The sequence below is a fragment of the Camelus dromedarius genome, chromosome 4, assembly GCF_036321535.1.
Source record: "Camelus dromedarius isolate mCamDro1 chromosome 4, mCamDro1.pat, whole genome shotgun sequence".
Taxonomy (NCBI): domain Eukaryota; kingdom Metazoa; phylum Chordata; class Mammalia; order Artiodactyla; family Camelidae; genus Camelus; species Camelus dromedarius.
Genome location: NC_087439.1, coordinates 69,709,871 through 69,950,988, shown reverse-complemented (window position 1 = coordinate 69,950,988; position 241,118 = coordinate 69,709,871). Strand labels below are relative to the sequence as shown.

Here is a 241,118-nt window from a genome sequence, read left to right as displayed (position 1 = left end):
TACTGGGCTTTCCCGTTGAATTTTTCTCGTAGCCTTCTGAAGATATGTGCTTAAGTCCATGCTGCTATTATATTTGTAGGATTTTATTAAGCTTTCAAGGAGGTGCAGATTCAGAAGGAATTGGAATTTTTTTAAAAAATATTCTTGATACAGAGCCTTAGAAGGAGATGCAAATATGTTTTGAATGTTAAATTTACTTAGATTTAAAAATACGTATCTTCAAGCCAAGTTGCCATGACAACATTTCTTAATGTGTGTATAAAATTTATGTCTGTCTCTTTGAGGTTTTCATCTTTCCCAATACAGGGTTTAATCACAAGAATTGGGCACTGTGGTATATTCCAATCTAGATGGTGCTCTATGGGAATTACATAATTTTGGAAAATGCAAATCAAGCATTAGAGCAATTCTGTAGCAGGGTGATCCTATCAAGGTTAGTGTCATCTTGTTTTCTCCAGTCTCCGGAGAGTGATATGGTTTCAAACCCAAGATGATATTCTAGATTAAAGTAGAACCATGAGTCTGTACTGAGTATCTGTATTTTCATATTTAAAGGATTTGTAGGAGGGCCCTAGTTAAATTGGGGAAATTTTGGCCTAAATCTCTTGGTTAGCTTCCAGACCAATCCAGCTTCCTTGGGATCATCTAAATCTTTTTTTTTTTTCTTTTTTTTTTTTTTTTTCAATGGAGGCACTAGGGATTGAACCCAGGACCTAAACTAAGCATGCACTCTACCACTGAGGTATTCCCACACTTCCAGATCATCTAAATCTAATCCATAGTTGCTATCATAGATTGAACCACAAGAGACTTCTCTACAATGGCCAGGCATGTGCACAGAGACACCGGAGAGGCTCCTTCTGGCCTGAACTCCAATTCAGCAATACTAGAGAGATACCGTCATCAGATTTCTTCACTTCCTTTTACCTCACTTCAGATACCTTTGTCTGTGAAGCTCTGTTTTGCATGTCAGGAGCCAGGAAGAGTACTAGGATTTTGGAGACCCAAAGTTTAGGAGGAAGAAATTCTCTTCAATTCTAGAAATATGAATTTATTTAGCAGTGGAATAAGGGGGTAGTCACTGGTACTGTTTAGTAATATTAACTATGACTTTAACTTAAGAAGTCTTAACATGGCTGCCTGAAATTTTGAGATGCTTGCTAAAGAGCAATGTTTCTTTGTATTTTATATTTTAATTTCTCTGTGGTACAGTTTTTTTTAAATTAATGTTTTGTAGTAATTTAAGAGCCCTTGAAGACAATTAACTAAGTTGAGGTTAGAAGTATGATGAGTTAATTTGCTAGTTTTGATTTACTTTAGTCTTAATAGACTTTGTAAAACTATGTTACATTTAAGAGAATCCATGGATATTTTAAAATCTAATTCCCTTCTAAAAGGGGGAAATTAAAGCTGAGAGAGGTAATTTTATATGGGAATTTGCCCAGGCTTGTACAGTTTTTTTTTTTTAACTTGTTCAGAATGTGATTTCCTTTTGGTTTCATCTTATTCTTTAAAGGGTGAATTTAAAACCAAAGAGAGGCCCCCTAAGCAAAAAGAACTGCCTAAATTAGTATATGGTGCTCTTGGTAACTGAGAGAAATGGGATGATAGTCTCAACAACAAACACACAGTTGAAAAGAGATGTCCCACTATGGTGTTTATAAAGGTTTTGGGGTTTATTTTTTTGTAAGAGGCACAGTCAGGGCCAACTACATAATTTGTGGGGCCCAGTGCAAAATGAAAATGTGAGGCCTTGCTGGGGAAGGGGTCGATCTCCCCACCCATGGGTCTGCTCTTTTAATCCATAGTTGATGAGAGTCCCCCAGGGGATTGATATCTCCATGCTGGGTCAGTGTTGCCTACCTGGATCAGTGGTAGGTGAGAGAGCCCCACTCAGTCACTTGGAAAACATGCTGTGGTATGGCCAGCCCAAGGCAGAGATGACTGCTTCCTTGCCCTGCCTCAAGATGTTGCAGAGCAGACTTCTTGTGGGACCCCAGCCCTCCCCACATCTATACCTAGGGCCTCACTGGAGGGTGATCATGGCAAAGTGGGCCTACCTCACCAACTCTCCTGCTAATGCAATCTTAGTGCTGCTCTGGGCAGAAGGCAGCAAGAGTAATGGGCAGGGATGGGGTGAGGGAGGCTGGGCAGTGTCTAGGGCACCAGGGAGCAGGAGGTCACTGAGAACATGTCTGGGGAGGTAAGGAAGTAAGCTCTAAGCCCCTGGTGCACGCTCCAGGGTCCCACTGGATTTCACTTACGAAACATAAATTCAAAAAAAATTTTGAGAATTTCACTGTGGTGCCCTTAAAATGTTAAACCCCAGCATAGGATCCTTCTGAGCAGTGGGCTTCCGTGGGACTGCGCTGGTTGCAGCCCATGGAGCTAGCCCTGGACAATCTGACCTTATAGTGCTGTGACTTAGTGATTTTTGAGGGCTGCACTTCCTGGTTTTGTGCTAGTTGTCCCTGCAAATACCCATAAACGTCTTATTTATGATTTATCATCAAGTGATTTAAACCTCTCTGGGATATCTTAAAATTATTTACAAAATAGGCAATAAGTAGATGCCAAACTTAAAAGCAATTTTGTAACACATTTTTATTAAAGTTGCAAAAGTAATCTAGTACACATCTTTCTCTCAAACCCCATTTCACTGATGGAACTGTTACTTTCCTGTATTTTAATCATAATCGCCAAAAATTTTCCTGCTGGAAGGTAAAATGGGATTTTTGCCTGAAATATCATCATAAAACCCTATGAAATATTTCAGTGATATGAGTCATTCACTTATTCATATGGTTGGACATTTAGGTAATAGAAATCTGTGAGAAATATATTGTTAATTCCTGTGGAGGAGGAAGAAATTTTAAGTGTAGTTAAATTCAGTGTTCCTTGTCATTTTAAAATATCAAAATTATTCTGTTCTGCTCCTTTCTTTCCAAGAGGCTACATAAAATTACTTTGACAAAATCATGATTCACTTTTTTTGCTGTTAACTTCTTCTACATTCCCTTTTGTGAACACAGCAATCAGCAGTCAGCAGGATCATTATTCTTTATCAACCTTGTGCTACACAAATGAGGCTTCTTACCATGTACCATGGTGTTTAGTTAGCAATTTTGTCAAAGTATAACCTCTTTGTTTGCAACGTTACTGAAACTGACAAGAAATAGATTATTAGAAAGAAGCAGTTCTACAAATTGTACATGCTGTAGGTCAGTAAATATTCAGCATACAGGTTTCAATGGTATTATACATAATCAGAAAAACTGGTACATATTAAGTTAGCAATTCATGTTATTAATTGAAGGTCAGTATAGTTTTCAGTAATAAAAATCTTGTTAATACATTTTGAGGCTTGAAGCTCTATAAAATCTTTAACATAATTTAAGACAAAATATGAACAATTTTAGAAATCCAGTTTTTGTGAACTGATTGGTGATGTGTCTGCTGTGAGAAGTAATCTGTTTTGTGCTTTAGCTCTGAAATTCACTTTTTGCAGGGTAGTGGGGATGGTTATGTAAAGCCAATTTTAGTAGAAACTAAAGAACTGAGGAATTTTTTATTCTCCAAAAAAATGCCTTTCAAGATAAATTATCTATCCCATTGGTTACATCTATACACAGAGATACATTATCATGAAGAATTTCATGTTTATGTTGTCCATTCTCATGGTTTAATGGAAAAAATTCTCTTTTTATTTTTCACAAGAAAGGGAGCTATTTTGTTGTCTCTCACAGGAAACTACTGTAGATTCTAAATATTTAAATACAGTTCTTCCAGGTTGTATCTTGGGTATATGTTATTTCCTCTCTTTATAAGAGTAATTTCTTCTTGAAAAATGTTTTATTGGGTATTGGGTAGTATGGTTTTGTTAGATGTGCTAACAATATTATGGTTATGTGGCAAAATATCCTTATTTTTTAGAAATATATACTCAAATATTTAGGGGTTAAATGTCATGATTATTGTAATTTTCTTTAAAATTCTTTAGCATAAGAATAATATGAGATGATAAGGTAAAACAGAACCTTTTGTTACATCTAATCAGTGGGTATTTGTGTATTCATTACACTCATATTTCTAATTTCCATAATAAAGACAAAAATATGACTTTCAATAAAAATGAAAAAAAACATGTTTGAGACTTATGGGCTATATCGCTACTGACTTTCTGAAATTGGGAGGGGATTTCGGGGTTTTTTTTACAAACTAATTTTGGATGTGTATTCTTTCCAATCATTTTAAACTTACTTCTTAAAATGTATATTCATGCAGTTATAAAGTATGGAATGCTCGATTGCACAGTAAGGCTCCTTTTTTTAATAGTTTGGTACATTTTTAACCATTAAATAAATATCCTTAAAATTGAGACCAAGGTTTATATCACTAAAACTGAAACCAAAGTTTTGGATGATAAAGCATGACTAAAAATGTAAAGCTTAGTTTCCAGTCATTTATCTTTTAATCACATACACAAAATTTGTTTCAAAGATTTAATATGTTCAAATTATATGAACTTGATATTAAAATTTCCTGATAGTCTTAAAAATCCAAAAATGTGTATAAACAATGTGAAACTATTAATCACTGATAATTATTTTTCTTGTTGGGGTAAGAATGGGAACTAAGTTAACCATGTAATTGTTAGAGTAAAAAACTCTGCATTTCTCCTAATTACTACTGTGTAATATCTCTAATTGGGAACTTAATTGCTTAAAAAAGAATTCACTTAAATTTCATTGAAATATATATATTCATTCGTTGAAATGTATTTATACCTATATATCCAACTTGATGTTGCCTCATAAAATCATGTAGAAGCCAGAAAACTCATTTTGAGATTCTTAAGGTAAAGAAGAAAAACAGTCCAAAGTATCTTCATGAAGAAGGAAGATATTCTTATTTAATAGTTTTCCAAGCATTTTAATGTTAAACCAGGAAAAAGGATAAATATTATAGGAAGTGTCATTGTGTGGAAAGGAACAGCTAGTATTATTCTTTAGGTGCCATAGATATTACTTGTTCTCTAATAAATTTAAAAAATATGTAAGAAAATACAGTAATATTAAATACTAGTTGACACTGAGTGTTAAGGATTTTAAAAGTGATAGGCTGATGTCATTTAAAAGAGAGACCGAAAATTTGGGGGTTAAGAGTTGATGAAAACAATGTTTATGATTAATTATCATGTAGGTCGTGTGCAGGAAGAATGCAGGGGAAGTCTGGAGTGAATGTGTCTTCTAGTTGTAAGACAAGCAGTGTAAACAATTCACTTAAGTAACATTTATTTCTTTACAGCCCATACAATCTTGTAATGTATGTACTTTACCATAAATTCCTCAATTAAGGGTAGTCACTATGATGATAGGCATCAAGGGAATTCCACAGTATCTTTATTTCAGCAGAAGAATGACACTTTCTGCCCAGTCATGTGACTCTGATGATGAAATGCTGGATAAACATGAATCCTTTAAGGGACACTCACAACTGGCCACGTTTAAGTTATATTGATTGTGGCTCTGACCAACTCAGTAAGGCTTATAGGGCCAAGCCATTAGGCTGTCTCCTTGGCCTTGTTTTGTTCAACATTCTTATTAAAGGCATGAACCCAAAAGTCTTGCTTGTCAAATCTGAGATGATGTGGAACAAGACTATTTATTTCAAGAGATGGTAATGAGGGTTTAAATCTGGGACAAAGCCAATGTATAATTAATTGCAAACAAATACAAGGACGTGCAATTAGATTAAAATTAAGTGCACTCCGCATGACTGGGTTAATATGTTAAAAATATCTACCAGGTTTTAATGCTTACTTTGAATCAAGCTGATGATAAAATTGCTTAAAAATGTCATCTTGGGCTGCATTAATAAAACTATTCTCCTTAATTTTGGGAAACAATAGCCTCACTGGACTCTTAGATTATAGATTCTGTAGTTGTCTTCTTTTTTGCTGAAATTTTCTTGGTAGCAGCATAAGTATGTATCTATGTCCTTTGATATTAGATTCTGCTGAATATTAAAAGCTCTTTTCTTGGGAGAGATTCCCAATTAGACCTTCAGAGCCAAAAGGGCAGTTTCATTGGCATCACCTGGAAACTTGTTAGACCTATTAATTGGGCTGGACCAACTGAATCAGAAATGCTGGGGGTGAGGCCTAGCAAGTCCCATGTTTTGACAAGCCCTCCCTGTCAATTCCAATCCAGGCTGAAGTTTGAGAACTGACCTGAATTTAACCCTTTCATTTTTCAGATAAGGACACTAAGATTCAAAGAACTTGTCACAAATTAATTTGAGAAAGTGCGTAACTAGAATATATTCACACAGTGATTCCTAGGGCAATAAATCATCTCTCTGAGGAGAGTTGTTTATTGGGCTAATTGCTAAGCAGTATTTGAAAGAATGCTACATGGGAACAAGTGTAATGGGGGAAGAGTCTGTTCAGCATTTAACTTACCTCGTGGACTTCTTACAGTTAGTTCAACAGGCTTTGGCTTATTGAAATTTAGTCTGAAAGAAAAGTCATCTAATATGTTTTATTCACTTGAATATTCATGTATGTCTTGATCCTTGAAGCAAGTTTAGTGCCATTTAGTGACAGCTCCGTTCCATCACTACCACTCTCTAACTTATGACTCTCTAGAGTGTGACCCTGAAGCCTTCCTTTTGAACAAGCTCTTCACACTTAAATTTGAGAACCACTAATACAGAAGATGTTTAAAGTGGTTAAGTGGGCTGGACCAACATTTTCAATATCCTTTGAGTTCCACAGAGAAAACTCAAAACAATTTGCTAATGTGTATATCATAAAGCCAAAATAACAACAACAAAAAAGCAATCAGAGGTTGCTCCAGAAGTTTGTAATAGTAAGGTATTAAGGTTTTTTTTTTTTGTTTGTTTGTTTGTTTTTTTTTAGAAAGTATATAGTTAAGGTTCCTCATCATCCGGGAAGAAGAAAAGTGGGAGAAGAATCACTGTAGGAGGTCCAAGAGATCACAAATGCAAGACCAAGAGTTGTAATAATTGGTCTTGCTCTAAACTGCAGATTTAGTCAATCTTGACTTTCCACAGTACAAATAAAAGTCACGGACTTTATAGTATCTAAGCAGTTGTCAGGAACTTTAGTTTTTTAAGATAACATTGCGTGGAGTAGTCAGATTTAGGAGAAAAGGATACAGTATGAAAAGAGTAAGGAGACAATAACTGCATGATTACCTTTAATTTTTGCGGCATTTAACGTTTTCCAAGGTGCTTTCACATAAACTTATTTTAATCATGTAACAGCCCTGTGAGGAAGGAAAGTACCACCAAAACCGTTTTAGAAACTTTAAATACTGAATGCACGAAGAAAAAAGTGAAGTTGACAGAACCAGAGAAACGGCAAAAAAGTCTGGCAGTGAGGAAGCAAAGCACAGAGGGCAAGCACAGAAAGCTAAGTCCAGGGGATGGGCAAACAACAGAACAGAGGCTAACGTGACAGGGGAAAACAGTGTCGATGCGCAAATACGTACAAAACAGCCGGAGTGCAGGAAATTTGGGATTAGGAAACTGAAATTTACCTATCTGTACCAAAAAAGGATGAATGAGGTCAAAGATGAAGAGAAAATGGTAAGTGAGGCGGCTTTTAAAGCCGCATGGACGTTTAGCAGGCTGGTAACATCCTTCAGGTCCATGACCATGGGGTTGGGCGTCAGGTTGAGGATAACGCCGAGGGGAGTCGCGGGAAGAGCGGGCGGGCAGACTGCGGACCAGGGTAGGCGTTAACGCCGGACTAACAAAGGCCGTTGGGAACACTTCTCGAGCCTACGGAACTTGCGGGGGCCGAAGGGTTAACCGCGCGCCCGACTCCAGAACGCATCCCGGCCCCCACTCCCGCGGTCGCTAGGAGACGCCGGAAGTGGGGGAGGGGCGGGCGGCGCGACCCAGGGTGGGAATCTTTTTCGGGCTCTGGGGGCGGAGGGAGGGGAGCGCGCGTGCGCGCGCCGGGCCGGCCGTCGCCGCGGTGACCGTCCTCCGAGTCCGTCGGCTCGCGCCCCGCCTCCGTTCCTGCTGCCCCCTCCCCTGTCGCGCGCGGGGGGTGTTTCTCGCTCCTCCGGAGTTGCCGCCGCCGCCGTCGCCGCGGCTCCTCCTCTCCCAGTCTTGGGTTTCCCTGGCGCTGCCGCCGCCGCTGCCTCTGCGGTCTGTATGAGGAGGAGAAGGATGTGAAGATGGCGGAGCTGCAGATGCTGCTGGAGGAGGAAATCCCTGGGGGCCGCCGGGCCCTTTTCGACAGTTACACGAATCTGGAACGGGTGGCCGATTACTGCGAGAACAACTACATCCAGGTGCGACCATCTCGCGGCCTGGGCGCGTCGGGCCTCTGGTGGTGAGCGGCTCGTGGGGGACCCCGGGCCCGGGGGCCGCGCTCCTGGGGGCGTAGGGTGCCGAGGCCGCGGCAGGGACATGGTCGAGCTGAGCACCCATGAGGAGCAGGGTGGGAGCTGGGGCAGGGGAACGAGTGAGAATTCCCCAGTTGGAGAAAATTGTAGCTTTAAAACATTTTAAAACCATGAATCAGCCCTCGCTGCGCTGTGTGTGTGTGTGTGTGGGGGGGTATCTCCGCCTCCCCGCTTCTCCTTCTCTTGACCGCCCCCGCACTCGGTGCCCGTCGATTTTCGGGATGGCGGAGGAGGCAGAGAGCGGCATTTTCTATTTGACAGATTCCTGCTCCCCCATTTGGCAAGAGTGTGGGGGATTGATGGGTCACCCTTCCCCCAAGCTCTGGAGGATTTTTAAGGGGTTATATTGCTGCAAAGTAAAGTGCCTCAGTTTTCTGTTCGTGTGAATGCCTCAAAAGACCGGTTTTTTGGTTTGTTTGTTTGTAGATTCTGGCCAAGGATACAGCATAAGAGTAGTTGTCTCTTGTTGGAAGTTATTGCCATTTTTCTGCCTATGGAGAATAAGAAGCTGCATGATAATGAACTGCCCCCCCACGCCCCCGCCAGTTCCGTTAGAATAGGTAATTTGCCCACGGGAAAAAAATCTGTGACTGTTTTTCAGAGAGAATTAGGATATGATCCTTATGGTTTAATTTTTCCCGTGATGGTTCATTTGGCACACGGACTGAGTGGTAGTGCTGTGTGTGTGTATTTGTGTGTATGAGGCGGGGGATATTGGGTGAGATGAAATCCAGCTGCTCCGGGAACAAGCAAAAGATTCTGGTGAATTAAAAATAAATCCTCTTTAAAATTTTTTGAAAGGTTAGTTTAAAATGCACAGTTTGCGAATTCAGCATCTTTTGTTTTCTTTATGGCTTACTCTGAATCACAGGTTCTACATTTTTTCCCTTCGTATTTAAATTCTCTTGTGATAAAGGTGGAAATGGAAGAAGTATGTTAAATTATTTCTTCACCATGGCTTTTTTTTCCTGCTCCGATCTCTCCAGGCATCCTTAACATCAGCTGTATTGGGAAGCATTTTCAAGTCTTAGTGTAAAACAAACAAACAAAAATAGGTGTTAAAATTTTTAGGTCCATAAATTTTGTGAGGACCGCATGGTTAATCAGGGATGGTACTGTGGGATTTTACTTGACGAGACATACGCTGAACTCTGTTATTTCTTACAGGGAATATTTGTTTTGGAGAATGAACCAGACAATCCAAGTCTTTTCCCTCCAAAGAGGCAGTTGGAAGTATGGCTAGTAGGAAAAGAATGTGTTTTCAGTCAAAGATTGATATAAAAAATACAACTGTCCGTATTTGTAGGATGCTTTGCTGATACTGAGTGTGCTGGGAGAGATTCAAAGGTTCAGTTGCTCAGTTTTTCACTAAATATATTTGAAAGTCTTCTATAGCCTGGCACTAGGACATGGGTTGATGATGCACACCCAGCGTCTACAGAATTTCTTACTGTAATTAGTAGGAGAGGCTGATTTGTGAGCAGCTGAATACCATATTGTGTGTCAGTTTAAACTCTAATGGGCTGCAGGTGGGAAGAAGGACCAGCGGAAGCTATGCTATTTTCAGGGAATTCACAATCTCTGGAAGAGGCAAATCAAAAGGATTGAAGTAGTAGTTCCATTGTCTTGTGCAACAATTTATGGGAAAGAGTTACAGGTCAGAAGAGAAATTGCGAGTGAAAAAGTGATTGAGTTGCGGTTATTACCAATATGTTTAAAAAAACAGATTTGTCTGTCTTTGGAAAATAATTTTTATTGTAATTTAATGGCATCATTCCTCTTAGATTACAGTTGTTATATAAAAGTGCTTGAGTTAATAAAGCTGAGAGATTAAAGGGATAAGCAGTTGTCAGGTTTTTATATATTTCATACATTTTTTCAGTTCAAAAAAGAAGAATGTTACTGCCATCATCTTGCCTTAATAATGGGACTCAGAATTTAATGTGGTGGTATGTTAAAATTCAAAGTATAAATACTGATTAATAGAAATGGATTTGGATTTTAAAAATCTTATTTCTTCAAATTAGTATCTAAAATTTTACCTCTTAGATTATCATCTGTTTTAGGATCCAGTGGGAATATAATAATTTTCTCCCTAGATGACAACTCTTAACATGATTTGTTTGTACTAAAGTTGATAAATAGAACATGGTGATAGTGGATTTGTGCTGACTTAGCTGCACATTTGGCTGGCTTTCCTTGTGACCAATGATCTGACAAGCAGGGGTTTTGATACTGCCTGTGACCCATCAGTAGATGAAAGTTAATTGGTGGCATCAGTGATCACATGGTCAATTTAGCCTTATTGAAGCATCATGTCTTAACCACTGGGTCAGGTTAACTTACTCATTTAATTTTGTGGAAATACAGTTTTTGCCTGTAGAGCAGAAGAAGACAAATCTGTTGATCGTATATAACAAATGTATGTAAGGTTCCTTGTTCAGTATTATTAAATAGCTGGTTTTATGCATGGGAATATAAAAAAATTAAATAAGAATATTCTAAGTGTGAATTTTAAGTGTGAAAACTGAGGAGAGGAAGGAAAATGATTGTGCTGTCCTGAAAACAGTCATACTCTGTTTAAATTGTTCCTATTGTATAAAAATCTACTTCTGAAATATCTGTTGGCATCAGGACTGATCAGATTTTGCCTGTGTTAACACACACAAAACTTAACAGAGCAGGATTGTAAGTAGTAATTTTCCAGGTTACTAATGCAGTTAACATTAGAAATTTTAAAAATCATCTTCAGTAAAAATTTAGATTATTTTATTTCAACCTCTATTAAAAGTGATAGTCAAAACTTTTTCTACAATGTGATAAAAAGTTATAACTACAATTTGCTGTTTCCCTGATTGGTTTTATTTCTTGCCTGTAGAAAGGAACTTAGTAATTGTTAAGGACTTTTTGGAGATACATGTAAAACCTGTTTTTTTCCCCTTCATTTATTAATATAAACGTTGATGCCAAATCTAGAAAGTGTACAGAATTTTTAAAACATGTTTTGATTAATTTGGAATCTACATATTTACTAATGAAGAATTTAATAATAAAGTGGGTTGCTTTAATGTTTTGGTAGGTGAAATAAGATTATCAATTACTTTCTTAAAGTAAATCTGAAAAATCAACTTATTAATACTTTCCTTTTGTTAGATAAAAAGAGATCACTATGCTGTGTACCAGAAACTAACACAATATTGTAAATCAGCTGAACTTTAACTAAAAAAGAAGTTATTACTTTTTGTGAATGTTAGTTCACATAGATACAGAATAAGATCTCATTTGTCCATGGTTTGGATTACAAACAAAATAATCCAATAACATGGCTTTGCTCAGAAGAAGAGAAATTAAGAATTTACCTAAATGTTTTATGTGAAATATTTCTTTTTTGAATAATAGAGATGTCATTAGTAGTTTTCCTTTTTTCTCTTTATCAACAAAGATACTCTTAGAATTCATGAAAAATTGCAGGAAAGGGGATATTAGAATCATGGCTTGTAACTAATCAATTTCATAAAAAAGTAGTTACTAAAATATAAATATTTAACATTTTTATAAAAACCGTTAGAATACGTGCTCTTTGTTGAAAAACTATTAGAAAATATAAATAGATATTAAGAATTTGCCCAATCATTTTGAATATATATTTGGTATTTATACTTTGAAGTTTTTTAATAGGCGCAACTAAATGTCAAGTATTTTTAGAAAATGGGTTCATGTTCTATATTACTTTTATATGTTGCTTTAAAAAGAAACTTTTAATGGTGCTAGTCTTTGTTTTTTATGGATGGTCATAGATAATACAGAAGGGAGGTTTGTATTTATGTGTTTGACTTCTGTTTGTTCTCACAGAGACAGGAATCTTAGTACTTAGAATGAAGAAGCAGAAAGAGGAGGTCATTTAAAACTAGAAATTTGAGGACTAATGTTTGCATCCTTCCCTGTGACTTGGGTTTTTTACCTCCACAGAGAGGAGTGAACTATGTAGGTAAACATCAGGCTGAATTAGGGAGATTGAATTTCCCTAGATTGAGGTGATTTAACCCATCAGAATTTGACCAAGATTTATCCTCAAAAAAACCCCCCCAAAAACCAAAAAAAAAAAACTAGTCCCATCAGAGATGTTTGGTGATTGGATTTTCATTGATAAACCAGTCATTATGAATATCTTTGACAAGACTGCAAACACAGGCTAAGTTATATTCTAAGTCCTTTACTCTTTTTTAAATGAAACATTTTTAAAATTTTAAATAAAAATTTAATTGTTAAATTAAAAAAAAAATAATTTTGTTGTCTGTGCACTTAATACCTCTTCTTCTCCAAAGCACTTAATTAGTCTCATAATTCCCTTTATTGATCCAAGGACTCCCAACTGCACTTATTTTGTCCTACCTTGAAGGGATTCCTAGTGCGAAATTGCTTTTTACCCAGACAATTAATAAACTCTCCTTTCACTTTGTCAACTTACCTTGGTACAATTAATACATAAATGTGTGATAGATTTACTTTGTTCAGGGTCTTCTTTCCTCTCCCAGAGAATTGTTTATAACAAAGTGAGTTTACTTGTGTGTAAGATAGTAGAGATATTTTTAAGCATGAGATCTTTGGGTATTACTTTGTCCTTTTAAAATGCAAGAAATTTTAATAGTATTCAGTGGCTGTGTGTATAAATATGATCTTTTGGTGGATAAACATATACCTTGAAAATTATAGATTATTTGTAGACTTGATAGTTTATGGTTGAATTTTTATGGAGCTTGTTAATAGATGGGCTTCATGAAGTAGCATGTGGTACAACACCTACTTTGAATCTTTTATTTACTTGGTGTTCCTTCTCCGGATATAAAGCTTCTGGAGGATAGATTTATAACTTGAAGTTTTGTTTTTTTTTTCCCAATATCCTTGCATTAGCCATAGGGTGTGGTACATATAGTAGACACTGACACTAATTAAAAGTCACTGATTGTCAGAAATACGTACTTGAATATACTAGAGATTGCACTGAATTATTTTATAGACTGAATGTGATTAACTCAATTTGTCTTGCAAATTTTTCCTATTAGAAATTGTAAGCAACATTTATATTCTCTTAGCATTACTCTGCAGCCTTTGCCTTGTGGGAAACAGAGTTTTACTTTTTATTTCTTCTTATACAAGTAATATATACTTCGATGTAGAAGTTTTGGACCTCAAAATAGCTTTACCTTGAATCATTTACAACACGAATTTTTTTTTTCATTTTACTTTCAAAGGTAGGTTTATTGAAGTATAATACATATATAATACAGTTCACATTTTTAAGGTATAAATTTTAAGGTATAAATTTTGACAAATTCATACACCTTTATACTTATATAAAACAATTTGTATTATACTATGCAAATTATAATACCACCACAATGTAAAATTTTCTAGTCTTAGCCAGTGATGAATATAGTATAAACATTTGCAGGTAGGTATTGATGGGACATAGGTCTTTTTCTCACTTGGATAAATCTAAGGAATTGGCTCCATCATGGCACTCTGATGATACTGCATGTATCCATGTAGGCTACGTAGGGAAAGCTTGGATTGCAGGTGATCTGAGTCTTGGTAGAACACCTTGTGATCTTCTTGGAATATGAGATTATGGAAGCCTTGTAAGGAGCCCATAACATCCCTTTTGGCTCTCATTTATCTTCAAAGGAGGCTGTCATGATACAGTTTCTCATCACCTCCTGGTTCTGATGAGATGAGGTTTTCTTTGAGGTTTCTTTTAGGGCACAGCTGCAGGCTATAAAACCAGCTGTAGCATGGCATTGACTCCTCAGAAAGAGTGTTATATCATCCATATTCCAATTATATGGCCCCTTTTGTTTTGGGGTTGCTCTGCACAAGGGCCTCAGCTTTTGCTACTATTCCTTTCAATCTATATAAATACGGACTTTCTGAATCTGACAAGGGCTTGTTAGGACTTGAACATAGTTGTCAGGTCTTGCCTTCTTTTTGCCTGGACAGTAATTATTTAACAGTGGGATTCCTGGGTTATATGGTGACTGGATGTTTAACTTTATAGAAATTGCTGAACTTCTTTTCCAAAATGATGGTACCATATTACATCCCCACCAGCAAAGTTCCAGTAGCTCTCATCTTTGTCAGCCCTTGGTTTTGTCAGATTGTTAGCTTTTAGCTATTCTGATAGATGTTAGTAATATTGCCTTGGTTTTGTGTTGCATTTTCCTGATAAGTAATGTTGCTAAGCATTTTTTCATGTGATTGTTTATCATCTGTATATCTCTTTTGGTGAAGTGTGTGTCCAGATCTTTTGTCCATTTTTTAAACTTTTTTTTTTTAAACTCTTTTGTAATTGTTGACTTTGGTGATTTCCTTACATATTCTGAATACAAATACTTTTTAGAAATGTATTTTGCAAATATTTTCTCCCGTTATGTGTCTTGTCTTTTCATTTGAATAGTGTCTTTCATGGAGCAGAAGTTAATAAATTTTGATGGAATCCAGTATATCAGTTTTTTCTTTTTTGGTTAATGCTTTTGGTCGTGTAGCTAAGAAACCTTTGCCTAACCTACAGTCAAAAATATTTTCTCCTATTTTTTTTTCCTCTGGATACTTCATAATTTTAGGTTTTACAGTTAAGTCAGTGATCCATTTATAATTAATTTTTCTACTGGGTATGAGGTATGTCAAGGGTTTTTGTTTGTTTTGCAAATGGCTATCTAATTGTTCAGGAACCACTCGTGGAAAAGATTCCTTTCTCCATTGAATTCCCTTGGCATCTTGTGAAAATCAGTTGACCATATGTGTTTGGTTCTGTTTTGGACTCCACTTTGATCCTTTGATCTGTGCATGTATATTCTTTCCATTTCACCCTGTAGCTTTATAGTAAGTCTTGAAATCAAGTGGTATGAATCTGTACTTTGTTCTTTATCAGTTTTGTTTTGGCTATTGTAAGTCCTTTGCTTTTTTCAGTATATGTTTTAGAATCAGCTTGTTAATTTCTGTAGACTTGACGGGATTTTGAACGGAATTGCATTGAATCTGTAGATGTTTTGCAGCAAATTGACACTTTGATAATACTAAGTCTTCTAATCTGTGGACTTGGTATTTCTCTCTATTTAGGTTTCCTTTGATTTCTCTTCTCATTTTAATCATTAGAATACAAATTTTGAACATGTTTTGTTACATTTGACCCTAATTATTAAATGATTTTGTGCTGTAATAAATAGAACTATTTTTAAAATTTCTGTTTCCAATTGTTCATTACTAGTATATAGAAGTAGGATTGACTGTTGTATATTGATCTTTTATTCAGTGACCTTGCTAAATTTACATATTAAACATAGCAGCTTTTTTTTTTTTTTGAAGATTCTTGGGGATTTTTTTTAATGTAGACATTAAATCAGTAAATACAGTAAATAAAGATCAGTCAATAAAGATAGTTTTATTTTTTCCTTTTTAACCTTTTTTCCATTTATTTCCCTTTCTTGCCTTATGGCACTGGCTAGAACCTCTAATATAATGTTGAATACGAGTGACGAGAACCTGTATCCTTTATTTGTTCACAGTGTTTCAGGGAAAAGTCAGTCTTTCACCTTTATTAGTGGAAGGTTTTTGTGGATGCTCTTTATCAACTGAGAGAAGTTCTCTCTTATTCTTAGTTTGCTCAGAATATTTTTTAAACCATGAATAGATGTTACATTTTGTCATTTTTTTTTCCTGTATCTTTTGAGGTGTTCATTTTATTTTTGGTCTTGATAAGGTGAATGACATTGTTTGACTGCAAGATGGATTTTTTAAAAATTTGTGATTATAAGCAGTTTGATCAGTGAAGTAGTGTGCATTCTGAGTTATAGGACTTTTTTTTTTTTTTTACAAGAAATAGACTTTTAATAATGTCTAGAAATTTGTTACAATAAGCAAGCTTGGTCAAACAGGTATATATTGTATATTGGCTGCTCTTTATGCTCTCCGCTATATGCTATATTTGTGTATGCAGAAGGATTGCTTGTAAAGGCTTAGAGCATTATTATTTACAAAACAAATTTCTTTTCATATTGAGATCATTAAAATGGTTATAAAAAACTGAAAATATGTGTATTATGTTAATTATTGTAATTATATTTAATATAATTTTAATTTTAGTGGCCATGTGACTGAGAGGTTAACCTCTCAGTTTTCTTAATCTCTGAGGTGGTACAGTTATAGCAGCTATTTCATAGGGTACACAGATGAAATGAGTTAAGACAGATAAAACAATACATGTCTAATCAAATCTAAGACTTTTTTTATTGAAATATAGTTGATATACAATATTACATAAGTTACAGGTGTACAATATAGTGATTCACAATTTTTAAAGGTTTAAGACTATCAATTTTTAAGATGCACCATTTTATGTGTCACTTAGTGAACATTGAAACACTTAAAATACTTTCACTTAACTGACACAGTCCATTTCAATTTCAGTAACATTAAAATATGAGAAAAAGTTCATACTACAATCAGTAAAACATGGTGTGTAAGTGTTTGCTGTTACTACAGTCACTGTTAATATATATTGAAGACTTACATGTTTTATTTTTGTCATGTTTTTACATTGCTCTTTTGGGGCATGTCTTTAACTAGTTACTTTTTTTATTTTAAAAGATTTTGATAGGACAAGATTTGACTGCATTTGAGGTTCCAAGATGCTTGTGTCTGTGGTGTTAGACTTACATACTAATTTCACTTATCCTATTGAACTACAACTTTATTATGATTGAATTTTTCTAGTTAAGCAGGATTTCACAGCTTTCACAACTAAAGTTCATTATGTAAAGTTGTAATTCACAGACACACAGATAGTTGTATTTTAATTTTCTAGAAATAGTGACATATTACTTATGGATGTCCTGGGTTAAAGGACTTTGTTCCAAAACTTAATTGCTTTAGACTGATACTTCTTAATTTTTTCTTAACTCACGGCCTCTTTTGATAAATATGAAAATCAGCTTACCCATTTGTGAATTTATGGTTATATCCATTTTATGGTTATATGTTGACTTAGAGCATAACCATTATAACTTTCAGCATTTCCAGCAGTTTGCCAAGATGGAGGGATTTACATGGGAAAGGCCTCCTAGAGTAAATATCTATCAGGGTGACAAATTCTGCAGAGTTCAGAGGTTCAGCAATAAGTCTTCAGATCCTATGTGACCAAATATTACCATTTAGTTTATGACTACTGTTCCCATTTTGGACTATATATATGAGGAAATTTATTTTAAATGCTAAGATGTTGATTTCCGGTCCAGATGGCAGAGTAGTAGGACCAAGAGCTCTCCTTTCCTTGTGATTACACCAAAGCCACAACTGACTGCTAAACAACCATGGGGAAAAAAAGACTGGAACCTAGCAAAAAAGATTTTCAACTTGAAACATAAAGAAGGAACAACAGCAGGATGGTAGGAGGGGTGTGCTCATGATATTATCGGGCCCCATACCCCTCAGGTGGGTGACCCACAAGCCGAAGAATACTTAAGTCACAGAGGAATGAGAGTTCTGAGCTCCACATCATGCTCCATAGCCTCGAGTTCTGGCATTGGGAGGAGGAGGAGACCCCAGGACATTGGGTTTTGAAAGCCATTGGGGTTTAACTCCAGGAACCCCATGGGACTGAGGGAAACAGAGACTGCATTCTTTTGGGAAGTGTGCACAGAATCTTGCGTTTACCAGGTTAGAGGGAAGAGGCAGTGATTTCATAGGATCCTGGGCCACACCCACTCGGTGGTTTTGGAGGATCTCCTGGGGAGGTAGGGGATGGCTGTGGGTCATCCAGGGAATATAAAAGCTGGTGGTGAAGATTCTGGGAGTGTTCATCTACATGAGCTTTCCTGGAGACTGACATACTGATTGGATCATTAGCACCATGACCTAGCCCTACCCAACAGCCTGTAGGCTTAAGGGCTAGGAAGCCTCAGGCCAGACAACATACTGGGTGGTAACACAGCCCCACCCACCAGCAGACTTCCTGAGCCACAAACCACCTCTAGACATAGCCCTAGATATGGCCTACCCACCAGAGGTCCAGGACCAAGCTTCACCCAGCAGTGGGCAGCACCAACTCCTGCTGCCAGGAAACCTGCATAAGGCTCTAGTCCATCCTCATCCACTGGGGTCCAGATTCCAGAAATAAGAAAACAACAATCCTGAAGCTTGTAGAAAGAATCCACAAACACAGACCAGACTGTACGCCGGGACTGACTGGACCCTGGCCCTTGGGTGACAAGAGAGAAGTGTACTGCTTGGATGTATAGGACATCTCCCACAGAGGGCCACTTTTCCACAGTAGAGAAATGTAACTAACCTAGCTAAAAATACAAATAGAAAGACAGATAATATGAGGTGGCAGAGGAACATCTTCCTGGCCAAGGCACAAGATAAAATTCCTGAAGAGGAAATAAGTGATGAGGAGATAGGCAATTTATCCGAGAAAGAGTTTAAAGTAATGATGGCGAAGATGTTCAGAGAACTCAAGAGGAGTATAGATGCATGGAGCGAAGTTTTTAGCAAAGAGTTGGAAAATATAAATACCCAGAGTTAAAGAATAAAATTACTGAAATGAATAACACACTAGAAGGAACCAAGAATAGACTAAATGAGGCAGAAGAAGAGAGCAGTGAGCTAGAAGACAGATTAGTGGGAATCACTACTGCAGAACAGAAAAAAAAAATGAAAAGAAATGAGGATAATTTAAGAGAACTCTGGGACAACATGAAATGCACTAATATTCTCATTATAAGGGTCCCAGAAAGAGAAAAGAGAGAACGGACCTGTGAAATGTTTTGAAGAGGTAATCACTGGAATCTTCCCCAACTTGGGAAAGGAAACAGTCACCCAAGTGTAGGAAATGCAAAGAGTTCCACAGAGGAACACACCAAGGCACATAGTGATCAAATTAAGAAAAATTAAGGATAAGGAGAAAAATATTAAAATCAGCAAGAGAAGAGCAACCAGTAGCATATAAGGGAACTCCCATAAGGTTATCAGCTGATTTTTCAGCAGAAACTGCAGGCCAGAAGGGAGTGGCACAATGTATTTAAAAAGATGAAAGAAAAACCTCACAACCAAGAATACTCTCTGTTCAGATTTGATGGAGAAATCAAAAGCTTCACACATAAACAAAAGCTAAAAGAATTCAGCACCACCAAACCAGCTTTACAACAAATATTAAAAGAACTTCTCTAGTCATCAGATCACAAGGAAAGAGAACAAAAAGAAGAAAGAAAGAAAAAAAGACCTACAGAAGATTGCTTTGGCAATTAGGAGTCTTTTATGGTTCCATATACATTTTAGAATTGTTTGTTCTAGTTCTGTGAAAAATGTTGTATTTTGACAGGGGTTGCATTGGATTTGTGGATTACTTTGGGCAGTATGACCATTTTGATAATGTTGATTCTTCTAATTCGGAGTACAAGATACCTTTCCATTTCTTTGTATCATCTTCAATTTCCTTCATTAGCGTTTTACATTTTCAGAGTTTAGGTAACCTCCTAGCTTAAGTTCATTTCTAGATATTTTGTTGTTTTTGATGCAATAGAAGTATTTATGACAGTTACAAAATTCTGGTTTTTGAAGTGCAAAAAAAAAAAAAAGTAAATGAAGGGCTACAAATGGCAAAATATCCTTCTTTTTTATGGGTGATTGTATTCCACTGTGCTACATCTTCTTTGGCTATCTATTGATGTGCATTTGGGATGCTTCCATGTCTTGGCAATTTTAAATTGTGCTGCTTTAATAGCAGCGTGTATGTATCTTTTTGAATTAATGTTTTTGTTTTTCTCAGGTGTATGCCCAGGAGTGGAATTGCTGAGCCATATGGTGGTTCCGTTTTGGGGTTTTTTGAGAAACCTCCATATTGTTTTTCATAGTGGCTACACCAATTTACATTCCCACCGATAGTGTACTGGGGCTTCCCTTTTCTCCACATTCATGCCAACATTTGTTACTGGTGTTTTTTTTGACGATGGCCTTTCTGACAGGTGTGAGATGGTGTCTCATTGTGATTTTGATTTGTATTTCCCTGATATTAGTGATGTTGAGCAGCTTTTCATGTTCCTGTTGGCCATCTGCATTTCCTCATTTGGAAGAATGTCTGTTCAGTTCTTCTGCCCATATTTTAAATGGGTTGTTTGTTTGTTTGCTTTTTTTTTTTTTCCCAGGATGGGCAATAGCTCTTTGTTTTTTGTTTTTTTTTTAAGATTTTTTATTGATTTATAATCATTTTACAATGTTGTGTCAAATTCCAGTGTTCAGCACAATTTTTCAGTCATTCATGGACATATACACACTCATTGTCACATTTTTTTCTCTGTGAGTTATCATAACATTTTGTGTATATTTCCCTGTGCTATTCAGTGTAATCTATTCTACAATTTTGAAATCCCAGTCTATCCCTTCCCACCCTCCACCCCCCTGGTAACCACAAGTCTGTATTCTCTGTGAGTCTATTTCTGTCCTGTATTTACGCTTTGTTTTTGTTTGTTTGTTTGTTTTTGTTTTTGTTTTTTAGATTCCACATATGAGCGATCTCATATGGTATTTTTCTTTCTCCTTCTGGCTTACTTCACTTAGAATGACATTTTCCAGGAGCATCCATGTTGCTGCAAATGGCATTATGTTGTCGGTTTTTATGGCTGAGTAGTATTCCATTGTATAAATATACCACATCTTCTTTATCCAGTCACCTGTTGATGGACATTTAGGCTGTTTCCATGTTTTGGCTATTGTAAATAGTGCTGCTATGAACATTGGGGTGCAGGTGTCATCCTGAAGTAGATTTCCTTCTGGATACAAGCCCAGGAGTGGGATTCCTGGGTCATATGGTAAGTCTATTCCTAGTCTTTTGAGGAATCTCCACACTGTTTTCCATAGTGGCTGCACCAAACTGCATTCCCACCAGCAGTGTAGGAGGGTTCCCCTTTCTCCACAGCCTCTCCAGCATTTGTCATTTGTGGATTTTTGAATGACGACCATTCTGACTGGTGTGAGGTGATACCTCATTGTAGTTTTGATTTGCATTTCTCTGATAATTAGTGATATTGAGCATTTTTTCATGTGCTTTTTGATCATTTGTATGTCTTCCTTGGCGAATTGCTTGTTTAGGTCTTTTGCCCATTTTTGGATTGGGTTGTTTATTTTTTTCTTATTGAGTCGTATGAGCTGCTTATATATTCTGGAGATCAAGCCTTTGTCGGTTTCACTTGCAAAAATTTTCTCCCATTCCATAGGTTTTCTTCTTGTTTTACTTCTGGTTTCCTTTGTTGTGCAGAAGCTTGTAAGTTTCATTAGGTCCCATTTGTTTATTCTTGCTTTTATTTCTTCTAGGAGAAAATTTTTTAAATGTATGTCAGATAATGTTTTGCCTATGTTTTCCTCTAGGAGGTTTATTGTATCTTGTCTTATGTTTAAGTCTTTAATCCATTTTGAGTTGATTTTTGTATATGGTGTAAGGGAGTGTTCTAGCTTCATTGTTTTACATGCTGCTGTCCAGTTTTCCCAACACCATTTGCTGAAGAGACTGTCTTTATTCCATTGTATATTCTTGCCTCCTTTGTTGAAGATGAGTTGACCAAAAGTTTGTGGGTTCATTTCTGGGCTCTCTATTCTGTTCCATTGGTCTATATGTCTGTTTTGGTACCAATACCATGCTGTCTTGATGACTGTAGCTCTATAGTATTGTCTGAAGTCTGGGAGAGTTATTCCTCCAGCCTCTTTCTTTCTCTTCAGTAATGCTTTGGCAATTCTAGGTCTTTGATGGTTCCATATGAATTTTATTATGATTTTTTCTAGTTCTGTGAAATATGTCCTGGGTAATTGGATAGGGATTGCATTAAATCTGTAGATTGCCTTGGGCAGTGTGACCATTTTAACAATATTGATTCTTCCAATCCAAGAGCATGGAATATCTTTCCATTTTTTAAAGTCTTCTTTAATTTCCTTTATCAATGGTTTATAGTTCTCTGTATAATTCTTTCACCTCCTTGGTTAGATTTATTCCCAGATATTTTATTACTTTGGGTGCTATTTTAAAGGGGATTGTTTCTTTACTTTCTTCTTCTGTTGATTTATCGTTAGTGTAAAGAAATGCAACTGATTTTTGAACGTTAATTTTGTAACCTGCTACCTTGCTGAATTCTTCAATCAGCTCTAGTAGCTTTTGTGTGGACCTTTTAGGGTTTTCTATATATAGTAACATGTCATCAGCATATAATGACACTTTTACGTCTTCTTTTCCAATTTGGGTCCCTTTTATTTCTTTCTCTTGCCTGACTGCTGTGGCTAGGACTTCCAGGACTATGTTGAATAGGAGTGGTGATAGTGGGCATCCTTGTCTTGTCCCAGATTTTAGTGGGAAGCTTTTGAGTTTTTCACCGTTGAGTACTATGCTGGCTGTAGGTTTGTCATATATAGCTTTTATTATGTTGAGATATGTACCCTCTATACCCACTTTGGCGAGAGTTTTTATCATAAATGGGTGTTGAATTTTATCAAATGCTTTTTCTGCATCGATTGAGATGATCATGTGGTTTTTGTCCTTTTCTCTTGTTGATGTGATGTATTACATTGATTGATTTGCGTATGTTGAACCAGCCTTGTGTCCCTGGGATGAACCCCACTTGGTCATGATGTATAATCTTTTTTATGTGTTGTTGGATTCTATTTGCTAAAATTTTGGTAAGGATTTTGGCATCTATGTTCATCAGTGATATTGGCCTATAATTCTCTTTTTTTGTAGTGTCTTTGCCTGGTTTTGGTATCAGGGTGATGGTGGCTTCATAGAATGAGTTTGGGAGTATTCCCTCCTTTTCAATCGTCTGGAAGAGTTTGAGAAGGACTGGTATGAGTTCTTCTTTGTATGTTTGGTAGAATTCCCCAGTGAAGCCGTCTGGTCCTGGACTTTTATTTGTAGGGAGGTTTTTAATTGCTATTTCTATTTCCTTTCTAGTGATCGGATTGTTCAAGTGTTCAGATTCTTCTTGATTCAGTTTTGGTGGACAGTATGTTTCCAGAAACTTGTCCACCTCCTCTTGGTTATCCAGTTTGGTTCCATATAGTTTTTCATAATATTCTCATATGATATTCTGTATTTCTATTTTGTTTGTTGTAATTTCTCCATTTTCCTTTCTTATTTTGCTAATTTGTGCTCTCTCTTTTTTCTTCTTTGTGAGTTTGGCCAGAGGTTTGTCGATTTTATTTACTTTTTCAAAAAACCAGCTTTTGGTTTGGTTGATTTTTTCTATGGTCTTGTTAATCTCTATTGTATTTAATTCCTCTCTGATCTTTATTATTTCCTTCCTTCTGCTGCTTTTTGGGGCTTTTTGTTCTTCTTTTTCTAATTCATTCAGGTGGTGGGTTAAATTGTTTCTTTGAGATTGTTCTTCTTTTTTGAGGAAGGCCTGTATCGCTATAAACTTCCCTCTTAGCACTGCCTTTGCTGTGTCCCATAGGTTTTGAGTGGTTGTGCTTTCATTATCATTTGTCTCAAGGTATTTTTTAATTTCAGCTTTGATTTCCTCATTGATCCATTGTTTTTTCAGTAACATTGTTTAATCTCCATGCTTTCCTTTTTTTCTCCTTTGTTTCTCTGTTGTTGATTTCCAGTTTCATGGCATTGTGGTCAGTAAAGATGCTTGAGATAATTTCTATCTTCTTAAAATTATTGAGGTTTCTTTTGTGCCCAAGTACATGATCGATCCTGGAAAATGTTCCATGTGCACTTGAAAAGAATGTATATCCTATTTTTGGGGGGTGTAATGTTCTGAAAATATCCACCAAATCTAGTTTTTCTATTGTAGTATTTAATTTCTCTGTTGCCTTGTTTATTTTCTGTCTGGAAGATCTGTCTAGTGATGTTAATGCAGTGTTAAAATCTCCAACTATGATAGTATTCCCATCAGTATCCCCCTTTATCTCTGTTAGTAATTGTTGTATGTACTTAGGTGCTCCTATATTGGGTGCATATATATTAACGAGTGTAATATCCTCATCTTGTATCACTCCTTTAATCATTATAAAATGTCCTTCTTTATCTTTATGGCCTTTGTTTTAAAGTCTATTTTGTCTGAAATCAGTACTGCAACACCTGCTTTTTTGGCTTTTCCATTTGCATGGAATATCCTTTTCCATCCTTTCACTCTCAATCTGTATGTGTCCTTCTCCCTAAAGTGGGTCTCTTGTATGCAGCATATTGAAGGTTCTTGCTTTATTATCCAGTCTGCCACTCAGTGTCTTTTGACTGGAGCATTTAGTCCATTAACATTTACAGTAATTAATGATAGATGTGTGTTTATTGCCATTTTGAACTTATCTTTGCAGTTGACTTGGTATATCCTCTTTGTTCCTTTCTTCTTCCTTTTGTGGTTTGGTAATTTTCCTTTGTATTATCATGGATTTTATTTAATTTTTGTGACTCCTTTGTAAATTTTTGGCTTGTGGTTACCTTTTTTTGTAAATCTGTTAACCCATTACTATAACTGTTTTTATTAAACTGATAGTAACATGATCTCAAACCCATCCTACTGTTAAAAAAATTTAAAAAAGAAAGAAAAAAATACTCTATATTTCCCTGCCTCCCTCTCCCACTCTCAGTGATTTGTATGTCTTCTTTTATAATTTCATGTTTACTTTATTTGTAATTCATGAGTTATCACCTTTCCAGTTGTGTGTTTCTCATTTCTGTAGCATCCTGCTGCTTTTCTATTTAGAATAGCCCTTTCAATATTTCTTTTAGCATGGGTTTAGTGTTGCTAAACTCCTGCAGCTTTTTTTTGTCTGTGAAACTCTATTTCTCCTTCTATCCTCAAGGATAGCCTTGCTGGATAAAGGATCCTAGGCTGCATCTTTTTTTTCATTCAGGGCTTTGAATATATCTTGCCACTCCCTTCTGGCCTGTAGTGTTTGTGTGGAGAAATCAGCTGAGAGCCTTATGGGGGTTCCCTGTTTGTTTGCTTTTTAATTGAAGTACAGTTGATTTAAAGTGTTGGGGGAAAACAAAGGGGGAAAAATTTGGGAAAATTATCCTCCCCCTGTGATGAAGGGGCTAGATGGGCAGGATGGGGTTGAGGGGAATCTTTAGTTTCCACACTCACAGGGGAAAGAAGGGCAAAACCAGCATCCCCCAACCCCCACCTCAACAATCACATGATGCTAAAGGAGTGGGAGTGATTCAGCTGACTGCCCACCCCAAATCTTCTCAAGGGCTGGCTGCCTTTGGACACTCTTCTGTGGGTGCTCACACCTCAGTTCTACATTTATTTTGAGTTATTCTGGGAAGGACATGGTCTAGGAGTGGGGCTAGTATGATGAACCATCTAGGATATTTGGGCAGTATGAACTCAGGACAAAAGAGAAAAATAACAACACTTGAGCCTGAAAAAAATTAAAAAATAAATGCTAAGATGTTTGTTTAACTTGACACAGTACCTTTTGCCTATACAACCTTATTGTCCTACTGGTGTTACTTTCAAATTTGGTAGGAGATTTTGTTATAATACAAAAATTCTGATAATACATATAGTTCTTACTTTCTAAATATTCACACTGTTGTACCTGCATTAATTTTCTATTGCTGCTATAACAAATTACCACAAATTTAGTGGCCTAAAACAATGTGAACTTACTATTTTATAGTTCTGGAGGTCAGGAGTCTAAAATAGGCCACAGAACTGTTCTTTCTGGAAGCTCTAGGGGGCAATCAGTTTCCTTCCCTTCTTCAGCTTCTAGAGGCTGCCCACATTCCTTAGCCCATGACCCTCTTTAGTTTCCAGGCCAGCAATGGCATCACTCAGACCTTTGCTTCTGTTTTCACACCTCTTCCTGTCCCTCTTCTTCCATCATCACATGCCTTTCTCTCTCTCTCTCTCTGCTTCTGTTGTCTCATTGCCTACTCTGACTCTCTACCTTCCCCCTGTAAAGACCTCATGATTACATTGGGTCCACTCATATAACCTTCCCATCTCAGGGTCTTAACTTTACATCTGCAAAGTCCCTTTTGTCATGGGTTCCAGGAATTAGGATGTGGTCATCCTTGAGAGGGCCTACCATGGAATCTGAACATAGCTTCTTAGCTTCTTTTATAGTCCTTCCTTTATCAGTAGATGACAACTCTGACCTCCTTGATACTTAAGGCAAATACCTTGCTTGGTACTATTTTTGATTCTTCTCTTTTGCATTGGCTAACAACTAGGTCTGTCTTCACATTTCTAGATCTAACTACTACTCACCACCTCTTCTGCACCTAACCTGGTTCAAGTCACCTTCATCCCTCACTTAGATTATATCTAGCCTTTCAGCTAGTCTTAGAACAGCAGCCAGAGCGATCTTTTAAAAGTCTAAATCAGATCATGTTACTATTCTGATCACAACACTCAGGGACTTCACATCTCACTTGGTGTAAGAACCAGAGTCCTTAAAATTGCATACAAGTCACAAATGATCGAGCTTCTGATCTTGAATCATCTCCTGGTATACTTCTCCCCTTCCCTTGCTCACTCTACTCCAGCCACTTTGGCCTCCTTTTCTTGAATATGCCAGGCATACTTCTGACTCGGGATCTTTTTAGTTTGCATTTACTGTGACTGGATCTTTTTTTTATTTAACAGAGACTTAGCCTTAGTCTCTCTCTGTATGTATGTTCAATTCAAGTACAGTTGATTCACGAAACTGTGTTAAAGGTTTACAGCAAAGTGATTGAGTTTTACATATATGTGTATCTATATTTAGATAATTTTTCATTATAGGTTAATGTGAGATATAGACTCTAGTTCCCTGTGCCATACAGTAAACCCTTGTTGCTTGTCTGTATTATGTATAGTAGTTTGTATCTGTTAATCTGTAAGATTATAACATACTCCTACTCTTTGTTCACACTCCTCTTTGCTTGTACTTTTCTTTCCATGCTTTGTTTTTCTTCATATTACTTAGCATTTAACATAGAGTATTTATCTATTTGCTTATCTCCCTCTTCTGGCATGTGATTGCTGTGTAGGCAGGGAGTTTTGTCTCCTTTTCATTGCAAGTATCTGGAACAGTGCCTGGGACAAAACAGGCATTAAATAAGTATTTGTTAAATGAATATATTAGGTCTTTCTAGTAAGCAGGAGAAAATACCTGTTTGAGAGCAGTGCAATATATTACTTTTCCGAAGTTAAAGAGGTACATTTATGTACAGGTAAATGAAGTTGGTGTTTCATTTGCCCAGCATATTTATGCAGATATGACCAACAGAATTGACAATACTGTTTCACACATGGCTGGTGCTTTAGAGTTAATTCAGTTGAGTTACTTTCACTTAATGCAGGACTTATTCTGTAGTGGACACTTACCGAATGTCTGAGCTGATCTACAACTTCTTGGGAAGTGAGCAACAGAAGTATTCCTATTTTTAAAAATTAGGTAATTGGAACTTAGCTCTGACTTTGCTGAACTAAACTTTTGCAAAGAGAGAAACTGTATTCACTTTTTTGTCCATGTCCCCTGTGCTTTGTTGAGTGAAATGATTGAACTTATGACTCATACCATTTAACATTTTTATTATACTTTTTTTTCTTGTTCATTCAAAAAATATTTATTGAGCATCTGCCCATGCTGGGAAATCAGTGGTAGGTAAGTCATGGAGCTGACAGTCTAGTTCTGTTACCATTTTAATTCCAATGAAGAGCCTCTGTTGTAAATTCTGAATTAGTGGGATTTGAACTAAACATTACATGGGCCTACTTTTCTTTTGTTGTTCGTGCTGACCATTGTTTGGCTTTATCCGCTTATCTATTGAAAACTTTGAATAGAGACAAGGAAAGGCATTGTGAGGAACTTCCAGAATCTACAAAACAAGACTGAATAGCGGAGCCAATAAGGGATGTCAACTTTTTCCCATATGTAGTACCACAAGTTTTCTGCCAGGAGATACTGGTTGAATAATGATTCCTTTTTTTTTCCCTTAAAATCTCTTATTCTAAATGTAGGAGAGCAGGGCAACCTCACAAAAAGAATTTAAATCACTTAGTTTAATACATAGAAGAATAAATTTACATTTATTGATAGTAAGTTTATATTGTTTCCAGGTTTTTATCATCCATACATCTGTTTATAATGTATTAATATGTATAATTAATATGTGTAAGTAAAAAATATATAAATGTTTAACCATTTCTTACTGAAGTACAGTTAATTTACAACGTTGTGTTAGTTTCAGGTATACAGCAAAGTGATTCACTTATACATTTATATGTATATGTATTCTTTTTCATATTCTTTTCCATTGTAGGTTATTACAAGGTATTGAATATAGTTTTCTATGCTATACAGTAGGTCCTTATTGTTTATCTGCTTATATATAGTGTATAGATATGTTATCCTCCCCCTGCCACTTTCCCTTTTGGTAACCGTAAGTTTGTTTTCTGTATGAGTCTGTTTCTGTTTTGTGAATAAGTTCGTTTGTATCATTTTTCTAGATTCCACATATAAATGATATATTTGTCTTTCTCTGTCTAACTTACTTCACTTAATATCATAATCTGTAGGTCCATCCATAGTGCTGCAAATGGTGTTATTTCATCCTCTTTTATGGCTGAGTAATTTTCCACTGTATCTGTGTATATACCACATCTTCTTTATCCATTCATCTATTAGTGAACATTTAGGTTGCTTCCATGTCTTGGCTATTGTAAATAATGCTGCTTTGAACATTGGGGTGCATGTATCTTGTCAAGTTAGAGTTTCCTATAGATACATGCCCAGGAATGGGATCTCTGGATCACATGGAAACTCCTTTTAGTTTTTTAAGGAACCTCCATACTGTTCTCCATAGTGGCTGCACCAATTTATATTCCCACCAACAGTGTAGGAGGGTTCATTTTTCTCCACACCATCTTTAGTATTTATTATTTGTAGACTTTTTTTTTTGGTGGGGGGAGGTAATTAGGTTTATTTATTTATTTATTGGAGGAAGTACTGGGGTTGAACCCGGGACCTCATGCATGCTAAGCATGCGCTCTACCGCTTGAGCTATACTCGCCCCCCTGTAGACTTTTTAATGATGGCCATTCTGACTGGTGTGAGGTGATACCTCACTGTAGTTTTGATTGCATTTCTCTGATAATTAGTGATGTTGAGCATCTTTTCATGTGCCTGTTGGCCATCTGTATGTCTTTGGAGAAATGTCTATTTAGGTTTTCTGCTCATTTTTGGATTGGGTTCTCTGTGGTTTTGATATTAAGCTGTATGAGCTGTTTGTATATTTTGGAAATTAATTCCTTGTCTGTTGCATTGTTTGCAAATATTTTCTCCCATTCTGTAGGTTATTTCATTTTGTTGATGGTTTCCTTTGCTGTGCAAAAGCTCTTAAGTTTAATTAGGTCCACTTGTTTGTTTTTGCTTTTATTTCCATTACTCTAGGAGACAGATCTAAAGCAATACTGCTTTGATTTATGTCAGAGAGTGTTCTGCCTATGTTTTGCTCTAAGAGTTTTATAGTATATGGTCTTACATTTAGTTTTTTAATCCATTTTGAGTTTATTTTTGTATATGGTGTTAGAGAATGTTGTAATTTTATTCTTTTACATGTAGCTGTCCAGTTTTCCCAGCACTACTTATTGAAGAGACTCTCTTCTCCATTGTATGTTCTTGCCTCCTTTGTTGTAGATAGATTGGCCATAAGTACATGAGTTTATTTCCACATTTTCTGTCTTGTTCCATTGATTTATGTGTCTGTTTTTGTTCCAGTACCATGATGTTTTCATTACTGTAGCTTTGTAGTAAAGTCTGAAATTAGAGAGGCTGATTCCTCCAGCTCTGTTCTTCTTTCTCAAGATTGTTTTGGTTACTTGGGGTCTTTAGTGTTTCCATACAAATTTAACAATTTTTTGTTTTAGTTGTGTGAAAAATACCATTGGTAATTTGATAGGGATTGCATTGAATCTGTAGATTGCCTTGGGTAGTATGGTCATTTTAACAATATTGATTCTTCAGGTCCAAGAACATGGTATATATGTCTCCAATTTCTTTCATTAGCATCTTAATATTTTTTGGAGTACAGGTCTTTTGCCTCCTTAGGTAGGTTTATTCCTAGGTATTTTACTCTTTTTAATATGATGGTAAATGGGATTGTTCCTTAATTTCTTGTAGCAAAAGCAGTTCTAAGAGGGATATTTGTAGCGATACAAGTTTACCTCAGGAAATAAGAAAAATTTCAAACAGCTTAACTTTCCACCAAAAGCAACTAGAGAAGGAAGAACAAAGAAAACCCAAAGTTAGTAGAAGAAAAGAAATCATAAAAATCAGAGAAGTTAATGAAATAGAGACTAAAAAAAAGTAGAAAAGATTAATGAAACTAAAAGTTGGTTCTTTGAACAATAAACAAAGTTGATAAACCTTTAGCCAGACTCATCAGCAATAAAGAGAGAGGGCCAAAATCAATAAAATCAGAAATGAAAAAGGGTAAGTTACAACTGACAGTACAGAAATACAAAGGATCGTAAGAGACTACTATGAGGAACTGTAAGCTAATAAAATGGACAACCTAGAAGAAATGGACAATTTCTAGAAAGGTAAAGTTTCTCAAGACTGAACCAGGAAGAAATAAAAAATATGAACAGACCAACGACCAGTATTGAAATTGAACTGATAATTTAAAAGCTCCCAATAAACAAAAAAGCCCATGACCAAATGGCTTCACAGGTGAATTCTACCAAACATTTAGAGAAGAGTTAACATCTATCCTTCTGAAACTATTCCAAAAAATTGCAGAGGAAGAAACACTTCTGAACTCATTGTACGAGGCCACCATCACCCTAATACCCAAACCAAAGACAGAACAAAGAAAACTACAGAAAATTCCTTTCTGAGTTCCTGTCTCCCTCCTTGTGTTCATGGGAGTCAGAGTAGATTCTGCAGGAGGGCCCCCACCTCCTTGTACCCCCTTTCCCCAGCTTGCTTTTGTGTTACAGTCTTTCAGTAAAAACCTGTTTGGTCAAAAAAAAAAAAATCACTGATCAGTACAGATGCAAAAATCCTCAACCACATACCAGCAAACTGACTCCAACAATACATTAAAAGGATCATCATATGCCATGATCAAGTGGGATTTATCCCAGGGATACAAGGATTTTTCAGTATTCTGAAGTCAATCAGTGTGATACATACACCACATTAACAAATTGAAGAATAAAAACTGTATGATCATCTCAAAAGATGCAGAAAAAGCTTTTGATATAATTCAACATCCATTTATGATAAAAACTCTTCAGAAAGTGGGCATAGAGGAACTATACCTCAACATAATAAAGGCCAATATATGACAAACCCACAGGTGACATATTCATTGTTACAAAGCTGAAAGCTTTCCCTCCAAAATGAAAAACAAGACAAGGATACTCACTCTCACCACTTTTATTCAACACAGTTTTGGAAGTCTTAGCCACAACAATCAGAGAAGAAAAATAAATAAAAGGAATCCGTATAGGAAGGGAAGACAAAAAGCTGTTCACTGTTTCCAGATGACTTGATACATAGAAGATCTGTTTTATTTTTTGATACATAGAAAATCTTAACGATGCTACCAGAAAACTATTAGAGCTCATCAGTGAATTTAGTAAAGTTGCTGAATACAAAATTAATATACAGAAATCTGTGGCATTTGTATATACTAACAGTGAAATATCAGAAGGAGAAATTAAGGATACTTGTAATACAAATTTAATGTCAGCAGTTTTGTTTGTGGTGTAAACGTGTTAGATACATGTACATCTAAAGCTTACTCCTCTAATGTTTGCTGTTATTTGGTAAACACTCAGAAGCCTTGTATAAATTTCTCAGACTGAATATGGACTGGTTTATTCTCCCAGCTTAATTGAGATATAATTGACACGTAACATTGTAACTTTGAGGTATACAATGTGATGATTTGATACACGTATATAGTGACTGATTATTATAATAGGAGTAGTAAACATTTCTGTCTCACACAGTTACCTTCTTTTTTGTGTGGTGAAAATATTTAAGATCTAGTCTCTTTTTAAAATAATTTTTCTAATTGAAATACACTCTGTTACAATGTGTCAATTTCCGATGTACAGCACAGTGTCACAGCCATGCATATGCATACATATACTTGTTTTCATTTTTTAATTAAAGGTTAATTCAAGATATTGAACATAGTTCCCTGTGCTACAAAGAAGAAACTTAAAAAAAAACTTTTTTTTATATAATGGCTGACATTAAGGTCTATTCTCTTAACATTCAAGTGTGTAATACATTATTTTAACTATAGTCACCGTGCTGTACGTTAGATCCTCAGAACTTATTTATCTTACAGTTGGAAGTTTGTATTTTGATGACTGTCTCCTCCAGTCCCCACCCCTGGCCCCAGTACCCACCATTCTCTGTTTCTACCAGTTTGGCTTTTTTAGATTACACATATAAGTGAGATCATACAGTATTTGTCTTTGTCTGACATATTTCATGTAATATAATACCCTCCAGATCCATCCATGTAGTTCCAAATGGCTGGATTTCCTTCTTTCTCGTGGCTGATTAATACTACATCTTCTTTATTCTTTGATAGATAGATACTTAGGTTGTTTACATATCTTGACTATTGTAAATAATGGTGTGATGAATATGGGAGTGCAGATATCTCTGTGAGATAGTGATTTTATTCCCTTTGGATATATATCCAGAAGTGGAATTGCTGAATTATATGGTAGTTCTATTTTTAATTTTTTGAGGAAACTATCCTATTTTCCATAGTGGCTGTATCAGCTTACATTCCCTCCAATAGTGCACACACATATTTTCCTTTTTCTCCACATCCTCACCAACACTAGTTATCTCTTGTCTTTTTGATGATAACCATTCTCTGAGGAGTGAGATCTTATTTTGGTCTTGATTTGTGTTTCCCTTATGATTAGTGATGTTGAGCACCTTTTCCTGTACCTGTTTGCCTTTTGTTTGTCTTCTTAGGAAAAATGTTTATTCAGTTCCTCTGCTTGTTTTTTAAGTTCAGTTATTTGATTTTTTACTCTTGAGTTGTATGACTTCCTTATCTTCCTTATATTTTGAATATTAATGCTGTATTAGATACATGATTTGCAGGTATTTTCTCCCATTGCATAGGCTGTTGTCTTTTCACTTTGTTGATGGTTTCTTTTGTTGTGTAGAAGTTTTTTATTTTGATGTATTTTCACTTGTTTGTTTTTGCTTTTGTAACTTGTACTTTTGATTTCATAATCAAAACGTAGTTGCTAAGACCAATGTCAAGGAAATCTTTCCCTTGCATTTTCTTCTAAGAGTTCTTTTTACAGGGCTTCAGGTCTTATGTTTAAGTCTTTAATTCATTTTGAGTAAATTTTGGAGAGTGGTGCAAGTTAGGGGTCCAGTTTTATTATTTTACATGTGATTATGCATTTTTCCCAGCACCATTTATTGAAGAGACTATCCTTTCCCTATTGAATATTCTTGTCTCCTTAGTCAAATACAAGTTTACTGGTTATGTGAGGTTTTATTTCTGGGCTCTAATTTATGTTCCATTGGTATGTCTATTTTTATGCCAGTATCATACTGTTTTGATTACTCTAGCATTGTAATAAGTGTGAAATCAGGAAGTGTGATGCCTTTAGCTTTGTTCTTCTTTCTCAGGATTGCTTTGGCTATTTGGGGCCTTTTGTCATTTCCTATTAATTTTAGAATTTTGTAAAAAAATTCTGTCAAAAAATGTGGCAGTGTCTCTTGTAACTGAATCCTTACTGATACACCCTGGTCTGTAAGAGGAATATTTAACATAGTACTCACCATTTAATTGAGTTGTGCCTTTTACTTTTTACTTGCCCCGTAAATGTTTTAATACTTGATCTTTTACTGTTAAGACATTTGTTAGTTGTTTGGGGGTATACATCATGTATTTAAATTTGTGCTTGTTCTACTGCTTATTGAAACTCTAGTATCTCTTTTGCCTTTGAATTAGAGTGTTGTATCACTTGATTTCTTTCCATCTATCAGGATGAGATGGAGGAAGACAGCTGAAAGACCTTTGATGTCTTAGCCTGTTGGGACCTCTGCCTGGAATTTTTATGTTTATGATCATCTGTGCTTTAACATTTTTCCTCATTATACTTTTTTGGTAGATGGAAAAATGTAAATATGAAAAGGGAAATCAATCTATAAATAATTGTTCCAGCATTTGTAATTGTAGTTACAAATTACTTCAGATTGTGGAGAAAATACATAGTGGCCTTATGTTTTTAATTTCAGAGGTTAATATTTTGTTTTTCGTTAATCCAGGTATAAATAAAGCCAAGTAAGGCTTTAGAGGTGTTTCTAATTTACTAGGGTTTGAAGTGTCAAGTGTTACTGTTGATTTATACTTTTCCATGTGTTTCTTACATTCATGATAAAGCTTTGTGCTTAAGCTTTGTTTAGAAAGAATATGACCTAACAGTGTAAAGTTAGCATATCACAATTACCTGTAAAGACCGTCTTGAATATTGTTCATAGACAGGGAACTTAATCTTTAGTGATAATTGAAAAAAAAAAAAAAACCCACTGTGCCAGTGATTGCTTTTAGGTGGTAAAAGTATATTCTGAGCCATGGAATCTGGTATGCAGCAAAAGCAGGCCTAAGAGGGAAGTTCATGGTGATACAGGCCTTCCTAAGAAAACAAAAACAATCTCAAATAAACAACCTAACCTACTATCTAAAACAATTAGAAAAAGAGGAATAAAGCCTAGAATCATCAGAAGGATAGAAATAATAAACATCTGGGAGGAAATAAATAAAATAGAGATGAAAGACATAGAGAAAATCAATCAAACCAAGAGCTGTGTTTTTTTAAAGACTAAATTAAATTGACAAACCTCTGGCCCCGCTCACCAAGTAGAAACGAGAGAGGACACAAATAAACAAAATAAGAAATGAAAATGGGGAAATTACAGCCAGAAAACACCACAGAAATACAAAAAAACCATAAGAGAATACTATGAACCACTATATAGCAACAGATTGGACAACCTAGATGAAATGTACAAGTTTTTAGAAAAATACAGTCCACCAAAATTGAATCAAGATGAAATAGATAATTTGAACAGACTAATGACTAGAATTGAAATAGGATCAACAGTAAAAAAAAACTTTCCTGCAAACAGAAGTCCAGGATCAGATGGCTTCATTGGAGAATTCTACCAAACATACAAAGAAGAACTTATATGATGCTTTTAGAAGACTGAAGAGGAGGGAACACTCCTAAACGCATTCTATGAAGCCACCATCACCCTGATACCAAAACCAGACAAAGACACTACCAAAAAAATTACAGGCCAATATGGTTGATGAACACAGATTCAAAAATTCTCAACAAAATATTAGCAAAGAGAATCCGATAACACATAGGAAAGATTGTACACCATAATCAAGTTGAATTCACCCCAGGGACACAAGGATGGTTCAGCATGTGGAAATCAATCAGTGTGATACACTTCATCAACAAAAGAAAGGACAAAAATCACATGATCATCTCAATAGATGCAGAAAAAGCATTTGATAAAATTCAGCACCCATTTATGATAAAAAAATGCTTACTGAAGTGCATATAGAGGGAACATAATCTCAACATAATAAAAGCTTCTTATGACAAACCCACAACCAACATAATATTCAATGGTGAAAAGTTGAAAGCATTTCTGCTAAAATCTGGAACAAGACAAGGATGGCCACTCTCACCACTTCTATTCAACATAGTATTGGAAGTTCTAGGCATAGCAGTCAGACAAGAAAAAGAAGTAAAAGGGATCCAAATTGGAAAAGACATAAAATTGTCACTATATAGGGATGACATGATACTATATGTAGAAAACCCTAAAGGCTCCATACAAAAACTAGTGGAGGTGATAAAAGAATTCAGCAGGGTAGCAGGTTACAAGATTAACATGCAGCAATCAGTTTCACTTCTTTACACTAACAATGAAATATTGGAAAAGGAAAGTAAAGAAACAATCCCTTTTAAAATCATATCCAAAAAAAAAAAAATAGTTAGGAATAAACCTGACCAAGGAGGTGAAAGACTTACACGTGGAGAACTACAAAACATTGACTTAGGAAATTAAAGCTGAGTTAAAGAAATGGAAAGATATCCCCTGCTCTTGGATTGGAAGAATTAATAGTGTTAAAATGGCCATACTCCCCAAAGCAATCTACAGATTTAATGTGCTCCCTATCAAATTACCCAGGACATTTTTCACAGAACTAGAACAAATAATCCTAAAATTCATACGGAATCACAAAAGACCCAGAGTTGCCAAAGCAATACTGAAGAAAGAGAATGAAGCTGCAAGAATAACCCAGACTTCAGACAATACTACAGAGCTACAGTAATCAAAACAGTGTGGAGCTGGCACAAAAACAGACATAATGGCTCAATGGAACAGAATAGACAGCCCAGAAATAAACCCAGACACTTAGTCAATTAATCTTCAACAAAGGAGGCAAGAATATACAATGGAGAAAAGAATCTCTTTAGCAAGTACTGTTGGGAAAGCTGGACAGCTGCATGTAAATCAATGAAGTTAGAAGACTTCCTTACACCATACACAAAAGTAAAGTGGCTTAAAGACTTAAACATAAGACAAGACACTATAAACCTCCCAGAAGAAAACGTAGGCAAAACATTCTCTGACATAAATCTTAGCAATGTTCTCATAGGGCAGTCTACCCAGCAATAGAAATAAAAGCAAAAAATAAACAAATGGGACCTAATTAAACTTAAAAGCTTTTGCACAACAAAGGAAACTATGAACAAAGCAAAAAGACAACACACAGAATGAGAGAAAATATTTGCAAATGATGCGACTAACAAGGGCTTAATTTCTGGACTATATAAACAGCTCATACAACTTAATAATAGAAAAACAAACAACTCAATAAAAAAATGAACAGAAGACCTAAACAATGAAGACATAGAAATGGCTAATAAGCACATGAAAAATTACTCAATATCGCTGGTTATCAGAGAAATCCAAATCAAAACTGCAATGAAGAATCACCTCACACAGTCAGAATGTCCATCTCATTGAAAAGCCTACAAAAGATAAATGCTGGAGAGGGTGGGATAAAAGGGAACCCTCCGACACTGTCGGTGGGAATGTAGTTTGGTGCAGCCATTAATGGAAAACAGTATGGAGATTCCTTAAAAAATGTATAATTGACTTACCATATGATCCAGCAATCCTACTTCTGGGCATTTATCTAGAGGGAACTCTAATTTGAAAAGATACCTGCACCCCAATGTTCATAGCAGCACTAGGTATACAGTAGCCAAGACATGAAAGCAGCCTAAATGTCCATCAACAGATGACTGGATAAAGACACTGTGGTATAGTTACACAGTGGAATACTACTCAGCTATAAAAAAGAATAAAATAGTACTATTTGCAGCAACATGGGTGGACCTGGAGATTGTCATAGCAAGTGAAGTAAGCCAGATAGAGAAAAATACCATATATCACTCATATGTGGAATCTAAAAAAAGGACATAAATGAACTTACAAAACAGAAACAGACTTACAGTCACAGAAGTATGGTTACCAGGGAGGAAAGGGGGTGGGAAGGGATAAATTGGGAGTTCAAGACTTGCAGATACTAACTACTATATATAAAATAGGTAAACAACGAAGTCCTACTGTATAACACAGGGAACTGTATTCAATGTCTTACAGTAACCTATAGTAAAAATATGAAAAGGAATATATGTATATGCATGACTGTAATATGCTATACACCAGAAATTGACACAACATTGGAAACTGACTATACTTCAATAAAAATGTATACTCTAATGAAAAATTAACAATATAATTTTTATAAGTTTTTTCATAGGATGGCATTGCTTTTGATAATTTTGCTTATAACTTTATATTGAGTTTTCCAAATAAGACTTCAGAATAATAAGTTCTTTCCCAACCACTAAGAAATTAGTGTTACATACATGCACAAACTGGAGAAGTCTGCCAAGTGCTATCTTGGTATTTGGCATCCTTTTTAGGTTTGTGCTAACAAAAAATACTTTGTTGTATCTTCGAGAAAAATATTTCTGCTTAGGGAAATAAGGGGCTGGTAAGCATGTCTGTCACCAGTGTGTATGATACCTTGTTGCGAGCGAAATAAACACATCAATTCTGAGAAAGAGAGAAATTGAGAAGTGGTAATCTGCTGTATTTCAGGTTTATCCATTACTGGAGTTCTGTAATCATAAATACAGCACAGTTTTCCCTTCAATAATTCTTACAGTCTTTGACTCTTCAGTCTCCTTTTTATTGTCTTTGGTTAAGTTAAATCCCCTCCCCACTCCCAACTTTTAGCTTCAGGGGATGTAAACTTGTGCTCTTTTTTCTTCTCCCATTTTTCTATTACCTTTTTCAGTGAATATTTTCCCTTTCAGGGAGGTGAAATTAACCTGTGAAATGGGAAAGATGAACTGATTTACTCTAGGGGGAGGAGGGATAAAATAGTAAACCTCTGGCAGGAAAGAAGGCATGTAATGTGAAATGTCATTCCTTCACAATTTCATCTACTCTTGCTGTATTAGCTTTTAAAGTTAACTCGATAGATCTTGTACTTAGAGCCCTTGGTTTTGCTACTCTACTTCATATGCTATAGTGGAGTTTTAAATATCCAATCCAGTTTTTTAATTTACTAAACTTGAATTTCTTATATAGTTTTCCTTTGTTTAGGCAGTATCTATTTTTCTAGTATTAAATGGGGTTTTGCTACGTAAATCATAGTTCAGCTACAGTGATTGCCTCAAGCTGTGCATCAGGTACTTTTATTGTTGTTTGTAGGCACTGCTTGTCCATCAGAGAGTAATGAGTCAAGATGTAGAAGGCAAAAAAGTTATAGGTTTGGTTTGTGGCCAAAGAATAGATATTAGTTGAGTGGAAAACTTTTTTTTTTTTAATTCAAATACTTTGAGATCTGAATTTCAGTTCTGTAGTTCTACATCTAGTAATTCATTTTGTTTTTTTTGTTCTTTTGCTTTTTTCATCTGCATGTGGGAATGATGATATCCTGAGTCCTGTTTATTCAAGTTTGGTTCATAAAAAAAAGATGTACTCGTTTTCAACTAATACGTCTTCTTTTGTGTGCAGTTCTGGTGGTGTAGAGAATTAAAAAGAAATCAATAAGTTGTGATTACTGTTCTCAAGATGCTTCTAATCTTATAATTGCAGAGTGGAAATAGGATCAATGCAGAAATAACCGTAACATGTCCTATGTGGCATGGTAAAATTACCTCCCAAGGAAAAAGTGCACTGGGAAGTGGGAACTACCTTCTGATAATTCAATTTGACAGACATTTATTGACCTCCATCTTGTGCCAACCTTTCTGGTCAGCTGAGAGAACACACATAAATAAGACAGTAATCCCCTGTTTTAGAGAGCCAGGAATAGAAATTATGTGAGGAATGAGACAATACTTTGGAAATACTTCAGGTTTATTCTGAGCAAACTTTGTATTATATAACACCTATTATGACTCTTAGGTTTCAAACTGGGAAATTTGTAGTTGCTGGTTTAGTTATTGTATCTTGGTAATGAGTTTAATGAGTTTTTGGTCTGGCAGTTTGTCTAAAGCCTGACAGTTAATTCAGAAGAAATCACGCGAATTTGATTTTGTAATGTTTTCAGAGTTCTACAGCTTAGATGCGTCATAAGATATATAGAATTTGACCAGTAACCTAGTGGTCATATGTTGACATGAAAAAATTGATTTGAACAAGAAAAGGGTTAGCAACTGAATATTAAGTAAAAATAAATGTAAAAGTTCATTCATTCTTGTGAGTAGCAGTCTCCACTTTAAAAAATGAAAAGTTCTTTAAAACTCAGTCATTATTTTAACTGATATGAAGCACACAGGAGGTAACTAGTTTAAGAAGTAATGGTAGAAAACATGCATAGTTTATATACAAGACTTTTATACGATGAAGTGACTATGGAAGATTTTTTTTCCACATGCTTAATTTTAATTGTAAGTTATGTGTTGACAGAATAATTAAAAGTTGTATGTTAGTTGATTTAAGAGACAAAATTTAATCATGATGAAACTTTAAATTACCAGAAACTTCTCAATTTTTTTTCTTTCATTCAACAATAATTTAATATCATCCCATGAGGGTGAAGGAAGGAATTTCTTTTAGTTTTAATTAAAAAGATTAAAACTACAGGACTATTTTTTTTCTGAATTGTTTGGAAATAGGTTGCTGACCTGATATGCCATCACTCCTAAACACTTTCATGTGTATTTCCTACAAACAAGACCATTTTCCTATTTAATCAGAAAACAACCATTAAAATCAGGAAATGCTATTGATATACTTTCACTATTGAACCCTCAGATCCCCATTCAGGTTTTACCAACTCTTCTAAGATGATCTTTATAAAAAAAGAATCCAGTTCAGAAATAATGTTGTGTTTACTTTTCGCAACTTTTAATTTCATTCAGTCTGAAACAGTTCCTTGTTTCCTTATCTTTCTTTGGTTTTCATGACCAAACACTTTTGAGGATTATAGGCAGTTATTTTTTCCTGTGGTGTCCTTTCAGTTACTAGATTGTAGTTTCCTCATGACTAGATTCAAGCCATATATTTTTGGTAGGAATGTCACAGAAATGATGCCATGTTATCTTTTTTGCTTCCTACCAAGTTGATCTTGATTTCAGTTTGTCCTGTCACTGATGATACTCATTTTGATCACTTGATTACCAGTGTGTCTGACAGGTTTCTCCACTGGTGAAGTTTATCTTTGGGATATTTTTTTTTGTAAATACTAAGTACCTTGTGGGAAGATACTTTGATGCTATGCATATATTTTATTCTTCATTAAACTTTCAGCCCATTTTGTTCAGTGGGTTATAATCAATTTTTATCATTACTTATTTTGATGCCTAAATTGTCTTAGATATGACCCTTTTATGTTGTCTTTTATTTGGGATAAAAACATCTTTCTTTGGTATCATCTCTTTTGTTCTTCAGTGTTTCAAATAGAGATACAAAATCTTTGCTAAAAGTATTTCTTATTTCAGAGATCTGTGAATTCCTTTAATTGGTCTAATGGCAACCAATAGCCTTACTGCAACAGATGCTTAGCTATAAAAATGAGTTTTCATAGTTATTGGAATTTTGAATACACTTAAAGTTCTTATAACTGGAGAATGTCTCCAGTCAAGCCATAGTAATTTGGTGTGTCAGGGTTCCCCACGACCATCCCAGAGGTTTGACATTTTGCTGGAAGGAGTCACAGAACTCAGATATGCTGTTATATTTACAATTATGATTTATTACAACAGAAGTATACAGAGTAATACTAGCAAAGGAAAAAGGTGCATAAAATGGATGGAGTCTACAAGAAATCAGGTGCAAATGTCTAATTTTCCTCTCCCCAGTGGAACTGTGACAGTGCATATTATAGCTCTTCTGGCAATACTGTGTGACAACATATATGAAGTATTACCAACTAGGGAAGCTTACCAAAGTCTGGGTGCATGCAGTTTTGATTGGAGCTCAGTCATACAGGTATGGAGTGCACTTGTGACTGACCTTAGTTCTAGGCCTCACACTGAGAGATCAAACTGGTACATCACATCCTAGGGCTCCTGGTGAACAAAATAGGTGTTTATCATAAATCACATTGTCAGCATAACTATCTGATGTCTTTCTAGGCCCCAGGTGTATAAAAGATACTCTTCAGGCAAGGTATTCCAAAGACTTCTATTTTTTTCTCCCATGGTTTGACCAAGGGCCAGTCCTTTCTTTGGAATGTGCAGATTTTGAACACCCCAAGCCTGCTACACAGTTGTCACTTCCAATAAAAATGAAATGTGTGTTTAAGGAAGGAAAAAAAAAACTCTCTACTGAATTTTTTTGCAGTACTAATGCACCTCACAGAGAAGTGACTTGTTTTAGACACTTGAGATGCCAAAATGGACTATAATTTAGGGAAAATTTCAGAATCAGTGCAATAAAATAGGAGGAGACTCTTTCTAGGACAAACACTGTTCCAGCCACGTTGATATCCTGAGTAGAAGAGATCAGTAGTTAACATCAGTGTCACAGAGATTATGTCCATATAATATTTGTATGTACTTAGACTTTAGTCAAGTATATATAGTTGTATTCCATAATATGGATTACTTCTTGATCTTTTTTGAATATTGTATTGACATATTGGCTTGTACCTTTATAACTTTAGGACTAGAATTTTAAGAACCTAGAGAAACATATCAATATTTATAAAGGGGTAATTGATTTTTCTTATAAATTACTAATTTAACATTATGCCAAAGCAAATTAAATAAAAATCAAAAAATGGAGCAAAAAAGTTTCTAAGAATCATACAGCTTTGAAATTGTATACTCTTAATGCATTAAATAAGTAGAATTGTTATACTCATTACTGGATCCATTATACTCCTATAGTCCATTATTTCCCAAACCAGCATTGTATAATATGTAAAATATATTTGTGTTATAAAGTGGATACTGCATAATGTGCCCCTTTTTGAACCTACAAAACACCAATGTCATTTTAAAAGTTCTGGGAAGCCTTGCAGTAAAGAAACCTATTTAACTTACCTATGTGTAATATTTCTCAAAACATACTGGCCCTCAGAACTGCTTTTTGATGCCCAATAGCTAAGTACCACAGCATAGTCTGGGAAATGCTGTTGTAGTTCATTTTCTTCTTAAAAATCTAGAAGCTTATGCACAAAGCGATTAAACATTGTTCTGAAGTCATGTATCCCTGGGTCACAGCTTTTGGACTTTCATCTGTATTTATATTCAAAAGTTGTAAGCAATTACAGTTCAAATGTTTAGCACTTTTTTGCTGCTCTTGAATTTGGCTACTTCTCCTCCCTTCTCAGCCCCTACTTCCCAGTTGGCTTAAAGCAAAAGTCTATTCTTGCTCATAAAAGGCTGCTTTGAATTTAGGCACCCTCTATGGCTGTGCTGTCCAGTAGTGTAGCCACTGGCCAGTTATGGCCATTTAAATTTTTTGAATTGAGATGTATTTCATATACCATAAAATCCACCCATTTAAAGTGTACAGTTTGCTGGGTTTTTAGTGTATTTACAAGATTGTGCAACCATCACCACCGTCTGATTCCAAAACATATTCATCACTCTGAAAAGAAGCCTGTACTCTTTTATCAGTCACTTCCCCGTCTCCCTCTACCTCTGTCTCCTGGCAACATTAATCTTTTATGTCTCCATGGATTTGCCTATTCTGGACATTTCATGTATATGGAATTGGACAGTATGTGACTTTTTGTGTTTATGTTTTTAATGTAATGTTTTCAAGATTTATTTTATTGTAATATGTCAGTACATCATTTCATCTTTTTTCAAAATAGTTTTAATAGAGATAACTTGCATATCATTCAGTTACCCACTTAAAGTGTACAACTCAGAGGTTTTTAGTATCTTCACATATATATACAACCATAAGTACAATTAATTTTTAGAACATTTTCATTACCTTAAAAAGAAACCCTGTATGCTTTAGCTATCATCTCTTATCCTCCCAGTTACCTAGATCTAGGCAACTACCAATATACTTTTTGGGTTTTTTTGGCCTGTTCTGGACATTTTGTGGAAATGGAGTCATATACTATGCGACTGTTTGTATCTAGATTTTTTTCACTTAGCATGTTTTTAAGATTCATCCATGTTGCATTACGTATCAGTGCTTCATTCCTTTTTATGGCTGAATGGATATATGTTTTATTTGTCCATTCATCATTTGATGGACTTTTGAGTTGTTTCCACATTTTGACTATTATGAATAATGCTGCCAGAACATGTATAACATATAACATTATAAACATGTATGTATAACTTTTTTGACGAGCATATATTTTTTATTTATTTTGGGTATATGCCTGAGAATGGAATTACTTGGTCATAGGGTAACTGTATTTAACCATTTGTGAAACTGCCAGACTGTTGTTCAGGCTGGCTATACCATTATATATTCCCACTAGCATTATTCAAGAGTTCTAGTTTCTCTAGATTTCTCAACCAATACTTGTTATTGACCACCTTTTTGATTACAGCCATCTTAGTGGGTGTGAAGTGGTCTTTCTGTAGTTCTGATATACATGTTCCTAACAACAAATTATACTGAGCACCTTATCATGTGTTTATTGACCATTTGTGTATCTTCTTTGGAGAAATACCTATTCATATCCTTTGCACATTTAAAAATTGTATTGTTTATCTTTTTTACATTCTTTTTTATTGAAGTCTAGTCAGGTTCCAATGTGTCAATTTCTGGTGTACAGCATAATATTTCAGTTGTACGTGTACATTAATATTTCAGTTGTACATGTACATACATACATTCATATTCATGTTCATTTTCAATATAGGTTACTACAAGATATTGAATATAGTTCTCTGTGTTATACATTATAAACTTTTTAAACTATTTTATACATAGTAGTTCATATCTGTAAATTTTGAACTCCTAATTATCCCTTCCCACCCTCTTTCCTCAAGTAACCATAAGTTTGTTCTCTATGTCTGTGAGTCTGTTTCTATTTTGTAAATGAGTTCATTTGTATCTTTTTTTAGATTCAACATATGAGTGATTTATGATATTTTTCTTTCTGTTCTGGTTTAGTTCATTAAGAATGATGATCTCCAGATCCATCCATGTTGCTGCAAATAGCATTATTTTATTTTTTATGACTGAGTAGTATTCAATTGTATACATAAATATCATAAATCTTACCTGGTTATCTGTTGATGGACATTTAGGTTTTTTCCATGTCTTGTCTATTGTAAATAATAATGCTGTGAACATTGGGATGCATGTATTTTTTTGAATTAGAGTTCCCTCTGGATATATGCCCAGGAGTGGGATTGCTGGATCATCTGGTAAGTCAATTTTCTATTTTTTAAAGAATCTTCATATTGTTTTCCATAATGGCTACACCAAACTACATTCCCATCAACAGTGTAGGAGGGTTCCCTTTTCTCCACACCCTCTCCAGCATTTATCTTTTGTAGACTTTTCAGTGAGATGGCCATTCTGACTGGTGTGAGGTGTGATACTTCATTGTAGTTTTGATTTGCATTCCTCTAGCAATTAGCGATGTTGAGCATCTTTTCATGTGTCTGTTGGCCATCTGGATGTCTTCTTTGGAGAGATGTCTGTTTAGGTCTTCTGCCCATTTTTTGATTGGGTTGCTTTATTTTTATTTTATTTTTTTTTATTAAGCTGTATGAGTTGTTTATATATTCCAGAAATTAAGCCCTTGTCAGTTGCATCATTTGCAAATATTTTCTCCCATTCTGTAGGTTGTCCTTTAGTTTTGTTGATGGCATCCTTAGCTGTACAAAAGCTTTTAAGTTTATTTAGGTCTCATTTGTTTATTTTTGCTTTTGTTTCCATTACTCTAGGAGCTGATTCAGAAAATATATTGCTTTGATTTATGTCAGAGAGTGTTCTGCTGATGTTTTCTTTTAGGAGTTTTATAGTATGTGGTCTTAATCCATTAGTTTTTTAATCCATTTTCAGTTTATTTTTGTATATGGTATTGTAGAATATTCTAGTTTCATTCTTTTACAGGTAGTTTCTCCAGTACCACTTATTGAAGAGACTGTCTTTTCTCCTTTGTGTATTCTTACTTCCTTTGTCATAGATTAATTGACCATAAGTGTATGGGTTTATTTCTGGATTTTCTATCCTGTTCCATTGATCTGTGTGTCTGTTTTTGTGTCAGTACTGTACTGTTTTGATTACTGTGGCTTTGTAGTATAGTCTGAAGTCAGGGAACATAATTCCTTCAACTTTGTTCTTCTTTCTCAAGATTGTTTTGCATGTTCGGGGTCTTTTGTGTTTCCATACAAATTTTAACCGTTTTTTTTTTTTTTTTCCCAGTTCTGTAAAAAAATGTCATTGGTAATTTGATAGGAATTGCTTTGAATCTGTGTATTGCCTTGGGTAGTATGGCCATTTTAACAATATTGATTCTTCCAATCTAAGAACGTGGTGTATCTTTCCCATCTGTTTGTGTCATCTTCAATTTCTTTCATCAGCGTCTTAGAGTTTTCAGAGTACAGATCCTTTGCCTCCTTAGGTAGGTTTATTCCTAGGTATTTTATTCTTTTTGATGTGATGGTAAATGGGATTGTTTCTTTAATTTCTTTTTCTGCTATTTCGTTGTTAGTGTATAGAAATGCACATGATTTTTCTTTATATTAATTTTGTATCTTGAAGCTTTACCACATTCATTGATGAGCCCTAGTAGTTTTCTGGTAGTCTCATTAGGGTTTTCTATGTATAGTATCATGTCGTCTGCAAACAGTGACAGTTTTACTTCTTTTCCAATTTGGATTCCTTTTATTTATTTTTCTTCTCTGATTGCTATGACTAGGACTTCCAAAACTATGGTGAATAAAAGTGGCAAGAGTGGGCGTCCTTGTCTTGTTAGAGTAAATGCTTTAAGCTTTTTGCCATTAAGTATGATATTAGCTGTGGGTATGGCATATATATGGCCTTTATTACGTTAAGGTATGTTCCCTCTATCCCCACTTTCTGGAGAATTTTTTTCATAAATGGATGTTGAATTTTATCAGAAGCTTTTTCTGCATCTACTGAGATGACCATATGGTTTTTATTCTTCAGTATGTTAGTTAATGTGGTGTATCACATTAATTGATTTGTGGATATTGTAAAATCCTTGATCGTTTCCCACTTGATCATGGTATATGATCATTTTAATGCATTGTTGGAGTTGACTTTCTAATATTTTCTTGAAGACTTTTGCATCTATATTCATAAGTGATATTGACCTGTAATTTTCTTTTTTTGTGCTGTCTTTGTCTAGTTTTGGTATCAGAGTGATGGTGACCCCATAGAATGAGTTCCGAAATGTTTCTTTGTCTACAGTTGTTTGAATAGTTTCAGAAGGATAGGTGTTAACTCTTCTCTAAATGTTTGGTTGAATTTGCCTGTGAAGCCATCTGGTCCTGGACTTTTGTTTGTTGGGAGTTTTTTAATTACTGATTCGATTTCAGTACTAGTACTTGATCTATTCATGTTTTCTGTCTATTTCTAGGTCAGTCTGGGCAAATTGTACCTTTCTAAGAAATTGTCCATTTCTTCTAGGTTGTCCTTTTTGTTGGCGTATAGTTGCTCATAGTAGCCTGTTATGATCCCTTGTATTTCAGTAGTGTTGTTTGTAACTTCTCCTTTTTCATTTTTGATTTTATTAATTTGGGCTCTCTCCCTTTTTTTCTTTTCTTTCCCCCCCCCCCAAACATTTTCTCTTTTTTTCTTGATAAATCTGACTAAAGGTTTTTCAATTTTGTTTATCTTTTCAAAGAACTGGCTTTTAGTTTCATTGATCTTTTCTATTGATTTTTAGTTTCTATTTCATTTATTTCTCCTCTAATCTTTATGATTTCTTTCCTTCTACTAACTTTGGGTTTTGTTTGTTCTTCTTCTCTAGTTGCTTTAGGTGTAAGTTTAGGTTGTTTAGTTGAGATTTTTTTGTTTCCTGAGGTAAGCTTGTATTGCTATAAATTTCTCTCTTAGAACTGCTTTTGCTGTGTCCCAGAGGTTTTGGTTTCATGTTTTCATTTTTATTTGTCTCAAAAGTAAAATTTGATTTCCTCTTTGATTTCTTCAATGATCTCTTGGTTATTTAATAGCATATTGTTTAGCTTCCACATGATTTTTGGTTTTTCCAGTTTTTTTTCTTGTAGTTGATTTCTAATCTCATAGTATTGTGGTCAGAAAAGATGCTTGATATGATTTCAGTTTTCTTAAATTTACTGAGGCTTGCCTTGTGGGCTAGCGTGTGGTTGATTCTGGAGAATGTTCCATGTACACTTGAGAAGAATACGTATTTTGCTGCTTTCAGATGTTCTGTATGTATCAGTTAAGTCCATCTGGTCTAGTGCATATTTCCTTATTGATTATGTGTCTGGATGATTTGTCCATTGATGTAAGTGAGGTGTTAAGTTCCCCCAGTATATTGTGTTATTGTCAATTTTTCCTTTTATGTTTGTTAACAGTTGCCTTATATATTGAGGTGCTCCTATGTTGGCTGCATATATATATATTTACAGTTGTCATATCTTCTTAGATTAATCCCTTGAGCTTTATGTAGTGTCCTTTGTCTCTTATAACAGTCTTTATTTCAAAATCTATTTTGTCTGATATAAATATTGCTACCCCAGCTTTCTTTTGGTTTCCATTTGCATGGAATAGGCAATCTACCCAAGAAAGAGTCTGCTGATGAGTGGAGCTGTGTTACCACCTAGTATGTTATTTGGCCTGAGGCTTCCCAGCCGTTAAGCCTGCAAAGTGTTGAGTGGAGGTGGGTCTTGGCACTAATGACCCAGGTATGATGTCAGCCTCCAGGAAAGCTCATGTAGATGAACACTCCCCAAACGTTCACCACCAGCTTTTATGTCCCAGGTCAACCACAGCAGTCCCCCATCTCCCCAGGAGACCTTTCAAAACCAGCAGGCAGGTCTGTCCCAGGTTCCTGTGAAATCACTGCCTCTGTTCTTGGTCCTGGAGCATGTGAGTTTCTGTGTGCTCTTTCCAAGAGAGTAAAGTCTCTGTTTCTCCCAGTCCTTTGGAGTTCCTGCAGTTAAGCCCCTCTGGCCTTTAAAACCAGCTGTTCTGGGGTCTCTTCCCAGTGATGGAACCCTGGCTGGGGAACCTGACGTGGTGTCCAGAACTCTTACTCTTGTAGGGGAGGGCCTCTGCAATTTAATTATTCTCCAGTTTGGGGTCCTCCACTCAGGGGTCATGGGTCCCAGTTATATCACGAGCACACCCTTCCTCTGGTTAGGTTCCCTCTTTATGTTTCCAGTTGAAGAAGATCTTTTTTGCTAGGCTTCAGTCTCTTTTTTTGCTAGTTTTCTGGCAGTTCGTTGTATTTTTGTTGTAATTGTGAGAGGAGCAAGCTCATGGTCCTACTACTCCACCATCTTGACTGAAAATTTACTTCTCATTTTTTAATTGCAAGAATTCTTCATATATTTTTGATATGAGTACCTTATCAGATGCATCATTTGCAAATACATTCACCCTCCATCCACAGATTCTGTATCTGTAGATTCAACCAATTGCAGATCAATTTGATTGAACCTGGGGATACAGAATTCAAGGATGCAGAACCCACTGATATGGAGGACTGACTGTATTATGCCATTTTATATAAGGGACCTGAGCATCAAGTGGTTTTGATATATGCAGGGAGTTGTGGAACTAGTCCCTTCCTCATACTGAGGGATGACTGTATTGTCTTGCATCTGTGAGTTTTCTTTTCTTGGTAGTATCCTTTGATGTACAAGATTTTAATTTTAATGAAGTCCAACATACCTAGTTTTTCTTTTTTGTGTGTACTTTAGGTGTTATACCTCAGAAAGTATTGCCTAATCGAGGTTCACAAATATTTACTCGTATATTTCCCCCTAGGAGTTATAGTTTTAACTTTTACATTTAGATCTTTGATCTATTTTGAGATAATTTTTGATATGTTATGAGGTAGGGGTCCCTATTTATTCCTTGCATGTGGATATTTATTTGTCTCAGAATTGTTTCTTGAGATGATTTTTCTTTCCCCATTGAATTGCCTCTACACTTTTCTTAAAAATTAATTGCATGTAAATGTGTTGTTTTATGTCTTGGACTTTCAGTTCTAATCCATTGATTCATGTCTGTCCATATACCACTCACACAGAGTCTTGATTATTGTACTTTTGTAGTTTTGAAATTGTGACATATGTCCTTCAGTTTTGTTCTTTTTTAAGATTATTTCAGCTACTCTGCATCCCATAAATTTCCATATGAATTTTTGGATCCCTTGTTAGTTTCTGCCAAAAAGACTGCTCAGATTGTGATTGTTATTGTGTTGAATCTATAGATAAACTTGGGGAGTCATCTTATTTGAGGAGCCATCTTAATTATATTAAGTCTTCTGATCAGTGAACATGGGATGGCTATCTACTTAATTAATTCTTCTTTATTTTAATAATGTTTTGTAGTTTTCAGTGTCTAAGTCTTACCTTTCTGTTTTTAAAATGATAGTTCTAAGTATTTGTTTGTTTATGATCCTATTGTAAATGGAGTTGATTTCTTAATTTCATTTTTGGATTATTTATTGCTGTTGTATAGAAGTTCAGTTGATTTTGCATATCAATCTTATATGTTACTGAAATTTAAATTAATTGAAATTCAATTTAAAAGTCAGTTTTACATTTCCACTATGTACCTTTCAGGTGCTCCGTAGCCACATGTGCCTAGTGATTGCAATGTTGAACTGAAACAGATTTGATTATTTCCAACATTTCAGTTCCGTTCAGTGTCCAGTCCTCTCCTAAAAGCCCTAGACTATGCCCTTTCCCTTTGATTTCCCTCTGTCTAGAGGCACTAAGAAGTCTATATGTTTTTTTTTCTAATGTTTTTCTTCATATGTCCATGTTCATATTGCTATTTTTAAAGTTTTAAGTAATTCTACTATGAGGAATGGTGACTTTGCTTTCTTATATTTCTTCCCATCTTTTCTTTCTTTTTTTTTTTTTAATTAAAGTATAGTCAGTTACAATGTGTCAGCATATGCTGGTGTACAGCATAATGTTTCAGTCATACATGGACATGCATATATTAGTTTTCATATTCTTACTCATTATAGGTTACTGTGAGATATTGAATATAGTTCCCTGTGCTATATAGAAGTAATTTTTAAATCTATTTTATGTATAGTGGTTAATATTTGCAAATCTTAAATTCCCAGTTCTTCCCATCTTTTTCATACATTTAGTAATTTTAGATTTATTCAGTGTCCATTATGTTTGTGTAAATATTCACAGCTGAATCATACAGTGGACTGTGATTTTATTTCCTTCCCTAAGCAAATTTTTTGTTTTCCTTGGGGATAATAGTTACCTCATTTACTGGCTGGTTTAGTTGCTTAAGTATCTATCTCTAATTCATCTCTAAACTCTCTCCTGGGTATATAAATCTTACCTCAACATACTGAAATATATCAGTGCTCTATCAGTTGTCAAGAACTGTAAATGGTCTAAAATATAATCCTGTCTGGGATCTAACGGGTTAGCCAGCCGCAGGTTTATGGTTGCTGTGCAGAAGACATGAGACTCCTGGGTCAGAGATGTAGGAGTTTATTACTCACAGCAATAGCATTAGCCAGAGTATCAGCATTTTCTTTCACTGCACTTGTTCCCCAAAACCCTATTCTTAGTGTGATATGAGGAAAGCAAGGTGATACCTGCACATGCAGTGAATTGCATTATTGGGAGGAACCTTGGATTTACGGAACCTGAATCTTTTATATGTCAGTAAACATCCCTGCCCTTTGCTCCAGAGGGAGCCTTTTCTTTATCTTCTAAGACTGTTTTCTGTACAAACATACTTGAAAAGATAGTTGAAGAAAGGCAATCAGTGCTTAGTGCTTCTGCTCATGTAATGTACAGAATGCAAAAGACCTATGGAGAATTGTCTCCCAGTATGAGTTTCGTTTCTCCTCTCAGGAGGCATATTTCTTGGAGCCCTTTGCCATTCTTCTCCAATGTGGATTGTATGAATTATCAAACACAGCTGTCACGTTAGGAATTTCCTTTGCCATCCATCTTTGATTTTCCTTTGCCTCTGATGTAGATTCTATTTTCTGGATTCCATGCTTCCTACTTCTTGTCTTTCTGTTTTGAGGATGTACATCCTCCAGTGTTTCCTGAGAAAGAATTCATGGAAAGTTGAGAAAAAAAAACATTGATACCTTGTGTGCTGAAAATCTTAACTTTCACTAGGTTGGTAGCTTGACTAAGTATAGAATTAAAGGTTGGAAATAATTTTCCCTCAGATTGTGAAGGCGTTCTGTTTTCTTCATTTTCTATTAGCTTTTGGTGTTGCTTTTGAGAAGCCAAGTGCCATTTTGCTTACTAATTTTTTTTTGTATGTATTTTTTTCTCTCCCTGCCTGTCTGGAAGCTTGTAGAATCATATATTCCTAATGATGATGTTCTTTGCTGTGTCTTTTTTCATTAACTGTACTAAGCATTTGATGAGTACATTTAGTGGAGTCTTACATTCTTTAACTCTGGAAAATTATATGATGTTTCTGCTTTGTTTTCTCTTTTTGTGTTATTAGTCAGATTTAGACCTCTTGAATTGAGTTCCTAAATTTTTTTTTTCCTTTTTGTGGTTCTGTTTTCTGTTAAAATGTCTCTATTCTTTTCCTCTGTGGCAGCACCAATTTACATTCCCAGTGCACAAAGGTCTCCTTTTCTCCACATTCTCACCAACATTTGTTAATTGTAGTCTTTTTGATGATAGCCGTTCTGACAGATGTGGGGTGATATCTTATTGTGGTTTTGGTTTGCATTTCTGTGATGATTAGCGATGTTACGCATCTTTTCGTGTGCCTATTGGCTATGTGTATGTCTTCTTTGGAAAGATTTCACTGCTGTTAAAAGTAACACTTTGAAGTGTTTTAGAATTTGTTGGCTTCAAGTGACAAAAAGCCAATTTGAAAAAACCTTTTTCTTTTTTTTTCAACTTTTCCTTTACTCATTTGCCTTTTTATCTTCTAATTCTCAAGCTGATAGATGAATTTTCACTGAGTACATCTCACTTGACTTCCTGTGAGTGACATCTTAATTTTATAGGCATCTTCATATTTTGGGTCTTTTAAAGCTCTGTCCACTGAAAAATTTCGCCCATAGTTTCTCTCTTTTGTAGAATCTACAAAGGTCCCAAATTCATACTTTGCTTGATATGAAAGAATTAAAAATTTTCACCTGCATAGTTAGAACAATATACAGCTTATATTCTCAATATAGAATATATGGTATATTTATATTTATATACTGGCACTGTACTATATAGTACATGTACTGGTGCATATAAAGTTAGGTATTCAGAAATTGAAGCAATTTTATGGCATTGGTAAATTTTCTGTACAGTTGCTTTATCTCATGTTAGGATTTTAAGAAAACTTTTTAAGTGATTTAACAATGATTTGTTTGCCATGGAAGATTATGAATGACAATGATTCTGATTTATAGGAGGATAAAAATGATTTGAGAGTCTGGAAGAGGGAAATGGAATATGATGAGAGGAAACCGATTTATTGGTTTAGGTTAAGAGAGATGAGGAGCCGTAAATGTAAGGTGAGAAGAACACCGTAGGTGATGGAGGACAGAAATGGTCAGCACAGGGAGGTATGAACAGGCCAAAGGAGCCATTCAGCAGGAGGGGCGAGGAATGCTAGGAATGATCTAACCAGGAAAAGGACTAGAAAGGACCCAAATCAGGGTAACTGCTTTCAAGTATGAGCTATACTTTATTATTCATGAAAAATACATTTCTTAGGAGATGTGTGACTCAGCATGAGCACCATCTCTAAAGGTGTACCTGGTGGCTGCCAGTCAGCTGGGCTCCCTAAAGCATAGTGTCTTGAAGGGAGGTCAGAACTTGTTCTATGGCCACTGCAGCAACACTTGCTAAATAACACTTTCCAACCTTTTAGAAAAGTTCCGGAGGAGGCTCTTATCAGCTTGACTTGAATCAGTGTTCTTCTCTAAATCAGTCAGCGTCCAAAGGATTGGTGTACTTTCGGTAAGCTTGGGATCTTGTGTCCATACCTATGGCACAGGTAAGGTGGAGGGAGGATGCAAGTCTGCTGACAGAAACTGAATTCCCCACACGAATGCCGAGTTCTGTTACCAGAAGAACAGTAATGGATACTGAATGAGAAAGAGATAATATTCTCTATAATTCTGCTTTGCTGCTAGGATTTTTTTTTTTTCCCTGCCAGGAGATAGAATAGAATATGACAGAGCTGAAATACAAAGGAAAGCAGAATGAAAACCCTAAAGCAAACAGAAAGGTAGAGCCTATTGTGTTGCATGACAGTAAAAACGGACAAGTAATGAGCCTACTTTCAGTGAGGCAGTCTTTTATTACTGCTTTAAAAAATGACCGCTGCATGCACATACAGGAATTTAAAAGAGCCATTAACATAGACATTCCTTATCCCTTCACCTTGATTGAACTGTGTCCTCGGTTGTAGCAGCATCATTTATTAAGCGAGGGAGTATCTTTTTACAAAACTATGTCTGTGCTAAATTAGTAAGTATAGAAATTTTGAGTGATTCTACTGTGTTACTGAGGAGGCCACTGAAGAATTATTACTTCCTCTGTGGTCCTTCATGAATCCTTAGGAGATGTAGCTAAAAATAATGTTGGTCAGAGGAAATGTTTCTAATGGGTTCTGCTTTTGTCAGATCAATTTGGAAAGAAAAGAGCTCTGCAGTTCATCATCATGATAATATGTTTCTAGTTTATTTGTATGCTGGACACTGAATGACACAATTCCTGTGGTCTTGATTGTGGTGACAGTATCCCAGCTATTCCAGTTCCATAATTGTGGCAAAGACTAACTTTTGTACTAAAAGATATATGTGAAGATACAGATAATGTGGCATCCAGAATGTGATACTGTTGTTCTTGTTTTCATGTAAGCATGAAAGATGATTATTGAAAAGTATTCTTAATTAAAAGAGGAAAATATAACAGAAAATGGAAAAGTATAAAGAATAAAATTAAAATTTATCTGTAGTCTCATTACTTATAAAACTAGGAATATTTATTTCCTTCTAATAATGACTAATATATAATACATAATTATATATTTTCTTCTAATATTTATTAATAAGTAACACATAATTTTATATACATACGTGTACTGTAACATTACATACATACATTTTACACAGTTCAGATACAGTGAAACCTCACTAATAGTGACATAAAGTTTAAACATTAAAAGTTTAAAAAGTTTAAAATTACATGAAGTTTAAAAATATTTCATACGATTCAAGGCCATGTTGCAACTACCTGGAGATAGTTGCTTTATAATCAAAGTCATGTTGTGATGGGTGTGTTATTTTGGGTTTTACTTTATTTTAAATAGTTTTCCATTCTTTACATTATAAAGATTGTTCATAAGCAGTTTTTAATGCTAAATATTTTACGATATAGCTATGCCAGATTTATTTAACTCTTACTTTGTTGTTGGACATTTATATGATTTCTAATTATTTGTGTAACAGGATATTAAATGAGACTTGTTCTGTTGTCTTGGAGTTACAGTTGAGGCTCCAAACATGAGGACAGTATTTAACAATTACCTCCATATTTTAATAAAGGGTGTTAGGTTTCTCATATAGGACCTGCCAGAAGAGGAGACTGCTGTTTATCTTCTTATTTCGTGTATATCCATGAATATACACTTATATGGATATATATCCATCATTTACATATGTATGTAAATGAATGAAAATTTCTTACAAAAGCATCATAGAAGTACTGTGCTTCTCCTTTATCTCCACATAAATCAGGAGAGGCTTATGATAATCAGTCATAGAAATGGGATTGTCTGCTAAAAAGAAGGACTGAGAGTTCATCCTTTGTTTTGCTGATCTGTAGAAATGCTAGAGCTGTGCACAGGAAGAGAGATCTGGGTGGGTCCTGGCTCCAGTATGATGTGGGTGTGAAGTTTGTTGCCTGACTAAAAGTCTGAAGGTTGAATTCCACTCAAGTGGAGCAAAGAGAGGAGGCTGTAGTGGGGGACCTAGTATTTCTAGAGTTTGGAGGGGCAAAAATACCTGCCCCCTCCGTGGTCTAGATAAGTAGAGCAGAAGGTAGCTGGTCTTACAAGAATCTTGCCCAAGAAAACTGCCTGCTTTGGAGAGGCGTTCCTATCATAAAGAGGCTGCGTGGTTTGTGCCTTCTAAGGTAAGATGATAGTCTGGAGTGTTCATGGGAGAATGCATCACCCACGTTAAGGAGGTCTCTGTGGAACCCATAAAGTGCTTCACAAGAAAGAGGGTCAAAACTGGCTGTTAGCAAAGAACACTGACGCCAGATTGGTATGCAGTAATCATGCAAGACCTTGCACTTTCCCTCTCATCGCTCTTGTTTTCCTCTGCCATGCTCTTCAGATCCTGGACGAATGAACTAGAAGCAACATAGTGAAGTGGAGAGGAAGAGTGGAAAAGCAAGGAAGAAGAGTAATGAAAGAACACACCTTGCTCTCCATTTCTGGTGTGTGGAATTTTCAGTTTAGGCTAGAGCTGGGGAATTTGAGGAAAATTGAAATTCTGATACAGGCTGAATTGAACTTTCTAGTATTTGAAAATGAAACTATTTTAATACTTGGGTTATTAGGAAAGCTACAAAGTCTGCTGGTGATACAGTCCAGAAGAGGGAAAGGAGACCGACCCAACATAGCATGGGTTGGAGGAAAGATTCAGTTAATTTACAGTCACACCTGTGAAGTTCATAGCCTGCTGTTACAGAAGTAAGTGGGCAGAGAACATCTGTGAACAAAAGTTTTTGTCTGCATTTCTCTTTAATTCTTTATCATAGTTTCCCAGAAGTGGGTCAGAGACTATGAACATTTTAAAGACATTTGGGTACATGTTGCTGGGTTGCTTTCCAGAAAGACTGTACCTCAGATACATGGTAACCAGTTGTGGGTGGTTATCTGTCTGTCTTTACCGTCACCAATCTTGATCAATATGTTAAAAAATCTTGGCTAATTTAACCTGCAAAAATTTATATTTTAAAATTTACTTTGCTTCAGTAATTGCTATACTAATAACAGTGAGCATGTATCAAGTTTTTGGTGGTGGTTAAGTGTTTATGTGTTTTACCTTACTTAATTTTAACAGTCTTTTGAGTTAAATACAAATCTCATCTCCATCTTAGAGATAAGAAAACAGACTTCTCAAACGTTAACATACGTATGAATCACCTAGGAATCTTGTTAAAATGCAGATTTTAAATTAGTAATTCCAGGATTGGGCCCAGGGTTCTGCATTTCATGAAAGGAGTTTCCAGATAGTACTGATGTTAGTCAATAGACTATACTTTGAGAGACAAATGATTAGAAAGGTTTAAAACCTTCCTTGCTCATGGTGACACAGCTAGTAAGTGGCAAAGCCCATATATGACTGATTCCAGGCTTTAGGAATGAAACTATGTTTTGCTAGTTTGGCTAAATGATTTTTTCTTACTTATTACTTACTTTAATTTTCTTCCATGAATTTCTTTGTTCCACCTTCGTGTTTTTATTTAAAACGTATTCTTTAAAACACACACAGATTTATATGTCTTTAACTCTATTGATTGTTGGTTTTTTATTTTAGACCAGTTTTAGTTTTACAGAAAAATGAAAGTACAGACTTCACATATACCCCTAAACCCCTCCTCCCAAGTTGCCACTTTTATTAACATCTTGCACGAGTGTGGTACCTTATTACAACTTATGAACCAACGTTGGTAATTATTAACTAAAGTCTGCAGTTTACATTAGGGTTTACTCTGGATGTTGCACATTCGTGGGTTTCAACAAGTGCATAGTGACATATATGTACCGTTAACGGTATTACTCGGAATAGTTTCACTGCCCTGAAAATCTCCTGGGCTCCACCTATTTATCCCTCTTTCCCTTCCCTCAAACTCCTAACAGCCACTGATCTTTTTCCTGTCTCCATAATTTTGCCTTTTCCAGAAAGTCATGTAGTTGGAATCATATAGTTTGTAGCCTTTTCTGATTGGCTTCTTTCACTTAGCAATATGCATTTATGGTTCCTCTATATCTTTTTAATGGCTTAATAGCTCATTTCCTTTTATTGCTGAATAATATTCCTTTGTATAATATACCACGATTTGTTTATCCATTCACCCGTTGAAGGACATTTTGTTGCTTCCAACAAATGGTCAAACTTCCATGTTTTAAAAAAGATTTTTAGAATCTTTTTCATGCCTCTGTGCCCTTTTTTCAGGCTGTTTGCTCTCACTCTTGTTTGGCAGGACTGACTCCATTCAGTGAGACTTCATTTGGATGGACAACTAAGATAGTGTTCCTTCTTGGATGCCATTCATATCCCTGACCATTCTGCATTGACATTTTCTGTTTATATGCCTTTCTCTCTATTGGACTGAAAGCTTCTTCTTGAGTGCAGAGAACGTTTCATTTTCATATTCTAGTACATAGCACAATGACTGTCATGTAATATACATTCAGTTAGTAAAGGTTTATTGAAATGAAATGATTAAATTAATCATGGCAGGTCTAAAAGAGATTGTTTAATACTTGAGATAACTGATTGAATGAGAACTAAGTACCTGTGCTTTCCTAATGTAATAGTTTATACCCAGAGCAAAAATAATTACACATTTTCCAGGTAGTGTAGTACCTGGACTAGACTGAGTGAGGAATTTACTGCTGGAGAAGAGAAAGAGACAGTAGATCACAAGGGTGTGATCTGTAGAGAATTCTCTCCTGCATATCCACATTCATCCTCCCTAAATACTATTATATTCTTCCTGCCTTTTCCCTATTATATATACAGTTATATCTCTACCAAATGTATGGTCTTATTTAGTAGAAGTGAAAAGGAAAAATAAGTAATGGTAGTAACTTAGTGGTAGTAGTACTACAGTCTTGAGCTGCTCCAGAGGGTGAAAGGTTCTTATTCTTTGTATTTCTCAGTGTGAATCCTAGAACATCAAATTGAAAAACAAATTTAAATTTTCTTATCAGGGGTACACAGTAAGGTATGACTGTGTACTATAGCTTCTGGAGATCAGAGAACTATTCCTTATATCACTTCTTCCTCCCCATTCCTCCGCCTACTGGGTGATAGAAGTAACTTTGATTCTCTGGAAACTTTTTGTGGATACACGCAACAGATAATATGTATCTCCTGTGTGTAATGTGATGTGAAGATATGTAAGGCATAATACTCAACCTCAGTGTCTCACCACTAGGGGGCGTGTGAGTTTGGGTCCATGAAACATACATACTATATAGTATGTGCTGTAAATCTGATAGCAAAATGCTGTGGAAATTTTCAGTAAGAAATGATTATCACTATCAGAGATGATTTCTTTGACAAAGGGATGGGTTATTGGTGAAGTTAATGGGTTACAGGTGAAGAAAATAGGCAGTGGCACAAAGGTAAAAAACCAAGGTCTGTTTTGAGAGCCTGAGTCTGATTAAACTATAAATTTCAAGTAAAGTGGAATGTTAACATTTTGTGGTTTATTTTTTCTGACTTTTTTCTTGTACTTACATTTATACTCAGGCACCTACAGAATTGGGGTGATTGTGTTAAGATGCTTTGTAACAGCTCTTTTTCTTTTTTTTTTTTAACATTTTTTATTCATTTATAATCATTTTACAATTTTTTGTAGCTAGCTCTTTTTCAATTAGTTATTTTGTAGATATTTTTCCATATCAGTAATACATAGCAACACTATTTTTGTTATTGCATAAATTAATGTACGAATGTATTTAATGCCTCATGGTTTTTTTTTCTTTTTTACTGTTAACTGTGTCAGTGAACATCCTTGTTTTTATTTTTTTCTTATTTGATTGTTTTTCTAAGGTAAATTTAGAGTTGTAAATGTAGTGGAACTTACATTAAAACAAAATATTGAAGTCTTTTGAATGGGATTTTTTTCTTTAGGATGAACTATGGCCTGATAAAGCCAGAGAATATTGTAAAGTGTCAGACTCAGGTGTATCAGAATATTGTTGATCAAATGCTGAAGTAGTTCTAAAATTGCTGTATTGAAGGATTTTAGGGATAGCTGCCATACATTTGAAAATGTGTTTTTCAACACTCCAAGTGGCAGAGGATCTGACAGAGAAGATGATAAAGATAGCTTCTCTCCCAAAGATGCCCTTTCATAATAGGCTGGGGATAAAATTAATGACTAAGAAAATATTACTTAGATTTATGTGTAAGTTCTGATTTCAGTATTACAATCTCATAACTTAGAACTTGGAAGCCAACAGAGAATATGCTTTTCACAAATTAAAAAAAATTACATGTGTGGTTATTTATACAGAGAGGTTGTTTATATATAGGGTATTTATCATATGATAAAAATTACTCATATCCTCCTTGTAGACCTGTTTTGGTTATTAGTTTTAAGTAGTAATGATGTAGAAAGTTCCTGACATTTTTACTTGAAGATTTTTACACATTTACTTAATGCTTGTCATGAAATGCTTTAGCTGATTAAAAAGATGTATACAAATATAATCTATGGGAATTACTTTTATTTTTCTGAATCAGCTATATATAGTTGTTAATTCAACTTTTTTTCTTCTTGGTTAAAAATCTGTCAAGGCATTTGACATCATTAACTCTGTTTTCAACCTGCCGTTTTCTTCATACTGCCCATCTCGTTATCCTTCTTTCACTATAGTTTATTTTTGGTCACCTTTTAAAATTTACTTTAGTAATTTATCTGAATCTTATAATAGATCCCTGGGAGTAGGTACAACGTTTTAAGTTCTTCAGCTCTGAGCAGTGTCTTGTGCATATGTAACTTCTCATATGTTACAGTGAATAACAACTCAACATATTTTTTTTTTTGTAAACATGGCCACACAGTTCTTTCATTGTAACATTCATCTTCAGAATTTCCTTCTGTCATTTTCATTTTATAGAGTATATGGTGACCAGATTTTTGTTTCTTCTGTTAATGAAAATAATTGGCAACCTATCTTATGAATTTTGTTCAAGAATGAGTATCATAAATCTGTGAATTATTTCTGATTTATTGAATGAAGTCTTAATGCTGTGGGACCAAGATCAAAAATATATTTGTCTCTCGTTCTACCTGTTTTCTGGGGCTGTTGTCTTAATGTTTGCAGGACTGTATTTGGATAAAAACTGTCACATTTAGGTATAAACTGTCATAGTAACTCTTAGACTTGAGTAGTGGACAGAACTCTTTTAAATAGAAAGAAAAAATCTTACTACCTGTGTTGACTTAATTTATTTTTTTAATGTTATTTAATGTTCAAACATAAAATTAGATATAAATCACATTTGATAAAAGCTCATATAATATCTATAAATTTGAAATAAATTTATAAATACAACAAAATTACTAAATTAACAAAAATTTAAGTGAGAAACAGTAATGTCATCAATAATACTTGTCAAAACTCAGTTGCCTTTGAAATTTGAATATGGGTGTTCAATTTCTGGATTCTTTTGAGGAGTATACTTGTGGACCTGTACTGTGAGGGTTCCTTGGGATGACTCAGGTCTCCCTCTTTTAAGCTATTTAAGCAATTGCAAACCCTTTTTAAAAACTTGGAATACTACTCGGCCATAAAAAAGAATAAAATAATGCCATTTGCAGCAATATGGATGGACCTGGAGATTGTCATGCTAAGTGAAGTAAGTCAGAAAGAGAAAGAAAAATACCATATGATATCGCTTATACATGGAATCTAAAAAAAAAAAAAAGACACAAACGAGCTTATCTACAAGACATAACTCACAGACGTAGAGAACAAACTTATGATTACCAGGGGATAAAGGGAGTGGGAAGGGATGAATTGGGAATTCAAAATTTCCACCTCTTGGAGCGTAATGGAAATGTTAGCTGTCTTGATTGTGGTGGTGGTTTCATTGGTGTATACCTCTATCAAAATTCATCAAACTGTACATCTGAAATACGTGTAGTTTACTGTACAGGAATCATACCATAATAAAGCTGTTAAAAGAAAAAAAAAACCCAAAACTTTAGTTTGTTTATACAGTACAATGTAATGTATATTTGGTCATCATTTGGTGTAAATACATTATGTATATATTAAGTTTGTCTCTTTTATCGCATTAACTTGTCCTACAATTAAAGTAGCATAACTTGGGCCTAACATGGTTGATCCCCAGAGCATAGCTGAATTCACTTTGTTAGTTATTTGGTAATTTCAGAGGATCCATATTATATAATGTTACTATTGTTAATTTTTAAACCGTGGATAAAGAATATTGCCTGCCATTCTAGTAAACAACAAATGTTGCCACTGCCAAGCCATCGGCTACTGCAGCCACTCCATGACCAGTGAACCCTGAGGGGAATTCAGGATGGAGAAAAACAGGATACTGGCCCTAGATATTTAAGATGCATATCAAAGGAATAATTTCAGTGATCCCAGACTTTTCTATCTTCCTATACATAGAAAAGTACTAAAATCAGTAACTTGAGATGTCGGTTTTTTGTGATTAGCAGTAATCTTTCGATGTTCAACTGCATGTGTGCGTGTGTGTGTATCTTAATTTTTATCAAAAACTCCTATATATCCTGCTTCCTCTCTTACCTCTTTGAATAATTCTCAGAGCTGAGAGGCTGTCTTCAGTAAGGTCCTTGAATTAAACATAAACTCTCAGCTTTTTGTTGTGCTTTTTTTTTTGGTCAGTTGACACAATTTTGTAAGTAGATTACTGTAGAAATTAAAAACATACAAAAATAAATTATGAAAGAGAAGTTCTGGTTCCTGGAGAATAACATGAACTTCTGTTTGGGAACCAGTGATCTAGCATTACTCATAGTTATTCTTAAATAGATGCCATCTGATATATTAAAAATCCTAAAATCCATGACTCTTACTTGAATAATCTGTTTAGGCTATTCTAGTGTGAAAAATTTTGACAAACGTAAGCTAGAATAGAATTGAGATTTTGTTACTTTAGAGTATCTATGTTAAATTCTTTTAACTTTCCATTTATGGTATAATTTATAAGCATAATTCTAATTTTATATAAATATATAATTTTAATGGTAGTATAATTTTAAAGTTTTTAATAAATTAAGAAATTTATTAAATCTAAGGACAAGAAAGATTTATTTGAATTTAAAGCTATAGACCAAATTTTTAAATAGACATCTATCTGGAAAGAAACTCATGGAAGAAATCATCCAGAATTCAGAGCAAAGGCAAGAGAAGAAAATGTAATATAAACATTCAGAGACATAAAAGATTGATTCAGGAAATTAAATTTCTAAGAGAAATCCCAGAGTCAGAGAACAGAGGAGAGGAAATAAGTTTTGTAATTTTCTGAAGGAAATTTTCCTGAGCTGGAGAAAGACATTAGTTTTTTTAATTGAAAGATAACATAGAATATCAAACTGAAATGCAAGAAAAATACCCATATTGTACATAGACTATTGAAGTCTTTAAATACTGGTAATAAAAAGAGGTTACAGAAAGAATCTACAGACTAGGGAAAAAATGAAGGAGGCAATATGGAAAGGAATAAGAATCTGATATGCATCAAAATTTTTTTCAGAAGTAATGGGTGCTAGAACTAGTGATGCAATTTTCAATGCCTTTGAAGTTCTGAGAGAAAAATGTTGAACGTAGAATTCTATGCAGTTAAATTATCGATCACATTTAAAGACAAAATAATGACATGTAGACACATAAAGCCTGAGGAAATGCTCCTCTCTCCTCTCTATAAAAGATTCCTTGAGGATGTGCAAAACCAAAAAGTGACCCATCAAAGAGGAAGATATGAGAGTCAAGGCCGCACTACTTTAACAGAGAAATAATTATGAAAATAATTCTTAGAATGATTACTGTGCAGCAGGCCTGGGAAGCAGTCACTCAAAATTAGAACAGGAAGCCAGAGTTTTAGACAGGATGTCTTCAAGAAGAAAGCAAGTTTACTGTAATAGCAGCTTCAAGAAGCTGGGTATGCTTGGTGGTCATTGGAAACACATTACTGTCCTGAGAAGAAAGAAAGAAAGAAAGAAAGAAAGAAAGAAAGAAAGAAAGAAAGAAAGAAAGAAAGAAAGAAAGAAAGAAAGAAAGAAAGAAAGAAAGAAAGAAAGAAAGAAAGAAAGAAAGAAGGAAGGAAGGAAGGAAGGAAGGAAGGAAGGAAGGAAGGAAAGGAAGGAAGGAAGGAAGGAAGGAAGGAAGGAAGGAAGGAAGGAAGACAATTTTGAGCAAATAATGGAATGCAATAAAAGATAATTTGTTTGAATTTAATGTTCAAGATAGGTTCACCTAAAAGCCTAGATTTTGTGTCATAGGATTACATTTTCTTCTCCAGGTTTCAGTCATACTGTGTATTTCCGTAGTCATTCAGATTTGCATGATCCTGTTATCAGTTGTTTTGGGGTTTTCAGCCTTTAAAATAATTTCATTGATATAGTACAGAACATTTAGTTATGGAGACAGAGAAATATGTATTTTGCCAAGTTTGATGTTTTTAGAGTATTGGTGCAGCTGACAAATTCGGAGGTAGCAGAGGTGGGACAAAGAGAGAAGTATAGGAAACTTCATCTTCTAATCTTTTATCTAACATTTCTTGAAGAAGTTAAGTGGGTTTCAGTATATTACATAAAGATAAAAAGATCTCCAAACATATGAAAATATAACTAGCAAATACCAATAGACATAGAGGAGAGAGGGAGGCAGGGGTTATCTTGGGTGAGCTAATAAATTAATGGCAGTATAACTTTTAACCTCTTTTGTTTGTATCAACAGTTGTAAATTTTAGGTTCACAAGAAAGGAAGGTACAGAGATTACAACATCCTCCCACTAAAGTGATACATTTGTTATAATTCATGAACCTACATTGACACATCGTTATCACCCAAAGTCCATAGTTTAGGTTCACTCTTGGTGTTGTATATTCTGTATATAATGACATAATCCAACATTGTGGTATCATCATACAGAGGATTTCACTGCCCTAAAGTCAGCTGTGCACTACCATTTCATTTTCCCCTCTGCCAATTCTGGAACCGCTGATCTTTTAACTGTCTTCATAGTCTTGCCTTTTCAAGGATGTCACGTAATTGAAACCATACACTATGTAGCCTTTTTAGATTGGTCATTTAGTAATTTTCATTTAAGCTTCCTCTGTGTCTTTTCATGGCTTGATAACTCATTTCTATTTAGTGCTAAATAGTATTCCATTGTTTGATACAACCACAGTTTATTTATCCATTCACCTACTGAAGGGATATCATGGTTGCTTTTAAGTTTTTGGCTATTATGAATAAAGCTATTATAAACATTTGTGTATAGGTTTTTGTGTGGACAAAGGTTTCCAGCTCCTTTGGATAAATACCAAGGAGTGTAAGTGCTGGATCAAATAAATGTTAAAAGAGTATGCTTAGTTTGGTAGGAAGCAGCTAAACTGTCTTCTAAAGTGGCTGTACCATTTTGCATTCCCACTAGCAATGAATGAGAATTCCTGTTGTTCCACATCCTCTCCAGCATTTGGTGGTGTCAGTGCTCTGGATTGTGAGGACTGCGATCCATTTTGAATTAATTTTTGTGAAGAGCATAAAGTCTGTTTCTAGATCCACTTTTTGTGTATGGATGTCCAGTTGTTCAGCACTATTTATTAGAAAGACTGTCTTTGCTCCATTATATAACCTTTGTTTCTTTGTCAAAGGTCAGTTGACTATATTTGTATGGGTCTGCTTCTGGGCTTTCTGTTCTGTTCCATTGATCTTTTTGTTTATTCTTTCACCAGTACCACATTGTCTTGAATGCTGTGGTTTTATAGTGAATCTTGAAGTCAAGTAGTGTTAATCTCCCAACTTTGTTGTTGTCCTTCAACATTGTGTTGGCTATTTTGGGTCTTTTGCCTCTCCTTGTAAATTTTAGAATCAGCTTCTTGGTATCCACAAAATAATTTCCTGGAATTTGTTTGGGAATCATTGAATCTATATTTTAAGTTAAGAATAACTGACATCTTGACAGTATTGCAGCTTCCTATCCACGGACATGGACTGTCTCTTCATTTATTTATTACTTTGATTTCATTCATCAGAGTTTTGTGGTTTTCCTCATATAGATCTTATACACATTCTGTTAGATTTATACCTAAGTGTTTCATTTTGGGGGGTTCTAATGTAAATGATACTGTGACTTTTTTTTTTTTGAAGTACCATCAGTTACAGTGTGTCAATTTCTGGTGTACAGCACAGGGTCCCAGTCATGCATATACATACATATATTTGTTTTCATATTTTTTTCATTAAAGGTTATCACAAAATATTGAACATAGTTCCTTTTGCTATACAGCAGAAACATTTTTTAAAATCTATTTTATTATAGTGACTAACATTTATAAATCTGAAACTGGTAATGTCCAATTTCACTTGCTCATTGCTGGTGTGTAGGAAAACAACTGACTTTTCTGTATTAATCTTGTGTCCTACACTGTTGCTATAATCTTGTGTTAGCTCCAGGAGTTTTTCGGTCAGTTCTTTTGGATATTCTGTGATCTTAACATCTGTGAACCTTCCCTTGTCCTCTCCTCTTAGGGATCAAAGAAGAGCTTTTTTCTTTTTCTTTTTTTTTTTTAAACACATTAAAAACCATTCCATTTTATTAAGTAAAATATATCAAGTTCATATACTATTATACACTTCAAAATCCTCCATTTGTTCCCTTGTCAAACTACAGAGTATAGACAATCAAGAAGCATTATTGTTCTTCCAATATAATGGTCTGAGAGTTGTGCTTTTTATGATTTTCAAGGCTGAGGCTTGTTATTTAGTAAATGTGGATATATTATAAATTTATGCCTGTTCAGAGAAGAGTTAGCTATACATTTCTCTGATACACGTGAATTCTTTATTTCAACCACATCAACTAATATTCATGACTTCTAACTATTGCTGTTATGAAAATACATCAGGATTTTAATGGACTGCCAGGTTTTTTTCCCTTAAAGAGCAATCGGTATAATATTTTTTAAATAAAATTCATAATGTTCCTCTTTCTTATTTTAATGCAAAAGAATAATGCCCTGAACACCTACTTCATGGTAACTTACATAAATGTTATCAGTCAACCACAAACAGCACCTCCATTTAGATTTTCTTCATGACTTTTACATTACAGTGTCCTTAATCTTCCATGGAAAAGTAGATACAAAAGTAGATAGGCCTCTCGTATCTTTGATGCAACAACAATCAGCCACATGATTTTACATATACACTAGGACTAAAGGCATAGGCATGAAGTGATTTGAGAGTTGAATTATATTAATAATAATTTTTTTTGAAATATCTCAAATACTGTTTATATAAAAAGGATGCATTGAAAATAATTCTGTCTATTCAGATATCCATCCCTCTCCTTGATCCTTTGAAGCATACTGACAAATAAGTTTTTAAGTTTTGGATTAGTCTCTATAATAAATACTCTGATTTAGAGTAATATGTGACAAGTGTTATTGACTTACTGTTTTCTACTGTAAATTTGAGAGGAGTTGATTTTTTTTAAAGTCTGTTCAGTTTTTTACTTGTTTAAATGGAGTGGTGACTTCCAAGGTCCTCATGTGCACAACCATGATCTGGATGTCTATATGGTGATTTTTAAGAGTATTTATCTTCAACCAAATTTGGTTTCAACTCTTGCTAATTTAAGTGTTGATAAGACTGAGATTACTAAAGATTAGAATGGAAAAGGAATGAAAAGCTAATACAGTGATTCTTAACTCTTTTCAAGTTAAAGCAGTATTGATTATTTTAACTGCTTCTGGAAAAGAATTTTGCTCAACCTGGAAAAACTTACATCTAGGATTGTTGATTCTGAGTCCTGTACTGTGTGGGAGAGGGGAGAGTGGGACATAGTGGACTTTGAACGATAATGACTACTCAAAGAGATAATGACAGTTGTTAGATATAATGATTTATAGTTTTAGAAAGTGATTTTACATTCATTATCTTATTTGATGTTCACAGTTACTTAGAATGGTTGATACAGAGGTTTATCTCCTCTGCTTCGTAGATATGGAATGAGGAACTGTGACTCTTGTTTAAGTTGACACGTTGTAGTAGTAGAGCTGACTGTTAAGGTAAAAGGTTTCTGTGTACTTTCTACTGAACCAGAGTCTTTCTGTAGAACTAGGGCAGGAAAATGGTGTTCAGCAGTTAGCAGCATAGAATATGTACTTTGCTTTGTTTTGTGACCTTGGAAATAATCAGTTAACCACTTTTTACTGTGTAGTCACTGTTTTTTTATGTGGGGTTTATGATACGTGGCAATGTATGTCCCATAGGGTTATAACAATTAAGGTGCTTGGGAGGAAAGAGTCCTTTTGTTATTTTTAATCTTAATTTATCATTATTTGTCATGATTATTACCATTTTATTTAATTTATCATTTATATTTATCATTATTATCATCTTGATATTACTGCTTTAATCAGACATTATTTTATAGCTACATTTCACATGTTTGAGTGGAAGGAAAGGAGGACTCAAGAAAGTGGAAAAAAGTACTCGAGGACTCAAGAAAGTGGAAAAAAGTACTAGAGAAATAGATTCAAATTCAGTGCTACCTTTCCAATCAGTAAATGACCTTGAGAAGCTATATACTTGCTGCCATTGCTCAAAATAGCTATTGGATCTCATTTTTTAAGCAATGGCTTCAGGATTTTATTTGCCTATGTACAAAGAAGTATCTGTTCAATGTGAAAATATTAGTGAACACAAAGTCAGTAATTTAGTTGTTGGGTTGATAAGAATACTGATAATTAGTTTTCAGAACATTTTAAACTAGTGTGTGTAGGTTCAGCAACATAGTGGTTTTAATGAGTATTTTTGAAGATTAGATGGATAGAATGGATTATCTTTGAAGTAATGATTCTTTGTTTTCTTTCCTAGTCAGCAGATAAACAGCGAGCCCTGGAAGAAACCAAAGCCTATACTACCCAGTCCTTAGCAAGTGTTGCCTATCTGATAAATACCTTGGCCAACAATGTCCTGCAGATGCTGGATATCCAGGCATCCCAACTGCGAAGGATGGAGTCTTCAATCAATCATATTTCACAAGTGAGACTACACTATTTCCCTATTTTGCCTATGAGAAACACATAATAAACGCAGACAGTCTGTAATGCTGGCTGCCTCTATTATGTGAGTTAACTCAAATGTAGGATTTGGAAAATAGAAACTCGTTATTAGGTTGTGTTTTGATTTTTTTCTTCTAAGTGATTATCTTCTCTGTGATTTTGATAGAGAAGTAAACTTTAATGGTTTCATTAAAACTCAATTGTCAAGTTAAGATAGTCAGCTCTAAGGAGAAAATTCGTCTGATTTCTTTCAACTTTTACCAAATGTTAACAGTTCTGTATCTTTTAAAAAGTATAAATGTGACAGCTTGATGACTTATTTAAATGTTATTTTCTGTTACCTCAGTAATGTGAAAGATTAACCTAAGTGACCTTATAAGGTTGTCTTTGTATACAACTTAAAAAAATTAATGTTATACTTTTTCCATTATAAACATCATGGTCATAAATATATACAAAAAGAGGAAAAAAGAGAAAAACAAACCCTTTCCCCACTACTCAAATTTTTCCTGTTAGTTTTGGTGTATTTCCTTCTAATACTTCTTTCTTGTAAATAATTAAAAAAATTTAGCTGGGATTATATTATATATAGAATGTTGAGTTCTGTTCTTTTAACTTACTATTAAAACAGACATCTTCCCATGATGTTATAAGCCCTTCATAAATATTTTCAGTGGCTGAATAATGTTGCATGTATATGTCATAGTTTTCATAACCATTCCTATATTTGGGGGCCATTTAAAATGTTACAGCAGTGAAAAAACAATTTATAATTGCAAAATACATTTTTTAAAACATTAAAAGGTTTTGATCTACCTGCTTCTCTTTGATGAGAACTTTGGAGCTTTTCTATTTTAGCTCTCTTGTCATTTGAGTAACTTGGTGGTATTCAAAACTTTTTAGAACTAAATGATTAGAACCGTTCTGGAATAAAAAGAGTTTTAAAATGTGCATGTTATATTTTTTCAAGTATCTGTGAAAATTTGGGACTCTTCTGAAATTGACTAACCCATTAATTTTCAAAGTCTGAAGTTTAACCTATATAATTAAATAAAATATAGTTCACATAATTGGATCAGATATACAAGGTCTACCCCTTTTTATTTGTTATTTGAAAATTCATCAGACCATTCAGAGGGACTTCTTGAAATCTTAAATCTGAATTTCACACTATAAGGGTTTCTTCACACCCCATATAAAATTCTGTAGACATCATACAATTTATTGCTTGTTGGAGTGCTGTGTCTTAAACTAAAAAAAAACCAAACAAAAAAAAACAAAATAAAAACAAAGAGTATTGGTGAGTTTAAATGAGTGAGATGTAAATTTTTATTCTGAAAGGACTTCCTAGAGGAAGTAATCGGTGGCATTTTAAATGATGAAATAGATGAACTTGGTTTTCTTTAGAAGGGATGTTGACAAATTGCTACTGTGATACAGGATTTTGAGGTTTATACTTGAGAGTCTTAAAATTACTGCATATTTGAAGTCTTGGCAAAGAACCCAAAAAATAAATTAAGAAGAAAAGTACAAATGCAGAAGAGAAATTAATTTATTAGAGTTCCTAAAAAGGACGGACAACTTTTTATTAGTTAGTAAGAGAAAGTAGGAGAGATTGTGTGGGTGGATGATGATGATAAGCAAATGCCAGTGAAAAATAATCATCTGTATTCTGATTAGAATTCTGGAGTTCTTTGGTAGAAAAGGGTAGCAACCTTAAGGAGGAATGTAATTAAGTTTACTCAAAGTTGTAAGTATATGTGTTCAGTTAATGAGACCATTTTCTTTTTGAGTATTACATAAATTTATGTTTAATTAATATGGCCTAATTAATACTAACTTTTAACACTATTCTAATGGAATAAATAAAAAATGGGAGAGATGAGTGGATAAAGATTGGTAGGTCAGAAATAATAGGGGACTGAGTCAGAGCTGTCAGGAATATGTTGAACCTTCTTCATTTGAAGCTGAGTGTCTAGAGGGCAGTACTTGGAAAGGCAAGTGATCTGTACCTCTACAACAGCTGTTAAGTTTGTACAAAAATATATTCTAGTATGTTGCATGAGGAGCTGAGTAGAAGAAATGGGCTGATGGAGGCTATTTCTAAGAAATAAGTAAATTTTTAAACAGTTTACATATTTTTTAGCATTTGCCTTAAGGATTGAATTTTTTTTCAGTTATGTTTAATGTAGAGGTAGAGTCCTTTGCTTTAAAAGTCAATCTGATTCTCTAATGAAATATTCTATGGAATAAGAGAAAATGTTTTCTATTTATAAAGCAAATACTAAATATTCTAAAACAAGTATCGGCAAACTTTTTTGTAAAGGGCTAGTCAGTAACTTTAGGCTTTATGGGCCACATGTGGTTTCAGTCTCGTATTGTTCTTTGTGCTGGATGTTTTTAAATAGCAGTTTAAAATTGTGAAAAGCAGTCTTAACTTGTGTGCCACATAAAAAGCAGGCTGTGGGCCAGTTTTGGCATGTAGGCTGTAGTTTTTAAGCTCTTGCTCTAAAATACTGGTTTTCAAACGTTTGGTAAAAATTTTGTTATTATTATGCTTTGTTAAAAACATTATTTTTTAGAGGGTGTCAGAAGGTTCTTAAGATATCTTAAGACCAGTTTTTGTTTTTGTTTTTTTCAATTTGGGCAAAAAACACTAGGTTGGCAGAATTTGGGGAAGAGATGGGATTGAAGAAGCAGAGAAATGAAGGGGAGGTTCAGTCAGGTCAAAGATGAGATCACATATATATTGGAATGGTAGGTGTCAAGATTTGTCAAGGATTGTCTGGTAGAGTGATTCAGGACCAGTCGATACTAGATACCTGAGGTATTCGTTTTCTTTCCTCATCAGTATCTGTTTCCTGTCTCCTAAGGTAAGAACCTTATCACTTTTCAGCCTCCTAGTGCTCTAGCTCTTATCTCCATTTTAGTGGAGAGGATTGGGAGGGGGAGGAGACCGGATCTAGATTTTACTCTGGCTCTTCTGCTGACATGTGTGATGTTTGACTTATTTGAACTTCAGTTTTCTCACCTGTAAAATAAGACTGGTGAGGTGATTTATGAGCTGTCTTCCATTTTGAATTCTTAATTCTCTCAATTGTAAGATTCTCACAAATGAACTTGATTTGTTTTTGCTTTTTTTCTTCTTTCTATTCTGCCGGCTTTGCTATTTACTTCAGTCTGCACCCCACTGATCTCAGCCCTCTATCATTCTGATATAACTGAACTACTTCCAAATTACTTTCATTTTGAATCTGAGGATGGGAATTCCATTGACTCTACCAACTATGTATCAGGAAGAAATAGTTCAATAAAACAAAGTAATAACCCATTCTTTCAATGTCAGATGCTTTTGAAAAACAAGATAGAGTTGATTATTAATATTTAGTATTAGACACTTTTTTGTGTGTGCTAAAGAGACAGTATAGTGTTAAGTGGTGTACTGATTTACATCACACTCACCATATCCATAAAGCAGTATTAGGATAGGTTCTTGATGTGGATAAGCTTAACTACATTAAGGATGTTAAATTTTAAAGAAATTCTACTTCTAGCTTTATTGCTGTTATCCTATCAATTCTTTGAAAGCATATTTTAAGAACCTAAGTGAAAATTTTAATTTTGAAGCTGAGAATGGAGTTAAATTAACGTTAAATATTTTTCAAGAGTAGGTAGTTGTCAGAGCAAACATTTAATTTTATTGGATACTTGTATAAGCAGCACACAGCTACTTTTAAGTCACCATGGCATTATGTGTAAGGCTGAATGCTGTTTACTATGTCCATGGCTTTGTGTTCATTTCTGTTAAGTTAAAAAAAAAAAAAGGTTTGTAGAACATTTTTCAAAGTAAAATCCTTAGGAATTTGTAGACTAAAATTCTTCTCTGAACTACTAAAAACAATCAATACTGTCTGTGTTCAGTTCATCATGGCTTAGAAGAAGATCAAGAGAGGTCAAAAAGCAACATAAAGAACTTAAAAATTAGTGTTTCTCCCACTCACCCAAGAGCTGACTAGAACTTACTGGGCTGGGTGTTGTAGTCAGCAGGTAGCAAGTAAAGGAGATAGAAAGGCATACTTGTAAAGTAATATAGGAATGGAAGTAATTCTTCTTAAGGGTTATCTGCAGAAAGGCAGTGGAAGTTCTAAACCCTGAGAAGCTCACCATACAGGGTAATTTTTTGTTTAAAAACTTTATATTCAAAGACTTGTTTAAAAATTCTCAACTTTAAATTAAGGAAATCCCACTAATGGTTATCAGTATGTAAATATGCATAGAAAGTAGGATTTATGCAGTTCCTAATTAATTACACATACATGGTTAATACCATTTTACAAAAAATGATAACTGAAAATTACCCATTCAGTTTGTTAATAACTAATTTGTTTTATGAAAGGTGGATAGTTTAAAGCATATTTGTAATTTAAATAATTAAATGCTTATTTGAAACCTTAAACATGTCTCCATTTTTTATTAGTAAGTTAAAAACACCCAACTTAGTTGAGTTAATCCATTGTAACTGTTTGATTGCAGATGTTTTCCCACGTTGATGGGCAGCTAACTGAGGTAGTGATATCCCGCACAGTGTACTCTCATTTATCTGTGGTAATGGGAAACAACAGTGCATGGATAATCCTAAAACAAAATACTTTGTACAGAACCTTCCTGTCATCTGCTGTGGCCTGAGCATGTGCTTGGGTCCATGATGGAGGTGTGGGAGTGGGGCTCAGGCTTGCAAAGGAGCTAGAAGTCAAGGTGATGAGGTGTCCTAGAGGAGCCTGGGTTTGGCGCTATGTGGCTGAAGTGTCATGGGGGGAGCCTGCAGCATGTGAGAGCAGCTTGGCAATAGCTGTGAGAAGGATGGAGAAACAAATTAATAAGGAACTGTGGGAGAATAGATGTTGAAGTCCTGCACAGTTGCAGCAATATTACTTGGTATGTTTTTTGGTTAACAGGTAGCAGACAATAACAGTATTAATAGCAGTGTACTTGCATTAGTTTTGGTCTTTGCCAGCTAAAAGCATTTTTCACTTGCCACAGGTGAGTGCTGTTACTGAGGCCTCTTCTAAATAAGAGTAAGTTTATTGTCATGTAACTAGTAACCTTAGAAATCCAGGATAAATTTGAAATACTTTTACTGTTAAAATTCAAACTAAAAATCAGTGTTGAACTTGTACTTCCAAAATTTAACTTAATAGATCTTAGCATTGTAATGGTGAAGAATGTTGTGAAGGCAAAGGCAATGGTGATTACTGAAAACTATGTGTTTGATTTAGGAAAAACATTGAAGTCATATTTTAAAATGTTATAGGAGCTTTATAAAAGTTCTTTTAAAACTGACCATTGGCTCTGAGTTGATGAGCGTCGAAGCCAGATGTTAGGTATATGGAGGGCATTCATTGTATTGCTCTCGTCAAAATTGAATATGATTGTACTTTCCACAAGAGAAATCTTTGAAAAATTTGAAGTAGGTGATTTCTGAAAACTTCAGAATCTTCTGGACTAGACTTTCTCCTCCTTATTTATGGAATAGATTTATTGTTCTCCATTGTTACTCAGACTTCCAGTAAAATCATAGCTATTTTCTGAAGGTATATTTGATTCTGTCCATAGGAACTCCTACAGTTCAACCCACTGTGGAATTAGGATGACAAGAATACAAATTATACCCTTTGATTTTCTTAGCCATATATTACTTTTATTATAGATAATTTTAAAGAAATTAATGACTCCAAATATCTATACTTAGGCAGTCGCTAGAGGCATTAATCTTGAGTCAACTCTTCTAAAAGTTTGAAAACAATTGATATTTAAGAGTGAATAATGTAACGGACAAATTGATAAGTCCTTCTTCTGTAGTATTGGTACTCAATTGGGAGTTTTACCCCCAAGGGGACAGTTGGCAATGTCAGACATTTTTGGTTGTTGCAACCTTGAGGTAGGAAGTACTACAGGTGTCCACTTGGATGCTTCTCTACACCCTGCAGTGCTCAGGACAGCCCCCCTCAACAAAGAATTATTGGCCCAAAATGTTAGTAGTGTTGCTGTTGAGAAACTTGCTCTAGTTTTTCTAAGATGTAGGCATTGTTTTAGAGTAGATGACTAGAAGCGTATCGCCAAACTACTTTGTCTTTCTGTAGGCGTACGTTGTTAAATATGCCTTCAGTTTAAATGAGAATTAATATGAGAAGCAACAAAGAACATTTTTCTCATAATTCCTTCAGCCATTTCCTTTAAGAGTTTAGTGTTGGGAAAATTGTCACTTTCCTAATGGAGGAGTATATATTTCCTTCTAACTCGTTATTTCTACTTTGCCTTCTCTGGGAAGCTAAGAGCTCAATTTCATGTGTATAGCAACTGTCCCTTATTTAGGCTTATTTATGAAAGTTCTGTGATTGTTTCTTTTGCTATATTGGTCTTCCTTTTATCGTACTGTAATAGCTTATACGGGTTTGGGCTGTGTTTATGTGTACATAAAGAGTGTATGTAAGTAATTTGTAAGTGCCTCCTGTCCCATGGTACCATCAAATTGTTTTAATGCTTTTTTTAAAAAGTCTCAGTTTTTTTCAAACAATTAAAAATGTGCTTTTTATAAAATATAACTATTTTGATGCAAATAATAAGTGGAAATTTGCCCACCTCCCTTTTTCATTCTCCAGAGATTTATTAATATTTCTAGCAGGAAAATTTGAAATCAAAGTTTCCTAGTTTGTCTTAAACTTAGAATTCTATTATGGTTGATTAGATTTACATTTTTAAAAAACTAAAAAATTTTTTTGTTTTTATTTTTTATTGAAATACGGTCCATGTGAAGGTTTACATTTTTATGTTTTCATTTCTGAATAAAATGATTATATTTCTAAAAACTAAGTAGAATGAAAACAGTTTAGAGGATCCTTGAAAGAGGATTACAGTCTCTAATAAATTTTCTTTTTTATTGATATGACAAAGATCTATTATATTAAAAAATGTCATATTTTGGGGTTTCTTGTTATTTTGAAGCATACTGGATTAAGTATGAAATCTTCATAGCTCTTGTATTTAACAATTCAGAATGACTCATTAAAAATTGTTCAAAAATAAAATGTAATTACTTTCCATTTCTCTAAAGGTAAAAATAACTGATTTCCAACATTATCACTTAATATGCAGACTTCTTTTTTCTGTTATAGCTCCTGCAAGCAGTCAAAAAGGAAAGTAACTTTGTAATTTCCCTAATATGCATAGAAAAGTTCAAAGCCTATTTTTGTCTTAAAAAGAAGTACTTAAAATGCTAAGGTCACTAACTTGGCCAGTATTCAATTTGATTCTTCATTTAGATATTTATTACTTAGGAACTTATAGATTCTGTTGCATTTAAAATCTCGAAACAGGAGGCTACAAATTTTGTTTCAAGTTTCCTTCATACTTTAGTTTAGAAGGATAAACTTTTAGCCTTCAGATTTCTTAAAGTGGTATTTAATAATATCATGATACTTACCTTTTATTTCCATTTCTGTGTTACTACTGGTTATTCTTTTGGAAAGGAGAGACTGAAGTTGGTTTGGGGAGGAATTAGCAAAAGTGTTTTATTAATTGCTGCTTGAGCCAGGAATGGTGGTTGGGAGATGTGAACAATTTTAGTGAAGTATTTTTTAGACTTTTAAAACTACACTTTAAATTAAAATAACATTTTCTATAACATTTTATATTGCATCCAGTTAAAATTTAATGCAGGTATTTGTATACATAACAAATATTCAAGAAAAATGCCTTGCTATGTGTGTGTTATCTGATACTTCTGTTCTATTTCATTTAAAATAATTGCTGCTCACATCTCACTAAGTTGCAACCTCTAGTTGGAAAAATGCTTTTTCAGTATATTAATTACCTGTGTTTGTGGAGAAATCACCCCCTATTAGCAAATAGAAGACTGAATAAAAACACGTTGTTATTATGTACTAAATTATATCCTATTTTAAGCATTTAATAAATAATGAATATTTTACAGGCATTGTGTCATGATAAAATATAAGCAGCTTTGCCTAAGTAAACTTAAGTTTCCCTGTTAAAAAAAAAAAGACTTTTATTTTTAACATTGTATTTATATTTTAGGCCTCTTCCCTTTTTTAATAAAAAGATGTTTAAATATTAATAGAAATTATACTAATAGGTTATTTTTAGATGTAACCAGATTAATCACTGGGGCCTTCTTAATCAGGCTAAATCTTAATGGAGGGGGAAAAATTAGCATGCTTTAACCCAGAGGTTGGCAAACTTTTTTGTAAAGAGCCAGCTAATAAATATTTTATGCTTTGCAGGCCATGGAGTCTGTTACAGTGGGTCATCTCTGCCATTGTGTTGCGAAAATATGTGAATGATTAGAATGACTGTATTCCAATAACTCTTATGGAAACTGAAATTCATATTCCATATAATTTTCTCATGTCCATATCTTATGTTCCTTTTGACTTTTTCAGCCATTAAAAAATGTAAACACCACTTTAAGCTTTGGGGCTGTAAAAAACAGGTAGTGGGCCAGATTTGGTGAGCTAGCCCTTGCTTTAGCCTAAAAATGGAGAAAGTCAGTATTGGTCCCAAAAGGAAAAATTAGCAACTGTGGTTAAGAATATGAGTAATGATGTTAAACCTGAGTATTTAAATTTATACTTTTCTGGATGTTAGAGCTATACATTTTTGTGTTGTGTTTGTATTATATTTTGTAGACTGTTGATATTCATAAAGAGAAAGTTGCAAGAAGAGAAATTGGTATTTTGACTACCAATAAAAACACTTCAAGGACACATAAGATTATTGCTCCTGCCAACCTTGAACGACCAGTTCGTTATATTAGAAAACCTATTGACTATACAATTCTAGATGATATTGGCCATGGAGTAAAGGTAAGTATAATTGTTGTTAAGCTTTTAAAAATAATAGCCCATAATGGAATTAACTCTTGAGAAAATTAAGCATTTATCTTTTCTTTCCTAGAGGACCAAGTCTTGGCCCAGCGGTAGTTATGAAGATTTCTTAACCACTAAATAAGTTATCCTTCTTGCTTCTTCTTAGTGTTGTGTTCTCAAGTTTTAAACAGTCATCTTTGAATGAACTGCATTTGCTTAATCAGTTATGAAAATACCTCATATAGAGCTGGTAAATAAATGTGGCATAATCTTTCTAATCTTTTGATGATTTAATATGGCTAATAAAAATTTTAAGTATGTTATTAAAGGACTTACTTTATCTCAAAAATTTGTCAGCAAACTTGGCATTAGTTTTCAAAAAGAACATGTGTAAACAAACATGTACTTGCAATTTTTCTAAAACAATTTTATCTCAGTATTTTGGGTGAGAATAGTATAGATAAAACTAGTAGTGAATTAGTAGTAATTAGCTTTTGAGTATATAGCCATTATATACTTTGGCTGTTTTTTAAAATGTATTTGAATGCCTGTTATATATATATATATATGTAAAGTATATTTATATATATATATATATAAAGTACCATAATTACAACCAAGGAGTATATAAATTTCATTTAAATTGGTATTTATACTTAAGAAATTATTCAGAGCTTCAGCTAAGTATTAAGTTATTTAAAGTTTGCATCTCATCAGTGATTTGAAAGACAATGACTTTTCAAATGTGATGCTGAATAAGTATATATATGCCTATAAGTGAAACTCTACGGTTCATGCTGTAGCTTTATGTCTAATAGAAGCAAATTTAATTTTAAAAATATACCCCACAGAAGTATGTCTAGAAATCAGTTAAATCTAAATTTAATGTAGATCTAGGTAAAAGAAAATGTATGGTGTAAATATTTAAAATTTTTTTTCTCAATTTTGATACAAGCACTATTTGAAATTTGATATTTAATTTTATACTGGACACCTAATGCATTTAGACTACTGTACTAATTAGAGCATGTTAAAATAGGTTGTGTAATTGGATGGATAATTAATAACAAATTTATTCTAACTTGGGAAAATCTTTTTAGATTTATTCAAGGCTAATAACTGTTAATAGAAGATTTTAGGATTCTGCCAGAATCTAATGACAAAAAGGCACTTAGAATATAAAACATCATATTTGTACTTGCCCATTTATATAATAAAACGGTGATCCCCCATTCTTATTTAATCCTCAAGTAAATGTTCTTTAGGGACTTTGTAGTCCCTTTCGTTGTTTGGACTTTTAGTTTTTAGGGGTCACTAATTTGAAGAACTCTTTAATAAAGTTAAGTTTTTGAATAGAAGTATCTTATATAATTTCATCAAAAAAACTCCTATTCATGACACATTCTGCTTTAACCACTCTTTCTATGATCTACTGAAACATTATTTTTTAATGCTGGATGCTTAACTTGTTTTTTGTTTTTTTTCCTTTCTCTTCACATCCTGAAGTTCCAACTAACCTTTCAATGCTTTTCTCCCTTACCTCTTTTATTTGCTCCATTTATGCATTAAGTGGTTGCTTAGATTTAAGGTAAGAGATTCCAGGGCTGGATTTCCATTCTTTGTTCTTATGTAGAATATTACATATGGGGAGTGAAGAGATATTTGGCACTTGGCCTTTTAAAACCAACAAATTCCCCTTTTTATATTTTATTTTATTTTTATCATGCAACTTTGTATGTCATCATGTTCCATGAGGGCAGATATTTTTGTCAGTTTTGTTTACTGCCCTATCCTGTGTGTCATGACAGTGCCTGACACACATTAGGCACTGAGTAAATATTGGTTGAATGAATGGGTCATTTTGTAATGTTAATACATTTTGTGAAACTGAAATGTGAATTACCCTATCATAAAATGTCATGAAATAAAATTAACTGGATTTTTGTTAAGTGTAGAAATTTCATTACGGATTGGAGGGCTGCTAATGTGCTTCATTTAACCCTCCCCCTGTGTAATAGCCTTTTTATTCTATAAATGGTGTGCTTTATTATACACCTCGTGGCCACTATGTCATTATCTCTTGACTCTTGATAAGTGTAGAGAGATTGAAAATTGGAAAATATTCAGTGTTACGGTTTTTTTTTAAGTTGCAGTATCATGTCTATTGTAAAAAAATAAAATTAGTCTTTTTATTCAAATTGCTATCTAAATGATATATTTCATTATAAACTCAGTTTAAGAGTTTTCAATTTGAGTATTAATTATATGTAAAACATCAAAAGCTCATGATAGTGTTTAACAAAATACAAGTTAAGAATTAGAGATAATATCTCCTTTTGTTATTTGAGTAACATTTTAATATTTTGAAGGATGAATGGGAAAAGACATTCAAGTATTTTCAAGAAGTCTGTCAGATAGAAAGGAGGTTGCATTGGTGGTTCAGTGGTAGAATTCTCGCCTCACTGTCAGGTAGAATGGTACTAAAACTGTCAGCAAACTGAGCCTGCATTTCCTTTTTGTTCATTTTTTCCTAGCTGAACTCTAATTCCTTTTCTAATATATATTCTTACTGTGCACTCTGTTGTTTGCCATGTCTTCAGTGTAGAAAGTGATAGCAAGAAGACATGGCTCGGATCCGAATCATTAACTAGCTGCTAACCCCAGCCAACAGGTCATGGTAGAGAGATGTGAGCAGAAGAGCCCAGGCAAACGTGCTTGATGTGTTACAGGGGTGTTGGCTCCAGGCCAGTCTGGGTGAGTGCAGCGTGTGGAGTTGGGAGGAGGCCCCTTCTGTGTAAAGTCGGTAGATTTAGACCAAAAGCAGTCTTTGCGGCTCCCTTGGCTCTTTTCCTGTAAAGTCTGTATTCAAATTTTGGCTACTGATGTGTCAGCCTCCAAAGTGATAGACGTACATGGAAACATTAACTGAAGGAAAAACACAGAAATTTGGATTAATTATTTTCCCTTAAAGTTTAGACCAGCTTGCCTAAGCTACTATCCCCTGCTCATTTCTCCAAACCATACTGTGATTCTTTCTTTACCTTCCTGGGTTCAGGATCTGTTCCAGGCGAGGGATAGGCCAGAGTGAGTGGGAAGTTAGAGGTTCCTAGAAAGAAGGGTCTAACAAGGAAACACTGCACTTGAATAAGATTCCTCAACATCTTTGATCTTTGCACCAGAAAGCTCCATTCCTAGGTGCTATGGCACTATGTAGTTGTTTCTGCTACATTGGGATGGGGTTGACAGAGTGAGAAGCGTACCCTGAGTTCATATAAGAAGCTAGAATGTGCCAATCTTCTGTTTTTCCTTTCTTCCTTTTCTTCTTTGTATGTCTGTCTTCTCTCTAAACTTGTGACACATAGTTAATAATTTTGGTTGAACCAAAACAGTGCAGAGTGAAAAAAATATTCAGAATATAGCAAATCATTACTCTTCTTATGCTGGTGAAAAAAATTAGTGATTTTAGAAGGGTGATTGATGGAATAATTGAATATTTTAAGGTAAAATGGAATTAAAGAAAAAAATGTTTAAGTTGGAAGGGACTACAAATAATAAACTAGCTCAGTGGTTTCCAGCTGAGATTTTTTTGGAGACTAGTGGATTATATAAGGTGCTCTAAAGGTCTCCTTATATTTTTCACCTCAGCGGTTCATGAACTTTGTTCCCATTCCTGTCAGACTTTTGAAGCCTTTTAGACAGATTCTAAACAAATACATACTTCGGGACCAGACACATGGAATTTGACTCAGAAGAGACCACCATACTTAAAACTTGAATTTTTAACCTTTTATACAGCATGCGCTGGTTGTGTTTAATTGTTCTTTTCATCTGAAATTTGGATTAATTGTTTTTTCTTCAGTCAACTGGGGAGAAATTGTAGAGTTTAATTCGTAAGACCTTTGAAAACAATGTGATGTTTTTATAACAAAGGGCATAAAAAGCCAGTGGATAGAATACTATATTAGAAGTATTTTAATATGTACCTAAGGCCATATAAAAGTGGGATGTGTCTCAAACTGGGGTACCCTTCCCCACTCTTTATAATTAACAAAGTTTTAAGACCTTGTTACTGATGTATTTGAAAGAGACTTTTCTGTTGAAAGTGGTAAGGTTGTTACTAATGAAGCTAAGCTTAAGTACTTTTTGAATAATTACATTAATCAAAAATAAAGATTTCTGATCTGTTAGTGTAGTGTTTATTTCAGTTGAACATTGTGCAAGCAGATTCTAAATAATTAATGATGAAGAATTAGGGGTGTATTGTACAATTAACACATTAAGAATGTAACACTTTTGAAAATTTTGCTTGGGATTTTGATCTTTAACTCTGTATTAAAAAGGGGGGGGCTAACTTTTTCACTCGCGTGTGATCTTTAACAAGTATGTGTCATTCCCTACAGAAGGATGATAAATTGCCCTTCACATTTCCAGCTTTCAGGTACAGCTGAGGTTTCACTCTTAAGCATTTATTTGACATAACACTTGAAAGAAAAAATCCATAATTACAGCGACCTTTGGGAGACTCCTGTTTGCGTTGTTAGTTCCAGTCTTGAGCCACCAATTATTTCTTGGCAAAAGCTAGTCAGAAACTATTTTCAAAATCAAGCAGAAGTTTGTCCATCTTTTATTCCTCTTTTCTTCTTTATCTGTTCTTCCCCCATGCCTCCTAATCTCTTATTCCCTTATCGCTATATTGGATTTTTTTTAGGACTCTTGGTGCCTTAGGCTTTTTGTCTTTCTAACTCTTATTAAAAGTCTCTTGAATTTATACATGAATTCCTGATTTCAACTTTGGTTTCCTGCAGAGGATCTCCTGGTCCTTTTCCTGTTAGCCCTAAGAATTGACGTAGGAGTATATATCCTCTGAGGGGAGGGATAGGGATCTCTAGGAAGCCAGAGTATTATGCACTGGATGGGACTAATGGGGAATGATTCTTGACGTTGAATGAAAGCCTGGACGTGCTTAACTACAGCTTCTGCCCATCCTTACTATGCTGCATCCAGACACAACCTATACATACTGTTCCTCTTCTGTTAGGACATTTAAATCTTGCTCTTTTTAAAACTTAACACTCCAGCTCATGCATTTTTTACTATGAAACCTTCTGTAGCTATTTTTTTCTCACACTGATATTTCCTTTTTGGGGGTTTCTATATAGTTTGTAGACATTCCTTTTTGTTTTAAATATATGAGTCTTAGTTATTCTAGTATATTGTAAGTTCCTTAAAAGTAGAGAAATTATTTTAGAGACTTGTGTCGTCTTATTTTTCATGTTCTTTAGTGCCAGTAGTCTGGTGTTAGGTGTTTTAAATAAGAGATATACCATGAGTATCATTTTACAATGTGTCTGCCACTGTTACATTGTAGCAGGTCATCTGTCAGTGGGAGATTTCTTCGTAGCAGAAGTGATGTGCTCTATGAGATACCTGGTCGGCCAGCTTTATAAGAAATACCGAAGTTCACAGGGAACTGGAAAGCACTGAGATTTGTAATGAACATTCTGTGTGATGTACATGATACTGTATATCAAGGTTCAAGCAGTTATTGCACGTACCAAAAAGAGATAGAGCAGGAAAGGTAGGAGCACTTTAGAAACAATGTTAAGGTAAAATAATTGGCCTTATTGGTTGGTGCTAGTTACAGAGAGCTACAAAGCTTGGGAGAGCAGGCCGCTTTGGTCATAAAGGAGCTGCTCTTACCTTCAGTATTGTCTGCATTTCTTAGTCTGCAGACCAGTGGGAAAGTGAGCTGTGGTTATGCATTAACCTTCGTCACCTAAATGAATATTTCTTCTGCTTTGAGGATTCCTTTCTGGTAGGGAAAAAGAAAAGGGACCTTTCCTGCTGTTCATCCGTGTGCCTAAAAACCTGCTTCACTTAGCTCCCAGAGGTGACTTTCCTCTCTATGGAATCAAAAATACCACATTAATTGAATTACTGTTGGAGTCAGTCACCAAAGTTTTCATTCCAGTTCACAAATAAAACTTTGAAAAGTATAATGAGCTCTTCCATTCACGATTCAGGACCATTAACTGCATACCGGTAGTCAATAATAGTTTTGTCTACATTTGCTTGTTTTTTAAATGTTCATGTGGATTTGCTGTTACGCAGTGGGTGCAGTGTTGCTTTGTTTTCTTTGTCCTGAGTTTATGGTGTGTGTTCTCTCTCTCTCTCTCCCTCTCTCTCTCTCCCTCTCTCTCTCTCTCTCTCTCTCTCTCTCTCTCTCTCTCTTTCTCTTTCACCACAGGCACAATTTAGTCCTATGTTTTGCTGCTTCTTAGGAGGTGTTGTGTCCCCCTGCAACTTCCCTCAAGGTAGTTTTTGGAACCATGGTGGCTATCCAGTGAATAATTTTTTACCAAATTATTTTAGATTTGAAATACAGTTTCTTAGCTTTAATTATAATACAGATCTTATCTATGATAAATTAAGTTCTGTTTGGCAGTTATTCCTGTTCTCTTCCCTTTTCCTCAAATTTGATGGCAGTATTTATATTCTGCCTGGCATATTCATTGCTTCACTTAGCACAGAAGCATTTTTCACAGGGAGAGCTACCTTGAAGAAACATTGAAAACTGTTTTAGCTTGATATACAGGTAGTACAGTTTCAGTGAAGTATGCAGTTACAGACTAGTTGGCCATTCCACAGCAGCTGTTTGGTTACTTAGGTGAATTAAGTTACTCAAGCAAACCCCATTAACCGAAAAAAAAAAAAAAAAGCACCACACAATCATTTGATTCTGTAAGTCATAAAATGTGTCAGATTTTATGCATAGAAATGATTTTAACTTAGATTATTTATTTTATATTATTTGGGGGTAGATTAAAAGACTTACAGAGGAGATACTGCAATTTAAACAAAATACCTTACATACCAAAAGCTTAAACAAATCAAAGTTGGAAAGCTATTTTCAAGTATTTTAGCTGTTCCATGTATAGAATAAAATTCTCTTTTACTCCTTTTCTATCCCTGCTCCTTTTTCCTTCCTGTTTCTAGCAAATTGGTGTAGTTCAGTGTTTGGCTCACCTACTTCTCCTTCATCACTTAAAGTACCTTTGGATTTTATGTTGTTTAAGGTTGAGCTTAAAGGACTTTGGTTACTACTTTAAAAAATCTTCTGTTATCATACATTAAGATTTACAGTTTTTAAAAGCTATTAGTTATTTTGTCATATTACTCCTAAAATTTTCCCCAAATATGGGTTAACTTTTTAAAAACCTCTTCTGGCATTTTCATTTTAAGATACAATTAGTGTACCCTCTGTTTATTAATGAGGGGGAGAGCAAGGTTAAGTTAATCTTTATTCTTCCTTGATAACTAGTTTCTTTTATATTTATTGTTTAAAAGCAATAACAAAAGGATTACAGATAAATGCTTAACTTTACAAATATTGACATTTCAAAGGTATCATTTGTCATTAAAGATTGTTTTAACATCACACACAACTTTTTCACTGGGCTATTCATTTGAAGAGTTTGTTTCTTGATATGTTATTTCTTGCCTATTCAGATAACAAGTAGTGTTTTAGGATTTTTAAATACTCCATTTAAGCCAGAGTTAATTTTGACAGTCTCAGTACTCTGCACGTAATTATGATTTGTTTTCTTAAAATTTATATTTTAAAATTTTGATCATATGTATTCTGATTTCAGAAGTTTCATTTTATAAGTATGATTTGAATATTCTGGACATATTCTTATTAGAAAAGTTAAGCTCTTTTTTTGAAGTGTTTGACAATCCAGAATATTAAGGGCTTAAAATAGGGTTAGGTATGAGCCTATATGATGAACATTATTAACTTCAACCCATTGGTAATCTCAGACAACTTGAGATTGCATTTAAACTATATTTGTGAATAACTTCTCTTAATCTTCAAGCTATCCAGATTTCTAGGGCTTTCTATGTAAGTGCTGACATACTCTTTTGGTGGCATCCATTGTTTCCAGATCACCCAACTTTCCCACACTTGCATTTTCAATTTGGGATAGAATAGTGAGGAATCATGTCCTAGCTCTGACTTAGGACTGTTACATCTTTATCTTCATTTGGGGCCTGAATGGGTCTTTTCACACTGCAACTATTTGGACATTGCCAGTGGCCACTGTGCTGCTCACAGTTGAATGGGATATCTCAGCCCTGCCTTTCTGGCTCAGATGTTTAGGAACATGCCTTAACTTCTGGCAGTTTTCAGGTAGGTAATTCCTTCATAAGAGAACATTAAAGAAATCTGAATTGTAAGGCTGATCCACAATTTTAAAAAATGAAAATTTTCTCTGTATATGATTTAACTTTATTTTATATTCTCTACTTAAAATGGATCAAAACTATAGTTGCATACTTTATTTGAGAAACATGTATTTGATTTTTTTATGATATACTTAATATCTAAAAAACAAGGAATTGCTTAAAGGCATTATTGTTTCTGATTGAGTTACTCTTTATTAAAACTAAAGTTTCTGTAGTTAACCTATTTCATTTCAGTTGAATGTAGTACGAAATAGTCTAACCAGTGATCTGTTGGTGTGATGGCCTAATGGCAAATAAGTCTTTGCATACAAGTTTTTAATCATTTGAAAACCTCACGTTAGGAAGAGTCCTTTGAGTACAACTGTAGAATAATAGTAGAATAGAAATTGCATATGAAATGCATGGCCTCTAATTTTTTTTCCTACTTAAACCTTCCCCTCCTTTGTTAAATAGCATAATGTTATTTCCCGAAAGTGCCACTTTATTTCACTGCATACGAGTTAAATTGAGTTTTCCTCAAAATTTTTTTAGGTGAGTACCCAGAATATGAAGATGGGTGGGCTACCGCGTACAACACCTCCAACTCAGAAACCCCCCAGTCCCCCCATGTCAGGGAAAGGGACGCTTGGGTGAGTATGTAACTAAGTAATAATTGAAAACCATTTCATGTAGTGTTGTGTGAAAACTAAACACTACATATGTTTAAACTATTTTTAAATACTTGAAAAGAGAACATTTTCTTCCTTGGATTATCTTTTTTTGTGTGTGTAACTTTCCCTTTTTCTGGGAAACATCTTTACACTTTATTTTTAATTTTTCACATCTATTTCTTTATTTATTTATTTCCCTCCTGCTACTGTTTAAGAAAAAATTTTTTAATGAAGTAAAAGTTGATTTATAATTTTGTGTTAGTTTCAGGTGTACAGCAAAGTGATTCAGTTGTATATATTTATACATATGTATATTTTTCAGATTCTCTTCCATTATAAGTTATTATAAGATATTGAATGTCTTATACAGTATGTGCTATATAGTAGGTCCTTGTTGTTTATCTATTTTATATATAGTAGTATGTATCTGTTAATCCCAAATTCCTAATTTATCCCTCCCAACTCCCTTTTCCTTTGGTAACAGATTGTTTTCTATGTCTGTGAGTCAATTTCTGGTTTGTAAGTAAGATCATGTGTATCTTTTTTTTTTAGAGTCCACATATGTGTTATCATATGATATTTATCTTTCTCTGTTGGACTTCACTTAATGTGATAATCTCTGGGTCCATCCATGTTGCTGCAAATGGCATTATTTCATTCTTTTTTATGACTGAGTAATATTCCATTGTATGTATATACTACATCTTCTTTATCCATTCATCTGTCGGTGGACATTTAGGTTACTTCCATGTCTTGGCTATTGTAAATAGTGCTACTATGAACATTAGAGTCATGTATCTTTTTGAATTAGAATTTCCTCTGGATATATGCCCAGGACTGGGATTGTTGGATCATATGGTTATTATGTTTTTAGTTTTTTAAGGAACCTCCATATTGTCCTCCATAGTGGCTGCACCAGTTTACATTCCACCAATAGTGTAGGAGGGCTTGCTTTTATCCACACCCTCTCCAGCATTTATTATTTGTAGACTTTTAAATGATGGCCATTCTGACCAATGTGAGATGATACCTCACTGTGGTTTTGATTTACATTTCTCTGATAGTTAGCAATGCTGAGCATCCCTTCATGTGCCTACTGGCCATCTGTATGTCTTCTCTGGAGAAATGTCTATTAAGGTCTTCTGCCCATTTTTTAATTGGGTTGTTTGTGATTTTGATTTTAAATTGTATGAACTGTTTGTGTATTTTGGGAATTAAGCTCTTGTTGGTTGCATCATTTGCAAATATTTTCTCCCATTCTGTAGGTTGTCTTTTTGTCTTGTTTATAGTTTCCATTCCTTTGCTTTACACTTTAAAAAGATTTTGCTTAGAAATCATTTTTCTATTTTTAAATTTGAGGTAAAATTCTAGCCCAAGTTCGTAATTTATTATAAATTGCACTCTAATTCCTGTTTTCAGAAAGTTCTTAGCCTTTTGTGTTATAGTCGATTTTTCTTATTCAGACTAGTCCCCTGAAGAAAACACAATGTCGATGACAAAATTCTGTTTATCTTGTGTTTTTATGAGAATATTGCACTTTCATTTGGTCTGTAGACTTGGGCTCTGGATGTGACTTTGGCAGAAATGGTCGATTAATGGAAAAGCTTAACTTTTTTCTTTCATAACATCACAGTATAAAAACTTGGTTTATCATGATCAAGATTTGTGATCAGGTGGGCATAATGTGGCTAAAATCGTGGTCCAGCTCTGCTCCCGCTCTGTGGTCTTGCAGTCAGCCTCTTAGCAATTCAGTTTTTTCATCTGTAAAAGGGGGTAATATTTGTCCTCTGTCAACTTTTCAGAGTCACTGTACTATGAATTGGATTTTTAAAAAATGTGTAAGACAAAGACAAATGCTTTGACTATCATTGGCTTTGCAATATATGCTTAAAAGTTTTTAATTGGCAATCTTGTTTTTTGGCCCCCTCACCAAAAAACACCAAAAAACCCCAAACAGAAAAACAACCTGATCAAGCAAAGGAAGATAATGTTGAAAGAGGAATTATAGTTAGGACAGTAGGAATCAAAAGAATAAAAATGAATTCCAGCCAGGAATTGGGATGGTTTTATTTGGGGTGGACAAAGAAAGTCTACTTAGAGAGGAAAGAATCTAGTAGATTAAATAAGATTTACACTTCAGAATAGGAGGTAGATGACGTGGTAGAATATAATTGTGCAGGGTTAAGAGTAGAGGACCAAGTCAAGAAGAAGTATTTGTTTTATTTTCCTGTGGAATGTCTACATTTTTGTCACATACAATATCTACTGGATTTGTTAGGTTCTGAATCAAGATTATTAGCAAGATAACCCACTCTAGTCTCTAGTAAAATAAAATTTTCTGTTGCTCTCAAATTTTGAAGATTTACTCATGTACTAGTATTTGTTTTTGTTGTGTATTAGCAAGGACTCTGCAGGATCCTTGGAGACCAGCGAGGCTGAGCACCGCCACACAGTTTATGGTCACAGCCTGGCTTTTTCAGTCTTTGCCTAACCACCATGTTTTGTTTTCTGCCCTTAGTTTTTTACCTTGTTTTTATCATTGCCTTCATGGTATAGCTCTCAATCAGCAAAGGATTTTTTTTCTTGGTTGAAATAGAACATTTTTATTGTCTGGGAAAAACTGTCTGGAAGTCAGATGTTTGGAAATTAATCAGTTTCTCATTTTATTGTGTTTTATGTATACTTGATAATTTCAGAGATACCTGAACTTCTTTTTAGCATTTTAAATCCAAGGTCCTAACATTCCTTTTTCCTTCTTTAACCCAATACCTCATCTCATGCCCTTTACTTATTTTTTAATAATGTGTGTATTTGTTTATGCAAGAAGGTAGTAGAGTTGACAGCTCATGATTTCATCCCAAATCAATGAGCCAAAACTTGGGTGGCCCAGGAGAACAGTATTTAAAAGAACCTTGGGAGCTTTTTGGGTAGTGAATTATTGAGAAATACATAAGTCAAATGAGTAACATCTTTTTAGGAAAAGAAAGCTCTTTAATTTTCACATCTTGAGATCCAGTTTTTATTTTTTTAAAGACCAGGATCTCATCTACAGGGTTATCAGTTTCATGCCAGTTGAGTATTTATCATTGTCATAAAGAAATTGAAAGTTAAAGATGAGAACTAACTTAATTATCACTAATGTTCCAGTGTGCATCTTAGTTCTTATCATATTTCCTTTCTTGCTTTTCTCATTCTCTTCTCTTAAAAAAATTTTTGCAAAAAAGAGGGAAGTATGTTAATGAAATACAGTCTGTTTTGTACTTTATAACTCAGAGTAAATAAAGTAGAAAGATATAGGTGGTCTCTTTTTTTCTTCTCTCCCTTTTAAGTGTTGAACTCTGAGGAGGGTAAGAGGTAAGAGCAATCAAGGTGAAAGCTGAAGGAGGATGTGAAGTGAGAATGGAAGGAGATGAGATTAAATTTTGTATTTCTGTGTGTGGATATAGTTTTTTTTCTATGTATTTCCTATATAGAAAGGGAAATGAATTGTTATGGTTGTTATTGATCATCAGTGTGGGGGCTGTGGAGCCAAATTCTAGATTTATTTACTGCCCCCCGCCTTTTTTTCTTTTTTTGGTTAGGGAGAGAGGGGTGAGGAAGATAATTAGTGCATTCATGCAGTGCAGTTGGGAGACTTTGACATGGTACTAAAATAATTTGAACTCATCTAACAGAGTCTGGGAAACACTGGCTTACCCACTAGGAGAATCTTCATGCTCTCAGAATAAGTGAACAAAATTACATTATCACAGGAAAATGAGGTTGGAGACTTAAAAAATAATAGTATGCATCAAAACCCTAATGGTGGAGAAGTGATACTTAGGGGAGGATTGAAATTGGTAACTGGGTTTTATTAAAACACACATTACTATCTCTGAGTACAGATTGTATTTCACTACTGGCAACTCTGAATTTATTGTGCCGAAACTTGCTAATCACACAATACATACGCTCTTCTTTTTGTAGGCGGCACTCCCCCTATCGCACACTGGAGCCAGTGCGTCCTCCAGTGGTACCAAATGATTACGTACCTAGCCCAACCCGTAATATGGCTCCCTCGCAGCAGAGCCCTGTGAGGACAGCTTCTGTGAATCAAAGAAATCGAACTTACAGGTATTTTCTCTACCTCAGCGCAAAATGTGATGGTCCTAGGACCATAATTTGTTCAGATAACTTAAGTTAAGTCGCTCTCATTTTCCAAGCACTAAGTTCTTTTCCTCACTCTCCTCCCCCAAATCTCATCTGATTCCATCTCTCTTTCCTCATGTTCTGGCACAACTCTGAGCAGTTAGGAAGCTAAAAAAGAACAGACATCTCAAAGTGCAAACTTCTCTATAAGATTAATAGTTACAATTGACTTGAAAAAAAATTATGGACCAGATATGGGAAATTTGAAGTTGTTTTTTGGTGGAACTTTACAGATGAAAAACTACACACAATAATGGGGTAGTATATCATGATATCATTACAAATAAAGTTAATCAAATAATCTGTTTAGGAAAACTTTTTATTGTAAAAGTTTACTCAGACAGCCATTAAACTGGAATAAATGAAAGTGATACTGTTTTTATGTGTTGAGTCCCATCATTTATCAGTTACAGAGACTTTTTTCCTTTTTAATTTCTTGCTAAATACATGCTTATTAAAAGGTGATCAAAACAAGTTTCTTGAACTCAACTTTTCCCCGTACTTTATTAAGAAATTCATATTTGAAGTGGAGGGTTTTGAATTATCTTTTTGTAGCTGTATTCATTTCAGACAGTTTGGAAAGTGCTGGTGATGTCTTTCTAGATCCTTATGTTTTGGGGGCTCTCATTTCTGCAGCAGTAGCGGGAGTAGTGGAGGAAGCCACCCCAGCAGCCGGAGCAGCAGCCGGGAGAACAGCGGAAGCGGGAGTGTGGGAGTTCCCATCGCTGTTCCTACGCCCTCTCCTCCCAGTGTCTTTCCAGGTAAAACATGAATTATGCTTCATCTTCATCTGTCCTATCTGAATTTGAATTCAATTTCTGACTCAATTACATACAGTAAGATTATTTTCATAATCCGGAATTTTCTCCTTTAGGACTCCGTAAATGTTGAGAAATCTTTATGCATTTGTTATTTTTAACCAAGCAATTTGTAAGTTTATGTTTATATACTTCTCTGTTGCTTGGTTTATGTCTTTGGTGCTGTGGTTTAATTGGTGCTTTGAGGTTTCAGGTACCACCTTGGAATGAGTTATATATTTAATTACAGCTGGTGTTATGACAGTACACGCCTCTGGACACAGTGGGGACTCAGTGTGAAAATCTTATTGGTAACAGAGAATTGGATAGATATAATTTTGACAGTTAAAATTAGTGGACTCTTGAAACTTAGTAGTCTCTTAAATGTTACCCTCTTTGCTCTGAAACAGAAACATGTACTTGTTTAATGTGAGGACACACAAGGTTAAAATTTAGTATTAAAAACATGACACAAAAGATACAAGGATGGAATATTACATATGTAATTTACTTATACTAACAGATAATACCTTTTAAAAAATCATGAAAAAGAGATTTGTATTTTTCTAAATTCTTTATATGATAAGTTATGTATGTCTGGAATATATGCTTATGTTCTGATTTGTATAATTCAAAACAGAATACTGCTATTTTCTAGTGTGTTAAGTTTCAGTTTATATACTATTTATAGAATGCTATGTTAAAAATAACAGTATGAAGGGAGCACTTTTCTTCCAGAGTTTTGGCTTCAGATAAAAAGGAATGTTTTAATGAAATCTGTACATTACCCTTAGCGTCTTGAATTATTTGCTGCAAACCTAATAATCCTTTAACATAAGCTTCTTCTTTTTTTTTTTTTTTAACACTCTCTTCTATTTATTCTTTGGTTGTTGATAAGCACTGAGTATCTACCATTAAGTTCTCTAATGCCTTTTCTAATCCTGCCTACTGGAACTGCCTCATTAATGCTGCCTCTTACTCCTCTTTCCCCTCAGCCCCTGCTGGCTCTGCTGGTACTCCTCCCCTTCCTGCTACTTCTGCATCTGCCCCTGCCCCCCTTGTTCCTGCTACTGTCCCTTCCTCCACTGCCCCAGACGCTGCCGCTGGGGGTGCCCAGACCCTGGCTGATGGCTTCACTTCTCCAACTCCCCCTGTTGTTTCCTCCACTCCCCCTGCAGGTGAGTATGGGCCTATTCCTTGGCAGGCAGATCCAGTCGTCTGGCTTTTCTCTCACCTGGAACTCTGGCTTTACGATTTGTTCCGTTTGTAGTTTGTATAACACAGAAATTTGAAGAATAATGTACTAACTAGAAAATGGCATGTGACCAAAGAGTAGAATTTCCTGAGGCAATCATGGTACAGTTGCTGATTATTCTAATAGGGTAACACAGATAAACATTTTTTAATTGCTTGAGTTTTATTTACTAGAACTAGTTGTAGGCCCAGAAAAGACAAATCACTCCCACGTAGAGCCAGCATTTTAGTAATTAAAATGTGCTGGTTCCTAGTCTGCAGTGAATAAACATTTGTTATATGAGTAAATAATTATAGTTCTTTTTTTTTAACAGAAAGTAAGTTAAATGCTGTATTAACAGTTTATATCAATAAATCTCTTTTATGTAGTGTCTTTGAATCACAAAGTACTTTTCTTTTTATTAATTTATAATTTATATACAGGAAAATTCACCCTTTCCAGTGTGAATTTCTGCAAGTTTTGACGAATGTATACAGTGATATAACCACAACTATGCTCAAGGTGTAGAACAAACAGTCCTGTCATCCTCAGATTTCCTCCATGCCCCCTTTGTAGTCAGTCTCCTTCTATTTCACTCTTAGCTCCTGGCAACTTCTTGATCTGGTTTGTTGTTTGTGGTTTGTTTGTTTTGTTTTGGTCTCTAAAGTTTTGCCGTTGTAAGAATATCGTAAATGGAAGCATATATAATGTAGCCTTTTGGGTTTGGCTTTTTGGCCCAGTGCATTTGAGATTTATCCATTGTTGCATGTTTCATTATTTTGTTCTCTTTTATTACTGAGTGGTGTTCTGTTGAATGTATTTACCTCAGGTTCTTTATCCCTTTCCCAACTGAGAGACATTTGGATTATTTCCATCTTTGAGTGATTATGACTTAAACAGCCAAGTACTTTCACATGCAGACTTCTGTGTGAGCGTAGGCTTTCATTTCATTTGGGTAGATACCTGGGGAGTAGGATTGCTGGGGTTGTGTAAGTGAATGCTTAACTTTATAAGAAATTGCCAAATTGTTTTCCAAAGTGGTTGTACAAATTTTGCACACCCACCAAGCAGTATGTGAGACTTCCAGTTGCTCTGCATACTTGTTAGCATGTGGTATTGTCATCACATATAATTTTTAAATTTAGCCATTCTAATAGGTGTATAATAGTTTCTCCTGTGATTTTGATTGACGTTTCCCCAATGAATAATTATGTAGTACATCTTTTCATGTGCTTATTTGCCATCTGTTTATCTTTGGTGAAATGTCTGTTCAAATGTTTTTGCTTCCCCCCACATACCTTTTTAATAGGGTTGTTCTTTTATATTCTGTGTACAAGCCTTTTATTAATTATGTGATTTGCAAGTATCTTCTTCCATTTTGTGACTTATCTCTTCATTCTCTTAATATCTTCTAAAGAACAGAAGTTTTTCATTTCAATTAAATCTTGTTCATTGCTTTTTTTTTCTTTTATGATCGTGCTTTTGGTGTCATATTTACAAATTTACACAAGGTCAAAAATACTTGTCCTGTTTTCTTCTAGAAGTTTCTAAAGTTTTTATAGTAATGATAATTTACAACTTGTATGATAGTTACAATAGTATGATAGTTATGAGAATTAAACTATAGTTTTGTTTCTCAACTCAAAGCAAAATAAATGCCCCCTAATGGTGTGAATAGAGTATTATGTAATGTCTTTGGATGGCTGAGGGCTTATAACATGGGAGATTTTAGACTGACTCTAACTATATAAAATTCATAATACTCTTAATTATCAGAGTTTTAAACTTGGTGGTTCTAGGCTTGTATTAGTGTGTTACAGATTAATTCCTAAAATGCCAATAATGTGGTATCTGGTGATTCAAATGACAAAATATATCTTTTAAATAATAGTTTATTAGTTTATATGCTTTTTACATTTTTATCATGGTTACATAGACTTGACAGTGGATTATGTTTAAGCTTGACTAAAGATTTTTATACAACAGAATGGAGTTTTAGGTTTTGATACTGTCAAATGTATGAAGATTAAATCCTATAGCAGCTCTTGAGTGCTTTTGTAACATTCTTTATGTGAGTATCCATGTGAATCCAAGTTTGATACATTTAAGGAGTTCGTGAAAGATCGATTTTAATCATGTAAAATTTCACAGTCGTGGAAAAGTTGAGGAATTGTCAAGTGCTTTTCTTTTCTGCCTCTTCCTCTCCCTTCTTCCCTTGTCCTTTCTCCTTTCCTCTCCCCTCTTCCCTTTTTCTTCTCACCGGTCTCTTTCCTCCCCCTCTTCTCTCCTTCACTCTTCTCCCTCCTCCCCTCCCCTCTTCCCCCTTTTGCTTGCCTGCTGTCTCATGGGTGCTCTAGTACTTGGTCTGTAACAGACAGACGGACAGACCAATAATTTGAAGTAGGAGTGGAGTGAAGATAAAATTTAGGAACTGGATTGTATTAGGCAATTGAATGAATTGGGAAAAGGGTGTCTTCAGTTGGCATTCTCTATTGAAGTATGTTCAGAGAGTAAGATATTATGAAATTGCTGATACATATGTACAGGTTCAGGATGATACTAAAAATGAGATATATTTTGATCTACTTCTATCAGCTTTTTTTCATAATTGTAAATTTCTTAAACTCTAATTTTAGGACAAAATAGTCTAGCTTTAGAGGAAGATATTTTTGATTAAACAAAGATGTGTTTGATTTGGAGTTATGTCACTGGACCTTTTGCTGAAATATTGTATGATTTCCTTTAACCAAATTGCTTTGCTGCCTTAAATTTACCACTATTATTATTATTGTTATTATTTTGGCATAAGACTGTCAAAGATTTTTTCTTCTGCTTTACCCTTATCTTGTTGAGTTTAGTTTTCAGTGTTTAATGGCTAATGTTTTAGGGGAGGAAGTGAGCCATAAATTTCAATTGTGATTATTTTTGAAACCCTGTCAAATTACCAATTGAATAAGTTCATAATATTAATTAATAATCTATTTAGATACAGCTTTTCCAAACCTAATCATAATTTTATTTATCTACTTTTCTGCTTTTGCACTTTGATATAATGTCAACTGAGCAATGTCACTTTGTATTAATACTTGTCAGATGGCAATTAAATTAGCTCAACATTGTTATTTTTAATAGTCTTATTAAGATTCAGGAATTGTACCTAAAGTATTTCCTTGTCTGAGATAATTTTCTTTTAATGACAAGTTTGTGTTTTGTCTCTTTTCCAGGTCATCCTGTCCAGTTCTACAGCATGAATAGACCTGCCACTCGCCACACCCCCCCAACAATAGGGGGCTCCTTGCCCTACAGACGCCCTCCTTCCATAGCTTCACAAACAAGCCTTCAGAGTCAGATGAATGGAGGACCTTTTTATAGCCAGAACCCAGGTTAGATTTTCTTTTGCAATCTATGGAATATATCTACTTAAAAATATTCAATTACAAAGAAAAATACCTTTAATTGCAAATGACTAGTTCATGGTAGGTGGTTAGTACCATTTGAATGAGTGGAAGAATGAACAGAAGATTGCTAACACTTTATCTTCTGGTTCTTTTTGAAAAAAAAATCAACACATGGTTTCTGTATAAATGGTAGAACTTAATTTTTCTGAAAAGAATCTTTTTGAATGTGCTAGTGATTATTTGGTTTTTTAAAAAAATAATATTGTGATGAACAGTATTATCTTCTTTTTTAATCAGATATCCTTGCTCTGTGAGTCGCAAATAATGAAAATTGACTGCACATGAACAGAGTTTATAAGTGGCAAAGGAAAAGGGAGATGACATTTTTGAAGTGGTTTTGTGTTAGGCAGTTACACTGTCTCTTTCAATTCTTCTGCCAAACCTATGACGAGAAAACTGGGACTTGGACAGATTGACCCAGATGTCACAGTTATCTTTCAGCAGCATCATGCATACAGAAAAGCTAATCTGGCATATATTTGATACTAAACATAATCATTTGTTTTGCTTCTTCCCCAGAGAGGGTAAGAGCAAATATTATACTCTGTGACTGCTGTGGGCGTGGTGTGTCAACTTACTGTGTTTTCCTGGATTTTTGCCGAGAGCCAGCAAGTCCGTGTATGCTCACCTCTAATATAAGGGGACGGCCCGTTCCGTCCTGGATAAGCCCTGAACTGCATGGAGCTGAAATCTGTCTACTGGCTCTTCTACTTTTTGGTGAAACCTTGTTACATCTTTTGAAGTCTTGCAGAAGAAATTTGTTCCTCCTCTCACATAAACGGAGTTTAAAGAATGCTTTTGTATTTTTTTTTAATCTCATTTGTTTCTTATTATCACGTGATTATTTTCATCTGTATTTTACAGGTGAGGAAACAGGCTGAGGTGATAGTCAAGTTAGGATTTGAACTTAGGTCATCTGGCTCTAAGTTCCATGTTATTTCTTTTGTACTATCCTGCCTACTTCAGATGTAAAAAATCTTTCTCTCACCCTCCCTAGGGTAGGAGAGGTGGGGTGGAGGATGCCCATGTTGTAACGTAAAGTGCAGAAGAACCTGAGACCTTGTCAGTTTTTCATCTGTTACGTCCTGGGAATAGTGCTCAGTAACTGCTGAATGTGGAATGAATCCCTTGTTCTTTTACTCAGATGCCTTCACTGTTTCGGGTCCTTCGTGTAAATTAAATGCCATATTTATAGTCTAGCCAGTGTATACTGTAGTGTGCTTACCGTCTGCCTTAGCTGAAATATACTTCTTTCACTGCTGTCTTTCATCACAGTGATTTGGGGTGTGCCATTCTTTTAAAATCATTTTGAGCTTCATTTTGACAAATATACATGTCTTCTTGTACATTCTACTTTTGAATCAGGTGTTCCAAACCCCTATTTGTACAGGTGCTATTACCTAAATGTGTAATTCATTTTTAAATTTTAATTTGTTAGATATAGCCTGTTTTGTAGTTCTGCTGAAGATAAGCTCTCCCCTGACCCTCTTGGAAATCTATAAATAGCTGTTGCTTATGGTCCTTATGCCCTTCCTCATCCTTGCATAGAGTTTTGAAAGAATGGTGTCCAACATGGACTGATTACATAGTGGAGCTGAAATGATGCTTCATTGTTACAGCTTGGGACCAAGTGCACATTATATTCAGAAAGTATATACAAAGATATTTCATGCTGTGTGTGTACATGTACATAACAAAATATTGGTCTTATGAGAACCCTGTTGGTGGAATTTATCTGAAGGCTGTTTAAGCACATGTATTTTAAATGCATATTTTAATACTTTGTAAATCTGATTTTAACATACTTGAAAGTATATGTTAAAGTAGAAGAACAGTCTACTCTTTGGAATGATTTTAATGAAAGTGTTTTCCACAGTTATGGGAGGTATAAAATGAGTTGAGATTTTTGAGCCATCAGCATAATGTGTGAGGCAATTTAGTTTGTTTTTATGTACTTCTGTTGATTAAGTTCTGCCGTTTTTCTCCAAGATTTGGTAACTGATTAAAGAGAGTGACTACAACTTTGTTAGCTTAATAATCAGAGTGCTTTTTCTAAACTAAAAATTTTTTTTAACAAATTATGTTCTTTGAAAAGATCTGTTTTATAAACCAGTATTTTAAGGCTATGATGCACCTTCATTTTATTTGCTTTAGATTATTATGTAACTCTCTTGTATTAGTCCCACTGGTCTTAAAATGGTTCTCGTTTTTTCATATTTAAAATGAGAAAATTTGTTGTGCTTTCTCAAGTTGCTAATTCCCTGATTTAATACAAAATGATCCCAGATGTGTGTTTTATTTGCATATTTTTTACCATTGGAGGCTCAACATGGATTTGTGCTTTTGAAGAAGTGAGCTAGCAGGCTGGGATCCATGTGAATGTAAATTCAGCACAGTTTTCTGTGAGATCTAAGTCTAGCAGCACTGTTAGTATGTGGGGTCTGAGTTTGAAATGGCGTTGTTAACATAGGAGTTAAAATAGGGAACACCTGGTGTCTGGTGCCAAGCCCTAGGGATACAATAATTATTTCTAATGAGATTATTTCAGAAACACATTAATGAAGGATCACTTTGATCAGGACATAAATGAATCCCCTCTTCACATTAACTTCATTATTGTGTAGTGTGAACATAATGTTACTGAATCTAAGTTGGGAGACCTTGGTGATTATAGGGAAAGTTTCTGTCATGTGAGGAATTATCATAGCTAAATGGGATGGAAACAGGTTGAGTTACTTTCTGCTCTTGCCTGTTTTCTACACCAGTATTCTGATGAGATATATAGGACTGGAACTGAGTATTGCAGACAGTTCTTCACGTCAAAATCCTGTTTAAATTCTCCTAAAATAGTTCATATTTAATTCAGCTCTAAGGATGATAAATCTAGTCTAAAGTAGAATCTTCTAGTTCACAGGAGTTCTGATGAAACCTTGCTGACCAGAAAGAAAATTCTGTGATAAGTAAATCAGTTTGGACCATCAAGTTAAAAGTTTGCCCTGGGCAAAAGATGTAGAATTTGAGGCAGCCTTTGTAAACCCCATTTGGAACTGAATTTTTGAACATGCCTTGAAATGGCTTTGAGAATAATCTAGCTTGTTTTGTTATAAAGTAATTCTGTTTAAGGAAGATTCAGGATTGGTTTTTACCTGCGCTGCTCTTGGTGAACCTCTTAAAACCACTGTGGTTTCAGATTTTCACTTTCAAAACTAGAAAAGAAATAAAATGTGTATATTCATTTAAAAAGTAATAAACTCTACCTACAAAAAGACTTTTAAGTTAAGGATCTAATCATTTCTGTTTTAGCTGAGTACTAGGAGGTCTTTTTTTTCAATTTGGATTGAAAACAATGACTGAAGTGGGAAATTTCCTTTATTTCTATTACAGATGAGGTTGGGATGGGTGCTAACAGAAGAGGAACATTTCATCTTACTAAGATATGAACATACATCTCATCTCCACTTTTCTAAGTGCTTTTGCTGTCTGCTGCTATTTCTCAGTTTTACCTGCTTTGTCTCTGCTGCTTTCTCTGTTCATCGTGTCTTCCTCTTAACCCAAGTTTGGAAACACAGGGTATTGTGAACATATCAGCAGTTGTTCCAGGCCTCTGAGAGTGTGGGAGACAGACATACAGTTTTAGGGTTTACTACCGAGAAGTATGACTTTACAGAAAAACCTAACCAAAAGGTATCGTTGAAAGGAAGGTACCAATTTCTAGGGTTCTATGACTCTGTCCCTTAAATTTTAGACATTCTTCAGGATTATCTGTTGACCTCTTTCTTGTCTGTATATTGTGTGTGTATGTTCTTCCTGCACTTACCCATGGCACCACTATTATCTCATTATCTCTGCTGATCACTACTAACTCTCTACTTGATTTTTCTCACAGATTCAACCCAAGCTTTCTAGCTGCCTCCCACATTTATGCTTGAGTCGCTTTTATGCATCTCATGTATCATGTCATCATCTCTCCCTGACCCTCCCACTCACCAACCCATTTCATTCCCCGTACTACCTACCAAAGTTAACGCGGTTAATGGCACCGCTACCTTCATAGTTAGGAAGGACAGAAATCTAAGAATATCTTCAGCTGTTTTCTCCCTCATATGTTAGCTAAATCCTTAGTTACAAATACTCTTTTTCCTACACTGTTACTAAGTTCTCTCCTTTCCTTTTTGTTTCTACTGCTTTCATTTTTGTGTGCCAGACCCTGGGTTACGCTTTCTGCATATGTTAAAAAAAATATTTTCAGTCTCCCTGTAAAGTAGGTTGTATAATCTCTTTCATATCACTTTTATGGATTAGGCTCAAAAAAAGTTAAATAACTTGCTGTTCCAATGGCAAGGAAATGGTGAATCTGGTATTTGATGCTAGATGGCTTTAAAGTCCAAGCTGTTTCCACTGAGCACTCTTTCACTTAACATATAAGCTCCTTCCCTATTTCATATCCACCCACTCACCTTTCCAGGTTTTGTACTTTCTCTCGGGGGCATTTTATGCCAGCCGTATGGAAATATTTCTGGTCCTGTGAACTGTTACACGCTGTTATACTTTGCCTCTCACTTGGTTCTCAACTTGTCTTTCTCAACCCTTGTCTGCTTGTTGACCTCCTTTTCTTCAGGTACCTCATAGAGGTCATTTCTATGTAGCCCCCACTCCAATCCTAACCTAAACCCCTCTCCCCCATCACCATGACACCATACCATCACCCCTGCCCTTCTACCACCACCTGCAGTGAATTGCTACAAATATTCTTGGGTTAAGGTTGTTATTTTGTTTTCTGTTTCAACTAGAATGTGATCTCGAGGCATCTTTGTAGTTTTATTAGTCTTAGCTGTGATTTGAAACTAATAGAGGTGTTCTCTCTCTACGTACCATACTGTGTACCGTATACCCATTCTAAAGGAAACACTGTAGCGTTAATCTTGGGAAGTTGTTTGGCATGTACCTGGCTTATTTGTGTATTTACATACATAAACATTTGTTGAAGGCTCACTAGTGCTAGGTGTTTGAGATAGATGGAAAGACACTTTTGGGGGAGAGGAGGATGATTTGAATGAGGCCAGCATTTTTCTGTAGGGTGAGGGAGAAAATGTACCTGGCATTGGTGGTATGAATTAGGATTGTGAAAAACTGTAAAGACACAGGCCTGACTCTTAGGATTGTTTTGATATTGGTTCCCTAGCAGAGAGCTTGCCACTTAATAGGAAGTCAGTAAATATTTGTTCAATTAATGACTGAAGAACCAATTAATTTTGCTCATTTAATGAAGTGATGAAAAGTGTAAAATTAGAATGTTGGCATGTTATGGTTTTTTTTCCCTTGTATTGGTGGACATTTAAACTTGTAACCTTCAAGGTAAAATTCAGAAAACCAAATTATTCATGGTAATCTGAAGTTATTCTTTCTTTGAGAAGACATGTTATTGATATAAAAAGATCAATTTGCCATTATATATTAGAATAGATTTGTATATAATGAATGCTTTCTGTTGTAATTTGTTTGAACTTCCTTGAAACTCCCCTAATACTTTGTTTTGTGTGTTAATGAGTTACCCCTCAAAAGATGATCCTTAAATAGCTTGTAAAATGTTTATGCATAGTGGTTTCCCTCCTTATATGTTTGTTTTATTGTGTTATCCTTTCCTTTAATGTAACTCGCCCTTACCCCTTATCCTCCACAACTTTTTTGTTTTTGCAGTATCTCTTGCTCCTCCTCCTCCCTCCATCCTACAGGTAACTCCTCAGTTACCTTTAATGGGATTTGTGGCCAGAGTCCAAGAAAATAGTAAGTTTATGTCTTCTTTACACTGTAGTTCAGATTATAGGCATAAAATGTCATTTATGTATGATTGGCTGAATAGTCATTCATTCACTGATACTTCAGACATTTGAATATTATGAACAGGTGGCTACATGAGCAGCTAGTATGGGTGATAAAATAATTAAGATGGAGTTTTGTGCTTTCAAACAACTTAAAATCCGATAGTGAAGATAAGACAAATGAGTATCAAAATAAGGCACCAGTGAAAAGAAAGGGCACGTTTAGTTGAGGAGATGCTCTTTAATCACCAGATAGCCCATCTTTCTCTCTGGATTGCTCAGACAATTAGTAGTCTGTCACTGGAGTTTTAGGGTTTTATGGCTGTCCTGGGAATCTTCTTTTAGTCCTGATTTGAGGTATAAAAATGGCCATGCCATGGTACGTCCTCTGGGACAAATTGCCAGTCTGTCTCCCGGGAGGCCTTGTAGATTGGCAGTGTATTTACATTGGCCTGCGGTCTGGTGTTGAGCTATGCAGGAGCAGATGACCAATTTTATTGACACACTGAGTTTTTCCCTAGGGAAGCACTAAGAAAGCTCAAAAGACTAATGTCTACAAAGCAGGAGGCCTGTATCAGTATTTAGTGAGGAATTACTGTTACAGAGACCAGTGAACATACCGTATGATAGATGAATTCTTTTCTTGTGAGCAGTCTACACAGCAGCCCTGGCACAGTCATGAGGTTGCATGACGGCTGTCAAATCTGAACGAGGGGAGTTAATGTTAATGAAAAATTTAAATGTCATCAGGCTGAAGTAGCCCAATGCATGCATCTCATAACAGGGACGGCCTCACCAAGGGGACAGAAATATTTGCACTCTGTTGTTAGGACTCCTGCCTCTTTGGAAATGGGCATCGCCAATACTAGAATGTAAGCTCTGTGAGAGCAGGGGGTTTTGCTTGTTTTGTTCACTGGCTGTTTCCCCAGCACTTAGAAAAGCATCTGACACACAGCAGACACTTTTAGTCCTTCCTTTTTGTGTTTCCATAGCTGACTGAAATGTCCCATTTTTATCAACACATTTCTTTCTTGTGTTGTAACTGGTTATAACCCAGTCTTACTGGCCTGAGGGCTCAGTGTCTCCTTCAGGTGCCTTTGCATCTCTATTTGCTAATTTCTGAAAATAGTCTATTTTGCTTCTGTTTATTGAAAGGTACCGCATGAGCACCTTCAGTATTTGCCACAGTGTGATTACCTTTTAGGGTGATCTTTTCTCATTTCTTTCCACGATCATATACATTTTCTCACCTACAAAATGTATAAAAATAAGAAACTTCGCACATCAGGTGAGCTGTGGCTGACTTTACAGACATAGCAGGACTTAAACATTCAAATGAATGTGGTCTTTTTCAAAACATTCACCTTAGAAAGATATATACCTATGTTTTGCAATTAGCTTTATAACTTTCAAGTACATTATTTTGAAGTTACTCTGTGTAGCAGATATTTACTCTGTTAAGTTTGATGTTTGGAAGAGTCTGGAATTATCTGGAACCAGTTACACTGGGCTAAGCAGTGCAGCTCTGATCCTGTTATCCTTCTGAACCCTCCTCGGCTCTCCACTGCTCTTCGGGAAGAGTTCAGACTGTCGCAAGGCCCTTCCTGCTTGGTACTCTTCAGCTTCCTCATGCCTCTTCCTCCTGAACTTCGGTCAGCTCTTTGAAGGGTCCCTGCTTTCTTACCTTTGTATTTGTTATTTTTCTTTACACCTGACATGAAATATCTACACCCACTCTATTCTGCTTCCCTGACCATTAACTCTTGCTCATCCTTCAAGTTCCAGGAATCTTTTCCTGACCCTCAGGAGATTTGGTCTACTGCTGTGATTCCCATGATGACTTAAAGCACTTACTGCACTTAATTATAAATGAAAGTCTGGTTCTCTGTGTCTCCATGATTTTTGCTCACTGCTCTGTCTCAGTGCTGAGCATAGTAACTAGCCATTAGTAGGCTTTCAGGTGATGTTTGTTGAATGAATGATGAAACATGACTTTAAAGTTATTGAATTGATCTCATCCCATAATAGTGTAGCTTTTAACATAACAGACACTGGAGTTCAGATTCCTGCTCTCCCACTTACTGTAGGACTACTTAATCTTGGAAAGCCAGTTCCCACATCCATAAAATGAGGATTAAAAACACCACCTTCCAAGGTAAAGATTAAATGAAATAATGTGTTGTAAAGTGCTAGCCACGTAATTGGAACGTATTAAGTAAAAAATAGTAGCTTACATTAGTCTTACTAAACTGCCTCTGAGGCAGTTACAAGAAAAGGTGAAAAAGAGCAATGGCAGCATCTTTGAGTAATTTTGTAGTGTAATTTCTCAAGGTGACTGTTTTGAAAGACAGAGTTCTTTTGGATCTCTGTTTTTATGCAGTTGTTTAAAGTTAATCTCCTTACCTTATAAATGCAAATAGGATATATTATTGATTCTTACCCCAACCGTATGTAATTTGTCATAAAGTATATGCAAAAATCACATATCTGTATTTTTTCTTTATTAAAAAGCCTATTAGGGTAAAAGAATTATTTTTAGTAAATAAAATTTTGAGGTTCAGAAAATAGACAAGTTGTAAGTACAGAGTGGCACGGCAGATGGGAGGAACACCAGACCAGCACAGAGTATGATGTTGATATGGCTGATCTTCACCAGGCATCAGCAGTCTTCTAAAATCCATTTGATTCAATCAGTAGGCTTAGATTTAAAAAAAGGGAAATAAACAGCACTGCTCAGAGAACTTCATGGAAACAGCACTGATACCCCATAAATAAGCATTAATGCTGTTTATTAAAATTGGGCAGCTGATAAATGCAGCTTTATTCGGTTTGCTTTGTTGAGCTGTGCTCAAATAGGTACTACTAAGCATTTTGAAAGCTTGGAGTTTCCTGAGTTTTTGAGATGATCTTTTAGACATTGCTGCACTCTGATCTCTGAACTGTGGAAGCAGATTTCTATAAGGAGACAGTTTAAATATTTTAAATTAGCCTGAGGAAATTCTGGGTCAAAAGTTAGTCTGAATGACTTGAAATTCTGTATATGTAAAAATGAAACAGACACAAATATCTTGATGAGTTACCCAGAGTTGTTTGTGATTTCCACCCCACTAATTTGGTAAAAAGTATTTTTAAAAAATTCATTGAGAGGAACATAGCAGATTATTAAAATTTGACTATTCATGGAACTCATTCTAACTTGCTATAAATTAAATTTTGTTATAAATGTCCAAATTATTAACATTTCTAATAACCCCTCCTCCTCGGATATAATGTGAAGCCAAACTGTACTGTATTAGTCTCTTTCTTTGAAAAAGCGTTTTGTATCAGTATAGCAGGGTCCAGAGGCTCAGTTAATAATAATCATTTTGGCTAAACTTTATTCAGCATCCATTGGCACTGGACCAAGCTTGGAGATTCAGAACAGTATAGTTGGTGGGCAGATTTCTCTTGCTCACTCAATTTTTGAAAGATTATTATTTTCAAGTCTAGGTTTATATTCTACGAACATAGATACTTGGATAGGAGATGCAGAACTTTGCATAATGTATAGTTTTGTTATCAGCTTGATACATTCTTAGTTTCAGATGCACCACCTCCACCACCACCTGTGGAAGAACCAGTCTTTGATGAATCCCCACCACCACCGCCTCCCCCAGAAGATTATGAAGAGGAGGAAGCAGCCGTGGTTGAGTATAGTGATCCTTATGCTGAAGAGGACCCACCGTGGGCTCCAAGGTCTTACTTGGAAAAGGGTAGGTTTCAGAGGGAGACCTGGGAGATGGGAGGCACCTCTCTGTTGACGTGACACTTGCTGGTACTGAAGAGAATCTTACTTATTTTTTACTGATTCAGTAAAGTTTTGCCCATATAACCTGTACATTTTTTATTAATTTCGTTTACAATGTTCGTGATTTTGAAAGTCACACTAGTAAAATTCTGTGACTGTGATTTTTATTCATTATTTATTGTTCCTATTTGAACATGCTTTTTTATGAATGGTTTCTGTAGGAAAAATTTTAAAAAGATAGGGTTTTCCTGGAATGACTCAGGAAGAGGAGGATTTTTCCAAATTATGTTATTCCTGTTCCCATGCTTTAAGGCATTCTTTTGTGGCATCTTATATCAGATATTTCCATTTAAGTATCTCCATATGAAACTTTCTTCCAAAGAATAATGGTCTCTCAGGTTTTTTTTTTTACAAAGTAGTTATTTGGCATTTCTTTTGGTGAAAGTTTCTTTGAATATATTAGCTACCCTGATATGGCACTTTGGGGACACAGGCTTCCAAGTGTCATGAAGACTAGTCAGCTCAGAAAAAATGTGTGTTGTCTTGAAGGACGTTTTCTGTTGAGGAAGTTAAAGCTACAAACTCACTGGGTTTCAAAACTGACTGCACGTTAGAATCACCTGGAGAGCTTACATTAACAAATAGTGCCTTCCACTTCTGGCTAAGCTTAAGCAACAGTAATCAGATTCACCCTCCCTCCTAAAACAGTTAGGAATGAACCAGAAAAAAATATAAAAAAAATAATGGTTTTCAGACATTGGATAACAGGCATTGGTGGACTGTGACCCCAGAAAGAAGGAACTCAAACAAGGTGAGCCTTTAATTGTCCTTGCTTGCTACCTAGAGGCAGTTTCCAGGCCACGGAGCAAGGAGGTAGAACCCAAATAAGCCTGGAGGTCTCACTAAGTAGAGAAGATACAGACCAGAGTTTTGGGAGGCCATGGAGAATAGGTAACTACACGAAGACACAGAACAGAGTTCAGGCTGTCTGTGGGAGGGTCCCCTTGAATCTTTGACAGAGTAATGATCTGTACATGTATGCGAAGAAACTACCTGAGTTTGGAAAAAGAACCAGAAAAGAGTAAGCAGAAGAATTCTTAGAAATAACAGGCCTGGGAATAGTTCATGTTCCCCAACCAGCGACAGCAGAAAGACCTTGTAATATACAAGGCATTGGGAAGAGGCCTCAAGAGTGTGTTCCCTCAGTTGTAGGGCCAAATTAGCTCTAGACCAAAGGTTGCCCTAACAAACGCTTAAATGCAAGCTTTGAAAGCATCCAACTGATTTTAAGTAACTTAACGTTGCTCCAGAATAAAACCTAGCACTGTTCAAAGAAGTCAACAAAATCCAGTGCACTAAAAAGTAAGATTCATAGTGACCAGCATCCAGTCAGAAATTACAAGGCATGTAAAAAGGTAGGAAAATATAACCTGTAACTAAAAGAAAAGCCAGTCAGGAGGAACAAACCCAGAAGTGACCAGGATGGTGGAATTACCAGAGAAGGGTATAGCTATTAAAAAGGCCACGTATGTTGGAGAAGGTAAAGGAAAACAAGAACATGAGAGGTAAGTAGAATATATTTTTTAAAAAGGAGAAAGAGAAACTTACATAGAATTTCTGGAAATGAAAGATACAGTATCTTAAGTGACACTCAGAAGTAAAGATCGGCAGCCTTGACAGTACAACATTAGAAACTGTCCAAAACGAGGCACAGAGAAAAAAACCTGTGACAAAAAACAGCAACAGATATGTGGGACAATATTAAATAATCTTTATTCACAGAAGGTATTGTCTTATATGTAAAAGGTCCTAAGGAGTCTACAAAAAAGCTGGTAGAATGAAAAAGTGAACTTAGCAAGGTGGTAGGCTACAAAGTTGATGTGCAAAGTTAAATGCATTTTTATATACTAGCATCAAACAATGGAGGTTGAAATTTACAAAATAATCTTCTGTAATAACATCAAAAATATGAGGTACTTAGGGATGAATTTAGTAAAATATGTGCAAGACCTATATGATGAAAACTATAAAACATTAAAGAGAAATTAATAAAGGCCTTAAACAAATTGAAATAAATAAATATTATGTTCTTTGATCATTATTGTTAAGAGATTTATTTTCCCCAAATTGATCTCCGTTGAAGGCAATCTCAGAAAAAATTCCAGCAGTCATTCCCACAGAAATTGACAAGAGGATTCTAAAAGTCATATGGAAATGCAAAAGACCTAGTGTAGTCAAAACAATTTTGAAAAAGGAGACTAATGTTGGAGGATTTAAACTACCTGATTTCACAGTTCTAGTGTAAAGTTCCAGTAATCAGGGCAGTGCGGTAAAACTATGGAAATATAAGCCAGTGGAATATAGAGTCCAGAAAATGATCCACACATACTGTTTGACAAAAGTGCCAAGGTAATTCAATGGGGGAAAGATGGTATTTTCAACAGATAGCGCTCTAACAACTGGACATCCATATGCAAAACACGAACTTCCACCCTTACCTCACCATTCACAAAAATTGACTCGAAATGTATTTTAGACCTGAATGTAAAACTAATATAGAAAATCTGTGTTTCGGGGTTAGGAAAAAATTTTTACAGAGTGCATATTAAAACACGTGAAGTTTAAAATAAAAAATTGATAAATTGAATTTCATTAAATTAAACTTTTCTTCTTTAACAACAGTGTTAAGAAAATGACAAGGCAAGCCATGTAGCTTGGGAAGAATATTTGCAAAATATCCCAGGAGACAAACAATTTGTAGAAAAACAGTTTGAATATATGTCATCAAAAAAGATACATGAATTGCAAATAATTACATGAAAAGATGCTCAACATTATTAGTCATTAGGAAAATGCAAGTTTCCATGTTCAAGTTACCATGAACCAAACTAAATATCACTAACACCCTCTGGAATGGCTACAGTTAAAAACACTGACAATACCAAGTGTTGGAGAAAGTGGTGAAACAGGAGCTGGTCCAGGGTGCACTGCTGGTTGCAGCATGTTCCAGCCACTTTGGAGAACAGTTGGCAGTTTCTTATGAAGTTAGACATATACCTACCAGCTGATCTGGCAGTCCACTGCTATGCATTTACTTAAGAGGAATGAAGGTGTATGTTCACAAAAAGACTTGAATGTTCATGGCTGCTTTATTCATAATAGCCAAAACTAGAAACAACCCACATGTCTCAACTGGTGAATGGATACGCTAATTGTAGGCTATCTATCCATTCAGTGGAATACTGTTCAGCAATGAAAAGGAATAAACTACTGGTGTAAGCAGTAGTACGGAGGGATTTCCAACATTATGCTAATGAAGGAATCCAGACACAAAAGACTCATACTTTATGATTCCATCTAAATGAACTGCAGACGATGAGTGGTTTTGGGGGACGAATACTGGCAGGTGAGAGAATTTACATAGGGCCATAGGGGACTTTGAGGTGATAGGCATTGTTCTATATAATGATTGTGGTGGTAGTTAATTTGGCCTGTATACAGGTGCATGCATTTGTCAAAACTCACTGAATTCTACACTTGTGATTGTGTTTTGTGTCTAAATTACACCTTAATAAAGCTCTTTTTAAGGTGAAAAAAAAAAGAGCCCAGGGTACTACACTAGGGTGTGGCCTTGGACATTGACGTGTTTTACAAACTCCTTAGCTGATTTTAACACTGTCCTGGGCATAATGATGACAGTTTTCAGGGGCTGAAAAAACCAGCTCAGTGATTCCTTAAGCAACAAGCACAATAAAAAGATTCATTTGCATGTTAAAAATCTACCCTTCAGTGAACATGTTGTAAAAATCTGGAAAGATTTGTAAGAGAGTTTGTTTTCGGTCCAAGTAATTCTTTAAAATTTAAAAGCAAAGTGCCTCAATTATTTCCTAAGATAGTTTCAAAGTTTGATTTATCTCTGTTAAGTTCAAATCTTTCAAAACCTGAAAATCACATAAGCTCCTCCTTAATCTTCTGGCAAAACAAAAATAGCCAGCTGTGTTCAGCTTATGATTGCTTTTTGTTTGAATGTGCATAAATGTGAAGGCTCTTGCCTAATGTCTTATTTTGTTATCTTAGACTTAGGACGTGGTTCTCAACCATGCTTACATATTAGGGTCACCTAGGGAGTATCTGATATGTCTGCACTTCCAGACCTCTTAAATCAGAATCTGTGTACATGGGACCCAGGCATCAGAATTCTTTAAAGTTTCTCAGATAATTCCAAGGCTGAAAACCACCAGATAGGTTTATCTTAACCCTTGATTACTGCCCATACTAGTCAAGTGGAGATAATCTGTATGTGTAAATATTTTGATTTAACTTGGGTAGAGAACAGATATTTTCATTTATTTATTATGTGCCTGGCATAATAGAAGACTTACTACGTATGTAAGGCAGTTAGTCTTCCCATTTTGCAAAGAAGGAAGTTGACGTTCAAAATAATTTATGTTACAGAATATAACAGAAGATGTTTGTGTTACAGGAAGGACAGTGTATCACAATGGTTATTAATGATAAGAAAAGAGGCTAACATTTATATAGACTGTCTGCCATATACAGGGGTCTGGGCTGTGTATTTGTGTTGTGTTATTTAATGTAACAGTACTTTGAGGTGCTAGCACTATTACAATTCCCATTATACAGTTGAGTGAAAAGCAGCTCAGGAAAGTTAAGTATGTTCTGTAAACTAGTAATTGGTAGAGCTGAGATTTGAACTAGATGCCATAACTCCCGAGCCCACATTATTAACATTGTCCTAAGCTTGAGCCCTGGCCAACCTGGGACTGAGTCTTGGCTCTGTTGTTTACTAGCGTTAAGTGATCTGGCAAGCACTGACTTATTTGTCAGTGCCCATTTTATATCCCTTCCTTCTATCAAACATTCTGTTCTTGTGTTCTTCAGCTCAGTGTCATAACTTCTTGGTAGAAGTATAAACAATGTGTGGTAATTTATCAGATAGCATTTCTGTCCTCACAAGACTGACAGCCCCTTGTCCTACTCATCATTTTGCCTCTAAAAGTCAGAATGGATGCTCCATTAATGACTGTCAAAAAATGAATAGTGCCATTCACTATGGGCACTATCTGGGGAGTCCAGAAGGCTGCTTGGAGGACATGGCATATATGATGTGCCTTGAATGAGTATGAATTTCTCAAGGCAGAGAAGAGAGCTGGGAAGAGCCACCCAGGCAGAGGGGATCCTGAATGAAAGGGCATGGTGAGTGGTGTCGGGTGCAGGGGGGTGTGGGGGTTGTAGGCAGGGGTGGGTGAGCTAGGAGAGCAGGAAGGGAAGGACTTTGTAAGTGATGATGGGGGGTCTTGAATACTAGGCTGAGGTGTTTGGAATGTTTTTCTTTTTTAAAAATGGTGGTAGAGGGAAATTGTAGATTTTGGGCAGGTTAATGATAAGTTCCCACATACTTACGTCTTAATTTTGTTAAGATACTGGATAATAGTGTAGAATGCTTTAGAACGAAAGAAAAATAGGAGTTGGAAAGAGCAGGTTGGATGTTTTTCTAAGAAAGAGATGAGGGCCTCAACTGAGGCAGTGGTGCTGAAAACCTTGTTCACATAAATAAGTAGATGGCAAATGGAAGTATTGTTCATGCAGCACTGTCACTCAGTTCTTTTAACTCTTTCAGAGTTATTTGCCAAAAATCATATAATGCTCTTTCTTTAAAAATCATGTTTTATATGATGTGTTATCTGAAAACCCCATTAAAGTCTACTTTAACTGTTGTTAAAAGTAAAAAAATGGGAGCCACCTAACCTGCAGAATGGTTGGGTTAGTCAGTGGAGTGATTCTCTTTCTTAATACCACACCAGTTTTGAATTGTCCCCTTGGCACCCAAGGTGTTTTGTGCTTAACAAAAATACAGTGGCGTACTATCCTTAAGTAGGTGAAGGATAAACAGGAAATGAGAACTTTTATGACTGACGCATGACTCACGGTATCACAAGCAGGTCAGATTTAGAAAGCAGTCTTTATACAAGTTGAGGATCTAGAAAGAAACTCTGTAAAAATCATGTCATTCATACTGCTTAGAAAATCTTAAGGTAAGCCAGTAAAATGTGTATTCCAGTTTAAAGACTGCTACATTGATTAGGGCAGTGACTGTGGTGATGGGGAAAAGTGTTTGGATTTGAGAGATTTAGAAGGTAGAACTAACAGGACTTGAGAATATTTTCCTGTAAATTACTTTTCAGTGGATTTGCATTTCTGTAAGCATCAAGAATGTTATCAGTTCAAAAGAGCTAAAAAATACTAGATTGACTGGAAATACTCTACATATCTTGTATTCTCTTACGTTTATAGTTAAGTTTTTATGTCAGTTATATTTGTTTAAGTGTTTGGTTATATTTTGAGAAATACACTAAATTCTTCCTACGTCTCTGAAGTATTTTCTGGCATCCTAGATCACTAGAATGGCAAGTATTCAGAGTTTAAGAAAGCCATTGAATTTTTATTAAAGCAGACCAGAAACACAAAGTAACTGGGGCAAGTTGCATTATATCAAAAGTCCCTGTTTTGGTTTCTGTTTCTTATTTATTTTATGTGAAGATGAAGGTATAATCAATTCTGAGCAGTGTAATAAAGGTACAGAGAATCTTTTTATAAAAAAGATAAATCTTCAAGTGGATTTGAGCAAGTTAAAGGGTATCGCAATTTAACCAAACTGTTGAGGAAGGTGCAGTAACTTAGGAACCAGAGATTGTCCCAGAAATCATTGAAAGGCCCCAGTTACCAAGTTATTTAAGTAATGAAAATCATAGGAGCGCTTACAGGTATCTCAGTTTTCTTACCACTTTTAGTCTGTTATTGTGGATTTGTTAAATTGGGGCATCATGCAGGATGTGTTTTGAAAGACCATCATTCACACATGTAACCTGTGGGAGTTGAGCCACTATTTTTAGTGAATAGGCACTGGCCACTGGTTCTAGAAGGTGTGAGAAAGGAGATGTAATTCTGCTATTCTCTTAGTCTATCTCATTTTCTCACTGGCCTCTCCTAGTGTATCTCACTGCATTAGTATAATTCTCATGTTTAAAGATACGTGTTTTTGCACAATATGGTGCTTTACCACAAGCTCAACTGAAGAACTAGCCATCTTTCCCTATTCTGGAATTGTGTGTATCTCTTCGTTGAGACTGTTGAAGGGTAAGTTGAACTAAATATGATTTTTCGTCATTTATACAGTTTTGAACCTAACTCCCTAAGGTGGGACTCCATCATAGAGGACTGGGTATTAGAAACAAAAACTAGTTTTTGGTCTGTGTTTAGAAAATCACTATGTTTGAAGTGCTGTGGAAGTTAGGAAAAGAGGGCTATTCATTTATTTGGTTCTGCCTTTCTAGGAAGGTTATTCTTCTTTTTCATATCCTTTTTTTCCCCCCTCTAGTTGTGGCAATTTATGATTATACAAAAGACAAGGAAGATGAGCTGTCCTTTCAGGAAGGAGCCATTATTTATGTCATCAAGAAGAATGACGACGGTTGGTATGAGGGAGTTATGAATGGAGTGACCGGGCTCTTTCCTGGCAATTACGTGGAGTCTATCATGCATTATTCTGAATAAAGCTCAGCAGGGCCGTGTGTCCCTCACAGGAATAGCCAGGTCTTCCCAATATCAAAAGGCCCTGGGGATTCCTCTCCAGTGAAATGAATGAAGGATACAAAGGACAAAACCTACTTTTTTTTTTTTTTTTTTGGTTTATCCCTCAGTATTAAATAAGCTAGCTGAGTTTGAACAAATGGATCTTTCTGCCATCACTTTACTATGCCTGAGCTGTTTGGATTGAAATAAAGTGACCGTTTCTGACTATATCAGAGGTATAACAGCATAACTATGTAAAATAAATCAGGTTAAGACTGATTTCAGGAAAAAAAAATCTGGGATTTTTCTCAGGAATACTGTACACTCTTGGGATTTCTCCTCCTGCAGAGTCTGTGGCATTGGCTGTTCTTCAGCGTCCGTGCGCAAGGTTAGCCTCGTGGCCTAGTGTGTACCCCAGCCCCACACTTTCTCCCACTTGTCTGAGGAGGAGGGAACCAGTATTTAAATACCATACATAAGCATTTTTATAGTTGTTTCAGACGGCTTATTTCCTCTTCAACACTGTAAACCCTGTATTCTCTTGCACTCGAGTGCACCAGGTGAGTTAATGCTGAGTTGACTTGCGTCCCTTCATGTTTCTCAGTCTGTAGATTGAGGAGGATGAGATGAGTCTCCAGACATTCTGAGGCTGGGTAACGCCTGCCGGTTTGATTCTGATGTGCTGCTGCTGCATGAGACTGCACTGCCACCCTTGGCCGGTGTCGCCACGTGCGTGGCATGGCTTCACGGGCTGCGGCGGCTGTGTGAAGGCATACATGCAGCTGCCTGGGGTCTGAGGAGGCGGAGCTGCAGCAGCGCTCTGCTCGGGCGTCCTGAACACTTGCCTTAGGTGCTCTTTTGAGGAGGAGGATTTTAGAGGTCAGACCAACTATTTCTTTACTTCTTTCTCTATTTAGAAAAACATTCTTTTTGGGGAAAATAGCTATTTTCAAATCTCTTGAGTCACTGGGAATAAAAGGCTTGCTACTGTGCTCTCTGAATGTTATTAATGGCAAATACCAGCCACTGCCGAGTTGTTTACTCACAACTTAGAAGATAAATACTCCTCTGATTTTGTATGATTGGCCTTTTAAGTAGATGCTCTTGGTAAAAATTTGAACCTTATTTCTGACTAAGTATAGTGGGATAAGAGGCATAATGCCAAATACTTATCCAAGTTTGTTTTTTTTTCCCCATCTGCACAATTATAGCTTCAAATCCAGTGGAGTTTGGAAGGCAGATGGTTTTAGTCATCTCTTCTGTAATCAGTATAAGAGATACTGAAAAAAGTCCAGGAGGCCTTGCTGCTCAGCAGGTGAATACTGTGACGAGCCAGCTCACAGGCCAGAGCCGCCATGGGTTCTTCCCAGTCCCAGTGACATGGCCAGGAGATGACACCTTTGCCAGGTGACTTCCCAGTGGGCGAAAGCTGAGAAGCAGTAGCTGCACGTACCTCAGACATGGGCCTGGCCCAGGACAGGTGGTGCAGATGGAGGAAACGAACAGGTGTAGTAGGTGTGAGGGAGTTCCCATGACGTAGGCAGACGTTAGTATTTCACTTGGGAGTCTGTGATCCCAGCACACCATTTAACTGAGACTCAAGATATAGCGTTTCCTTATCAAGACTTTTAAAGTTGCAGGTTTCCCCCCTCACCTCCCCCCACACACTGCAAGTTAGCTAGTTTGCTTTAGATTTCTCCAACACTTTGAATTTAGTTCTCATTATCTTGCCTCCAGGACACATGGCACTTCACACTTTGTTAGATTATCTTGACACTCTGTTCCCTGTCTTCCTTCAAAGTAATGGTCCTGAGTGTCCTCTGAGCCTTCAGCTTCATTATGGACCCAACCAAGACCACACATGGAGAGGGTAAACTCTTCTTAGTGTTGGGGTAGAACTAGGAAAACTGTTTTGAAACTAGATGTTCAAAGTTATTTAAATAGCTTTTGGCTGAGAAAGCTTAGTTGCTTACTAAGGTAGAGGGTATTTTGAAATCCAACAAATAGTTCCCACAGCTCACACCGACAGAAGCCCAGAAGACAACTGTGCAAAAAGATTTGGTGGTCAGCTTGCCTGTTGGACCCTTGCTGGACTGGGGAGCAGAGAAGACATTAGTGAAGTCCTTCCTACCGAAGACCTGCAGCGGGGGCATCCATAGGTCAGCTGATTCTTCCTACATGTTTTAATACTAACGTGTGTGATTTGCTTTAAAAGCAACAACCTGTTGGATTTTCTGCATATTTAAAATTTTTGTACAGTTTTGAATTCTGTATATTGTTTTGGAAGGATGCTATGTAATGATGGGCCAGGCCTAAAGTCATTGGAGACTTTTAATGTATGTAATATTTCATAGATTGCATGCTATTAATAGTCTGTGAGGGTAATATTTGCTTTATCGTAAGTTTCCCCCATTTATCTTTTTATAAACTATAAGATGGTTGGTAGTAGGAGTTCTAAATGAATGCAGAAATCTTACATCCTATGTAATTTTGTGGCAAAGATGATCTGGGTCTAAATCTGCTGACCAGAAAGCAACCACTTTACCAGGATAGAGGGAATCTAGTGGGAGAGATTTTTTCCCCTCTCCTGGAGTGTTTCCTTTTTGACTTGTTCCTTTATTTTTTTAAAGGAAAAGGGGAGTAGACTCAACCCTTAAGTCACCCCATTCCCCTCTGCCCCCTTTAAGTATTACTATTTGAAAGGCCATAGAGCGGTGGATGAAAATACAACTTCTTGTAGTTGACCTTTTGGCCAAGGCAATAACTTAAAAACCAAAAGTGTCCATGTGTCAAAATCTAGACTTGAGAGATTCAGCCTGTGTTTGGAATACATGTGAATCTTTTAAGATGTCTTGTTCAGTATTTGCCATCATTTGGCTACTTTGTCTTCTTCAGAGGCACCTGCTAGTTGTACCTTAGGGTTGGCAATGGCCCCACTCCTTTTGCTGTGTTCCTAAAAGTCACTGGGTGAGACATTTTCATCCCTCCCTTCCTTTCCCCGCCTGCTGCTACTGATCACCCAGCCAGACTGCGCGGCGCGTCTTCACGGTGATCCCTGCAGCGCAGCCGTGCTCCTCAGCGGTCTCATGTCGATCAGAGGTGACTACTGAAGCCCTTCCTGTCTGAGGCATCAAAATGATAGTAGTTTGCTTTTATCTTTCTGTGTCCATTTTCTTTTAGCAGGTGACCTTTCACCATTAAGAACGGTTGTTTTTTTTTAACCGCCTTTTCTCCATGCGTGGCATGTCTTGAAGGCCATCTCTCTTTGAAAAGGGTTTGATGGAGCAATTACCAGGTGGCTGCCAAGTCTTGGAAAAGAAAAAGAATGGGGCTCTCTATGACTTACCATCTGTTCACTTCTGAACTTTGGCCAGAAACTCCTGATTGGTGTTAAGGTGATTTCTCTCACACTATTTACTTAGAATCAGAAATTTTAGAGCTAGATGAGATTTCAGAAATTTTAGTTCAATCTCATTTTACTGATGAGGTTAGATGTGTCTTTTCAGTTACAGCTAGTTAACAGCAGAATTCCTGACCCAATGCCTGGTCATTCTACAACTGTCTTTTTTAATTGTGCTGTATGTTTTGATAAATACTATTCAAGGTGTTGTTTGAAGGAGTGTATTAAGTGCATCCTTTGCTAGTGAAAGTAATCTTCATTTTAACCCTTCTTGGAAAAAAAAAAAAGCCTACACTCAGTACAAATGGTTTTTTCCATAAGGTGTACGTAGCTAAAATACAACAGTATTTCAGCACTGGAAGGAGCGCAGCACAGCCTTATTTGAGAGAGCCTTACAAACAGTTCTTCAGTGGAGGCATTACGCTCATTACCTTAAGTTTATTTTATGCTGACCTTTGTTCGTATTTCTTGAGAATTTCACAATTCTTTCAAAAAAAAAAAATTGATAGGGCCGAGCTGTGTATAAATGATCCTTGCTAAACCTTGAGGGGTTTTTTGTAAAAAAAAAAAAAAAAAAAAAAAAAAAAGACAAAAAGCTTATTTTCACATTAAAATGTAAATGTCTTTTGCACCTTCAGAAGTCTATGGAAAAGTAGTTTTTATCATATTTTGTGTCCATGCATCTTTTTCTTAACAAAATGGTTTACAAAACAGAATGTAAACAATTTGCGATCTGGCCAGTTGTACTTCTGCTCCCAGAGGGAGGGTTGGTGTTATGAGTGAAAACTGGAGGGAGCAGTCTGTTGCCAGTGATGTTTCTTGTGTGTGCCATTAAACCACCTCCAGATGCGGGGGGAACATTCACTTTTTAATTTTGAAATTGTACTTGGAATTAATTGTTGCTGTGTACTAAGAACTTGGCCTAAATAAAATCCTACAAAATAAGTGCCTTAGGAATGTATTTCTGCCAAGGTGGTAACTTCTAAGATGTGTCAGGATCTTTGCCAGTTGCTCTAAATAATTACTTTCTATCCCAATTTTTGCTGTAAGTGAACCTGAGGTTTTGTTCACTTTTCTCCAAATACATGGAGTTCTTTTAATATAAAAAGAACTTCTATTCTTTTTGCCCTAGTTTAGTAAATAACATGATTTGTAAGTACATTCAAATCCACATTTATACATACCCTGACATGGCAGTCCAGCACATACTTGTGATAACAAGGCTTTGAAACAAAAAGCATCCCTTTTTGTAATAGTTTATACCAAGTTGTACGTTGTTTAAAGAAAAAAGTTAAAGGTTAACCAACTGAACACATCAAACTGTAGTTTATTTACCTTCACACTTGATGTGCTTCTTGCACAGTCTACCTTGGGGAACCCAGTGTGAACAGCGAAACCAGATTCTCACCGGTGCTGGTCAAAGAACAGTCAAGTACAGTCCCGATGTTTGAATGAATGAAATCTACGTATTCTTTTTATTAAGGATTGGATAAGCTGACATAATGAAAACACGTAACTGAAAAATTACACTGACTGTACTACTGTCCTAAGCCATTACAATACTTTACTGACAGTAACTGGCAAGAGTAACTTGGAAAATAACTTAATCCAGCAGTAGAACAAAAACATCAGTAGTACTGAATAGATCTCTCATATATATATATATCTATATATAGGTCTGCACAATCAAGGAGCAAGGCACATAATGAAATGAGTGTACATTTAAGCAGAAGGAAATAATATCAACAAAGCTGAAAGAAAAATGGTAACTTCATCTTTACCGAGCTGTGCATAATCATCTGAAGAATGTCCTCTGACGGGCACTTTATAATGCAGTTCCTTTTGCCTTCTTTTTCATGCTTTATAAAGGTACTTTCCTACATCGTATCTACTAATGGCAAAGCTCCCACAGCCTAGATGTCAGTGTGAGCCTTGACTCCATTTTTAAGGAAATGGAAGGAGAGTTAGTTAGCAATCTCAGTTAAATATAATGTGCACTTTTTCTTTAAAACAGTAAACAATGTTTTTACAACATTTAACACAAGCTAATGATATTTTAAATGTACAGTTCTATAAAAGGAGTTCACTAGTGGCTGATAATAAAATTAAGCAAAATCTTTGAAACATTCCAGTTAATGCTTATTTTCTAGGAGGAATTATTTACAAGTAGAGAGAAAAATACAGGAGGTGATAATCATGAAAAATGGCAGTTTTTGGTATTAGGTTACAATAAATTCAACAAACAATGGACAATTCCCAAAATGCAGACTTTTTTAAGTGCCACAAGCATGTTCTGCCTAAGAAGAGGTTGAGGCTTCAACATTTATGAGCTTGGTATTAATAGCCATCCGTGATTAACATATCCACTTCTGAACTTGGCCATCTTTTAAATATGTAGTATTTGCCATCACCCTGACTCGACTCGCTTCTCTAAGTGTCTTTGGTAGAAAGCAGCCAGATCCCGTTTAGGTAGATGAAGCCGTCTCTTGTGAGACAGTTACTTCTGTGCACAAACTAGAAACACCTTCCTTCTCTTTCATTAGCACCTATAGGTTTGCTTGTTGGATTTTTTTTTTAAATGCTATTCCTCCAAAAGAGTTCAAGGCACTGGGGATTATATAGCATATAGTGTTTTCTCTTCTATGTGGTTTATTACTTCAGCGAGCAAAGAGCAAACCAGTTGGAGATTATTTCCTTTAAGTGTTTATCAAGTATCAACATACTTATGTTTTTCTTATTTTTATTTAGCAAGTTTATTCTACAGCTAAATTTCAGATTTCTTTTACAGTAGACCTTCCAAGGTCACAGTTAACAACCGAGCACTTGTTTAGTTTGAGGGAGACTGGTAAAGGGGTAGTAGCAATGTTCTATTCAAGTTTTAAAGGAAAGTAAATCTTAAAAGGTAGTGGGATATTTAATGCTGTACCACTTGGACCTCTCCGTGGATCAGATCTCAACTTCATGAGTGGTCGTGTATTCCTATAGGGTTAGGGATTACTTGTTTTATGCAAATCATGTAAAGTGTATAAAACAAAACTCAAGTGCCAAAAGGTACTTGCAACCTAAGGTGATTTTTTTAAACCAGATGTCCTCTTATCAAGTGTATAAATCCAAATTATTAAATCTATTTTATTTAAAGAAAGTCATTACAGCTATAACCACACAGGGTCCCACAAGTGTAACTGGTCTAAATTTAAAATCTGTGATACTACATCAGCTGTAAAATTATAGCTCTGAAGGTATATGAAAAAGTTTGGTAATAATGTATAAAACTAGGAAAAGTTTTTTTTAACTTGTTTAAAATCACCATATATAACTTAGAATTGCTTTTAGCTGAGGAAAAAAGGTGAGAAAGGGTTCTGCTGGTGACCTGACAGTCAAATCAAACCAATACCACCATTACCTAAAATTTTGTCCAGGCTAATCAGAGCTTTCTCTCCTCCAGCTTATTAGCAGTTATGTTCTCTCAGAAGAGCAGCTTCTCTTAATCTTAATCTCAGAGTTGTCCCTCTACTGGAATTATTACCCATGATCTCCCAATTCTATTTAGATGAACTTTCTTGATACACAGGACTGTTTCAGTAGCAAGTAAACTTACGTGGAGAGAGGACTTCCAAGACAGATCACAGCCCTTAACAGGATATGCCGTCACTGGGCAGGAGCACCTCGATCCTAGAGGCCGTAAAACATCGGCAAGTCTGCATTACTCTGAGATGTTTCTGATGCAAATCATTTCCTGTAACTGTTCAAAAGAGTCAGCAATCTTTGTCATCTTAAAAAGCCCCAGAAATTTTTTTAAAAATCCAATTTACAATTAGGTGGGTACCTGTAAACCTTATAGAAGTTACTTTCCAAGAGAATTATAGGAGTTAATTTACATTGTGAACCTGATGGAAGTTGTTTTAACAGAACAGGCTCTACTGCCCTTCAGAGTTGGTGCCAAAACTTTAAGCAGAAGATAATCCAATTTTGAATGTATGTGTAAAAGTTAAGGGTGCCACTAAGCAGGTCACTAGCTCTTTAACAGGCACCTGTTTGCACTGCTCTCAGTAGCAGAATGAGTACACCCATTCTGCTCATTTTTTGGTGCAGCCAAGCCAACTGTCAAGATTTTCTTCTTTGACCTGAAGCAGCTGTGCTGAGTTAAGCTGCTGAGCAGAAGGCAGTAAAAGAAGGCACAGTACCATAGTGTCAGCTGGCGGCGGGTGTTCCTCAGGAACACACCAGAGGAAAAAACAAATCCCCCATAAAAATAAAACCACATCCCAACAAAAGTATAATTTGAAAAAAAAAAAAAAACCACTAGGGAGTGAAACACTAGAAGGATATCTAAAGTACTGTTTTGGTTTTTTTGATTCAGTTGTTTCACACAAAGGAGGAAAAAGCTGAGTAATAGCATTTTGGTCTTTGGAGAAATGTGAAGGGAAACAGCTTGCTGTAGACAAGCCTGGATTGGGCTGAAAAAATGGTAACAGTTCCTCCTCTGGCCTTGCTCTTTTCTTGGTGTTCCTAGTTGTTGTAAAGGATGTCTGCTGTCTCAGGAAAATGATACACTAGAAGCAGCAGTTCAGGAATGGCTATCATCGGGACTGGCACAAGCAAGAAGTCCCAGGAAATCCCACACTGGAAAAAAAAAGGCTGTATCTTAGGGCTCAAATCAGGAGTGAAGGAAGATTGGGGGCAAATTACTGTTTTTTTCCACTTAGGGAAAGTTGAAGTTGTCCATCTTTATATTAAAAAACACCACCACCACGACGAAAAGCCCTAGTGATGAATACTCTTACCACTGGATTCGTGTTCTTAATAACCCTTTACCGACAAGTAAGGGTGATCCTCAGAATACAAAGCTGCAGGCAGAAGACTACGGGAAATCACTTCACTCATGAGTCACGGCGGAGCTTGGCAATCTGTACTCAACTGTGACCCAAATTGCTGTGCGTGCTTAAATTAACAATGCAGATGTGTTAAAGGTCACTTCCTAAGCGTGAGATCAAGCACACACAACTTTGTGATCAATTGAAAAGATCCAAAATGTATCTTTTAAAGAAGCAGGGCTTTAACAAAATGCACAATGGTCTATGTTCTTATTGCTCTAAAACCACATGAGAATACTGAACAGACTCCTGGAGATGTGACAATGGGCGGGCGAGGGGGTGCCACTTGGTCTCCCTTTATGATGCAGTACTTTCTTGGAGAGTGAGTTACAAGGAAATCTTGTGTACACAGTACAGATTTGTTTATTCTTGAATTATTTGCTTTCTCTGCCCCACTGTACTGGCATCATTTTTTCCTTAGGGGATTGTGTCAAAGGTTTTTGCAGTTCACACTGGTAATCCCTATTCACAACAGGCACAGACTTTTCATTACAAGGCGTGCTCGTTTATCATTGCTAGGGAGGCTAGTTTTTATTCTCTGCTTTAAGAGCAGCTCTGAGATTGCATTTGATCCTAACAGTCAATTTATCATCACACATTGATGAAACAACACACATTTCTCTCATATACCAAGGAAAATTCACAGGGGAAAAAAAAAGCATATAAAAGTATAGTGTGAGGCATACAGAATTAAGAGTGTGTCATTAGAGCAATGATTCCATGTTACACCAAACTGCATATGCATAATATGTAATGTCACTTACTGTACCTGGACTACACTATGCCATCAGAACACCTGGTAACCTGGACAAACTCTACAACCAGGCTACAAGCAGCAAGGACCCTAGTGTGCTGCAGTAGCTAGGGAAGAAATTGTCAAAAAGCTCATTTATTTTTCCCCCCTCCCTCTATGACAGTCCCACATTTAAATGAATTCTTTGTATTTCACATTACAATCCACAGTCTGATTAATGACAGCTGCACGGGGCCAGTTTTGTTCTATTTTCTAATCACCCATCCTTCTAGAGAGCAATACACAAAAATGCATTTGAGAAGGTGATTTAGTTTTTCATAATGATGCAACATATTGGGCAGAGGATGTGTATATTTGATACAGCAATTGTCCACAGACACCTAACACAACATCTACCTACGGCACACACTATAGGAAGGTAACTGGTGACCCAGAGACATAACTGGGACAGAGCATTCCAAGGGTATTGTGTCAGATATTCTCTTACAATAAATCAAAGCAAGAAACATGAAGCCAAACTTGAAGCTTCACAAGCTCAAGAAAAGGATTCCAACAGTACAAAAAACTATCCAGGATTATAGTACTAAATTATCCATGTATTACAGGCGAAGAGCTTACCTGCGACAGACCACGTCCTAGACTCGGGTGGCATCGTTGCACCAGTACTGCAACTAGAATGGTTTAGTTACACCGTGTATTTACTTTCTATGCACAATCATGTACAGATAGTGTGTGTGAAAATTCCCCCATACTGCACTATTACCCCTTCTATGAAGCTGAGAGGTTTTCCTGAATAAAGTGCCCCTTTGTGTATAGTAATGAAGTGTCAGTCAAGCAGTTCTAACTTTAGTCAACTGGGGAAAAAACAAACACAAAAGCCCCTCTACACCAAACATTCTGGCTGTCTTCTCAAACTGAGAAATAGCACATTATACATCTATTCTTAATATATAATACACAGCATGCACAGATAGGCCGCACATGGACTTTTATAAAATACCTTCTAAGTAAGTTTTTGGTCCAAGCCACATGATAGATAATAGAAATCATAAGGGACAGGACACACGTTCCCTTCCATGCCTCTGCCACCCAAAATACACAAAACCCATTTTCAGATTAGGAGAGAAAAGGAATAAATAGAATCACTTTCAGCTATATATATACATATACTTGTATGTATACATATATACACACACAATCTATATATGCACAGCTATGTGTGTACACAATGTATGCACACACACACACAGCTAACGCTACCTGAATAACAACATCATACCAGGAGGCTCTGAACACCTGAATTCATAGATGATCAGGTGAGCTGATTGTAGAACTGATTACAGATCCCACGAAAATAAAAGTCCTCTGGCAGCTACCAATCTCTGGAGAGCTTGGTGTTCTGGTCTCTTTTAGGGGGAGCAGGAGGCGGTCCTCTCCGCAATGTTGCATAGCCTGATATGTGACTGCCTCCATACCCGGCCTTCTGCTGGTCAGAAAGCAGTTCGGGGGGTGGCGGGGGCAATGCCATATCATCCATCGTGGCTGTGGGTTCTGCTCTGGACACGCGGGAGGAGAGCGAGCCATGCCGGGTGATGGACTTCCGCTGCAGTGTCCTGTTGAGGTCGGCCAGGAATCCAGGCTGGACGCTAAGGCTGGATTTGGGAGAGGTGGGCACTTGCGGCACAACTGTGGCCATTGCTGGCTGCTCAGAGATCTCGGCTTGAGTGAGGCGGGTGCTATCATTTCGTTTGGGTCGCGTGGGCGGAGGGGCCTTCTTCACGGACGCTTTGGACCAGGACTGTGGTTGAGGATTAACAACTGCCACTTTGGGAGAGGTGCTTCCCGAGAATACTGCTGGAATCTCTACGGGGGGCAGAGGAAGCTCTATCTCAGGTGGAGGGGGTGGAAAGTCAGAATCGGATGGAGGAGAAGGAAATTCTACCACGGAGTCCTTTCCACGCCCACTCAGTGGAACAGGCGCTTTTGCTGACACACACCCGTGTTGGAGAACTCCGGGAAGGTTAACTCCGGAAAGATTTAGTTTTCCAGGTTTAGGGGGCGCTGCAGGAGGTGGTGGGGTCTCCTTGCTGGGAGACCCCGAGGGTTCTGCTGGCGATGCAAACTTGCTGACTAGACTGTCTACGGAAGGTCTCTTGGGCTCAGGGTGCTCTGCACAACTGCTGGACTTAATGCTGGAGTTCCGCTGTGGGGTTGGAGGAGGTTTCTTCCCCCCAGGGCTGGACGTCTTACTGGTCTTTTTGCCCGGAGATCCACCTTTGTCTGGGGCGGGAGCAGCTGTGGGTGTGGCTGGCGGTGGTGGTGGGACTGGGGTGGGTGGTAGTGGAGGAGGAGGAGGAGGAGGAAACACCAGGCTGCTCTCGGGAGGAGGAGGAGGGAAGTCCGGGGAAGGGACAGGGATGGAGCTGGGCTGCCACTTGGGTTTCGCTTTCACAGCAGGGGGGGACTGTGGGGTGACAGTGGCTGAGGCGGGCTTTAAGGGCTGCGCCTCCAAGGGAGGAGGGGTTGGAGGGGGCGGAAACTGGCTGGCTAGCTGCTTCACCATGGAGGGCACCGGAGACAGCGGAGAGGAAGGTGGTTTTACACAGAAGCTCTGTTGCTTGGGTAACGTGGGCGGGGGAACTGGACCAGGAAGAGCAGGGGGAGAGGGTGGAACGTGAGAAACAGGAAAAGCTGGCTGCTTTTTTGCTGGGGGGACTGGAGGAGGAGGTGTAGGTGGCACAGCCTGTGTCACGGCGGGTGGCACAGTCTTGGTGCTGACTGGTGGGGGCAAGGTCACAAGGGGTTTGGGGGGAGCTTGAGGAGGGAGGGGTGCGGGGATGGGAGGAGGTGGAGGGGGTGCTGAAGGAGCTGTTTGAGTGACGTGCTGAACATGATGGATCTTCAGTGGAGGCGGTGGGGGGCTGAACTGCGGAAGGGAAGGGGCGCAGGGGGCGGGTTTCAGCTGGGCCATAGCCGAGCCAGGGGTAGGGGGTGGGGGAGGGGGAGGCGGTGGGGGGACAACTCCGCTGGGGGGTACCAGGATCTGAGGCTTCACTGACTGTGAGGTGGAGGACAGAGGCTGCATCACTGAGGGCGGGGGAGGCTTAAACAGGGGCCCTGAAAGCTGAGAGGCGTTCTGCAGCCTGGTTATTGTGCTGTACTTGACGAACATCGTGGCCGTGGAGCCCGCGGAAGGCGCAGACTGGCTGGGCAGGGGCGGGGGCGGGGGTGGAGGCGGTGGGGGTGGAGGAGGAGGGGGCGGTGGGGGGGGCGGTAGGGGCGGCGAGGGCTGTGAGGCAGTGTAGGGGGTCACTAGTTTAGGCTGTGGGGATAGAGGGGGCATGAGTGAAGTGTAGGGTCGATTCATAGACTCCATTCTCGCCTAAAAGGAGTATAAAAGGGAGGTTGGGAGAGACAAAACACAACAAACAAAACAGTTATAGAGGTAAGCTTTGACTGCCAAAGTAAAAAGCAAGGAATCAGATACATGCATGAAAGGATGCAGCACTTGGTGATCATAAAGATGGACAATGTCAGGAAGGCTAAAACCTGACTCCTTGGGCAATGAGGGTACAGAAAAATTGGTTTACCCAAGAGTCCTCTCAAATAGCCAGACTGCCTAGCAAACTGGGAAAAACTTCCTCCTGCAAAAGCTGTCTGGATGGTGACCGGCTGTCTGACCCCTGGCTTTCACACACCCTGCTGGGAATGCCAGTGTGAGCCCTTGGTGGGAGGGCCTCTGCCCAGGGACCGCCCCCCAGACTCTGGCAAAGGGAGATGTGATGGCTGGAGTTCACCTTTCAGTCCATGACTGCATCCACATCAAGCAGATGCCAAAACTGGGTTTAGGAGTGCTGCTGGAGGGCCTCCAGAAGAATGAGGATGGCTTTTTGATGCTAGTGAGCGAACACGTGAGAGTATGAGAATGTTCAGCAGGCGTGCACAGTCACACAGGAATGAATGAGCTTGACACACACACTCGTGTTCGTGTGAGACACTTGCATCCAACATGCACAGAAGTCCAGCAATGCAGGTAAAAGAGGGGTATTCTTTACATTTGTTTTACTGGAAAATACATAAAGAAATGCTTCATAAACATTACAGCAAAAGATCATAAAAATATCATATAGAAAAAGCCAGAAGAGAATGAGAGGAAACTTTGGAAGGCTAGAGTAAAAGAAATGTATTAAGAAACAGGAGCTAGAGTTTGCCAGCAACTAGCTGACCAGCACATCTGGGCACCTCTTAGCACTGCCCAAACCACCACATCTGGTCATCTATTTCATGGAGCTGCTCATGCATGAAAGTGGCTCAAGTACTTTTTGAAAGAGCAAACGAAGGGCCTTTGGCTTAATAATTTTGAGTACACCTCTTAGGCTCTTTGAACAAACCGTGAGGATCCAAGATAAACAACTTGAAATGACATCTAATTAATATCAAGAATGCTGAGGTTAGTAGACTAGAAGGCTCATTATAGGGCTGAGTTCTAAGGCCCATCAGGACACTCACATGTTCCTTTAAAAATGGCACATCAAAATAAAAGCATTAGTGTGCAGGAGTTCGTTACAGGAGTCACCCAGGTTAACATGTTTCCAAAGAACAGCCCCCGACCTTAACTTGACCCTGTCTTGGCTGCTGCAGGGGTGCAGACCTTAGCTGTGCGGGCCTTCTCATTTGGCACCTGAGACTGAGGTAACAGGAGAAGAAACACACAGTGGGTCAAGACTCAGACACATCGTCACTGCTGTGGGGCAGGGTTTGCGCTCTTTTTGAAACTAACGCAATGACGGACTGCACTGCTTCATCCCGGACCATTCGCACCTTTGCTTTCCTTAGCCTTCCTCCTAATTTAAAATGCACATGGATACCACTATTAAAAATTTAGTAAGGTAAAGGGCTCTTTAGGTATCTGAATTGTGTGAACCCTGCCGCTCCACAACATATATGCAATATCAGCACCAGATGGCGCTGCTCCGTTCAAATTGCTCAGGCACGCGAAAGGAGAGAGGATTATTTCTTCAGAGTCTGAGCCTCTGATAAGGGAGTTATAAACTGTCAGTGTCTTGAGACTTTAGGTCATTAGAACCAATTCTCCGATATTTATTTCTAAGAGAACATGTTCTACCCCCCACACTGGGCTACTAATGCCTCCTCCACCCTCCTGAAGTTCAGTTTGATACGGTGTCTTTCAACCGGGCTAAAGAACCTCTCTATTTTTCTAAACAGTCTTGCAATAATTATACTCGTCCTTCAGTGTCACTGAACAACTTTCTAAGCAAAGCCTCAGGGATCCAAAATTTTAAGGGGATTAATTGGAATTTAGTCTTGAGAAAATTCATCAATGTGCAGAGAAGTGCCACAAAAGACAATTAAAAAAATGAGTCTGAATAAATTAAAAACAAATAAAGAAATAATCATTAGCAGCTTCTATGGAACAAAATAAGGGCATTGGCACTACAGGCTGTTGCTCCATCCAAATTAATTAAGGGTGGAAAGGAGGAAATTGTTATTTCTTAAAATTCTGGGCCACTGGTAAAACTGCTAGTTCTTTTGAGATCATCAGAGCCAATTCACAAATACCCATTTCTGAGGAGAAGGCAAAGAAAGAATACTGAAATAAGGCCAGCAAAGATTCCTAATAAAGGAAGGAAAGAGCAGCAAACTACACCCCTGGACCGACAGCCCTCCCCCGGAGCCTGACCCCGCGCGTTACCTTGCTGGACTCTTCCAGCTGTGTGCCTCGTTTCCAGGCCTCGGAGAAGATGGAGCTCACGATGCTCTGGGAACGGATGTGTCCCGCCGGCTGCGTGTCAGACACTCCACTATCAGACTGATTGGAGTGATTGGACTGAGACTCTGCTTAAAACAGATTTTAAACAATCAGATTAAATAAGTCAGTATTGTGACAGTATGAATATCACACATTTAGACAGATTTGTCACACAAGACCAGATGTGACGTAGAATGGCAACAAGTTGCATTTACCCAAACATTTCATTTCACATAAACACAACCCGTGTTTTCCAAAACTTCTCTCATCCTAGGACAAACAGGAAATCTCAATTCTTCTCATCACCATGAGACTGCTAATTACAACGGAAGGTTCATATAACATTACTGGTATTCTGACAACCTGGCTTGTAAGAGCTCCTAGCAAATAAGAGAATAAATGAACCATCAACAGTGGAGGGAATTTTTTTTCAGTTGTATCTTCATTACCTTGAGAATCAATCTTTTTATATACCCCTGCTCCAGGCCAGCCCAGAGACGCCTCACTTACGAATTTAGGTCTAAACGTGACGACTGCTTCCTTTTTCTCAGTAATGAACAACACTTGGAATTTGATCCCCAAGTGAGAAGTATGTTCTTAGGGATTCAGGTATTGGCACCACAAGGCAGCAGCTGTGCTGGAGCCTTGCTTCCTGGAAGGGCATGAAGACATCTTCAGGGGAGCTGGGAATGGCTGAGGATACAGTGCAATTTGACTGACACACAGGGTAAAAAGACTGGGAAGATTATTTCACTGACTGACTCCAAGTCAGGCAAGATAACTTTGTGGAAGCACCTTGCCCAATGCCTGGCATCTGGTGGAGACTCAAATATTAAAGCTAGTCCCATCCAATTACTCTGTGAGAAGTGAATATTATTAGAATGCAGTATTAAGCAAGTCCTGCCGAATTAACTGAAGTACCACAAAGATAATAGCCACAAACTCCTTTGAATAAAATTAAGACAGTATCCTCAGGGCAGAAATATAAGCAATACAGAATAAAACCTACTCTATTTTCTTCATCCCTATTTAATATCTAGGACCACAGCCTGTAAGACAGGAGCCTGGAACATGTGGATCCTGGAGCTCTCTTTAGCATGAAGGTATATGATTTTACAATTCACGTTAAAAACTCTGACTAATACTTAACACAATGTATACAGACAGACGATGCTGCAGTAGGAAAGGCACCATACCACTTCATAAAATCACGTGTGGAAGCACTTGTACTGTTAAACACTATATACGTTTTTAAAGATATATATTTTAAAATAGATATTTTTCCTCAGTCTTTCTCTTAATTTCATTTTCTATAACCCTACTTGTGACATACGCTTCTTACCCTGCCTTTCCTAATCCAATGCCACAAGGGTTTCTTCCCCCCAATTTAATAGACATTTTCTTTTATAACAGTTTTAGATTTACAGAAAAGTTGCAAGCTCACACAGAGTTCCTACACACCTAGCACCCAGTTTATCTCGTTGACATGTTACAACACTCTGGTACCTGTGTCACGACAGGAAACAACATTCATGTTACAGTAACCAAACACGAAATTTTGTCTGGATTTCATTAGTTTTTCCATAATGTCCATTTTCTGACCCAGGATCCCATGTTTCAGTCAGCTGCCATGTCTCCTATGAGACAGTTTCTCAGACTCTCCTTGTTTCTGATGACCTTGACTGTTTTAGGAGTATTGGTCAGGTATTCACAGTATGTCTCTTAATTTTATCTGATGTTTTTCCCTGAGGTTACGGGATTTGGGGAGGAAGATCAAGAGGGGGGAAATGCCAATCTCATCACACTGTATCAAGGGTCAGTGTATCACCATGGACTGAAGGCTATTTATTTTAAAATTTGGCTTATAATCCTGTTACTTTGTTGCTCAAACTGTTCCAACTTTGGCCACTCTCTCAGGGTGGCTCCTGTGTCCCTTTTACATACTCTCATCACTGGTTTTCTGAGCACATGATGCTCCAGGCTCATCTTACATATTCTCTGCCATAGCCCTAGAATCAGCCACTGACCAAAGAGCCCTGGCCCCTTTGTTTTGGAAAACTGCACTGAGAAACCGAGATGGAGGCTCCTGGCGTTCTCACCGCTACCAGGGTGTCACTGCTTCTAGCTCTCTCAGTGGACGGAACTAGGAAATGTATGTGTGTGCACTAACCCAGGTACACACACGTCGAAATGTGTTTTTACTTATTTAGGGCTGAAATCTAACTTTTAAGTCAAATGCTTCTTAAAGTAATTATTTCATAACATGATGTTAGAATAAAGAAAAACATATGCTTTTAGATGACACAGGTATCATTTACATCTATCATTTTGAAAGGAAAGAAGCATTTATCTTAATATGTGATCACAACACACTTGTTTAAAGGAGGTAGGAATCTGAAAATCAGCACCTGTTGAGTATCACTGATTTCCTCTGAAAACTATAGTTTGATGACTTAAACATCTTCCTCATCTGAACTAATTCTATTTGTTTCCACTCTACGGAAATGTCAGGAAACCGTAGGGAGGGAGGGCAGTTTCACCACGAATCCGAGTATCTTTCTCCAAGCAACTTTCTATCCCCAATTGTGCATCAAGAACTGTTTTTCAGCAATATGACTGAGTTTTAAGTAAACTTTATAAATATATTAGAAAGCTCCTGGCTTTACCACTCTATATACTGGTTTTCCATCAAACACATTTGTGAACTAGCCCGTGATATTATCCCCTCTAACAATAAAAAATAATAAAAGCCCATATACCTATTGATTATAACTTAGAAACTAGGCACAGCTCTGGTTTTTAAAAATCAGGCTGAGATAACCGAGTCTACTGTTAATCTCTAAGAGACACTTCCACATTGGTAGTGAGGAGGCCTTTGGGCGTTTCAACTACCTGGGATGCTAGAAGAACTGGATCCTGATTTAATGCTGGAGCTGGATAAGGAAGTCCAGTCATAAGCCGACTCTGTCCTCTTCAAGGCTTCTTGATAGTTCATGTAGAGTTGCTTCCCGTACTAAACAGAAGGCAGTAAATCATAATCTACTCATTTTTCCTCATTTTTAGAAAGGCAGCAAGAAGTTAATACCTGATTCTGATTAATTCATTGTCACTATAAAGACTTTTTTCAGTTATTTCTACAGCAACTTTGTTATGCCTACAATTAATTTTATTTTGTTACTTAATTTAAAAGTAACTGAATAAATATCTCTTCAAGCATTATGTATAATCCTGATGTCCTTAAGATTTTTAAGATGTCCTTAAGATTTTTTTTAAGACTTTCTTTTTTGAGAGCGTTTTTAGATTCACAGCAAAATTGAGAGGAAAGTTCAGAGATTTCCCATATACATGCACAGCCCCTAAACATGCACAGCCTCTCCCATTATCAACAAGTGTACCCACTAGAATGGTACACTTGTTACAATCAATGAACCTCCGCTGACACATCATCATCTTGGTGTTGAACACTCTATGGGTTTGGACATATGTATAACATGTATCTACCACTGCAGTAACATACAGTTTGAATATTTTCACTGCCTTAAAAATCCTCTGTGTTCCACCTCTTCATTCCTCCCGTGACCCCCAAGGCAGTTTAATATTCAAGAAATTTCTTTTGTTAAGGCTGAACTCTGCTATGTAAGAATCATATAGTGCATTCTCCAAAGCCAAAATAATTCACTTTGGTGCTACATAAGCTTTACCAGCAGTATTATTTCTTGGATACCAACTATTAAAAGTTCACCCCCATCACCAAGGAAAAAAGACATTTCAAACATGAAACTTCAGCCTGCGAAAACTAGACACTGGCAAAATCATGAACATGAAACAAACCAAATAACTGTCATGACAACCAAAACCATATCATTAAATACCCATTGTTCCATTATCAAATCAAAAGAAAACCTACCTTTGCAATGCGGATACCATTGACCCACTGGTGCAGGGTCCTCACATCATCACAACAAAGGTATTTGATATACTGAGACTTCTTCTGGATCTGTGGGTGCTGCAAGATTAAAGGTAAAATCCGACTCAGTCCCCTGGAAAACTCAAGAGAAATAAACAAACTCTATCAAAACTTAAACATATCCTGACAAGTCATAGGTCATCGGAATAATGGCCAAATAATTTACACCTCTTAAACATCCATACGGCCAAACAAAATGACCTGTGAGTATTTATACAAAATAAACAAGAAAGGAAATTGTGTTAAAATTTAGGTCAAGATGTTTAAGTTAAAAAAAAAACAACAAACCTTCACTTCATGAGAATCTCCCAAATAACCTATCTACATTTCAAAGAAACAAAGTCCATTAGGTTAACAAGGTCAGAGGAATTCTTAATCTATAAGACTATAAAAAGAGAAGAGAATGTTTACTTTGAATCCACTGGAATCAGGGGATCAGAAGACCCCCAAATGAGAGTCTCTGGTAAAGCTTCCAAGCTTCTCTGGGGGTGAACACCTGGGTGGGGAATGAAGCACTGGGCACAGCACCTGCGATGCAAGGGGAGCTCACACTTAGCGCTGTTCCCTGCTGTGGACTGAGCACCACTCTGCAGGTCCCTCCACCTGCCGCACCTGCCCTCTGGCCAAGGGCATCATTCGATTTAGTCACAACTCAACGTACTTTTCAGTTGAGGCTTGGATGGGAGGTGACCGAGTTGACCTCAGCTACAAAATCCAAGTGCTAGAACAGACTTAAGGTATTTTAACTCTACTGGGACACAACTACCCTGGGAAGACAAACCCTAAATCACACTTGGTTCTGGATGTCATGATTCTTAATTACTACCTCTCTCTTCTGTTGAAAAATTTTAAAAAGACTTTATTTTATGTGGAAAAATGTTTAAATTTATGTTCAGTTATAAGAGGCTATAAAAATTCTCTGACCATATTTGTTTGTTGTGAAAAACCCATAAGATCAATAAATAAGCAATCTGAATAAATTTTCAATGCAGAAAGAAGAGATGGTCACCAATAAAAGTTATGTTATCTGCATTGTTAAAAATCAATCCCTCAGGCCTACAATGAGAGAAACGTACATCCATTTATTCTATTCATTGCTTCACAGAGCTCAGCTCCTGTGGATAAAACATTTAATACCAAAACCAACTAAGTTATTGACGGCTACAGTCAAATTCTAAACAATAAACCCTCAACAATCAGAAGCTAGCAGAACAATACCTAACAGTTTTCTCCCCTGATAATACAGGCTTCACAGCCTTCCCCTGGAACGTATCCCCTTGTCCTCGTTAAATCACATTGTAATAAAACACCACAGCAATCTTGCAAGAGCAAGACAAGTAGAGGTGTATGTGTTTTTCTATAAAAGAAGGAAGGGGGATTTTATTTCATTCACTCATGCAACCAACATTTACTGGGCAAGAACTATTTGCCAGATGCTTCAAGTAGATGGCAGACTATAGTGTGAGCAAAACAGAAGAGGCCACAGTTTGTGCAGAAGATAAAATGAGCTGACTGAAGCGAGCTTTCTTTAGTGTTGACAACCAGGGCTTAAAGCACCGTTCCCCGTCTCCTGCTGCCCTTAGGCCCTGCCTGCGGGTAGGATTCAGACATCCAAACAAACAAGGGGTTCAGGATGGTTCTTGGCCTTTATCACCGTCCTTGCCCTTCATGGTGATTTACAAACCATCCTTGACCAATTCACTTCCCTAGAGCAGGGCTACCACTTATGGGTGTTCAATTAGCAGCGGCCCTGTCACAGAGTGTGTGTGCGCTAATCATTCTGTACACAAAGGGAGTGTTTTTATCAATACATCCGAGAAAATCAAAGATTTCCTCTATCCTCTCTCCTCATCTCTCTAACCTGGGAACCTAAATAATACCCTGTTGAGTACTTTATGATTCAGTGTCTGCAGATTACTTGCTGGTTTAAAATTCATTTTAGACCTCAAAAATTCTTTTTCAACTTCCCACGTAATAAAGGCATGTCTTCTACAGCCTTTATTTTGGTCATCCAGGCTCTGCACCGATACCTCAGGAGGTAACCTGTTCTGATAATATATTGTTATTTTTTATTAAAAGTGCCAATTATTGTGCACTTAGTATATACCAGACATATGCTGAATATTTCACATATATTAGCTCATTCCATCCTCAGGAAATCCTGAGTTACATATTATTATCTCCACCATATAAGGAGGAACTGAGGCACAGAAGGATTTAGACAGCACTCAAAGTTGCTCACCAGTAAGTCAAAGAACCAGGATTTAAAACCAGGCCATCTCATGCCAGGGCTCAGGTTCTTAGTTATTATATCATACTACTGCCTTATTACGGGTGACATCTTCTAAATCTGCAGCCTCAGTCCTCTTTCTTCCACAATATTATTCCCCCACTTTAAAAAATCACATGAGAGCTAAGAGTGAGTATGAAGGAGACATCCTCTGCTCAAAACTAAAAGCTCAACATTTAGATTCTTAAAGAGGCCAAAGAGAATAACAGGCAGACCTTGTTTTATTGCACTTTGCTTTTTTACGCTTTGCAGAAATAGTGTTTTTTTAAAAACTGAAGGTTTGGGGCAACCCTACATCAAGCAAGGCTATCAATGCTATTAATCCTAACTGTTTTTTCCTTCCCACCTAACATATTAAAATAAATTACTTTGCCTCATTTCTTAAGGAGTGAAAATTTAGACCTGCCTAAGCTGAGCTCTATTCCAACAACCGCTATGGTATATATATTTTAAAAACACAAGTCTCCTGTAAGAAGCTTAGTTATACATGCATACGTGTACCCCAAGTGTGTACCTCTTTTAGATAATATATCAACATGTATCCTATTTATTCTTATATTGTCAAATTTCATGAATAAGCTCTTCCTCATTACTATTTTTATTATTACTTTTAAAAAAATTGATTACTAAATGACGTGTTTTATTACTTCCTACAAGTGCGTATATATTTCCTGTATCCAGCAATTCACTAGAAGTACTCAGAAGTACTTAGTCATTATAGCCCAAAGCTGACAAAAGGGATCAGGCCCTACAAATAATTACACCTGCATTTGCATAGACCTTGTGGGGCAGCATTTTTTGGTGTCATTTGTTTGTCAAAACTCATATGCTCAAGAATTAAAATACTTTATACAGACAAAATCTAGTGCAGACTTACAGGAAAAAAAAGACATGTCTTAAATACGAATAGTTGTGTGGTCTCAGGCAAACTGAACCTCCAAATCTCATTTTCCATACCCGGAAAAGGGGGATTCTAGAACAGATGTGTGAGATTGGTGTGCACCGTGCTTTGAGTGCCACGCCTGCCACCCCAGAGTTCTTCAATAAATGGTGGCCATTATTTTTACTATTATGTTAGATATTTCAATGCACTAAATACTTCCAGGTATAAACAGGTAGACAATATAAATATATGAATTTAGCTTAACCTACTTTACTAAAAGCAAATATGATGCACACAAATCTTTATATATATTATATAAAAACATACGAACAAAACACCCTTGGAACAAAAAATATTCTTAACCTAAGAATTCTGTGAGCTGCAAAAGGGATCAGAGTGGTAGTCAGTGTTCCTGCTTACTTCTGGCTTTAATAAATACCGACAGCTGCTTTCCCCACAGGTATCCCCTCCCCACTACCTCAATTTGTTGGGATGTCTACCCCTCACCCCAGAGAGTGAATCTGACTAGTGGAAGGCACACATGGTGGCTTTGTTCCCTGCCAGTGATTGGTGTAAGAGTGGGCATGTAGTCCAGGCCAGTGACCCACATGGAGGGCTGCTGGTAGCTCCTGGGAAATATTTCGTTCCTCTTACAAAAAGACAAGTACAAGGAGAAACAGTCCCTCTTCCTCAGCAGGATTTTGCTGGGTCTACATGCAGTGGCCATTCATGTCAGAGGTGAGTTGGCCTGAGAATAAGCTGACATGAAGAAGATGGAACAGGGGAAGACAGAAAGAATTTGGGATCTCATTGACAACCTTGTGCCATTAAAAGAACCAATTCTTACTGTCTCTGTGTTATGAGACCCCCCTCCCCACATAACTGTGACTTATATTGGTATTTACCTTATAAGAAATTAAAGCTGAGAAAAAGTTATAAGTATAAGAATATACAAATACAGATTCCAACTACCCAGGGGAGCAAAGATAACATCTCAGAAAACTCCATTATACATTTGTGAGAGAATGAGAGTGTAACAGACAATAATATCTTGGCATTATTAGAAGAGTAACTTCAACATCATAGATCCTTGACAGGGTCTCAGGGACTCCAGGGGGCCCTGGAACCACATTTTGAAAACTGCTGGATTAAGCTACTTTATTTTGACTTAAAGAAAATTATTTGCTGCTATAATCTAAATGATATAGTGGTATTCTTCAAGACAGGTTATTTAATAAAGGGTTGCAATTACATACACCTAATTTTATCAAAGCAATCAAAATTCTATCCCAAAACTCTAAACAAACACCACCTCCCCAAACCCAACTGACAATTCTCAGAGAAAAGCAAAATAAAACGATGACATAAATAAACATATAAAACCTATGTAGATACCAACGGTATACTGAAATGGGGCCAGTGAGAAAAACTTAATCATCTCCATAATTATCCTGAATGTTTCAATGTTACCTTTCCTAATGTTCCAACAGATCACTAAAAATTCACTAAAAATGTCAGTTCTCAAAAGTACAGATATGATCAGTGTAAAAAACACAAGAGTTTGGATAAAGGGAAGAAAATCACTAAAAACAGCCCAGAGGGGTCCTAACACATGCGTGGACTACCAGGGCTATGATTCAGAAAAGAGAGACAAGAATCACTTCTGGACCAGATGAGAGCTAGTCCACTTTGAACGTGGGCACAGTGCCCTCTGATGGTCAGCTCAGTTAGCACAGGAAAAGAACTAAAACACACAAAATACCTGTTTTCCCACATCTGGCTATGATTTAAGCTTTCCTAAAATAAGCCTACGATTAACTGAAAGTCTCAAATTTATAATCTAATCCACTTTATATATGACTCAAAGCTTATAATCCAGTATCCATTTCTTAGTATCATCAATCTAATCAGGGCTACTTAGCTAAGGTCAGCTGCGGGATAGCACATGCTTCTTTTCCTTACCATCCTTCACCATTCCTTCAAAAACCTACAGAAAAAGCAAAAATAATATACTTGATGGAGATCACTATTCTGTGATGTCCAATAACCTGCTCTATGACTAATATCAATTAAAATTCCCAAAAAGAGACACATGTTTACCTTGAGCACCAGACAATAGTCAGTAGGTGCTTTGTATTTGTTCCGATAGTCCTGTCCATAATAAACATTGACGTGATCCAGCTGGAGAAAACACACGAGATCCCGAGATACCTAAAATAAAATGCCCGTAACACTGAATTAACAACAATGTGTGAACATGCAAATATCACTAGTAACAGCTTCTACTTGAAAATCGAACTTTACCAAGTAGAAATTATTGCTATTTTGCAGAAGACAAGACAGTGAGATTCTCTGTAAATGTTTCTTCTTTCACCCATTAGGCAACAAAAAAGGCAGTCTATTTCATACTGTCTTGCCATTCATAATGAACAATGACTTGCTTGGAATGGGTGGAGTTTTTAAGAGCTTTAAATACAGTACAGTATATTAAACACAAGACAATATACAGAGCTCTCTGGAAAGAATAAGAGATACGTAGTTCAGTGCCTGTAGTGCATATTTCAAGTACAGCAATTCTCAAGTCAGGGTTTCCTCACCAGTTAAATATGGGCGACAATGTGTACCTCTCAGGGTGGTGGAAAAGACTGGATGAGGTGATACTGTAAAGAGCTTCAACAGTGCTGGCTGGGCCCCCAGTAAGCACAGAAGTGACAGCTACCACAGGGGCCCTTGTCAGAAGACATTACCCAAGCAAGACTGAAACGCCTGTAATCCCAGAAAGCTGTTCTCCCAAAACAGTAACAAGCAAAAACAACTCTGGCAGAAGGGCCAAAATAATAAAAAAAAAAAAAGCCTGATTTCAAACTTGCCAGAAGAATTGAGATGGGCCCAACTAATGATCAGAGAGTGAACATTTTCAGGTTTCCTCTTCCTTGTAAGAGATCAATCAACAAACAATATGTGTGCCCTACATGAGTTGAAACAAATCAGAGCCTGGAGCACCCTGTCCGCACGCTCACTACAAATTAAAATCAATCAGCATAATGAGGAAGCTCAAAACCAACAGAGGGTCACATGCACCTTTGTTTTTCCTTTAGGGACATAGTAGATACCAGATGCTCGCAAGAGAAAATAACGCTTTTTCCAGGACTTCTTGCCATCATCTTTCAACCAAAGGACTCCCTCAATTTCTGGTACAGTTACAGAACTTCCACAAAAACACTCCTAAAATAAAAAGATGATTTGGAAAGACATGATCTTTGAGTTCTCAGAACAAAGTTATATTTACCCCTGTGAAATGCATGACATTGCGATTAAACCAAAAGGCCTTTGTATAAAAACCATGTTGCTAATTTTACTTCAATTAGAACTTTCCACTCTAGGGGGAAGGGTATAGCTCAATGGTAGAGCGCATTCCTAGCGTGCCCAAGGTCCTGGGTTCAATCCCCAGTACCTCCACTAAAATAAATAAATAAACCTAATTACCTCCCCCCGCCAAACATAAAAACAAAAACAAAAGCAGAACTTTCTACTCTAAACATAACATGGCTTTATTTTGGAACAACTATGGTAATCTCTGTGAACTTTTACCTGACATTGTTTTGAAGAAACTAAGTTGAAATGTGAACTGAGTTGCATATAACAGTACTTAAACGCATCTGTAAACAGCATAGTTACAGTAAATTTAATGAAAGTGTCAGAGCTCACATAAGCATTAGATTTTTTCTTCAAATTAACAACACATTTAGATTAGCTGTCACACTAAGTAGGAATATATTTTAAAAGAAAGCAACATGCTAAATGAATGATTACACTGTTACAATTTAGAAACTATCAATTTATATGATTTTAAAACAAAAGGACATTTATTTTTAAAATATTTAATACTGGGTTGAAAGGAATGTAAACAAACTCAAAATTTTGGATTCTAATGCCTATACTTAGATAAAAATTTAATTAAAAAATCAATCATGTATTTGGTTAAAGAAAAGTAGAACCCCCTCACTAAACATGAACACATGAAATGAATTAACTTCTCTCTCCCCAAAATTCAGAAAAATCAGGAATTATACAGAGCAGTTTTCTTAATTACAGCTAGCATCACTATGAAAGCTGAGGGCTGATCTTCATCTTCCTAAGAGCCTTGTTGCTAAGTAAGTTTATTTAGGTTTTCAAACATATTAACTTCTTTGGCTTGGTTCTGTAAAATCAGCAAAAGGCAAAAATTCAATTATGTTTAAATTTGTTTTATTGCTCTTTAAAATAAGGAGATACATATATTTTGAAAATAACCATTATGATTTTAAAAATTATTTGAGTTATTTAAGGCTAAAGCGTGAAATATTTTGTAAACAGCTAACTATATTCAAATTTCTCCCTGGGTAAGCGGATGAAACGGCGCAATCACATCCTTCATTGGCCAGCCTTTTTTCCCACTTGTCAGCTACTACAAGCTCCTAACTCCTTTTAGTCCACTAGTATACAGCTTGGCAAAATAGCAACATACTTGACATCAAAAAAGGGGCTTAAGACTTTAGTAGTATAACATGCAGGAAAGGGACAGAGGGAAGGCAAGAGTCATACCTCCAACAGCACTTCTTTGTTTCTATCTGCCATCTCAGCTGTTTCCTTTTTCCCCAGAAGATAATTCTGGAAAAATGAATAAATCAAAGTCAAAGGATAAACCCACTGTACTATTCCCTTGGCACAGGTGCATATATGATTTCTTCTAGAGACACAGCAACTCTGTGTCAACTTCTGCCTGTGTAGAGTGCAGGGAAGTCCCTTTGAAAAGCAACTTGTTCATGGCATCTTCACAGAGATGCTTAACCACTGGCCTCCTCCTTAGTTTATCCATTTATCCTTAATTATTCCATAAACCGCACTCCCCAAATCCTGAGGTGATACTGCATGTGGCAGCTAGCAAATGTTTTGGTGTATCTAATGAAAGCTACACTTACAGGACCTGAAAGGTTTACAAATGATTAAGTACAACAAGTAAGGCAAATTTCCTTAAAATATGCTGAGCTTAACTGATCCAGATGCAGAGAATTTACTATGTTCTCGCTTTTAAAGAAGAAGTCCCAAATTCTCTGATACTACTGTGATCTCATTTGCTTGACTCAACTTAAATCTGAATTCTAATTAATAGCCTTCGGAAAAATCTCTTCACAATCATCCATAAAAAGATCTGTTGGTATTTCCAAATGTGTATTCTTCATTAAAATATATCCAGGAAAGATGTGTCACTATTCAGCCATCTGAAGGATATCTATTCAATACCTTTAACTACTACTATTTTTCCTCATTACTACTTTTTAGAGTGGGGTTGTTCTGGCTCATTTACTGGTTTTTATAAATATTTGGGTATAGGAAGGATTAACTCAAACATTATTTTGGAATAAGCAAAGATACCAAATAAATCAAGGTAACATACATTAGAATGTGGAACCATTTATAATCAAGGTTATTGGGATTTTCACAAAAATAACTCAAAAAAGAAATCATAGAGTCATTTGGATAAATGACAAAAGTAGAGAAACTTAAATATGCAAGTACTTTTCTTTGATGGATGAGAAACTCACCAAATAAATTGCTGGGTTCAAAACAGCTCTCTCTGAATTAGGAACAGAAACCTGGTAACCCCCCTGGAGGTGATCCTGCTTCCCCACCTGGCTCTGTGGGACTGGGAACCTCTCTGAGGCCTGACACCTGGGTCCCAGCAGACTTTCCGTCTCAGCATTAGTGAATGCTGAGATTCTGCAGCCACAATGCTCCAACTGGGTGGCTGCCAGTCTTTTAACTCTATTAACTCAGCAGTGACAGAATTATATAATATAAACATATAAAATTATGTAATATAAACATTTAAAAATCCTGACCTCTGTAAGCTACAGTCTCACCTGTGGGTTTTTGAAAAGTGCATATTTTTCTATTCGCTCCATAAATATAAGCTTGTTTTGACTATCTCTTGTCCAGTTAAGAAGATTTTCCACCAAGTTTTCATGGTCTTCAAAGATTCTCTCTGTCCGCAAATAAAATATCAGTATTCTGTTAGTATTGATCAGAATTGCATAAAAGACATGAAACCTCGTGAAGTAATTCACAGCAGAACCAAAGACTTTTAACTGACAGTACAGCCCTTAGTCCTTAGAGATTACCTGGTTTCCTTCTATTTTCAAATAAGGAAATACTACGTCCTAGTGGTGTTAAGTGACTTCAGCAAGGTCACACAGCTGCTACATGGAAGAATTAGACCAGAATCTAGGTCTTTTGACTTCAGCATCTTCTTCAGCCTTCAGCTTTTTCCCATCTTACCCTTAACCCCAACATGTTAGCTGCATTTCATAAATTCTGGTATTAAGTACTCCCAACAGTATTCATTTCTTGTCATTTAAAAAATTTCCAAGATGATTTCTTTGATCCATGAGTTCTGTTTAATTTTAAACAAAGATGTATCTTCTGATTTCTAAATTAGGAATCAAAGAACATGTCCAATATACTGAACATACGTTCAATGAACATATTCTAAAGATTAGTTTTTTGAAATTTCTCATGAGCTGCTGATGGCCTTACACTGGAATCACTTTTTGGAAATATTCCATTTCTGCCTGAAAAGAATGTATACTTTCCTGTTATCAGTGTTCTAAATATTTCTATATTCATTTTTGCTTGCTTGATTATACTGATCACTATAAAGGTTCTTAGGTGAAAAGATTCTACTATGAAGGCTGGCTTGTGAATTTCTCTTGGTAGTTCTGTCAACTTTTGCTTTATACATTTTAATGCTACTATTAGATAAAATTTAGAATGATTATATCTTCCTAGTGAAGATGTGTGGTTCTCTTTATCTCTAGTAATGCATTTTGCTTAAAATCTGTTTTGTCTGATATTAACATAGTTAATACTATCTTTCTTTTGGTTAGTGTCTTTCAGCATTCCTTTTACTTTCAACTTGGGTCTTTAGGTAAAAGGTTTTTTTTTGTAAACAGCAAACAGTTGCATTTTGTATATTCATCCTTTATAATTATCTTTGCTGTTTAATTGAATGATTCAAATTTGTCATAGTTTGTTTCCATCATCTTGTTTTGGGCTCTTAGTAGTTCCTTGTTTTCTTTTATTCATTCAACAAGTACTGAATGACTACATATTATATTTGAATCACTGTGATTAAATGATAGTTATTTAAGACATTATAGTCAATTATATAAAGGCAATAGAGAAATATTACATATATGAATTTTTTAACCTATGGCCATGGAAATATTCCAAAAACTAGCATCCAAACATTTTCTGCATATGATGATGCTACCTCTGAACTCAAACCTTTCTAATTCTCTACGAATAGTTACAGGTAAGTATTATTAGAATACATGTTTATATATGTTAACAAACTAACTTATGGCTTGGTTTTGGGGGATGTGTATGTGCCTTCTGAGAGAAAAGGGTTAATAATTAAATTTTTATTTCTCTGGAGACTGCTGTGAAAAATTTAAAGATATGATAAGGTAGTATAATGCAACTACATTTTTAAAACAAAATAGCAAGTTGAAACTGGTTTCTGATTCAGTAAAGTCTAACAAAATAATTACTGCAAGGTTTCTGTAATTACAGCTAACATTACAAAACCAAAAGTTTTTAAACAAGTCAAAGGTGGTATAAAAAATAAGGAATTTTCAAAATTAACAAACACCATACCAAACTACAAAACATAGGAAACTAAGACTTAGTACATCTAGCAAAAAATAAGATGTGCTTTACGGTTCCCCTTTATGTGCTTTATGTTTACGTCAAATGTTGGTTTAAAGACTTCAGTACAAATGTGAATAATGGTCTTCAGTAAACGTGTCAATATACACAGTTCTTATTTGAAGGGAAAAAGTATTTTGTTACCTTAAAAACAGTAACAACAACCTTTGTTCTGGCCATAGGAAAATCTAAAGTGAACTGGAACTGATACTGTATTCAAAGAAATCTCAAAATACATATATATAAGATGTCTCAAGTTGCTTTTATCAACATGAAACTGCTGAAATTACATAGAAATGGAAAAGTAATTATAACAATGATATTACTAACCCATTTGTAACTCAGAGACAGTCTCCACCAGCGACCAGTCTAAACTAAAACCGCAGTGGGATTTGTCCATCAGGTTATCCAGCACTTGTCTCACTGTCTGCCTCTCGTCCACCATCATTGTTTTAGAACTGTCGTCAGACATGTGAACTCTAATCACCAGCTATAACAGGTAAAAAAGGAAATTAATACAGACCAAAACACAGGCATTCTAGAGATTTCTTCCAATACTGAGTAATGTTCTTAGTAATGTCCTTAGGTAAATATAAATTAAAACATAAATAATGACTTTATTATGTAAGAAAAATATTCTAAAATTAGGTTTTAAATAACCTAACTAAACAAATTTAAAGCATTTTTAAAATTAAAATACCAAGTAAGATTATAATAATAAGACTATTCTGTTTTACTCTTTCAGGAGAATTTAAAACCAGAAAATTAATTCTTTTATACTGCATTTTATCCACAAAAAATACATGTGAAAAACATATTAGAAAAAAATACCCCTCTATAGCGTTCTATATCTTAGAAGTACATTATACAAACAAGGCAATTCTTTATAAATTTATAAAAGCTGATAAAAATCTCAAACCAGGAAAAAGCCCAAATATCACCTTTTTCACTTGTGCCTCTTTAATCTTCTCTAGCGCAACTCTGATCTTCTCAGCTTTCAATTTCGCTGCCTGTTCTTCCTGTGAACACAAAGCACTTTAGATAAACCAAAGCTAAAATAATGGGAATTTTTTGAGAAGTCTTTTTATCCTTAAGATGCTGCTAGCATTGAATTTCAGTAAGACTATAACTTCACACACTTATACAGAGCACATTTAAAAAATAACCCTGTTCACAAAAGTAAAAGCAGACATATTATAAAGGAATATTTTTTTTAGATGCACACTTGAAGATTGCTTATAAGACTAGATTTTCATATTCTAGTGATGTAGTAAATTAATTTGATTTAATTTTGATTTTATTCAATAGTTTGATTCTGTCAATCTGAAGCAGATGAATTGCAGGGTTTCAGGACAGGGGAAACATGAGGATTTAATGGGCTATCTGTGGGCCTGCCAGTGACTTTGAATTTATACCCTCTCCAAAGTATGGGCAATCTTTTGCATAGTAATGTTTTGTGCTGTTACACTGAAAAATGTATCATCATCATAAAAATAGCACAAGACAGTATCATTTTATTTCCTTGAAACCATATAAAAATACTTAATAGAAAATGTAGGTATGTTCTCATAAATATACCAATACAAATAAATAGAGGTACATTAACCTACATTCTAGGTTTAACTCTGAGTTGGAAAAAAAAAATCACACAATATAATCAATGTCTCATATCACTAAACTCAATTTTGTTTTTACTAGTTCATGGATAAATTTTTAAAATACTAAATATAATTTTCCAAATATTTATAGTAATTTCTACTTTATACAATTTAGATGATAAGTACTGATAAAACTGTACTTAAAACATCTGCCTATTTTCTCCTCAAATAACATACAGTGCTGTAATACCGGTACTTACTTGTACTTTCCAGCAATAGGCCATAGTACACTGTAGCATTAATCTCCAGTTGAAAAAAACTCATGTAAGTAAACCTCTGCTTATAGATAAAGGATTACTTTCTAATTCGAAGCTTTTGATTACTCTAGAAAACATCTAAAAGAACATAAAATGCTATATTATATATTCCTTTATTTAATATGACTTTTAAAAGAGAGAGAAACCTAATTATATTAGCCAAACTTTATCTGCTCTAGATTGTGATTAAAAACCACAATCCATGTGTTATTCTTTATTAAAAAGCTATAATTTCCAGGGCAAAAAACCAAAAACTCAATTCATTTAATAGCTTATTTCCTGTTCTCCTAAATTCTGTTGGCTTTCTTATTTCTGAACTGCTTCTCTCCATTTTATACCCTAGGCTGTCTCCCCTCATTTCAAGCTTAGTATTTACTACTCTGTGGAACAGAGAAAAAAAACTGTGGTTAGGGAAGACAGTGGGCTTGTTTGCCAGAAATCTGATCCATTTCAATGAAAGCAGTCAGTGAATTAACATAATAAGGGAGGTCTGGAAATACTATCTGTAACCCCAATTAGACAGAGAACAAAGAACTGCATTTTAACAATGGAGAGGGGTAAGATAAAACTTGACTATGAGACTATTATATATTCCTTTGATTAAAAGATTAAATCATCCTATCTTCCCCTTTATGCAAATACAGACTACATTACAGAATTTTTATAATAAAATATACTGACTGTATATTTTAACATAGGATACTTTTTCTTTTCTTTTTAAAGCAATCTATAAAATGAGAGAACTAAACTCATTAATATTCTGTTATTAGAATTATGTGTCTTAGAGAAACAAAATCATTATTAGCTAAATCACGAAACCCTGTTATGCGTTTCTGGTGAGTAGAGACTCCTCTATAAAGGAATTTTAAACACCAGCGTTTTCCAGTGCTTTTGTGAAATCAGTTATTTGACAATTTTTTTGGAAAAGAAAGAGGGAAGCAGAAGTTTTTATGAATGTTTTCTCAAGGGGATAATGATGGTATGTTCTCCATGGGTCATTTTCCATATCCTTAAATTGGTATGAACGGCTGCTATAAAGAAGAAAAACTAATAACCAAGGCATATTTTCAAGTTTCACTTCTTATTTCTGAAAAGCAAATTTAAATCGCAAAGTCTGATGATGAAAAACTGACAGAATCAGTGCTTTTTCTATCTGGAATATAAACATGAACTTCTAAAAGGCCAAATTCTTTTAAGATATTTTAATTAACCTACAGAAGTTAAAGAAAAAGTTTAAAAGATGTCCTCAAAGCCTCAAAATGTCTTTAAAAAACATAAAAAGAATATTTAAGAGGATGACAAGACAAGCCATAGACTAGGAGAAAATATTTGTAAAATATATATCAGATATATCTGATAAAGGACTATTATCCAAAATTTGTAACAACAACAACAACAACGAACTCAAGAAAATGAACAACCCAATTTAAAAATTGGGCAAAAAACCTGAATAGAACTCACCAAAAAGATTTCACAGATGGCAAATAGCCTGTGAAAAGATGCTCAATATCATATGTCATTAGGGAACTGCAAATTAAAACAACCATGTACCACTACACGCATTTTAGAATGGCCAAAATCCAAAATACTGAAAACACCAAATGCTGGTGAGGTCGTGGAGCAACAGGGACTCTCATTCATTACTAGTGGGAATTCAATGTGGTACAGCCACTTTGGAAGACAGCTTGATGGTTTCTTATGAAACTAAACATGTTCTTACATTACAATCCAGTAATAATGTTCCTTAATATCTACCCAAATGAGCTGAAAACTTACCTCCACCCGAAAACCTGCACACTGATGCTTACAGCAGCTTTACAACTGCCAAAACTTGGAAGAAACCAAGATATTATTCAGCAGGCAAATGGATAAACTGTACTACATCCCGACCATGGAATACTATTCATTGCTAAAAAAGAAATGCCATGAAATGACAAGAAATAAACTTAAATGCAGATTACTAAGTGAAAGAAGCCAATAATAAACTCTTCCTCAGAAAGTTTGATTTTTAGCTACCATATTTAAGCCAGAATCATCTCTTTTAACCATAACCACCAAAGAAAGGAAGAAATTGTTTTAAGCTCAGAGTGTTGTGCAATATTGGAAAGGTCAATAAATCTTTGCTTTTGTGTTTAGATTATATACTTAGAAGACATCTAAAAGTTTTTATTTATTTAGGCAATGCAAAATCTGTGGTCAAAGTCTGCAACCCAAGTCTAATACAAAGAACAAGCTTTGTTTGTCTCATATTCTCTCCTGTTTGTTAAAGTTGACAAACTCAGGCCTTAAGTTTTCTGCCCCTTATCTTTGGACTATCCTTTCACGTTGTTTGTCCCACAACCATCCTAAACATAAGCAAAAGATACCTCACACATACAACAACTTAACTCTCTCTCCTACCCCTTTCCTAAAAAGAGAAGAGACAATCCACTTTCTACCTGAAAAACTCCTGTGTGGCTATCAATAACCATCAAATGCCAAGCCTCCTCAAATTTACATAAAGGACAAAAACTCAGTGAAGATCTTATGATTAAATGAAAGCCAATGCTGTGGTTACAAAGTGTTACAGCACTCTCTTCAGTGTAAAAATTAGAATACTTACAGAAATTGTTACAGTTGCAAAGAAGTGGCTAGTGAATTCCTTCAACTAAGAAATTATTAAGGCTTTGTGGGTTCAGAACAAATCAGGCTGAAATTCAGGGGCTGAGGAGTAGTTCGTAGTTTCTTCAAGATCGCGTTTATTTCACAGATTACAGCAACAATAATAAAGTTATATAAGTTAAATGATCCAAAGAAAACTTAAGAGCGATAATTTAATGCCCATTAAATGCTCTATAAAACTGCTTAGAGCCAAAATAATAATAGCAACAACTAGTTTACTCCCCCCACCCCAAAGAAATCATGAAATTGATACTCTCACTAACATTAACTGAACACCTACTTGCCATACACTAGGAGGCATGTTACACATGCTATCTCATTTAATTCTCAATAATGCAGGCTAGCACTATTATATCCACTGTACTGATTAAGACCCAGAAAGACTTACCTAAGAGGCAATTATCAAATGACTAACTACTTGCTTTTTCCACTATAATGTCACAGTCCCTTCTGTCCTTAAGGGTTATTGCATAAACTTTTGGGATAACAGTAAATAAAAACAGCTTTGTCAAAAATAAAAGGCTTTATAACAACATTTTTACAACTTCTCTGAAGCAAAGAAAATGGTGGTGAACGTTACAGCAGTCCTTGAAACCTTGATGGTTACTAGAGGACCATTCTTTTACATGACAGATGTGTATTGAGCTTTGTGTTTGAATGCAAGGGATACAGAGTTCCTGCTTTCATGGAGTTTCATTTAACAAGAGACAAGAAAGAAATAGATATGTGATAAATCAGTGGTAAATTCTGTGGGAAAAAATAAAGCAGGTTAAGGGAGTAAAGAATGACAAAGATGCAGTATTTGATCAGGAGGTCAGGGAAAGTCTTCAGAATGGTACCCATAGATTTAAGGACATCAGATCAGCAATGTGTCCTTTGCCTACTGCTCCCATTTATGGTAAAATAGTCCTGTGTTGGCACTAATGCTGCTCCTACAAGAAACTGGTCAGCATTTTTTTTTTGCACAGGGTCCTGGCTCAGAACTGTATATGGGGTAGTTATTTCATTAACAGTGGTATAGTGACAATTGGATTGGTGATGAAAAACAAAAACAAAAAAACCCCAAGAATTCCTTTTGCACCCTTGACCTAAAAGCAGTGTTACTGCATTCATTCTATTGTGTACTTACTACCAGGTATTACAAAGTCCTACTGGAAAAGGGCAGATCTGAGGTAGGTCAGTAACTGGGACACCATGCTTTTTGGGTAAGGGGAACCAGACTGCCACACAGGTTGTATGGAAGAAGTATAAGCTCAGTTTAGCTTCAAAACAGCTGTGTGCTCTGGTGCAAAGGGCACTGACATCGAGAGGCCCCTGTGTCTCTGGTTATTTAGGAATTTCTGCCACCTTGTCCTTGACTCATCCCTCATTCCACCCTAACTGTTTAGGTTCTATGCTACAGAATCACTTTCCTAATCAAATTTCTGGTTGTATTTAAGCGGGGCAGTATACAGAGGTAGCTAGAGCCAGATGTTGGCTACATACGCCAGTTATGCCACCACTCGGGTGAAGGGAGAAGATATGATCCTAGCAGTGACGGCTCTCACCCTGCAGGCAGCATCAGCATCTCTGGGCAGAGGGAGATGAGAAGCTACTGACTGCATTTATCCCAAACTTGCGAACAACTACTCTCCTTGTGGTAGGAGCTCTGTTCTGTTCACTGCCCTATCTCCAGGGTTGTAAACAGGGTCTGGCATATAATAGGTATTCAGTAAATATTTGCTGAATGAATGAAGTTTTTCTCTTCAATAGTTTCCCACTGCATTTAGAAAAAAAAAATACAGACTTCTTAGCATGCCTTGAGTGATCTGGTTCCTGCCTACCTCTCCAAACCCAAATCAAGACACTCATATCTTCATTCATTTACTGTGGCTCCAGCAACATAGTCTTTCTTCCACTTCTCAAACACACCAAGCTCTTTTCTTCCTGAGCCTCTCTACTTAGAACACTTGCCGTCACCCTCAAGTTGGCTTCTTTTCAACCTCCACACTTTAGATTAAATGTCACCTCCTTAGAAGGGCCTTTTCTCATCTCACCGTCTAAAGGAAATATAGCTCTAATCCTCGCCCCAGTATTCTGTATCACTTAACTTGTTTCCTTCAGAGCACTTAACATGATTTAGAATATGTTTACATGCTTGTTTATAAAGTTTTTAAAATCTACCTTCTTAAGTGGATTGTGAGGTGCTGAGGGCAGGGAAGTCTATTTTACATTATATCCCAACACCTAACACAGTATATGACTCAACAAATATCTGCTGAATAAACAGGCAATGGAAATGGTACAATGTTACACTTCATCTGAGAGCAGTGTACAAAATGGACTGAAGGAGGGTCAGGCATGAGTGTAGTGGCTCTAATGAGACATAAGAGGCCATTTTAGGGTGGTGGCCATGCAAAAGAGATGGATGGGTAAACTCAATCAATCCTCCAAATTACGACAAGCTTACAAAAGCTTTGAGATAGATAATAAGTGAGAAAAAGAATGGTGCCAAGGCGGGAAAGGGGCTTGAACCTGGGTAACTGGGAGAATGTCAGCATTCTGAACAGAAACAGAAGTGTCAAAAGAAGATAGACAGATACAAATTGGGAGGCCCGAGGGAGCGTGTGGCTAAGGAAGCTAAAGACCTGCAGAACTGGAGGTGCCGGTAACCTTCCAGGAAATGTCTGACAGTGATCTGCAAGTGAGCTGCTCTCAGGGAGAGAGATCTGATCTAGAACAGAGATCCTAGTTGAAGCTGTGAGTGTGGATTCCAGGGAGAGTATTAACAGAGAAGGAAGAGCTAAGAAAAAGGAAAGAACTTTGCTATGGTTATAAAGTAAATGGCTATTACCTGCTCAGATTTCTACATTTCCCTGATCTTTAAGGTGCTTCTACCATATTCCTAGGTCCCCTCTGAGGACAGAAACTCAAGCAAGAGAAAGAGGTTCACTGCTGACTCTTGGGTCTTCTCTCTGAGGTGCTACTCAGGGAGATTTTAATTTTAGCCTTACCATCTTCTTTCACAAGTTTGTAAGGTGAAAAAGAAATAATTTTTTTTAAAGAGAACCTCAGATACAATAATAACAACTTAGAGACAGTAACCATAATTACTTTGTACATTCTTCAGGGACTATAACCAAGCCTGACATGCTTGAATTTAACATTAAATAAAATAACGAAATAAAAACATGACTTTAAAAGAGGTGGAAAGCTATCCAGCTTCCCTATTCTGTTATTCCATAGTTAATGATGACAACGGCTAAATGATTTTAAATGTTGTAAAACACCAGCCCAATGAAAATCCAGCTGGACCCATTCAAACCATTCTGAAGGCAGAGAACTGAGAAATTTAAATTGCAGTCTTCTCTTCCAATTTGATTAAACTAATATAAAGTAAGATTGTTATAAAAATAAACATTTAATTAAATGAGGTGTTGATAACATAAACAGGAATCAGAAAACAAAGTTTGTTAAGGAAACTCACAGCATGGATGGCCACTAGTGGTAAAAGTTAAAAGTAAAGCAATGGTTTTTAGACTTTAAAATGAAATACAATGTTAAACTAGAAAAAGTGCAACATACTTGAGGAGACTGCCAAGTATTTACAGAAGTTAAAAACTAGTGAAAAATTACTGAAAATATTTTCTACTCTCAATATTTTCTGATAGTCATTAAAATCAGTAAATAATTACCTTCTGTGGGAGAAAAAATGCCTCTATTAAGGACAAAGGTACCAAAATAAGAAAGCACAATCTGAGAAATTTGAGAGCACAATCAAAAACAGAAATTACAATCTACCTACAAGACAATAAATATTTACATGCAGGTGGAAGAAGAAGTATCACCTTGGTCAGCAAATGGGAAGGTTTTCCTGCAATGTTTCTCAGAAGAAGGGAGGTTTCCCTGTCCAGATAGGAGTGCTTGTGCAGAAAAAGAGAAAAACAAAAAAGGCAACAGAAGTCAGTGGAGGTTTCATGTGTTTAAAATATAAAGTAGACAAAGCAAGAATGATTCTCTATCATTAATCTCCTATCTTATTTCTAAACTCATTGAAATGTTTTCAAATCAAAAAAAAAAGAAAGAAAGAAAGAAAGAAAGAAAGAAAAAAAAAGACGAAAAGGAGGGGAGGCAAAGACACCATCTATGCCAGTAGGCGCTCCCTAGCCCACTCTTGCTGATCCCTCACTGGGAAAATGTCACACACTGCAAAGATCACAGAGCAGTTTGTCTTCTAGGGCAGTGCTTCTGAGTGCTGTGCATACAGCACAAACACACAGGTGTTAAACTAACCACATTCGTTCCTCTTGTTAAAGCCTACACAAGATCTATATAGCTTTAAATAGTATATTCTTATAGGAAAAAAAAAACCTACCTCACTTTTTAAACTTCTGCAAATATTTCTGACCAAATCAATGACAGCCACAGCAAGAGGAAAAATGTCCATACATATTTTGCCTAATGGATATCACTTGTATTCAGTAAAATTTTAAGTCACTTACTATATAAGAATACTGTTGCTCACTAAAAGACTTCTACAGCAAATGAATGATATAAACAAAACATTACGAAATGTTTTCCCTTAAATTGGTTAAATTAATTCAAACAATTAGTATATTTTCATAAAAATTATTTGTGAATAACCTAGTCCTAACCCTCCTTTTCCTCCTTAAAAACTTTTTAGTAATGCGTTGTAAGTTTATGCAACTGTATGTATTTAAACTCATATAGTATAAATTGTAGCTGTTTTGATACATAATTCAGACTTGCCTGTCCCTAAATAATTCTAAGTCAGTATTTATTTTTTTTAATGCTATGTGGTTACTGACCACCATTTAAAACAATGCATGGCACAGCTGGAATTATAGAAAATGTTCCATATTACTATATTTTATAAATCCAAGTGTGTATCAAATTGTTCTTGAGAAACAAAATTTTTTCAAAGAAACTTATGTAAAAAATACTAGAGTAGCACCTACTTTCATAAAGTTCATTGTCACAGATAATAAAACACTACTGCAAGACTAGAAACGCTGTCACAGAAAATAATATTAACTTAATCTTTGCTTATGTCTGCACTATTTTGAGTTGCGGAGTTTGCTATATTGTATTTCCTTGCTTGTATTTTTTAAGCTTTGTTTTAGTTTAAGTTGAATCTTAACGAGCATAAATGCCCCTTTCACCCACTCCAGGAGGGGGAGGGAGGGGAGGGAAACCTAAGGTTTAAAACAAAAATTGGACATATTTATCAAGAGTAGGACAAACAAGGTCAAACAATAACAAGAACAGAGAAAATTATCCCTAGGTCCTTGTTTACCTAGACGGTATAATACCCTGAAGGTAAAGATTAGTTGGCTCACCTATAAAGACAGCAGGTAAGCAGAAATTTCTAAAAATTCAATTTAATTTGAGGTTAACAATTGGCTAAGACCAGGGAGAAAACTGAGAAGCAAATTAAAATGAACAACTATAATTTTCCTTGCTTCCCATTTATTTTTGGCTATTCACATATAATGGGAAAAAATGTATTCTTACATAATTATGAAAACATATAGAAAACAATTTCTTGAAAACCTACTCCTGTTTACTTTATCTTAGTCATAAAGATTACTTTCTCTTATAAATAGTCCCAGAATGAGTAAACTACCTATATTCAGAGAACTTTATTTTAAACAAAAAAAGAATCTGTTTGAGGCTACCAGAACAAACTATTCTCTGGTAAATATAATTTCAGACATTAAATTCAAGTTTAAACTTGAAAAAAAAAACTTAAAAGATTTACTGTCTTTAAACTCAAATCACCTCAAGACTTCAAATCACACACAAAAAAATCTGTATCTGATCAGTAAGAAACCATATCCAACTATTTGTTTAAAGACTCAGAAGTAGAAGTCACCCACTTTAAAATATTGAAAGGTTTAAATAGCTTAAAATAAGGAGGAAATAATCATTATGGCTGGTGACCCAAAAATATACTGCATCTAAAAAATGAGACCACAAACATTAGCTGAACAGCATCCTAAATCACTGTGTTTGGGGCAGTCATGTGTTCACTGCTTAATTACTAGCAGAGACAGAGGCCAGGTCTCCATGCTCCCTCTGTCTAAGCTACAAGTATTTGTAGCAGAAAAAATGAAAATCTAAAAACCAGAAGCAGAAAACTCCTTCAACAAATGCCTTACTTTAATTTATATTCCCTACTGGCACCAGTCACACACTGTTCTGGAATTCCTTAGTATGGTGGGGGGGGGTGGTGGTGGCAGGAGACCTGGTTACTGGAGAAAGATGCAAGAGGGATAAGGAGAATGGTGTACAGTTGGAGGACTTTAAGAACTGAAAGACACAGTGGTTTGGACATGTCGTTAAATCAGCCTCAGTCCTGCTACATGCTGCTCCAAAATGAAATGCTTCATTTAAACATAGCCTTCTTACAATTTCTTTCATTCACCACCAGCAACACAAAGTCAGTGGCTTATTTTTAATGCATTCCACTGCTCTATTTGCCCATTTTCTTTCTCCCATTTTCCCCTTTTTTTCATTTATTCAACTATTTATTCAACTTTGATCCTGGAACCATGCCAGGCAATGGAGATACAAAGGTGACCAAGAAAGGCATTCCCTGCTCTCAGAGTTTATTTTCCAATGTGAGGGAGGTAACTGACAACTACATTAGTGTGTTAAGAGCAAGTAGGAGGTAGAGACAGCACCCAATCCAAAATTAGGGGCTCAGCAAACTATTTCTGAAAAGGCCTGAGTCTTAGAGTCCTGGAGGATGACTAAGAGGCACTGTGGGTGCAGTGGGGGGTAGAGACAGAGCAGAGATAGCAGTGGTTCTCCAAGTGGGTGGTGCTTCCCTCAAACAGGCACTTGGGGAAAAGTTGGGGATATTTTGGGCTGTCACAATAAGGAGGAGGGGGCATTACTGGTACTTATTAGGAGGGAAGTAAGAATGCCAGATGTCCTGCAAACATGGAACAATGTCACATGATAACAACCAAAGTCCCACATCACACATGAATTTTTAATGTCCTTATACGGAAAAATCATATACATGGAAAATCCTGTTTATAACAATTTGAGTTTAGAGCTCAGAAACTTCATTTTACATATAAATATAAATTATTTCCATATAATTTTAATATTCAATGACTCTTCCAAGAATGCTATTTAACACATAAATTTAGTAAATTGAGAGAAGTCTGCACTTAATTTTGTTCAGCATTTAGCATGAGTTACTCATTATGTTGGACAACCATTTCACCAGTGGAAACCTACCTGAAGTAAGATTTGCCAATACCAAAACTGGCAGTATCAGCGTGTACTCTGTTACATGCAAGTAAATGACAGAAGAGATTTGAAATTTCTTTTAACAGAATTAAGAACTAAATACTATTAAATTAATGAAAGACATGAAAGGTAGGGATTTTACTGAGCTTCATTAACAAAGATTGTTTTAAAATATTTCAATTACTCTATCTTTGAGAGTTCTCTAAAATATGGCACAATGTGAAATATATAATGTAAAAAATCAAAAAAAAATCATTTTATCAGTATCTCATCTCACACTACATGGCAGGGAATGATTCTGTCACTACAATTATAAGACTTCTCTTATTTGCAAGAATTTTGTACTTCCCCATTTTTCTTTTCTTTGGCAATCTATAAATTGTCTCAGCACATTATTCCTACTTCAATTAAGGTTATTTCCCTTTTTTTAAATGACCATATACAGGTATGTTTTGTCTGCTATTGACATAACATGTTTTAATTCTGGGTCCACCCACATTTGTGCTTTCTTTTTCCTGTAAAAATGACTTCTGGTCTTCTCATTTTTCTTAAATTTAAAGCTCTTAATTATAACCAGGTGTAGGATTTGACTATTCCATTGTGTCTTTTAATACAGTTTTCAAATGGCCAATCATTTCAAAACTGAAATAGATACATTATAATGTTATAAATTATTTTTGGCTATTTCTCCTTCATACTAGGTGTTACGGCATTAAATTCACTATAAAATAGATATGCAGGTAAGTTACATTATCTATGAATTTCATTTGGGATACTAATAGTGTTATAAATTATTTGTTACAAAATGGGGATACTGGTACTGAAAGGATTGAGAATTGCTGCCTGGGCAGAAAAGACAAGTAGATGACAATGCAAATACTATATAAGAGTGGTTGATGCTTAAGAGTGTGGGAGAGGGGCTAGAGATGAGGTTGGAGAAGTGTTTTCCACTAAGTAGGATACAACCCATTAGTGGGTTGTGAAACCAATTCACTGGGTTACTATTAGTATTTTTAAAGGCTAGGAAGGAAGGAAGGAAGGAAGGAAGGAAGGGAGGGAGGGAGGGAGGAAGGAAGGGGAGGTGGGAGAGTCAGAGGGAATCTGATTCAGTTGGGTAGGGGTCAGGGATTTTTTTTTTTTTATGTTTCATAGATGATTCTGAAGCAGCACTGTCCACTGGAAATACAAGCCACAAATGTAATTTAAAGTTTTCTAGTAACCATATTTTTTTTAAAGTAAAAAGAAAATGGTGAAATAAACTAATATTAGTATCTTTTTAACTAGAAATATCCAAAATATTAAAATTTCAACAAGTAATCAATACAAAATATTAACAAGATATTTTACATTCTTTTTTTCATACTAAGTCTCTGCAGCCTGGTATGTATTTTTACCTTTATAGCACATCTAAATTTAAGTTAACATTTGAATTGCTTAATATCTACATGTGGCTAGTGGCTACCGTATGGAACAGAGCAGCTATGAAGTATCCAGATTTGTTAACCACTGACCAGATAATGTATTTTTGAAGAAATTAGGCTTTCCGTTAAGCATCAGTGCAGAAGAGTCATTCTACTTGACATCCCCATTCTGAAGAACCGCTAAATATGTTAAAATCTTGAGAAATGTACAGAAGCCCTCAGCTTCAAATACAAAAGAAAGCATGTGGTTTCAGGCTCCAATACAAAATTTCTATTAGATATGCTACCACCAACATAATCTTACCCTGAGTATTAATATTCAATGGCACTGTACATTATAGTTGCTCATTTGTTTTTAAAGCTTGGTTTTAATTTTTATTAAAAAAATTGAGATATGACAAGGTTTCACCATCAGGAGTGTTAGAGAATGCATTCCTTTCACTGATATTTAAGCAGTCCCACGGACATGTTTATAGAACTTACTGGTGTCAGCTCAGCCTGTTCTTCTGTGAAGTCAATATGACGCTTGGCCTGCTTGCTGGGACATCTCAGAGAAATAGCATGCTGTGAAAATGCAGGAAGGGAGAAAATGATAGGTAAAGGAGGTGGAAAAGGGCAGTTCTCATTATCATGAAGGAAGAGAAAAAGATCATTGAAATGAATCGTTGAAACAAAATAGTAATGAAAAGTTGCATGCACCTCATTATATTACGCAAAAATAAAGAAGGTAAGAACAGATGATCCTAAAACCCTTGATAATTTAAGGATAACCTAACTCTGCTTCTGGACAGAAGAGCTCTATGGGAGAACTGCACAGAAACACCCTGTCCAGTAGCAGTTCACACTTCCAGACCTCAGCTGGGCCTCAACTGCTGTTTGGCAGTACTCTCAATCTTTTCTCCTCTACGTCATTCCCTCTAAGCTTGTTCTAAGTAGTCTCCAAGTTCTTCAAGTTTCTGGTTTCACCCTTCCACCTCTTCATATGACCTCACTTCCCTCTATTACCAAGAAAATTGCATCATAGAAATCTTCATCCCTTCAATGTATCCTACAACTACACGTATATTCTCATTCTTCTCTCCAGTTCTATGTAAGTATGTCTTTTTCCTGCTTCAAAGCTAACCATGGCCTAGATCCCATTCATTCCCCCTCTAATATCTCAGTCTCTGATACGCAACTGGTCCAGTTTCATGAGGCTGGGAAGGACAGGAAAACATTCAGTTCTTCTGGGTACCCTCCTCTTGTTAAATGATTATTTTCGCCTTTTCACTGCCAAGTTTCCTAAACTCAGCTATAGTGTAACTCTTGCACTTATCCCTTAATTCCCTGCAATCTCGCATCCACCTTTCTTCTCTAGTCTTCATCCTTCGAGTTGTAATGCATTCTGTAATTCATTCTCAAAGCCATCAACGACCCTTTAACTAAACTTTATGTCTTTCCTATTATAGTACTTGCCTCACTGCACTAAAATTGCTCCTTTGGTTGTTTGTTCTGACACTCTTCTCTGCATACAATAAATTATAGTCTAATAAGGACATTGTGTATTATGTTCATAGTTTTATCCCTTACAGTTCAACACAGTGCCTAGGTGCTCAAATATTTATGGAATGTATAAATAACTATTTCTTCTTGGCCTTCATGCCACCTGCTTGGCCAGATCAAGACCGTTTTTGCTTTCCCCTCTCTACATTTTCTCATTCAGTATCTTCTATAGCACTGTGTCAATCACTGTATCAACATGAAGCCTATCAAATCTATATTGCCAATATCCTCATTCTTAGGAAATAGAGACTTAAATATTAAGAGCTAAAAGGGCAAGATAAATGCAACCATTCTCAAATGGTTCAGGAAAAAAAATGTACATATAAAAATAAAGTAAATGTGGTAAAACATTAAAGATGAGTGAATCTGAATGAGATTTAAGAGTTCTTTGTACTATTCTTCCAAGTTTTTGTAAGTTCAACATTATTTTGAAATAAAAAGTTTTTTAAAAATCTGTTCTGTCTAGATTCAAGCACACAAGCTCCCATCATATATCCAAATGCTTACCGGTTAACTTAAAAAAAAAAAAAACTAAATCTAAATCCAAAGTGTTTAACAAGAGGTGACTGCTTATGTACCATGTTAAACAGAGTATGATGGAACACCAGTTATTAAAATTCAACACATTCTTACCAAAAATGAATTATGTGCATGCTGAGTGACAAAACCAATAGAAAAGAGTACATATGCAAAGATTAAATGCTGTCACATTAAGATGAAAAGAGATTATGAAATGATAGAAACAGTTCATTTAATGCTAAATAGTTCCATTTCCACAAAATATTTAAATACTACAAAAAAGTTATCACTCCAAATCTAACTTTTACCTTTTCTTCATCATTACTTTCCTAAATCTAAAAGCTGTGCTCAAAACACATAAGAAAAGTGAATGTGAAGGTCAATTTTGCACATAAATTTTGCTCCACACATTCTCAGTTCCAAAGACTTTCATTTGTTATAAAGCTCTGAAGTTCTCCATCAATCTCTCAAAAACACTCCACAAATCACTGCAAAGTAGGTTATGGATCACTACTTTCCTGAATTGAATCTGTAACATGTTAAAATAAAGTACCATTTATGAGCCAGAACCATGGCGGGGAGGGTGTACAGAAAAGCGTCGCTCTGAACATAGGAGCCAAACCATAATCAAGAAACGGACTTGTACCAAAGCCATAATTACAAATATAATACTTCCTTTCGATAGCTAACACCTTAGATTATAACTAGAACAAAGTGGAGGTTTGTGAACACACATTAACATTTTAATAAAACAGATTTACATCCAACTCATACTAACATGCGTATGTGTTCTTCACGAGTATTAAAAATAAGCATAGGATGATGGTTAAGAATCCAGACCCTGGGGCTGGAGCCCCAGCTCAGCCACTGCTGGCAAATGTGACTCTGGGCTTATTACTTATTTCCTCATGTATAAAATGGTGTTAAGGATAGCACTGATCTCCAAAGGTTGCTATAAAAATTAAATGAGTAATAGTAACATTTGTTATTATAAAAGTGGGAAACCACCAGCTCTCATCTGAATTTTATTTAAGCCTCAATTCATCTAAGATTAGAGCCAGTTTATGGTTGTTAAATTTTAACACTATATTCAGGAATATACTAAAAGACCACAAGATGGGGATGTTACTGCATAAATCTTTTTGCCTTTCTTCAACTGCCCATGTAGTTGTCTCTAGGTCTGGATGTAAGAAGCACTGGCCAGTTTAGCCTAATCTTGATTCTCCTTCAATTCTGTGATGAAGCAGCAAGGTATTGCTGTATGAGCTCTACAACCAGACTGTCTGGGTTCAAATCCTTGGGGAAGTTATTTAGTCACTCTCAGTCTTAAATTCCTTTCATTGCAAAACAGAGGTAATGGCACCTATTCCAGAAGGCACTGTACAGATTCAGTGTGCTAAGACAAGTAAAGCACAATGCCCAACACAGAAAAAACACTCTGACATTACTTTCTACTTTTCCCTATCTTTCTCTCCTATATATCTATATATAAAACTGGCCATTAAATAGTTTAAAGTCCTTCACTAGCTCTCCCAACAGAAAACAAAACAGAAAAGAAAAACAAAACAGACCTAAAACCAAATAAAGATGCTTTTTTACTTCCTCAAGGAAAAACTGCACAGATTTCTAAGAAATCCACACAACACGGATCAGGACATCCATGCCAGTGCTGACTGGATGGTGTATTTTAAGTGTGTGAGTGAGAACCAGGCTTTCCCCTGGATTTCACCAAATCTTTAGCAGAATCTTCTTTCATCGCTACCTATTCCTTCTGTTAACCTCACTAGGCCAGTGGAATCTGGAATTAAATACCAAGATGGTACAGGTGAGTAAATTTCAGTGAGATGTAGCAACACAGACATTAGAATTTTAGGAGAAACGTAGCTGTAATAATTGAGAAATCAATTAATGACCCCAACCTTTTAGATACGTAGTCCTCTTGAAGTTTCAGAAAGCCCTGTGCTCCCACCCAGTTAATACTTCAGAGCAAAATGTTGTTTGTTAAGAATGACTCAGGACTTCAATGCCAATGCCACCTGATGCTACAATAAACACAACTGCTATTTTCTTTCCAATACCTCAAAATTTCTGCACACATTAATTCTCAAAATAGTTCTGGAAAGTAAAAGAAGTGAAGGAATTGCACTGAAGCTATGATACACTGGGTTGCATATTATAAGTTATAATGGTGTATCCATGAAAGATTTCATTTAAAAAACCCTACACATATGAGGGGAAAATATATAACACTGACAAGTTTTAGTAGCTCAGATACTGAGGAATTTTTTCCTATCAAAATACTTACAATACAATCATTAAGTATTCTTAAGATTCAGCAAAACTTTTTGAATCTACCATAAACCCCAGTAATAGCTTCTAAAAGCATTTTCATCTTAAAAATACATTTTTGTGTATGAAATTCCAAATTCAGAGGAATTATTAATTTAAATCCCAACAGAAAATAAATATAAAGGTATATTTTAGCATTAATCTTTCCAATAAACCTACTTTATAAAATTTATAACATGCAATTTCCATTTTAATTTGCAAACTACTGTCTCTTGCAAAGTATTGTTTTACTAGTTAATGTAAATAAAAGTACCACAATGATACCAATAAATCAGCTGCAATATTTATTTCACATTGCTTAAGATATAGCCCTTATTAGAATTTATTTCAACTACATTGCATTCTAATTTTAACAACTTTGCAAATGAACTTTACTGATGGATTTGGAAAGAATACTGACTAAAATTATTCTGTAACTGTGTTTATCCATGGAAAATATTTTTATGCTAAAAGCATTCTTTTAATATTCAGGAAATAATCATTTTTAACAATCAGCTTCATTTTATTTTTAAGACATTGATAAAAGTTGGGAGGCAAATGTAGTTTTGGAATTCAAATACAGACTTTCCAGTTATTTGACCTACTTACTCTTCTTTGGAACAATGCCCATAACAAAGGGATAGTGGGAGGCTTAAATGAGAGAACATATGTGAAGTGCCTGGAAGCAAGTATTCCAACAAAAGTGAAGAGAGAGAAAGGCAGGGGGAAAAGACATACTCTTCCTGATGTGAAATTGTACTGTGTCTATAGCTGTTGGCTTCAGAGAGCAAGGAGGCAGAAAGGTAAGCCACAGAATTACTTTATTTTTTAGATGGGCAGTCTGAATACCCACATTCCCAGGATGAAATAGTGCCAATTTCAAATTATTTTTTCTAACTGGTATTTGTATCACTAAACTTCGGAGAAAGTAACTATTCTGTCCTGAGTTTCTTTAAAATACATATAATTACTGCCTCTAAAGAATTAAGTTGTAAAAAAAAAAAAAAAAAACAAGTTTCACTATCAGAGTTTTCACATTATTTCACTTGCAGCACTCCATCCACTATTTTAAAAGAAAATAATTGCTGATAATTTTAGAGTGCAAGACTTCTAGAGAAAGATGGATTGAACACATGCATATACTTAAATGTTCATTCAAATATCTGATGGCTTCTTATGAGCCAAATAATGTTCTAGACGCTAAAGATACATCAGGAATCAAATTAAAAAATTCCTCTCCTCATGGAGCTTACATTCAAATGGGAGAAGATAGGTGAGCAAAATGTAAAAAGTAAAATATAGTATTTTAAATGGTTCTACAATAAAGAGAAATATAAAGCAGAAAAAGGAGACAAGAAAATCACAGGGCAAAGGAAAAGGAGTTCAATTTTAAAATAGGGTGATCACAGAAGGCCTCCCTGGGAAAGTGACATCTGAGCAAATCCCTAAAGGTAATAAGGGGGTCAATCATGGAAAAGTGTATCCAGGCAGGGAGATAAGTGAAAAGGTTCTGAGATGAGCTCTGACTTCTGGCAAAGAACAAATGGGAAGCAGTATGGCTGACAGAGTAAGCGAGGGAGGAAAGAAAGGAATATAGGGGCAGGTAGTAGGAAAGCAGATCTGGTAAGGTCCTTCAAGCCATTGTAGGGATTTTGGTTTTACACTGATGAAGATACAAAGCCTTTGGGTTTGAAAAGAGGAAGGGCAAGATCTGACTTATCTTTAATAGGACCACTCTGGCTGCCATGTGGATAACAAACTGTTAGGGAACAGTGAATACAGAGGACTGGTTGGGAGGCTATTTCAAAAATCTATATCAAGACGATGTTGGCTTGGTGGCAGTGAAAATCGTTGAGAAGTGATCAAATTCTGGATATATTCTGAAGTTAAGTCAACAGCATTTGCTGCTGGATTGGAAGTGGGGTGGGGGAAAAAAAGAGAAGATAACGACTCCAGAGATATTGCTCGATGAACCAGGACAGAACAGCCATTAACTGAGATGGAGAAGACTGTGGGAGGAATAGTTTGGGAGAAAACATCAGGGCTTCAATTTTAAAGCAGTTAAATCTGAGCCACCTATTAGATAACCAAATAGAGATATTGATTACAAACAGGAGCCTGGAGTTCAGGGGAAAGACACTGGCTAAGGAAACCTGTATTCCCTTGAATCTAAGATGATTTAATGCTGGTACTTTCTTCATCTTTATCAGAAACTGTCAACAGACAGCTTCACACAACATAGTATAATTGGCATCTTGCTGACTGAGTAACATGCCATCTGATTTTAGATGCCGGTTTCTCAACCTTGGCACAATTGTGGGTCAGATAATTCTTTGTTGTGGGGGCTGTCCTGTGCAATGAAGGATTTTAGCAGCACTCCTGGCCTCTATCCACAGACACTAGTAGCACCCTTCTATCACTGACAACCAAAAATGTCTCCAGACGTTGCTAAATGTTCCCTGAGGGACAAAATAGCTCCCAGTTGAGAACCACTGTTTTAGAGGGATTAAAATGTAGCCGGGAGTGGGGGGGAAATGTGTCTTAAACAAACGATACAGGGTATTAGAATCTGTAGTTGTCAGTGCATAAGATCACAAAAGTGGCAGATACAGACTAGACAGAAAGGTAGTCTGAGGACTGCACCATGGGGCACTTCAAAGTCAAGACCTAAATGTAAGACCAGATACTATAAACTCCTAGAAGAAAACATAAGCAGAACACTCTTTGACATAAATTTCAGCGATATTTTTTTGAAGTAGCTCCTAGAGTAATGGAAATAAAAGCAAAAATAAACAAATGAGACCTAATTAAACTTAAAAGCTTTTGCACAGCAAAGGAAAACATTAACAAAACAAAAAGACAGCCTACAGAATGGGAGAAAATATTTGCAAATGACATGACTGACAAGGGATTGATTTACAAAATATACAAACAGCTCATACACCTTAACATAAGAAAAAAAAAACCAACTCAATCAAAAAATAGGCAGAAGACCTAAATAGACACCTCTCCAAAGAAGAAATCCAGATGGCCAACAGGCACGTGAAAAGATGTTTAATATCACTAATTATTAGAGAAATGCAAATCAAAACTACAATGAGGTATCACCTCACAACAGTGAGAATGGCCATCATTAAAAAGTCTACAAATAATAAATGCTCAAGAGGCTGTGGAGAAAAAGGAACCTTCCTACACTGTTGGTGGGAATGTAAACTGGTGCAGCCACTATCGAGGACAGTATGGAGGATTCTTAAAAAACTAAAGATAGACTTAACATATCCCACTCCTGGGCGTATATCTAGAGAAAACTCTAATTCGAAAAGACACATGCACCTCAATGTTCATAGCAGCACTATTCACAATATCCAAGACATGGAAACAACCTAAATGCCCATCAACAGGTGACTGGATAAAGAAGATGTGGCATACATATACATATGCAATGGAATGTTACTCGGCCATAAAAAAGAATGAAATAATACCATTTGCAGCAACATGGATGGACCTAGAGATTATCATATTAAGTGAAGTTAAGTCAGAGAAAGACAAATATCATATACCACTTATATGTGGAATCTAAAGAAAAAAATGATACAAATTCTATTTACAAACCAAAAACAGACTCATGGACATAGAAAATACTGTATGGTTACCAAAGGGGAAAGGGTGGTGAGGGATAAATTAGGGATTGGGGATTAACAAACACATGTTACTATACATAAAATAGATAAACAACAAGGACCTACTGTGTAGCACAGAGAACTATATTCAATTTCTTGTAATACCATATAATGGAAAAGAATCTGAAAAGAAAAAATGTATATTATATATATGTGTAACTGAATCACTTTGTTGTATATCTGAAACCAATACTGTAAATTAACTACATTTTAATTAAAAAAAAAAGAGGGAGGGAGAGAGACTGAAGACATAAGGAGGAGACTGAATAGCCAGTGAGATAGTCCCACTCCCTCCCCAAATTCCACTAAAACAAAGATACAGGGTTCTGTTGCTGCTTTTGTTTGAAAGACAAACTTATAAGAAGACATGACAAAAACATGGAAGCTAGAAAGCTTACGGCTGAGTGGTAAACAACTCAGCAGACCTAAGGAAAGCAAACGAATACTAAGCCAGCACTGAAGAAAAGCAGAGGAGCAATCTACATTATGTAACCTCGAAAATCTCCAGAAGCAGCAGAAGTGAAAGTGGGAATAAAAGCAAGATTGAAAGCATATTTAAGAAAAAAAGTTAATTCCCAGATTTCCTCCTTTTGCGCCACCAGCTGTAGTCTCAGGTTCAGTCGGACAGGATCTGACAGACCACAGCTTGGCACCAGGTTCACTTAGTTCTGCAGAAAGACAAAGACAGCATGCTGGCATGGGACATGCTGTCTTCACAAGGGATCTATACAGCCCATCTGGGGCCTTTTTTGGCCCCATCATTTTAAGGGAAAGAGATCATGTGAATAAGTACAGGAATCACCCTGGCTTAGGGCAACTTCATGCTCCACAGGAACCAGAAGTACATTTTAACAGTCAGTGCATGTAGGTTCTGGGCTCCTCAAGGGATGTGTTCATGCTCACTTACAAGAGTCACACACTGCACACCAGAAAGTCAAGGTCAGTGTTTTCACAGGCTTCTATAGTTCGCTCACAGTTTTTGTGGTCCATATGCACTCACCAACCAGGGTCAATTTACAATAAGCAATGCTACCTGGACACAGTCTATATTTATCAGTCAAGTTTCTAGCGAAAGAATGTCAAGAGAAGGAAAACCCAAGGTTACTCCCCATGAAAAAAAGGACTCAGATGTGCTATTAACCCTTTCCACTTAACCCAGTGATTCTCAAATGGGGGCAATTTTAACTCACAGGGAACATGCAGCAATGTCTGGAGACATTTCCAGTTGCCACAATGGGAGGGGTGCACATGGTACTGGCACCTAAAGGGTAAATGCAGGGATGCTGCTGAACATTCTACAATGCACAGGATAGCTCCTCACAACAAAGAATTATCTAGCCCAGAACGTCAAAAGTGCTGATGATTTAGAAACACTGACCTAGAAGGATTAAATGGAAGATCACATTGAGAACAGCTCCATACCCCGTGCCTTCTTTCCCAAATGGGCTGCTAAAACACTGGCAGCCAAGCATATGCCCTCCATGCAGGGGGTTGGAAGAATCACCTCTGGAGAAGCTTACCCACCTGAGAGAAAAGTGTTTACTCTAAGAATGATCCTAGAGTAAAGACTACAAAAGACAAGGAAGAATTTTAAGAATATGAAATTAATAGAACACTAATTTTGTTTGAACCAAGTAAGAGTGTTAAACAATTGGGAAAAAGTTTAGAGTTGAAATAGTAATAAACATACAAAAAGCTATTTTAAAATCTAAAGACAGTTCTTAATTCCAGGAAAAGCAAAAGGTAATGTCCCAGAAAGGAAATGTAATAAAACTATACACACTTTAGCAGTAAACTGCATGTATATAGTTGTGATAATATAAACACTGAATAGTAACACAACAAAAATATATTAGAAGGATGGGGGACCAGGAGGAGAAAAAAGAGGGGAATTGTCTAAGGAGTGCCATATGTAAATCTTTCAGAATGAGAAGTCAGCAGATAAAATACACATCAAGAAATAGCTGTATGACTATAGATTTAATGATAGAGAGGTAAATACACTAAGAATTGGCTAAAGGAGCAGAAAGTGCTTACCTCTAGGAGAATACAGCGCGCATGAGTGTGCGTCTGCCTGTGTAGCAGAGCTTTTGGTAACAAGTCCCTTTAGAACTTTATATAACTAACTCCATGCATGCAAAACTAATTAAAATATTTTTTAAAAATTGTACTTCAGCCTAGGGACAATTTGATACATGGTTTTGGGATCTAGTAAGCCTTCCTCAGTTTTCTTGGTTTGAATCAGAACAGATTAGATTCATAAAAAAGTATATAGAAGCAAGTTGCAGGTTTGTTAAGCCACTTTTCTACACATCTGGACAAGGCAAAAGAACAGGCTGGATAGAGAAGACTAACTCCTTTTCTTGCCTTTTTCCTGGTTTACTCACCAAACCTTACATTAAACTTAAACATTATACCATTAAACACTGGTCTCCTTGCCATGGATACCACTAGGTATCATGGGAAGTGTTTGCTGGGAGAAGACTTGTCACTTTTTACTTTATTTGCTCCTCTACTGTTTGAACTTATAATGAGTGTGCTCCTACAGAGTGAACTTTATAATGAGTGTATTTTTACAGATGGAAACACACACACACAAAGACTCTTAATTAGTTCATAACCTGTCCTTACGCATCCTGACCCAACTCAAATTAATCTGGAAAAAAGGAATCCTTAGAAAGAAGGAATATCAACATACAAAACCCAGAATAACCAAGAAAGCACATCCCTGATAATATATTGCTCATATCTCAACAGGTTAAGTCTAAAAGACATGAGTGATGCATGCCAAGTAACTGGTGCTAAATATAATGCCCAGGTATCACAAGAAATCATTTTCAAGTTCTCTATAGAATATATGCCACTTAATAAGTTTCATTTTAAATAAATGAACATCTTTTTCTTTGATATAATTTGCTAACCTTCTTTACAAGCAATAAAACTCAAGTTTATCTCCAAGCCACCATGACTTATGCTTATTTTGTGCTCCACCATGCCTAGAATGAAGCTAGGTATATGAGTGGATATCAAGGTTACTGACTGATGGAAAGTAATCTAATGAATTAAATAAATGGTGGGGGGAGGGGTGTCAATAATATCAAGTAACAGGAGTAAATAATAAATTTCTCAGCAATTCCTTAAACAATGTTTTGTAAGATTTTACCTTCGTATTAATACAAATTATTTTACCTTGTATTAGAGAGCACTGTAGATACAAACTAAATGGAAGGTTGGATTTATTCTTCCCCACTAATTTTCTTCTTTCTTGTTGCTACTTTATACTGTAACAAAATTGCCTTCTCCTTCATGAAAAGAACTCAATCAAGAATTCACCTTCACCAAACTCAGCGTTTGCTAAACTTAGTTTATCACAAACCCATTCTTATCACCCCATCACATCCAGAAAAACTTCATCTTTTAAAAATCTGTTCATGTATATTATATCACTTTTGATTCTCTGAACCACAGTATGAAGAAGGAAGACCATGTACTATTAGCTCCAGTTTACTATGAGAAACTGATGTTCACAAAGAGTAAATAACTCATTTAAGGTCCTATGGGTAGTGAGCGGTAAATAAAACAGTTGGAACCAAGATTTTTGATTCCAAGCCCAATGGTTGTTTCCACTACCCAAACCTGACTCTTTGATAATAAAATGGAGTAAGCCCTGAGAATTAGAATTTGGAGAACTACAAATGAAACATTTTCTCAAGTGGTTATTTTATAATAAACATATATTATAAATTATTATCAGCTTAATAGCTATCATAACTTCACAAAATATCATTCAATATAGATCACATTTCAAGTTTTTTAATCATGTGATACAACTGACATTAAGGACTTCAAATAGTCACAAGAATAAAACTGAAAAAACCAGATCTCTTCTTAATCACCTCTGACACTGCTGTATCTGGTAATACATTCTTTCCGTAGTTTGATTTTAAAACTTAACTCAGAGGTATCCTTGCCAATTTCATATGTAGAAAAAACAAAGTTAATTAAAATTGCATTTAAAAAATATCATTTTCTCCTTATTTTAATACTGAAATACCAGGGAAGAAGGTTCTATCCACTTACCTCAGTAATTGGCTGCCCCGGATGTGTCAAATCCAGTTCCTGAGGGCGTGTTACTTTATCAATATCCAAAGAGTCCATGCTGGAGGCTGCGGAAGTGATGCTTGAACGAGAGGAGTTACTGACCGAGTGTACTTCAGCATCACTCACTGTGCCCGCTGATGCTGTTCTCCGGTGCTGATTAGTTACTAAGGGCTTACTGTCTTCTAGTACAGACTGCTGAGCGGCCTCATCCATGCTCAGGGAGGCCTGTTCTAACTGTGCAGTGATGTCATCCAGGGAGTAGTTGGCATGTGACGGCTTAGTTATCCTATTAGATGAGGAAGACAGTCCTTTCAAAGTGCCATGTTTTGACGAATGTCGGCTAGCAGGTAATTTCTGAGTGGCTTTTGTTTCTGTGATTTGACGCTTACTATTTCCTGCACCTATACTGCTGAGCTCCTGCTCTATCGAGCAAAGATCAGCCATTAGGGCATCCAGGTCCACAGTTTCTCCCTGATTCAGAGCTTCTGCAAAGAACAGCATGCATGAGGTTTCCAGAACACAATGAACCATAATTTATACATTCTATTATAAATCAGTTAATAAATGCAAGGGGGAAAAGCAAAAATATTCATTCTATTGGGCCTTAAGCCTATCAAATACAGGATTTCTAACAGATTTTTGTTTTAAATTCCAAGAGAAAAATTTTAGAAGCAGAGTTCATCTTTTAAGATTTATAGTAATCAGAAGAGAGTAAAATTATGAGTTAAAAGACAAAAATAATGCAAAAATCATATATTTTTCCATGGTTTTAACCACATCTCCCATGCAATTTTTTTTACCTGAGGCTCCAAGTTATTAATATGACCGTTGCCCTGGTAGAAATGTTAATACCTAAAGAGCTGAGGGCATAAATAGAGAAATGTTGGGGCCTAAAAAATTACAGATTCAAATGTCAATTCCAAAAAACTGTAAAGCTGACTAGATAGAGTTCATTAAATAAAGGCTAGAGGGGCTGATTTTTAAATTACTATTAAGATAATTTCACTGAACTTTATTCCAGTGAAAATACAACATTGCAATTAAGTTTGTTGTAGGATTCCACCTGAGTCTGTACTTTGTCAATTATTAATAAGTCAACTAGAAAATTTTAGTTATGTTTCAGTTTTTTTCTGTGATTATTTGTATTAGTAATAAAATGCACAAATCAAGAAACCTAAGAACTCAGTCAAGTTATGCACGTAGTTTTTATATTGAGCTACATGGAGCTGTAGCTGCATTACTTCCACACTATACAACTTACTATACTATTGTACATTTTATTTCCAATTACATCTTACCATTCAAGTTGTATATAGAGAAGCGATAAGAAAAATTGGCCATGTTTGTTTCCTGGCGAAGAGGAGATCTTTTTATTGGTTCTGTGGGCTTGTCAGAATCCAAACTCTTTAAAAGAAGGAAACTTAATTAAGTCATATTAAATTCAGGTTTCAATGATATAAAAAGATATATAAAGTTTGTTTTATGATTAAGTGAATTGCCATATAACAGTTAATAAAACCAAAGTTCTTCTAAGTAATTGCCTCAAGGTCTCAAGGTAAAGTATAATTAGTTTTCATATCATTTTGGTCATAGTTTTTTTTTAAATTTTTAGATATATGCTTACTTAAGGCACTTGAGATGGTCATAGTTCAGAGTAAATTTCCTTCCAAATACATCAAGCATAGTGACTGAGCTTATTTCACATAAATTCACTATAAAATAAGTTAGGTATATGAATACAGGCATGGTAAGATATGAAACAGAATAGAATAATGCAGAGAATTCTGCTATCTCTCTCCTCAGAGGAATCTGTTTTTGGTCCAGCATAGCCTCGTTCTTGGCATGAAGTACCCAGAAAATAAGGCACAATTTTGGACTCAAAATCAGTAAGACCCAAGATTTTAACAGAAAGTGACGACAACTTCAAACAATGATGAAATATCTTTGTTCTTTTCGAGCTCTATCAAGGTAAGGGCAAACTGTAAAGCAGCTATACTGCCTGTGATAAGTTATAAGAATTATACTGCACTACAGTACAGAGTAAGGTGTTTTGTAAGTTAACTCACCATCTTTTTAAATGACTCTTTTTTTCTAACCTTTCTACAATAAAGAAAAGATGTTCACAACAGAAATTCAGGGGAAGGGTAAGTAGTTACTTAGTGTCTATTTAAATAAATTTGTAAATATTAGGATTAGCCTTTAAAAATTTTAATTTCTCTTTATAATTATCAAGTAGATTTCAAATGAAAAAGAATGCTGAATAGTCTATCTGTAGAATCATGGAATTAAATTAGAATGCTATCCTCTTTACTCATTTCAAGATAAAATGAATCTATTCAGATAGTGTCCATCCAGTTTTTAAAGCTGTCGTATAAAGGAGATCCTCAACCATTAAGTGCCTTATTTCAAAGTTTCACAAAACAGGTAGGAAATTCTCCTTTAACCCCAAACCTAATTCTGCTGCAATTTAAGATCTAATCTCCTTCCCTCAGTGGAAATGAAGAATAATAAGTAGGTAATGTTTTCAGTAAAACTTGAGTATAACTGAGGACATATTAGAAGTCCACCTATTATTTATCAGTTCAAATAAACAGATACTTATTATAATTATCTGCTGTGTCCATGATGCTGGGGCAACAAGCAAAATAGTAAGAAATACTCCTTGATGCCAAGAAACTGGTAATCTATCAGGGCTAAGGTTTTTAACCTTTTTTTTGGAGGGGGTGGGTGGGAGAAGTGGAGGGGTGGGATGTCATTGAGAATGTGATAAAAGCCATGAACCTTCTTTCAGAAAAATGCAAATGGATAACAAAATTTGACAAACAATTTCAGAAAATTTACCAACCACTTAAAATTTACAACTGATTTAATATAATGTTGAAAATCCATTAAGACTGTGTGATATAGGTGCACAGATGACTCTTTGCAGTGAACTAAAATAATGAAATAAACAAGAAATGTGAAATTTTAGCCACTAACTTAGCAAAATACTTTTTGAAAACTTCTGAAGTGTTAAAAAATAACTTGTTAGCAGTGAGCCATGTTATGCAACAGTTTTTACCTGGTTTTCTCTATAGATTTATAAATAAAAAAGAACAGTCACAGCATTATTTTAGGACCAACTTTTTTGATGAATAGCTCTTTCACATTTGTATGTCAGGGAATTTTAGATCTAGGGAAGAATCCAAGATTTTCTTTTCTTTTTTAAGATACAATGTATTTCACACATGCATTTATTAGATGAAAGTTAACTACCTCATATAACAAAATAATCATTTTTAAATTACACACTCTTAAAATAAAAAAAGTTATATACAATTGAGATCATTAATAATAGCAGTGTTTGACACTATCAGTGCTTAAAAGGAGTAGTTAAAGAAAAATTTGGTTTCTATAGTCAAAACAGGCTGATTAAACCATAAAACTATGCATTATAAGCCATGCAATGCATATACTACTTTTTCTTGTAACAGTTTATTGAATTGAAACCTATAGTTTTTTTAAATTAAGAAATCAATTCTTTGTTTTATTTACTTGTGATCATACAATCTAAACTTGTTCTGAGTCAAATAGTATAAGGCAGCTAAAATAAATACCTGAGGAAGATTTTGAAAGCATTCCTCCCTAAGAACAACAAAATTATTAGAGACAATTCCTTCTAATAACTGTCTTTATAAAAACAGGAGAAAAGAAACATGATAGTCAAATAATTATATATTAGTAAACTATCATGAAATCTGATTCCAAGCATTCTTCCCTTGAGAATAACTTTCTGAAATGAAGACAGAATCCATTTTATCTTACTTAGAAATCTGGCAGTTTGGGGTAATGTGTTGGGAATTCCAACCAAGCTCAGAGGGACAAGGTTTTCTTGTATTCAGTAGAAATGCCAACTGCTGTAGAGTAACATGGAGTCTACTCTACCCAGAGTGGCGGGACTGATATCTCCTGTTTTTTCCCTTTTTTTGGCCCCTCCTCAGGTATGGACAATAAAATCCACAGTCAAGGAAACCCCACACACATCAGCTGGCCCTCACATACTTTCCTTCATGCAGTATCATTTTCTTTTTATTTTTTTTTAATTGAAGTATAGTCAGTTACAATATGTCAATGTACAGCACTATGTCCCAGTCATGCATATATATACATTTTCTATTCCTCTACTTGGCTTCCTCCTTCCTTTTTCTCCTCAGCATAGAAACCGCATAGTCTAGTCATCATCTCTATGCCAAAAACATTTTTAAAAAAATTAAGAATTAAACTGAAATGGTGTGGCAAAAGGAAAAGAACTTTATATAGGAAACAACCTTTATCACCACAAATAATGTTTTTAAAAATTTATTTATTTTTAATTAATTTTTTAAGCCAGTATTTTATTTAGGTTTGTTTTGGTTTTTGTTTTCCTGTTCATTTTTGGTGTGTGGGGGTAGGTAATTAGGTTTATTTATTTCTAGAGGAAGTACTGGGGATTGAACCCAGGACCTCGTGCATGCTAAGCATGCACTCTACCGCTTGAGCTATGCCCTCCTCCCTATTACCACAAATAATGTTGTTTCTCTTGATCAGAGATGAAGGGAACGATTTTTTATGAAATTCTAGTAGGATTAAAAGCATTATTCTCAAAATTCAGCATTAACAGGTTATGGTCACAAACATGTCTGCTTTTCAAAATGATCTAGCAAGAATTACATGAAGAGTTTCTCAGTTTTAATTCCAGACTACAACAGAAAGAAATACAGAAACAAACTAGTACTTTAAGTTTCCACCTAACAACCTACTTTTCTACTGGTTAAGGAATCTCATACTTAAGCAATTTACACAAAAGTTCTTCCCAGAAATACTATTTAAGGTTGAGTGAAAATAAGTTTTGTTCTAATGTTCTCACTGTCATAAAATTAAAGTTGTTTTAATACAGATAACTATCTTCATACTGAATATTGAATATAATGTACTAACTGGGGTAGTAACAGCATATGCCTTTATTCTAACAAGTTACCTGGTTTAGAGGATAAAGTCATTCTTTTTTTAAACACCCAAGATCCAACAAAACAAAATGGAAAAAGCTTTGCCGCTGTTTTAAAATGCAGGGGGTAGGGTATAGCTCAGTGAACAGTGCATGCTTAGCATGCACGAGGTCCTGGGTTCAATCCTCAGTACCTCCGTTAAAAAATAAATAAACATAATTACCTACTCCCAACCAAAAAACAGACAAACAAAAAACCCACAATAAAGTGCAGCAAGGGATGAAATTTTGTCAGTATCCTGGAATCATGTAATAGACAATATCTGCATATGAGGATATTATTTATGACGTAAAATGTATTCATACTAAGTTATGGACTAGGATTTGCTAAAATTTAGATTTTTACACGTTAGGCTTTAAAACTTTTTAGCCAGCAATCTCGATTTATGAAACAGATTTTAAGAAGTCCCTCTGAATGCACAGAACCTGTCGAAAGCATTTTTCTTTTTAACTCCTTAAAATAACCACAGATAATATCTTGTGTTCTAGTGTTAACAGTCATTTACTTGTTAATGTTTTGGACATTTTCCCTTTATAGCAGTACTTTAAAACATAACCTATATCCACATCCTTATGTCTACACAGTAAACTTTTAGCACACAGTTATGACCTAAAATCCTCAACTAGTTTTTCAAGCACTATTTCTAACCTGGGTGAGTTTGTCTAGCTCCCCCAGCCAGGCTCCAAACATTTTGTCCAGGTCCTGATCTTCCTTGTCACTGTCTTCTTCAGCACCATGGTCAACTTCTTCATCTGACAGCTGCTCCATCTGGAATACAGATATTTGTATAGAATGAACAGTTACAGGCTGAACTTCAAAAAGTATGCACTGTATGTACTGATATATACTGCAACTCTCTGGAGTCAGGCCTTCAAAACTATAGATATGTTATAAAAGGAAACTGGAAGTCATTAATGGGGAGCAAGTTATTACCTTATTCTGTAAAAATCTGTTTAGATACAAATAAATATGTATTGTCCAACAAGCATTACCGAGAACATACAAAACAAAAATTTTAATCTATCTTCTATCCTACTTCCTTCTATCCTACTCTCACTTTCTACCCCATTTGTGTTTTATTTACTTCCCTATCAGTTCCTACCAAAATCCATGAAACCAGAATTGAAATAGAAAACTAGAATTGAAAACTTTATACATACAAAATTTCCTACATGTAGTGACTTTTCAAGTTTAAGTCCCTTGAAATAAGATATGTTTTCTTTCTTCCCCTTAATAAAATAACATGATACCTGACATGGAACTTGTATATTATTTTGTGAAGAGAGGATAAGATTACACAAAACAAAGTAAGATCAATGACTGACCAGACACTAGAGATTCTTAAAGATTAATCTGATTAATATAAGATATTTTATTAATAAAGATTGAGAAATCCTCAGTAAAGCTTAGCTTTGCTTAACAACATATTCTAAATTTATTTGACCACAAATCCTTTTCCTTCAACTTGTAGTAATAACTATTAACTTTCCCAGGGACACAACAAGTATCTTCATTGTACATGCCATACTCTTGACTCACATTTATGAGTCAGCTTTCGTTCCAATATTCAGAATACAACCTGTCAGTTATCTTAAACAATTCCTCAGAGAATAAAGATATCCTTAATCTAGGTTAAGAATTTGTAGACAATTTATGCCTCCAAAGCAGCAATCAACAAAATTATCTCTGTGATCCTTAAATGTGGTTATGAGATACATAAGGAACTTAACTATCTCATGAGGTGCCATGAAGTTAAATTTTGGTTGGTTTGTTTGGGGCGGGGTAATTTTAAAGTTTATTTCTAGAGGAGGTACTGGGGATTGAACCTAGGACCCTGCGTATGCTAAGCATGCCCTCTACCTCTTGAGCTATACTCTCCCCCCATGAAGTTAAATTTTAAACCTTATTTTACTATTAAAATTTTACAGAAAGGGTCAATTGAATAATGTTGCAAAATCAAAACTGAATTTAGTTTTAATGATGTTGAAAATCAGATCATATCCTGTTTACTCACTTAAGAAATTCTCATCTCTTAATATCTTAATTCCTTCATTAACTTAATATATAAGCATGTATAACTCAGGGCATTCTACCTAGACAAACGGAAAATGGGCTGACTAATTCTCCAATTCATAAATTTGGCTCTTAAAGAAATTTGGCTTTTATAGTTCACTTGTATTAATACTATTTCTAAGATTTTTTATTCATTACTCAATTATTTACAGATCAATCTCAATAGAAACCTGATATTATACTTCAGTAAGATACCTACCCATGAAAAACAAAAAGTTAGTGCAAAGAAAAACCCCATCTGACCAGTGACTTACTCACTCAAATAATTATTGCTACTTTGAGAATGCCTAGGAGTAGTAATACCTAGTCTTCATGAGGGCCAACAGCAACAGAGCTGGGGACAGAGTGGTCAACTTCCTCTTCCTCCCTAATCCTTAAAACTAAACACACTAGAATAACCCAGAAGTGAAAATATTCTAAAATAACTCTGCTTTGAAATAATGATACTTATGCCCACACTTCCCTTCTGAGCACACACTGCAAACGGCCATAAGGATGATGCTACACTGGAAAAAACCGAAAACAACAGCAATTTGTGTTTACAAAGCAAACACAGAACAGTTCAAAATGAATATGACTCTTTTAAATTATGGATCCAAATTGAACTACAGACTCCACATCAAAGTCTAGTGTGTTTTGTGAGTTTTTTCCAATTATTCCAACTCAATAATTATTTGGGTTTTTAAAAAATCTCTTTCAATATTTTAATAGTTTTGTTTTTATTGTAGACTACTATTAACTCAAGTGAAGGAAAATATGGCTAAGGAACAATGACAGTCATAAAATAAATGGAAATTTTGAAGCACCGATTTGACTTTTACCATTTATGTAATGTTTACCAATTCTGTCCTTGAATTTCTGTCACCACATGGGTTATTGATAAAAATGAACTTAAGACACTTTATTCAGAGACTTTTCCAATAAAAATTGAGGTCCTACAACATTTCTTAAAAGAGCTACACTCTAAAACAGCACTCTCCATTCTCTAGAAGCTGATGTTAACCCTTATTCACCTACCCCCAATATGATATTGTTTCTGTCTACTACACCCACCCAGTGAGGAGCCCCAAGGAGTTTTCTTACAGGCTCTGCACTGTCTAAAGTCAGCAAACCTAGCTAGGCAATTCATTCTTTGTTATATATCAATCCTGTCTCCAATAAATCACAATTCTAAACCTGAATTTTCCCAACATAATGTCCCTACTGCAAATGATGACAGCAGAAAATGCAAATATAACAACAGTTAGTCAATTGTCCCTCCAAACAAAAGAGAGAAAATTTTTTTAAAAAGAGAACTTTATAAATTTTGTTTTAAAAATAATTTGGATTTAAATGGATAGCTTCCAGTGTGATGCTTTTCCTTAATGATGTGGAAATAGGCCCAAGAAAACTATGATACATACTAGAATAAATACTATTACTCTTTTATATTAGGTACATTGGGAGGAACATATTAAAATTTCACTCAAATTCTCTGCTCTGTTATACCTGAGGGAAATTATGTCCTGAAAGAATAAACGTATCCTACCACAAATAAAAAGATTTACTCCTCCAAAGTGCAGACTTACTGAATTACAACAAAACCCGAAGTCGCTGGTAGGCTGAGAAGGCCCCGAGTGACCCAGGCCTTCAGGGTCCTCCCTGACTCCCTTCCCACTCTCCCCTCCAGCAGTAGCCACACTGTTCTGCCTGCTGTTCCTTGGAGCAGGTTAGGGGACAGAAAGGTATGGATTCTGTTTTGAAGACAGATTGAGAGATGCCTAGCAAACATCCAACTGGAAAAAAAATGAGGAAGTTATTAGGACTCAGGTAATTAGAGGTTTTAGTTAGTCTAAATATTATTTCAAAATCATATTATTTATTACAGAAAAATAATAATTATAGCTAATAATGATTTAATTAATATTTTAAACTACTTTACAGTTATTTTATTCATGAAATGAAAATAGAAATAATGGAGGGAATGATCCACCACTGCTTACAATGCTGGTTGGTTTCATTTCACAGATAACAATGAATAATTGTGCTTCAATTATTACCGGTTAAAACTTGTAATATATAGTACACTCCACTACATAAGACAAAACCACCCATTGCCTTAGTGAATCAGTATTATTCCCACTAAATTTTACATGAAGTTAATTACTCAAGCATATTTTCCCTATTAATCTTCCTCTTGGAAGGTATTTTGGTTTACTACTCAATTTCCTCATCGCAAGACAGAATGGTGATCTTTATCAAAGGCGGGGCAGGCTTAGATTAGGGTTTAAGGACTGAATAAATATATTCCAGGTAGGGCAAATTATAAAAAGCAATGAAGAAAGTCTGTTTTTGTGAGAACATCATGAGACTGAGTCAAATAAAACAAGAGGGAAGAGTGAGACTTAAAAGTCAAGGACTAAGGTGGGAACTTGAAAGCCAAGCCTATTTTTTTTTCTCCAGAAGACAACTGGAAAGAACTAAACACAGAAGTGAAAGAGGTAGGGGGAGAAATGGTATTTTAGCCAGAGGTCATGGTGCCTCTGCAAGAGTTATTAAAGAACAGAAAGACCATTAGAAGGCCACAATAGATACCAGGTAGAGATAATTATAGATACAAAAATTAAAGTCTTGAGAGGAAATACAACTTACACAAGTCACATACTTAGAGCGGTAAGAAAAATACATGGTATACAGCCAGGGTGCCTTATTTATTACCAAACTCTTTTTGTCCCTTTAATTCAAAAATTCAAAAATCATTCAAAATAATTGCTTTTTGTGAAAATAAGACACTATGAGAAGGGGGCCTATAAAGACTTCCAGGTTCAAGGAATGCCCCCAACTGTGCAAGATACAACCCTTGCAAAATAAAAGCAAGAGGAAGGAAACCTAAATCTGACAAAAGAAACAATAAGGAAAAAAAACTGTTAAATTTAGTAAGGCACAAAAAGAGGAAGAGGACCCATCAAAAGGAGGGAGGAAGTCAAAGCAGAGAAGGAAAAGGAGAGACATAGGACACAACACAATGTAAAATGAACTGAGAATTGTGGGGGATGGAGGGCTGTTAAGTACTCATCCTAACAGGGCACCAAGAGGTATGTTTCTCTCCAGACCTACAACTCGTAGTTCTGCCATGAAATAAATAGTGTAAACTGTGTAAACTGTCCAAGTGGAAACTGGGAATTTAATAAACAATTGAATTTACATGAGCTCTTTACAGAATCAAGATATCAAACATGTTGTGTGTATAGTAACATTTTCCTCAGGTTTTATCTTTCAATTTTGTTGGATGGTCTCTTTTTTTAAGACACTGCTAAACATTTTATTTTTTTAAGTTATCAAATGTACAAATGGTGAAAAACATTCTTACACTGCTTTGTTCAGTAAATTCTTCTCCATCCAGAAATCAGATAAATGTTTATGTAAATTTTTAGTTTTATTTCATTATTCAATCTTTTATGTAATTATTGTATTATACAATAGGTAGCTTAGTTTGGCACATAATGTGAAAGTGAGAACCTAAACTGACTTTTCCCCAAATTCTAAATTCCCATGCTTGATATGTTTCTTTTATTTATTTATGTTCTATGCATACATCAGGTCCTTTTTCTGAGGATCCTTTTCCACTATGACCCTTCTCATAAATAAACATCATTTTACAGCTTGTCATTAATTTACTAAGCAAGTGAGCTTTTAAAAAAGTAATCAAAAGTTGCTTTCTGTATCCATCACTCAAATTTTCTCTAGAGGTTAGTGATCCTCAACAGAAAGGCCCAAGTTCTACTTGAGATCCAACACTTCAAAATACCTTGCCTACAAATAACATTATGGTAAGTACTACACAGGATACAAAGAAAGCAAAAAATATCTTCCATGACTTAAAAGAACATTAATCTAGTATGGGAGGGGTGGTAAACATAGAGCTATCTTGATTAACAAAGTCTCTAAGAACAAAGTTCCTCTTGTAGACCTGTGCATGAAGCAAGTTTAAAGGAAGCTACAGTCTCCCAAGTGTTGAAAGGGACTAAGAAAGAAGCAAAGTACTATGTTATCCAAAGGAACCCAGTAAACTAACTGGCCAGGAGGGAACTTGCATGGCCTGGTCCTCTTGGAATGAGCTGACACCTGGAACTAAGTTTTGTAACATTTCCACGTGGAACTGAACCTCCTCGATAAATAAAAGAGGTGCAGTACTCTTGAGACAGCGACTGGGAAACCCTCCTTACCCAGAGGAAAGAGAAATACTAGGTGAGGTGATTCACACCCTTATGCCTTCTCCTTTACTTATCTCTGTTTTTGACAACCCAGGATGTAACTAACACATCCTCTTCATTATCATGTATATTACCTGTGAGGTAACTAAAGATTACGGAAAGCAGCATAAAAACAAACAAGAACTCTTTTAACAGTTGGTAGAGGTTATAATGCCTAAGAGTTAAAAGCCAAATCAAAGGCATTGTTGTTAATTTAATGTTTTATTTATCAAGCGCTTAAATACAGTTCCCAGTAAAGGAATTCTTTGAACAGAATGATGAACCATATTCATTCTTGTATTTACACTGGGTTTTCTTAACACTGAATATTCTTTATCTACTAAACCCCAAACAGGAATGCCTTATCTAAAGAGGAAAAAACAATCTTAGTTCAATGCTCTTCAAAGAAATTCTAAACATTCCTAAAAATAAGAAGCCATAATGTGAAATCACAGAGCAACTAAAAAATAACAAAAATTGAAAAACAGAAATGAAGTGTAAAGTTTCTTTTGTTTCTATTCTAACTTTTCAAGTTTATTTCAGAAACTATGAGAAAATAAATTTCTGCTGTTTTTTAAGCCACCCAGTGTGTGGTGATTTGTTACAGCAGCCCTAGGAAACTAACACAGTACATCTATGTGTGAGTGTGTATATATATATACATATACATATATGTGAATACATACATCTCTCTCTTCTCCCTGACTTTCCGGAGATATTCATCTTGCTCATTTTGCTCCATGCTTGGGACTTTTCCCTACAGAAGTAGGGAGTTATCTTTGGAGACAGCTGATATTGCTCCTGCACTCTCCAGCTCCAACCTTCCATAAAGGCTACAACTTGACTACTCTTCTTGGGTAGGAGAAATTGTCTTGAAATTCTTGAAAGCCTCATTAGGATAGTGGTCTACTATTGTTTTTCTCCACTTCTGCCCTATTCTATAAGACAGCCAAATGCTTGGCAGGAAATACAGCTGCTCAAGGCAGCCCACACTTGGGGGAACAAGGGAGAGTGTGAGACAGCTGCAGCCTGCAGCATAGAAGCCATTTGGATCAGATTTCGCATCATCAGTATGAACTCAAGGTTTCCAAGACAGAGGTAAAGGGAGTGACAGAAATAATATACGTGCATGTGTGTTCAAAGGCATGCTCACTGAAAAGGCCTCATAGTAATAATATCCCAGTAGCCATTAGCATACCTAGTTTTCAGTTTTTGGTTTCTAAATATATATTCTACTGAAAAAGTAACCAGAGATCCTTGGAGTAATGACTCCAGAGCTGGGGCAGAGAAAACAATAAGGTGAGCCCCCAGAACATCTTCTTGTGCCAGAAGCTGCTCAATGGGGACATGTCATAAGAGCACAGGACCCTGAAGCAGGGTCCTAGGAGCTAATCTGGGACAATTTAAGCATCAAAATTAATTATGAGAGAAACAAAATATAACCCATTAAATAAAACAAGAATCCATGAATCTATACTGATACAAATAAATATATGGGAAGAAAGCTCTTCCTTACAATAGAATGCCAACTAATTAATGTAGATGAAATGACAGAAGATCACCATTTTGCCACCACTGCAGCAACAACTGATTCAGGCAAGAGTCATCAATAGATGCTAAGAATAGTGGGTGAATATCTGATTACCCAATTTACATATTCTCAAAATATCTCCCCACAAATTACTGGAGGGACACTTCCTTAACCAAGTGATCAAAGTTAACATCACCAATACTGGGGCAAACCAACATCATATGCTTCCTATAATGATGCAGTGAGAAGACACATTATCATTTTGTGGTATTCCTGACAAAACTTCATTACCTGAATCAAATCTTGAAACATTTTACAAAATAATTGGCCTATAGTTCCAAAAATGTGAAGGCCGAGAACACAAAGAAAGGCTGAAGATACGGTCCAGATTAAAGGAAACCTAAAGAGACAGGACAACTAAATGCAATGTTTGATACTGGACTGGATCCTGGATCCAGAGAATATATTTAAGTATACAAACATAGCTGTAAAGGACAAATTGGGACAACTGATAAAATTTTATTTTGTTACATTAGATCATAGCACTGCACCAATGTTTCATTTCCTGATTTTGATAATAGTACTGCAGTTATATATATAAGAATATATTTGCTCTTAGGAAACATACACTAAAAAATTTAGTCATAAAGGGGAATAATGTCTGCAACTTATTCTTAAATGGCTCAGGGAAAAAATGTGTGTGTGTGTACATGTGGGTGTAAATATCCACATAGGGAGAGGGGAATGATAATTAGGTAAAATGTGAACAATAGGTGAATCTAAGTAAAGGGAATATGGGAGTTGTTTGTACTCTTCTTACAACTTTTCTGTAAGTCTAAAATTTTATCAAAATAAATTAAGGAAGAGAGAGAGGAAGAAAGGGAGACACAAGAAAGAACAGTCTCTACCTTCAGAAAGTCGAAGTTCAGTTAGGAAAACAGAGTATGTCAACTAGCAAATCATTTAAAATTCAGAAATAAATTTAAAGGAAAAAAAACCCATATAGGCTGAAACATTTTTACCAAATAAAATAATGCGGTTTAACCTAAGAACCCTAAAAAACAACTGCATATTTCTCCAACACATAATTTTTATTCTGTATGCATATGTTACCTTTCCTAAATTGCATTTGTGTGGCCTACTAAGTTAACTTTTTAAAGTTATTTTAGTTATCATAAAATTAGTTTAACTCAATAGAAATAAAAGCTTAATATCTTAGAAAAATAATTACTCATCAGATAATTCTTTCATAGAAGCAAAAGACAATCATTTCCAACTTTCAGATGAAAAAAGCCAAGTAACTAAGTACAAAAAAAAGTTAGTTAACATTATAAGTAGGTCAGGAAGACACCAGAATTCAGTTCTAAACCAAAGACTAGTATTAATCAAATAATAAAACTAAAGCTATAGACTTGAAGATGGGCTTTTTTAAGCTTTGACTTTTAAAATTTTGTTACTGAATGTGAGAACAAAAGGAGTTAAAACAGTGAAACACCTGTACCACCCATTATTCATTAACATATTCCCTGACCTCTTGCCAACATCCAGAGACATGAAGTGCCAGAACTGACCAAATATCCCCCACCCAACAAAGCTGAGATGTCTGCTTTCTGTTTCATCTCATAAATGTAAAACTCCTAGGAAAGACGTTTACAACACACTACTGATAGAAGACACATTCAATACAGCTCCCCATGCAATCAACCAATCCATCTAAATAAACGTCACTTTGCTAAACTGTAATTATCATAGGCAATTCATCAGTGTCAACACCAGAAGGCTTAACTATTTTTCTAACTCATTGCCTTCCTTTTCATTTTGTTGACCACTACCTTGGTTCAGATTCACACTGAATCATCTTCAGATTATTCTAGTAACTTCCTAACTGACCTCTCTTCTTTAATCCATCACTGTCAGAGTAATCTTCCTTAAAAACTCTTTTCATGTCACAACTCTGCTCAAACACCCACAAGGGTTCCCCATGATATTCTGAATTAAGTACAAACTTTTCATCAAGTGATTTCAGACCCTCTCTGACATGGCCCTCAACCTAAATTTTCAACCTTATTTTCCACCCTCCAATCAACCTAAACTACTTAATCTTCTCTAAAAACAAGCCATGTTTCCTAACTTGGCCTTTGTTCATGTTTTCAACCTGAGCAAAACATCTCAACCTGTCAAAAGAGTGACAGAATATATTTCTCTCCCTCCCAAACGTTCCATTGAAAAGACCATAAACAATTACGAAAGAGAATAAACTCTATAAAGGCAGTGAGAGCTGGAGATGGCTAAGGACCTGAGATTTTGGCAAATTTCTGGAAGACAGAAACTGGTAGAATCACACCAGATGAACCAGAGCAAGAGCCGCCGTTCAAAGCAAGCATTTCACTCAACATTTATTCAATAAATACGTATTAAGCACATGCTAAGTGCCAAACACTGTTGTAGCTCAGGATATAGTTAATACATGTGACAAATAAGGGGCCGCTAACACTGAACTTAACATTTCAGTCAAGGGAGAGAATTATTAACAACAGCAAAATTAGACCCGTGACACTGTGGTGATAATTAAATTAGGGTTGCGTGGAAAGTGAGCAATTAGCTCCTTTAGATTTGATGACCAGGGAAGGCCTCTCGGCCTCTCTGGGTAGTGATATTTAAACTGAGATATGAATGACAAGACGGAGTCAGACATGCAAAGATCAGAGAGAAAAGCATTCCAGGCAGAGGGTACAAGTTTGGTATGTCATGAAACAGAAAGAATGATTAGTCTGACAAGAAGAGGGAGCCAGATCATTCACGTAAGGATTTGTAAACCAAGAAAGGGAGTATGGCTTGTACTCTAAGGAAGCCCTCTCAAGGGCCACAGAAGTCATCCCTCACAAGGGGTTCAGGCGAGGCGGGGACCCTTTTTGAAGGAGTCAGAGGGCAGACTGGGAACAGAGGTGGGGAAAAGGATGCTCAGCAGGACAACAGCCAGTATGCCCCACACCTGCGCCACCACACTAATTTTGATAGTTGCTTCCAGGATTAAGGAAACTAGAAAAAAACAACTCCTAAAGGCTGGTTGGAAACTTAAAAGCCTTCAGGGATCAGGTGGCCAATACAAGTACCAGAGGCTCCCTGATGTAAACCAGTAGGGAGTGGGAGGGCCTGACAACTAGAGGGCATAGCTCAGCTAATTTTTAAAAAGTTTATTCTGGAATCAGACAGTGGTGAAGTCATACTAGTTGTGAATAATTAAAATCCACTGAAATTCACACTTAAAAAAAATGAATGTTATGTATGTGTATTATACCTTAATTTAAAGAAAACTAAAACAACATTTAAGTGCTGTTCTCATTAAACAAAAGAAGAATTACATACTACTTCCTCAGAGAGGCCCATGAACTTTGCACCTCTCTACGGCGCTGACCACTGACAAGCTCGGTACTGTGTGGAGGTTATGTGTGCACTTGCCTTATCACCCTCCACACCCAACTAGGTTGCAGGCTCTAGAAAGAGACCATATGGTTCTCATTTTTCACCCCACAGCAACTATGAAAGAATCATATTCTCCATCTGAATTTCAACTTCTTTTTTCCTGCTAAACATTTCTAATTTAAGATGACTCAAAGCTAAAGGTGCATTTCTTAAAAATAGAAAGTGGCTAATTAATCTGGCTCTCAGTAAATATGAATTTAAAGGAGCCAATACATTTAAAATTAATTTCCCTTTAGTAGAGGAATTGTTCAGGAAAAAATTCTAAAATGCACTTTAGTTTCAGCAGAATATTTGAATATTATTTCACAAGGCTATCTGTTTCTTGAGATATGATTTGATTCAACAGCTGTGTTATAATATGACTCTCTTGCAAAAATTAACAAATGATTATTCGTAAGGGTCTCTGAGACAGAAACCTACCTCAAACTAGTTTTAAGCAAATAATTTATTCAATTCTTTGGAAGTTTATAAGGAAGTTTATCAATACATTTATCACAATGCGTCTCTTCTCTCAGCTTCCTTTATCTCTCCTTTCCAAACCTCTATAATCCTGTTCTGCAACCTGCTTTACACCTCCAACTCTTTAGACTCTCTTTTCATTCTGTTTCATTATTTCCCTCTCTCAGTATCCCTCAAAGGAGTTACTCCAAATTCTTACATATGAAAACCCCAAATTCATAAAGTTGCTAAAAAAAAAAAAAAAGTTTATAATTAACCAGAATTCTCAACAGAAACTCAAGGCTGGGGAGAAATCACTTTACTAGTAAATCCCACATACAGTTCTTCCTCTATCTTTGCATATCTTAGTATTTTATCACGGCAGGAGTCAGAAAACCAACCAGAGATGGCTCATTATTCCGGACATTAACCAGTCACAAATGGAAAGAGATAACACTGATGGCCAAGATTTTCTTTGGGTAAAAAGGATACAGTCTATAAAATTACTGACATTTTCAGAATGAGTCTGTGAGATGTTTAAACAATAGATGCTAAACATCATCTAACATTTTAACACAAATTCTGGTTGACAAGAAAACACAAGTATGTAAATCTTTCATTTTTATGACTTAAAGATGAATTAGTAGGAACAGGACCTTCATTATCTCATACCACTGAAAGGGTGATCCATTTAAGGAAAGTCTGCAAGATATTCCCAGCCTAAGCCATCTAGGACTTATCAAGGGGTAAGAAGACTGGAAATTGTTATTCTGCCACTAATTGCTGGAACTATGGGGTAAATCATTTAAATCCTTAGGCCTCATTTTCTTAACGTGGAGAAAAAAGAAAAGGACTAGTTAAAATCCAACGGTCTCTCCCCACCCCTCCCAATCCACTCAGGTTCTACTCTTTCATTACCGACTTCCCTCTAAATCCCAATTTATCAGTCTTCTGTCTTCAATCTTAATTCCAGAAGAAAAATACCTGTGGCCAGTTACTCTTTAAGGCATGCCACTTCAGGGGAGGGAGAGGCTTCGGGAGCTAGCTCCTCCACCTTCTCTGCAGTCCGAATTCCCAGCAAAAACCAGGTCTCAGCGGTAATCTAGAAATTTCTTCAGGGTGCTTGACTTCTCATTAATTTAATACGTTTAGGGTTTTTCTGAGTTTCAGTTTTACCTCTCAGTCTATTCATTTGTTACAATGGTTACAAGAAAGAAATAAATTTGACTTGCTGTACAACAAAATACGGATTCCAGGTAGCACAAAAAATGGCAACCAGTGAGAGAATAAATAATATCCCTAGGGTGGGCTTGCTGCATGCCTAAAATTTATTTTGAATTCAACTATCTTAAAAATCCACATTACTTTCACATTCTACTCCATAAGTTAAATAGAAAAGATGTTTAAAACTGCCTATCATCGAGTAAATTTAGAGCTCCAGGATAATGGTCACATCTACTCTGTGGCTTTGCATTCCCAATCCCTCTAACCCCCTGCACACAGGCAGACTCACCCTAGGGGTCTGGGAGTACACTGCTCTAGTTTGAAGAAGCAGGAAAGCATCTTACTATAATGAGGAAACCAAAGTTCAAAGAAAGTCTCAGAAAGAGGAAAGATTAAAAATATTTTATAGTCTACCTGTTCATTAACCTCTAAATACAATTTAAAAAATTAAAATTTAATTAAAATTCATTTTAAAATTAAAAATAAAAACTAGTAACTTCACAAACCTTCTTACAACCTTAAATAAACCAGTAACAATGCCTAACCATTATAAGTTTTGGTTAGACAGCATGTTCGGTAAAAAAGAAGGGGGTTTTCAAAATATCAATGATTCTCATCTTGCCAAATTGGCCAAATCTAAAAACAGGTAGTGTTGTTTGGTGCCCTGTTTTTGATCATAGCTAAAGGGTTCACATGACTGGCTTCATAGTCACAGTACACAAAAAAGAAGACATTCTTGGTTGCAATTTATCATTCCACAGATGGTAAGCCTGTCTCCTCTTCCATCACTATTTAGTATGCATTCCCAGTTGAAGGAAATGAACTTCATTTGATTAAAAGCTGGGGCTCTCTAGTTATTAGATTACCTGATTCAAACAAGGAATAGCTCCATGAACTTGTACCAGCCCTCTTAAATCCTCTAAACCTCTTTTCTCATTTGTAAAAATCACCTCACATCATTATGGTGAAGCATACATGAAATGATCTACATAAAAGACTCAGCCCAGTGCCTAGTGCACAGGTAACTCTATTGAGGGCTATTTTCATTGTGACCCAACTTCTATCAATGATGCTTTCTTCACTTCTTTATTTGAGACGGTGGTTGATGAAAACATTTAAAAGGACTTAAACACCATCAGATTTACTTAAGATCAGATTTAATAATTAGACATAGAGATAAATGATACACCGCTAAAGTAGTCTTTCAGAGGCTGTCACAGGGAGGAATACCTTTGACTTTGTTAAGCCATGTCTGAAAAAGATAACTAAAATAGAAACATCAACTACATGAAAACTATATGAAAATCCCTTGCATTTTATTTCCACATTTGAGAGGAAAATGATTCATCTGAATACCTCCAAGGTATCTGTTTAAATGAGTAAACATAATGGTTAATGAGTAAACATAATGTTCACAACCAATTGAGAAGAATTTCCCATCAATACAAAACATATCTAAGCTTCATATATTTTTCAAGATCCAATCTAAGTTCACTTTCTCCATGAAACTACCCTAATGACTACAGCATGTAGGTTCTTTTAAATCTCAGGGGTTTTTTTACTTACTGTCATATGGCACTATTTAGTACTCTAGTATAGACTACCATTGTTTTCTATTGATATCATATATTTTGAATACAAAGAGAGGAGGGAAGTTTCAAAATGTTAGTGAATCAACAGGAAGGTGGTGGTGATTAATGCATGTGGAGTACAGGTAGAAGGCTTGAAACCTCTTCAACAGTTACCATGAAGCTTTTAAAATATATGTCTGAGGTCCATCCAGTACATTCTAATTAGTGGGAGACTGGGCTGGAGTCTGCATAGTTGTGTATTTTAAAAGCTTCAAGAACAGTGAGAACAGGATTAAGGACTACTTTTTAACCTTCATTCTTAAAGACAGTGGCATTTGAACATCTATAACTTCCTCACCATGTGTAATAAAATTTTTTTTCAGATAAAAGAAGATGGATAAAATTTTGTTCACCAGAATTTCAGCTGGGGATTAATAAACCTACCTGTTATGGCAAGATAGGTGGTCTTTTCCAACATGACTGCAACAATATTCCCAGTCTCATGCTCCTCTCACAACTATCTGCCTTAAGACTCTTCCCTCCTATTGGAAGGTATAGTCTATGTTCCTTCCCCTGGAATCTGAGGGGACCTGTAACTACGGAGGATGATGCTGAGTGACTTCTGGGACTAGATCATCAAAAGTCCTAACAGCTTCCATCTGTCTCTCTTAGAAAGCTGTTAATGGAACCCAAACATTATGCTGTGAGGAAGCCTAGGTCACCTAAGGAGGCAAAGTGTAGAAACCAGTCCACACCCCCAGCTGAAGTCCCAGCCAATAACCAACATCAACTACCAGACAGGTAAGTGAGGAGAAATCCTCTGAGATGACTCCAGCTCCAGTTGCCCCTAACTGCAACTGTATGAGACACTCCAAGCAAGAATCATCTAAGCCTGGCCAACCCCCAGAACTGTTTGAGATAATAATAAAATGATTGCTGCTGTCTTTAGCCATTAAGTTCTGGAGTGACCCATTACATAGCATTCGACAACACAACACAGTGCTACTCCTCGTGAAAACTACACTGAGAGTTGGGGACTAGGCTTAAGTTCCAGGAAAGCTCTACAGGATGAAAACGGTGGTAGGTCTGAAGCGCTGGCTAGGAAAAGTAGTCACAAATGAGGGGCAGAGGCTGTAAAACAGTAAAAGGCTGTACATATGTGATTTCTCCCTTGTAAACCTTCAAATTGTCAATAAAGTCACTAAATTTATGAGACCTTTGGCTCATAAAGGAAAGAGTTTTATGCCTTCAAGGACTAGGGGCAAAGGCACAGGGACAGAGAGGGATGAGACCATAAGGAAGTCAAGTCAGAAATCACGGAGAGGGAACTGGACACCCACAGGCTAAATACACCAAAATCATACGTAGGTGCTCCCAGTGAACTTAGGATCAAAAGTGAAGCTTTCTTTTTCACTTAAAAATAGATCCAGAGTTGAGTTTCTCTATAATAATAAAAAAAAAACTACTACTTTAGGATGCTTCTCTCTCAGAAAACCAGAAAGATCAAAGCTTAACTATTAGTATTTAAGAATAAATACTGACAGAATTCCAAGTTCACACAGAATTAACTGTGTTTATTTGTATTAAAAGAGCATAGTTTTTTTTCACTTAAGAAGATTACTACTTCCTAACAAGAAATAACACTGTTCACTCAACAAATACTTAATGAAATACTATGAGTCAGGCACTGTACAGATAAACGAGAGAATATAGCTGTTTAAAGAACAGACATGGTTCCTGCCCTCAGGTAGTTTCATTACGATTTCTAACAAGAGGATAGAACTTGTACATATTTTATATTCTTTACTTTAAAAATTAATGTGTGTACATGTTACAATATCTTAAATCGGAAATGTTTTTCATTATACACATACACAGTAGGGGGAGAGGGTTAAAGAAAAGTTTTGTAACAGTGATATATTCAGCATTCCCAGAGTAAATCATTTCTACTCTTATAAGCAGTCATCAAATAGTTGTTGAAATGAAAAAAATATGTAACTGGATATTACATTTTTACTTGACTGTACATGATTAAAAAAATACATGTTCCCCAAAACAGCTCACAGGAAGTAAAATCAGTCAAAGGTTCTATTAGCTAAATAATCATCTAAATTATCTACACAGATGTCGCAATATAGGCGTTAATGCATTTTAGGCAATTCTCCAAACAGTCTCACTGTCAGGACAGATATACTTCTTTAGACAAAACAATTATGATCCACTGTGAATAAACATAAATGACAATGCTTTCATTCAAAACTCTTTAAAAGTTTTAATTTGTGGTTAGAAAACACTTCTTAATGGACATCTGAAAGAATACAATTTCCATGGATAAAGTTTAATTGAATATGCTACAGAACCTTGTACTCCTTATCAAAATAACTGTATTTCTAGAAAGGTACTAGAAAATAGTATTATCCATTTCGTACTCAACAAGTTGGCAAAAAAAGTCTGATAAAACCAGTGGGTGGGGGGGTATGTGGAGCAATGAGAACATTGCTGAAAGGGACATAATCCTCACTACTTTGGAGAGCCTTTTGGAGATTGTATACCTTATGATCCTGTAACATCACTTCTAAGTGTCTGAGCATGCAAGAGACAAGCAAGGGGAGAAATGTAAAAGGATGTTCACTGTGACATCCTAACTAAGTATCCCTCAAAAAGAGAATGGAGAAACTGGCTTATTCTGATAAAAAGAATGAACTGGATCTATAAGAACCAGTATGAATAATTTCAAACTATACGGTTGAGTAAAAAAATGCAAATTTTAAAAGATAACATAGTATATCATTTATACAAAATTCAAAAGCACATACAGTAATAAGTAAAATTTTATGGATACATATGTATAAAATGCATTAAAACATATGCACCAGAACAAAACAGTTACCTGGGGGAGGATTTTACTTCTCCTTAAACAAATTATTTGAAGCAAAAATAAACAATTTATTACTCCTGGGGATGAGCATGCAGATGTCTATAATATTTTATACTTTGGTTTTAAAATTTTTCAAAATTTAAAACAACTTTAAAAAGAAATTCAAAATACAATTGTAAACAATATGCTTATCAAAGCCAAATATTACACACACACATGGTGGGGGAGGGGAGAGGGCAACTAAATATCCCACAAGAAAAGAAAAGTTGAGTAAATTCAAGTGTGTTTTATGCCCACCATGGATTATAATGTAGATGTTGTAAATTATTCATAAAGCATTTAATGCCCGGGAAAATGCTACTGATATAAGCATTTAAATGAAAGCAGAACTAAATAATGCATACAATAATGAGCTATATAAACAGGCACAAACACATATATGTGAGAAAATACACCAAAAATTTTAACTGTAATCATTTCTGGGTGGTAGAATTGTGTTTTATTTTCTTCTTTACACATTCCTAAGGGTTGCATATTTCCATTAGTACTATTAATGAAAGAGAGAAGAAAAGTCAAACTACAAAATGCAAACTCAAAATCCTCTGGTAAGAACTTATGCCCCAATTAAACTGGTAAGATTCAGTCTTACTTCTCATTCTAAAAATACCAGATTATGTTAATAAAGATAAGCCTCCTTAAATATGAATATCGACAACTATACAAGCCAAAAGAATTATGCCAATAACTATACAACTGTAAAATTCTGCTTTAATGTTCCTAGAGATTATCTGTTTTAGCATCCTCTATTTGTAGCACTGTCACATGAGAATAGATGGTCCCTTCATTTATGCATTAGATAAGGTTATCAAATGGACATATAAAGTAATACAAGTTTGGAAAAGTTTGCCAGTTTCTTAAAAAATTAACCCAGCATGTCCTCACAGGTATTTATCCAAGAGGAATAAAAACATATATTCATGAAGATATATGTGTACATATATCGGTATCCATTTGTACAAAACGTCATAGTGGCTTTATTTATAAAAGCCAGAAATGAAAACAGCCCAAATATCTATGGATAGGAAAATGGATAAACAAAATATGGTATATACATATAACGTAATACATTTAGTAATAAAAAGGAACTAATCCAACCAACAATATAGAACAATCTAAATATCATCATTCTGTATAAAAATAAGCCAGACTAGAGAAAGAGGAGTAACAGAGAACACTGTATGATTTCATACATAAAATTCTAGAAAATTCAATCTAATCTATGGTGACAGGCTGCTCAGAGACAGCGGTAGACAGCAGGAAGACTGGCAAAGGGGTGTAAGGAAACTGGGGGATGAGAAAATGTTACCGATCTTGACTGCAGTGATGGCTTCACAGGTGTACGAAAACTTACCAAACTGTATCCTTTAATGTGTGCAGTTTATTATTTATCTTTAATGTGTGCAGAAATTATATCTCAATAAGTAGAAAAAAATTTTTAAAGAAATAAGCAAACCAAAATACTTTAAAGCAGAGTCAGGAGTCAAGGCAGTGGCTCCCCATGACAGGGCAGGGGTATAGAGAAGCAAATATGAGGTGGGGTTCTGGCACGCTGGTACTTTTCTTTTTCTTCTGTGTTCTGGTTATATAGGAGTATTCAGGTTGTAGAAGTGTACGCTTAATGATATGTGTGCTTTCCTAATGTATATTGTTCTTCAGTACAAGTCTTTAAAAGGAAGAACACCATCTACTTATGACCTAGCAATTCTACTCCTTTATCCAAGAGAAATGAAATATTTGTCTACAAAAAGACTTGTACAAAAATATTTATGGCAGTTTTTTTCACTAACAGTCCCAAACTGGAAACAGCCCAGATGACCATCAACAGTTAACTGGATAAACAATCTATGGTATATTCACATATTTGTACAATTGAATATTACTTCACAATAAAAAGAAACAAACTACTGATACATTCAATAACATGGATGGATCTAAAAACATCATGCTGAGTGCAAGAAGTCAGAGACAAAGGAGAGTATACGTATGATTCAACTAATACAAAGTTCTAGAACAGGCAAAATGTACCTGTGGTGAAGCAACTGTGGTTGTAGTTCCAGAAGGAGAGGAGGGGCAAAGTAAAGGATAGAATCATGGAAATATTCTATCTTGCTAGGGATGTCGAGGGGAAAATGCTCAGTATGGACATGGAAAAGCTGTAAGGCTATCAACACTACTGTATTACTAAATTAAATTTTAAATGGGTACTTTTAATTCACCTTGAATAATTCCTGAAAGTATAATGCGAAATTCAAATTTAAGCTTCTAAATAAGACAATAATTTCAATTTTGATGAAGAATAAGTTTCATTAAGGTCTTATATTGTTGAAATTTATCTTTCTTCCACAAACATTTCTTTACAATTAGTAAGAAAATCAGAATGTCCTGTCCCAAGTGCTTTATTTTTAAGATGGCTTCATATTATACACTATAAAATGGAACTTAATATTATGAAAGGCTCATTATTAACAATACTAATTTAACAAGACACTATAGGGGTTTCCAAAATGGAAGTGATTATAACCCATGAAGAATGAGTAATGATCCTTTGGGGTATACGAAGAACATGTATGAGGAGTTCTATTTACACTTAGTCTTTATCTTAATACACATATGTATTCTAAGTATTATTTAATACAATGTGATACAATATATGTGTATCCTTAACATACAAAATGACACCAGCCTCTTCGTTATGGCCACCTATCAGCAGCCACACGTCATATATGTAACCTAAGTATTCTGGTACTAAGTGATTCTACATATTTTGAGGGAAGAGTATTGATAGTATTTGGTAGATTCTTCTTCAAAAATGAAATAAAGAATGCACCTTTTTGTAAACTGCTACAAGAGACTGTTGTTCCAGGGAAGATATATTCTTACAGTAAACGATTTCCTTAACAGAAACAGTATTTTATGGAAAATTTGTAGTATATAATCCTTCATGAAGCAGCTGCTTTGACCTCAACAAAAGAAAATTGGGGCTGGGGAAGTAAGGTTTAATCTCAAAAGCAACGACTGCAGCAAAAGAGAAGCTGAAGCAGAAAGGGCACCAAGTGTTACAGATGTTACTGATGTGGTATAAGAAGTGACCATAAGATTTTATACCAAACAAGTGTATTGGTTGTCTCAAGGCAAAGTATTTTAAAAGAGCTGTCAAATTTAAAGATAAGTTAAGCATTTATCTTTTACCAAAAAAGTCTGAATTTGCTGACTGTCTGTAATAAGTGACTGTTAGAAGTATACCCCCTAGCAGTTCTTTTTAAAAACAAAAACATAGTCTATGCATACCTTAACGGTAAATGAAGCATTTAAAAACTTATTAAGAAAGTAACTGTATTCCCAAAGAAAACTATGTGTGTCATCTTGAAATACTAGTGCCTGCACACTCTAAAAACAGAAGAATCATCTTCTAACTCTTTAAATGCCTTCCATACATAGAGTTCCTGTGGATTTTGAATACGTTTATTAAAAACATATAAATGCAAATTCTCACACTGGTTTGCACAGGAAGAGCAAACTTTGCTGACCAAATATGCACAATTGATGGACAAAAATTAAACAATGAGTTATCTCCATTTAGGAAGTAGAGCCAAAGAGGCACTTATCTTTTTGGGCGTATGTCCCTATATGAGCTGTCTTTTAGCTAAGACAAGCATTAAAACCAAGTACCAAAATAAACAGATTTAAGAACCAGACTTTGGAATTTCTATATTACGAAGCGGTAAAACCAAGATTTTTGAAACATAATGCACCATATTCATTACTCTTGCTTTAAAATATATATATATTTATTTTAAAAACTAAGGGTAAACAAAAAGGTTTTTAAGCCATTACTAACATCACTGATTCCCTTCACAAGTCTCTAAAGTCATTTGTTACACTATAAAATAAACCAAATAAGCAGAGAAAGAATTATCCTTTATAAATAAAATAAACATTATTAGATTTTTGTGGATCCTTTCAGGAGATGTAACACCAACTACAAAGAATTCTTCAAATAATGGCTTTCATTAAAACTTTTTTTTAATTGTATTTCTATTATATTTAAGGGACTGACAGGCATTTCAGATGAGTAAAACTAGATCCAGTACTCCAAAACTCAGAGGGGATTTAAGACAGTACACAATTATCTACAACATAGGGCAAATCAAGTAAGGTCTAGAGAAATGAAGAAGAAAGAAATGAATTCTACTTGGCATCAAACAACTTCATAAAGGTGTGTGGCACTTGAACCGGGTCTCAAAGGATGAATGGAACTCTGACTAGAAAAATTAGGGAAAATAAATCATGCTTGGAACCATGGATAGAGGCATGTACAACCTGGGATACATCAAGAATATATTGTATTTTCAAGTCACATTATTATTTTGCTGTACTGACTTAGCTAACACTTTTCTTCACATATCAAGCTTAGTGAGATCATTCTAAAAATAATTCCTAAAAAAGCATTCAATTTTTAAGTACAACTAGAAAATTGTACTACTTACTGCAATTCTGTTTAATACGTTTACAGTTCTAATTTTCTCCAGATTTCACCATTCTTCACCAGGGGGCTTACATTTTAAGTGTTACACAATGATACGCTATCAGTTATGGGCCATCCAATCTTGCTTTTCTTCTCATCTAAAGGGATGACTTGTCTCTTCTTTTCCAAACCTTAAACATTCACCCATTTTCAAATCCCAGTCCCTTCTGCTGCTTTTTAGACTCTGCACTCTTAAATACATTCTCTTCTGATTCCCTGTATCCTGCATTTAAACTGTGTATCCTCTCTATTTTGGAGGGGAGAGTACCTATCCCTTTGACTTCTCCATTATGCGTAGCTCTGCCCAAAGCAGAGTAATAATACACATTTTATTAACAGCAGAACATATAAGTTGACTTTGAAAAAAGTATGTTATGAGTGATGTATCTTAAGACATCTGCCCCAAAGTGTGATAAATATTTTATCTTAAAATAACAGTGGTAAGAGCATGAAATGAAGCTTGGACATCATATAATCTGGGGGTTTTCTAATATTTCACAACAAAACTTTTTCAGAAGAAATCTTATACAGCAGGCCATATATAACTGCAAAAGCATTGCTAATACCACTTTATATTCAAATACATTATAATTTATTACAAATTGAGTGTTCGAGATGTTAGTTATAGTCTGGACACCTAAGCAATCCATTTATTTCTGTAAAATTTTGTTTTTATTTCATTCAGATAAGTAGCTGTAAGTAGGTAGCAGCTTTTGTTTTGTTTTGCCTTTAATGGTTCACTTTGCAGTCTCAGGATATGCTTCAATTAAATCGATTCAAGAACTTTTTTTTCTTTCAAAATGAGTAAGCAACAATATCTAAAAACTGCTTATTAAGCAAATAAGAAAAAATGAAAACTTGCAATGAGCTATGAAAACATCTATAATACATCAGGACTTAGTGTTATATGTCCATTTGTTACTAAACAAATGACTTACACAGGATGAGTACACCCCCAAAGAAATGGGCTTGGGTCCTGCCTGTCATTCAACCAAACGCAGCTTATGTACCATAATAATGCATTGTTTAGACAATTCTATATGAATAGACATGCACAAGACTGAATTTTTAAAAAATGTACTACAAACTACAACTTTCCTTACCTACTTAAAATTCACAAATAAGTAGATAGTCAAAGAAGCTTTATTCTAAGGAATGCTTTCCCCAACCCCCACACACAAATGAACCAGGTATAACCATGTAGCACAATGGATTTCAATGTGATAAAAGTATATATATGTACCAAGCGTGCCAAGACCATTCACTGAGGAAAGGGCAGTCTTTTTAACAAATGGCGCTAGAAAAACTGGATATCCTCAAGTAAAAGGATGAAGTTGGACCCTTACCTAAAACCACACGCAGATAACTAACTCAGAATGTATCAAAGACCTAACCATGATAGCTAAAACTATAAAACTCTTAGAAGAAAACACAGAGGAAGAGCTTCACGACATTGGATTTGACAACGACTTCCTGGACACCAAAAGTCCAGGCAACAACAGAAAAAAAAGATGAAGTGGACGTCATTAAAATGAGAAACTTTATACATCAAATGACACTATCAACAGAGTAAAAAGGCAACCCACGAATAAGAGAAAATATTTGTAAATCTTTTATGAGATTAATATCTAGAGCATACAAAAAATTCCTACAACAACAAAACAAACCAATTTTTAAAACTGGCAAAGGATCTGAATAGACATTTCTACAAAGAAGATACACAAATGGCCAATAATCACATGAAAAGATGCTTGACATCACTAATCATTAGAAAACACAAATCAAAATCACAATGAGATAACACTTCATATTCATCAGGATGGCTGTTACCAAAAATACAGAAAGTGACAAGTGTAGAGGTGAGGATTTGGAGAAACTGAAACCCTTGCCCTGGTAGAAATGCAAAATGCTACAGCTACTATAGAAAACAGTGTGATACTTCCCACAAAATCCAACATAGAATTACCACATGATCTGGCAATTCCACTTCTGGGTATATACCCAAAAGAATTGAAAGCAGGGACTTGAACAGATATGTGTATACCAACATCCAGAGCAGTATTACAACAGCCAAAAGGTAGAAACAACCAAATGTCCATCTACAGATGAATAAACAAAATGTGGTCTATACATCCAATGGAATTATTACGCAGCCTTAAAAAGGAATAAAATTCTGATTCATGCTACAACATGGAATAACCTTGAAGACATTATGCTAAGTGAAATAAACCAGATACAAAACAAAAACAAATATTGCATGATCTCATTTATACGAAGTACCTAGAGTACTCAAAATTACAGAGACAAAGTAGAAAAGTGGTTTCCAGGGGCCAGAGGGAAAGGGGGTGTGGAATTATTGTTCAATGGGTAGTTTCAGTTTGGGATGATGAAAAAGTTCTAGAGATAGACAGTGATGATGGCTGCACAACTATGTGAATGCATTTAATACCACTGAAATGTACATTTAAAAGTGGTTAAAATGATCAATTTTATGTTGTATATTTTACTATGATAAAAACTGAGTGTATTATTTATGACAGTGGCAATATAGGAATGTAGTTCACAAACTTAAGAGTTAAGCTGCCTATTTTCAATCTCAGCTCTGCCACTTTATGGCTCTGTAGTCTGTGCCCGTTTTCTCAGATATTAACAGAATCTATACCACAGGATAATAGCAAACATGAAGTTTTAAGTTAATAGATTTAAAGCACTTAAAATGGTGCGTGTCATAGAGTAGTCGCTTTTCATTATAATGGGTTTACAACACGTTTTTAATGAGATTTAAGTCAAACATCTGCAGAACCTCTGAAGGTCCTCCTCAAAATTCTAGAGTTCAGTAAAACACAGACAGAAAACCAATGATTTAACCCAAACTTCTCATTTTATAGCTAAAGGAATTCAGAGTCCAAGATAATGTGATTTGCTTGAGGTCACCTATCTTGTCTAATATTAATTTTCCTAAAATAAGGGTTTGAGGTTAACAATACTAATGCTGACATTCAACTAGTTCAGAACCAAGGTAAAGCCATAAGATTTTATAATGTGTGTCCAAATATCTATGAATAGTGTGAGTCATCCACCATGCTAATCTAATAAATAATTACGCATGGGGTGGGAACCAAAAGGTAGTAAAACCAAAAGAAAATCCATTTTAATTATCTTCAAAGACAATGGTTTAAAACACATCTTCTGAAAATGAAGTGTTAAAATATTTGTGAAAACAAATGATACTGATTAAGAGTTTGAGGCATACCAGTACGTGCCCACTACTCCACTTCTTTCAGCCAGTTATTCACTATACTCACTATATAATCTTAGTGAGACCCCTGACTCTGAAAAATCAGGGGCTTTTTTACAGCAAATAGAGCTAATATTCATCACAGGGAAGTATCTACAAATAGTTCTTTATTAAATTCAAACAGAAGACAGCAGCAGTCCAAATAACACAAAATGTCTCATCCAAAAAATCATGTATTAAGCTTTGTAGACATTTCTGTACTTACTTGAATATTCTAGATCTGGTTTCTGGGAAATTCACAACAGAGAAAGCAAAATAACAGAGACAATCTTTGAAGGTCAGATTCAACAAGAGCTAAAAAGCTTCTGAGCGTCTCTAATTTTGCCCTTCCCCCACTGCTCTTCCTCTCAATTCCTCTCAAAGGATAGCACCACCTCTATTAGGAATGCCCTCCCCCTCCCCATCTACATCAGCTGAAATCCTACCCATCCTTTAAGGTTCCACTTAAATGCCGCAGCTTCCATGATTTTCCCCCAAGTGTTCCCAATTTAGAATTATCCCCCTCCTCTTCACTTCCCTATCTTGCACCTCTACTTCAACATTTTTATTATATAATGCATTGCATTACAATTACCTACGTCCAGTTCTTCCCCCACCCTCCCCCAAGAAAATCCAGGGGGCAGCAGGCTAGGGAGGAAAGGAATTAACATTACTTAAACACCTGGATGCCGGTCAAGGTGCTAGGCATTCTGCATACATTATCTAATTTAATCTGCCTGACAACAGTCACCGGAGGTAAGCAGGTGGTGTTATTCCCATTTTACTGATAGAGAACCATATTGTTGAAAGTTCAATTGCCAGCCAATTCCAGTGCTTATGGAACGCTGGCGTCCCTGGCTTCAAAGAGCTCTTTCCACCACTATATGGTTGCAGTCTTGTTCACTCTGTGTCACCCACTCAGACTAACAGATAGTAGGTATTCCAAAAATGCTTCTTAAATGTAATATTCCTATGGACTCACTACCACTCTTTTAATAACCCGATCACGCCCCACCCCTAGCCCGTTACCTTTACTCTTCCTTTACAGCGGACTTTACATAGAGTCAGCTCTCCACATTTTTCCAAGAGAAATGCTGCAGACAACATCAACCCTCATTGGTAGGCTAAGTGAAGAACCTTTCAATTCTCTCAGATTTCCCCAAGTGCTCTTTCCAAAGAATATAAGAAATGCACACAAACAAGTCACATTTGATGTAACGCTTAGACCCTTCCCAAAAGCTCTTATGTCATACTAAGCCACGTCTTCATGCTTATAAGCAATGACTTACGCGGTTTCCAGCTTACACTGGGGACACCCTAAGACGCTGTCTGAATAAGAAAACCACATCTTTCAACTCGTCTTAAAACGAAGACATCCCAATACTGTTACACTGCCTCCCCAGCCCCCGGCCCCCCCTTCAATGAATTGCGGTTTGGATTTCCGGCGGGAATGCACACACAGAAAGACGAGATGGGGCTCAAAAGCAATGGAGCAATAACTGAGCCTGCTTAATTAGAAGACACAGAAGGTGCCCCGCCTTTCTAAATCTCTGCACTGAACTCATTTAGGAAAGATGGGGGACACCGAAACCCGAGGAACCCCAGATACCGAATCACTGGTTTCTGCGGCTAGCAGGGGGAAGAGTCCTCTCCTCCCCGCGGTCCCGGGCCACCAGCCCCCGGTGCCGGGTGGGAGAAGCCCAACCGCACCCTCCCCAGGCGGCCCTGCATCTCATTGTCTCCCTCCGTCGCGACCCCCATGGGCGCAGGGTGCAGCCCAGGCCCCGCCGACCCCCACCCACGGACGGCCGCCAGCCGGGCGAGGTCCAACCCGCTCCGGCCCCGGCCGCGACCCCGCCCCAGGCTCGGCCGCCCGCCCGCACCGCGCCTGGATGGCGGGGCCGGGCGCCGGGAAAATGGAGGCGGGAGCGAGGCAACGCTCCACAGCCCCGCGCCCGACCGGCTCCTTCGGCCGACCCCGAGGGCGAGGCTGAGCACTCACCGCGGCAGCGGCTCGGTCCTCCGGCGGGTCCGCCTACCGGAGCGGCCGCGGGCTGGGCGGCAGCCGCTCGCGCTCGTCCAGCCGCCGCCGCCGCCTCCTCCTCCTCTTCCCCAGGCGCGGCGCTCCTTCCCGGGAGACGCCGCGAGCGCCCGCAGCTCCCGCGCCGCGCGCTCCGTGACTGACTGACTGACCGACCGGGCGGCGGCGGCGGCGGCGGGGGCGGGGCGGAGCGTGCGGCGGGCGCGGCGGATCCGAGTTCGGCCGCGTCCGGCCGAGACGCAGAAGGCGGGGCTGAGGGCCGGGCGGCTGACCGGCGGACCGACTCTCGCCCGGCCGCCCGCTCCCCTCCACCCCGCCCGTCGCCAGCCACTCACTTCCGGCTCAGGCAGCCGAGCCCGCCCCTCCCGGGCGTCCGCCCGCCCACCCGCGCCCCCGGCCCGCGCCCCTTGGCCCGCCCTGCTCACCCACCTCAGGCGCCGGACCGCACCCAGCCGGGGCCGCCCGCGCCCCGCCTCTCCTCCGCGCGTCCCAGTGAACCGCCTCCAGGAACCAGTGAATCAGAGAATGAATGAGTGAGGGAGGAAAATTCCGGCGCTGTCCCACCCCTGCTCTCCTGTCCTTGGAAGCAGGCCCAGCGGCCTCTGTCCCGGGGCCCTGGGACACACTGAAACGTTGAGCACGTCTGTCGAGGACCTGTGTGCATGCACCTTCCAGCTGGAGTATTCAGACTCCAGCAGCCCATCAGGTGTGGTCTTAGGCACTTGCAGGACCGCTGTCCTTGCAGTTTATGAGGCCTTTTTTAGGAAATCCCATTTTGGCCAACAACTCTCTCTGCAGTTTCATGCACTATGATAGGAAGCTTTTAGAAATTGCACATTTCAATTATCTTTGATAACTTTGTAACTGTGAAATTTGCTTATCTTGCGTTCTTCATTTCTGTCACCCTCTCCCCCTTACTGAAATTGTTTGGGAGCAATGTATTGCCATTTTTCCTCATCACCAAGTTCTGAAATACTCAGATACTGTTTATTTTGATGCAGGCTTGACTTAGACTTTTAAATTTTAATTTATGTCTTTATTTTGACCTCCTAAAGTTGATCAAAGAACAGGAAAAAAATATAAAATTAAATCGGTTTTGCCAGGCCACATACAAAGCAAGTTTGTTGACAGCGTTAAAACAATTGACAAATCAGGAGTGTGACCTAGAATTAGTTTCACTTAACATTCCTTTTTCATGTCTTCCCATCTGCTTGCTAAGTAGGAGTATCTGTATCTTGAATTTTCACAGATGAAGAATTGACTGTACATTTCTGAGATCCTGGCTCCCTTTCTAAGAACCAGAGTGTTCATTTCTCTGTCCTGGGGCCAAATCCTGGTGTGGTTAGTTACATTCCTTCTTCCAGATATTCCTGAGGACTTTGAAGTGGTTTGGTCTCTTTTGCACAATCTGTTCCAAACTGGTATTTAGAGCCATACAATACAGTTACTAGTTACACTTCACACTTGAGAGATCTGTACTTCAGAAACATATCTGCAGTTTTGTATTTTAAGTCTAGAAGGTGCTTTAATACTCTTGTGTAGAATAATGTTATCTTTTACAAATGAAGAAGGTGCTGCTGACCAATTCTTGTAGCCTTCTGTTCCTTTCTTGGGGAACTTATCATGCATTACCACTAATTATAATTATTTCAGTAAGTTATGATCATCCCTAATGAATGTAATACAATAGTATGTTCATCCTTATATCTTCCATAATGTCTAGCATGGTTCCTTACACAATAAATGTTTTTAAATTAATAAATGCTTTAAATATTTTCATAAATGATAATGCATACAAACCTGTCTGTGGTGTCTCACCCCATTTCCCTAATGACCAGATTTGTTGAGATTAGACATACCTGAGTGCCAAACTTCATAATGCCCTATTGTCATCAAATGCCATGACCAGGCTGTGGGATACTGCACAGGGAAGATATTCACTTCCATGAAAACCTCCATTTAGATAGCTCTGAGCCAACTCTTTCTTCTCCAGGTACTTAGGTTGGTCGAGGCTAATTAGAAAGGAAAATAGTCACTTTCAGCCATTGAGAAAAGTAAGCAGGTTCTCATCAGTTATGTTAAACCATGAAATCATTCATTCATTCGTTCATTCATTCAGTGTTTCTTGAGTTCCATCCAAGGCCTAAGAATACAAGGTCAAGAAAGACAAAGGTGGGTCCTACCCTCAAAAAACACATGGTCTAGTGAGGAAAGGGGGACAAGAAATCACAGTTCGAATATGAAGTCTATTCTGACCTGGGAATAGGATTCTTGAACCGAATGTTCAGAGACAGAGAGGAGCTCCCAGATGAAGAAGGAGGAAACAGGCATTTCAGGCAAAGGCAGGTAGAGAGGCACCAAAGAGCACAATGCCTTAGAAGTTCTGCAAGTAGTTCCATTTTGTCAGGACAGGTACAGAGAAGCGTCAGAAAGGTGAGTGGAGAAGGTTGAAGGGTTTCAACCATTAAGGGGCTTGTGCTAAACTATGGAGTTTGAACTTGATATTCTGGGAAATATAATAATAAATGATACAAATAAAATCTCTGGAGTATTTTAAGCCCCAGAACAAATGGGTTTGTGTTTTGGAAACCAGAGAGTCTAGACTGGGGGCAGGTGTGAGTTAGGAGGTGATGGCAACAACCCAGAAGAGATAAGTTGCAGGTCTCCATAAAAGCAGAGGCGGTGAGATGGGGAGGAGGACTAGGTGGGAGAAATATTAAGGAGATAGAATCTACAGTGTTTGGCGAATGATTGGGTATGAGGGAGTGAGTGAGAGGGAGAGAGTTGGGATGAACTCAGGATTCTGGTTTGGGTGGCGATGGTGGCCTTCTCTGAAACAGAGACCCCAGAAGGAAGAGCAGGTATCAGGGGACTGGCTGAATACCTGTATGAGAAAGAGTAGTATCATAAATCCAGGCATCTCAAAGGATCTTTGTCCATCATGTATTTACCAAAGTGTGTTCTTTGGAACTCTAGTTCCACAGGATTTTAGTAGATGTGGTTCCAATAAAATAAAAATTCCATTTAGTCAAATAAGTAGAAATGTAAACAAGGTTCAATGGGTTTCTAAACTAGAGGGGTTTTCAGTAGTTTGAATATGTTAATATGCACTGTGAATTTCTAAGAAGTAACTATTCTATAAAGTGTTTCCCAAATGTATTTGACCATGAAATGCTTTTTTTCAATGGAGCATCCTATAGGACATGTGTTCCACAGAACAGACTTTGGAAAATGCTGACCTAAGCCAGATTTGGGGTTAAGGTAGAGAAAACTAGAGATGAAGTGACTTGCCTAAGTTAAATAGCTGTTACTGGAAGACCTCGGTCTAGAATCTATATCTACTGACCCTACTCACGTGTTCTTCCCATCCCATAATGCTTTATGAGCTACAAACTCATTCCAGTACCTTCAGCCAATCCTGTGGAGAAAATGTTATAGAAGAATTATAAGATATATCCTTTTAAATGAAGTTTCAAATCAGTAATTTTTAAAGTTATGCTAATTTTGAATGATTACTACTTTACATAAGATGAAAAAATTTGTACATTGGAAAAGTGGAACCAATTATTACCTTAGTGTGATCTTCCTGATAACTCAGCAGGAGCCTTATAAAATGATTCACCTAAGAAGGTGATCTAGCAGTCCTCGCCCTGAGGTAGCTTTAAATAAAACAAACTTTCAGGAATAGATAGAAATACTAAAACTCTCCCCAGATGTTTTGGTGTTGACTTTTACCCCTTCATACTGAAGGAAAGGACAGTTTCTAAAGTGTGCTGAGACTATGAAAATCCACACCAGGTTTTGACTTCCTCTCTGGCACAATTCCCCTGATTCTGAAGACACTAATAGCTTATGGATGGGAAGGTTTTCATATCCTAATTTCATAGTCCTATTCCCCAGAGGAGAAGTTTTAGTACTTCCTATTCTTAGAAAAATGAGACAAATTGTTTGTTCCCAAGAGACTTCCTAGGACTATAGGACAGCTTTCATTTTAAGAGTAGTTTCTATAGAAATTGCCTTTGAAAATAGTTATCACTATCTTAATTTACGATTCAGAAATTCTTAAAGTATTTGTTTCATTTCTAATTACTGTATTCATTTTCAGGAGGCAGGCCAAGGACCATCACATGTAGTATAATAAATAATTTTTTACTAAAAATATCATAGTTATAAGTAGCAGCAAGAATGCTACATATTAATATAATATATTGAAACTATTTCTTTAGTGTCCACTATGTCCCCAGCTCTGTTGAATCACTTTAAGGGGTACTGGAGAAATACAGAAAATAGTCTCTGATTTTCTAAAATGGCCCCTACCCACCCCCACCGTGTTGGCAAGGATGGAAAACAAAACAAAACACACCTCCTCATATCCTACAGGTGGGAATGTAAATGGTTACAACCTTTTTTTGGAGTTTAACACTAGATTAAAATACCTTAAAATATACATCTCTTTGATGAAGCAATTTCTCTTCTATGAATTTTTCCAAGGAGTAAGAACAAAACATTAGCTGGGATGTTATGGGATGATGGCAAATAATTGGAGATCCTTTAAATATCCAGCAATGAGTTTATGAAAATGATGATTTCTAGAAGAATAGTTTTTGATACGAAAAGATGTTCACAATATATTAATCAATAAAAAAATTACAAACACTATATGCAATAAGAACTCACGAAAAAACATATAGGAAAAATCTAGAAGGAAATACAGCAAGAAGACAAAAATGTTTATTGCAGAGTGGTACGATTATGATACTTTCTTTTATTTATTTTTCTTTTAATGATGAATTTGTATTCTTTAATTGGCAACTAAAATGAATGAACTAAATCAATACTTATGAAGGTTAATAAATCTTTAAAACAAGATGTTGAGAAAGATAACACACGAATCATATTTAAGAAAAATAAAGTTAATTTTATTTTAAAAAGGGATCTGTATTAAAGAAACTTGATAAGACGAGACAAGAACATATGAAATAATCAGAGAACAACTAAATACTCAGCCCTGGTACAAACTGTAGGTACAATAGGAGTTAAGAGAGAGATGACTAGGGTTGGAGCAGGTTAATGTGACTTCGTGGAAAAAGTGAGACTTAGCTGGTACCTGGAATCTGAGTGCCAAGGGGAGAGACAGAGGGACATTAATATAAGGTGAGGCAAGAACGATCCTAGGTACACATCTCACCCCGACTAGTCAAACATTAACAACTGCAGAACCCTTGATCTTTGCCTGTAAAGGTGTTTCTACTTCTTTTATACAAGTAGGATTTACATACCCTATGTATATAAATACATAGTAAATAGAGTATTACATATCGTTTGTAATATGTATTTTTGAAGTTACAGTAGATATTTTTAAGAGTAGCCCTTTGGGGGGCCATTTTTTATCTGCAAAATCTGTAGAACTGGACATTCCCAGATATTTGCTGAGCACAAACACCAACTATTATGCAAGAGCAGTTATCATAACCTGCACCCTTGTGAGTGTTCTGACGTCCACAATCAGACCACAAATGAATTCAACCAACTGGAACTCAGCAATTCTCTGATTACACACACGTCGCAGAGGGCATTTCTAAGCCAGATTTTGAGCTCAGTAACTAAACCACTACTACTAGTATTAGCTGCTCATACTAATGGAAAGAGTGAAGGACTTGTGCTTAGTGCCTAGTAATAAACAACAAAGGTTATGCCCATCTCAAAAATGTCTGCAATGGGAAAGAGCAGGGCAGAATATGAACTGCCATCAGATATTCCTTTAGTGTGGGGTATTGCCAGGTCTAGAGTTGCCACTGTAAAGAGGGAAGCATTCCAGATGAGGGGATGGCATAGCAAACGTATCAAGCAGAAAGTAGCAGGTTATTTTTCGTAAACAATGGGGAAAGTGGTTTTACTAGAGTTGAAGAGGTCTATTTAGGAAGAGTGAGATGAAAGAAAGATGGATTATGACCCCCTTGGTGACCAAGCAGTAGGTTTGAGAAACAGTGCAGTAGAGTAAGTGATCAAGTCCCTTCTTGAATGTGCCAGCCATTTTTCTAACTCTGAGTCTTTGCAATTACCGTTCCATCTGTCTGGAATGTCCTATCCCTCTTCTCTGCCTGTCCTGCTCCTGTTTATTACAGTCCAGCTGTCTCCTCCTTTATCCCCGATTTCTCTAGAAAAGAGTTATGTGCTGCAGCTATGTGTTCCCCCAAAACTTTGCCCATTGATATGGGGACATTTTGTGCCTATGTCTGACTCCTCCAAAAGACCATGAATTCCTCAAAGGGCAGAGACCATGTCTTATTCACATGTGTGTTTTCTCCAGCACCTTGCATGGTGTCTTATACATAGGAAAGTTCAGCAATGTTTGTCAGATTAAAGAATGATGAGAGACATGATTAAGAAACATCTGGCAACATTTTGAAAAATAGGCTAGAGTAAGACAAACAATTGGAGGGCTGATTGTGTTAATCCAGGTATTAAGTGATAAGGAAGAAGAAAGGAGGAAAACTAAAATACATTTGAAACACTGACAGGCATAGGTAACAGAGTGGACAAAGATGTGGAGGAGAGGAAGAGTCCAAGATGACTCCAGGGTTTCTAGGCTGAAATAATGCTGAAAGCAGAGGACTGATATCATTGCTACGTGAACGGATAGATACTGAGTGCCTCTCAAGTTCAAGGCACTGTGCTGGGTGGCAGGGAGGCCACAAGGAAGAGTAAGAGCCCTTCTGTACCCTGGAAAGTAAAGCCTATTAAGGGAAGCCACAGTGTTGGACAAGTGGCATTTGAAGTAATGATGAGACATTCAAGTGGATCTGCTGTTTAGGTTGCTGGCAATCAATAACTAGGTAGTCAAGCATGAGAACTGTGCCTTTTCTACTGGTAAAGATCTAGTCTCTGACTTCTATCACATTGTCTAAGACATAGTAGATTGCTGTACTAGTGTCCTAGGGCTACCATTACTAAGTGCCACGGATTGGGTGGCTTAAACAGCAGAAATGTGCTATCTCTCAGTTCTGGAGGCTGGAGGTCCTGGAGGCTGAGACCAAGGCGTCCCCAGTCTTGATTTCTTTTGAGGCATCTCCTGGTATGCAGGTGGCCCACCTTTTTTGCTGTGCCTTCACATGGTCATCTTTCTCTGTCTGGGTCCTAATTTCCTCTTTTTACAAGGACACCAGGAATGTTGGATTAAGGCCCATTCTAAAGACCCCATCTTAACTTAATTACTTCTTTAAAAGATCCTATATCCCAAAGTGACTGTCTGCAATGAAAAAGAACAGGGAAGAATATGAACTTCCATCAAGTATTCCTTTAGTGTGGGGTATTGCCAGGTCTAGAGTTGCCACTATAGAGAGGAGAAAGCATTCCAGATGAGGGGATGGTTAGGGCTTCAGGATATGAATTTTGGTGGGAGGGAGACATAATTAAGTCCATAGCAGCTGCCCAATGAATATTTGTTGAATTGAAGGGACTGCATCCAAGATGAGAAATCGAGGTTTAAGGGGTAAATACACACACTTGGTGGCCATAAAGACAGGAAATATAGCAAATAAAGACCGGAAACACACATATATATACATATATATAAAATGTATAATAAGTGGTTTATTGATATTATAATGCATGATGTGTTCAGTGACATCCCATTATACTTTTAGTGTGTTGTTCCTCATTAGCAATGTATAATTCAATGTACTGTGCAAAATTGCAATGAAAGTGGTACATTAATGCCATCTTTCCATTAACCCCCCCACATCCATCTGTGATTCTTTGCTTCACATAATTTTTGTCTCAGAAATAATCAAAGACATTTAATCTGTAAAAATATTAAACATTTTTTAGGTTTCCAGACTTTATGGTCAAAATGTATATATGCAATGCATAGGTGAAATGTGGGTTTTTTTTAGGATAATTAGAAGTATCAAAGTCCTTTCATTTTACCCAAAACAATTTTAGATTCTCCTATTGTTATGTATTTATCATTTAACACTTTTTTTCTTTGATAATTCATCTAGGGGATTGATGAGTGAGTTAAGAAATGACTGTCTCCCTTTCCTGCCTCATGGTCGTATTTGTATGATTCTTCAATTGCTTGGGAAAAGTTATTTGAAAAATATGTCATGGAAAAATAAACAAAGCCAACAGATGAATAGCTTATCACTATAACATTTGTTCAGTTATGTGCTTTGAGGCAAGGCTATGCCAAAGAACATGACATCACCAATGTGCTGTCACTGATTTTCGTTAGTCACACTTTTCAATTGTCTCTAATTGTCCCTTCTTCGCTGTTCTTTTTGCTACCGTCCATCTCAAGATTTTCATCATCTCGAATTAGGGTTTTGCAAAACTCTGTGGGCTTGTCTCCCACTAGCCTCTCTCTTCTACCTTTGAAATACCCTGAGTAATACTCCTAACCAATCTCTGGTACTACCAGGACCATTTTCACTGTATCATTTTTCTGTTAAAAAAATACAATGTTTTTATTTTGGAAAACACATATCACGAAACATCGAGTGCTGTGTGATCCTGATTTTGCTGAAAACAGAAACCCCAACCCACAGAGATACACATATATATTAATATCCATTGTATTACTTATATAGCCACTGTATTAGTTTCCTATTGCTGCAGTAACAAATTACCATAAACTGAGTTGCCTAACACAACACAAAGTTATTATCTTACAGTTCTGGAGATCAGAAGTCCAAAATCAGTCTCAGCTAGCTAAAATCAAGATTTGAACAGAGCTGTATCCTTTCTGGAAGCTCTGGGGAGAATCTGTTTCGTTGCCTTTTCTGGCTTCTAGGGGCTGCCTTCAATCCTTAGCTCATGGAATGAAGCCATCTTTCATCTCTCATCTTTCATCTTCAAAGCCAGCACCGTAGCATCTTCCAATCTTTCTCTGTCTCTGACTCTGACCCTCCTTCTTCCCTCTTATATGCACCATTGTGATTACATTGGGCCCTCCCAGATAATTCAGAATAATCTTTCCATCTCAAGATCCTTAGCTTAAAAACATCTGCAGAACCTCCTTAGCCACATAAAGTAACATATTCACAGGTTCTGGGAATTAGGGTGTGGGAGGAGGGACATTATTCTGTCTAACCAAAATGTTAACAGGTAGATTATCTCTGGATTAAGAACTTTAAGTGATTTTAATTTTTACTTCTTTGAGTTTGATGGATATTCCCAGTTTTCCAAATGATCTTGCATTACTTTTTTATTCATGGAGAATGACAACAAAAACAGTAAATGTCACTATTCAGGACATTTGCTATTTCTTCTGTCCTGTCCTCTTCCCTTCTTCCAGAGATAGTATGTTTCTTTGGGAACTACTCCTCCCAACCTAGCCTCCAACTCAGCTGTGTGGTTCTAAGGACTGCTGCTGATCATGGTGCCTCTTCACCCTGGTTACAGGTGAGAGTGTGTGATCCACATTGGGATAACCAGAGGCATCTCCAGCAGTTTTTCTTCCTTTCTTGTAACAACAATTAGGATAAAAAGTCAGCTCTTCCTGATTGGGCACTCAGGAAAAGACAAACTAGAAAATGTAGGTGACTATAATTCTAATACCATAGAAACATGAGAGCAGAGCAGAGATGAGGAAAACAGAGAGGAGGGATCCTAATGGTATTTGCATCCTTGGTTGGGCTTGACCGCGGACCAGCTAGCTCTATTCCTCTCCTTCCCTAGGTTTGGATATACGAACCAGTAGATTTCTCTTTTGCCCAAATTGGCTATTTCTATCATTTGCAACAAGAGTTCGGTTAAAATAGTTAGGAATGTTTTGAAGCCTGCAACAATTCCTTGTTGCCTGTTACTGTCTCAAATTAGCTCCTCTGATTGGCTTCAAAGCTGTTCACCAACCTCCTCCTTCTCTGCCCCCACTTCTCAACATTGCTTCACTCCCTCTGGCCTTCTCATCTTTCCTTACTCACTTTATGGTGTTTGCTCTTATAGTTCTCTTCATCTGGACTATCTTCACCTCCCCTCCCTACTCATCCAAATCCTGTCCAACCTTCCAAGCTATCTCTAGGATGCACCATGAAATACCCCCCAAATCAGCGAGGGAAGGCTTCCTTCTCTGAATGTTTATCATATGCAAGGCCTGCACCATGCATTCAACCCCTATGCCCACTTTTTTTGGTTTGGGGTTACTCCAACTATATGATAAACCCCATGAGAACAAGAACCATACCATGTTTTACAAGGAGAGCATGTAAATTCATGTCGGTTGATTTAATTGTATGTTAAGCAAAAGCTCAGCCATATTAAGGGGCAGCCCTTCTTGGAAGAAAGTGACTAGTGGATATTTGTACGTTAGAAGTGGCCTGTACATTGGAAGACAGTTTGGGGACACTAAGTTTTCATCCTTATGTAACATGTTTTCTCATCCTTTCCACAAAGATGATTTAAGAAGGGGAAGTAAGACACTACGGGAAAAGATAAAGAAGCCAGAATCATTTAGCCATGAGGGAAAAAAAAAATGGAGGCGAACCTAACAACAATCTTGATGTTTGTGAAAGTTTGCTGTACAGAAGGTAGGATTCGTCCTCTCTGGGACTTAAGATTGAGGTGAGGAACAAGCATAGAGCCACATAATAAAATTGTGATAGATTTTTCACCATAAGGATGTCAAACAATGAAATTAATCTGGAATTTGTATAATGTATTTCTACAGTAGTTCTGAAAAAAAAAACTTTTGAAAATGCTTTAAGGGTGATTTTGCCTAAAGCTCCAATTAAATTCTTACTAACGATAGGGGTCTATTTTACAAAACTAATCTTAGACAGAGGAGAAAAAAAATTTTAACAAGATTTAAATATTGTATCTATGTATACAATGCTTTTACTCTTTTCTGTATGGAAGGAGCATGTCTTGTTCCAAATATATGGGGGGATAAGTTAAGACTCTTTGCCTGATGTATTCATTTGCTTTCTTCCAAGGGAAAACTTAACTGTGTTCAGATATAACCCTATTTTTGCCTTTGAAATTATTTCTAACCTTTTTGGCCTCAAGTGGAAATGTAAATTTAAAGTCCAAATCAGGTATTAAAAACTCTAGACAACATTCTCTACCTGGATGATGACACTCTTCTCCCAATAATTCTCACATAAGCACAAAACAGAGCCCAGTTCTGTGTGGTAATATCCATCAGGACCAGAAGAGCACCAGCGATATGCCCATCACCAGGCTAAAAAGTGATTCCAGGGGGAGGGAGAGATGAGTAGGTGGAGCACAGGGCATTTTTAGGACAATACAACTATTCTGTATGATACTACAATGGTGGATACGTGTCATTACACATCTGTCAAAACCCATAGGACGCATAACACAAAAAGTGAACCCTAGTGTAAAGTATCGACTTCAGGTAATAATAATGTAGCAATACAGCCTCATCAATTGTACTATGAATGCTACTCTGACGCAAGATGTTTGTAACAGGGGTGACGGGTGGCAGGGAGGTGGTAAAGGGGAATGTATGGGAATTCTGCACTTTTCAATTAAATATTCTATAAACCTAACACTCATCTTAAAAAATAGCCTCATTTTAAAAAAGTGATTCCAAACACCTGAATTGGTCCTTAACTAGAGAAAAGAAAGTGAGCATAAAATATCTATATTGCTATCTTTTGTTAAGCGTATCACATATAACCAATATCTGTAATTAATCATCTCCCCAATCTTTTAAACACCCAGGAAAATCCTGCTTAAGGAAAATCCTAAGGATCAGAGCCCCAATGAAAATAAACTAAATTTGAAACCATGAACATTTTGTTGTGACTTTGCTTATTCACTATGAACCGAAATTAGGGAGAATACCTAATTGTCTTTCATAAATAATCGAAAGTACTTGTGACAAACTTCCCCTTTCCTTTTCTATCTCAGCAATCCACTTTGGCCTAAATTTTGAGGGGGGAAAAAGTCATATTGGCATCAATGCTGCCCATCGCAGATAGAAAGTAGTTTCTGCATTCACTGTTCTTGTCATTATGCTGTATTTTAGAACTTGAACAAATAATGGAGTTGCCAGTCCTCCAGAAAGAATAATTCCTTTCCAAACCCCTTCTCTTATGGGCTTTACAGCCGAGTGCAGAAGTGGAACACTGGGTATTATTAAAGGCAAGTAGAAGGGTGTTGTGGGAGTACATAACAGGGAATGTGCTCAGGGAATGAAAGTTGCCTAAGCTCAGGGAACAAATGAATAAGAGGAAGGAAATGATAGTTTGAATGAATGGGGAAAATTGAGCAATGATACAGGGCTGTATATTTAAACGTACACCGATACGCCAAATGCTTCATGTGTATTTCAAGGTTATATTCTTAAATGAACCCAGCTAGTTCTTTTGTGTGGTTCACCACCATAAACGAAACTGGATTTTTTCTAAAGAATGTCTGTTGTTGGTGAAAGGGACTGCTACCTTTCAGAAGGGGAAGGAGGTGTAGCTTCCTCTCTGTGCTTTTTGGCATCCACATGCAGCTGTTCTGGCTAGGAGTCTCAATCCTCAAACTCTAATGCGCAAAAGACATCACAATTCTTTGTTTTCTTGATTAATTTTGATTTGGAATCTCCCCTTTCACAATGTAAATCAGAAATTCAACGGCAGTCATTCCTGGGGCTCCCGTCCCCTGTCAAGGAAGCACAGAGATCTCACATTGCCTCAAAGTCTGAGGAGGTCCCTTGTCACCTGCCTACACTGGGTTCTGAACAGGTACTGCCTACACTGGGTTCTGAATAGGTGCTCACTGCCTTAGTTCTGAGTCTCTCAGATTCGGGACTCTGATGCTCTCATTCAACCCTTGGGTACTGGGGAAGACAGGGCAGGAGAACAAGTGTGCACAGACATCTCATTTTCCTTAAGAAAAATAGCCTTTTCCTTAAGAAAAATAGCCTTTTCCCTCAGAGGTAAATCCAATTCTCTTTTTCCTTCAGGGAATCCAGCATAGACTCCTGGAGGGGACTAGGCATTTGCAAATTCCAAGAAGGGAAGTACCTTGCAGGCAACTTCTGCTTTCCTGCTTATGACATGTGACTATTCCCCTAAGGCGAAGAAGCACGGGGTTTACCACCTTCCTTAATTTAGGATGCAAAAAGAGGAAAATACTCGAGGAAGCCATAAATACACATCTCAAAGGCCTCATCCTCCCACATAGTCAGATTGCCCAAGCTTGCTTAGCTGACTGAGAAAGTTTTGCTTAAAGCCTTAATGCAAAAGGTCCAGTCACTAGGAAGCTGCTTGATATCTACCATCTACAAATTCAGTCAGAAATTCTGGTTGAGAAGGAAAGGTCAAAGATCAGGGACATGAGGAAAATACATGCATGGAATAATTTCCATAGCTCACGTTTACCAACACAAGATTCATTCCAGTAGATAAAATGTTAGAAGTATGAGCACCTGAAATATGGGTCAATTGATAAAGTTAGAAAATTTCAGTAGTGATTTTGTCCTTGGAGAGCCTGATTCTCCCTTAAAAATGTTGATGAGAATGTAATTTAGATAATTCCAATTATATTGCAAGGAGAATGCCTAGGTGATTTGTAGGAAATTCCCTCCCATGTATTACATTTAACTCATTCATTGATTTATTTTTCCCCCTAAAATAATTTGGTAAAGAACGAGGCAAGTCACTACTACTAGTTTCTTCATGGATGTTTTTGCAACCTCTGTGAGAACTTTTACTGTCTTTCTTTTTCCTGAAAGCGCATGAATTGACAAAGGGAAACATACAAGTTTCCATTTTGTTCAGAGATTTCATATTCTCTGTTCCTCTGCTCCAGTTTTGGATACGTTTATGCATATGATGGCGATGTTAAGTAAAACTTATAATTAGAATCTTATGGTAATATAGAATGAGAAGTATATACATATATATATACTACAGAGCTTCTTTGCTGTTACCACAACAAATAATGGGAAACCACAGGGGCCTCAAGCTTTTTCCTATTTGAAGGGCTGTCCATGTAGAAGACTTGTCAAAACTCCAAGAGAAAGATTTTTTTTCCCTAAATATTGTTCTATTTATATTTTAGAAAGAAAAATCTTTCCTATTTACATTTTATGCTTTTCTTTGTGTAACAAAAACTTTCTTCCCTTTATTATCCTAAGGGATCTTTAATTAAACATCAGCACTTGCTTAAAATGTCCCTTAGCTAGATCATATTTCCTTAAACTTATCCTAGAGGAGGAGGCATGGACCTCTGCCACTGATTATCCACATCGATGTCACGGTTCATAGAATCAGGGACATTAAAACTGCATGCGTGGAAAGCCAACCAAAAAAAAAAAAAAGTTATTAGCTCTCAGTGTAACGTGAGGATGTGTGCCTGATTCTTTCCTTAAGGCTCTAGGAAGGGGGAGAAAAATCTTATTCCTCTAGCATTCTCTAAGCAGCATAGCAACTGAAGAACAAATCATCTTCATGTAAATTTTTGCCACAGAACCATGTGCTCCTAGAGTGTCATATAGAACAAAGAATTATCACAGATGAGTCCTTCTGGACTTTTGCCTTTGCCTAATCTTCTCTCACTCTAACCCACATCTATCAGGTAGATCTAGACATGCATTCAGGAAAAAAAAAACTGTTCTTGAGGGCTTACCATGTATTGGGTATCCTCCTAGAAACATAAACACAAAGGCAGTCTAGGACTGAAAGTCTGAATTCCCTCTGAGGGTCAGGATAGGAGCTCAGACCTATGGACTAGCTTGGCTTGAGGTGTGGAGTGGGGCAGGGGACTCAGAGTTTTAGAACAAGCATCTGGCATGGAGTGAGTGCTTGGAGGACGGGGCCAGCTAAGATGATGGTGGGAAGCTGTTCAGTCAGTCTCCTGAAACTGACAGTCATGCAGTCTTGTCAGAGTGATGAGCAGAACCCCAGGGAGGTGGTCAGCAGGGAAGGAGGCCTGAAAGCAGATTGCGCTCACCTGGTTTTGGGCCCACGGAAAACAAGAGCAAGATGGATCCCAGGTCTAGAACAACTAGAGTGGGAAGTACAAAAGATATTGTTTGCCATCCCTAAGCATTCCCAATTTCCCACCCTGGCAGGCAGGGGTGGCCATGTGATCCAGTTCCAAAGCAAGACCTATTATGGGATGCTTGTTAGGAGTAAGGGGCAGGCTTTGGGGAAATATTTTGCTTTCCTGATAGTTAGGGATACGAACTACTGGCAAGAAACTTTTCTTCCTTTTGTTTTCCAGCCTTGAATACAAGCACGCAGCTATACAGTGATCAAAGGCAGCATGCTAAGGATGGTGGAACAAGAAGAGAGAAGCAGGCTGAGTCTTTGATACTATGCAGCCACTGTCCCAGTCTAGGTGTCCTGCCTCCAGATTTCCTGTAACTAAAACAAACAAAAATAAATAAAAGCAAATATACAAACAAAATACACTTGCTTGATTAAACCACTATTGCGATTTCTGTTGCTTACACATTTTAAACTGAAATAAAAACCAAGGTGGAACACTCCATGGAAAATAAGTGATGGAGGTGGGGATGTAGCTGTTGAAGTGGGAGTAAGAGATGGGGGATAGCACACAGGGAACTAGGTCAAAAGTCAGTGATGAGAACCAGGGAATGTGTTCAGACAGATCATAACTGGCTGAAGGCTGATTTTTAGGCTTCTAAAATCCCCCCACAGCCAGAAGCAGGATTGGACTCAGAACCTAGGAAGGGAACAAGGAGTCTAGATTAGGGCATGGGAAGTTTTGTGGAGCAAGGAAGAAAGTACCAAAGTCCATGTTTTTCATTGTCAAATTCCTCTTAAAATATCTATGCTCTGTTAAAAATCTCCAAAATGATGTTTCTCATCATATAAACCAAAAAAGTAAACACTATTTTGCTGGAGTTCTTCTTGGAAAATCACAAAGTTTATTTGCTCATTGATAAGTTGGTTAAAATGTCTATTAAATTGATCGATCTAAATTAGAAAAATGAGAGTCGAGAGATCTTGTAGAACTAACACCTATGAAGCCTACGGTACAGGACAAACACCTATGGAGATTTTTTCAGTATAAAAAGTGTAACAATAATATAAATGTACTATTGAATTAGCAAATGAAATTAGTCACATTTAAAGATGGTTAAATTTTTTATTATTAAAAAGTAGAAATAATATAGGAGACACAACATTTAGGAAAATAGTCTTGTTGCCTGAATATATAATTGAGTTCTAACTGGAATTAGAGAAAACATTCTGGGAATCCATAACCTGTATCTGGGAGTCTTGGGAAAAAGAAGGGAAGGGGTAAAGGTAGGGTTGCAAGTTGAGGACCCAGCTGTGTTGGAGGGAGCAGAGAGAAGTTCTAGGAGACAGAAGGGCCCAGAGGACAGACTGGACTCCCTCCTGGACATTAATGGTGAGAGAGAGATTCCTGCTTCTCCGATCCTGTTATTTCTGCGAATAGCATTCTGGGAGCTAGAGTCTAGCATCCAGCCCTAGGAGAGTAGAAAGCCATTCGGGGGAGGCAAGTAGTCGCTGTTGACATCTCCGTTCTCTGACTGGCAGGAAAGTGGCTAGGAGACATTACCAGGCACAGCTGTACAGGCAGGAGCAGCAGTAGCATCTTAGGTGAGGCCAAGTGTGGGGTGAGGCAGCAGGAGGCAAAAAGGTTACCTGAAGTCAGACCAGGTAGAGGTTGGATATGGCCGTGGTTTTAGAGTTTGACACTGTGGGTTGGGGCAGATGTCTGCTAGCCTGACTTTGAGTATTCCTGATGTCAAAGTTCCCAGTCCACCAAAGAAAGCTCTGGTCCACTGAGTTATATAGCTTGTCATCCAGAAAGAGTCTGAGCCACCGGGTAGAGCCTGGGGTATGAATTGTCTCTAACAAAGTGAAAGAACCAACTGAGGTCCTGTTCCTAGAAAGACTGACCTCATTGTCGACTTTGCACAGCCATTTTGCTGTTCAAAAGACCTTACTCTTGGATCTCAGACTTGGTTCTTAAGGCTGCTTCCCTAAGAACTTTTTAGCCAATGAACCAAATGGCTGACCAGAAACATGAACAATCAGGGAGGCCTCAGCTTCGGGCCTGATACGGGGTCGTGGACATGTCCTCCTTCCTTGGGGAGACAAAGTACGTTGGTTGAGGAACCCTGTCTTCCACCCACCAGGGGAGTACTTCTCAGCCCAAAACTCTTATTTCTTCAAGGTCAGGAAGAAGGATTCACGCCAGCAGGGACTCTGCCACACTGAACATGTGGGAAAATGACTCATCTTTCATTCAGGGTGCACATAGGTGATTCGAGTCTCCCTGACCCCACAAAGATCTCTTTCCTGAAATTTCTTTCCTGGACAAGTCCTTTTATAGTCAATTAGAGATAAAAGAAAAATGCCTAGTTGAAGAGACACATTGATTGAAACTCATTCATACCAGGATAATTAGCAATTAATCAATAAGCCTCAGTGACTGATTGAGGGCAGCTACTGGGTCTTTGGAGGGGGTGATGAGGTGGGGAGAGGTCTCCATGGAGCACGAAGCCTTGGACAAGTTTTTTTAAGAAGAGGAAGATGGGGACTTTAAAGGCAAATATCATTTATTGCACTCAAGAATATTGCTTTTGAGCTGCACAATGCCTGCTTCTCATTATGTAGAAGGATGTGTGTGTGTGTTAGATTTAAAGGCGCCCAACATCACTATAAAGCAGTTTCATTCTACACAGGGTAGTTTCAGGTTTCTATAGTAAGCTACTATTTAATCACGCTAGTTACTGTTTGTATTAATTAGAATAATAATGATGACAACACAAATGCACGTATGACCACTGGTTACTTACAACAGAAACACACAAAATGTGCAAATTCAGGTGATTCACCCAAATTACTAGTGCAATCTCTTTCTCAAATAGGAAGAAGCTGAAAACCTGTCATCCCTCGTCACATTTGTGATGCCCTGTCTCCATTTACTTTCACTTCTTAGGAGCTCACTCATCTCTAATGACAACTCAGGAACTTCTGTTTTCCATTTTAATCTCTGAGTAAATGATTTTTAAAATATCACCTACAGTATTTATCAGGAAATTATTGCAGTATGAATCTGCATTATGAATTTGATGCACAAAAGTTTGAGTGTGTGTTCCAGTTAGGTTGGAACTTGGCTATTTTTCTTACTGTACATTCAACATATGCCATGGGCATGGTATAAAATACGTTTTTACAGCTAGAAAAAAGTGTTAGAGGCCTTTTTGTCAACATTGAATGTTTGTCTTTTAGAGTCAAGAGAATTCTGTGATCCTTGAATCATTCTAAATCACAATTTAAAAGTGTGATATGTGGAAATTAAGGATCTGACAAAAGTAAAAGGAAAGAAATTATGAGAAAAGAGAATCCTAAAATAATTTTGTAGTATTTTTGCAGTAAAAGTGCATGTAGAGTACTGAAGACTTTGTGAGAGGTCTGAAATTAAGGTTAAACATGTATTTTTTAAAACTGTTTGTTCTCAAGTACTGTGGCAGAGATGGCCAGCTGTCCACCAAAATCCATTGTCCCTTTTATGGTTAGAGCTGTTGCCAGAACATGGCTGCTGAGCTAGGGTCTAGACTTCACAGCCTCCCTTGCATCTGAGTGTGGCCATATGATGGTTTTCTGGCCAATGGAATGTGAGCAGGAGTGACTTTTGTCACTTCTGGGTCAAGACTTTAAAGAAGCAAGTATGTCTTTCTCTCTGCAATTTCCTCTCCCATTTCCTTTTTGTCCTCCTCCATCTGGCACATGACAGTGAGGACCTAATGGAGGTGAAGCCACAGATGAACAGAACCTGGGTCCCCAAGTCACCATCTAGAAGAAAGCTGCCTGTCAACTGGAAGCACTACATGAGCAAGAAATAGGCCTCAACATGTGTAACAGTTGTAAGACAATGGAAATTTATTTGTTACAGCAGCTACTGATACCCCAGCAATACATGTACCCTTATTACTGCCATTTACTGGAAATTTCCAATAAAGGATTCTGCTGGACTTTAATGAAGATGAGACTTAACTTGTAATTAGCAGACCATTTGGACACAGATTTTTTTAAAAAATTGTGGTGAAAAACACATAACATGAATTTATCCTCTTTACCATGTTTAAGTGTACATTACAGTATTGTTAACTATATGTACATTGCTGTACATCAGAACTCTAGAACTTTTCCATCTTGCAAAACTGAAACCTTGTACCCATTGAACAACTGGACACATATTTTAAAAATCTCTAATTAACAGTTTGTATTCTTAAGGAGGTAAACTATTTTCTTGAAGTCTTAATTTCAGTACAAGCACAGTGTAACATTTAAAATGGTACAGCCCTTGCTATGTTCCAGGCACTGTTCTAAGTGCCTTTTTTTTTTTACAGTTGTTACAAAATATTGGCAGTATTCCCCATGTTGTACAAAACACCCTTGTGGTCTGACTTGCACCCAATAGTTTGTACCTCCCACTCCCCACTCCCATATTTCCCCTCCCTCTTCTAAGTGTTTTTAATAGAACATTGCAACCTGACAAAAAGAAGTACAAGACTTCTACTGGGAAAAAAATAAAACTGTATTGATAGACAAAACTCCCTTTTTTATATCAAACTTAGGACTGATTATCACATATTTCCAACTAAATCTTAGATAATAAAGTTTAATATAAAGAAGGATATTTAAAATAATTACAAAGTGATTTATTACAAATACGAATGTTCATTAAAATAGACACACAAACATGACATGTTTCATACTCCTGATGTTTTCCTTCTTGTGGTGATGACTGCACTGAGTTTTCTTACTGAGATCCTTCTCTTAGCCTGGCCTGCCACAGCACTGTTAATGTTTCTGCCCTGGGCCCAGGCATCCTGTTAAAAGAGTTGGTGAATGGAGCGATTATAAGAACCCCAAGTCAATCTTCATCCAGAAAGCATACCAAAGGGTTGCTAATGGACCTTCAACTAGAATAGGAGTTTTATCCTTCACTGTCTTGACTCCAGCACTACTCTCCAGAGCTACAAATAAATACAGAAAAAATTACCAGGCTTGTCCCTACCTACAAGAAATGACCCATTACCATCATTTGGAGCCCACTCCAAATCATACAAAAATGCTCACTCTAAATGTACTGTGATTGCTGTTGACTTGGTTACATTTCCCAAATCAGTTGTTTGGGGTGGGGAACCTTCAACTCCACAGTTTAAATTTAGATCAAGCTCCCATATCAAATTCCCACACTCCCTCTTTATTTTAACCTCCCAGAATAATACTCTCTTTAATCCTTCGCTGTCCTTCCTGCTTATCTGCTTTCATTTTTCTTATATCCTAATCCACTTCATAAGATCCGTTCAGGCTCCTATCAAGGCTAATGCTTTAGTCTCCTCCTGGCTCTCAGCAATCTCCTCTCTTTTGGTTCGAACAGCTGGGATCCTGAAGCCCTCACTCTCAGGCTCAGTCATACACTTGATGTTTGGGAACAACTCTTGGTCAGGTCTAGAGCATTTAAAGAGCCCAGCTTAGTATCTGGACAACTTAGCCTCAAGTCAGCCTGTCGGCTGACATCCTTTGAACATTTGCCATGTGTTTATTCAACATCTACCCCTGATACTATTCATTCCCTACCATGTGCAGGCACTGTGTAACGCAATGGAGACCCAACCAATACTGAGACATAGTCCTTATCTTGAGGGTCTTTCAATTTTGAAGTGTAGACGGGCAAGATAACCAGCAATCACAGTAGAGGGGTTAGTGCTACAAAGTTGTTTGTAGGATGCTTTGGGAACCCCTAGGGGAGGCATCAACCTTGGGAGCACGGGGTGGGTATGGAAGAAGGAGTCAGAAAAAACTTTCCAGAAGTGCTGATTTCTGTACGAGGATCTGGAGGATGAGTAGGAGTTATATAAACACATAAGGAAGAAGTGTATGTGTGTGTGTGTGTGTGTGTGTGCGTGTGTGTGTATATGTGTTCTATTTATCTGTCTATTTATCTATCTGTTCTATTCTATTGAGAGAGACAGGCCAGAGGATAAGCAGAGCATAGTATGTTCCGGGAACTTTTTTTAATTTACTTTTTTATTTTTAAATTTTAAAAATTGAAGTATAGTCGATTTACAATGTTGTATTAATTTCTAGTGTACAGCATAGTGACAGTTACACATATACATATTTCTTTTCATATTTTTCATTATAGGCCATTATAAGGTATCGAATATCATTCTCCGTGCTATAGAGTAGGATCTTGTTGTTTATCTGTTTTATGTAGTAGTTAGTATCTACAAATCCTGAACTCCCAGTCTATCCCTCCCCACCTCCTTTCCCCCCGGTAACTGTAAATTTGTTTTCTACGTCTGTGAGTCTGTCTCTGTTTTGTAAATAAGTTCATTTGTGTCTCTTTTTTTTTTTTTTTTTAGATTCCACATATAAGTGATATTATATGGTATTTTGCTTTCTCTTTCTGGATTACTTCACTTAGTATAACGATCTCCAGGTCTATCTGTGTTGCTGCAGATTGTTCTAGGAACTCTGAGTAGGTCTGTTTGGCAGTATAACACAGTAGTTAAGATCATGATCTCAAAGCCAGATCACATGGGTTTGAATTCTGACCGCTGCTATGTGACCTTGGGCAAGATACTTAATCTCTTTTTGCCTCAGTTTCCTCATCTATAAAATAGAAATCATAATAGAATCTGCCTTAGAGGACTGTTTGTGAGAAATAATAAACTTAACATGTACAAGTACTTAGAATGATGCTGGCCATAGAACATAATAATAAGGGTTTGCTATCATTGAACTATAGTATGAAATGAAAAATACGGGGTGGCCAAACGAAACTCTTGTGTGCCATGGTGAGAAGTTTGGATTTTAGAAACATTTACTGAATCCCTGCTGCCCTCAGGATAAACAGGGAAATTATGCATCCCATCTGCCTTAAACAGATCACTCTGCTGCAGTACAGACATCTGCCTAGAGGGGCCCTGCTGGAGGAAAGTCTGCTTGGCCATAGCCCTTGCTGGGAAGCTGCTGAGCTTCTTGCTCCAACCGTGCACCACTGAGTGGCCACTGGGACAGGCCACTGCGGGACAGGCTGGGTCGGGAAAATGACGAGTTCACACATGGCCTTTGAAAAGCTTGCGGAAGCAAGTGTAAATGTCTCTTGAGCAGCTGGATATTTAGTTCTGAAGACAAGATTTGGCAGTCGTTAGCATTACAAAGATACTTAAAGGCCTAGAAGTACAGTTAAGATTATCAAGGGAAGCTGGACAAATGGAGAGAAAAAAATGGTTCTGAGAACACTGAGAAAGACCATCACTGAAGAGACATGAGCAAAAGAAGAGCCCTTGAAGGATATCGAGAAGGCGTAACTGGAGAGGCAAGAAAATCTAGAAGTGCCTAGTGTTATATAAGCAAAAGGGGGCAATCAGTTCAGAAGACAGGAGTGATCAACAAATGCTGCTAAGAAAGTGCATGAGATAAGAAGGGAAAACAGTCCATTTGTGACCGAGGGGACTTCAGCAAGAAGAGTTTCAGTGGAATGTTTGGCAGAAGCCAGGTTGCAGTACACCAGGAGGTGAATGGAGGACAGTGAATGTAGGAGAGTGAATGGAATTCAGGAGGGCAGATTCAAGAGGACAGTGAGTTTGGGAAGCTGGTGGATTCAAGACATTTAGAGGTGAAAAGGGAGAGATGGAGCATGGTAGGGGAGTTGAAGGGCGAGCTGTTTAAATGCTGGTGGTAGACAGCCAGCAGAGGAAGAAGATGACAGGGGTGATAAGTGGAGAGAGAAAAAAGTGTCTAAGGTGGGTTAGGAAGCAGGTCGGAGGATGGCAGGAGGAGGGACAGCTCTTGCTTTGGGGAAGAAGGAAAGAATCAGGGATGGGTATGAATGCAGGAAGATGAAAGGACTGAAGCTGAGAGAATTCTCTTCTGATGGTCACCAGTGGGGAAGTAGGAAGCTTAGTCTTTAGTTCAGAAGGAGGGGGTCAGGGATGGAGTAAGAGGTTTGAGGAGAGCAGGAAGCTTCCCTGCAAGAAACTGTAGGCATGGTTGATGACCTGGTTTTTGTTCTTAGAGACCATGTTTTTTCCCAGTGGTTTAACACAAGGTTTATTTCATGCATATATAACATTACTGAAGGGGTGAGCAGGTGGAGCCTATATATTTTAACAATATTCAGTGTGCAGAGTGTCTTTTCCTCCAGCAGTCAGCCTGAATATAGGAGTAGAGAAAACAGGAGTGGAATTTCACAGGCTAGGTGAAATGAAAGGCAATGGAGCAAGAGAATGGCTGGGTGAAGTGATGGACTGTGGTTGAAAATATACGAGGCAGACTGCAGGAGGCATTTGCATGGGGCAGGGAGGGGGACATGTGACCACATAACCAGGAGGCCAGTGCCTTGTGACGTCCCCTCAAGCAGTGCACAGGCTGCACGGCCTTTGGCGGCATCCCTGCCTGATAGGCACGGTGCGATCAGCTGCCCACAAGCTCTCCAAAACAAGGGCAGGAGGCGGGAGGAGAAAGAGAGACTTAAATTTTCAGGAAAGGGCTAATCGTGACTAAGGGGACTCAACATAGATTAGTTTGTTCCCAGGCCCCTTACTGTGTTTTAGCAACAATAATTGTTCTGTGTGCCCGAGGCCCTGGGGTGGAGTAAGGCAAATGGAGCACCTCCAAATTTTGGTCTTAGTGTCTGGCTTCCCCCTTGTTAAGTATATTATATTTGTAGTATAACATGATATACATGTAATATAATAAATAGATACACTTTAATAAATATAACACATAAAGTATGTAATGCATATAATGTAACAGCTATAGTATAATATAATGTTAGTAAGTAAGTGATACTTAGTCATTAGGCCCCTGACTTGTTCCCTTTTTTGCGCATGTCCTTGACTTGAGACTTGACCCTCTCTGAGGCTGGAGTTCTGCCTTACCCTCTACGACTCTTGAACCTGAACCTCTGGCGCTTGGCCCCAGCCCCTAGCAGAGACTGGTACCTGCCAAGACCTCTCTGTTTCTGATGGCCGTCTGCTTCCACCTCTGCTGCCAGCCTGCTCCTGGATTCCTTGGATGCTTGGGTTCTTATTTCCTGACCCTCACCGGGACCTCCATGGAATCTTCCTGACACTGACCCCTTCCTTGTCTAGGCTTCTGCCCATTGCCTGCACCTGGAACGGTCTCGGAGCTCCTGGTTCACAGGAGGATGTCTGATGGGACACTGCATACCCAGGTCTCTGGCCCTCCTGGGTCTGTCCCATCTCACATCAAGTGACCTTCGGTTATATTGCTCTACTCCCGACTCTTAACTTTTCAAAACATTGCTCCTATGCCTGGAGTTTCTTTTTTCACATTTTGTAGTGTCCTTCTGACACTATTATCTTTTAGGTTTTAATTTTAAAGGATTCTTTTGGGAATCATATGGGCACTTGTTTGGGAAGTATTTGGTTAAATAAAATTAAAATTTTATTTTAATAAAATAAATGGTCCTTTAATATGGGCCTCTCAGAACCTCTAGGAAGCTAATATGCACTGTAAATTCTTTAGAAAGGGCTGTAGAACTGACCAGTAGAACTCACTTTTATGATATACTTAACATCTTTTGAGACTTTTAAGTAGCACAGCTTTGGAAACACTGTTTTAGAGGAACAAAAAAGCCACTATTTAATTATAAATCACATATTCATTCAATTATTTTTCATTCATCCAATGAAGATTTATAGAGAGCCTGCACTCTCAGGCATGGTGTGAGGTAGGAGAGACACTATGATGATTAACCTCTGAGGAACTCACAAGCAGATATAACTGTTCTGCCATGTCCTCTGGAACTCATACTCTCTTATTCCCCTCGGTGAAATCTGATCTTAAACACGCAACATCTGATATTTCTAACAATTTGAAGCAGTTGTTGTAGTGGAAAGAACATTGGATTTAGAGTTAGAAGGTCTTTGCTTTAAGGAGTTCATACCCTCTTGGGCTTAGTTTTCTCACCTGTAAAATGGGAATGACAGTGACCTATTTGGTGGAGTTGTGGTTAGGATTAAATGACATAATATAGACAAAAGTCATTTGCAAAGGGCTATAAAAAAGCAATTTATTTCTTCAGAATGGATAAACCGTGATGGCAGCATTGAATACGTACTTGAAGAACTGCAGTCAGAGGTGCAAGTTTATTTTTCATTTTTTTAGACAGCACTCCTTCTTAGGCAGGAAACAATAATGTTTATCCAAATTAAAATAACAAAACAACTTCACAGTTTTCAAATTTAGCTTTTCAGGAAGCTTATAGGGCACTACTGAGTTTCTGCTTTCTCCCCAAATTATAATTATATTTGCAATCTAACTTTTGGGGAGGGAGATGGTGAAATTCCCTCCCACTTGGATATGCATTTAATTTTGTAGGAAGTGTATTAAACAAACAAACAAAATCTTCAACAATGATTATTTCAAGAAAAGGTTATTTGTAAGAATCAAATTGTTTTATGTATCAGCCACAAAATGTTTACTACAACCAATTTAATTGTCCTCCTTAAATCCTGATTAGAAAGTGGAGTGTGACTAGAAGAAAAAGAAGACGGTCAGAAGAATGTAACCCTCTGAACTAATGAATCTGTTTTTCATTGAAAGGGAATTCACACATTGCTCTGGGAAGGCAGTATTCTTACCAAATACGCTGTTCTGTATTTCTTAAACCCAGGGGATCTATCCTGTGACAGTGCCATATTTGAATCATTAGTCAACAAGTTTCAGCACAATGGAAACTGTAAAAAGAGTACAAAAAGACCTGGGGAGGTTCTCAGCTATTTTGACTTCTGAGATAAATGGTTTGCTATAAGGAAAAATATCTCGTTCCTATTTCTGAAGCTACAAAGTAAACCATGTGGGTTTTCATTTAAATCCAGGGACTTTATTATCATGGAAAGACATGGAAGAATTGCCCGAGGTAAAAGTCATATTGCCACTGATTCATTGCAATTAGCTAATTTGACTTTTTCTACTCAGGGAAGAGAAGCTCCCTGTGAATTGGAGAGCTAGGACCTGAGAGATCATCTTTTTACAGATGAAGAATCTTGGGTAATTTTTGTTAATTCAGAATGAAGGGGATTGAATATTTATAACAACTCGCTCTGAGGCATCACTCCTTTCTGTACACATAGGAAGAGAATTGCTTTAGGTAAGCTTTTGTCTGACATTGAGTCAACCATTTCTTGTATATATAATTCTAATTACAATAAAGAATAATGTCAATATTTAGTCACTTTTTTCCATTTGCAAGTAGAAGAACTCTTAATCCTTTATTTGAAAAAATAAAAGGATTTTTCCCCTGCTCTGTTTGAAAATGCTAATATCCAATGCCTGTTACTTTTCTGCAGTTGTTTCTTGCAACATTTTTCTAGACATCTGAATTTAAAATTATATCTTTGGGAAATGAAAATACTTTTATTTCCTTTCCAGATAATGTAACTGACTCAGAAAAATAGTACTGGCACTAGTTGGAAATCCAATAGTTACAAAACCAGGCATAATTTGTACAACCTTGAAGTTTGGAGCTGCTTGTGGAAACTCAGGCCATCAACCCCTCCAACTCAATCAAATTCAAGTCTGTTAGCATCCCTGCTGGCTGTGTGACTTCAGCGAAGGCAGGCAAAGAAAGGAAAGGACAAGCTGGTAACAGTCAGCACTCTCCCTATAATTCCCATCATCTGAGATTCACACTTTGAAGTCAAACACTTCATTCCAGGAATGGTAGATTAAAATTCAGAAGGTGCTGGATGAAGGCAACATTGGATCATCGTTTGCTATTAGCATCCTGGGGATAAGCAATTCATTCATTTTGGGTAATGTTAGGAGACTTAGGAACAGGGGGCCACTGATAGAATAGAACACTAGCTGGGGAACTAAGGACAGCAAAGCTCTAATTACCACTCTGTTAATAACTAGTTGTGTGACTTTGAGCAAATCACTCCCCATCCCCAGCCTCTCTCTCCACATTGTTAGACTGAGAGAGTTGTTCAGCTCCAAATTCCTGCAGCTCTACTAAGGAGAGAAGGCAGAGTGAGGTAGAACCGGGTGAGGGAACGATGTCTTGTCCCCGACATTCCGTCTCTGCAAAGCCGGAGAACTTGAAGGCCGAGTCCCGAAGCAGCTTTCTAATTCCTATTCAGCTCTGTGTGCCGAGCCTGCGTTGTCCCAGGTGGGCAGTGGTTCCTAATCAGGGAGCAGTGGACCAGGGGTCAGCTCTGCCCCACTTCGAGACCCACTGAGGCAGGCTCGTGCTCAGGTTAAAAAATTTTTTTAGCATAGCTGTCAACCCACTCCTTTGTGGCACTGCTCTTCACTTTGAGCATGAAATAGCCCAAAATGACTCAATTTCTTCTGCTCTATTGAACCCTAAGTCCCCGAAGTTCACCCTCCTTTATTTTCAGAATTGGTTAAAATTGCCTTTTAAGGAGAATGCATTGAAATTTGCCAAGGGTGATACTGATTGACTCAGGACTGCTTTTGACGGTACAGCCAGTTTATCTGACCTGCCCTCCACGTTTAAAGACCACCTAGCCTCTTACAATATCTAGAAGTTGTGTTCTTTCTGATTTTTGGAAATGATTGGGTGAATGTGAGTTAAAACATATTTTCCCACACTTCATGTCGTGGTCAGAGAGAGGCCAGGTCTGTCTGTCTTGTTTCCCCTCTGTCCCTTCACTGATGTGCTCCACGGGAGAAGAGAAACATCTAGAATCTGTACTGGAATGGAGTTGCTCTGATCAAAGCAGCAATAGGGTAAAACAGATTTGCAGAGCTTGGAGAACTTTAGGCCCAAGCTTCCCCTACTCTTTTCAGATTTAAAAAGTAATGTGATCAAGGTAAATAATACAAATATATAAAGAGGATCTAAGGACCCTTCCAGAAGTTTTTAATAAATATAAATATACATACACATACATCCCCTCCCTTCCCCTTTCTCTCTCCTTCCTTCCTTCCTTCCTTCCTTCCTTCCTTTCTTTCTTTCTTTCTTTCTTTCTTTCTTTCTTTCTTTCTTTCTTTCTTTCTCTCTTTCTCTCTTTCTCTCTTTCTCTCTTTCTCTCTTTCTCTCTCTCTTTCTCTCTTTCTCTTTCTCTTTATAAAAACCAAGGGGGAGGCTCTCTGGGTCTCTCAGCCTGTTTCTAGTTAGTTATTTTTATTTTTTCCAGCTTTATTGAGATATAATTGATGTGTGACACTGTGCGAGTTTAAGGTATCGCAGGGAAAATGGACTCACTCAGGCTCCCTCGCTGGACATCTGGTGCGTGGTGACTCAGCTGTACTACCCCGCATGCGCGGTACCCATGTAGTGTTACATGAGCATGACTTGCACCACGCAAGCGCACTGGTTAGCGCCTCTCATGGCTGGCTAGGTGCCGGCTGTGTGTGGCTTGATATACAAGGCGGGACTTTTTGCTGCCGCCACCGCCATTGAAGACTGTTCGCTCCGCAATAAAGGCACACAGCCCCGCCAGTGTTCTCCCGTCTGACCTAATCCCTAGTGAACCTGCCAGGCCTAGAGCACCTGCAGCGCAGGTAAACAGCATAATGATTTGATATACGTATATATTATGAAATGATTACCACAATAAGGTGAACACATCCACTTCCTATAGTTACACATTTTTGTGTGTGTGGCGGTAACTTGTCAAATCTACTCTCAAATTTCTATTTTTTTTCTCTTTCATCTTTTCCTTTCCTTTTTTTTTTTTTTTTTTTGCATAAATGAGCTCACACTACGCATCCACTTCTGCCTTTCTATAGTTGTATAATGTTACATTGTTTGGCTCTGCTGTCATTTATTGAGCCAGTCCCAGCTGATGAACGTTTTGACTATACTTTTTGATTTGTGAGTTGGACAACTCAGATAAAGAGATCACACTTTTTATTAGAGACGTCTGCTTTGTAAGATTAATTTTGGGTAGAAAGCATGTTTTCCTCAGACCAGAGACCCCTTTTTGTCTTTCTTGATAAGCTGTAGGCACGGTCTCTGTAGGCAAAGCTTTCCTCTGCGGACGAATCTCCGTGATACCGGGGACCGTCGCTTGTACCACCTGTGCTTGGTGTTTGTTAATTGGTGATAATTACTGTGTTTCATTTTTGAGGAAGGAAGTGTGTCACTGAGAGATCAAGCTTCAGGACTGTGGGAGTGAGCCAAGAGTCAGCGCTTGGCTGTTGAACTTGCTCTTTATACATTCACTGTTTCCCATTATTTCAAGGACAGTTATCACCATTAAAACAGCTTACTTGGAGCTGACAGGTATAAATACAGACTGATCGATAAATCTCCAGACACAAAAAGTTTAAAACACAAGAGTTGAAAGGAGGCCTATGTCAGAAAGTCAAAGATTAACTATTATTATTATTGATATTGTGATGTGAACTGAAGTGTAATGATAAAAATTACATTGTCATTAATTTATATACTGAAAATAATTGAAAACAGTGCATCACAGAATTGTTCTTTAGGATAAGCACAACTAAAATTTTATGCCGGGTAATTCTCTATTCTTATGCATCTCTTCTGTAATTTCAGGAAGATGGGATTTGCAGTGCAGCGAGCAATACCAAGTAGCACATTTCTCCTGTGGGCTGCAGCTAATGCTCGTCCTCGCCATCCTTCTCACTAAGGCGTGCAGCAGACGTCAATCATCATTACTGCACAGCTTGTCTGCATCCTTAATTAGGAAATAACACACAGCAGAGCTGGGTGACAGAGTAGGCAATATTTTGCATTAAAAAATTGTTTATGATAAGAAGCAATCCCAAATAAACTGTGTGATAGCTTGTCTGCCGTGAGCCCAGGACACCACAAGGTCTTAGGAAGCCAAAACCATGTCTAATAAAATTTCAAGAAGCTAATTGAACATACTCTGCTTGCCTAAGCAATTTGCAACTGTGTTTTTGAGTACAAATAAGGATATTTTCAGGGTTATTCCTTGTATTTTTATGGGAGCTTTCCAGGTTAGTTTACCTTGCCGTGGTTGCTTCATGCTTTTTCCTTGGCTGTTTATTTGGCTTTTGATGCAATTAGCTATTGATGGTTCTAGCACAGTGAGAGATTACTGGACTTTGGTCGTACCATTGATTTGCTGCTTTGTTATTTCATCATATCCTCATGATTCATCTTGGCTATTATTGGGCAAGAGAATACTGGAAACAATTCTTATTTAAGGAAAATAAAGGCATTTAAAACTGCAGCAGGGAAGGAACAGGGAGCTAACATTTACTGAGTACCTACTGTGTGTTAACTAAAAATCATCGCTTACCAACCGGTTCTACAAGAATGAAGTCACGAGCCCCTGTGGTTGTTGATTTTCAACACACTTTGAAAGTTCAGGGTGGAGATCAGGAATGAGGTGCTCTGTGCTCTGGGAAAATCTGGCAGAACAAGCCTTCAGGTAGTTAGATATTTTCAGAAGATTTTATGAACCCAATTTCCTGCATCTTCTCATATCTAGAAAAGCACTAAAGTTGTTAACAGAGACATCTACTCCTCAGGACAAGCAGCAACCTTCTGCCAAAATGTGTGCTTGATTGCATGTATCCTCTGTCACTAAAATCACATATATACTGACCTCCCCACTGCCTCTTTGGAGCAGTTCCTCAGGGCTATCTGAGAGGCTATCTCCTGAGCTATAGTCCTCATTTCCCCCTAAATAAAACAACTCACAACTCTCATGTTGTGAAATCTTTTTTTCAGTTGACATGTGTTCCAGGCACATTTTCTTGTTTTATCCTCATACAACACACCTGCGAGGTCTTTATTATTATCTCCACTTTACAAACGACAAAACTGAAATTCAGGTAAATATAAATGTATAATGTCATACAGCTTGAAAGCAGTGGCACCAGGATCGGAATCCAAGTTTGCCCAACTCCTACAATCCTGCTTCTTCACAAGACAACAGTGCTTTCTATTTGTACAGAGCTCTGTTGTTTACAATGTACTTCCCATAGGTTATTGCCTTAATTTTCCCAACAGCTCTGTGAGGTATACACTATTATAAGATTTTGCAGATGAGGAAAATGAAGCTCCAAGAGGCTGTGACTTGCCCAAGGCCAAATACATAATGACTAGCAGGGTTAGGACTTGGAGACTTAAGAATGTCAGGTCACCACTTTTTCCATGACACTACTGAAGCCTCAAAGCAAACGAACTCCTATTTAGAAGAATGCAGGTTATTCTGCACTGTGTTGTGTGTTTATCTATAACTCGATAGCACTTGGAAAAATAATTTGTGAGAATCACAGTATAAGACATAGATGCTATATAATTAAAGCCAAGTAGTGAATTAGTGAATTAGTGAATTAGAAAACGTAGGTTAAGAATACACATTTGCAGTTATGCATAAAAGAAGCAGAAGTTAGATCTGAGGTCATGCACAAATTGAGGAATCTTATTGTAGCATTGATGAGGCCATTAGATGCTTTTCAGTCTTGTTTAATAAAAGACTCTCTTGCCCAAGAAGACAGCTCACTAAAAAGTTGGAGTGCAATGGGGAAGAAGTTGGGGGAGTAATAGGAATCTTTATTATTTTCTTAGTTAAAATTTCTAACTCTCTGCTCCCTTCTCTTTGACTCCCCTGCCCCTCCCAAAGATGTTTGCTTAATAAAAGCATTGGCACCAAGATGTGATTGACATGCTGTCTTACCTCTTCAAAGAGAAACCTATTCACACAACTGGACCTCCAAGTGGTAGAAAGTCCCTGAGAGGTTCTTTCGAGTAAGGGCAGTTTCTGTTGCTCTGTGATTATGTCAGGCAGTCTCATCCCCAAACTTGTCCATACCTCCCTCAAAATACTCTTTCAGCATTCTTTCAGCAACAAATATTTATTGGGAACAATTTTAAAAATATGTATTATTATTATTATTTTATTGAGGTACAGTGGCATATAATATTATAGAAGTTCAGGTATACAAAATAGTGATTCACAATGTTTAAAGGTTATATTGCATTTATAGTTATTATAAAATATTGGCTGTATTCCCTGAGTTGTACACTACAACCTTGCAACTTACTTTATACTTGTTAGTTTGTACTTCTTTATCCCCTACTCGTACCTTGCCCCTTCCCACTTCTCTCTCCCTACTGGGTAACCACTAGTTTGTTCTTTATATCTGTGAGTATGTTTCTTTCTTTTTTAAAAATTTAATTTAATTTAATTTTTTAAAATGAAAAAAATTATACAATTTTTAAAGGTTGCTTTCAATTTATAATTATTACAAAATATTGGCTATATTTCCTGTGGTTTACAATACACCCTTGAGCCTGTCTTACACCTGATAGTTTTTATCTCCCATTCCCCCATCCTTATCATCTCCCCACCAGTGGTAACTTCTAGTTTGTTCTCTATATCTGTGAGTCTGTTTCTTTTTTGTTATATTCACTATATTGTTGTATTTTTTAGATTCCATATATAAGTGATATCATACAGTATTTGTCTTTGTCTGACTTATTTCACTTAGCATTATACCCTCCAAGTCCATCCATGGTGTCGAAAAAGGCAAAATTTCATTCTTTTTTATGATCGAGTAGTATTCCATTGTATAAATATACCACACCTTTATCTGTTCATCCGTTGATGGACACTTAGGTTGCTTCCGTACCTTGGCAATTGTAATAATGCTATGAATTGGGGTGACTGTATCTTTTTGAATTAGTGTTTTCACTTTTTTCAGATAAATATACCCAGGAGTGGAATTGCTGGGTCATGTAGTATTTCTATTTTTAGTTTTTTGAGAAAACTCCATACTGTTTTCCATAGTGGCTGCACCAATTTGCATTCGCACCAACAGTGCACAGATTCCCTTTTCTCCATATCCTCTCCAACGTTTGTTATTTGTGTTCTTTTTGATGACGGTCATTCTGACAGGTGTGAGGTGGTATCTCACTATGGTTTTAATTTGTGTTTCCCTGATGACTAGTGATGTTGAGCATCTTTTCATGGGCCTGTTGGCCATTTATATTTGCTCTTTGGAAAAACGCCTGTTCAGTTCTTCTGCCCATTTTTTTTCAGTTGGGTTATTTGTTTTTTTTGGTGAGTTGTATGGGCTGTTTATACATGTCAGATATTAATCCCTTATCAGTTGTTTCCTTTGCAAATATCTTCTCACATTCAGTAGGTTGTCTTTTTGTCTTGTTGATGGTTTCCTTTGCGGTGCAAAAGCTTTTAAGTTAATTAGGTCCCATTTGTTTACTTTTGCTTTTGTTTTGTGTGCTTTAGGAGACGGAGCCAAAAAAATATTGCTGTGATTTATGTAAGAGTGTTCTGCCTGTGCTTTCCTCCAGTTTTATAGTATCCAGACTTACATTTTGATCTTTAATTCATTTTGAGTTTATTTTTTTATATGGTGTTAGAGAATATTCTAATTTCATTCTTTTACATGTAGCTGTCCGGTTTTCCCAGCACAACTTATTGAAGAGACTGTTTTTTCTCCATTGTATATTTTTGCCACCTTGGTCATAGATTAATTTATCATAAGTGCATGGGTTTATTTCTGGCTTTCTATCCTGTTCCATTGATCTATATGTCTGTTTTTGTGCCAGTACCACACTGTTTTGATTTCTGTCACGTTTTAGTATATTCTGAAGTCAGGGAGCCTAATTCCTTCAGTTCTGTTGTTCTTTCTCATATTGTTTTGGCTATTCAGGTTTTTTTGTGTTTCCACACACATTTTAAAATTAATTGTTCTAGTTCTGTGAAAAATGTATTGGGCACAATTTGTGACAGGCATGGTGCCAAGTGCTGGGGATATATTAATCAGAAAAAGAGACATACTCTCTTATAGAATATAAGCTTCAGGAAGGCAGGGACTGTACTATATGGAGTTAGCATTGTTTTGTACCTGCCACAACTCCCTTCTCAGTCTGGCAAATGACTGTGTACTCCCTTGGGCTCAGTAAAAAGGGAGAACTGATAGCACGTAAATGGGTTGTCAGTTTGCGGTTGGAATCATTGAAACCATGAATAGTGTATCTACAATGGCTGTTATGTTGCAGTGCAGTGCCTATTTCCTTCTCTTTCCTTCCCTCCCTACCTTCTTCCCTTCCTTCCTTTCTTTCCTTCTTTTTCTTAATACGACTCAAATTATTCTTAAAAATTGAGATGAATTTACAGAAATTAGGCTCCAGGGAAGACCTGCATTTTGGGTCTAGCCACACAGTGTAGACCTTGCCCATTTACTAGCTCTGAATGCCTCTGAGGTTCATTTGTTCTACCTGTCAAGTGACAGCAGTTAATAACTACCTTAAAGAATGAACTATGTGCACATAATAGGTGCTCAGTAAATGGAGCTATTATAATCACTATTATTCAACTATTGGAACTATTTTACTGTTAGAATTCTTGATTAAATAATTTATTATTTTTGTAGTTTTGGAGTTATTTTCTCAAGGCATTATTTGTAGAAAGATATTTATAATAATAATTCCACACATTTCCAGTTACAATGTATTATTTGCAGGATTTTCATTTAGCATATTCCTAGCTTAGATTGTTTTGATCATTTTAGGTAGGTTCTTTATATACCATTAGTAGGTCAGCTAAGCAGCTGAAAATTCAAAAGTTATTTGTAATACATATAAGACTTGCAAAACATACATTTACATGACCCAGGAACCTGGGTCTACTTCAGCCGCCTTTGGTCCTTGATCATTTTCCCCCCTCATGACACAGTATAATGTGACCAAATGGTGTGGCTCAGCTGTGCTCCCTCAAGTTTCCTGTGGAGTCATTGTGTCATCTTAATGCTCCCAAGTTCAGGTGCGGCTAAGGTTCCAGTGCTTATACACAAGGTTTGGAGAGTGTCTGCAGACATGCAAAACACCCATGTTGGAGATTCTAATTCATTAAACTTTCGGCTTGATTTAGAGAGATCCTCTAGTACCCAAACCAAATTAAACTGTATCATAAGAAATTACTGAAATTCTTGGACTGTTCTCCAACAACTACACAGCCTTGAGGTGTGTTTGAAGGTTTTACTGAGTCCACTTTGGCCCTCAGACCTAATATTTTGGCTCCCACATAAGTTAATTTTCATTAGAAGGACGTGTTCTTATTAACTGAGTACTTTCTTTAAAAGGTGATATGCATAGATTCAAGAAAAAAAAATCCCAAATAGTTTTTTTATGTGCCTTTTATAGTTCTTTTGGGAACCATGCTTATTAAGTGTGACCATATGCTAAATATGTCTAAATACAAACATTCTATGATCTTTTTTTCCCCTTCTCAATAAGATTATACATTTACTTAAATAATGCTGCTACTGTTCATAATATGTTTAGAACAGGTTTCAGGGCCTCTAACATTTTCTTTGAAATGTCCTTGGTTGTGGAAAAACCTTCATCTTTCAAAGATAGATGTGATTTCCAAAAATCACCAACGGTCATTTGGAACCAGGTCTGGGTAATGAAGCTGGATAATTCCACTTGAGGTTAAAACAAAGCAAAATGCGATGAATATGTTAAATCTGATAAAAGATTATGATAAAAGTGTCAAGTAAGTTGACTTTAAAAACAAATTAGTTCTGAAGTTCTAAAATAACCTTAGGCAATGCCACCATCATTGGAATTACATTGCCTTCCAAGGTGACTGCTTTAAAAATCTAACTTCAGATTCTTTTGTGAAAATTTAGTTCTATAACTCATTGGTGACACTTCATGCCAATGTGGTCTGACTCAGAAGGAAATTCCAAGAACTCAGGGACTGTGCTTTCAACATTTAAGGTACATTTTTACTCAAGTGCTTAGTATGATGCCAAGAATTCTGTGGCAACTGAATGAACAGTAGACGATGACGACGACTGGTTTGATATCAATGGAGTTGATAATGTAAGAACACTTGGCAAGACTTTAGTGACCACGGGCTGGCTGCTTCAGCATTGCTGGCACTGCCTTAGTTAGAATAGAAAGTGTAACTTTTTTGCTCTTTTTCATGGCAAGTTATAAAACACACGCCTCATACTTGCTTCTAACAGAGCTTACGGAATTGTGTCATGAAGCCACTATATGCTGAAGAACAGCCACTAACGATGGAAAAGTTCGGCACAGAGCAAACATGAAGTGGCTCATTTTGCAGAAGGACAGTCATGAGAGGTCATGCTAATCATAGCAATGACTATTAACCCCAGGGGAGGACTCATAGACCTGAAAAGTACAGTCAAGCCACTGACAGTTTTCCATTCTCATTTACACTTTGGGAAGCATTTGTGCTTTTATTCCAAGGTATAATAACGGACCTCTACATGCAAACATTGTAACATATGCTCTAAATATATTATAAAAAAGAAAAAATTCTCTGTGGATTTTTTCCTTGAGAGAGTTGGCAGGTTAGCAGGGGAAATCAAGTTAGATAGAAATAATTAAAAACTGCAAAATAGAAAATGATGTGAATTATTTTAGAGATACAGATAAAGTGAGAGGTTGGAGGAAGGAGAGTCGAGGAATGCTCATGGATGGAGGAAGTAACATTGGAACTGAGATTTGAGAGTGAGATCAGAGAAGAGCACATCAAATATAGAAGCAAAAATCCATGAGACGGTACAGGGGAAGAGTGAATTGTTCCGTTGGCTGGAATTCGGGAGTGTGAAGAAATGCGTTGAAAACAGGTAGGTAGATTGTGGGGAGCAGGGAGGAGTAAGCAGATGAGCGATACTGTCTGAACTTTGCTTTGTTAAAAACAATCTGGCAGCACTGTCTCAGGAAGAGATTTATTTTCACCTAATGTTCAACAAACCGCTAATGTCCAAATGTTAGCTTGAAATGTTGTCAGTCATTATTAGATGTGAACCAAACTTGAGTTGTAAATGCATCTTCAATTCTGTGGTTGTAGCATTGCTGATTGACTTAGTAAATTAAACTTTTCACACATGAATGATGCTGGTGTATGTGTGTTAGCGTCATACTGTCCACTAGCCGGACATTAAAAAAAAATGAACTGTTGAACTGGATGAAGTGCTCTTGAAAATTCAGGTTTAGGCATGAACTGCCTATTGTTTTTTCTTTAAAATGATGAAACTGGCAAAATCCTTAGGGCAGAGATAGGACTTTCTCAATTTACCTGTCTATAGCCCTTTAAGTAAGAAGAGACTAGTGGAATGATTTGTTCAGATTTTCTTAAACCTCTGTGTGTGTCAGAGTGCAGGTTGGTGCAAGCTTCTTTTCAGTTCCTCAGGCTACAAGAAACCCAACATCTGCTCTCTTCCTATTGGTGGATTTAAAACCACGCATCTGGCATTGGAATGCTGGCCAGGATGTCAGACAGCTTGACCATGTTACTTTCCATTATCCTCCTTTTTCTGTTACCAAACAAAACAAAAACCAGCCCCTAAACGTAAAACTTGTGATCTGGGCTCAGTTGACACCAAACCCGGAGTCGGTGAAGCTATCAGCAAAAGCAGGAACGTGGGCTTCTTTACAATGCTGAGTCACCCTCAGAGCTGTGTGCTTTCCCTGAATTAACATTGTGATGTTTTGAGTGTAGCTTTTAACAATAAGGAGCTCTCATAACTGAGTGTGGGAGTAATAACAGAACAAGCAAATTATAGAGAACTGGAGAAGGGATTCCACCACTGAGGAAGCAAACCCAGGGAATAGCTTTTGCATGAGAATGTGAATTTGGTTCCCCACACATTCCAGTCTGCCTTCCAAATATAAATTTTTTTATATGAAACCAATGATTGAAAATATGAGCTGCACACACAATAAATTCAGTACAGCAGGAACTCTGCGTGTTGTGGTATTATTTAGAATGTTTCTTTGACAGTTTTCCTCAGAGTACTGAGATTAAGTATAATTTGAGCTCAGCATTGTTGACTGCAGATGACAAAGGATGGTGGAACATGTGAATAAAATGTATCAGTGAATGCTCAGGTTTACTTTTTCAACTGAATATACCTATATGCACCAGACTCTGTGCTGGACTCTGCAGGGTGTACAAAGTTGTGGAAAGCACGGTCTTTTTCTCAAGGAGCTTATATCTAGAAGGGAATATAAGGTAAGTGTACTATTGACCAGATTACAAGGGAGGTTCTCTTAGATGCCATTAGTGAGTCTACAAGCAATGTGATGCCAAGGTGGCTTGAAGCAAAAGAATGTCCCAGAAAAGTGAAATGAAGGTCATAGGTGTGAATCTCCAAGAATTTGGGTGACTGGGAAGATGGTAGTCCCATTTGTGGAAATATCAAAGTCAAGAGAAAGAGTAGGTCTGTGAATGCGTTGAGTCTGAGGGGTAGTTGGAAGCCTGTCTAGAGAGATTCTGAGAGTAGGAATGTGGATGGACATGCAGAGGTAGTAGCAGAAGTTGTGAAAGAAATAAGATTATCAAGAAAAACCACATCAAGAGAAAAAAGAAGAGCATGGGGAACTTTTGGGGAAAATCTGGTTTTAGCAGCAGTAGGAAGAAGTGGTATTAAGATACTGAAGGAGTGGTCTGACCTGGAGAATGCAGTGTGATAAAATGTAAGAGGCTTTTAGGAAGAAGTTGAGCAACACTGAGGACTGCAGTAGAGGGCTCAGGCAGGAAGCAGACCAAGAAGAAATGGGATTTAGTGATTAGATGGTGATTGATGCCTTTTAAGAGAGTTATTTCAGTAGAATGGCAGGGCCAGAAACCAGGTTAATTATTAAAAATTTGTTGAAGTATACAAAACAAATTACACAAAGTTCAGAAACTTTCCTGTGAGGACAACTACTCTGCCCTTTAATGTCAGAGAAATAGTGCAATGGCTAGAGGAAATTACTTCATAATGGATTAAGGATTAAAAAAAAAAAATCACCATTTGGTGAGGCTATCTGAGTCTTTCTCACACACGCTAATGTAAACCCTTTGCTGAGATAACTGAGTGGCTTGTCTTCCATATCACTCGCACTTGTTAGTACTACCAGTGGAAACTACGTATAGTAAGGCACTGAAGCGGGGGATGTCTGGAGTAGGTGATGGAAAATAGCAGAGAAGGTTCCACTTCAAAGGGCTTCGCATGTGAAGCCACCTGAGCCACTGATTTTTCCCTGTCTTGGAGTGCTGATTTCTCCTCTTTACTCCTGTGCTTCTCTCTGGACCCCAAGCTGTTTTCTTTAATGGTGTTCTTAGTGGTTGCAGACTAAGCACTGGGCCTAGAGTTACACAATCATATGGCAAACCTCCCTCTTGCTATCTTCAGTAGAATTAACCGGCTGATGACTACAGAAATAACAATGAGATTGCAACAACATCTTTCATTTCTAATATTGCTTTCTACCTCTCCAACCCTATTTGCATACATGCTCCCATTTGACCTCAAATCAGTTCCATGGGGGATAAACAGAGATCTTTTGGATGGGAATAAAGAAACAAAGGGAATATTTGATTTGTGTATTGACTCTTCAGCACCGCTGTATCTCTTTTTTTTTTTTTTTTTTTAAAAAAAAAGCTGTTTATCTTCTCTAGTTAAATAGAAGATATGTAGATAGACAATATTTCTGTACCATTATTTTTTAATTTAATTTAATTTTTTAATTTATTTTTTAAAAGTTTATTTGCTTTTAGAGATTGGTTAATTAGATATAATCCCTGACATCCATAAGAGTAAAATATCCAATACTGATGCTCTGTGTAAAAGAATAAATAAACATCACTGAAATAAAATTAGGTAATTATTTGTTATGCATTGAAATTAATACTGAAAGTAGAAAAAAATACCATGGCAATTTGACTTTATCTTAATCCTCAGGAGTCTTCCCCCTTTCAATTTGACAATCTTTCTATAAAAGCTGTTACAGTTAATGGATAATAGTTAGAGGTGTTTAGAGTTAAAGAGGGGGTGTTCCAGGTATTGGGGTTATA

At 36.6% G+C, this 241,118-nt stretch overlaps 2 protein-coding genes across 34 annotated transcripts; one reads left to right on the top strand and one right to left on the bottom strand.

The window, feature by feature from the left end:
* Nucleotides 1-7,317: 7,317 nt before the first annotated feature.
* On the top strand, nucleotides 7,318-118,214 carry ABI2 (abl interactor 2). Of its 33 annotated transcripts, XM_064485089.1 has the most exons (13): nucleotides 8,021-8,330; nucleotides 69,024-69,191; nucleotides 77,917-78,093; nucleotides 79,667-79,684; nucleotides 86,875-86,972; nucleotides 90,960-91,106; nucleotides 91,818-91,942; nucleotides 92,974-93,156; nucleotides 96,437-96,595; nucleotides 102,368-102,454; nucleotides 106,068-106,241; nucleotides 113,676-113,768; nucleotides 113,998-118,214. In XM_064485089.1, the coding sequence occupies exons 1-13, from the start codon at nucleotides 8,214-8,216 to the stop codon at nucleotides 114,072-114,074; spliced, it is 1,623 nt and encodes a 540-aa protein (XP_064341159.1). In that variant the 5' UTR covers nucleotides 8,021-8,213; the 3' UTR covers nucleotides 114,075-118,214. The 33 variants fall into 33 exon arrangements, with proteins under 33 accessions (XP_064341141.1, XP_064341145.1, XP_064341140.1 ...); XM_064485068.1 differs by lacking the exon at nucleotides 8,021-8,330 and adding an exon at nucleotides 7,320-7,614 and having other exon boundaries at nucleotides 113,676-118,214; XM_031451953.2 differs by having other exon boundaries at nucleotides 8,026-8,330; nucleotides 113,676-118,214.
* A 501-nt stretch (nucleotides 118,215-118,715) lies between these two features.
* Nucleotides 118,716-201,501, bottom strand: RAPH1 (Ras association (RalGDS/AF-6) and pleckstrin homology domains 1). Its single transcript, XM_064485066.1, has 14 exons — nucleotides 201,308-201,501; nucleotides 174,662-174,781; nucleotides 170,288-170,393; nucleotides 168,969-169,474; nucleotides 144,498-144,575; nucleotides 143,887-144,046; nucleotides 141,711-141,832; nucleotides 140,392-140,457; nucleotides 138,889-139,032; nucleotides 137,908-138,018; nucleotides 132,575-132,673; nucleotides 131,560-131,680; nucleotides 128,611-128,753; nucleotides 118,716-126,279 (listed from the first exon to the last, which is right to left on the bottom strand). The coding sequence occupies exons 2-14, from the start codon at nucleotides 174,779-174,781 to the stop codon at nucleotides 124,270-124,272; spliced, it is 3,786 nt and encodes a 1,261-aa protein (XP_064341136.1). The 5' UTR covers nucleotides 201,308-201,501; the 3' UTR covers nucleotides 118,716-124,269.
* Between the last annotated feature and the right edge of the window lie 39,617 nt (nucleotides 201,502-241,118).

Coding starts and splice junctions, on each gene's coding strand:
- ABI2 (XM_064485068.1), top strand. CDS start 7,345: ATGCACGAAGAAAAAAGTGAAGTTGACAGAACCAGAGAAACGGCAAAA. Junction 69,192..77,916: donor CAATCAATCATATTTCACAA/GTGAGACTACAC, acceptor TATATTTTGTAG/ACTGTTGATATTCATAAAGA. Junction 93,157..96,436: donor TTCCTCCACTCCCCCTGCAG/GTGAGTATGGGC, acceptor TCTCTTTTCCAG/GTCATCCTGTCCAGTTCTAC.
- RAPH1 (XM_064485066.1), bottom strand. CDS start 174,781: ATGGAGCAGCTGTCAGATGAAGAAGTTGACCATGGTGCTGAAGAAGAC. Junction 138,019..138,888: donor TCCCTAAAGGAAAAACAAAG/GTGCATGTGACC, acceptor ATTTTATTTTAG/GTATCTCGGGATCTCGTGTG. Junction 128,754..131,559: donor CAGTTCTTCTAGCATCCCAG/GTAGTTGAAACG, acceptor TGTTTTAAGCAG/AGTCTCAGTCCAATCACTCC.